Source organism: Meles meles, chromosome 1 (assembly GCF_922984935.1).
Source record: "Meles meles chromosome 1, mMelMel3.1 paternal haplotype, whole genome shotgun sequence".
In the NCBI taxonomy this organism is placed as follows: Eukaryota; Metazoa; Chordata; class Mammalia; order Carnivora; family Mustelidae; genus Meles; species Meles meles.
This window is the reverse complement of record NC_060066.1, coordinates 192,264,905-192,495,838: the sequence shown is the minus strand read 5'-3', so window position 1 is coordinate 192,495,838 and position 230,934 is coordinate 192,264,905. Positions and strand designations below refer to the sequence as shown.

Sequence of the window (230,934 nt, the reverse complement as noted above, 5' to 3'; positions counted from 1 at the left end):
AGTGCAGAATCCCCCCGGAAGCAGCAGGATCAGAGAGGCTCCAGCAAGGGGTGAGCTGGCTTGGGGCTTTTTTCTCCTTAATTCCCTCGCCAATCCAATCTTGGGAGACCACCACCCCATTTATAGCTGAGTGAGCTGAGGCTCAAGCAGCAAGGGACTTGCCCTGAGTCACAGAGCTGGGAAGGAGCAGAGCTGGGCTTCACCCTGCACAGGCCACCTCCTACCCTGGTCTGAGAACACTGAGGGATAAACGTGCCAGGGAGCAGGGACTGTGCGTGCGTGCATGTGTCACATGTCCAGGTCTCTGGCTTGGCCCTGTGGTGCCTTCGTGCCAGAGGATGGGAGTGCCTGCTGGGGAGACGGGGAACACTGAGGACTGGCAGGTCGGACAGGCAGCCAGCCAGCGCAGGCACGAGGAAGGCCTGGAGCCCAGTCTTCCCCGTTCCCGGTTCCCAGCAGGAGCATCCTCTCCCCACGCGGCTCCTGGCACTCCAGTCCTGAGTTCAAGTCCCATTCACCATCGGACCCCCTCTGTGGGCCTCACTTTCCCCGTCTGAGAACAAGGCAGAGACCTGATGAGGTCAGCGCCTGGGATTCCCGCTCCTTTAAGCCTTCCTGGGCCAGGGCGCCGCCAACCCGCAGGTGAGCGATATTACCACATCAGCAAGGGCGCGCCCCACCCCCTACCCTTACCCCTCCCCCAGCCCCGGAGGTGGCCCCAGAGGCCCCAGAGGACAGTGGGAAGTGGGTGAGGAGAGAGGGCTGAGCCGGGCAGGCTGCAGACTGGGGGCATGGCTCCAGTGGTGGGTGGGAGAGGCTGTGTGTGCGTGTACCTAACTGTACAGGCGTGTGTGTATCCATGAGGTTGTTCGAATGTTCCAGCAGTATGCAGGAGTGGGTACGCGATAAGTGCGTGCCTTTGACTGTGAGGAGGTACTCAAGTGTGCATGCTGGTGCGCAGGAATGTGTCTTTGTGTCTGTCTGGGTGGGTGGCCTTGTTTGGGCAGGTGTGTGTATATTGTGTCTAAGTGTGTTCCTTTTGGCGTCTGTGTGAATGCACCTGAGGGTACAAGTGTGTGCGTCTGTGTGTTTGCCCTTGTTTCTGTGGATGTCGTGTACATACACAAGGGTGTGTGACTATGTTGGAATGTGTCCCTTTGTGAGTATACTTGAGTGTGTAAAATGTTTGAGGCTGCGTTCACGGACAGTCTCTGAGTGTGTCTTTGTGTCTATGACTGTGGATGTGTCTGTGTTTCCAGAGTGCCTTTGTGCGACCTCTTGGACAAGTGTGTGTGTCGCTAGCAGAGTCTGCTCAGAGTAGGTGTGAGCCTTGGAGAACCTCCATGGGGCAGACACCAGCTGAGGGGGCACCCATGGAGGCAGAAAGCCTGCCCCAGCCTTCAGACCAGTCACTTCCTGGTGACTCACCTCCCTGCTGTCTCTATCCCCTCCAGCCTCCTGCCTTAAAGGGCAGTCCTCCTCTTCCCCAGTTTGCCCTCCTCCCACCCAAGGGGTGTCTCAGTCTTTTCTTTCAGTCAGCCTGCTGTGACCAGAGGAGGGGGACCAAACCCCAGCATGTCCTATGGAACGTCACTTGACAGGCTCAAAGTATGGCAGTGACCTGCTGGAGGTCACACAGTGGGCACATATGTTTAATCCGTGACTCCTAAAGCTCAGGGTAGGACCCCTGGCCTCCTCTAGCCCGGCGAATGGATGGCCCCAGCCCGGGGCCCTAGACCTGGCAAGGAGAAAGAGAACTGACGTTCAGGGAACCCTCCAGCCACTTGCTTGGCGCTTCCCATGATGTCATTTTAAAGGAGTTTTTAAAATTAATGTATTTATTTTAGAAAGAGAGCACAAGCAGGGGGGCGGGGGGCAGAGGGAGAGGTAGAGAGAATCTCAAGCAGACTCAGAGCTGAGTGTGGAGCCTGGCACGGGGCTCGATCTCACAACCCTGAGATCACCACCTGAGCCAAAACCAAGAGTCGGACCCTAAGCTGACCGTGCCACCCAGATGCCCCTCATGCTGTCATTTTATTCGCTCCTGTCTTGCTCAGGGAGGTGAGGCAGCTTGTCCAGGGCCCCACAGTCAGGAAGCAGCTGAGGCAGGATTTGAAGCCAAGACTCTTAGCTTTAGAGCCCATGTTACTAGGGACAGGGTTGGAGTCGGGGGTGACTGGCCACTAGTCCTCAAATGAAAGGTAGAAAGATGATGAGATTTGGGTAGAAATGAGGACAGGTGACTCGAGACACTTCCCTAGCAGCAACACAACGAGAGCTGAGGTGACACAGTCTCATGTGAGCCCCCAGGACAGCCTGACAGGACTTCCTGTTCTAACCAGAGTCCGCTCCCTGCCTGGGGCCCCTTCCTCTGGACTGAGGCACTGGGTTGACAGAAAATGTGACTAAGTAGGCCCAGGCTTGAGTGGTCGCCCCACGGGCTGGTCACAGTGTTTGAAATTCCACAATGCCATTAACCTCCAGAGGCTCCTCTTTTATTATTATTTTTATTTATTTAAATTAAAAAAATAGCCCAAGCCACCACTTTATTTTATTTTTTTAAAGATTTTATTCATTTATTTGACAGAGAGAGATCATAAGTAGGCAGAGAGGCAGTCAGAGAGAGGGGGGCGGAAGCAGGCTCCCCGCTGAGCAGAGAGCCCGACGCGGGGCTCGATCCCAGGACCCTGAGACCATGACGTGAGCTGAAGGCAGAGGCTTAACCCACTGAGCCACACAGGCGCCCTTTACTTATTTAAATTTTTAACAAAGATTTTATTTATTTATTTGACAGAGCGAGAGAGTGCACAAGCAGGGATGGAAGGAGAGGCAGAAGCAGCCTCCCTGTTGAGTAGGAAGCCTGATGGGTCCTGGGCTCAATCCCAGGACCCCGGGATCATGACCTGAGCCCAAAACAAACGCTTAACTGACTGAGCCACCCAGGCGCCCCCGGAACCTCCTCTTTTAGATCAGATCCCCACCTGGGCTCCTGGGAAGGTGGCTAGAGCCCCCAACCCAGCCTGAGGGAGTCTGGTTGGAGCCAGGGTTCCTAGATGGATGGAAGTCCTAGGTGCCCTTCTGGAGTAGGGATGGAAGCAGTGAAAATGGGATGAGGATCCAGAGGGAGCATGAAGGGTGGGACCCCAGGGGGAGGCCGCAGCGGCCTCTTGTCATCCACCATCTCATGTCATTCTCCCAGCAGCCTCTGGGGCAGTGGGCATCCCTCCCATGGCTGATGGGGGGCTATGTGCTTGAATCTCATCTCTGGACTCAAGTCCAGGGCTCTTGCTACCATATGTGGCTCCCTCTGTATCTCACGGCTGGCTTGGCTGGGAGGAGGCCAGAAAGACAGGGATGTGAGAGACCATGTTCCTTTAGCTCCTCTGGAGGACAAGCCCCAGAGAAAGCTTATGCAGGTGCTTGAGATGCCAGACTTGTGGTGAAGCCGTGTGGGAAAGTGAGGAAGACAGGGACAACGGCACCCCTCATCTCCAGGCCTCACAGCGTCCCCGTGGGTGGTCAGGAAGCAGAACAGCTCCAGAGACCCAGACTTCCAGTCTTTGCCCTGGCGGCAGGTGTCCGACGCTCCCACATCTGACTCTGCTGGTTGCAGAGGCTGTGTCATTCTGGGCTTCCACGGCTGCTCTTATGCCATCCTCCCTGTCCCGAGTCATTGCTGTGCTTTGATCCTGGTGAAATGATCCCACTCACCGCTTTCCCTGGGGGGCTCCCTTCTTCCCCGAATCAGTGAATCCGATTCCTGGGAGGGCAGTTTCAGCCAGACCACTTCAGGTGGTCAGCTGAGTGGGGGTCAGGCCCACCTCTGGTCCACCTAGTGGCAGCACATTTAGGTCACTCCGTTCAGAGTCTGGTGACCTAAGAAACCCTTAGAAAGGACTATGGGCAAGGCAGTCCCTTAGAGCATCAACAACTCCCTTAAACCCAGACCTGGGGTTCAGCTGCTTCCATGAAGCTGGGGACAGTGTCTTTTCATTTCTTCCCCCCTACTGTCCAACATGGGGCTGGCAGAAGTGAGTTGCAGTGACTCTGTTGACGGTCAAGCGAATGAAGTCAGTCCAGGGGCTGTGGGGCTCTGTTGAAAGCTGTGGCTGTGCAGGGGGATGGGTGGGGTGGGGGTGGGGTGGTGCTGGGAATCCTGCATCCTCGTCCAGGGTACTTCAGAGTCATCTTTACTTCCAGAATCCGTCAGTCTCCCTGCTTCTATGGCTGTGGGCATGGGTCTCTCTCACACGGGTCTGCTCCTCTGTGTCCCCCGAGATGTCTAGGACACCTGCTGGTCTCCCCGCCCCTCCAGACTCAGGGGTGTGAGCACACAGCCTCTCTCTGCCCGCAGTCCTGACTGTATTCCTGACCCTGGAACTCAAAGCCTGTCTCCCTTGCTCCTCGCTGCCCGGGTGTCCTTCTGTTTCCGGTCTCCATGGGTGGCCCTGCCTGACCCTGTCCTGGCCTGAGGGGCAGGGTGGGGGAATGGGAGGGGTGTGCACAGTGCAGCTCTTGTTCAGGGGATCAGGGAAGGACCAATGCCACTCTTGTGTTCCAGCCCTTGCCTTGGTCTTGGCTAGTGGGGTTGCAGGGGGGAGAAGGGGAAGAGGAGGGCACGGAGCTGCCTCTCTGCCTGCAGCATCGTTTCAACATCCATTCCACCGGCAGAGCAGGCCCAGAGCCACCATGGAAGCTGACCAAGAAGGCCCCTAGCTGGGCTCTCCTTCCAGGCTATTACTGATCCCTTTTCCTCTAGTTCTCTACCTCACGACCAGCGTCCCAGGCCATGATGAAGACAGGATGTGGCCAGTATGGCTGTGGCCAGAGACGGGGTGAACACAACACTGGTCCCAGCGCTACAGTTTCAGATGTCCCATCTGGGAACTGGAGGTTTACAAACAAGGTTTAGATTAGGGAGATAGGAAGTCAGCCAGCTGGTGGGGTTCAGTGAGGGGGCGGGGCTCAGTGAGGGGGATGGGGGCTCAGTGGGGGGGATGGGGACTCGGAGAAGGGATGGGGGCTCAGTGAGGGTGGAGCTCAGTGAGGGATGTGGGCCTAGAGGGATGGGGGCTCAGAGAAGAGATGAGGGCTCAGTGAGGGGGATAGGAATCAGTGAAGAGACAGGGGCTTGGAAATTGGAGCTCAATGAGGGGCATGGGGGCTCAGAGGATGGGGGCTCAGTGAGAGGAATATTGGTTTAGTGACGGGGTGGGGCTCAGTGAGAGGACTGGGGTTCAGTGAGAGGACAGAGTTTCAGTGAGGGCATGAAGTAGAAGAAATGGGTAGATAGGCTCTAGGGACATGAACGCAATGATCCCTTCCTAACTCACCTCAGGTACCTGAGCCTATCCTGGGGTCTATAGTCAGCATGACTGTGAGGGACATGGCTGGGCATCGGTGTCAGGCACTCCTCCCAACAGTTGGAGGGAAAGTAGAGACCTGTGTCTTCGGGGAAAGGACTCAGAAGGACTCAGGCAACAGTAGAGTCCTGAGCGGTAAGGACTTTCGGGGCTAGGAAGCCGGGGCTGGGAGTGAGCCCCCTCCGCAGGCTAGGTCTGGCCTTGGGGCCATGGAGGTCAAGGGAGACTTACCTGGCAGCTTTCTCCTACCTGTGGAGTCCTGTAGGCTGGACACAATTTCCAGCAAGGCATTTGAAATCCTGGGATGGCCCTACCCAGGGATCTGGAGGAGCCCCCCTCTTTGCCCCTCAGGTTACAGTCTTTGGCAAGCTTCCAGAACTGGGAGGGAGAGAAAAGGATCGGCATTGGAATGAAGGGGCAGATTCCTGAGACTTCTCCAGTAAACTCTCTCTCTTCCTCCCCCTCTCTAGCACCCTCCTCATCACTGAGTCTCCCTATCTTTTATAGAGGCCCCCTCCCCCATGACTGAGCCCATCCCTCTCCTTAGAGAGTCTCTAGCTCTTTCTGGGTCTCTGTTCCCTTACTGAGTTCAGGTCCCCCTCACATAGCTGTCCTACCGGAACTAAAGTCCCAGGGAGCCTGAGGCAAGGCTCAATCCCAGGACTCTGGGATCATGACCTGAGCTGAAGGCAGACACTTAATGACTGAGCCACCCAGGCACCCTAAATCCAGTTTTATTTATTTATTATTTTTTGTATATATTCTTTTTTAAAGAATTTTTTAAAGGTTTATTTATTCATTTAACAGAGAGGGAGAGTACAAGCAGGGAGAGCAGCAGGCAGAGTAGGAGGAAGAAGCAAGCTCTCTGCTGAGTCAGGAGCCAGATGTGGGACTCGATCCCAGCACCCTGAGATCACGACCTGAGCCGAAACCAGCTGCTTAACAAACTGAGCCACCCAGGCGTCCCTATATTCTTTTTTTAAAAAAATTATTTATTTATTTAACAGAGAGAGAGAGCGTGAGCGCACAAGCAGGCAGAGTAGTAGGTAGATGGAGAGGAGGGAGAAGCAGGCTGTATGCTGAACTGGGAGTCTGATGTGGGGGGCTCGATCCCAGGACCCTGGGACCATGACCTGAGCTGAAAGGCAGAGGCTTAACCCACTGAGCCACCCGGGAGCCCCTGCTTAGAACATTTAATATTCAAATATCGGAGCCTGGACTGGTGAGGAATGGCTGCTGGTGTACATACTATTTGCATGCTTCCTTTTAAGTGAGGAAAAATGCAAACTCTCCTCCCTCTCCAGCCTGCCCCATCTGGAATCTGACTTGAGGAGAGTCCTAGTTGCGCCTTACAGAGAAGGTTCAACCAGGCAGAATGTTCAGTGGGAGCTATTCGGGTACTAGACTTTGGAAGTTTGCTGAGGACAGGTCTGTGGTGGGAGAAGAGGAACAAATTTTGTCCCCGGTTCCTGGAGGAAGCCAGGATCTAGAACAGGAAGTAGAATGAGAAGAGGAAATGGGGGCGCCTGGGTGGCTCAGTGGGTTAAGCTTCTGCCTTCCACTCAGGTCATGATCTCAGGATCCTAAGATGGAGCCCCGCATTGGGCTCTCTGCTTAGCAGGGAGCCTGCTTCACCCCCCACCCCACTGCCTACCTCTCTGCCTACTTGTGATCTCTCTGTCAAATAAATAAATAAATATCTTTAAAAAAAGAAGAAGAAGAAATGTTCTTACAATGTTAAAAACTGGAGTGATTCTTAGAGAGTTCTTAGACCCCACAGAGCGGCTCCACAGGAGCGCACACTACCATTCCTTCCACATTCATGGCGGACAGGATCCTTGAAGCACATACTCGGAGCCACTTCGTTGAGGCAGCAGTTAGCCTGTGCAGTTATATGTGTCTTCCCTGAGTAGTTCAACCCTTCCTTTCCAGACAGGGAAACTGAGGCCCAGAGAGGACACAGGAGATGTAGAACATGTCCACCCTCTCAGTGAGGGAGATGGGACTCAGTGTCCACTGAAGCACACGGGTCAGTCCCCTGGAGGATGAGGGACGGCAGTTGTACTCTGTGGAAGAAAATTACCACAAAAAGTCCTTCTAGGTGGAATTACTGGTGATTTTTATTGATGACTTTGTGCTTTTCTACATTTCCCAAATTCTCTTTGAACATGAATTCATTTTGTCATCAGAAATCCCTCAATAATAATACTAGCATTTTTTTTTTTTTGTAAACACTATATGGTACCTGCTTTAGGTGTTATCTACAAGATTTTATTTATTTATTTGACATACAGAGATACAGAGAGAGAGGGAACACAAGCAGCGGGAGTGGGAGAAGGAGAAGCAGGCTTCCCGCCCAGCAGGGAGCCCAATGCGGGCTTCATCCCAGGACCCTGAGATCATCACCTGAGCCAAAGGCAGACACTTAATGACTGAGCCACCCAGGCACCCCAGTTTAGTCATTATCTAAATTTCAACCCTGACATGGGGCACCTAGCTGGCTCAGTTGGTGTAACATGTGACTCTTGATCTCAGGGTTATGAGTTCGAGCCCCATGTTGGGTGCAGAGATGATGTACAAATACAATCTTTAAAATAAATAAATAGGGCACCTGGGTGGCTCAGTCGTTAAGTGTCTGCCTTCGGCTCAGGTCATGATCCCAGGGTCCTGGGATCAAGGCCCACATTGGGCTCCCTGCTCTGTGGGAAGTCGTCTTCTCCCTCTCCCACTCCCCCTGCTTGTGTTCCCTCTCTCACTGTGTCTCTCTATGTCAAGTAAATAAGTAAAAAATCTTTAAAAATCAATCAATCAATCAGTCCTGATAACCACCCTGGGAGGGAGGTAATATTATTGTTGTTATTCCCATTTTATCTTAATGAGAGAGATCACAAGTAGGCAGGGAGGAAGGCAGAGAGAGAGGGGGAAGCAGGCACCCCACTGAGCAGAAAGCCCGATGCTGGGCTGGATCCCAGGACCCTGAAATCATGACCTGAGCCGAAGGCAGAGGCTTAACCCACTGAACCACCCAGGAGCCCCTTATCTTATTAAAATATATATATATATATGTATTTATTGAGAGAGAGCAAGCAGGAGCAGGAGCAGGGTTGGGTGAGAGAGCAGAGGGAGAGGAAGAAGCAGGCTCTGCACTGAGCAGAGAGCCCAATGTCATGACCTGAGCAGAAGGCAGACACTTAACGGACTGAGCCACCCAGGTGCCCCATGTAATTCTCATCTTAAAGAAGAAGAACAAAAGACATAGGGAAGTTCAAAAATTTGCCCCAAGGTCACATAGCGAGTGGCACAGCTGTGATTCTCGCCACATTAAATACAATTAAATCAATTAAAAGTTAATATCAAGGATGGTCTGGATCTATGGAAGAATGCCAATGGGGCTGCTCTTCTGATAACAGAAGTGGAAAGCCCCATTTGGGAGGGGGAAGTGACCTGCCCAAGGTCACACTGCATGTGCCCGAAAGAGCAGCCCGCGCCCCAAAGAAAGCTGAGCAGTTGGGACAAGAGCAGAGGCTTGGCACGATCCCCTCATCCCCTCGCCTGCCCCCAGGACCTGGACACCTCTCTGCTCAGGACAATGGGAACACTATTCCCCTGGCAGAGCGCAGAATGGCAGGAGCTAAGGCTCCTGCTGTTCCTCTCAGCATGGCGGAGCAAAGAGAGGATGAAAGACACGGAGGAATGAGGTAGGCCTTGCTCAGAGCTGAGCCAACAACAACACCGCCAGACAGAGCAGGGTGCAGGGGAGAAAGGAGGGTCTTCCCTCCACTGGGACTTTGGGAAGGGCCCATTTAATTTATTTATTTTTAAGGGTTTTTTTGTTTGTTTGAGTAACTTCTACACCCAACCTGGGGCTCAAACTCACAACCCCAAGATCAAGAGTTGGACGTTCCTCAGACTGAGCCAGTCAAGTGCCCCTAGGAAAGGGCCATTTTATTTATTATTATTATTTTTTTTTAGACAAGAGGTTTTTTTGTGTTGTTTTTTTTTTAAGATTTTTATTTATTTATTTGATAGAGAGAGATCACAAGTAGGCAGAGAGACAGGCGGCGGGGCGGGAGCAGGCTCCCCACTGAGCAGAGAGCCTGAAGCGGGGCTCTATCCCAGGACCCTGAGATCACGACCTGAGCCAAAGGCAGAGGCTTAACCCACTGAGCCACCCAGGCACCCCTGGAAAAGGCCATTTTAGCAGGAGCTGGGGCCAATGCCTACCCCAGGTTAGATTTTGCTGGTATGCTAGAACCCCTGGGCCTCTTTTTTCCCACTGTCTCCAAACCCCACTGCCTTCTGTGTGCCCAGAGCATGGGAGGGGGACACCAACGGACCGTCTCTCCAAATCTGTGTGGCCTCGCCCAAGACACTCTGTGTCTGAGTTGTCTTACCTGTGAGATAGAGGTGACCAACCCTACTTTTCAGGGCTGTTTTGAGCCTGAAAGGTGGTCAGAAAAGCAAAGGACCCCCCCTGGACTGGGTGAAGCAGCCCAGCAAATTCTGGTCGTTAATAAAGCTGGGACTCTCCTTTCCCAGCCGGCCCCTCCCAGTGGGCAATAAGTGGACTGGCCAGGAGAACTTGTGGGGGAGGAGCCTCTTCCTTCCTACCCCTTCCAGCTGGGTATCAAGATCTGAGACCAGATGTGTGGCTGAGTGACTCAGCCCTTTCCTGCCTGGAAACTCCTCCCTGCCTGCCTCACCAGGCTGGGCCAGGGAGGGTGAGACAGCAGATGGGAGGTGGGGGTGGCTGGTCCTGAGCAAACTCAGGGGAGCCATGGGGGGGCAGAGTGGGAGAGGGAGAGGGTAGGAGGAATGAGGGTAAGATCTATTGGCCTGCAAAGTGGGGATGGGGAGGAGGAGGAGGGACAAGGTCCAGGCTATCAAGGAAGAGACTGAGAGTGTCCTTGTGTTGAGTGGCTGGCTCAACCTTAAGTGCTCACCTGCCTGCCCTGTCCTCCTCCCCGCTGCTTGCATCCCTTCACCAATATTTCCAAGTCACTCCAACCTATTTGTCCTGCTCTCCTAAGTCCTCCTACCCATAAGAGGACTCCTATGGGAGCTCCCGTCTTTCTCGGTTCTCTCTTCCTCTTTCCAGCCAACCACCTCCACTTCCTCACCTCCCACTCAGCAGGTCCCTTTACTGACTCCTCCATGCACGTACAACCAGCAGTCTGGAAGGTGGACTCTTAGCTGCCACGCCTTGCACCCAACCCAGCTTGATCTCTCAGAGTCAGTAGGTCCTGCTGACCGGACCCTTCTTGGACCTCTTTTCCTGTTCTGAAACATCCCCCTGCTGATTTCCCTTCTATCTCTTGGACAATTCCCTCTCTCCTCTGGGCTTCCTACTCCCACCCCTGTAAACACATGTGTTTATAAGCTCAATCCTTTCTAGTCTACTGTATAGAGAACTGATAAAGTGCATGGACTTTGGCATCATACGGACCTGGCCTTTACTAGCTGTGTGACTTTGGATACATTAATTTAATTCCCTGAGTTTCAGCTTTCTCCTCCATCAAATGGGTTAGTATTACCTACGTCTTGGGGATCAAATGGGATAATGCCCATGATGCATTCAGCCCTGGGTCTGGCACATAGCAAGTATCAGTTAGTTGTTGTTGTTGTTGTTAAGTTTTATTTATTTAAGTCATCTCTACACCCAACTCGAGCCTTGAACTCATGACCCAAGAGTTGCGTGCTCTATCCACTGAGCTCATGACTCAAGAGTTGCATGCTCTATCAACTGAGCCAGCCAGGTGCCCCTCAGTTACTGTTTCTTTTGTTTGTTTGTTTGTTTTTAGGATTTTATTTATTTATTTGACAGACAGAGATCATAAGTAGGCAGAGAGGCAGGCGAGAGAGAAAGGGAAGCAGGCCCCTTGCTGCGATGTGGGGCTTGATCCCAGGACCCTGAGATCATGAGCTGAGCCACCCAGGCGCCCCTCAGTTACTGTTAATATCCTTTTTTTCTGCCCAGTTTTCATTCCCACCCCACTCCCAGCTCCTACCTACTGGGCGTCTTAGGTTCCAAATGGCCAAAAGCAAAATCTGATCCTTTCCTTTTCCTTCCCAAACACCAGGTTCTCTCTCTTTTCCTTTTAAGATTTTATTTATTTATTTATTTATTTATTTATTTAGCAGAGAGAGAGAGAGAGACAGCCAGAGAGGGAACACAAGTAGGGCGAGTAGGAAAGGGAGGACAGGCTTCCCACGGAGCAGGGAGAATGATGTAGGCTCGATCCCAGGACCCAAGGATCATGACCTGAGCCGAAGGCAGATGTGTGACGACTGAGCCACCCAGGTGCTCCCAGGTTGTCTTCTTAATACTCCTATTTCTGTCCATGCTCCATCATCTTCCCCCAGGCCCAGTCCTCCGGGATCCCATTTCATTCATTCAAGTGCTTACTGAGACAGCAGAGCCAGGTGCAGCAAAGAGACTTGAAAAATCATTGTCTTTGCCCTTCAGGAGCTCACAGTCTGGTGAGGGAGACAGACAAACAATTAACTATAATGAGATAATTGCTCTATTAGAGGTTTGTATGAAGGAAGCCAATCCAGGAAGCCTTCCTAGAGAAGGTAGCATTTGAGATGGCACTTATAAGCTGAATAGGAGCTTGAAAAGTGGACAAATCAGAAAGAGCAGAGGAATCATTTCCGGGCAGCCCTGTGTGTTAGGAGAGGGCAGGCCCTTAGAGCCAGAAGCTCACATTTATCATTCAGAGCTCCCTTGGGGCAGCACAGAGCCCTGCTGGAAGGGGGTGGAAGTGGAAGAGGCAGAGAGACCCCACAGGAGGATTAGGGTTCAAAAGTTGCCGTGCACACAGGCTGTGCAACCTTGAGAAAATCACTTGACCTCACTGAGCTTCCATCCCTCATCTCTCAAATGGAGACAATAATAGGCACCCAAGGGGGTGCTGGGGAGGGCAGAGCGAGCTAATGGAAGGGAAAGTGCCTCACAGACGCAGGCTGTTGTTATTGTAGAAAATCTGCCAGGCAGGCTGTCTTCCAGCCGCAGCCCCACCCAAAAATGGCCTCCTTGTGTCTCCTCTGAGCCCGGCCCACATCCTCCCAGCTGGGGGTGGGGCGCTGGACACCGGCAACACGTGCACACACCTGACTCCAGATCCTGGCTCGCGGGCTGTGTAATCTGGGCCCAGCCTCTTCCCCCTCTGATCCTCGTCTCTCCAGCAGCAAAAATTGGGCTGAGAACCCAAGCTGCAGGTCTGTGGGGAGAATTCTGTGCCACCTGGCAGGTGATCAGCAACAGTAAACAGTTCCCTATCCCCTGCTCTCTGGTCCCCTTCTCCAGGGCCTGGCACCAGGCTGAGAAGAGTGGGAAACAGTAAATATTTAATAATACTCAGAGCTCCTGACTGAAGGGACGTATGGAGGAGCCAGAGGACACCTGCTCCCCCAGCGCGGTCTGTGCCGATGTCCCTGGGCTGCAGGGACAGTCCCTGCCAGATCCTGAGGGAACTCTTGCCTTCGGTGACTTGTTGGGGATCCTAGTTAGCAGGGGCCCTGCCAGAGTCTCCCCATCCTCCTCCTCTCTTCTATCCTCTCTTATTCTGCCACACCAGGGAAAGCAAATGATGGGCACCCTATTCAACGATCATTCACTGAGCCCTTCCCTGCGGTGCCAAGCCTGTGCAGTGACCTGAGATTCAGAGATGAACATGTTTGCCCTAATGGGATTGTATGTGCCTTGTTCAAAGACTGACTTGCAAGAAAATCAGACTGCAAGGCAGGGACTTAACCTCTCTGGGCCTCCAGTTAACCATCTGTAATATGGGGACAATAGATCTTATCTGTCTAGGGCTGCTATAATGATGCGGGGAGATTATATAAATGCACCTTTAGGGCAAGTCCTGCAAGTTAATCGGTCTATCAGTGGTGATGATTTTAAGTTTTGTTTTGTTTTGTTTTGTTTGTTTTTGTAAAGCAGGCTTCCTGCCAAGCAGGGAAGCCTGATGTGGGACTTGGTCCCAGGACCCTGTGATCATGACCTGAGCCGAAGGCAGACGCTTAACAACTGTGCCACCCAGGCGCCCCTGATTTTAAGTTTTGAGGTGGATGTCTGCTGGACAGACTCTGGAGTGAGATCAGGGGTGGTGGTGGGGACTGGAGGCAGGGAGGGATTCTGCATGGGGAAGTTGGGGAAGGTTCAACAAGAGGAGAATGTGAGCCGGTCCTGAGAAGGAGAAGTACTTTGCCAAATGGAAAAATGGGGAGAGGCTGGTTGGGGCTGGGGAGTGAAGGGCTCTTAGTGTCTAAGAGGCTGGATTTCATGTTGGAGACTACAGGAAGGGATTTAAGCATCGGAAGGACAAGGTCCAGATTTAGCCTTAGGAAAGGTTCCTCGGGGACCTGTGGTGAAGGGATTGAGGGGGAGAGAGGGGTCAGGAGCCTGGCAGATGTGGGTTGTGATAGTCTGGGTGTTGGAGCTGTGTGGATCGCTGAGTCACCTGCGTGGTGCTCACCTGGGGTCAATGATTCAAAGGTTCCCGTCGCAGGAAATACATCTGCTCCTTAACAGAAATTTACAGGGACAACGCCTGTAGCCAGAGAAGCCGGACCCGAGAGATCCAGAGCAATCCGGCAGAGAGCCTGTTGGGCCTCTCTTCCTCTCCAGCCTAGAGGTGTGGCCCCTCCCCCCAGCCCCTGGGCCTGGGCCTCCCCTTTGTGAATCTGTCTGTGAACGTGTGGTTGTCCACGGGCTGAGGCAGCAGAAAGAGCATTTTGGAGTGAACCAGAGCTAACTCCAACTCTGGATTCTGCCACTGAGTTAGCTGTATGATCTTGATCAAATTTCTTAACCTTTCTGAGCCGGTTCTATGGAAAACATTCAGACCTGTAGTATCTTTACATGCTTGTATGTAAACTCATAGAAAATGTATATACTGCCCACCAGCCTGAAGAGTGGGTGGTCTGGGGAACATGGGTGAAGAGCTACTTTCTTTTCTTTATTAAAAGATTGTATTTATTTATTTGACAGAGAGAGACATCGAGAGAGGGAACACAAGCAGGGGGAGTGGGAGAAGGAGAACCAGGCTTCCCACCGAGGAGGGAGCCCGACATGGGGCTCTATCCCAGGACCCTAGGATCCTGACCTGAGCCGAAGGCAGACACTTAATAACTGAACCACCCAGGTGCCCCTGAAGAGCTCCTTTCACATTTTATCTTATGTCTTATTTCCTCCCGCCTTGTTGTTTGGGTGGTCTAGAGGCATCTGCATTCTATTTTATCCCATCTGTAAGGAGCTGGATTCTGCTTCCAACTTCACAGAGTGTCGGAAGGATTTTTAAAGGATCCTACGGTTAAAACTGTGCAGAACTGACCCTCACCAGGTACCAGCTCCTTTCTCTTCCGGGTTTCTGGATCTGTGTTAGGTATGTGCCTGTCTGCATTTCTGCGTGGAACTCTTTCTCTCTTTGTGTCTGTATTTGGGTAATAATACCTTCTGGCCTTCTGGCTATCTCTCTTTGGTTTATGTGCCCCTGAGTATCTGTGTGTGTTTTCGTGTCGGGGAGATGCCTGTGTATGATGGTCTGTGCATCTGGGAACTTGTCATTTCTGTGTCTGTGTATGTAAGTATGAATCAGCGTGTCTCTGTGTGTTTGGGTATGTTAGTCATGTGTGTACGTGCGTGATACATCTGTGTATGGGTTTGTGTTTCCATATGTTCCCGTGTCTGCGTGCGCTTAGTCGTCAGTCGGCTGTGTGCCTGAGTGTCTAGGGTATCTGGATATGTCGACATGTAGTTTGTGCTTTAGTATGTGTGTCCATATCACTGGGTATGCCTGGGTGAACGGGTGTGCATGTGGGTGTATCAGCCTGTGTTTGTATAGGCCTCTGTGTGGATTGTGGGAGGTTTCTCCGACAATCCACATCCGACTGCATCCCTCTGATCGTGGGCAGGGAGCTCTGTCCACGGATCCTGACCCTACTCCCAGCTACTTGAAGGCCCCAAGTGTGGGTGTTTCCCTCCTAGCCCTGCCCTTGGGCACAGGGCCCGGCTTGCTGCCCAGCACTGGTGGAGTGGGTATCTGCAAACACCTTGAGGGCCCCACATGGCAGCCCCCCAACACGAAGCCTTATCAGCTGGCGGGCTGGGCTGGTCATCCCCCTGTTCTGGGGGTGAGAACTGAGAACCGAACCCTTCTCCTTGGAAAGCAGTGAGCCCTGTGGATCTTGGGTCAGGAAATCCCTGCCCTTTTGGCCTAGGTCAGTGTCCATCTGGTCGGGTTTTTTGTGTTTGTCACAGGCAGCCGAACAGTTGGGAAACAAAGCATGTCTCCATGGCAGCCCGCCTCTGCCTTCGAACTTGGGCAGGTCAGTGGTTCTGTGGACCCTTCTTCACGCCCAGGGCCGGGATGGGGGTAGGCGGCGAGGATGACTAATGAAGTTTCCGCTTATGTGCACTGCACCCCCATGACACACCCCAACACACTGAAATACCTCCACACACTCACTACTTTCCGGGATGTTCAGATGGGGAAATTGGAGCCCAGAAAGGTCAAGGGTCTCACCCCAGGACACCCAGCAAGTTAGTAGCAGGACTGAGATGAGAACCAGGTTAGGCTAACTTTTGACGGGTCATTATGGGCTGGTTGGATAACTCCTTCCAGGCAGACCTCAGAACAAAGCTTCTCCTGACATTTCTACCGAGTGGTTAAAATTCTTATCATTCCCCCTTGCTTGTCTATGGATGCAGTATTTTCTAATTACCTATTAAAACAAAGTGCCACAGAAACAAAGGGAATGCTGGCTCTCTCAGTTAAAACCCGAACCATCTTACAACTGGGGTTTCAAATTTTTCGTCCATCACGGTGTTGTCACTGTTCCCACTGATTTACTTTGTGGTAAGTAAAAGTTATAAGTTGATGTATAAACTAAATTTATACGTAGAAAACATGGCTCTTATCCATTTTATCTCTCAGACAAAAGGCAGGTGGTTTTTGTTTGAGGGGAAAAATAAAATTCTGCTACTAAAAGAAAAAGGTCAGTGGGCACCTGGGTGGCTCAGTTGGTTTGGGCGGCTGCCTTCGGCTCAGGTTATGATCCTGGAGTCCCCCGATTGAGTCCCACATCGGGCTCCGTGCTCAGCAGGGAGTCTGCTTCTCCCTCTGACTTCTCCCCTCTCATGGTCTTGTTCTCTCAAATGAATAAACAAAATGTTTTAAAAAAGGAAAAGAAAAAGGTCAAAAGCCACTTTTCTGCACTGGGTACAGCTAAGAGAGGAACAATCAGATCACAGAATAACAGTCCGTCTGGGAACCTGGAGCACAGAGCTGGTGCTCAGGAGATGTTTGTTGAAAGAAGGAAGGGAATCAGAATTTGTTCCGCACTGGAGCCTGGACAGTGGCAAGAATTACTTCTCCTTTCTCTCTGGTGCCCCTGCTCCTGCCTCTCCTCTTCCCTTTCCCGTCTCTCTGTCTCTCTCCCCTGCGTTCCTCAGCCTCCCAGGAACTGGCACCAACTTGGAGCTGGGAACCCATCAGGGTCCGACTCATTCCTGGCACCCACCACTAGCCCGTTGGGTGCTTTTTCACCTCTCAACCCAGCAGGGAAAATGGGTGCAAGTAGGCTCAGCACCCGAATCTTGGAGGTGCTGGGAAGATCATAAGCCTCAGTAGATGTTGTTTGACATATTAAACTGCTGCCTCATGGGGTACCTGGTGGCTCAGTGGGTTAAGCCTCTGCCTTCCACTCAGGTTAAGATCTCAGGGTCCTGGGATCCTGCATTGGGCTCTCTGCTCAGCAGGGAGCCTGCTCCCCTCTCTCTCTGCCTGCCTCTCTGCCTACTTGTGATCTCTCTCTAACAAATAAATAAATAATAAAATCTTAAAAAAAAAAACAAAAACAAGAACAAAACCCTGCTGCCTCAGATGCCAGCAGCCAGAACAGGGGACCAGGGAATCCCCACAGTGTGGAAGGGACCTGCACACCTCCCCTCACCCCCACCCCTACATTAGGGAGGAGAGGGGAGGAAGGCATCATGCCAGGGGCCTCTTCTATCTTATCCTCCCACTGAAAAGGATCAAAGCAGATTCTTAGTTCATTCTGAAATAGGAACCCCTTTGGGAATCTGGCTAAAGCTATGGAACTTTCCCCAGAAAAATGCATGCAAGTGCATTCAAAGTTAAGCAGAACATTTGGGAGGCCCCAGGAAAAGTATTTTCTTTTTCCAGGGTCTTCACTGTCTACCCTTGAAAGCAGCTTGCTTCAGGTAGGGAGGCTTGACATAAAGCAATTGCTCAGTTAGGAAACACATACACCCACAAACACACATGTGAGCACAAGCCAGTTTTAAAGTCCACCTCTGCCCAGAGGTGGACTTTAACTGTGTGACTGCTAGCAAAGTCACTCTACCTCTTCTTAGGGTGTCTTATCCATGGAATAAGGATACTATTTTTATTTTATTTTATTTTTTTAAAAGATTTTATTTATTTATTTGACAGACAGAGATCACAAGTAGGCAGAGAGGCAGGCAGAGAGAGAGAGGAGAAAGCAGGCCCCCTGCAGAGCCGAGAGCCCGATGCGGGGCTCGATCCCAGGACCCTGAGATCATGACCTGAGCCGAAGGCAGAGACTTTAACCCACTGAGCCACCCAGGTGCCCCGGGATACTATTTTTAAAAAAATTTTTTTTACAGGATTAAAAAAATATTATTTATTTATTTGGGATAGAAAGAGAGAGAAAGAAGGATCCTGATGTAGGACTTGATCCCAGGACTCTGGGATCATGACCTGAGCCAAAGGCAGACACTCAACCGACTGAGCCACCGGGCACCCCAGAATAGGAACACTATTAATCACTCCATATCTCAGCTTTGCAGAACTGCTCCCTCCTTGCACTATAATTTCTGCCTCTCCAATTAGTCTAAGAACTGAGGGGACTCACAGGAGCTCCTACCCTTGGCTGTGTGATTTACAGGCTCTTTTCCTTCCTGGTGTTCCCTGTAAAATGAGGGAGGCTCAGCCACACCTTGGCCTGGCTGCCCAGTTTGGAGTTGTGAGAAGACCAGACCCAGTAGTAGACAAAGCTGGAGCTCCTGGGAGGCAGGTCTCCCTGCGAGTGGGAGGTGGGGGAGGGGAGTCTTGGGTGGGTATGGGGGCAACATCAAGGTGGCCCTCGGGTTTCCAGAAACAGAGGGGGCAAAGCTGGAGGGTCTGAGGGCTGCTGCCCCAAGCCTGGTTGTTGCTGGTCTCTCCTTACAGCTGCAGCTTCCTGCCTGGTCAGGTGACAGCCTCGTTCCTGGATGGACTTTGGGCCCTGCTGACATGGGCTGCTGAAAACTCGGTTTCCTTAGCTGCCCACAGGGCCGGCAAAAAAAGGTAACTGAGCTGAGCAGTCATGAATCTAGAGGGCAGGGTTTCAGGCTAGCCCTTCCCAGGCTAGCCCTCTCTGGGTGTTTCCAAAGTACGTGTGTCCATTGGGCCAGTGGACAAGAGGGAAAGCTGGGGCTGCTGGTCTCAGGGTGGTCTGGGTTGGAGTTGGGAGGTGAGAATGTCTGGCTGTTGGGAGTTAGAAGAAGGGAAAATAACTCTGACCTCTCCCCACTCCCCTCCTTCCCCACTTCCAAATCAGGAGACCCAATCTCTGAGCTGACTCCTGGGGGTTGTGGGGATTTTTTTTTTCAATTTTTAAAAAAAGATAGTATTTTTAAGTAATCTCTATATCTAATGTGGGGCTCGAACACACAACCCTGAGAACAAGAGTTGTATCCTCTACTGACCGAGCTAGTCAGGTGCCCTCAATTTTTTTTTTTTTTTAATTAAGTAAACTCTATGCCCAGTGTGAGCTTGAAGTTAGGACCCTGATGGGATTGAGCTCTGCATCAAGCTCTCTGCTCAGCAATGAGCCTGCTTCCCCACCCTCTCTCTCTACCTGCCTCTCTGCCTACTTGCAATCTCTGTCAAATAGATAGATAAAAATCTGAAAAAAAAAAAAAGAAAAAAAAAAAGAAGTTAGGACCCTGAGATCAAGAGTTGCATGCTCTACCGATGAGCCAGCCAGGAATTCCTGGGTGGGGGATTGTGGTTTGAGAGGAGTTTTTGCTAAGGAATTATATGAACCACTGCACTGGCTGGGCCAACTTCATAAGCCCAGTCACCCCTGGTCCTGATTTCAGAAAGGCCCCACACTTGGTTGAATGCTCTGCTGTTGCCTTCTTGAAATTTTTTTAACGTAAGCTCTAGGCCCAACACGGGCCTCAAACTCATGACCCTGAGATTGAGTTTCATGCTTCGCCTATTGAGCCCGCTAGATGCCCTGCCTTCTTGAAATTTTTAATAACCTTGGGGCCCCTGGGTGGCTCAGTCCTTAAGCATTTGCCTCCAGCTCAGGTCATGATCCCAGGGTCTTGGGTTCGAGCCCCGCATCCAGCTTCCTGTTTGGCAGGAGGCCTGCTTCTCTCTGCCCCACTCCCCCATTTGTGTTCCTAAGTAGGAAGCCTGCTTCTCTCTACCCCACTCCCCCATTTGTGTTCCTTTATTTATAAATAAATAAAATCTTAAAAAAATTTTTTTAGTAATCTTATTTATATATTTGAGAGAGAGAGAGAAAGAGAGCTAGAGTGGGGGAGGGAGGGACAGAGGGAGAGGGAGAAACAGATTCCCCACTGAGCAGGGAGTCCTAAGAGGCCTGATCCTAGGACCCCTCAGATCATGACCTGAGCTGAAAGCAGATGTTTAACTGACTGAGCCACCCAGGTGCCCAAAAATTTTAGTAATTTTTGAACAAAAGTTCCTGCATTTTCATTTTGGACAAGGCCCTGCGAATTGTGGGAAGGAGATGCTGATAGGATTGGTGGGGGGACAAGACTGACTTATATCCCTCTCCTGATTGCCCCTTCCAAAAGCCAGAGTATGTTTGCCTTCCTCTCTCCTCCCTACCTAGTGCTTCCAGACTATCCAACAGGCCAAGTTCCTACATGGCGCTCTTTCTCTGTGTTTCAGCCTTGCCTGTAACACTTCTCCTTTGAAACTTGCCAAGTGAGGGAGAGGAAGGGTCCTTAAGGCCAGTGCTGGGCTGGGCAGAGAGAATATGAGGACAGGGCCCATTGTGGTCCCTGTGCCTGGCCCAATGTCTGGTCCAGAAGAGGTACTTGGGATGTGGGCCAGACCTGAATGAATGGTGGTTAGATGGGGAAACTGAGGCCCAGCAAGGATAGTGATCTGCTGCAAACCCCCCTGGGGTTTGTCAAAGCTGAGCCCGCTTGACACACAGCGGGCTAAGGCAGGTCAGGGAAGCTAAATTCTGCAGTGTAATTATTTTCAGTGATACAGTGAGTGCTGTCTACACTATGCCAGGGCTGCCTGGCCTGAGTACCCCAGACAAATGTGTCTCTGCCCTTGTTTAGACCAGGAGGCAGGAGAAAATGATGTGTCTAGAGTCAGGTTGGATGGATGAAGGCAAACTGTAACTCGTGGGGTAGCACAGTGCCCTTCTTGGGACCCCTGAGCCCATGGCTGTAGCCTAGGGCAATTTCTAGTCCTATGGACCAGGCTGAGACAAGATCTAGATTGCTGGTCTTGGCTCCTCTGCTGCTAACCACCTCTGTGCTCTTGGCAATCAGTGACCTCTCCTGGCTTCAGTCTCCCTTCTGTGTTATGGAGGTAACACTCCCTGCGCTGATTCCCTCATGGCTTGGTGTGGGATCTGATGTTTTAAAAGTGCTTGTTCAGCCATGATAAAGAGCCAGAGGCATGGAAGAAATGAGCACAGCATTTTCATGATTCCTAAAGGCTTTCTTCCCTACGACCATACTTAGTCACACTTCTTTTTTTTTTTTTAAATATTTTATTTATTTGACAGAGAGAAATCACAACTAGGCAGAGAGGCAGGCAGAGAGAGAGAGAGAGGAGGAAGCAGGCTCCTCGCAGAGCAGAGAGTCCGATGTGGGGCTCGATCCCAGGACCCTGGGATCATGACCTGAGCTGAAGGCAGAGGCTTTAACCCACTGAGCCACCCAGGCGCCCCCTTAGTCACACTTCTTAACGAAAAAGGATCTCAAAGCCCCTTAGAAGCTATGAGTTTATCATGCCCCAAATCAGCCCTAATCTATGTTGAGCATCTCAGTGGGGAATCCAGGCCCAAGCAGGGGTGCCTTTGGACAGCAAAGTCCAAGGGCAAACTGAGGCACGACTCTCCTCATTCCCCCTCACTAAGGGGTGGAGAGAGAGCGCAGGAAGCATGGACCCCAACTCCACATTGAGGGTTGACACTGGGGAAGGTGCGATGAATTGGAGGTTAGGAGAGGTCTGCCCAGTCACCAGACTGGAGACACAGGTCTCAGGTGCGTCTGCAGCCTCAGTCTCCAGAGCAAACTCCAATGCCGTCTGAGTCCTGGAAAGAATTCTCAGAACTCCCATATTCCAGGAGAAGGATGCTAGAACCCCCAGGTCTTCCCAGGCTGAACTCAGAATACCTGGCGGTCTTGGGGTCTGAGCCCGGCATTCCTCCCCCCGTCTCCCAGTACCTCCTCCCGCGAGGCCAACTCCCCTTTCGCGCCCCCGCGGGCCCCGAATCTCAGGCCCGGTCCTCCTGCCCCGCCCCGCGACCCCGCCCACTGGGTCCCCCGGCCGCCGCGCCACCCGCCCGCCCCCGCCCTCCCCCGCCCTCCCCCGGCCTCCCCGGCCCCCCGGAGCTCCCGGAGCCGGACGGCGGACGGCGGGCGGCAGGCGGCGGGGAGAGCGGCAGGCGGCGCCGCCCCCGCCCCGCGGCCGCTCCCTCCCCCGCAGCAGGCCGGCCTCCGCGCCCCGCCCGCCGCCCGACCCGCCCCTCCCGCGCCGCTCCCGCCGCCTGGCAGCTCCCCGCGGGCTCCGCTTCCGCCGCCCAAACTTTTCGCCGGCGCGTCTCCCCGCGGCGGCCGCCTGCCCGCGCGCCCGCGCCGCGCATGGGTGCCCGGCCGCAGGGGGCCTGACCCCCGCCGAGGTCCGCCCGCTGCGCCATGGCGGCCCGCGCGCCCCCCGCCGCACCTGCGGCCGAAGAGCCGGGGGGCCCGGGCGGCCCCCCGCGCAGGAAGAAGTCCCGCTCCGGCGCGTCCGGCCTCCGCCGCGCCTTCAGCTGGCTGCGGGGCAAGCGGCGCAAGAAGAAGGCGGCGGGGGCGGAGGGCGCCGAATCGGCGGCCCCCCGGGCCAAGAAGGCGGACGACAAGGCCAGGAGGGCCAAGGGTAAAGGCCGAGGTAAGGCGGCGGAGCACCTGGGCTGCGCGCCGGCGGCGCCGAGGGTGCGGCCGGGGTGGCTCCGCCGGGGGTCCGGGGAGTGTTGGAGGGATGAACCCCTCAGCACCGGTGCCGGGGAGCGGAGAGCCCGGGGCTCAGCTCGAGCACTCCCATTCTGTGCTTCCTCCTCGCATTTCCCAGACTCAGCCCGACCCCCATTCTAGGGGAAAGGGACCCCTGGCTGGGGCAGGAATCTGCGGGCTTGAGCAGGAAGTGCTGGCAGTCTCGCTCTTGGGACGGTGAGGCAATCCCCCTCCCCCAGGCTCACCCAGGTTCTGCCCTCTGCTGAGTCAGGGGGTCAGAGACTTGCTCTGGCCTGGGGCCCATGGGAGAGGCAAGTGGCCTTGCGTCTCTGGTGGGGATTCCTCCAGGTCCAGAAGGTCAACTGCGGTCTCACAGTGTTTCAGCCCCACAAAGGACCCAGCGTGGGGCACAGCTTGCTTTAGGCTCTTAAGGTGTTGCTGTTAGTTTTTCCCACCTGGCCCCCCTCACCACTCCCGGGGGGCCAAACTCAAACATCCACCTCCTGGGGTGGTGAGCTCACCGATGAGAACCACCATGCCCCCCCACCCCCATCACTCCTTCCCCAGTCTTGGTAGAAACAGGCCAGTGATCGAAGCTGGCTTACAGATGGGGGAAACCGAGGTTCAAATTAATGGAGAGGCTGTACCTGAGCTGCTGTGGGATGGGTACTTAAAATGCAACAGCCAGTTCCTTGCCTCTGGGCTCTCTTTGGCCTGATGGGTGGGCAGCCTAAGGGGTAGGGAAGGGGTGGCTGATTTGGTGCATCCCTGCTGGGGTCACTTTCCTTTTGGGCACTTGCTTGGTTCTTTGCTCATTTCCCCCTCTGTTTCTAACTCCCGTTTGGGGGGTAGGGCGTGAGTCTCTGCAAGAGGGTGGGGCTCCCTTGGGGCTTGTCCTGCTGAAGTCTACCTTTCCTCTGGCTTGGGCTGCAGTGCCTGAGGTGAGGAAATGGCGGTGTGTGGTGTGTGCCGGCCCATCCCATTCCATGTTTACCCTCCCAGTGTCCTTTAACCACCTCCTCTGCAGGAGAATTAGAAGGAACGGTGGAGGGGTCAGGAAGAGGGTGAAAAGCCTCTTGTGTGATTGCATCCGGCCCAGTCTTCCTTTTGGATGAGGGCCTTTGGCCCAGGCACGCAAAAAGTCAGGGTGCTGGGGCAGGGATGACTGGGCCAAGCCCTAAGGGAGAGTTTGGGTAAAGGGTGTTTCTCAGGGCTCTGCACTCCCAGCTCCATGCAGAGTCTTTCCTAAGGCTGTCCCACTGGGATTCAGTCAGAAGTCCTCCCCATCTCAAGAGGGCATGGGTCAGAATTGCAGCAGGATGGATTCTGGTTAGATGGGCAGGATTGGAGATAGAAGGCCGGTGGTGTACCCCGGGCAGTGGACCCTTTTCTCCTTGGAGACTAGCCTGGAGGCAGGGGCTGGAAAAGCTGACCCTGTATGTCCCTGCTTCAGCAGCCTGGGTTGGGGTCATTGGGTCAGTGGGTAGGCCTGCCCCTTGCGTCGTGTTAGATATCTGGTAGCACTGGGCTTTCTGGGCAGCAGGTGGCCCGATTTGAGCCCACGTGCCTAGGAACCACCTCCCTGCCCCTGGCTGTTGTTTCTCCCGGTCTGGGGGTGGCCCCAGGTCTGACTAGAGGAAGTCCTGCTCCCTTTTGCTCCAGCCTCCTATTATTCCAATTGTTTCCTTGTCGCTTGCCTGGCCCAACTTCTTTTCTGTTTATTAAGAGAAATAAATCCTATCTCTCTAATCTCCATTGGCACTGCTGGTCAGGAAGGGGAAACCCAAAGAAGGCTTAACTCTTTCTGGGGAAAATGTTCAGAATGGAGACTGGGGGAGATGGGAAGGAGGAATACACAAAGTTCCTGGGAGGTCGGGCGCCTTTGCTGCGAAGCTCCTCCATTCCAGTCTCTGAGACGCAGGTCGTGGCTCCCCTAATCCGACTTCTCTACAGTAAGTTGGGAAAGCTGCTCTTGGAGTAGAATTTTGAGCCCTTGTCTTCCAGGAGCGCCCTGCACAGACTTAAAAAGAAGCGAGAGGAAATCTGACAGTTACTGATGATTCCGAATGTGCCGGGAGTGGGAGCCCTGTATCCATTAGCTCACTCGAGCCCTTTTGCAGATGAAAAAATTGAGGTTCAGGGACAGTGAGTGCTTCTTTTGCCCAAACTGGGATTCGAACTCAAACCATCTTCCTCCAAAACCGGTCCCGTTTTCATGAAGAGGACATGCAGGTGGGACCCAGATCAGCAGGAAAGGTTGAAAGATCTTCTCATCCAACCCATTCTGCAGATGGCAGAAGGCCCAGAGAGAAGTGAGGGCAGCTGACAGAGTGGGAGGAGTAGGAGAGTCAGGCAAATAAGGGTTTACATCCTGGCTCAGTCACTAGCAAGTCCTGTGAGGTTGGGCAGCGGCCACTCTTTGGGCGCACTGATTCCATACTGTCTCAGGGAATGAGACCCTCTGGCTGGGCATTGCCTTGGTGGGTTCATGACTCCCAAGATTTCTGTTTCCTTAAGATTCTCACAAGAGCGGGGGCACCTGGGTGGCTCAGTGGGTTAAAGCCTCTGCCTTCGGCCCAGGTCATGGTCCCAGGGTCCTGGGATCGAGCCCCGCATCAGGCTCTCTGCTCAGCAGGGAGCCTGCTTCCCCTCCTCTCTCTGGCTGCCTCTCTGCCTACCTGTGATCTCTGTCTGTCAAATAAATAAATAAAATCTTAAAAAAAAAAAAATAAATTTATAAAAAAAAAAAAAAGATTCTCACAAGAGCGAATGTGGAAATTAGAGGAATGTGAAATCATCACGGAAATGAAGGGCTCGTTCTTATTGTCTCCTTCCCCTGAGCTCTATGGATCTAGTCTGGAGGGAATGGGCTCAGAGGCTGACGGGACAACTCTGCCGCCCCTCCCAGGTCCTGTGACGCCGGCAGATCGGGAGCCCCTCTAAGCCTCAATTTCCTGATCTGTAAAATAAATCCTGGCTTTACAGGGGGTGTCTCAGGGGTCAAATGAGATAACTGAGATGCAAGTGCTTTGTGAACTGTGGAGAATGGGTCTAGATGGGAGTAGGTTTCTGCTGCTGTGGTGCTGAGGACTTGGACATAGCTGCTCCGTGTTTGGAAATCCACTCTTGGCTATACCTCAGATACCCATGGCCGTGATGGTGATGATTGAGGGGGAGTAGCCACAGAAGGTGGGCTCTTACCCCTGTCCAACAGAAGACTCAGGCATGAGAAAAGGCAAACAAATAAGAATCCATATTTTCCAGAAATATCACCTGGCCTCCAGACAAGTATGTGGGGAGGAAGTGTTTCTGGGACAGACGCCAGGACTGGAGCCCAGTAGATAACTAGGGGAGGCTGCCTGCAGGTGGTGAGCAGAGTGTAGAAGGAGGGCAGGGTGCTGGGTAATTTGATTTATTTATTTATTAGAGACAGAGAGAGAGAGAGAGAGAGAGAGCGAGTGAGTGTGGAAGGGCAGAGGGAGAGGAGAGGGAGAATCCAAGCAGGCACTGCCCTGAGGAGGGAGCCGGAGGCGGGACTTGAACCCACAACCCCAAGATCATGACCCAAGTCAAATCAAGAGTCAGGTGCTCAACCGACTGAGCCACCCAGGTGCCCCGGGTGCTGGCTAATTGGAAGAAGTAACATGAAGGCTGCCATGTGTCAGACCCTGGCTGGCATTTTCATGAATGTTTTCCTTTGTCCTCACCACAACCTGGGAGGTGGGCAGTTATTACCATTTCTAGGTGAGAAAACAGGTTGAAAGTAAGTTGATCAGGGTCTCTTGGCTTCATTTGTTTGAAAAAGCGTGTTCTTTATTATGTCATGTCAGGCACCGTTCAGGGTAAGGTGAATACCCGGGACAGGACAGGCCAGGTCCCCACCCGCATGGCGATGTTCACGGCGTGGCTGTGACAGGGGGTATCAGTCTGCCTCCCAAGGCCACGCTTTTGAAACCAAACAGTATGAGGCTAGGTATGTTTCTGACTCTGGAGAGTGGGGACCAGTAACCACTGTAGGAGTGTGTAGCTCTCCCGAAGATTCCTCTTGGGCAGTGGGCAGTAGCTGGGGAGGAGGGGTGTCAGAGTGCCGGTGGCTTCAGGACTGAAAGAATTGAGGTCCAGCAAGTTTAACCTGAACAACTCTGGCTACTCACTCAGGAGGCACTGTCCTTGGTGTGGGGTTGTGGAGAGACTCCCAAGTTTGAGCTCTGCCCCACGGTGGGCCCACACGTGCCCTGTCTTGACAAAGATGGGGTTTCATGGCCTCTGGGAGCCTTTCTGGTTCTAGAATTCTGGATTGAGAATGGGCTGGGGTCATAAGGGTGGGAGCTGTGCTCGGGAAAGGAGAGTCTGCCTTTTGGCCGGTCAGGGACAAGACACTGGGCTGCAGGGGCCTAGATGTTACGGTAGGATGGGTGAAGAGAATCCGTGTGAATGCCATCTCCCTCTGCTGAGGAAGGGGCCTGTGTAGCTCTTTCATTTTATTTTATTTTTTTAAAAGATTTTATTTATTTGACAGAGAGAGCACAAACTGGGGGAGCGGCAGGGAGAGGAAGCAGGCTCCCGCTGAGCAGAGAGCCCCGAGGTGGGGCTCGATCCCAGGACCCTGAGATCATGACCTGAGCTGAAAGCAGCCAAGCTTAATGATTGAGCCACCCAGGCACCCAGCTCTTTTATTTTTAAATTTAATTTAAGATTTTATTTATTTATGTGAGACAGGGAGAGAGAACTAGCAGGGTGAGGGGCAGAGGGAGAAGCAGATTCCCCACTAAGCAGGGAGCCTGATGCAGGGCTTCATTCCAGGACCCTGAGATCATGACCCGAGCCGAAGGAAGGCTGGCAGACACGTAACCGACTGAGCCACCCAGGCGCCCCTCTTTAGCTCTTTTAAAACAAAGTGAGGACTCAAAGGCACTTTGGGTAATGGACACTTTGCCTGTCTAAGGGCAGGATAGTGTCTGCTTGCCTTTCTTCCTTCCTCTCCCTCCCTCCCTCCTTCCTTCCTTCCCTTCCTTCCTCTCCCTCCCTCCCTCCTTCCCTCCCTCCCTCCCTTCCTTCCTTCCTTCCTTTAGGGGGTAGAGGGGGTGCAGAGGGAGAGAGAGAGAGACTCCTAAGTAGCTTCCATCCCCTGTACAGAGCCCACGAAGGGCTCCATCTCAGGACCCTGAGATTGTGCCATGAGCTGAAATCAAGAGTCAGATGTTTAACGGGCTGCACCACCCAAGCGCCCCTCTGTTTGCTTTTCAGTAAATACTCCGTGTACTTCCACATTCCATGCCATTGCACGCACCATTTCCCTTACTTAGGGTGTGCTCCCTTCGCTTTTCTATCCACTGAACCCTTATTCATCTCTCAAGGCCTGGTGCCAGCGTCCGCATCTCTGGGAGAGCCCCCAGCGAAAGTACTCCCTCCACGCTAGAGCAGGATGCTTAAGGGATTTGAGATTGGATGGTCTGTTTTTCTGGCTACCTTCTTGGGTAGGGCATCTCAGTGTCCTTAGCGTGGGGCCTGGACCAGTGCAATTGGGGTAGGGCTCCCTCTGCTGTGGGATACATCCAGTGGGAGTGTGACTTCCACAGAGGAATTTGTGTCCAGCTCCTCCAGGCCCCTGTGAAGGGGTCGGGGAGAGGGAGCCTCACTAATGTATTTCAACATACTAGTAAGTATTTAATATTAGGTAATAAGTACCTACTATGTGCCAGACGTTGTCCTGGGGATGGATGAGAGCCAAGGTCCCAGTCCTCATGAACCTCACAATCTGGGGGAGGAGCCAGACATGGAACAGATAATTAAGGGTCAAGAAGTGTGACAAAGGAGGGAGCATAGTGATCCCAGGGGTGACATCAGGGATGGCTTCCCAGAGGAGGTGACACATGAACTAAAATGGAAGGGTGAGGGGAAGCTGGAGTTGAGGGATTGGCAGTGCTGGAGTCGGGCATGGCTGGCTGGGTTCTGTGGCTACAGGAATAGCCATACCTCACTGTTCTGAACAGCCTGAGGGCAGGAGGTGGGTTGATGGTCCTTCCCCCAGCCCCGACCCTGCCCAGCACGGGGCCTGGCGCAGAGTAGCTTTGGGTAATAGGTGGGTAATCCGACAGGGGCCCCGGAGCATGGGCATCTGCTCCTGGATGCTCAGATGGCCTGAGATGCCACAGGCTGCCTTCATGGTACATACGGATGGACAGCGGAGGCGCAGAGGACAAAGTGTCTTGCTCAAGGTCATACAGCCAGCCAGCATCAGAGGTGGAATAGGAGCCCTCACCTGCCAGGCTGACCTCAGCTTCCCTACTCCTTTGTTCAGACTTCCAATGGAAAATCCCATACCAGAGAGGTGCCTTTACTAGGAGGAGATGAGCAGAAACCGAGGCCAAGAAGGCCTCCATCCCCTCCCTCACCTCCAACACCTTCAGGGGCTCATTCCAACTGCTGCTCCCTCCCTCCTCGTGGAGGCTTCAAATCCCCACCCATGGCACACAGCCCAGCTTTCTGGAAATCCCCTTCAGGCTAGGATGAGCCCTTCCCCGCCCCCCGACCCCACCCCCAATTCTGTCCCTCTTCTGCCCCCGAAGCAGGGCTGCCAGCAAGGTTTGGTGAACTGGTGTGGCTCAATCCTGTGGCCAGAAAAATCTCCGCTCTTGTCAGAAGAGGGCAGAGGGAGTGCCTCCCCTTACCCAGCTGGCCCCAACCCTCAATGCTGTCTCAGCTGCTCCTGGGCTGTCACATGCTGATGAAAACTAATGAGAGGAGGCATTGTATATTGTTTGGGCCATGGTGAAGGTGCTGGGGTGGGGAGAGCAGGTATCCACACCTTCACCTTCTGTCCGCATGTCTGCAGACCCGGCAGACCCCATGGCCACCTCCAGCCCCTTGGCTGACTTGGGGGAGAAGTAGGTGGCAGCAGCTTCCTGGGGCGGGAGCGGGAAATCATTGTCCCACTCTCCTACTGTTACACTCCACTGTCTCTCTGGTTTTGTGTCTCCTGCCTTCCGGGGCTGGTTCATCAAAGATTGTCAGCTCCACTCACAGGGTGCCCAGCCCTGTGATTGTCACGGAGGGGGATGAGCACAGCTCAGCTTGCAAAGGGTTTAAGCCCCAAATCTTCTGGCAAAGTGCATAATTCCCAGGAGGCTGCTGCAGGTCGGGCCTCCTGTCTGCTCAGGACAGCCCTCTCCTCCAAGCTTCCGGGCTGGGCCAGGTCTTCACCACCATCCAAGAAAGTCACCAGGCACTCAAGTCCAGTGTTGTGGTTTCCAGGAGTTCTAGTCTTCCATAGCAGCTCCCTTCTTCCCATGGTCCTACCCCGGGCTCTCTCACGCTCTTGGCTGGGGTCAGCACTCTTCCTCTAGGATCCTGAAGTCCACACAGCCTCTGTAGTGAAAGAACGTGAGAGAGACTGGGACTCTCCTGCCCGAGCCTCTTCACCTCTCCCAGAACGTAACCAACATCACCACCACCTCTGTCAGCAGGCGAGCCCCACTGTCTCTGCTTCCACCAGCATCTATGCAAGACCACAGTGTGCCTGCTGTGTGCCCCACACTGTGCTGTGCTTGCGCTTACTAAGCGGAGGGAGGCGATCACCGTTTTGAACTGGTTTTCTGGTTGGAAAGGGAGAGACCAAAAGGTATTGCTGTCTTGAGACAGGTGTTGGGATGGGGTTACACAGGGTGGCGGGGGGGGGGGGCTGGGGTGTGATCGGTTCTATCAGAGGGTGGCACTAGTGCCAGTGGGAGCACAGAGGGCTGAGCTGAGGGAGGAGGCATGCAAGGAAGACTTCCTGGAGGAACAGACTGTCGAGCAGTGTATTGAGGAGGTGGAATCTTCCAGGCAAAGGTGGAGGAGGAAGAAGCATGTGGGAAGGCCTGGAGGTGTGTAGTGGGAGGGTGGGGTGGTGGCAAGAAGCAGGGGTGTGGTGGGAGATGAGGTTGAACTGGGGGCAGGGCAGTTGCTGCAAGGCCTTTTGCAAAGGCCGAGGCACCCACTACCCTCCAGACATCCCTTGAAGCTCTTTGCATACCTGCCCAACTCATGCCAAGAGCTCTGGATGTTATCCTCGAGTGTGCTTTCTGCTCCTCCATACCACCTTTCCCGTTTATGGGCCCCCTCTGTAAACTAAGGGAATTGGGCTAGCAGATACTCCAAGGTCTTTCCAGCTTTGATGCTAGGTGTCTATGCACCGTTTGGTACATGGTTTATGTTTGACAAGTGTTTCCGGACCCGTACGGATGAATAAAATATATTCCCTCAGGGACTGCATTGTTGTTAACCTCAAACTTAGCAAGGCATGGGCTGCAGGGAGGGTGGGGACCAGCTTTGACTCCCCCATTTTGCAGGTAGTGATGGGGTGCCCTGGAGCCACTGGGCACAAGAGGCAGCACAGTGTAGTGGAGGGGCTGGGCCAGGTGGCAGAAAGGATGAACAGTACGGGGTTTAGAACTGAGGGCTCTAGACTCCCAGCCCAGCCATGTCTCGGCTACACCACCCTGCCCCTCGTTGGAGACAGGGCAGAGCAATGGTAAAGGAGAGTCACTTCCCAGGCTGCTGGGCTCTGGCTGGGCACAAGGGCACTTGTGAGGACACAGAAGTGAGAACAGCCTGGCAGCCTGGAAGGTTTCTGGAAGAGGTAAAGCCTGGCCTAGGTTTGAAAAACGAAAGACTTATACCCGGGGAGATTAGTGAGGGGCACACAGACGTGGGTGGCTTCACATACGTTTACCTACACACTCCATTACTTAACACTCGCAGACAGAGTGTGACAGAGCCAGTCACAATTACACAGGCAGATAGGCAAGAGCACACAGCCAGACATTTGAAAACAGACTCCCTGTGGATACAGGCACACAGTCACACACACAGATGATCATCACACAGAGAGAGCCAAGCGTTCAGGGTCACAGATACATATACACAGGTATGCAACTACACAGCCACATTCAAGCACACAATTACCAAGCCCCAGTTACCGGCACAGGCACAGATAAACTGGAAGGGTAGTAGCATGGGCAGGGAGTATTGGAGTCAGCCTGGGTCTGAGTCCTAGTTCTGCAGCTTACTGCTCTTTGACTTTGGGCGAGTCAGCTGACTTCATGGAACCTCAATTTCCCCATCTGTAAAATGGGGATGATAAAAGTATCTACCTTATAGGATTGTTTTGTGGTATAAAAGTAGTCATCCCAACACCTGACACATAGTGCTATATAAAAGGGCGCTGTTATTTTGAACATGATTACCACAGAAGTACAGTCAGATCGATACATTTGTACACAACAGGCACAGAGACAGGAGATACACACAGACGCGTGACACTCACGGGGTGGGGGCTGGTGGGCCCTAGCAGCAGCGGGGCTCCAGATTCCGCCTGTCGGGGGCCCTGCTCCGACTTCTCCGGGCTCCACTGCAGTCCTCAGAGAGCCGGCCCCTGGGCTGGGAGAGCGGGCCACCCGCCTGCCCCACCTGGACACACTGGCCTTTTCCGAGCGCTCTGGGTGGAGCCGCTCAGCTGGTCTCCCAGGTCCTGGGAGGGGCGGAGCCTACGGGACGCGCGCCAGGCCCCGCCCCTCCGCCGTCCCCGCCCCCGGCCCGGCCATTGGCCGCAGAGCCCGGAGGCGTGGCTGCGCTGGGGCTGGGGGCGCCTGCGGTGGCCGCCCGCGCGTCTCTCTGCCTCCCTCCCGGGGCTGCGGGCCCGGCGGCCGGGCTGGTTGGGCTGCGCTAGGGTTTCCGCGCCGGCTCCCGCGCCCGCCATGGGCAACTCACACCACAAGAGGAAGGCCCCCAGCGGCCCCCGGGCTCGCAGCTTCTGGCGGTTCGGGCGGTCGGCGAAGCGGCCGGCAGGTAGGGGCCGGGGGTGGGGGCGGGGCAGGCTGGGAGGAGGGTCTCCCTGCCGCAGCCGCCGCCACCGCTGCTGCCCCCTCCCGGGTGGGCACCCGGAAGGTGGGTGTGAGTGCGGGGGGCCGGGAATCCCCCGCACAGACCCCACCCCTCACATGCGCAAGAAAGCACACGTACATACGAATACCCACGGGCGAGCACGCGTACATGTTCACAATTTTCACAGCCGCACACAACACCCACTCAAATGCACGGACATGCAGGCAGAATCACATACACATTCACACCCACCGCATCGCTGTAGGACGCACAGAACCCGAGACACAGGTACATATCCCAGGTATACGGTTCATACTACCACGCGAATTATACCCCTCGCGCAGATTCACACAATCGCACACACACACCAGTCATGTAAGTACAGTTGCCCAGCGGCTTAGGCACACACATGTACACACGGGTTCAGAACTGCACAGGCAGCGAGACTCCCACAGTCAGGCTCAAAGGCAGACCCTAAGGCGCTTGTACACATACACACACTCAACACTTGTTAGCCCCCAACAGGCTGAAAGTTTGCAGGAGGGAGGGGAGACAAAGGTGCAGGGGAGAAGCAAGAAAACAGGGGCTAGAGACTTCGGGCCGCCTCCATCTGGCGTGATCAGGAGTCGGACTGGTTCTCTGCGCTCCCTCCCCGCCCCCACCTGCGTTGCCGCTGCCTCTCGTCCCCCTTCCCCCCACCCGCGGTCCCCGTGGTCGCTGCCGCATGTCCCCCCTTTCAGTGCAGCCACCGAGCTGGAACGCAGCCCTTTCCGGCGTGCTGCGGGATCCCTCCGCGGGTCACATTCCTGCCTCCAAGTGGGGGGTGGGTGGAGGGGGAGAATGGAGAAAAGGCCTCCAAACCTAGCGCTGGGAAATAGGATTCCTGGTTTTCCCCAGCAGGTGCGACGGTTCAGGGTATCCCCCAGAGCCCCAAGGGGTGCTGGAGGAGGGGCTGTGGAGGTGGCTAGTTCCATTACTTTGTGAATCCAGAGATGGGGTGGGGGCATGGGGATAGATCTGCCTCTTCCCCTGAGGAAGATAAGGGGTTCCCAACAGAGGCGGGTGTTCATTCTAGTCTTTGGGAGTGAAAGAATTCTGGAGAAAGTGGGGTGGGGTTGTTTTCTGCTGTGGTGAGGGAATCCACCCGTGTCTTCCTAGGGTGGCCCACATTTCTAGAGGTTCTGAAATGAGCCCGATGATCTCATCCCTCCACACAGGGGGTGACAGGAAGAACCTGGGCTGGGAATTAGGGGGTCCCAGTTTTCTGTGTGGCTCCGGTATGGGCTCTGGTGACCTTGAGCAAATTGCTTTCACTTCTCTGGACCTTCTGGCTTCCACAGAGGGGCCTGTCAATGGATTTAGGGGGGGTGTAACTTAGGTGACTTCTGGGACCCTTACAGTTCTGTCTAGCCATGTTGTGGATAAAGAGACTGAGGTCTGGAGAAGGTGGGCTTGTGCAAGGTCATTTGCCAGTAGCAGTCTGAAGAATAATCATCATAATCAAAGTAACAGCAGGAAAGGGTTAATTAAGTTCTGGTAGGCTCTCTGAGGGTTCCTCAGAAGGTGGATTGATGAGAGACTCCAGAACCTTCAGTAGTCTCCCTGTCCTGGCAATCCTGAAATCCTGAATGTGTTACCACCTGTCACTTCTAGGATTCGGCACCGAGGGGTGGGGCTGGGGTTCCGCCTGCTCTCCTGTGGTCACTCTAATCTGATGGTTTCCTGAGAACCAACTGTGGGTCCGGACTTGTGACCATTTGTGGTGGCAGAGAGAGAGATGAAGAGGCCTGTGTTTACAGTCTTTCCAACTAGCCCTTGTGCTCTTAGTTCCTGCGGAACTCAGGGACTAACCAGGCTTTAAGGTGGTCCTAAAAAACCAGAAGCAATGTCAAGGCAGTATAGAAGTAAGTGTAGGGGCTGGGGAATATCAAAAGGCTTTTGGGTTGGCGTCAGTTCTAGAAGACTGGGGAGATGGTCTTAATTTGGTCTGTGAAGTAACTATAGGGTTGGAATGAGTCCTGAATTATCAATTAAATGAGATGACCATGATGCCCTTCAGCTCTGGGGAATTGGTATTGGTCATGAGCAAAGGCATAGAGTTGAACCCAAGAGTGGGGGCTGGAGAGAAATGTAGTTGAGGCACCTTTCTTTTCTTGGGAAGAGAAGGAGTTCCATTGTGAGTGCAAGCTTCCATCCCTTTGGTCTTACTTGTGCCGAGGCTTCCCCAGCCTGGGCCTCTGCTGTCGCATGCCCAGGTATGGGACTGGGGTTTGAGTACTTATCCATTTGATTCATCTGTGAGAAGATGAAGGAAAGAATGCAAGGCCAGCAGAGAGGGCTGGAGTCTATAGGCCATCGGGAGCCAGTGAAGGTGTTTGAGCGAGGGAGGAGCCTACGAAAGTGGTGTGTTGGGAAGATGGCGCCAGAGCAGGGGCAGGTGCAGGCAGGACAGGTTGGGGGTGGAGTGGTGAGAGTGGAAGCTCCAGAGAGCAGTCTGCAGGCTATTGCAGTAATCCAGGGGAGAGGTGGTGGGGTGAGGGCTGGAGACAGGGTGGGGGCTGTGGGAGAGAGGAGTGGCAGCTGGAGAGACACTGTGGAGGAGGTGGCAAAAGTGATAGGACCTGGGATTAATCAGGAATAAGGCCCAGAGAGGGCTGTAAAGGCTCTGTGCTTGAGGCTGCTTGGTTGGGGGACGGTGACAGGGATAATAACTCAGAGCTAAAAATAAGGGCCTAGGCTGACCCTTTACATTGGTTAATCCATTCGTCCCCCAACAGTCTTCCAAGCTAGAAGCCATTATGGTCCCCATTTTACAGATGAGAAACCTGGAGCTTAGAGAAGTGAAGACACTTGCCCAAGGCCACTCAGCAAGGAGGTAGCTGAACCGAGATTCAAACCAAGCCTGTCAGATTCAGAAGCCTGTGCCCTTAATCAGTGTAGCAATAGATGGGTTTCTTACGATTGAGGGGCCTGCAGATCCTCTGGGCAGAGAAAGCCTGAGGTCCAGGGTTTTGGAGTCCTTAGGGAGCACAAGTGAAGGAAGTGCTGTGGGAGAGGTGCAGGGGTTGAGGATGAGGCATTGAGGCCCCCTAAGGGCTTGGAGAGGGAGCAGGTGGGAAACCGAGATTTAAGGACCGCTTGGTCCATTGGATCAGTGCCCTTGGATGAAAGGGAAGGGTAAGGGGGGACAGGGAGAGGCGTTCTCACTGCAGGAAAGATCTTGTAACCTGCTGGGATTGTTTGGCCTTGGATCTCAGGAATCTAACCCCACCCTCCCCTCCCCAGGCCCCCAGGTCCTGGGCAGTTTGGGGCGTTTGTGGAAGATGTGAATTGGGAGCCCAGGGAACGTCCCCCAGCACACCACCCTCTTTTTCCATTGTTCTGTGAGGTTTATACACATGCCCCCCCCCCCCCCCCCCGCCCTTACCCCTGTGGTCCCCCTTGCAGATGAGGTGATTGAGGGAATGGACTGAGTCACTGGTGGAGTCAGACCACCTGGAATTCTTTTCTTCCCTCCCCCCTGCCTCTGTACCTGGAGTGCCAGGGGCCTTTGGAAGGTCCCAAAGCTGGGAAAAATCCTGCTTCTCTTACCCCTCCATCCCCCCACCCCAGCGTCTCCCTTTCTCCTCCACTTTCCTAGAGGAGACTTGTGACCAACTATATGTCTGGACTTGATTGTGGAAACCCTGGGCTTCCAGACAAGGGGCTGGCCCAGCCCTCTCTGGTCTGAGGGATCTGAGATAAGGTGAACTTCCTTGCTGCCCCAGGCCCTGACCCAAAGTGGGGGACCCCTCCCCTCCTAGGGACAGAGCCCTGTATGCTGAGGGACCTTTAGAGATCAGCTCTCCAACCCTCCCATCTCACAGATGAAGACACTGAGGCTTGGGAAAGGGCACGGCCTGGCTCCGCATCGTGCTGCAGCTGAGGGGCAGGGAGATCTCAAATCTGACTCCTAGGGCTATGGGGTCTCTGGTCTGGCCCTGCAGTTCTGGCCCAGGTGAACAGAAGGGTTACACCTGGGTCACTGACGAGCTGATAGGGAGCGCTTGTTAAGTGTCCCTTATCAGAGCTTATCTTGATAATGGTCCTTAATGCCACTTGGGATTTGAAGAGAGCTCCGGAAGCAGGTGCAGCAGAGGCCTCTGGAGGCATGGCAGCCTGTCGGAGCTGGGCTCACACACCTTGACTCTGTCAGTCACTGGCTGTGTGACCCTAGGTTAGTCACTCACCCTGAGTGAGTGCCTCTGGATGGCGAGGGGGATTTCGTGATACCATGTGTGTCTCAATTAGTTGGCCCTCGATAAATGTGAGTTTGTTACTGTGTAGTGAGTGGAAAGGCAGAGGGGCCTGAGCGCAACCTTCACCCATTCCTCCACCCTGGGGAGGCGGAGGCTGCCTCTGAGCACAACACTTTGTGTTTGCCCTTGGTTGTGTGCCTTTGGCTTTCCCAGGCACCCGGTGAGTTGGGTGTGAGTCCTGCCGCTGAGACCCAAAGAGGCTGATTCATTTGTGCAAGGCCTCTCTAATCCAGACCTCCTGACTCCCAGGCCTTTTCTCTCTTCACTGCATTGTGGCTGCCTCTCAAGCCATCTGTAAAATAGGGATAATCGTGCCTTGAAAGAACAAAGGAAAGGGCTCTTGGAAAGTCAGACTCGCACCCCAGCTGAAAGAGATTATGTCATTGTCAGGAGCAGATACTGACCCGGAAACTTGTTATGACCTTTATTAATATTATTGTAGCTAATTCCTCCCCGCATTGCTGCTGGTTCCCCCAGGCGCCCGAGGGGTGGGATCCTCCTCTCCTTGTCAGGGCCACTCCCTGCCCCCCCATATTTACCTTAGAACCGGCCTGTCAGCTCTGCAGCTCTGCTGTAGGGCAGGGCTTCCCACTGAGGGAAGAAGGAGGGGGATTTCCCTTCTGTAGAGGTGGGGTGTAGAGGTTCCCCTCTTTGGGCAGGAACTCGGGTTGCAGCCCTCCTGATCCCGTAACTTCCTCAGACTTAGGACCATAAAAGCATTGGAGTGAGACCCAAGTTCGACTGTGGGCGCAGCCACTTCCTGTTTTGGTGACCTTGAGCAAGTCACTTTCCCTGGAGCCTCCTTGTACTCATTAAAAAGGGAAGTCATACTTGGCTTTCAGGTTTCTTGTTGGATGTTCTGGGAGACTAAAGGGAAAGAAACCTTCACCTGAAGGTTTTTGTGATGTTCATGTCCCTTTGTCTTGTCTCTAAGAGAATAAAGTTTCCATGTGTTCTGGGTCCGCTCCTATTGGAAGGCCCTAGTTTGTTCACTAGAACAGAGGGTTTGAGACTTAGTATGTCTGAACACTCTGAATCCTGGCTCCCAGGCTGGCCTGCCATCCACTGTGGTGGTGGGGGAGCAGGGTCAGTCCCCAGCCCAGGCCCCGGGCCGGAGGGTTCCAGCTCCTGAGCAAGGCCACCTGGGCTGCTTTGCCCTCCCCCCTCATTCCTCTCCCCTGAGTCAGGCCCGCCTGGCTGTGGGCGCGCCACCACCCCCGCCCCTTGCTCTGGAATGGGGCAGGTTGAGGCCTCACCCCGTGGAGGATGTTGCCAAGACAGTGTGTACGCATGCGCACAAATGTGCACTTGGCCTTGGGGGCTGGGGGCTCCCTCCGCCTTTCCTCCCTGTCCCTGGGGCTCAGGAAAGCCCCAGAGTGGTGGGTACATGCACCTGCCTTTGTGTACACACAGCCACCTGGCTGGGCCCTGTGTGAGTCTGTAGTCCTGGGTTCGGGTGGCCTGGGTATGCTTTGTGGATGTGGTCCTGAGAGCACGCACCTGTGGGTGGGTGGCGGGGCGAGTGGGACATTTTGGAGGTCCCTGAGCCCAGAACCTCTGCTGGTGGACTAGATCGGAGTTCCTGAACTTGGCCGGTGTGCTTCCTGGTGTGCCCTTCATGTGAGGGGCGTGGCCAAGAGCAAGGTGTCTTCTCTGATCCCGGAAGCTTCCTTCCTCAGGCAGGTGGGGGAGGAGGGGAGGCGGAGGCTGGTGGTAAGCTTCAGCCATAGGCTGTACCTCTGGACTGTTCCAGGGCAGAAGGTCCTGGACAAGGACTCTAAGTGTGGCCTTGGGCGAGGTCCTTCCACTCTCTTAGCCCATTTCTTTGTGGGGAGCCTGCCTGCTGCCTGAGATTCAGGTTGCTGAGCCCCTCCCTAAGCAAGTTGCAGGTGTATGGACCTGAGCCTTGGGTGACTCTGAGAGACCTCAGGGTCTGTCTGGCCAAGCTGTGTGTGGGGGGGGTGGGGAGCTGTTGCTGGAGCAACCAGATGTTATCAAGTGTGAGAACCTTGGATCCTCTGGGAATTTGCAGCTGTGGCCCTGACTGCCAGCTGGGGACCTGGGACCTTGAGCTGCTGTTCCCATATGCCCTGAGTGGAGCTCAGCCCTGAGTTCCCCTGGTTAGGGGGAAGCTGAGGATGACTGTGCCCTGCGTGGTTAAAGGTGTCCGTTTTGGAGCCAGCCGGAGCTTGGGAAGTCACCAAGTTCTCCAAGCCGCACCAGTCCAGGATCAGTTATGGGAGAGTATGTTCGGGAACCTGCCTCGAATGGCTGTTGTAAGATCTCTGAGGGCAGAGACTGTTTGCCTTCCCCCAGCCCCTGGCATTAATCACCCTGCAAGTGTGGGGCTACTGCTCTTTGTGTCTGAGCAGGACTAATAAGGGGCAGATGGGTCTGGCCTAAGAGAGGATCTAGGGGAGGATGTGGCCAAGAAATCTCGAATTTGTGGGGATGATAGGGTCCCCCTTCAGAGGGGATATCAGGTTTGTAGCTGGACCAGAAGACAACATAGTTTTTGGGTTCAAGTTATCCTCAGGGCAAATGCCACCTTGCCCTTCCCAGCTTGCCCTTTCTGGCCTCCATTTCCTCATCTGTCAAATGGGGATAAAAGTGCCTACTTCTTAGAATTGTTGTTTGGATTTCAGTGATTTGTGGCCTTACAGACTATCCAGCTGCACAGAAGTTTGTTCTCCAGAGAGCGAGGGCTCAGCCTCTGCTTGAGTGGTCTCTGAGGGGTGGGGCAGCAAATGGGGAAGGGGCAGCAGAGGGGTCTCCTTTGCGGTGGGGGAGCCACTCAGGGAGAAAGGTGCTGTGAGAGCGTGGTGTCCTGAGGTGAGTTTGGGGACAGCGCTTTACAGACTGTCTCTTCCACAGCCTCAGCTCCTCTTTCTAGAGTTGCCCAAAGGGATCTCAGCACTGTCATTACCCAGAGTAACCTTCCACGCTGACCTCCGGGGCCCTACCTGACCTGGCTCCTGCCATCCTCTCCCTTGCTCACTGTATTTCTGCCCCTCTGGCCACCGTTTTCTGTTCTGAGACACCTCCCCCCACCCCACTGCTGCCTCGAGGCCTTTCCACTTGCTGCTGTCTCTCTCCAGAAGGTTCTGCGCCCAGCACTTGCCCTGGCTGGGTCCTTCGTCTTCTGCAGGCCTTGGTTCCAATGGCCTTTCCTTAGACTTTCCTTCATGCCCCCGAGACGCACCCCCTTCCCTATCATAGCTTCTCAGTCTTTTTTTTTTTTTTTTAAAGATTTATTTATTTGACAGAGAGAAATCACAAGAGAGGCAGGCAGAGAGAGAGGAAGGGAAGCAGGCTCTCCGCTGATAGCTCCTCAGTCTTAACTAATCTAACATTGCGCTGTTGGATGTATTTGTCAAATGTTTATTGAACTCACGGAATAACAGGCCCTGATGTAGGTGTTCAGGTGAACAAGATCAAGTTCTCCATTTGCTATAGCCCCCAACTAGCTTAATAAATACTTGCTGATTGAATGAATGGGTGCAACAGTCTTACATGGAGTTCATTCGTTTTGTTTCCATATGAAGTCATGACTTGTGTGTGATGGAGCTGAATTTGAACTTGGAGCTGACTTCCCTCCAGTTACCTCCTCCTACCCCTCATTATTACTTCCTTTACCAATGACCGGGTTGTTTTTGTTTCGTTTTGTTTTGTTTTGGCTAATTCTGTTCTCTTTCTGCCTGGTGATCCAACAGTCACCAAGTCACAGAGTGGGGCCAGTGGGAAGGATCCTGGGCTGGAGGAACTGGAGGAATACCATGAAGCCTGGCTCTGCTGTGTGACCTTGGAGAGTTCACAGTGCTACTCTGGGCAGCTTCCCACATGACCAAAGTGGGAAGAAAGTCCTTTGGAAGGCATGGGTCGGAACATACACATGAGGAGTTGTTCCCACCAAGCCACAGTGTTTCTACTCTGGACGTCTCCCTGGCCTCCCCGTGTCCCTGTGTCCTGGGCTGGCTCCCACCCCTCCAGGGGGCTTTGCCAAAGAACTTGCCATCACAGGCAGTTCTGGGCTTCTGCCAGGCTGTTCCACCTCTGAGTTCCTTCCCCAGGGAATGACCCTCACCAGCCAGGAGGACTTGGGGTTGGGCATCATGCCAAGTGTAGTCTAGTGGTGCTTCCACTAGCCATCTGGCATTTGGGACCCCTGCCATGGCTTTGACTCCTGACTGTTTAGAAAAGAGCTTGGGGACGGCCTGCCCCCAGGGACTGAGTAGCTTCAGCCCTGCTAGTCACTCTCCACCAGAGCCAAGCATCCGCAGACTCTGGGCCTCAGTTTCCCCGTCAGAATCTGGGATGGTACCTACCTCTGCGCTCTGCTTGAGGGGCGGGGTCGGTGGGTGGGCGGGGTCGGTGGCGCAGGTGGGCGGAGGACCAGGAGAGCAGCCCCTCCCCCTCCCCTGCCTGGAGTCCGCTCTTCAGCTGGGCAGGCGACTCACACCACTCGGTGCTGGGTTATGGTGAAGGCGGTGCCTGGCGTTCTGGAGAGGTCGGAATAGGGGACGGCCCTAGTGGCACCCGCAGTTATGGTGGTGTTCCTGGGCCGCCGCCTCCCGGTGCTCCTCGGGCTCTTTAAGAAGAAGGGTGAGTGGGTGTGGCTGGGGAGGGGGAGAGGAGGGACCCCGACACCTCCATTTACCAGACCTTTCTGTAAAAAGGGGGATCAAGGCCGGGGAAGGGTAATGGGTGGGGGATGGGGAGCAGTAATGAGGCCAGACTGCCCTGCCCTCCAATGTGCCTTTGTCCAGCGGCTTTTCCGCTGCCTTTGTCTGGTCCCTGCTTGCTTGGGTTTGGGAAGATGGATCCAGGTGTCTCTGACCTTGAAGCCTGCAGCCCTTGGGCAAGACTGCTTCCTCCAGGGGTACCCCCACTGTAGTGGGTGCATCCTAATGTTTCAGTTCTGAGAGGCAGAGCACCCCCTGGGACCCCAGCCCAGTCAGATGTGTGGGAGGATGGGATGTGGGAAGCAGAGTAGAGAGGAAAGTAGTGCCGCTGGAATTTGGGGCATGATCTTCAAAATGCTGTTTAGAGGCGGAGGGCTGGGTGGTGGAGAAGTTTTTTTTGAGGGGGGGTATCTTCCTGCTTTCTGCTTCTAGGAACTGGGCTTTCAGGCCTGGATAAGACACGGGCACCAGAATTTATTGGACTTTTGCGAGGAAGAGAGAGGGACCTCACTTCGAGTGTGATTCAGGAGTCCTCTCTGGGAATCTGGAGCTTAGTCCTGGCACTGACCTTAATTTGCCGGATGACCTTAGGCAAGGCCTTTCCTTTTCAGTCCTGTTTCCCCAACTTGTAAAATTCAGGGATTAGTCGAGACTCAGTGGTTGGGTTGTCAGGAGACCTAGGAGTGCTGACCTTGGAGGGTTCCCCACAGGTTCCCTGGGCAGGAACTAGCTGTTGAAGAATGGGCTGAGGGGGTAGGAACGGGCAGGTGTCGGAGCTGAAGACCCTGATCGTGGGGTGTGGCCCTTTAAAGGGGTTGTTTCGTTCCTGCCCCTCTACAAGGTGCTGCCAAGGTCACATGATCCTCCCCGTGCTTTTGCTTATGTTGTGGGTTCCATTTAAAGGGGGGCTGGGGCTGCAGAGTGCTGACACAGCCCCCCATTCCCAGGATTAGATGACCAGCTTCCCCATGGGTGGGGCCTGTAATAGGATCCTTTGTAATGGATCCTTGGCTCCTCAGCACCAGGGGCGGGGCCTCCAGGAGGCAGGGAATGCCTGGGGCTGTACTCCCAAGAGATCCTGGGGCTGCCTTGTCTGGGGGTCCAGGGCCCCTGGGGCCGCCTTCTCCCCTCCCCGTCCTTCCACTAAGGGACAGCCACATGGGTGAGTAGGGGACACAGAGGCCATGTCTCTGGCTTATCCCTCCTCCCAGGACTTCCTGGGAATTCTGGTTAGGTTAGGACTGCTGTTAGCCCACAGCCCTTCCTAGTGTCCCACAGAGTCTTAGACCTGGGCCAGCGGTGTGTTTTAAAGGGGTGGTTTGTTTTCCGTAAAGTGGAGCTTGGGCTGTGGAGACAACAGAAAATGTATTCGCTGTGGGCTGTGCATATATCGGGGTGCTTTGTGTCGGGCCCTGAGTGGTGTGTGGATACAGTTGTATGTGTATTTGGGTACTGTTTGTATGTGTGCAGAATGCGGACTGTGGCTGTTGTGTGTATATGTGGGGGCCCCCGTGTTTGATACTGGTTTCCGATGTGTTTATGCTTGGGTGCTATTTGTTAGTGTATATCCTGAAGCCTGTGGTAATTCTGTGTTTGTGCGGTGGGCTTGGGTGCCCTGGGTCCTCAGACACAAGCACACTTGGGAAGAGTTTGTAATGAACATGGGGGCTGTGTGTATTGCGTGTATAGCTCAGAAGTGTGAATTGTGGTATGGTTGGGGAAGTAGGCACTGTGGGTACTTCTGGGGGCTGTGTGTGGTCTTGGGACTCTGGGTGCTGTTGTGGGGCCCGTACATCCCCAGGACCCAGTCGCTCTCAAGCCTCACTTCTCTTCCTCCTCCATCCCACTAGGATCTGCCAAGGCGGAGAGTGACAAACGTCTAAGTGGCGGGCCTGGCCAGGGGCCGGGCTCTGTAGTGGAGGAGCACCAGGACAATGTCTTCTTCCCCAGCGGGCGGCCGCCTCACCTGGAAGAGCTGCACACTCAGGCCCAGGAGGGGCTCCGTTCTCTGCAGCAGCAAGGTAACCTTCCCCCTCCACGACCACTCTCTGGCTCCCAAGGTCAGGGGCCTAGCCCAACACACCTCTCTGGTGTCTTCCAGAAAAACAGAAACTGAATAAGGGCGGCTGGGACCATGGAGACACCCAGAGCATCCAGGTGAGCCCGGCCCCCAGCTCAGTCCTGACTCTGCTCTTCCCTCCCTGCTTCATCTCTGGCAAGTCTGGCTTTGAGCGCTTCTGGATCTTAGTTTCCTTGTATTGTGAAGGGGTAGACGAGATGACCCCTAAGGGCTAGTCCAGCTGGTGTCTGCTTAGTGCTGGGTGAAGCCGGGGAAAATCAGAGTTCAGAGCTCCAAAGGGGAGCCCTTAAGAGGCAACAGCAGGAGACCCACATAGGCTTCTGGGGTGGTCTGAGGCCAGGGCCTCATCTCCTTCTTCCCCCAACAGTCTTCCCGGATGGGGCCGGACGAAGATAGCATCTCCTTCTGCAGCCAGACCACATCCTACACGGCTGAGAGCTCCACGGCAGAGGACGCTCTCTCCATCCGCTCGGAGATGATCCAGCGCAAAGGTGTCTGCCCGCCAGTCAGGATTCTCGGACGGGGCCGAGGGGTGTTGGGCACTGTCTGGGGTCCTGGCCCCTGTAGCTTTCCCCTTCCGCCTCCTCGAGCACCCCTCAAGGCTCTGTGAGTCAGTGAACTCAGGAAACACAGTATCCTGTGTTTCTTGGAGACTCATGATGTACACAGACTGCAAAGCAAGACACTCAGGAGTCAGGAAACCTGGGTTTGAGCCGGTGTTGCTTTTTCCAGCTGGGTGACCTTGGACCAACTCTACCACTCCGATCTTCATTTGATGTTCTATAAAACGAGGATCAGAGTATTTCCGTTGTTGGAGTGAATGCCAAGTGTTTAGCATGCTGACTAACACATAATAATCGTTCGCTAAATGGAAATTATCCTCGGCCTCGAAAGCCTTCCAGAAGTCGTACAGAGAAGAAGTGTGTAGCTTTGTTTAACCTCGCTTTGCCCACGCCTACTTGATTATGGAAATCTGTTTTTGCAGAGCTCTTACTTCTTATTCTGCGAAAGCAGGCGCTCTGCAGAATGTGCCCTGAGACCTGCTCTAACGGTTTCTCTCTCCTGGACTGGCCCCTAGGCTCTACCTTCCGACCCCATGACTCATTTTCCAAATCCTCTGGGAAGTCGGGGCGGCGGCGCCGCGAGAGGCGGAGCACGGTGCTGGGACTGCCGCAGCACGTGCAGAAGGAACTCGGTGAGCCCCCAGGCAGGAGCGCGGTGGTGGGGATGGGGGGAGCTCCGGCGGTACCCTCTGCTGACTCCCGTGTCCTCCCTGTCCCTCGTAGGCCTGCGGCACGAGCGTGAGGCACCAGGTACCCCTCGGCCTCCTGGTCCTCGGGATGTGGTGCGCATCCCCACAGTGGACGGCCGCCCTGCGGGCCCGGCCTCAGGGACTGGGGCCCGGGTGTCTCTGCAGGCGTTGGAGGCACAGGCCGAGGCTGGTGCCGAGGCGGAGGCCATGCTGCAGCGCCACATTGACCGCATCTACCGGGATGACACCCTTGTTGGGCGGTCCACGGGGCCCCGGCCCCCACCGGTGACCCGGCCCATGTCTCTAGCGGTGCCCGGACTGACTGGAGGGGCAGGGCCGCCGGAGCCCCTGAGCCCAGCCATGTCCATCTCGCCCCAGGCCACCTACTTGTCGAAACTGATTCCGCATGCTGTCCTGCCACCCACCGTGGATGTGGTGGCCCTGGGCCGCTGCAGCCTGCGTACGCTGAGCCGCTGCAGCCTGCTGTCCGCCAGCCCGGCCTCTGTGCGCTCGCTGGGCCGCTTCTCCACCTCCAGTCCGCGGCCCCGCAGCCGCCACCCGTCCTCCTCCAGTGACACCTGGAGCCACTCTCAATCCTCTGAGACCATCGTGTCTGATGGCTCCACCCTGTCCTCGAAGGGTGGCTCTGAGGGTCTTCCAGAGGGCTCTGTGGCTAGCAGTGGTGTGGCGCCCCCTCCCCAGGGGGGCAGCGGGCGGGGCTCTCCCAGCGGGGGCAGCACAGCCGAGGCCTCGGACACCGCCAGCATTCGCAGCAGTGGGCAGTTGTCTGGCCGGAGTGTGTCCCTGCGTAAGCTGAAGCGGCCCCCCCCACCTCCCCGCCGGACTTACTCGCTCCATCAGCGGGGTTCAGCAGCCCCCGATGGGCCCTTGGGGTTGCCGCCCAAGCCTGAGCGGAAGCAGCAGCAGCCACAGCTGCCCCGGCCGCCCACCACTGGTGGGTCAGAAGTGATGGGGGCAGCCCCCTGTCCCTCCAACTCAGCAGGCGTCTGGGTGCCCGGGTTGTCTCCGGGCGGCTCCCGGCGTCCCCCGTGCTCTCCAGAACGGACGCTCTCACCCTCCAGTGGGTACTCGAGCCAAAGTGGTACCCCTACCCTCCCTCCGAAGGGTCTCGCAGGGGCCCCTGCTTCCCCAGGCAAGGCCCAACCCCCTAAACCAGAGCGTGTCACTTCCCTTCGGTCTCCTGGGGCCTCTGTCTCCTCCTCTCTGACATCTCTATGTTCCTCGTCCTCTGACCCGGCCCCCTCAGACCGTTCTGGTACACAGGTATCGACCATCCTGGGGGATAGGTTTGCCATACCTCCTCACCCCAAGGTGCCTGCCCCCTTTTCCCCACCCCCTTCCAAGTCCAAGAGTCCTAACCTAGCGGCCCCTGCTCCGGTTACTCCTGCTGTGGTCCCTGGACCCGTCTCTGCCACTGATGTGGGTCCCGAGCCTCTGCCAGCACCACAGACATCCCTGATGCCACCACAGGAGTCTCCTGTTGCCTCCAAAGACAAGTCACCTCCACCGTCCCCGCCCCCATCCTACCATCCTCCCCCCCCACCCACTAAGAAGCCAGAGGTGGTTGAGGCCCCATCTGCCCCAGAGATTGCAGAGGAGCCCCTCCAAGACCCCAGCTGGCCCCCACCCCCGCCTCCTGCACCCGAGGAGCAGGACCTGTCCATGGCGGACTTCCCTCCGCCTGAGGAGGCCTTCTTCCCTGTGGCTGGCTCTGAGCCAGCAGGCCCTTCAGGCCCCGCAGAGCCCTTCGGATCCCCGGCTGCTTCATCCTTCTCGGTTACTGTCTCTTCCCAGAGCCAGCTCCTCGGTTCCCCAGAGCCACCACCTCCAGCTCCGCCAGCCCCACCCCCTCCTGGTTCTGTCCCAGGGCTTGTGGCCAAAGTCCCTCGGAAGGAACCAGCGGGCTGCAGCAAAGGCAGTGCAGCTCCCCGGGAGGATGCCAGTGTGCCCCTGGTCACCCCCTCGCTCCTGCAGATGGTGCGGCTGCGCTCTGTGGGCGCTCCTGTGGGAGCGGCAACCCCGGCAGCCGGGCCTTCTGCCCCCCAGAAGCCGCTACGAAGGGCCCTGTCGGGGCGAGCCAGCCCGGCGCCTGCCCCCTCCTCAGGGCTCCATGCTGCTGTCCGACTCAAGGCCTCCAGTCTGGCAGCCAGCGGGGACCCTGGGAGTGCCCAGCCGAATGGACCACCTGAGGCAGAGCCACGGTCTCCCCAGTCCCCTGCCTCTATGGCCAGCTTCATCTTCTCCAAGGGCACCAAGAAGCTGCAGCTGGAGCGGCCCGTGTCGCCCGAGGCCCGGGCTGACCTCCAGCGGAACCTGGTGGCTGAACTTAGGAACATCTCAGAGCAGCGGTCACCCCAAGCCCCAAAGAAGCCACCTAAAGCTCCCCCACCTGTGGCCCGCAAGCCCTCTGTGGGGGTGCCACCATCCACCTCCCCTACCTTTGCTCGGGCCGAGTCTCTTCCTGGCCCTCCCACCAATGCGATCCTTCATGCTGAGGACAGGACTAAGGGGGAGCTGGCAGAGAATGGAAGTGTCATGCAGCTGGTGGGGCCTGAGGAACAGAAGCTGGCCCCGCCTGGCTCAGGTACAGTGGACTGTGTGTGTGTGGGGGGCAGGGGGGGTCCCCATCACTGGTGATGGCAAAGAGGTGCCTCAAGTCCCACTACTAGGGATTTGTCACTGGATCTTTCAGATTTTTCTGGTGTCTGGGAATAGTAGGCTGTCACCCCTGATCAATGGAGGGGGAGAGGAGGTGCCGTGGGCCATCCAGAACCGAGCTGGAAGGCTTCTGGCTGAGTGTCCCTTCCTTTTCTCACTGCAGACCCACAGAAAGAGCTGGTCTGACCACCGGGTACCTCGCTGGCACTGCTGACCCATCCCAGGAATACAATCTCAGGGACCTGAGCAGCTCCAAGGAGGAGAGGATACGGCAGACACTTAACCTAGTAGAGAGGATGCCTGCAGCCTTAACCTTCACAGCCTTTGATATTTATGCAAGCCTGGTGTTGATCCCTTCCTCCAAGTCATCCGGCTCATGCCTTTTCCCCCTGAATGGATTCCCTTCTGGCCGCTGCTGCTTGTCTTGGCCTTAGCCTCATCTTGAAGGAGGTAGCTGGTGGGAGCGGGTGGCTGCGCCCCCTGCTGGCCATGAGGCCACACAGTTGGGAGCAGAGCACCTCACTTGAGTATCTTTCCTTTTTTCTCCCCCGTGTCCACCCCCATGTCCAAATTATGCACATACTGTAGTCCAGAATCAAAGCACTTTTGAAAAGCAGCTGCATGTCCATCTTCCAGGGCCCAAGAAGCCACATTCCAAGGGCCTGTTTACATGGCAGCAGCATCAGTCCCTGGTAGCCCACCCATAGCCAGGACCAATCTGTCCCCCTCCCTCCGATCCAGTGTGCCCATTTCTTAGTTCTTGGAGGTGGGCGAGTCATCGTATCCCCACAGGCTTCTCCAGGCTGGAGGCAGGAGCGGGGCTGTGGAATTCCAAAGCACAAAAGGTGCAGCAGGGGTTAGCCCTCCTGTGCCTCAACTTACCACCAACCACCCTCCTTGCCTTCCAGTTCTGCCAGGTGCTCCATGCAGGGGACAAGAAGTGGGAGACTGCCAGGGCCCGAATGAGGGTAGGGAAGAAGAGCCAGCAGGGAGGTCCACAGGCCCTCTGTCTTCAGAGTGGGAGAACAGAATCGGGAGACATCTTGGGCATTTGGTAATAACAAGCACCCGCCCCTTGTTTCACGCAGTCAGGTTGGGGTGCGCAGGCACAACACTTCCCAGGCAATGTGACAAAGCTGTGTCCTTTCCAGGTGGGCAGGAAGTCCCGAGGAGGTGGGTGGAGGGGTGTGGCCGGGGCGGGGGGGGGGGGGGGGGGGGGGAGTACTTGTTTGAGCCCAGACCTGGCCCTACAGATGATACTCTGGGACCTTTCTGTTTACTCGGCACGCATTCTCTCTAGCTGCCTTTCAACACAGGTGGTTTTGCTGGGGGGAGCTGACACTGAATGACAAGGCTGGGAAGCCAAAGGTGCATTCTATTCCAGACTCTTCCCTAGTCAATGAAGGGGATGGGGGTTCAGTGCTCCTAGGGAGCAGGCTGGGTGATTGCCCCCTAGCCGTCAGCCTCTGCTACTGATCTCTCCTCTAGGAAGTTTAATGATCTATTTCCGGCCTGTGCCACCTCTCTAGGTAAGCTTCCCCGCTGGCGCCGGCCCCTCCCCCCAGCCCCGGGGCCACCCCTTCTGTCCTGATCCTTTTTCCTCAACAGTGACTTGGGCTTGAGCCTGGCAAGGAACCTCACTTTTAGCTGCTGCTCTGGAGAGACTGAACTCCTCCAGAACAAGAGCTGGGAGCACAGGGGATGCGGTATTAAGAGCCCAGGTTCCTCTGGCTCTCCCTCACTGCTGTTGTCTCCCTGTAGCTGTCAGCCAAGGTTGTTCCCTCGCCTTGGGTGAGGGAGAGCAACTGCTGGGTACCTGTTGCATCTGCCAACTGAGCTGGGGAACGAGGATAGTCCCTACGCACTGCTCCGCTCTAGTTCCTGACCCAACCCCCTGGGAAACCAAGACCCAGCCAAAGCCTCTATGAGAGCAGGCCCTGGCGGCAGCCCTGGAGCTGCTGGAGGTGGGAGGGATCCCAGCTTCTGTGTTTTCTTGACCCGCCCCCCCTCTCAATGTTACTTGAGCTCCTTATCCTCAGCTAGAATCTTCTGAGCTTGTTTCCCCACTGGGTGGGACAGCACAAAGCAGAAGGGAGGATCTAGAAGAGGCAACCTTCTTTGTCCTCTGGGGTAAATGAGCTTGACCTAGTGCAAATGGAGAGACCAAAAGCCTCTGATTTTTAATTTCCATAAAATGTTAGAGAGAGAAGTATATATATATTTCTTTAAATTTTTGAGTCTTTGATATGTCTATACCAACAACCCATTCCCTCTCCCCTGAAGCCTGAGTGAGACACATGAAAAAGCTCTGTGTGTTTCATTCAAAGGTGTTAATTAAATGATTAAAACTTGGCTGTGGTTCGCTGCTTCTTAAGAGGGGAGGGACAGGGGTGGGGGTCAGGGTCTGGGCCAGGGCCATTATTAGGAGAGAAAACGTGCTTTCTGCCTCCTGTAAGCACTGGACCCCACAGTGGGCCTCTTCTGCTTTTTTTTGCTTGACCCTTAACGCAGGCTCCACACCCAGGGCGGAACCTGATGCAGGGCTTGATCTCACAACACTGAGATCCTGACCTGAGTGGAAATCAAATCTAGCGCTCAATCGACAGAGCCACCCAGACACCTCTGGCCTCTTCTGCTTTTATCGCCAAAGGAAAAGTCAAAGTGTCTATGATCCACCCAGTTCACACACACCCCTCCCCGCTTCCCAAGCCCCATCCTCTATTACAGGGTCAAAAGTCCAAGATACAAGGGCCTAACCTGGGTGAGTGGCCCAGCAGCAGCTCCAAACTTGTGTTCCTACGGCCGTCCCAGCTTGCAGACAGGCCCCGTCCAGACACTCTTGTTCGACTGTTTATTTGAATTCATGACAATGACAGTGATTCTGATCCTGATGCCTTATGAAGAAGTACCCCACCCTCTCTGAACAAAGATTCAGGCTGTGCCGTCTGCTTTACTTCTGATATTAACACACAGCTGGTTTAGGAAACGTCTCAACCCAGCAGGATCAAGGGAAAGAAATGGCAGCAGAGCCCCGAGGGCGGGGCCTCAGGGTTGCCAGGCACTGGGGAAGGCTGCCCACTGCTTGGTAGACCGCTAGGTTCTCTGTTTTCCCCTCCCTTTCCTTTTCGAATCCCACAATTTCCTGTTGGGAAAAGGCTGTAATTAGCCCAGTTCAGGCACCAGATCCCAGACAGAGGCACAGCTGTTGGGAGAACTCTAGGAAAACACAGGAACCAATATTTTTCCAATTAGAAGGACTGTGGCATAAACCTTTTGTATGAGTTCTATTGAAACCAGGTTTCTCCAGTCAGCTGCCAGGGGAAGAAGGTAGAGCGGGACTCCCCGTGGCTGCCCCGCCCACATTACCACCCTGGAGCTCAGCGGCAGTGGGGACAGGATGGTTTTGGATTCCGGGGAGGCTGAACTCCGGCTTACTGAGTTCCACCCCTGGTAAAGTCCCCAACTTCCTGCTTTGGTGTCCTGGAAGATGGGTAAATGGGTGAAGGACAGAGCAAACTGAGACAGCAGATGACTTGGGGAGATGGGAGAAGGGAGCAGAACGCTGGGGTAGCTAGCTGATGTTCCCCCCTTTGAGCGATTTACAGGAGACGCACCCCAGCTTGGTCATGAAGTTGGTTTGCTTCCACTGTGCGATGCAGTCCTCAGAGGTTTTAAAGTCGGCCTGCACAGAGTAAACAGAAGCCGTGAAGGGGGTGGTGAGGGGAGGGGTGGAGAGCCCTTCCCCAGGGTCTCCTGTGCCTCTCTCTCCACTACCAGCAAGCCGGCCCACCTGAGGCATTTAGTTCAGGAAAACGGTCACGAGTAAGTGCAAAGAACTATGTACCAAGACAGCAGCGTTCCAATAGTGAAAACCTGAGAACAATTTCCATGTCTAATAAGGTTAAATAATTTTGTCACATTATGACAATTACGACTCACTATTGCACAATCAGATCACCGCTTACTATTTAAGAAGATGGAAGTTTTTCTGGCATCCAGTTAAGGAGAAAAATAAACATATGGTGGGACTCAAACTGTAAATATATTACCTCCCTACACTGAAGGGGTCCAAAGAAATAATCACTAATGCTATTTCCCAGGAACTAGGTGGCAGGACTAAGGATGTTTTGTCTCCTTCATGTTCCCTATACTTTGGATGGTTCTACATTGGAAACCTTTTTTATAGCCTGGAAAAGTAAGTGATCCAAAAAAGCAGCCTGGGAAAGTCGGAGAGGAGGGAGTGGGTAAAACCACATGCCTGCCATGCGCAGGGCGAAGCAACAGGTAAAAAGCACTCTAAATGCCCCCCAGACATACCCTGGCTGAGCCAGGAAAGGCGGGATTACTAGGGAAGGTCACACGTGTCGTGTTAGCTCCACGAGGAGAGGAAACAGTGGCTGCCTGGTTCATGATGTAGCTCGGAGCTCCTAGAACAGGGGCTGACATACGTATCAGGGGCTCAGGACTTGCTGAAGGAAGGAATGCATTCAGGGGTCGCGGGGACACGCTGTGTTAGAGTTCATGCCCCAGAGGGCAGAGAGAGAATGAGTGCTCCAAGACCAGGGTGGCGTGGGGGTGGGGGGGATCCTGGCTCCATGGCTTCTGAGGACCCCGTGTGGCCTTGGCAGGTAACCCGCCAGATAAAACAGGGATAACCCTATGCTCCGGACTGAAGATGAGAAGAGGAAATGTCTGAGTCCCCCACACACTGCCTCAAGGAGTCTGTCGGTGCTCAGTCCCTGTGAGGGTTCCCATGCTCTGCAGGCGCCTGGCTCCCCCTCCCCAAAAGGTCTGGAGGGAGGAAGGGAGGGGCACAAAGGCAGGAAGGGCAGGGGAGGGGCCGAGGTGGACTCTGGGGAGTCTGGGGACCCAGTCCAGGCGGCCCAGGCAAGAGAGAGGGCATGGCCAGCTACTGACCTGCAACTTCTCGAAGACTTTCTTCTTGGGCTTGAGCTCTTCATCTGGCTGGCCCTTCTCATAGCCCTTCACGAACACTCGCTCACCGGGAGCAGAGCCTGCAGGAGGGTCCAGAGGCTCCACCTGGCGGGTCGCCCCCTCTCTGAAAAGACACACAGGATGAGGGAGGAGTGAGGCTGTGGCCTGCCTTCAGCTGCTGTGGAAGCCAAGGCCTTAGGGCCTCTATGGAGGGGCCCTCAGGGCGGAGCTACCGGGATGGGCTACTGGGATGGGCTACTGGGATGGGCTGACCTGGGCTACCCCGAAATGCTCTGTCCCGAGAGAGATCAAATTCTGGGCTTTCAGGGGAGGAAGTAGGACATAACGGACAGCAAGGCCCGATCGGCCAGTCGAAATCAGGTAGGACTCCTGGCTCCATTGACTCTTACTGGGAGAGAGACTCCGGCACGTGCCTATTGCTCCAAGCCTTCGGATCTCTGTCTTAATAAAACTGACTTTAGGTAAAGCGCGTTATTCGCAATTATGTGTCCAGGAACTCACTCCTTCATCTTTTGGACAGTGTCCTCAGGGCTTCCACCTGGGGGGAGGGGGAGGGCGTTGCATGGGCCGATTCCCTCCCCCTCTCCGGCCCCGGTTCTCACTCACGTGGAGGCACACAGAAGCATGCCTTGGGACTCGATGCCTCTCATCTTCTGGGGCTTCAGGTTGCACAGCACCACCACCAGCCGGTCCCGCAGCTCCTCCTCAGGCACGAACTGCACCAGGCCGCTCACCACAGTCCGAGGCTCGGCTTCCCCCACATCAATCTTCTCCACATACAGGCTGTCTGCATCCGGGTGCTGCACGAGAGGTCAGCCCGGATGGGATCATAACGCACTGGGTGACGGGAGGCGCCAGCGAGCCCTTGGACCGCCGCGGCGGGCATCCACTCCCCTGCACAGGCTCCTCAGTAGCCCCTGGAGCAAACTCTCTCCAGGTTCCAGATAGCAGACAGGAGAATGGGCTGGGAGGGTTCATTTTACTGTCCACCAAGAGGCAGGCTTCGAGTAAAAGGAGGGGCGAGGAGTCTCCTCCAGAGGTTAAGTGGCCCAGACATTCTGGGTGGCCACCATTATGGCCACACACTGCCCCAGCCTGGAGGATGGGTGTAGGACAGCGCTGGCCTCGCCATCTCAAAGAGCACCGCAGCTACCTCAAAGTTGTTTCAGTAGCTGGGTCTATGCTGTGAAAAACAATGCTGGTAGAGAATAAAAGTCCACAACAATGGTCCCTGGTCACTGGTTGCATAACCTTCTGCCTCTGGGAAAAAGGAAGTCCCTCTCCCTTCCCCATTTTCAGGGGTGTGTGGGATGGGACAGCAGGACCAAGTGGCTGATCTGAGATAAGGCCTGCAGCTAAGTCCAGACAAGCTGGTACAGACCAGAGGAGTCTATGGGACCGGATTTAATGGATAAGCAAGCTCCCTCTGACTAATACCCTCCCTCCACCCTGAGTTCCTGGCTGTGTCTCGTTGCACAAGGTCCAGAGGTAGCAAAGGGAAAAGCCTGACACCTGCAATTAGGCACCTGCGTTCTGACTTGCAACGTGACCTCAGGGATGTAACTTCTCATCCCAGGCCAGGTTTCCTCCAGATGGAAACAACAGACAAATGTGACCCCATCTGCCTCTCTGGGATGTGGTGAAAAATGAGTACCTTGTCCACACTAATGACTTTCCCCACGCGGATATCCAGCCGGGACGGGATGACCTCCTCTGGTTCTGAATTCTTGGCAGGGCCTTTGGCAATTGGCTCTGGGAATGAGAATAGCCCCAAAGGGTCAGAACTCTCCTTCGCCGTGACAGGTCAACTGCTGATACCACCCACTGGGGACACTAGCAGTGGGTTTCATGTAGGACCCCAGAATCTACCCCTTTAGTTATATCTTTTTTTTCTTTTTGAAGTCATCTCTACGCCTAATATGGGACTCAAACTCATGACCCTGACCTCAAGAGTCGTAGACTCTACCAAAAGAGCCAGCCAGGGGCCCCCTAGTTATATCTTCCTTAAAACAGGATCAGCGGGGTGCCTGGGTGGCTCAGTGGGTTAAACCTCTGCCTTCAGCTCAGGTCGTGATCTCAGGATCCTGGATTCCTGGATCCCTGCATTGGTCTCTCTGCTCAGCAGGGAGCCTGCTTCCCCCCCCAACCCCCACCCCCGGCTCTCTGCCTGCCACTCTGCCTACTTGTGATCTCTGTCAAATAAATAAATAAAATCTTAAAACAAAACAAAACAAAATAGGATCAGCAACCTTTGAGAAGTGACATGCCAGATTTTCATCTATTCTTTCCCTCAACTGGCAGGGAGGAAATGGGGCGCAAGGCAGTAGTAGCTTGGCTACCTTTAGGTGTTTCCATTTGTGTTCTCCACATACATTTATTGAGTTGGGAAAGTCACCCAAAACCATCCATGTTGCTATCTCAGTGTCACGGGTAAGTGGACAGCCAGCTAAGAGCCAGTCAGAAGCATACGGAAAGGAATTGGGCAAAGCTGAAGATGACCTTCCCTAAGGAGCTGTGCAGGCTCTGAGCAGCTCTGTTCCCTCATGGTCTAACCTGACTGCTCTCTTAACTGAAGGACTGAGTGAAGGATCCCAGTACACGTCTCACACCAGCAGACTGGGTTAACAGGATGTAATCACAGGACCGCCCAAACCTAAATCCCAGTGACTCAAGTTCCATTCCAGGGGTCAATGGGCTAGGATATTCCTGCACTTCCGACCCCCTGGCTTCTCAGACTCTCGATTTAAGACAGACACTTTTTGGAAGCCCACCCACAGGTGCTCTGTCATGATGACGTCATGCAGCCCTTGGCCCCCGACCTCCGGGGCTGGCCTTACTCTGCTTGGAGGGCTCTGGGTAGGCAGCGTTGGTCAGTTTCTTCAGGGCAGGGGTGTTAAACTTTTCCCGGATAGGATCCAGCAACTTGTTCAGGGCGACCTCCACAGAATTCTTCAGGTCTCCAGGATGTACAACCTGGGGAAGTGCGCAAAGGGCTGGTGAGGGGAGCCACCGGGGGGGGGGGGGGCAACAACACGTCCGAGTCTACTAACGACAATGTGTGGTGTAGGGTGCAGGCTGCTGACCCTCAGAGCAGCCCTGTGAAGCTGACAAAACCAACAGGAGGACACAGGTTCAGAAAGATTCTCTTTCTTTACTGAGATTTAGGTCTTTGACTCTGAATTCCATCCTAACTTGAGGGATTGTATCTTATTAAGATTTATTTATTTGAGGGTGCCTGGGTGGCTCAGTCCTTAAGCAGCTGCCTTTGGCTCAGGTCATGATCCCAGGGTCCTGGGATCGAGCCCCGCACCAGGTTCCCTTCTCAATGGGAAGCCTGCTTCTCCCTGTCCCACTCCTCCTGCTTGTGTTCCATCTCTTACTGTGTCTCTCTCCCTGTCAAATAAATAAATAAATAATTTTTAGAAAAAGAAGAAGAAGAAGAAGATTTATTTATGTGAGGAGGAGCAAGATGGCGGAGGAGTAGGAGACTGAATTATCAGCAGGTCCCAGGAGTTCAGCTCGATAGTTATCAAACCATTCTGAACGTCTACAAACTCAACAGGAGATAGAGGAGAAGAAGAGCAGCAATTCTAGGAACAGAAAATCGACATCTTTCCGGAAGGTAGAATGGGTGGAGAAGTGAATCTGAGGCAACATACGGGAAGATAGACCACGGGGGGAGGGGCCGGCTCCGGGCAAGTGAAAGAGCAGTGGAGCACAAAATCGGAACATTTAGAAGTCTGCTCCGCAGAGGGATGTTGCTCCAGAGGCTAAGCCAGGTGTGGAGCCCTCACGGGGACAGTGTGGTCTCAGGACACACGGGGGGACACAAAAAGACCAGGAGTGTCTGAGTGGTGGCTGAGCTCCCACGTATCAGAGCAGGGAAGCCGGCTGCAGAGACGGAGCTGAGGAGTGAGTGCTCAGGTCGGGATCACCTTAAACCATAATCAAGGCACAGTCGGGCCACTGCTCTTCAAGCAGGGACTCCACAAGAGGCAGCTCCAGAGGGACCCTCTTTCCTCCTCCAAGAGGAGTGGAGGGGGAATGTGTGACAGGATCTGCTGGATTTGGAGACTGCAAACAGGGCCGTGCAACAGAGACAGAAATGCTCGGTCACAGGCCGGGTGAGCTCAGAGTGCGGCTGGAGACCAGGGAGATGGGAGGGATCGACTGCTTTTCTCTGAGGTTGCACTGAGAAGTGGGGCCCCGAGCTCTCGGCTCCTATGGGCCAGAGACTGGGAGGCTGCCATTTTCACTCCCGTCCTCCAAAGCTGTACGGAAAGTGTTCAGGGAGCCCAAAACTGCAAAGATTACTTAGCCCTGTCCCTGGCAAATGTGGTGCAATTCCACTTCAGGCAAAGACATTTGAGAATCACAGCAACAGGCCCCTCCCCCAGAAGATCAGCAAGAACATCCAGCCAAGACCAAGTTTACTGATCAATGAGAACTGCAGGATGCCAGAGCTAAGGGAAAGCAACACATAGAATTCATGGCTTTCTTCCCCATGATCCTTTAGTCTTTCAAAGTTATATTTTTTTAATTTTATTTTTTTCTTATTCTATTTTAGAAAATTTTTCCTCTTTCCTATTTTAACATTTCTTAACTATTTATCCTCTCAATATCTTTTAAAAAATCTTTTCTAATTTTCATCATCACAGTCACATTTTATCCCCTCATTGAATTTAACCTTGTATTTGTATACACACAGATTTTTTTTTCTTTAAAATTCTGGGATACAATTTCTTTTAATAGATCAAAACGTACCCTAAATCTAGCACACAGCTTTGTCCTAGTTGCCAGCCTGATCACATTCTTTCCTCTTTTTTTTTCTTTTTTCAAACAACTTATCAATTCTTCTTTTAGAATCTTTAGATTTTCATCTTTATAGTCATATTCCATCCCTTCATCGTGTTTACTCTTATTTTTGTATATATATATTTAAGTTTATCTTTCTTTAAAATTTTGGGAGGTAGTTTCTTCTAACAGATTAAAATAAACCCAAAATCAAGTGTGGGGCTCTGCTCTATTCACCAGTCTAATATATATGTATATATATACATTTTTTTTTGGTCCCCCCCAATCTTTTCCCCCCAGTTTCGGGTCTCTTCTGATTTGGTTAGTATATACTTTTCTGGGGTCATTATTACCCTTTTAGTATTTTGTTCTCTCATTCATCTATTCTTATCTGGATAAAATGACAAGGCAGAAAAACAGCACACAAAAAAAGAACAAGAGGCAGTACCAACGGCTAGGAACCTAATCAATACGGACATTGGTAATATGTCAGAACTAGAGTTCAGAACGATTTTCAACATGCTAGCTGGGCTCGAAAAAAGCATGGAAGATATTAGAGAATCCTTTTCTGGAGGAATAAAATACCTATCGGGAGAAATAAAAGAACTAAAATCTAACCAAGTTGAAATCAAAAAAGCTATTAATGAGGGGAAATAAAAAAAGGAGGCTCTTACTGCTATGATAAATGAGGCAGAAGAGAGAATTAGTGATATAGAAGACCAAATGATGGAGAATAAAGAAGCTGAGCAAAAAAGAGACAAACAACTACTGGACCACAAGGGAAGAATTTGAGATAAGTGATACCATAAGATGAAATAATATTAGAATAATTGGGATTCCAGAAGAAGAAAGAGAGAGGGGGGCAGAAGGTGTATTGGAGCAAATTATAGTAGAGAACTTCCCTAATTTGGCGAAGGGAACATCATCAAAATCCAGGAGGCACAGGGTACCCCCCCCCCCAAATCAGTAAAAATAGGTCCACAGCCCATCATTTAATAGTAAAACTTACAAGTCTTAGTGACAAAGAGAAAATCCTGAAAGCAGCTTGGGACAAGAGGTCTGTAACATACAATGGTAGAAATATTAGATTGGCAGCAGACCTATCCACAAAGACCTGGCAGGCCAGAAAGGACTGGCATGATATATTTAGAGCACTGAATGAGAAAAATATGCAGCCAACAATACTATATCCAGCTAGCCTGTTATTGAAAATAGAAGGAGAGATAAAAAGCTTCCAGGACAAACAAAAACTAAAAGAATTTGCAAACACCAAAGAAGCCCTACAGGAAATATTAAAAGGGGTCCTCTAAGTAAAGAGAGAGCCTAAAAGTAACACAGACCAGAAAGGAACAGAGACAATATACAGTAACAGTCACCTTACAGGCAATATAATGGCAGTAAATTCACACCTTTCAATAGTTACCCTGAATGCAAATGGGCTAAATGCTCCAATCAAAAGACACAGGGTATCAGAATGGATAAAAAACTAAGACCCACTGATACACTGTCCACAAGAAACTCATTTTAGGGGCACCTGGGTGGCTCAGTGGGTTAAGCCTCTGCCTTCCGCTCAGGTCATGATCTTGGGGTCTTGGGATCGAGCCCTGCATTGGGCTCTCTGCTCAGTGGGGAGCCTGCTCCTCCCTCCAACCCTTCCTGCCTGCCTCTCTGCCTACTTGTGATAAATAAATAAAATCTTTAAAAAAATAAAAAAAAAGAAAAAGAAACTCATTTTAGACCCAAAGTCACCTCCAGATTTAAAGTGAGGGGGTAGAAAACAATTTACCATGCTAACAGACATCAAAAGAAAGCTGGGGTGGCAATCCTTGTAACAGATAAATAAGATTTTAAGCCAAAGACTATAATAAGAGATAAGGAAGGACACTATGTCATACTTAAAGGGACTGTCCTCCAAGAAGAAGATCTATCAATTTTAAATATATATGCCCCTAACAAGGGAGTAGACAATTACATTAACCAGTTAATAACAAAATCAAAGAAACAGATCAACAACAATACAATAATAGTAAAGGACCGTAACACCCCCTCTCTGAAATGGACAGATCATCTAAGCAAAAGATCAACAAGGAAATAAGGGCTTTAAATGACACACTGGACCAGATGGACATCACAGATATATTCAGAACATTCCATCCCAAAGCAACAGAATACACCTTCTTCTCTAGTGCACATGGAACATTCTCCAGAATAGATCACATCCTGGGTCAGAAATCAGGTCTCAGCTGGTACCAAAAGATTGGGATCATTCCCTGCATATTTTCAGACCACAATGCTCTGAAGCTACAACTCAATCACAAGAGGAAAGCTGGAAAGAACTCAAATACATGGAGGCTAAAGGGCATCCTACTAAAGAAAGAATGGGTCAACCAGGAAATTAAAGAAGAATTTTAAAAATTCATGGAAACAAATGAAAATGAAAACACAACTGTTCAAAGTCTTTGGGACACAGCAAAGACAGTCCTGAGAGGAAAGTATATAGCCATATAAACCTTTCTCAAGAAACAAAAAAGATCTCAAGTACACAACCCAACCCAAAAGGAGCTGCAGAAAGAACAGCAAATAAAGCCTAAACTCAGCAGGAGAGAAATAATAAAGATGAGAGCAGAAATCAATGAAAGATTTATTTATTTATTTGAGAGACAGAGTGCACACAGGGCTGGGGGTCAGAGGGAGAGGGAGAGAGAGAACTTGAAGCAGGCTACATGCCTAGCGTGGAGCCCAATGTGGGGCTCCATCTCATGACCCCGAGATCATGAACTGAGCTGCAATAACTTGAGGGATTTTAGAAGCTGAACTTTTTTTTTTTTTTTTTGAGGCTGAACGTTTTTATTAATCAAATTCTTCTAGCCCCCATTCATGTTTCAAGTGGTGGCATGAACCAGGGGCCATTTACAGGCAGAGAAACACCCACAGAAGCAATCTGAGGAGACAGCCTGGCATGGAGCTGGGCAAGCGAGAAGAGAGAGCGAGGGCATTAGACAGACTGGGGCTAGAGTCCCAGCTAGCTGTGTGACCCTGGACCACGCACTGAACCCCTCTAAGTTTGGGATGCTTTACTTAAGAACTGAAGAGAATACCTATACCTCAGAGAGTCAGAACGAGGATTCAGTCCCATAATGTGAGTGAATATGGTGAGTGATGCTAGTACAGGGCAGGGACACAGCCCTTTAATTCTTCTTCTTGTGTCCCGTAACTAGTACTTTTATATCCCAAATCCGGCCTGAGAGGCTCTGCTAGATAGAATTTCTGAGGGGTTATCTCTTAGCTGTGGATACCTGTAATACAACACTGCCTCCATTTTTGCTTCTGATAGTCTCTCATTTCTTTCGGAATGTTTAGTTCTTAACATCAGAAAAGTTTAAGACCTGCTCTGTCAGTACGGCAGCCGCTAGCTGTGTGGTGCTCTCCGAGCGTAAAGTACGATTCCGTTCCTCAGTTGCATGGGGCTCACAGAAAGGCCGACCACACATGACCAGCGCAGTCACATGAGAGAGCACACCCCAAACATGTCCGCCCTCACAGAAAGTTCTACTGGCTAGTGCTGTACTAGGCTCTTCTTCAGACCCACTTGTTCTATCCTTCTTGTTATTTCCACAGATGACCGTTCGCAGGGCTGAGGAGTGACGTGTGGGTTTTGTGACCGCCTCAGACTGCAGGTAGAGGGCCTCAAAGCAATGGCCGTGAAACATCCAAAAAAATGGGCCTGAAGGGCTGCAGAGCTCCAAGGTCATGGAGACTTTTCCTCTATTTGATGTTCAAACCCTCACACCGTGTTGCCTGCAGGGGGCTTCTGGTCTCTGCCTGAACACCTCAGTGATGGGGACTGAGGTGAGGTCAGGTGAGGCAGCCTAGCCTGCTGCCATCCAACAAAGGTTGCTGCACAGCTCTCCCTGATGTTGAACCTGAACGTGCCCCACCCACAGGCCTGGCTTAGCCCTCTGGGGCCATGAGAAAGTCTGCCATGAGTCTGAGGAGGACCGAACGCAGGCCTGATTTCCAGCCAAACATCCCTAGTTCTTTCAACTGTGCCTCTGTGACAAGGGTTTCGGTCTGTTCCCTAACACAGCCCCCTTCGTCTCCCCAACACAGCCCAGACTGTCTAATAAATCTCATAAAATCGAAGTCCAGGCCTGGATGCACAGCCCCAAATGTACTCACACCAGTGGAGAACTGAATCTGGTTCCAAATTCCACATTTTCCATATCTTACAGCAAGACCCCGTTCACATTTCTGACAGCCCAATCACACTGCTGATTCGACCCAAAGTCAGAGCCAATCCAAAGCTCTCATTTCCTTCCCCATATGCACCACTATCACATCTTCCCTTTAGGACCTGGCCCTGCCTGGCTCGCCCACAACGCTCCGCCAGTTTGTCAGACCAAACCACTTGCCATTCCGTACCGTGCTATTTCATCTTCCTGTGTCCCCGCATAATTGATTCCCTCTGTTTGGGTGTCATCTCCTCTGCAAAGCTTTGCCCCATAGCCAGGTAATCACTTCCTCCTGTCTTCTCTCTGGACCACGTATACACCATCATCGCACGGCCACATGGCAATGATGTTTATTTACACGTCCGTCTTTCCTTCTGGACCACGAGCTTCGTGAGGATTTAATCCTCTGTAATGCCAGCCTTCACCATGGTGCCAAACTCATGGGTGCCCAGGAATTCTTTTCTTAAGCTGTCTCTTGAGATCAGGATTCTCTATGCTGTCCTTTCCTGAGTGTTTCTTTTCTGAACTCTGACTTTGCACCTGTCCCTGAAATGCTTCACCTTGCTGGGTTTGGTCCCTCATTCCAGGTTAAATCCTTTGCAGAGTGATTAGGACACCAATATTTTAGCTTTGTGCCACTTGCTCGCCTAACCTGTGAACCGCCCGAATCCTCATTAAGCCACTGCCTGTGATACACAGCCCTGGAGAGCATCAAGCGGAGACTTGGGGCAGGTGCTAGAAAGCTGGCTAGGTCAAGGAGAGGTCTGGCAGAAGGAATTCGGTGTGTGTGCGGGGGGATTGCTCCTTCTCTGGGATTACCTCGTCAGCGAAGTCCTTTTCCAGGTCCAAGTAAGAAGTATAGGTTTTGTTCCCACCCCACTTCTCATCTCGAAGGATCACAAACTCTGTAAGACAAAGGATCCATGCCAACAAATTCATCGATAATGGCAAAGTCAGCAGTCCTAGCTCAAATGGTACGGATACTTGTAGTTTCTGTTATACATTTTCAATTTTTATTCTGTTATACATTTCAACTTTATTATATGATATATATATTTATATATCTTATTGTTCTTAAATCAGATGAGCCGGCAACCCAGCTGGCACCCATTCTCAAGGGGAAGGATTGTGCCTTACATTTCTTTCGTCTCGCTCTAATTCGGCATGCCTGTGCCCACCCACCTTGACACCCTGCTTAGAACCCAACCTGGTGACAATCTCATGGGCAATAAAAATCCCATCCCAAGTGCAAGTGTACCCTGGTATATGAGAAGTCAGAGGGAAACCCAAAGGAAGACTCTTAACCAGCCCCAAGGATGATCACAGTACTAGCTCTGCTCCGTCTGCCCAGCCTCCGAGAAGCAATCAGCGAGTGTCTTACCGGACTTGAGGGGAAAGAGGACATGCTTGATGAAGGACAGAACCCCATTGTTCTCTACATTCCCTGGCTCACAGAAGGCCTTCTTTAGTTTTTTCTTCACATCCTCCTTCCGGTCAAGGAGATCAATCTTGGACTCCTAGAAGCCACAGAGGAGAAGGGACCTCTTATGGTGGGGAATGAGATATGCTCAACTAATCTGTGTTTTTTTTTGTTTTTTAAGAGGTTTAAACATTAATGACTTTAATAAAAGCATATTAATCAGAGTCAAGAACCACTCACAATATTGCCACCTGACAAAAATCACGATTTCAGTTTTCCTGTGTTCTTCCCAGGCCTGTAACATGCAGAATCGTTACAAACTCATAGTTGGAGAACAAACTCAGAGAGCTTTATAAAGCTGTCTTTGCTTTTTTACTTGAGACTGTATTGTAAGTATTTCTGAGTCTTTTGTAAGTGTTTCTAGTCTTTGCGTCTAATTTTTTTTTTAAAGATTTTATTTATTTATTTGACAGAGAGAGAACACAAGCAGGGGGAGTGAGAGAGAGAGAAGCAGGCTGCCCGCCAAGCAGAGAGCCCAATGTAGGGCTTGATCCCCGGACCCCAGGATCACGACCTGAGCCGAAGGCAGACGCTTGATGACTGAGCCATCCAGGTGCCCCTTTGCTTCTAATTGTTATGCTGTATCATACTCCCAGTTATTAGTAACAACATGATTTCTGAACCGTTAGATTATGTTCTAATTTTTACAAATTATATACAATAGTACAACGAACATCTTTGCAGAGGTTTTTACTGTTTTTGTTTCTGCCTTCTCTGGGATTATTTCCTTAACCTTCCCAAAACTGTCAGGCCCAAAACTATTTTATGAAAGGGGCATAATCATGGTCATTGCCCAAAACAGTATGTGAGTGGCTTGCTGCATGGCAAATCCCAGACCCAGGTACTATCTAGTAAATAGAGCCATCTTCTCTTTTCAGGTAGTAGAAACTGTTTCTTATTTTGGAGTGAGTAAGCGCATGGTTCTTTGGGTTCAGTGGTTACCAAATTCTCGTCTGTGCATGCCTGCGTATGAGTCATCTGGGGTGAAAAATGGAAGTTACTGGAAGATGAATCAAAATCTCTCCCCCTCTCTCTGCCTGCCTCTCTGCCTACTTGTGATCTCTCTCTCTGTCAAATAAATTAAAAAAAAAAACAAAACTTCAAAATCTCTTGAGGTTGGGCCAGGTATTGGTATCTTTAAAAAGCTCTTTGAGTAATTCTGATGCAATCATATTCAGGAACTGCTGCTAACACTGATTTCCAGGGCCAAGATACGGTGAAAGTCACTAAACAGGGTGAGTGATACGATATTTTGTCAGAGAAATAACTGATACATGGAAGACTTTAGCACAGAGAGAAACAAGTATTTTATATATTCCTTGAAAAAATAACAACTTAGGTTCCATGTGTGTATTTACTGATCTCCGATCAAAGATTGAAAAGTCAGATTTAAAGAACTAGAAGAACACCCAAATGTGACTTCAATCAGAATCACCTGGTGGAATTTGAAAGAAAATACAGATTCCTAATGTTCCCCAGAACCACTTCATCACAAAATCTCTAAGAACAGCCAAAGCAACGTTTGTTGTTGTTGTTGTGTTTAAATTCCCTAGGTGGTTCTGAAGCTCAGCTGTGTTTGAGAACCCAGAACGTAACCTTTCCCATCTTTGGGTTTCCACGACGTCCTCCATTCTGTATCCTCAATGATCAAAATTGTATTCTTTCGAAGCGGGACTTTTAACTGTTTAGAAGATATTATATTTATCACAATAGTTACATCGAATATCAGCCCAAGAATCCAGATGCTCTATGGTGAAATGCCACCCTAGTCTCACTAACCTCATGAATAAGGCTGACGTTGAGCACAGTTCTATGAGCAAAGAAACTACTTTTGCTTGTGCGTTTTACCGGCCGCAGGGAAAGTGTTAAGGTTATGACGGGATCTCATCAGGACTGCTTCTGGGTCCTTCAATATTCAAGAACCACTGAAACTAAGTGGATGGCTTCGGATTCCCTGGAACTCAAATCTACAAGAACTCTAGTTAGTGAGGGGGAATCTTCTTTTGAGTCCTCAATCCTTTCAACTCTTGCTAAGAATTTCTAAACTCAAGTCAGAGTTGGCAAACATACCTCTTCTGAGGAGCTCATTTTACTGCCGGTTAATCCTGGAACCATGGGATTCATCAGATGGACCCGTTTTGAGTAGCCGAGTGCAGGGAGGTACTGGGGAGTTAGAAAGAAACACACAAACCTGCTATTAGTATAAATTCCTCCTCAGTGCCCCAGTCTCATCTAACTTGTCCAGCAACGTGATAGTTAGATATAGCTCTTCCAATTTCTTTTTTTTTTACTGAACATACAACCTTTCTTTCTTCCTCTCTTTTTAAAAAAGTTTTTACTTGGGGTGCCTGGGTGGCTCAGTGGGTTAAGTCTCTGCCTTTGGCTCAGGTCATGATCTCAGGGTCCTGGGATCGAGTCCCCCATTGGGCTCTCTGCTCAGCAGGGAGCCTGTTTCTCGCCTCTCTCTGCCTACTTATGATCTCTGTCAAATAAATAAATAAATAATCTTAAAAAAATTTTTTTAAAAATTAAAGGTTTTACTTAAATTTAGTTAACATACACCATAATATTAGGTTCAGGTGTAGAATTTAGTGGTTCTACACTTCTATTCGTCTCCTGGTGCTCATCACAAGAAGCACACACCTTCAGCCCCATCCTCTGTTTCTCCTGCCCCACACCCACCTCCCCTGTGGTAACCATTTTCTCGCTTTGCCTCGCTCTCTGTTTTCCCCTCATTTGTTTTGTTTCTTAGATTCCATGTGCGTGAAATCATATGGTATTTTTCTTACCCTGACTGACTGCCTTCTTGTCTTTTTTAAAGATTTCATTTATTTGACAGAGTAAAAGAACACAGCAGGGAGAGTGGGAAGAAGAGGGAGAGGGAGAAGCAGGCTCCCCCCTAAGTGGGGAGCACGATGCAGGACTGGATCCCAGGACCCTGGGGTCATGACCTGAGCTGAAGGCAGACACTTAACCGACTGAACCACCCAGGTGCACCAGACTGACATATTTCACTTCACATAATACACTCTAGTTCCATCCATGTCATTGTAGATGATGACATTTCATTTTTTGGGAGGTTGAGTAATACTCCATTGTGTTGAATACACAACCTTTTGATGGTGTACATAACATAAACAAGTTTTCTTTTTCTCAAAAAAAAAAAAAAAAGGTGTCTGTTTTCTCAACTGCTTTTCTATTAGTATTACATTGTGATTTTTACATTACATTGGATTTGCCCTGTCACCATAAACAACTTGAAAAGCTGGAAATACATAAAATAACCATTCGTAGGCATTCAACAGCAACAGCAGTAGGGCTACAAAGCTTGATAGGAGGGAAAGCAAAGGTGACCCCACACTCACCCTGGCTTTCTTCTTGAGGGCATTTTTTTCCAAACTAGGTGCTGAGATAAAGAGAAGAGCTGTCTGATGAAGCAGAGGAAAGAGAGACTGGGGTTCAGTACTGCCAGGATGCTGGGATTTGGGAAGGGTTCTAGAGTAAAGCGAGCTCCTCCACCCAAATCTAAGTCAAAGTTCCCCCACTGATTTATGAGCCGACTCATAGCTGTGTGTGTGTACAGAGAGACACCAGGAAGCCCAGCAGGGAACAGGTGCTGGGAGACTGGAGACCTGCAGAGAGATTTTAGACACTGGACAGTGCTGGGGAGACAGTAGGAAGTTCAGTTCCACTCAGAGTAAAGAGGTCTTTGTCAACACTCTGAGATTTGAGTGTGAGACCCCAGAAAGGTCACATCCCAGGAATAAGGACCACATGGTAGGAGGAAGGGCAAAACTTAAACGACCTGTTCTGACCGAGCCTAGAACCAGTGCTGACAGGATCAAGGTGATAAGGCAGTAATTTAACAGCCTACAGAAAGCACAGCACCTGTAAACACAATCCAGAGTCTCTACAACACATCTATGACGTCTCCGATACAATAAAAAAGTATTAGAAATGGGAAAAAGACAAAAAAAAAAAGCCTGATAGTTAAGAGAAAACAGTCAATAAAAGCAGACCCAGGAAAAATCCAGATATTGGGATAAACCGATCAGGATGTCAAAATGACTATGATTGGTATGTTAAAGGAAACAGAGAGAAAGATGGACAAAATGGATAAAAGACAGGATTTCAAAAGAGAACTGGAATCTATAAAAAAAGAACCAACTAGAAGTGCTAAAATGACATGATACGATATTGGATGGATTTAACAGGAGACAGGTTTGATGAACTTGAAGAAAAGTCAGCAGAGAATAACCCAACTAAGCACAAAAGGGACCAAAAAAAAAAAAAAAAAAAAAGGAAAGAACAGAACAGAATATAAGAGATGTGTGGGACATGGTCAAGAAGTCAACCATACATATAGTTAGGGTCCTAGCACAGGAGAGAGAGAATAGGACAGAAGCAATATTTAAGGAAATACTAGGGGACAATTTCTCCAAATTTAAGAAAACAGACTCAAGAAGCTTAGCAAAATCCAAGTAGGATAAATACCAAGAAAACTATACCCAGGAACATCATAGTCAAATTGCTGAAAATCAAGAGACAGAGAAAATTCTAAAAGCAGCCAGAGAAAAGCTGTATTATCTATAAAGGAGAAACAATAATACTTACAGGTGACTTCTCAATGGAAACTAAGGAAGCCAGAGGCAATGGGATGACTCTTTATTTTATTTTATTTTATTTTTTTAAAAGATTTTATTTATTTGACAGACAGAGATCACAAGTAGGTAGAGAGGCAGGCAGAGAGAGGAAGGGAAGCAGGCTCCCTGCTGAGCAGAGAGCCCGATGTGGGGCTCGATTCCAGGACCCTGGGATCATGACCTGAGCCGAAGGCAGCGGCTTAATCCACTGAGCCACCCAGGCGCCCCGGGATGACTCTTTAAAGTGTTTAAAGAAAAATAATTGCCAGCCTAGAATTTGATATCCAGTGAAAACAAAAGAAAGATGTTTTCTTTCAAAAGAAAGCTGAAAGAACTCATTACTAATGATCTACACTACCAATGCCAACTTGGCTGGGGGAGGCTCTTCGGATCGAAGGAAAATGATCCCAGATGGAAGCCTAGAGGCACAGAAGCTCTGGAAGGAGTCAAGAGTACCACGAAGAGTGAGTAGGGCTAAGTATATATGCAAATTGAGTGCTTAAAGGGCATCTGGGTGGCTCAGTGGGTTAAGCCTCTGCCTTCGGCTCAGGTCATGATCTCAGGGTCCTGGGATCGAGCCCCGCACTGGGCTTTCTGCTAGGCAGGGAGCCTGCTTCCCCCTCCCTCTCTGCCTACTAGTGACCTCTGTCAAATAAATAAATAAAATCTTTTAAAAAAATTGAGTGCTTAAAAAGGAATTATAATAAAGTCTTTGGGATTTAAAATACATGTAGAAGTGAACTGTATGACAATAGCACAAAAGGCAAAAGGAGTTAAGTGGATAAAATTATAGGTTTTTACATCATTGAGAAGTGGTAAAAATATCGAATTTAAAGTGTTATACGTTACAAAGACACATGTTGTAATCTCTAGGGCATAGGTGGGCAAAACTTTTCTGTAAAGGACCAAATGATACATATTTTAGACTTAGAGACTTTCCCCACATAGGGTTTCTACTGCATACTCTACTTCATGTTTTGTAGAGCTCTTAAAAAATATAAAAACCAGGGTGCCTGGGTGGCTCAGCTGGTTGAGCGGCCGATTCTTGGTTTTTGCTCAGGTCATGATCTCAGGGTCCTGGGATCAAGCTCTATGTCAGGCTACACACTCTGCACCAAGCCAAGTTTGCTTGTGCCACGCCCCCCCACCAGTGTGATCTCTCTCTAAAATAAAGAAATAAAATCTTTTTTTTTTTTTTAAGATTTCATTTATTTACTTATTTGTCAGAGAGAGAGAGGGAGAGTGCACAAGCAGGGGAGAAGCAGGTTCCCCACCGAGCAAGGGGCCTGATATCCCAGGACCCTGGGATCATGACACGCAGGTGTCCCAAGAAATAAAATCTTTATTAAAAAGTGGGGGGGGGGGGCGGCACTTGGGTGGCTCAGTGGGTTAAGCATCTGCCTTCAGCTCAGGTCATGATCCACGGTCCTGGGATTGAGTCCTGCATGGGGCACCCTGCTCCACAGGGCTTGCTTCCCCCTCTACGTCTGCCTCTCTCTATCTCATGAATAAATAAATAAAAATCTTTATTTAAAAAAATTATACCGTTCTTAGAGCTTGTGAGTCACACAAAAACAAGCTATGGGTCATATCTCTGCCAGAATAATAAAAGTAGATTCAACTAAAAAGTTAACAGAGGAGATAAAATAGAATAGTATGAAATACATAATCAAAAAATTTACGTTGTAAGCCTTCCCTGTTCATTAAATATACCTGAAAACCATAAGCCAGTCAAAGAAAGATAAACACCGTATGATTTCATTCATATGTGGAATTCAGGAAACAAAACAAACCAGCAAAGAGGAAAAAAACGGGAAAGAGAAACAAACCAAGAAACAGGACTCAACTACAGAGAACAAACTGATGGTCACCAGAGGGAAGGGGGGTGGGGGGGGAGGGGAAATGGGGGTAGGGATTAAGGAGCACACTTGCTGTGATGAGCACTGAGTTACATACAGAACTGGTGAACGAGTAGATTGCACACCTGAAACTAATATAACACTGAAGGTTACTATACCGGAAATAAGATTAAAAACTTAATAAAAAATACATCCAGGGGCGCCTGGGTGGCTCAGTGGGTTAAAGCCTCTGCCTTCAGCTCAGGTCATGATCCCAGGGGTCCTGGGATCAAGCCCCACATCGGGCTTTCTGCTCGGCAGGGAGCCTGCTTCCTCCTCTCTCTCTACCTACTTGTGATCTCTGTCTGTCAAAAAAAAAATCCAAAAACCATTTAAAAAATACTATATAATATTCCATTGTGAGGAGTTATCATAATATATATCATAACAATCCCTTCCCATTGGATATGAGTTTATTTCTAGATTTTTTTAAAAAATTTTATTTATTTATTTGACAGACAGAGATCACAAGTAGGCAGAAAGGCAGGCAGAGAGAGAGGGGGAAGCAGCCTCCTCGCTGAGCAGAGTCTGATGCGAGGCTCGATCCCAGGACCCTGAGATCATGACCCGAGCTTAACCCACTGAGCCACCCAGGTGCCCCTATTTCTAGATTTTATTTTATTTATTTATTTATTTATTTATTATTTTTTAAAAGATTTTATTCATTTATTTGTCAGAGAGAGAGAGAGAGAGAACGAGCACGCATGCACACAGGCAGGCAGAGTGGCAGAGGGAGAAGCAGGCTCCCCGCGGAGCAAGGAGCCCGATGCGGGACCCGATCCCAGGATGCTGGGATCATGACCTGAGCTGAAGGCAGCCGCTCAACCAACCGAGCCACCCAGGCGTCCCTAGATTTTTTTTAAAAGAGATTTTATTTTTAAGTAACCTCTACACCCATTGTGGGGCTTGAGCTCACAACCCTGAGATCAAGAGTCGCATGCTGTACCGACTGAACCAGCGAGGCATCCCTATGTCTAGATTTTACCTTTAAATTGATAATGCAATAAATACTTTCATATATAACTGAAGTTGCACTTTTATTTTTTATTTTTATTTTTTTTTAATTTTAAACTTTTAAAATTATTTCCTTAGCACCAACTTATGTCATTATTAGGGCAAACTACCTTCCTGGAAATATACATTCCCACTTAACAGTATTTTCTCCACACCCTTGCCAAGATGAGGTTTTGAGAAGCTTTCAAAAATAACAACCATTTCTCAATAGCCCTTTCCAACGTACTCAAATTCTTTCCCCCCAAAAGAACTACTAAGGGTTTGCTCTGATTTCCTCCTTTAAACCCTGTTAAGCCTCATCTCAGAGATGACTGGTTTATGTAAGATCCAGAGCAATATGGACTGAACTCTCTGGGAAAGACCAGTAGTTGACTGACGGTCCCTTTCCCTAGAAACCATGTTATTAGGAAAGAAGCAAATCCAACAGGTCTGTGGGCAGCTTCCAGGTGGCAGCAAGAGCACGGGCTTTTGGGTCAGACAGGTCTGAGTGCCAATTTCTGCTCAGTCACTAACTGTGATAACGGACAACTTTCTCTACACTCCGTTTTCTCGTCTGCAAAACAGGGAGAACAACACCCGCCACGCAACAGAGTTACAAGTGGTGGGACTGGCATATTCAGTAGACCTTAACTGCATACCTGAGGAACGAAAGAAAAAAAGACAGGGAAGAGAACACCGACCTTCTCCGCAAAGGTGAAAATCTTTCTCTGATCAACACCTCCAAACTGGGCATCTACTTTCAAATACTCTTCATCCAAGGCCTGTGGGAAAAAAAAAAACAACACGTGAGCATAAACTCCTACTGTATTTCTTCTATATGGATCTGAAAAATCAGAAATTTTTTTTTTTAAATATTTTATTTATTTGACAGAGAGAAATCACAACTAGGCAGAGAGGCAGGCAGAGAGAGAGGAGGAAGCAGGCTCCCTGCGGAGCAGAGAGCCTGATGTGGGGCTCGATCCCAGGACCCTGGGATCATGACCCGAGCCGAAGGCAGAGGCTTTAACCCACTGAGCCACCCAGGTGCCCCTGAAAAATCAGAAATTTTTGAAAATCACCAGATTTTTTCAGAAAGTAGGGCCAGGATGCAAATAAAGCAGCATCCAGCCTCCCTCTTGTCCTTAAGAGCTGCATATGGACATTTTCCTAGTGCCTGTGGTGAACGGCGCTCCATGGGGCTGTCACGGGGGAGAAAAGAAGAGCCTCCGCCTTTGGGGAGCGCACAGTCCAGTGGGGAAGGGAGGGAAGAAGCAGAAGACACACCATAGTCAGGTCAAAGGTACCCACTGAGTAAGACAGCCCATGACAAATGTCAAATAATGGCATAAGAGGGGCTGATTTGGCTCAGGTCATGATTCCAGGGTCCTGGGATCAAGCCCTGCCTTGGGATCTCCGCTCAGTGGGGAGTCAAATAAATAAAATCTTAAAGGAAAAAACCAAAGGGGTAAGAAGAAAGTGCTATGAGGAGCTCAGAAGCAAAAGGCAAGACTAAACTGATTTTGTCACTTGCTACCTGCCAGGCCTAGTGCCAGCCCTGAGGAAGCAGAGTTGAACCAGACCCAGACTTGGCCTACAAGAAGCCAATTACCCAGCTGAAAAGAGAGACATGTAAACAGAGTATTTCAGTGCAGTGTGCGAAGGGCTACCCAAGATGTTCATTTAAGGGACAGTGCTAACACAAAGACAGAAATGCTTATCTCTAGTAGCAGTGAAGGCTTCCTGGAATCAGACTGTGGCTGACCTCGGTTCTAAAGAATATAGAGATGTTTTTCACCAGGCAGAGGAAACAGATGTCAGAAGGCAGAGAGGTGTGAAATGTATAGGGAAATTATGAGTGATTCAGTATGCAAAAGCACAAACTTCAACGGATGTAGGAAGTGGTTAGTGATGGCATCAGAGATGGAAGGATCCTGACCATCATACTAGGGTGCCTAGCATCACCCTGGCCCACACTGTAGAAACATCACACCAGTAAGAGGGCAGGGCACAGAGTGGAGTCCTCTGGAGTGGAGACAAAGAAAACAGGGAAGAGGCTGCCATGTTAGCCCAGGTAAGAAACGATGCTGAACCAGGTCAGTGGGGATGTAGAACAACAACACATTTAAGAGAATTTAAAAGTAGAACTGATTAGATTTCATGTCTAATTGAATGGAAGGAAGAGGAAGGAGAGGAAGAGACAGGTGAGCAAGCAAGAATAATCTAGAATAGCACTGCCCTAGGATATTCAGGAATGATGAGTATGTTTTATTCTGTGCTGCCCAACAGGCTAGCCACTAGCAGCTACATGTGGCCTGTGAGCACTTGAAATATAGCCAATGTGACTGAAACTTACAAACTTCAATTTTAATTATTTTTTTTTAAAGATTTTATTTATTTATTTGACAGATAGAGATCACAAGTAGGGAGAGAGGCAGGCAGAGAGAGAGAGAGAGGAGGAAGCAGGCTCCCTGCCAAGCAGAGAGCCCTATGCGGGGCTCAATCCCAGGACACTGGGATCATGACCTGAGCTGAAGGCAGAGGCTTTAACCCACTGAGCCACCCAGGCGCCCCAATTTTAATTATTTTTAATAGCCACATATGACCATGACTAGAAGAGAGGCTACCATCGGGGACAGTGTAGACCTAGAATGTCTCTCCAGGCTTAACCTGTGGAAGGCTCTTTTGGAGGTGATGAGGGAAGACTTGATATTCTTATACCAAACATTTTTTGAAAGATTTTATTTATTTACTTATTTGAGAGGAAGAGTGCACACAAACAGGAGGAGGAGCAAAGGGAGAGGGACAAGCAGACTGCCTGCTGAATGTGGAGCCTGACGTGGGGCTCAATCCCTTGACCCTGAGATCATGACTCGAGCCAAAATCAAGAGTCACTCAACCAAATGAGTCACCTAGGCGCCTCTCTTGTATCAAACATTATAGAAATATACAAAGATGGGTGTATTAACAACTCAAGTTTGAATTTTTCTTTCTCCTTGCTCACACAAATACACACAAGAAACAAGATGTGCTTTGTTTAATGGAAAATGCGATCTTGCCTAAAATTTATTTTGTTTCATTTTTTAAAGATTTATTTATTTTATGGGGTACCTGAGTGGCTCAGTCAGTTAAGTGTCTGCCTTCGGCTCAGGTCATGATCTTAGGGTCCTGGGAATCAAGCCCTGTATTGGGTTCCCTGCTCCAGGGGAGCCTGCTTTTCCCTCTCCCTCTGCCTTAGGTCCCCCCTGCTTGTGCTCTCTCACTCTCTATCAAATAAAATCAATATTAAAAAATAAATAAAACGAAGATTTATTTTAGAAGGAGATAGCACACTCACATGTCTGCATGGTGGGCGGAGGGGCAGAGTCTCGGAGAGGGGTGGGAAAGAGACAGAGACTCTCAAGCAGACTCCCCACTGAGTGTGGAGCCTGATGAAGGGCTTGATCTTACAACCCTGAGACCATGACCTGAATGGAAATCAAGAGTTAGCTGCTTTGGGTGCCTGGGTGGCTCAGTGGGTTGGGTGACTACCTTTTGGCTCAGGTCATGATCCTGGAGTCCTGGGATTGAGTCCCACATTGGGCTCCCTGCTCAGTGGGGAGTCTGCTTCTCCCTCTGACCCTCCCCCATCTCATGCACGCGTGCTCTCTCTCATTCTCTCTCTCTCAAATAAATAAATGAAATCTTAAAAAAAAAGAAAAGAAGAGTTAGCTGCTTAATCGTCTGAGCCACCCAGGTGCCCCACCTAAAATTTATTTTTGCACATTACTCTGAAATTTTCTTCACTTGAGAGATCATGATCAACATAAAAAGGTATGTGACACTGCAAAGCATTCTCTGGGAGGACTGGCTTCCGCGTGTGTAGTATATTCTGCAGACATGAAAAGCAAACCCCATTTACTATGCATACGTAAAAAGTCATCAGGTCATTTTCACCCAAGAGTCACATGCAGTGCCTTTGCACAGAAGACTTAGGGTGTGGTCTGTCAGTATGATCTGTAAATAACTGGTGGGAACTCCCATGTCTCCTTGTGTAAACAGATTTGTTAACTGAAATGCACTTTACATGAAAATATATAAAATCTGGGGGCACCTGGCTACCTCAGTCAGTGGAGGGTGCAGCTCTTAATCTCAAGGTTGTGAGTTCAAACCCCACACTGGGCAGAGAGCTCACTTAAAGAAAGAAAGAAAGAAAGAAAGAAAGAAAGATCTGCAAATGCACTGATTTATAAATTTAAAAAAAAAAAAGATGTGTGAGGAGAGCAGTGTTTTCAAGGGCAAACAGCTAGGGGAAGACCTACAGCTGAAGCAGTCCGAGGCTTGCAAGAAACGGAGGGGAGGGAGACAGGAAGGCCTGTACCACAGCAAGGGAACGAAGGACCTGGGTTTCACCGGGGCTCAGTGACCGATCATTAGAAAGGGGGCAGAAAAGGTCTCTGGGCAACTCCACCGCTCCCGAGTACCTGTAATCCGGGGTACAGCAGACCACTCAGCAAAGGGTGCTCCACCTGCTTTACCACCTCAGCCCCAGCTTTCTTGGCATCGTGCTGTGTGACCACGGACGAGAGCCTGTACACATCTAGTGTGTACTCTCTGAAGAGGAAAGGAAGGGGGGACACCTGTGAGACTGGGCCAAGGCCTCACTTTAATCCTGAAGCACATTAATTCACTCTCCCAATCTTAAGACATCCCAGAGAACTCTGCTGCCTGGAAGCTTCTAGAATTGGACTGCTCCTTACTCTTATACAAAATACCACTTTATTTTTATTTTTTTAAGATTTTATTTATTTATTTGACAGAGAGAGACACACACACAGACGCACAGCGAGAGAGGGAACACAAGCAGGGGGAGTGGGAGAGGGAGAAAGAGGCTTCCCGCTGAGCACGGAGCCTGATGTGGGGCTTGATCCTGGGACCCACAACCCTGGGATCATGACCTCAGCCGAAGGCAGACACTTAACAACTGAGCTACCCAGCCTATTTTTTTTTTTTTTTAAGAGTTTATTTATTGATTTGAGAGAGAGCACAAGTGTGGATGAGAGGGGGAAAGGGAGAAGCAGGTTCCCTGTTGAGCAGAGAGCTGAACTTGGGGCTCGATCCTAGGACCCCAGGATCATAACCTGAGCCCAAGGCAGATGCTCAACCAACTGAGCCATCCAGGCGCCCCTATGTCTTTCTTTTTTATAGATAGCTTCAGTTAATCATCTTCTTCCCTTATCTCTTGAAATACTGCTTGTTTGCCATTCCCCTCCATTATCTTCTTCTAGAATGTGTATTAAATAAGCAGAATTCGCTAATCTAGCTTCCATCTCTTTTTTTTTAAACTGAAATACATGTAAGGAATAATAAATTACATGAGGAATAGTATACCCATCACTCAGTTTAAGAAAAAGGATTTAATTACTTCTGAAGCTCATGTGCTCTACCCCCTGCCACAATCCTATACCACTTCCTCTTCCTCCAGAGTAACTACTATCCTGAACTTTTGGGTTTCTTTCCAGTTTTATATCCTTGTATCTATAAACAGTGTGTTATAAATATTCTAGTGAGTGTCTCCTGGTATACAAATGTAAGTTCCTATATACATGCCTAGAGTAGAATTACTGGATCATAGGGAAATTGCATCTTGAGCTTTGGTTGGATAATGTTGAACTCTTTTCCAAGTGGACTTTTTATCCATTTTATTACCAAATATTGTCATTATTTTAATTTTTGCTAATTTGGTATGCACGAGTGGCTTCTTACTGAAGTATTAATCTAAATTTCTTTGAATAACCAAGGAGGTTAATTTCCATGTATTTATTGGTCATTTGATTTCTTCTGTGAAATGCCCATTTGTCTTTTTCTACTGGACTGACTCATTTTTTTGACAGCAGACTTTGTAGTTTTTGACAAAGAATCTAGGATATTAATCCTTGCCAGTTACATGTGTTTTAAATATGTTCTCCGAGCTGGTGTGTCTTTTGACTCCGAGTGTGACTTTTTGACTCCGAGCTGGCTTGTCTTTTGACTTTATTTTACTTTTGATGTACTGAAGGTCTGAATTTGAATTTGAATTCATCAGTCTTTTCCTGTGATCTGTGCTTTTGGTGTGTTTTGTTGAATTTGCCTTGCCCTGAGATTATAAGATAGTTTTATATATGTACGGTCTTTTAAATCTTTTATAGGTTAGCCTTCACAGTTAAATCTTTAATCCACTTGGAGCGGAGGGATCATTTCCTTCCCACATGTATAACTAATTGTCTTTGCACCATTAAAAAAAAAAGATTTTATTTATTTTTCTGACAGAGAGAGAGAGACAGTGAGAGACGGAACACTAGCAGGGTGGGAGAGGGAGAACAGGCCTCCTGCGGAGCAGGGAGCCAGACATGGGGCTAGATCCCAGGAATCCCGGATCACTACCTAAGACAAAGGCAATTGCTTAGCCAACTGAACCACATAGGTGTCCCTGCACCACTTTTTCTTAAAAAGTTTATCCTTTTTCTCTGGTGATCTGCAATGCTGGCTCTTAAGTTTCCATATTTATGAGGATCTATTTCTGAATTCTCTATTTTGTGTCAGTGGTTCATTCTCTATCTCCATGCTATATAAATGACAAAAGATTTGCTCTCCAGAATATATAAGGAACTCCAAGAAAAATTAAAAAAATAAAAAATAAAGAAACAATAGAAAGAAAAATGGGCTACTTGCATAGATACTTCACAGATGAGGATACATAAATGACCAATAAAAACATGAAAATAACTTTTTTTAGATAAAGATTTTCAGGTATTTTACTCTTGTACTTAAATGGTAGTTCAGGTGGGTATATGTTTTTAGGTTGCAAACTGTTTTCCTTCAGAATTTTATTTTTTCTTTCAAAGATTTTATTTGTAAGTAATCTCTATGCCCAGGACTCCTGGGTGGCTCAGTTGTTAAGTGTCTGCCTTTGGCTCAGGTCGTGATCCCAGGGTCCTGGGATCGAGCCCCGCATCAGGTTCCCTGCTCAGAGGAAAACCCTCTCCCACTCTCCCTGCTTGTGTTCCCTCTCTCACGGTCTCTCTGTCAAATAAATAAATAAAATCTTAAAAAAAAAAAAAAAAAAAGAAAGTAATCTCTATACCCAACACGGGGCTTGAACCTACCATCCAGAGTTCAGCAGACCAAGCCAGCCAGGCGCCCCTCCCCCAGAAGTTTAAAGGCTTTGCTTCATCACCCTCTGGTTTTCAGTGTTCCTTTTGAGCTATTTTGATTCCTGAAATTCTGTATGTGACTTCTTTTGTCCCTTTGGAAGTCTGTAGTATACTTCCCCCTCTTCTTTTCTGTCCTCAGAGTTCTGAAATTTTAAGACAGTACACTATAGCATAGGTTTATTTTCATTCAGTATGACAGGCACCTGACAGGCCCTTCCACTCTGCACACTCATTTACTTGTTCTATAAATTATTTCATTGATGATTTCCTTCCCTCTGACTCTTTGTTCCCTTTTCCAGAATACTTAGTATTCAAATATTGGACCTCCTGAACTAGTACTCCAATTTTCTTAGCTTTTTCTTTTTTTTTTCCATTGTGCTCTGTAAGGCCATAGAAACCAAAGTTCAATCCCAATAATTCAACAAAGTCTCTCGAGATGCTAGTAGTCTACAAATTATATTTTGTAGATTACAAAATGCATTTTTTTGCATTTTTAAAAAAAATTTAACATCTCCAAAATCTAGATAAGTCTTTTAAATACTGCATGTTAGATACTAATTAGCAGCATTTTTTTTTAAAGATTTTATTTATTTATTTGATAGACAGAGATCACAAGCAGGCAGAGAGACAGGCAGAGAAAGAGGAGAAAGAGGGCTCCCTGCTGAGCAGAGTGCCCCATGCGGGGATTCGGGGCTTGATCCCAGGACCCTGGGACCATGACCCCAGCTAAAGGCAGAGGCTTTAACCCACTGAGCCACTCAGGCACCCCAGCAGTATTTTCTTAAAAATTATTTTTATTAACATATTAATCAGCAGTATTTTTAATGACATCTTAGATTAGCTGAAACGCAATACCTTGTTTTGTTTTTAAGATTTTTTCTTTTTTTTTTTTAAATATTTTACTTTTAAGTAACCCTCTACACCCAACGTGGAGCTCGAACGTACAACCCTGAGATCCAAAGTTGCATGCTCTATTGAGTGAGCCAGCCAGGCCCCCATGAAATAAAGTATCTTTGTATTCCCACTGTTGTTTGGTTTCTGGCCACTGAGTATTTTTGACTAATTCGTCAACTGACTGATCTGAAGCATTCGGAACATTTCAAAAATCTTTTACCCAGCACTGTTAGCTGTTTTCGGTAGTAAGGCTGGTCAGAGTACCCAGTGTGCCAGACTGCTGGAAGCAAGTGTCTTCCTCCATGTCTCAAACACTCTACTAGTTCTTCTGTCCATCTCTCTGGGCGGCATTCTCCGTGAGTCTCAGTACTGTCTCTCAGATCTCTAGTTTTCCCTTCAACTTCGTTCAGTCTAGAGTTGATGCCTTCCACTGAAGCCTGGTTTGTGGAGTTCTTTCTTTTTTGTTTTAAAGTGTATTTATTTATAATCTCTGCACCCAACATGGGGCTCAAACTCACAACCCTGAAATCAAGAGTTGTGAGCTCTTCCAACCAAGCTAGCCAGGTGCCCCTGTGGAGTTGTTTGGTTTGGTTTGGGTTTCATGACTGATTTTTACGTTTCCAAGATTTCTTTTTTTTTTTTTTTCCCCCTTTTTATTTATTTTTTTTTTCAGCGTAACAGTATTCATTCTTTTTGCACAACACCCAGTGCTCCATGCAAAACGTGCCCTCCCCATCACCCACCACCTGTTCCCCCAACCTCCCACCCCTGACCCTTCAAAACCCTCAGGTTGTTTTTCAGAGTCCATAGTGTTTCCAAGATTTCTAAATGATTCTTATTTCTATAGATTTATGATTAATTTCTGCCTCTCTCTATTTTATCATTTCCTTTTAAAAAACGGATGCCATTCCTTGGCATGTTAGAGCTTATGTCTTTTAGAGAATATCGTGGCTATAACACTCATAAATGGTGGGCAGCTTGGTTTAATTCTTGGTATGCATACAGTCGAGTCTCCATAGGCTTGAAGCTTGACAAAATTCCCTAAAGACCCAGGCAGGTGACTAATAACTCCCCTACTCCCTGGCTCTACTTTCCTTGAGGAGTACCGATGGGAATGGGAAAGGGGTAAAAGCCCTACTTTATACTCTGGGTTTAAGCAGTAAGCCTGGTTTGTCCCCACTGTCTGGTTTCTGACTGGAGCCCAGCAAACCTGAAACTTCAGCCCAACTCACCCATTTGCATTTCAATTCTCTTTTCTTACCACAGAAATGTTTACCTTGTCTTTGAATCTGGCTATGTCCTCCGGTTTTTTATGTTTTTATCTATCACTGTGTTGTCTGGAACAGAGGGAGTGCGTCAAAACATACTTACAAAGCCATCTTCCTTTGAGTCACTTTTGTACATACAAAAAGATCAAGTGACTTTGAAGCAAGGCAGCTTTATTTATGTATCTTATCTTCCCAAACCGCAAATTCTGTTCAGTTTTGGGAGAATAAAAACTTGCACTGAGTCATTCACTGTTATAATCCTGGTACCTAGAACAGAGTCTGACATATGGTAAGAATATATATGGACTGACAGGGCGCCTGGGTGGCTCAGTGGGTTAGAGTCTCTACTTTCGGCTCAGGTCATGATCCCAGGGTCCTGGGATCGAGCCCCACATCGGGCTCTCTGCTTGGCAGGGAGCCCGCTTCCCCCCTCTGCCTGCCTCTCTGCCTACTTGTGATCTCTGTCTGTCAAATAAATTAAAAAAAATCTTTAAAAAAAAAAACAAACCCTTAAATGTTCAACAGCGAGGAATGCTAAAGAAAATTACAACTGGGGCGCCTGGGTGGCCTCATCAGTTAAGTGTCCAACCCTAGGTATTGGCTCAGGTCATGATCTGGGGGTCGTGGGATGGATTCCGAGTTGGACTCTACTCTCAACGAGGAGTCCGCTAGTCCCTCCCTTTCCCTCTGCTCCTCCCCCAACTCACGTGTGCGTGCTCTCTCTCTCAAATAAAGAAATAAAATCTTTAAAAAAAAGAGAAAATTATGATCAATGAAGTAGAAAGAGAAATGAACTTGTAAGCAAGAGATCTGGGTTCATATCCTGGCTCTTGTACTTATATCAAGTGTGAACTTGAGAAAGTTACAACTGAATCTGTTTCCTTATCTGTGAAATAGGACATACCAATGCTTACCTTAAAAAGTTAATCTAAGGGTTTAAATACAAAAATGACCAATAAAGCGATACATGGCTTAATCGAGGTTTTAAAAATCATGAGGCAGCAAGGAGGAATTACTTAAGAAACAACAGAAGTCAAAAAAAAATTAGAGGCACCTGGGTGGCTCAGTCATTGGGCGTCTGCCTTCAGCTCAGGTTGTGGTCCTTGGGTCCTGGGATTAAGACCCACATTGGGTTCCCTGCTCAGCAGGAAGCCTGCTTCTCCCTCTCTCAATCCCCCTGCTTGTGTTCCCTCTCTCGCTGTCTCTCTCTGGGTCAAATAAATAAATAAAATCTTAAAAAAAAATTAGAACACAAAATCATATCTATGCTAGTATTACAAATATGTTTAAAATTGATAAAGATATGAAGCAATAAAAATTATTGTGGAGGGGATGCCTGGGTGGCTCAGTCAATTGGGTGTCTGCCTTTGGATCAGGTCATGATCCCAGTGTCCTGGGACTGAGCCCCACACTCGGCTCCTTGCTCAGTGGGAGACCTGCTTCTCCCTGTCAAAAAAATAAAATATGGGGTGCCTGGGAGGCTAAGTGGGTTAAGCCTCTGCCTTTGGCTCAGGTTATGATCCTGGGGTCCTGGGATCGAGCCCCGCATTGGGCTCTCTCCTCAGCAGGGAGCCTGCTTCCCCCATCTCTCTCTGCCTACTTGTGATCTCTCTCTCTCTGTCAATAAATAAATCAATAAAAATAAAAATCCTTAAAAAAAAAAAGGAAAACTTTTTTTTTAAAAAGATTTTATTTATTTATTTGACAGACAGAGATCACAAGTACGCAGAAAGGCAGGCAGAGAGAGAGGTGGGGAGAAGCAGGTTCCCTGCTGAGCAGAGAGCTTGACGCAGGGCTCGATCCAAGGACCCTGGGATCATGACCTGAGCCGAAGGCAGAGGCTTAACCAACTGAGCCACCCAGGCGCTCAAGAAAGAAAATCTTTAAAAAAATTTGTTGGGGAGGTGAGAAACAAGTGAAATACTTTTTTTTTTTTTTTTAAGATTTTATTTATTTGACAGACAGAGATCTCAAGTAGGCAGAGAGGCAGGCAGAAAGAGAGGAAGCAGGCTCCCTGCTGAGCAGAGAGCCCAATGCGGGGCTCGATCCCAGGACCCTGGGATCATGACCTGCGCCGAAGGCAGAGGCTTTAACCCACTGAGCCACCCAGGCGACCCGTGAAATACTTTTCTTTTACCCTTCTCTAATCATGATTTGCTGAGGCTGGAAGGAAAAAGAGAGCCGGAATTGCTGATCATCATTCTCCCATACGCTGTGAGCTCTGCAAGGCCAAGGACTCTGTTTTGGTTATAGTCAAACCTCTAGCAAAGTGGATAGCACACAGGCATTAAGTACATTTTTGATGGATGACTTGAAAGGACAAAGAGTATAAATTTTTTAACGGCTTCTAATCCAAACTTAAAGAGTGCCTAGACTCCACAGACCTGTAATTAGCTAGAAGCATGAGAGCCACAAGGAGGTCTGATGATCTAGAACTTACTTGCTGAGCTGGTAATCAGTGCCTTTGACGAACTTGAGCTTTTCCAAGGGTACACCAATGCTCTCCAGCATTGCCTTGATCACATTCTCATAGTAGCTGGTTCGGAGTTCTAAAAGTTCCCATGGAGCTTTCATGTTATCCAGGTATGCGTGAAGGTCCGCAAACAGAATCGTTACCTGGACATAAGAGATAAGGGGCCACCAAAATGTGAATTTTGTCCAACTACCTCCAAATCCCCCTCTCTGCCCTGCCCTTATTAAACCTCTTTTTGGGCCATTCCCCAAGGAACTGCTTGGTTTACAAAATATTACTTCTTACCTCGCATCCTGCTTTTAGGAAGTCTGCAATCTTAGACATAGGCACGAAGTAAGCCACATGTGGCTTGCCTGTGGTTGCTGTTCCCCAGTAAACTTTAAGTTCCCGCTCCTTGAGTATCTCCTTCAGCTTCTCTTCCCCCAGAACCTCCTGTTGTGGAAGCAGAAGAGCTGGTTTAATGCTGGTGCCCCACCTTGCTCATCCTTTACCCTGTGACAAGGAAAATAAAAGCATGTGTCACTGGGGGTCTAAGCCCAGAGCCAGCAGGGAGGTCCAGCCATGCTCTCAGTGCTGAATGAGAGCCAACCTAAGCTGGTGCTGTTGTGAGCACCACTCCAGTGAAATGCCACTGCTGTTAGGGAATGGGACATGTTCCTACTCGCACCTTCTCCTCCATCTACTCTAACTCATGTTCCTTCCTTTCAGAGCCAACTTCTTGAAACATTTGTCTCTTCTGGTCTTTATTTCTCATCTCCCATTCCAGCTGAATTCCATGAAGCATCACACCACTGAAAATGCTCTAGCTAAGATCATGGATGACTCCCATTGTTACTAAATTCAACGAAAATTTTTTTAGTTCTCACTCCATTCCTGAAACACTCCTCTCTTTTGGTCCTTCATTTTTCTATTTTCTTAGTTTTCCTCCTACTTCTCTGGCTGCTGGCTCAGATTTCTCTACAGCTGTTCTTCTTGCTAATCATTAAATATTAGCAATCTTTGCAGCCCTATCTCTTCTCTTCTTACTCTACATGCTCCCTAGCTGATCCCATTAAGATGCTTCACTTACTACTTATAAGTCTACTGCTCACACCCATATATGGAACAGTGTACTTGTTATTAACCCAATAAACTCAAACTCAACATGTCCAAAATTAACCTTGTGCTCTCACCTTCCCACCTTGCTCCCCACCCATCTTTTTCACTTATAGTTTCACTCCAGTGCGGTAAATGGTACTATCATTCACCAAGTTGCCTAAGTTACCCCAAAGCTCCTAAATCCTCCTCCTTCTCTCTGCCTCCATACCACCACACTAGCCTAGGCCACCATCAGATCACACCAGGACTACTGTAATAGCCTTCTAGCAGGACTCCCGTATCTATTCTTGCTCCCTCCAGTCCACGTTCCAGAAGGCAGCCAGAGAGATCTCTAAAACACAAAACTTGGTTGACTCATTCACCTATTTAATACTTTAATGGTTTATTTTGCCGTAAGACAGTATTAGAAAAATCCTAATAGATCAGTATGCTGGTAACAAAAGAGATTTTAGTGATTCTTTCAAGTGATGGTTTGGGAAGGCAGTCAGAAGCCATGAAAGACAAAAACTGTTTTGCTGGTTTGAATCACCTATTAGCAGGACTTATTAAAATCTTATGTTTCAAGGGAGCTGGCAGCTGGATCCTGTACCTTCCTAGCCTCTGACTATTTGGAACTTGGGAGAGTTCTTGCCACCCAAGGAAAGGTCCTATCACTTATCCTTTAAAATCTAAGTGAGTCAGTGCCATTAGATTTGTGTATCCTTTGTCCCCAAACAGCATTATTTTGTGGAAAGAGACAGGACAAAGAATCTAAGAGGAAGCATGCAAAAATTACTGGTTAAGATCAAGTTATGATTGGAAAGAACCCAAATGTCCACCAACTGATGAAAAGAGAAACAAAATGTGATATATCCATATAATCATGAATATTTTCAGCCATAATAAGGAATAAAGTTCTGATGGGTGTGACAACATGGATAAACCCTGAAAACATGATAAGTGAAAGAAACGAGACATAAAAAGCCACATATTACATGCTTCCGCTTACATGAAATGCCCAGATACGCAAATTAAAGACAGCAAGTAGATCAGTATTTCCCCAGGGCTGCCAGGAGTGGGGAAATGGGCAGTGACTGCCAATGAGTACAGGTTTTATTTTGGTGATGAAAATGTGGAATCAGAAAGTGATGCTAATTATACAATCTTGGGGCTATACTAAAACCCACCAAAATGTACACTTTAAAAGGATGGATTTTTTTGGCATGTGAATTGTATCTCAAAAAAAAAAAAAAAAGAAAAGAAAAAAAAAAAAAGACAAACCCAAGCTGTGGCCCAACCAATTTATCACTGCTCTTAGAATAAACTTCACTTTTAAACATAGCCTGCAAGGCTCTCATGACCTGGTCCTTGCTTAACCCTTCTCAACAAACAATCAAGTAAAATACATAATATGTTAGATAGTGATTAAGTTCTATGGAGAAACAACAATGAAAAAGGCTAGAACAAGGGGTAAGACAATTCTAGTAGCAGGGGGTTTGTTATTTAAATAAAGTGGTCAGGAAAGGCTTTCCCCATAGTGTGACAATAGTCAGAGGCCTGGAGGCAAGGAAATGGGCAATATGTATTGTGATCTCCACTTTGCTCACTCTACTCCAGCCAAATCTGCCTTCCCTCTGAACCAGTGTTCTTTCTCCCCTCTGCATATTGCCCTGGCTTCCTTCTACCTAAAATGCCCCCCAATCCATTCTTCTTCTGGTTAACTTCTACTCCTGCAGTTCCTGGAAACAGCTCGCACAGATGTGGAGCCAAGTGATTTGCATCATCAAGGCGCAGTTTAGAGTTCACATCCTCAGCATTCCCTGACACTCCCCCAGCCCTCTTCCCTAATTCCCTTCCAAAGCTCCAAAGATAGTACTTTACAGCACTTGTTTCAAACTGTAACTAAATTTTTGGATTAGGGGTCATCCTGAACGTCTGATCCTCCAGACAAGCCCCGGGAGGGCAGGGCTCTGACGTATCCCCAGTGCCTAGCACCGCGCCTGGCACGTAATAGGGTGGGTGGGGTGGGAGTCCTGGATTCAACACAAGGTAACTGCACCCAGGAGGTGAGCCCACTGTCATTTCTGTGCGACCCAGATAACTGCTGCTTGTCTGAGTGACTGGCCGATCGACCAACCAGCAGCGAGGGCTGTAGTCTCTCTGAGCTGCCTCGGCGCGGAGTCCCCGACCTCACACGCTTAGGATCCAGTAGTGAGGCTCAGGGTCACTGGACCTCGAGCCCCCAGTCCCCAAGAGCGCATTTCCAACCCTGAGGCCCGACCTGCAGGTTCCGGGTGATAAGGTGCAGCTTCTCTTCGGGGCTCGGAGCGTCCCCCATGGCTCCGTCGCCCCTATCTCCCGCGCTCAGCCCGGCACCGCGCCGCTTCCTCGGTCGCCGCCGCCGCCGCGTGCCGGGAACTGTCACGCGGGCCCAGTTAGGTTGCATCAGCTGAGCTCGTCGCTCGGCTTCCTCGGCCTGAACCCTTAGCCTAAGAGCGGACAGGAAGGAGCCAGGACCAACTGAGAGTCGAGCGGGTCGATGAGACGAGAAAGGGGCGGAGCCAGCAGGCCCGCGAGGAGGTACGGAGGGCGGAGTTGCGGCGCCTGCGCGGGGCACAACCCCCCAAGGGGCGGGGCGGTTTCCTGCCAATCACTGCCCATTTGCCCTCCCCCTTGCGCTAGCCCGGCAGCCTCGGGTGGGGGAGGTCGGGGAGGGGGCGATAAAATGGCGCAGGGGGCGGAGTGAGGCGCAGTCGTTCGGTCAGGCTTCGGCTCCGCTTCCGGAGGTGAAGAGCGGGAGGGATGAGGGGGTCTGCGTTCCCGGCTGGGAGGGGGATGGGAGCGCCTGTTGCTTCTCCAGGGGCTCTACATGCCGGTCCACCCCCTTGAAGGGCTGGGAAGGCTTCACCCTGCTGGGAGAGGGCTGGTTGTCGTTCCTAAGGTGATGGCGGCGGGAGGGGGAGTGTCCCTGCGCCCCACCTCCACGTCGGCGGGAGGTAGATGTCCCTCACCCTGCTGTGGAAGAGGGAGACCATCGGGTCACCTATGAGGCGGGCAGCATTGTCAGTCTCCCTGCCCAGTGGGGGTTGGGGGGGATGGGTATGTTAGGTGGTTTGGGGGTGCCGCTGCCCCTGCCCCACTTGGGGGTGGGGTTGTTGCTAGGGAGAAGATCTTCCCGCCGCGCCCAGCGGGTGGGGGAGGGAGAGGATGGCCCACCCCTCGGGCTGACAGGGCCTGGGTCCCACCGAGGTGTGGGTGTGGGTGGCTACCCTCCGGTGAGCGGCTCACCGCGCAGGCCTGTGGAGGGGTCGGTTTGGCGCCTGCGGGGGGAGGGGCGGAGAGCTACCCCGCGCTTCTCCCGCCTTCCTCGGGGAGGCGGGAATTCTCGGTGTTTTCAGCGGAGGGAGGAGGGAAGTGCGAAGGCCCAGCCCCGATGCCAATACCGTGCTGAGGCTGTCGCGTTTCTGGGGGAGCGAGCAGGGGGCAGCCCAAGCAATATCCTACGAAGGGTGGACTTGGGTAACCCTTCCTCTTGGCTCTCGGGATGGGAGCTTGCCACCGGTTTGGTCCAGGGCGGGAGGGGAGGCAGCTGACACTCCAGGGTGGGCCCGGGAGAGGGGAAAGAAGTGATTGAATTGGCCTATCTGCTGATCTCCAGTTTCTTGTGAATTTGTTAGAGATCGCAAGCTTTAGCTATCGTGTTAAATTATCTAAAAAACATTTTCTTTTTAAAAAGAAACCTGTTGCTGCAGCTTAGTAATTAAGTTTCAATGCCCCCGTGGGATGAGAATCTTGGACTCCATATCTAGTGAAATGTTAACCTAAAGCAGAGATTTCCAGCCCTAGGTTGTTTTTCTGTCCTATAGTATTTCCATTTATTTCAGAGGAAGTTGCAGAATTCTTACAGATAATTTCAGTTCACTTTGATTATTTTGAGTGTTATGCCCATTTTATGGAGTGATAAAGCTTAGGGAATGCCTTTTGTGCTGTTCGTGTGTTGCCTGTGGGGAAAGTTGGAAATCAAAGACCTGTCCCTTGGAAATAATCTTTGCCCTTGACCATACTTATCAGATCCAGCTTGCCCTTGGTCATACCTATCAGATCTATCTTGGTAATGGTCTTGGGTTAAGAACCTTGAAGGAGGGATATGGAGTTGTGTCTGGTGTTGCAATTTTAAGGCTTTGTGCTCTAAGGCAATAGGTTTTCTTAGGTAGGATAAAAATAGCAAGGGAACCAGTTTCTGAGGTTGCAGCTAGGTGGTTAGAGAACAGAGGATGGGGGTGGTAAACTGAAGTGTGAAGAAGGGGGTGGACAGGTGAGAGAGATGTGGAAGGACAGAATAGGGTCACAGGAGGGATGGGGAGCAGAGGAATTAAGAGATAGACTTGGGAGATGGGAAAAATATTCTTCCCTTAAAAATAAAGAGATCCTTATTTTAGGTGGAAAAGGCAGTTAACAGTAGAATGGCAGACAGAGAAGTGCTAAAGCTATCTTGTGGAAATTCACTTTAGATCTTAATGTTATCTGTGATTTCCCCCCTCTTGCAAATTCATTGTGTATCAGCTTTAGTTAGCATAGGGCTTTTAGGTGTAGAGTGCTTTCATAAACATCCCTTCATTTGATCCTCAAGATGATCTGTGTTTGAAGTTAACAGCATATAATTGTATCCTCCATTTTTCAGATGACTGTTCTCATCTGAATTGTGGTTCAGAGACTTGAAGTGACTTGTGAGGTCTCTGAATTTTATTTTATTTATTTTAAGATTTTATTTATTTATTTGACAGACAGAGATCACAAGTAGGCAGAGAGGCAGGCAGAGAGAGAGAAGAGGAAACAGGCTCCCCACTGAGCAGAGTACCCACGGGATCCCTGGGATCAGGACCTGAGCTGAAGGCAGAGGCTTCAACCCACTGAGCCACCCAGGCGCCCCGAGGTCTCTGAATTTTAGTTCAGTCCCTCTATACAGGACACGTCAGTTCCCATTAATTCGAAGGATTTGCCTGATATTTCAGATGTCCATACAGCCTGGTCTTTAATTAATTCAGTGACTATATGGTTGAACTAGAAGAGATTAGAGTATACCAGATAATTTCTTAACAAGCAAGGACCTAGGGAAAGTTCTCAATTAGATTAGCATTCTTTCTTACCATTCCTATGCTTCCTTGAGACTCTCAGGGGTCAAGGAGTTGATGATAGTGGGAAGAAATAGAAACTATAGCCACTACTTCCTGAGCTTTTCCATTGTGCTTGTAGTACTCACAGTGCTTTGTGTTCATGGTCTCATTTAATTCTGGCAACAACACTATGAGATAGCTACTGTGATGGTCCCTGTTGTGTAGGAGAGGACATTTGAAACTACAGAATGTAATCATTATATTTTCCTACTGACTTATTAATTTAAAATTTTTTTATTATTAAATATTTTAAGCATATAAGGTTTATAGGAAATAACATAATGCTACTATTATACACACCATTCAGCTTTATTTTATCGATGTAAGCATGCTGAATTAGAACACTGGGCAGGGGTCCCTCTGATACCAGTTGACCGGGGTCGTTGGCTTTGTTCAGGATAAGAATCATATGGGAGCCAGGAGGAAGTGAGAACAGAGTTCATTGAATAGTAAGTGATAGAGGATAGCAGTTAGAGTGTCTGGGAGACTCCAAAAATGAGAAGTCAGTCACTCTGTCACTTGGGGTTATGGTTTTATATTGGAAAGGGTCCAGGGTTCATGTTCCTTCAGGAACCCAAGGAAGCCTCCAATCAAAGGTGAGTGTCAGGTGAATAGTAGGTGTTATTCCATAAATCACTGAAGGTAGGGGGTATTGATACCAGTGTCAGGCAAGGTTTGTTTGAAGCTTATGTCTGTGAACCTGTTTGGGATGTTCTTAGATGTTATCAGGTGTTTGGGGCCTAGGATGGAACTTAGAGAATGATTAACTTTCTTGTCTCCCTTTGGAGTGGCAACATAGGTTCTTTATTTTATTCAGATGCAAAATGTAGCCCTTGAAACAGGACTTAGCACAAGAACAGCAGAAATGGAATCTTTCTAAAATGGTGTCCCTGTCTCCTTTTTTTTTTTTTTTTTTTTTTTTTAATTTTTTAAGCCCCAACACGGGCCTGAACTCACAACCCTGAGATCAAGACCTGAGCTACTTTCAAGAGTTGATTGCTTAACCAATTGAGCCACCCAGGCCCCTGGCATATATGTATTTGATTTTTTTTTTTTTAAGATTTATTTATTTGTTTGACAGAGAGAGATCACAAGTAGACAGAGAGGTAGGCAGAGAGAGAGGGAGAAGCAGGCTCCCTGCTGAGCAGAAAGCCTGATCCCAGGACCCTGAGATCATAACCTGAGCCGAAGGCAGAGGCTTAACCCACTGGACCACCCAGGTGCCCCCATTTATATATATTTTAAAGTAATTTCTACGCTCCTGATGTGGGGCTCAAAGGCACCCCTTGCCATATTTTTTATAGGTTTTTTTGTTAATTTTTTAAAGAAATAAAACATTACAGATAGAATTGAAGGTATTCATACCCCCTTGCCATTTCTCTTCCCTCTCTACCCCCAGAGGTAATCATTGTCCTGAATTTTGTGCTGCTTATTCCCATGCATGTTTTTATAATATAATGATATATATATGTATCCACACACTATGTGGTATTATTTCTCTAACATTGCAAGGGGAAAAAAAGACGGGGGAATCCGTAGATTAAATACAAAACATATCAGCCAGTTGCAGTGTGTGGACTTACTTGGATACTGATTTTTTTTTTTTTTTTAAGATTTTATTTATTTATTTGCCAGAGAGAGACAGCGAGAGAGGGAACACAAACGGGAATGGGAGAGGGAGAAGCAGGCTTCCTGTCATGCAGGGAGCCCAGTGTGAGACTCAATCCCAGGACCCTGGGTTCATGACCTGAGCCAAAAGTAGACACTTAATGACTGACCCACCCTGGCGCCCTGGATACTGATTTTTTTTTTTTTTTTAAGATTTGATTTATTTATTTGACAGAGATCACAGATAGGCAGAGAGAAGCAGGCTTGCCATGGAGCAGAGAGCCCGATGAGGGGCTCTATCCCAAGACCCTGGGATCATGACCGAGCCTAAGGCAGAGGCATTAACCCACTGAGCCACCCAGGCGCCCCATTTTTTTTTAAAGCTTTTATTTATTTGATAGAGAAACACAGCAAGAAAGCGAACACAAGCAGGGAGAGCAGGAGAGGGAGAAGCAGGCTTCCCTTTGAGCAGGGAGCCCAATGTGGGGTTCGATCCCAGGACCCTCGGATCATGACCTGAGCCAAAGGCAGACGCTTATACTGAGCCACCCAGGCGCCCCCTGATTTTTTTTTTTTATCTTTAAGACATTTATAAAATAATTGGGTACCAGAACCATATATTTTACAGTAAGGAATCTTTTTTATTTATAGATGAAATGATGTGATGCCTGGGATTTGCTTCAAAATAATCTCATAAAGGGGTGCCTGGGTGGCTTGGTTGGTTAAGCAGCTGCCTGTGGCTCGGGGTCCTAGGATCTAGCCCCACATGAGGCTCCTGGTTCAGTGGGAAGCCTGCTTCTCCCTCTCCCTCTGCTATTCCCCCTGCTTGTGCGTGTGCTCTTGCTCGCTCGCTCTCTCAAAACAAACAAAATCTTTAAAAACCAAACCAAGGTAATCTGATGAAGTTGGGGAGTGGATGGGATAAGATTTACTATGGGTTGATAGTTGTTGGCATTGTGATGGGTATATGGGGGTTTGTTATACTGTTGTTAGATTTGTGTATGTTATAAGTTATGTGTAAATGTATAAAAAGCCTTTTTAAAATGAGGAAATAAAATTGTGGAGAGAATGACTTGGGTAAATTAAAATTATATATATGCGTGTGTGTGTGTGTATACACACACAGTTTTGTTTTGCATGCTTTTGCTCCCAAACATTGGAACATTCTCTGAAAGAAGCTCAGAAGAGCCAGCTCTGTGCCTCTGAATGTCGTGTATAGAGATTGATGCTTTCAGTTGTTGTTAAGGATATTGGTCCTATGCATGCACAATCAAGTTTGCAAGTAACGATGTTTTTCTTCCAGTGAGATTTGGCCACATTCAGTGATATCTCTCATCTTCTGTTCTACCTGGGAAGTCAAGGGAAGCCTGTGTGTAATGAAGTGGCTTAAGTTATTTTTGCCAAGGGGGATCAAATGCCCTCTTCTTTGTCTTATTTTTCATAGTATATTAGAGAGTGTACCGAAATTAGAAGGCTCTGCTGTTTGTTGACCCACCCAGGGCATATCTGTGAGAAGGGTAGCAGAGAAGACTTTACTTTTGGAATTAGACCTGTGTTTGGATCCTCGTTCTAGCTTTAATAGGTGTGTGTGCTTGGTTGAGTTACTTGATGCCTCTAACTATAGTTCTTAAGAGTGAACATTTATTGAACTCTTACTTGGTCATGCCAGCTGCTTGAACTAGACCTTCCTTTTGGAAGGAGTTTGAGTGAGAGTGGAGTTAGAGTTAGAGAGTGGAGCTCAGAAATAGAGCTGCTTAACATCAGTGCCTGTGATACTTGTGCTTGACACCTAAAAACTTTAGACTTTTTCTTACTGCAGCCTAAAGAAATACTAGAAAATAACCTAGTCGCTGGGCAGAGAAAACTACTTTTCTCTTCATAGAGGCACCTGCTTCAATGCCTGCAGTGCCTGGAATTCTTGTAACAATGCTGGAATATTGGTAAAATAACATAAGTCTTAGCAGCCCTAAGTTTAAATAAAAAAGAAAGCTTAGTTTATTTGGTAAGGTCTATGTTAGTTATGTTGAGGAGTTAAATTAGAAGTTTTAAAATGAAGAAGGGGGGCTTGGGTGGCTCGGTTGGTTAAGCAACTGCCTTTGGCTCAGGTCATGATCCCGGAGTCCCTAGCTCGAGTCTCTCATCAGGCTCCCAGCTCCACGCGGAGTCTGCTTCTCCCTCTGACTTTCTCCCCTCTCATGCTCGCTCTCACTGTCTCTTTCTCTCAAAAATAAATAAATAAAATCTTAAAAAAAAAAAAAAGTTTTAAAATGGGGGCACCTGGTGGCTCAGTGGGTTGAGCCTCTGCCTTCAGCTCAGGTCATGATCTCAGGGTCCTGGGATCCAGCCCTGCATTGGGCTCTCTGCTTGGCGGGGAGCCTGCTTCTGCCTCTCTGCTTACTTGTGATCTGTCAAATAATTAAAATCTAAAAAAGAAAAAAAGTTTTAAAATGTGTTTCACAGTGCCTGGTTTATTATTGGTACTTTATATTTCTTGCTGACCCATCTCATAAGATGAGTAAATTTAACTAAGTTTCTTCTTTTTAAAAAAATTTTATTTCTTTCTCCTCCAGTTTTATTGAGATACAATTGATACAGTATATTAGTTTTAAGGCATACAGTGTAATGATAAATGTACATATTACTGAATGATACCACAGTAAGAATAGTTAACATATATCACCTCACATAGTTTTTTTTTTTTTTTTTAAGATTTTATTTATTTATTTGACAGAGAGAGATCACAAGTAGGCAGAGAAGCAGGCAGAGAGAGAGAGGAAGCAGGCTCCCTGCTGAGCAGAGAGCGGGATATGGGACTCCATCCCAGGACCCTAAGATCATGACCTGAGCCGAAGGCAGAGGCTTAACCCACTGAGCCACCCAGGCATCCTCACATAGTTTTTTTCCTTGTAATGAGAACTTTTTAAACCTACTCTCTTAGCATCTTTCAAATATAAAATACAGTATTGTTAATTATAGTCACCATGTTGTACATTATGTAAATCCTTTCTGATTCTAAAGTTCTGTAATCCTCTCCTTTCCTCCTTTCTCTAGAACTTTATTGTTCATACTATTTTATATTTTCTCATATTGGTGCATAACTTGCAATTTATTGCCCTAGGAGGATTATACTTTTTTTTTTTTTTTTAAGTAGGCTCCACACTGGGCGTGGAGCCCAATGTGGAGCTCAAACTCACAACTGTGAGATCAAGACCTGAGCCCAGATCAAGAGTTGGACACTGAGCCACCCAGGTGCCCAGATTATACGTTCTTTAAGGATGGAAAATGTATCTTTATTTTTTATTTTATTTTTAAAGATTTTATTTGAGAGAGAGACAGAGCTCATGAGAGGGGAGAAGGTCAGAGGGAGAAGAAAACTCCCTGTGGAGCTGCCTGATGCAGGAGTGGATCCCAGGACTCCGGGATTATGACCTGAGCCAAAGGCAGTTGCTTAACCAACTGAGCCACCCAGGTGCCCTGTATCTTTATTTTTTAAGAAGCCACAAAGAAACATGTTATCTTGCTCAGTGCTCAGAAAATGTTTTCTGAAAGAATGCATGAACTAAAGCTAGAATTCAGGATGTGGAGGGAAAGTGGGGTGGGAAAGTCACAGAAGGCACTTTCCAAATTACTGAGTTTAGTGTTTAGGCATTTCTTATAGCTTCTCAGATGTTGACATGATTTGTGAAATATAAGGTTTTAATCACCTTCCCATCTAGAAAATAATTTAGGTCCATCACTGTTTAAAAGCTAGGTTTTAATTGTATAAATAATATACAGATATTCAAGTAGAATGACACTGAAGTCTCCCCTTGACATCTCTCAGTTCCCTCATAGGTTTTAACAGTCATCAGTTCTGTTTATATTTTTCTGTTCTTTGCATTTATATATAAATTGAAAATGAGACTGGTATGTTTGATCATGATTAACTTGTAGGTCTTGGTGGAATCTTAGACATTGCCTGGTCCCAATTTTATAAATGAGGAAACAAGTCCAAATGGTTAAGTGGCTTATGCAAATTATCACAGCTGGTTAGTGACAGAACCAGGACTACAAGCAAGATCTCAGTACTCCCAAGCCAGTATTCATCTTGCCGGAGCAAATGATACTCTTAAGAAAGTACAAAATTGTTGGGAGGAACAAAACTAGTTCCTTAGTTGCATAATTTTTCCTCTAAAGGTTTTTTTGATGTTCTTGACTCAAAACCCAACTTTCTGGTATTTAAAAAAAAATCAAGATCAAAATTAATAGGTGGAGCACCTTAAAGCATAATACAGTTGACTTTGTAATTAGCAGAGTTGAAAGTGATGAGAAGATCCTCTAATTTTCTTTGTGCCTGCAGGAAGGTGGGAGTCAATCATTTTGACAAGTCTCCTGAAAGGAACAGCTAGCGGGAGCTGAAACCTTTTTCCATTTGGTCTCGTGGCAGAGATCACACCAGCAGCTCCACACAGTATGGAAGACAATTCTTATATTCATAAAGTTTTTGGGTTTTTTTTTGTAATTTCAGAAGTTGTACATTTGTTTTTTTCTAAAGCATAAACTTTAAGAATCCAAACATTTTACATAATATATATTTGTTTTATTTGTATGTTGTGGATATCATTCCATGATAGTATATACTGCTCTACTTCATTATATTTTTAAAAGTTTTAAAGTATTCCATAGTATGAATGTACCATGATTTCACTGAGCAGTTCTGGTGATGGACATTTAGGTTGTCTCTAATATTTGGCTATTTTAAATAATGTTGCTTTGAACATCCTTGTAAATGTATCCATGTGCATTTGTATGGGTACTGCTGCAGGAAGAATTCACAGAATTGAAATTGTGGGGTCAAATGGTATTGCAGATTACTCTCCACTGTGCTGACTTACACTCTTTGATACTAATAGTGTTTGAGGATGTTTGTTTCCTACATCCTTATCAACTTAGATATTATGGCATCTTAATTTTCACTATTTTGTTAGGAAGAAAAGTCTGTCACTGTTCTAATGTGTATTTCCGTGATTCTGGTAAGGTTAAATATCTTAAAATTATTTCTCATGTTACAAGTCACAATGCAAAGAATTTGAAATATAGGGACACCACCACTGTAGAACAGATACAAGGGTAGTTCGTGTTCCTTAGTGAAACTGCCTCTTATTTTTCCAGATATGACGTGTTCACTAATGTCCTCTGAACAGTCTTCTGGAACTTCTCTCTTGCCTAAAGACAATGCCCCATTTTCTTGGGGTTCCTTGGATGAGGATGGGTTGGATGACTCCTTGCTGGATCTGTCTGAGGGAGAAGAAGATGATGGCCATTTCAGTTTCACAGAGGAAGATATTCAAGAGCTCTTGAAGGATGACGACCTTAAAGATGATAGCAGGCGTGTTGAGAAAGGAGAGAAAGGGAGTCAAATTCTATTTGACACTTCCCAAGAGAAAAATTCATTGTACAGCTTGGGACCAGTAGCTGAGACCTCTGGCCTCTTAAAACTACCTCAACTAAGTACATCAGTTGGTCATGGACCAACTCCTACTAAACCATTAAACAGACACTTTGCACTAGAAAAGAATCTTATAAAAATAACAGTTGTTACACCATTTGATCCAACAGTTTGTGATGCTGTGCTTGATAAGGACAAGACTGATTCTTTCAAAGATACTGAAAAACCTTCCTCCCCTGGGGAAGAGATGAGACAAGATGGTCTTAGCCCAAGTGAGAGCAAACTCTGCACTGAGTCTGAAGGGATTGATCCCAGTAATTCTGCTTGGGATGTGCCCCCACTCTCTTCTCCTTCAGACAGTGACTTTGAACAAACTATGTCTGATAAAAATATACCTGAGAGTAAGAGACCTACACCTGTATTCTCTCAGATTGTGGACCATTCAGAGACTCCTAATATGGGGTCATCCTGGAAAAATGGATCACATAAATCAGATTGCGAAGTGAGGTTTCCGGTTGTTTCCAGTTCGTCAAACAAAGTAAGTATATTTTTTCAAGGTAGATAGAAAAATTATTTTCATTTAAAGCTGTATAGCAGAACTTTGTATTCATCAAACAATTTGGGATTTGAATCCTGACTAGAACTGTGACCTTGGGAAAAGTGTTTAGCCTCTGTTTCCTCATATTTCTTACCCATATATTGTACTAAATAATACTTCACAATATAGTAAGGATTAGTGAAATAATATATTTATAGTAATTGGTATATAATATTAAATTATTATTTACTGAATAATTACTAAGGTAATGATGATTTTACTATTGTTTCCCCTTTCTTTGGGTTTCAGCTTAATTCTCAATCTTTGGTGCCATACTAAATGAGGCATAGCACCTGATCAGCTCCTGAAGAGCTGAAAAAGCTTAGGCAATTTACCTAACCTCTTCGAGCCTGATTCCCTGTTTATCAAATGGGCATACCACTTAGGGTTTCTTTCTTTTCCTTAAAATTACAATCACTATCTCATTTAAAGTATCTGTCATTGTTCCTGGTACATAGGAGGGTTCAGAAATATCCCTCTGTAGATTTTATTAAGAATATGTCCATAAATAGTGTTTTCAGCTTTTTCCTTATAATTATCTTTCCTTCTGCTCTGAACGAAAGCAGGATGTTCTTGACAAGGATTCGGGGAGGCTGAAAGTCAATGAGAGAAGACTAGGCAAAGTCATTCCTGTTCTGCAAAACAAAAGAAGGTAACAGTATGATAATATTCTGATTTCTATTGGTTCTCTTCAATTTCTTTCTTCCCCACCTCAGTTCTCCCTTAGTGTAGAGTAAAACCATGTACCAGGTGTAAGCATACTTTTAAGTTCTGGGACCGCTGATGGGTAGCTGTGTGACCTTGGGCAAGTCACATGACCTGTGACTTCAGTTTATTTGTCAACAAATGAAGCTAATGATGCCTTCTCCACTGCCTCACAAAGTTATTTTGGGAATAAAAGAGACTTACTAGTGAAAGCACTATATAAATGTAAGATTCTTTTCCTGTGCATCTGGAAGCTTGGTCATAGATACGACAGGAAGTTAGAATAATTTTTTTTTAAAGATTTTACTTATTTTTATTTGACAGAGAGAGATCACAAGCAGGCAGAGAGGCAAGGCGGAGGCGGGAGGGTGGGGTGGGGGGAGAAGCAGGTTCCCCGCTGAGAAGAGAGCCCGATGTGGGGCTTGATCCCAAGACCCTGAGATCATGACCTGAGCCAAAGGCAGAGGCTTAACCCACTGAGCCACCCAGGAGCCCCTAATTTTAACACAAATATTAAAATACAATTATGTAGAAAATCCTTTTGTTATCTCGCCCAACTTGAATGCAACTGTCCTTGGGAAAAAATTGTAGTGGAGATTGCAGATTTGGGTCATCTTTTCAGTCTGTTCTCTTGTTGCCAGGAGATGGCAGTGTCTCTACATGGGCCTTCTCAATTAACAAAGCTGTTTTTTTAGGTTGAGTCAGATTGGCTTCCTTATAATGAGATTTAAAAAATTTTTTTGATTACACAGATATTAAGTCTTTCTGCTTAAAATTTTTTTTTTAAGATTTTTATTTAAGGGGCGCCTGGGTGACTCAGTGGGTTAAAGCCTCTGCCTTCGGCTCAGGTCATGATCTCAGGGTCCTGGGATCAAGCCCCGCATCGGGCTCTCTGCTCAAGTGGGGAGCCTGCTTCCTCCTCTCTCTCTCTGCCTGCCTCTCTGCCTACTTGTGATCTCTGTCTGTCTAATAAATAAATAAAAATCTTAAAAAAAAATTTTTTATTTAAGATTTTATATATTTGACAGAGAAAGAGAGAGGAAGAGCGTGCACAAGCAAGGGGGAGTGACAGGCAGAGGGAGAGGGAGAAGCAGATTCACTGCCGAGAAGAGAGCCCAGTGCAGGGCTCCATCCTAGGACTCTGGAATCATGACCTGAGCCAAAGGCAGATGCTTAACTGACTGAACCTCCCACACACCCCACTGCTTTAAATTTTCAAAAATATATTTAAAATAAGGCTAAAGTCTCCTTTGACTATGCTCCCTAATGCCAGTGTTTTGGGTTTTTTTTTTTGTTGTTTATTTGTTTTGTTTGCATAATTGAGGGAAACTTTGTGACTGACTTACAGTGGAAATTATACCAAGGAGCCAAGTCAGGCTACTTGGGACAGTTGTGTACTTACTATCTGAATATTCTCTTCCACTGACTCCACAGTTATCAGTGCAATAAGAATGAGCAAGGGCCAGACATTGTTCTTGCCAAGGTCACCAGTGTTCTAATTGCCACATCCAGCTGGTTCTTTTTAGTCTTTATCTCATTAAGTTTTTCTGTGGCTCGTCAAGTTAGCTATGTCCTGATTAACCTTGAATTACTCAACAAGTGCTTTCTTTCTCTAGGGACTAGGTGTAATCTTCACTTTCTTATGCCTTGTTAGCAAGAGTTTGTATCTGTTTCTCCTCTTCCTTTTTACCTTATCTCCATGCTTGATTTCAGCTTTATACTGTGTAACTAATAATGTTTTCTGTCACTGGATCTTAAAAGAGTATTTTGCCTCTGAAAGTTAGTTGTTCTAACTAATCAGTAATATATGAGTTCTCTCTACAAAGCACTATACTCATTGTTCTAATGGACTGTTTTTCCTCCTGATTTGCTTTGTTCAAGGACTAATGTTTCGACGTTTTCACAGTCAGATCTAGAAAAGCAGAAGGAAAGTTATCTCAAGGAAGTCATTGCTCATATAACACACCCGAAGAACACTAACCAAGGTAACATGGTAGAATGGCCTGTAAAAGATGTGATGGGATTTTTCTTTTTTCCAGTGTAATATGGATTAAACTGGGAGATTATTTTGAGTTTTCTTAAACTGATGAGAACTTTCTTACCCACAGATTTTTACTTGAAGGGATTGCCTAACCAAATAAGATCCTAAGTGTTTTGGCTAGCCAGTATTAGAGGGGATCTAAGGAGACTCATACCAGTACGTGAAGAGTGCTTCCCCCATGGTTGAGGGATGTAACCAGACCCATAGTTTTTGGAAAGGGAATTTTTTGTTGGAAAATTAGAAGTGGATGACCAGGGGCTGCTTAGTAATCGCTAGTATTTTATTTAGAATTATTTCTTTTCCCTGTTTCCTTTAGGATTTAAATGTAAAAAGCAAGCATTTCAAATACCATTTTGCATCTTGACATTTGAATAAAAGCTTTTAAAAGGTTTTGACTACCTTCCAGATTCTTCAAGCTGACTTCTCCCTGGCTCACTAAAAGCTCTTAGAAACCAAAATGACTGGATTCTTTCTCCAGCCCTCAAGAGATTATTGTCTATGTTATTATTCATTCTGGACTAGTAGCTGATGGAAAAACTCCTAAAGGGGGGGGGACTTGTGGGCTCTAATGAAGGTGCCAAGATCAGAGAGGTACTGATAAAAGGATTCTTTCTCATAAAGATTGCTCCATATTCCATCATCTTCAGCTTCTTTGTTCATTAAGCAAGCCTTTCTCAACCACTTTCAGTGGTGCTAGGTTTGAAGATTAGGGATTGGAAATGTAAAGAGGACCGAAGTAGGGTCCTGGCTCTCTAGGAATTGATAGCTCACAGAAGGAAAAGATAATTATACCACAATATTGATTAGAATATCTCTAATCAGTAGAGATACAGTTCTAATAGAATTATGTATAAAGTGCACTAGGAGCAAGGAAGAAGCACTTCTGTTTGTGTTTGGGGAAAGTAGAAGATGGGGAAGAGGGATGCTCTAGGTAGTCTCCATGGGGAAGATAATTCTGTTACTAGAAGATCTGTCATAAATCACTAGGAAGAGTTTTAGGGGAACTTTTGGCTAAAAGATTCAGAGAAGACGCCCCTTTCCTTATAAATCTTTAATTATTTAGTAGTTTTAGAACTACATTCGGCCAGAAGAATTTTTTATTCCAGGTCCTTTTATTTTTTAGTCACAGGTTTCATTAAGCATTCAAATGCTACTTGTACTGATTGCTCAGCCCTCTGTGAGCTCTCTTTGTTTGAACTATTTTAAAGGTCTGGTGGAACTAGAGACACTCCTCTCCCTTGGAGAGGGGCTTGGACCCCCTTCACCTGGGTCATTGATTGGAGGGGCAGATCAAAGGAACTTTGTGTATGTTTAACCTCTGTGGAAGAGACTTGGACATTGCTTTTCCCTCTGTGAAGTGACTTTCTTTTATGTCCTAGGCAATTCAGAATGATAATATCTAATTATATTTTCCTTTCTCATTTGGGGCATTTGGAAAAGAAAATTTCACAAGAAAAGCTGTGAGCAGCTGCTTATGTTTGTAGCATCTTTTCCTGTCTCTTTCTCATTCAGCAGTCCTTCTCCCACTATACCATAATAATTTATATCCCACGAGGAACAACCAGGATAATGCAGATAGAGTAGACAGCATACTTTAGTGCTTGGGAAAGTAAAGTCTAGTCTAGAGTTAACTTCTGGGTGCGTATCCTAGCTCCACCGCTGTGTGACCTTGAGCCAATAAAACTCTGTTTTCTCATTTGCAAAATGGGTATAATAATGAGGCTTAACATATGTGAAAATTTAGGTACAAATGTGGTGATAGAACAGTACCTAGCCATGGTCGCCAACATTTATTGAATACTTGGTATTATTTGCAAGAAAGGGTATCCTTTCACACTGAAGTTTTTATAGGTAAAATTGTATGGTGCCAGGTATTGGTTTTCAAATTTTGAAAAAAAAAAAAAAAACCAAAAACAAAACCCAAACCGAAACTGTGAAAAATTAGAGGAAACGGCTTTAACAAAATGTTAGTGAATGAAGCTGAGTAATAGTTATGTGTGGGTTCATTATGTTATTTCCTACTTTGTATTTGAAAAAATAACCATAATAAAGTTATTTTTTTAAAAAGTGCATCTTTTAGGGGATTCCTTTTTGATGTGGAAGAATTGTGAACATCACCAGTTATTCTAAAAATTTCACAGGAAACCACTGCTTGCTTCTGCTTTCTAGGAACCTAGTATGATACCATGTTCTTGTGTACCTTCCCACTATTCGTGTATTCAGAGTTTAAAGATTATATACTCATTTGCAAAGGGAGAGTGGGGGGCATATTTCATTGCTCCTCTATATATGAAGTAAAGAGCAGCCAGAAGCAAACAGAGGAAGCATATAGTGCCTCCTGTCCTTTTTGATACGTATAGTGCTATGTCACCTTGGAAAAGTATAATTGTTCAAGTTCTTTATTAGATACAGAGAAATTAAAATTAGTAGATTCAAGTGTAGTTCCTGCCAATTCAGTTTGAATCCTTTCCATTAGGTTAGTCATCTTTCACTTTATCAATAATGTGTATATTATTGATATAGAATATGATAATATAAATCATCCTTCAACTTCATTATTCTAGTATCTCTTTTTAGTTGAACGCCATGTGAGTCTCTTAATAACATTTACAAAGAAATACGAACAACTTCTTCCTGACATTCCAGCTCATGGAAAACTTTATATGGAATTATAAATTCATAAGAGTAGAAAAGGTAGAAAAAAGTAGAAAAGATCTTCTCTTTACTCTCCTAACATATAAATCTTTTCTGTATATCTTTGTCCAGTGACCATTCAGCCTTTGCTTAGAATTCTAATAATACAAAACTCATTAAATCATGAAGCAGGGCATTCATTGCTTAAAAAATTCTAATTCTTAGAAAAGTTATTTCTTACATTGAGCCGAACTGCTTCCCTATAGTTTCCAGTGGTAGTTTCTAGTTCAGCCCTCTGGGAACACAAAAAATAGCTATTACCTTCCAAATACTTAATGTATTCGAAGTACCCTTTCATGTTAAATATCTCAAGTTTTTAATGATTAGAAAGTATTATATAATTTATTATTCCATCTTGGATAATTAGGTTGTCCCATTTTCATTAGTAGTGCTGCAGTGAACATTCTGGTCAATAAATATTTATGTACAACTCTTATTTCTATAGGATGAATACCTAGAAGTGGAATTGCTGGGTAAAGTATATAAATATTTTGAAAACCTCTGTTACATGTTACCAGATTGTCCTGCCCCCAAAAATTGTATTAATTTTTATTGTCACCAATTTGATAGGTAAATTTTAACATACTTTGTTTTAATAATTAGTGAGGTTAAACACTTTTTATTGATGTTTTTTGAAATATGTATTATAATTTTTAAAAATCATCTAATACCTAGTTTGTATTCCAGTTTCCCCAGTTGTCCCAAAAATGTCTTCTTGTATTGTTCAAATAGGATCTAACCAAGGTTCACATGTTTAATTATTGTCTCCTTAGTCTCTCTTAATCTAGGTCACTTGTTTGTAGATTGTCTCACATTATGAATTGTGTCTGATTGTTTCCCTGTGGTGTCATTTAACTTGTTTCTCTATTTGCCTGTATTTCCTATGAAATGGAAGTTGGATGTAGAGGAGGGATTCAGAGTAAGCATTTCTGGCTGGTGTAATTCATAGTTACTGTTGTGTGTTCATCCTGTATCATACTGGGGGCACCACCTTATGACAAGGTGATCTAATAGTGATGCTAAGTTTGATTACTTGGTTAAAGTGTTAACTGCCATGGGGCACCTTGGGTGGCTCAATCCTTATGCGGCTGCCTTCAGCTTGGGTCATGATCCCAGGGTCCTGGGATCAAGCCCTGCATGAGGCTCCCTGGTCTGCGGGAAGCCTGCTTCTCCCTCTTGAACTCCCCCCTGCTTGTGTTCCCTCTTTTGCTGTCTCTCTCTGTCAAATAAATAAATAAAATTTTTAAAAAAACAACAAAACAAATGAGAAACCAGCCAGCCTTTTTCCTTCCCTGTAGTCCTGGTAACCACCATACTGCTTTCTGTTTCTATAAATTTTCCTATTTTAGATTCTTTGTGTAAGTGGAATCAAACAGTACTCTTCATTTTGTGACTGGCTTATTTCATTTAGCATAATGTCCTCAAGGTTCATCTGTGTTGTAGCATGTGCCAAAATTTCCTTCTTTTTTATGGCAGACTAATGTACCACACTTTATCCATTTATCCTTCAGTGGACACTTGAGTTGCTTCCACCTGTTGGCTGTTGTGAATGGTACTGCTTTGAACTTGGGTGCTTATCTGCTAGAGATACCTATCTCCTTAAGACCTGCTTTCAGTTCTTTTGGATTTATGCCCAGAAGTATTGTTAGATCATATGGTAGTTCTACTTTGAATTTTTTGAGGAACCTCCTTACTGTTTGACACAGTGGTTGTACTATTTTATAACCCCACCAATAGTGTATAAGGGTTCATTTCTCTACATCCCCACCAACGCTTATTATTTTTTGTTTTCTGGTAGTAGTTGCCTTAAATGGTTGTTCTATCCATATCCGTCAGTATTACAGCTATGTGAATATTGCTTACTGCAAAGTCAGTAGTATACTGTGGTTTCATTTTCTTGAATCATTTCTTTTTGTGGAGTGGTTCATGGCCTCACTTATTTTTTAAACTGTAAATTAATTTATCACTAATTTTTTTTACAAATGCAACTTACTTCCTTACTTATGTTGCCTGTGTGTCTGTGTCGTGTCCCTCCACAAATGTTCAGACACACCCAGTAATCTATCAATTCCTTTAAAATTTCTTCTGGAAACCTTTCTAGAATCTTGTGTTCTGCTCCAATCTATACTGTTTATTCTCTAGCCTTGCTGCAGAGCTGTCATCCTAGTGTTTGCCTTTGCTGCCCTTCTGGGTTGAATCCTGTTCCTAGATCCCCATTTCTTTCTTTTTTTTTTTTTTTAAAGATTTTATTTATTTATTTGACAGACAGAGATCCCAAGTAGGCAGAGAGGCAGGCAGAGAGAGAGGAGGAAGCAGGCTCCCTGCCGAGTGGAGAGCCCGATGCAGGGCTCGATCCTAGGACCCTGAGATCATGACCTGAGCCGAAGGCAGAGGCTTTAACCCACTGAGCCACCCAGGCACCCCTAGATCCCCATTTCTTCCTCTTGATCTGTTTTAGTAGAGCACATTCTTTGAGAATTTCTAAGAAAGTGATAGGTAAATTTGGGTGGCCCTTCCATGTCTGAAAACATCTCTTTCCTCATACTTGATTGGTAGCTTGGTATAGAATTCTAAATTCAAAGTCATTTTTCCTCAGAGTTTTGAAGGCATATATCTAATGTTCTTGTTAAGAAGTCTGTTATTGGGGGAGCTTGGGTGGCTCAATGGGTTAAAGCCTCTGCCTTCGGCTCAGGTCATGATCCTGGGGTCCTGGGATCGATCCCTGCATTGGGCTCCCTACTCAGCAGAGAGCCTGCTTCCTCCTCCTCTCTCTGCCTGCCTCTCTGCCTACTTGGGATCTCTGTCTGTCAAATAAATAAATAAAAATCTTAAAAAAAAAAAAAAAGTCTGTTATTTACAATCACAATACTTAATAATTTCATTTTTATTCCTTTTAATGTAACCTATTTTTTTCTTTCTGGAAAGTTCTTAGTCTTCTCTTTATCCATTATTTTATGCAAATTATTCCACTTGCTGGGACATTTTCTTCTTACTGACTACTTTCATATTCACATTTATGATTTCTAAGAGTTTTTTTCCTTCTTTGTTCCCTTCGCATATTATGTTGTTATTTTATGAACTGCTTATCTTAAGATTTTTTCTTTCTTTCTTTCTTCTTCTTCTTTTTTTTTTTTTGTTTTATTTAAAGATTTTATTTATTTATTTGAGAGGGAGAGAGAGAGAGCGCCCAAGAACAGGGGGAGAGAGAAGCATATGGGACCCAATCCCAGGACACTGGGATCATGACCTGAGCTAAAGGCAGTTGCTTAACTAACTGAACCATGAGGTTGCTCGATTTTCTTTTTTGAGTAATACGTCAGATATAGTAAACTGCACAAAATTAACATGTACAATTTGTTGAGTTTTGACATTTCTGTACACCCATGAAACTAGCTGCAATTAAGATAAATATACCACACCACAAAATTTCTTTGTGCCTCTTTGTAATTCCTCCTTCCTGCCTTTTGTTGCCACCTTCATTTCCCAGGCAACCACTGATCTGCTGTCACTATAGTTTGTACGTTCTAGAATTTTATGTAAATGGAATCATATATATACTAGCTTCTTTTTCAGAGCATAATTATTTTGAAATTCATAATTTGTTGATAGTTTATTCCTTTTCACTGCTGAGTAGTATTCCATTATAGAAATATACCACAATTTGTTTACCCATTCACCTATTGATGGGCATTTGGGTTGTTTCCAAATTTTGCCTATTAAAAATTAAGTTGTTATGAATATTCATGTACAAATCTTTGTATGGCTATGCTTTCATTTTTCTTGAGTAAAAATCTAGGGGTAAAATGACTGGGCCATATGGTAGGTATATGTTTAATTTTTTAAGAAACTACCAAACGTGGGACATCTAGGTGGCTCAGTCTGTTAAGCATCTGACTCTTGATTTCGGCTCAGGTCACAGTCTTAGGGTTGTGAGATTGAGTCCCAAGTTGGGCTCCTGCTCAGCGGGGAGTGCTTGAAGTTTTCTCCGTCTGCCCCTCTCCCAGCTCATGCATACACACTCACTCTCTCTCAAATAAATAAATCCTTAAAAAACAAACAAACAAACAAACAAACAAAAAACCCAAACTACCAAACTTTTCCAAAGTGGTTGTACTATTTTATATTCTCACCAGCAGTATATGCTCCCATCCTTATGAAGGATTGTTCATTGACAGTATATAGAAATTCAGGTCATTTTTGTACATTGATCTTATTCTGCATCCTTGCTAATAAACTCTACTTGTTAGTTTGGTGCCTTTTTTGTCCATCACCTCAGTTTCTCTTATCTATGATCGTGTCATTAGCAAATAAACACATTTTTACTTGTTCCTTTCCAACTTGGATGCCTTTTATTTAATTTTTTTGCCATATTGCACTGGCTAGAACCGCCAGTATAATGCTTAATACAAGTAATACAAGTAACTTGTTGCTGATCTTAGCAGGAAAGCATTTAATTTAGTCTTTCACGGTTCCGTTAACTATTATGTTAGCTGTATCTCCTAGATACCCTTTATCAAATTTGCAGTGATCTCTCTTGTTTATAGATTGTTGAGAGTTTTATTAGAAATGGATATTGGATTTTGTTGAATACTTTCTCTGCATCTGTTAAGATGATCATACAGTGTTGTTGTGTTTTTTAAAGTCCAGTAATTGGAGAATATTTGATTTTCTAGTGTTAAGCCAGTGGTACATTTCTGGTTTTCATGCATTCTGCACTTGGTCTTAAAGTATTATCCTTGAAAAGTAGTAGCATTGGGTTGATTTGCTAAAATTTTATTATGCATTTTTGCATCTGCCTTAATAAAGGGATATTGGTCTATACTTGTAATTTCTTTTTTTTTTAGAAGTTTATTTATTTATTATTTTTTTAAATGTTTTATTTATTTATTTGACAGAGACAGCAAGAGAGGGAACACAAGCAGGGGAAGTGGGAGAGGGAGAAGCAGGCTTCCTGCTTAGCAGGGAGCCTGATGCAGGGCTGGATCCTGGAACCCTGGGATCATGACCTGAGCTGAAGGCAGATGCTTAACAACTAAACCATCCAGGCGCCCCTGTACTTATAATTTCTTCATTTGGTCTTGGTATCAGAGTAATGTTGGCCTCACAGAATGAATTGGGAAGTATTTCTACCTCTTTTTCTGGAAGAATTTATATAGAAGAATTGGTATCTCTTTTTGGGTAAGCTTTGGTTGTCTTTCCAAGAATTTCATCTGAGTTGTTAAATTTATTAGCATGAAGTTAATAACATTCCCTTATTAGCCTTTTTTGTATCTATTTATCTATGTTTGTTTATTTTAAAGATTTTTATTTATTTATTTAGAGAAAACCCATATGCAGTTAGGGACAGGAGAAAGGGAGAGAGAGAATCCCAAGTAGACTGCTCTCAGCACAGAGCCCAAGGGAGGGTGGCTGGGCTTGATCTCATGACTGGAAGATCGTGTCCTGAACGGAAGTCAAGAGTCAGACGATTAACCGACTGAGCCACCCAGGTGCCCCATTCTACATGGTATTCTGTAGTGATGTCATCTTTCCCATTTTGGTATCGGTAATTTGTGTTTTCTTTCTTCTGGCTCTCAGGCTGGCTCTCAGTCTGGCTGAGTTTATGAACACTATGAACACTATGATGTAATACTTTCTTAAAAAAGAACCCAGCTTTTGTTTTGCTGATTTTTCTCTATTTTTCTATTTTCTATTTCATTGATTGTCATTCTGATATTTATTATGTCCTTTTTTCTGCTTACTTTTGAGTTTCCTTTGCTCTTTTTCTAGTTTCTTTAGATGGTTGCTAAGACCATTTATTTGAGACCTTTCTTTTCTAATTTAGTAAGGGATGTTAGGAGCAAGAGGAGATAAATTCATACAGCCAGTCTGTTTCTCTGGATGCCTTGACCTTTTTTAAAAAATCAGATTTACTGAGGTATATTTTACATGCAATAAAATGTACCCATTTTGAGGGTACATTTTGCTGAGCTTTGGCAAATTTGTGCATCTGTGAAATCATCACAACAGTCAAGATTGATAGAACATTCCCACTATACCCCAAATCTCCCTTGTGCTCCATCTCAGTCATTCTGTCCCTGCCCGGCTCCTGTACTGGGAAAGTGTTGATTTCTTTTTGGTCACTATAATTAGATTTGTCTTTTCTAGAGTTTCATATAAATGGAATCATGCAATATGTGTCCTTTTGTGTTTGGCTTCTTTTACTTGGAATAATTTTTACATATTTATCCATGTTGTGTGTATCAGTAGTTCTTTAGTTTACTGCTGAATTTTTCCTTGTATTAATATACTGTAGTTTAGTCATTGTTGAATGACATTTGTGCTTCTAGTCTTTGGCTGTTACGAATAAAGCATCTATGAGCATTCATATATGGGTTTTTGTGTGGATGTGTGTTTTCATTTCTCCATGGTAAGTAATTAGAGGAGTGGAATTGCTGAGTCATATAGTGTTTGTATAACTTTCCCCAAAGTGATCGTACTTTCATTGTGAGTTTTGTATTGCAAAGGCTTAGGCTCTTTTTTATATATGCATATCTAGTTATTCTAGCACCATTTGTTGAAAAGATTATCCTTTCCATGGGTTTCTGAATTCTCTATTCTGTTCATTGGTATGCATGTCTATTCCTTTTTTTTTTTTTTTTTTTTAAGATTATTTATTTATTTATTTATTTGACAGAGATTTCAAGTAGGCAGAGAGGCAGGCGGAGAGAGTGGAGGAAGCAGGCTTCCCACTGAGCAGAGAGCCCCCATGTGGGGCTCGATCCCAGGACCCTGGGATCATGACCTGAGCCCAAGGCAGAAGCTTTAACCCACTGAGCCACCCAGGCGCCCCATGCATGTCTATTCTTATGCCAATGTTATACTGTCTTGATTACTATAACTTTATAGCAAGTCTTGAAATTATTTGGATTTCTATAATTTTTTTTTAAAAATTAACTTAAAAAAATTAACTTCAGCTTGTCAGTTTGTTCAAAAACACCTCTTGGGTATTTCATTGGGATTGTATTGAATCTATAATAGATCATTTTGGGGAGAACTGACATCATAACAATAGTGAGCCTTCTAATCTGTGAACAGGATATATTTCCACTTATTTATTGCCTTGTTAATTTCTGTCAGTAACATTTTGTACTTTTTATTGTACAGATCTTGCACGTATTTTGTTAATTCATTCATCGATATCTCAGTGCTTTTTATAATTTAATGAACTGTCCCACCCATAAGTATAGTCACCATCTGTCACCGTACAATATTACTAAAATATTATTTACAGTGTTCTGTATGCTGTACTTTTCATTTCCATGACTTATTTATTTCATAACTGGAAGTTTGTACTTCTTAATTTCCTTTATCTATTTCACCCATTCCCCCTATCTTCCTGCTAGCGGCCACCAGTTTGTTCTTTGTATTAGGAGTCGATTTGAGTCTTTTTTGTTGTTTCTGTTCATGTTTTGTTTTTTAGATTCCACATATAAGTGAACTCATGATATTTGTCCTGTCTGACTTACTTCACTTAGTATTAGACCACCTAGGCCCATCCATGTTGTTGCAAATGATGAGATCTCATTCTTTTTTATGGCCAACTAATACTCAAGAGAGAGAGTGTGTGTGTGTATATGTATCACATCTCCTTTATCCATCTATTATAGACAATTTGGTTGCTTCCATATCTTGGCTATTGTAAATAATGTTGCAATAAACATAGGGTGCGTATATATTTTCAAATTAGTGTTTTTGCTTTCTTTGGGTAAATACCCAGAGGTGGAATACTGGATCATATGGTATGTCTAATTTTAATTTTTTGAGGAACCTCCAGTACTGTTTTCCATAGTGGCTGCATCAGTTTGCATTCCCATTAGTAGTCCACAAAGGGTTCCCTTTTCTCCATTTCCTCACCAATACTTGTTATTTTTTGTTGTATTGGTACTAGCCATTCTGACTAATGTGAAGTGGTATCTGTGGTTTTGATACTTGGTAACTTTTTAATAAATCCCTTAGGGTTTTCTGCTTTAACATGATGCTCTCTCCAAATAAGGATAGATTATTTTTTCCTTCCAATCTGTAGGCCTTTTGTTTCTTTTTCTTGCCTTGCTGCACTGGCTAAGACCTGCAGTACATTAAGTAGGATATTAGCTGTAGGTTTATCATAGATACCCTTTATCAGGTTTGAGGAAGTTCCTCTTCTGTTCTTTTGGTTGAGGAAGTTCCCCTTCTGTTCTTAGAATGGGGAGAGTTTATAGCATGAATGAGTAGTGAATATTGTCTGTTGAATTTTCTGCAGTTATTTAGAAGGTCATATAGTATTTTAGCTTATTCTGTAATGTGGTGTTTATTGATTTTGGACTCTTAGGCTAACTTGCATCCCTGCGATACACTCACTGTCCTTACTGAATTATCCTTAATTAAGTTTGCTAATATTTTTTTTTTAAAGATTTTTAATTTATTTATTTGACAGACAGAGATCACAGGTAGGCAGAGAGGCAGGCAGAGAGAGAGGAGGAAGCAGGCTCCCCGCTGAGCGGAGAGCCCGATGCGGGGCTCGATCCCAGGACCCTGAGATCATGACCTGAGCCGAAGGCAGCGGCTTAATCCACTGAGCCACCCAGGCGCCCCAAGTTTGCTAATATTTTTAATAGTTTTTATGTCTTATTTGTCTTGTTTATAAGGAGTTTTGATTTTTAGTTTTTCTTGTATTGTCCTCTAAGTATCATGGTAGTAGTGACTTCATAAAAGGAGTAGGGAAGTGTTCTTTCAGTTTATGTAGGATTGGTATTATTTCTTCCTTTAAATGTGTGATGATAGAATTTATCAGTGAAGCCATCTAACCCTGCAGGGTTTTTTTGTTTGTTTGTTTGTTTGTTTTTTCCAGAATTTCTTTGAGTCCATTTCAATAATTTCTTTCTTACAAGGAATTTGCCCATTTTATCTAAGTTCATTATTTTATTGGCATAAAATTACTCAAAATGGTCCTTTATTATTCCTTTAATTACTATAGGATCTGTAGTTATGGTCACTGTTTCATTTCTAATATTGGTAATCTGTCTTTTTTTTTTCTTGGACGATCTATTTAAAGGTTTATCAATTTTACGGATTTTTTTTGCCCCCAAAGCAAATTTTTAGTTTCATATTTCTGTATTATTTTTGGCTATTACATTTTTTTTTTAACAACGGATTATCAATTTATTAAAAAGGTTGATTTAAGCATCTGCAATGGTGACTTCTTGGCTATTACATTTTTTTTTTTTTTTAGATTTTTATTTATTTATTTGACAGAGAGAGATCACGAGTAAGCAGAGAGGCAGGCAGAGAGAGGAGGAAGCAGGCTCCCCGCTGAGCAGAGAGTCTGATGTGGGGCTCGATCCCAGGACCCTGAGATCATGACCTGAGCTGAAGGCAGAGGCTTAACCCACTGAGCCACCCAGGTGCCCCTTGGCTATTACATTTTTATTCTTTTCTCCACTTTGTTGTTGCTTTTCTTCTACGTACTTTGGGTTTAATTTGCTCTTCTAGCTTTTTTTTTTTTAAGATTTTATTTATTTATTTGACAGAGATCGAGAGGCAGGCAGAGAGAGAGAGGAGGAAGCAGGCTCCCTGCTGAGCAGAGAGCCCTATGCGGGGTACCATCCGGATCATGCCCTGAGCTGAAGGCAGAGCCTTAACCCACTGAGCCACCCAGGGGCCCCTCTTCTAGCTTTTTAATGTGGAAGATTACATCACGGATCTGAGATCTATTTTCTGTAAGCATCTTTTTTTTTTTTTTTAAGATTTTATTTATTTATTTGACAGAGAGAGATCACAAGTAGGCAGAGAGGCAGGCAGAGAGAGAGAGAGGGAAGCAGGCTCGCTGCTGAGCAGAGAGCCCGATGCGGGACTCGATCCCAGGACCCTGAGATCATGACCTGAGCCAAAGGCAGCGGCTTAACCCACTAAGCCACCCAGGCGCCCCACATCTTTTTTTTTTTTTTTTAAGATTTTATTTTGAGAGAGCGTGCACGCGAGCACAAGGGGGGAGGGGCAGAGGAAGAAGCAGACTCCTTGCTGAGTGGGGGGACCCCCAGCCTCCGCACAGGGTTTAGTCCCAGGACTCAGATCATGACCTGAACCAAAAGCCGACACTTAACTGAGCCACTCAAGTGCCCCTTCTTTAAGCATTTAAAGCTACAGGTTTTCCTTTAAGTGCTGCTTAGGTGTATCCCACAGATTTTGATATATTTTCATTTTCATTTGGCTCAAAGCAATTTCTGTTCCCCTTAGGATCACTTCTTTGACTTACAGGTTATTTAGAAGTGTGTTACTTAATTTCCAAACATTTGGGAGTTTTCATCTATCTTATTATTTTAGCTTAATTCTCTTGTGGTCAGAGAATATTCTTGATAATGAGTTCCATTCTTTCAAATGTACTGAGACTTATTTTTATAGACCAGCATATGGTGTGTTTGGTGAATGTTCCATGTGCACTTGAAAGTGTATATTCTGATGTTGGTGGAGTGTTCTATACATTTCAGTGAGGTTTTATATGTTGCTGGTGGTGTTCAGTTCTATATCCTTACAGATTTTCTAACTAAAAGAGGAGTGTTCATATCTCCACTCTAATTGTGGATTTTCCTGTTTCTCCTTTCACTTCTGTCAGTTTTTGCCTCTTGTATTTTAAAACTCTCCTATTGGATGCATACACTTTTAGGAATATTATATCCTCTTGATCATTTGTCCCCTTTTATCATTATGAACTTTTTTTTTACTCTTAGTAACATTCAGTATTTACTTTTTTTTTTTTTTTTAATTTAATTTATTTATTTGACAGATCCCAAGTAGTCAGAGAGGCAGGCAGAGAGAGGGGGAGAAGCAGGCTCCTCGCTGAGCAGAGAGCCTGATGCTGGGCTCGATCCCAGGACCCTGGGATCATGGCCTGAGCAGAAGGCAGAGGCTTTAACCCACTGAGCCACCCAGGGATCTCCAGTATTTACATTCTTAGTAATATTCTGTTTGAGAGTCCATTTTGTCTCATATTTATGTAGCCAATCCAGCCTTCTTTTCACTACTGTGTACATGATCGATTTTTATTTTTATTTTATTTATTTTTTATTTTTAAAGATTTTATTTATTTATTTGACAGAGATCACAAGTAGGCAGAGAGGCAGGGAGAGAGAGAGAGGAGGAAGCAGGCTCCCTGCCAAATAGAGGGCCCGATGCAGGACTCGATCCCAGGACCCTGAGATCATGACCTGAGCCGAACGAAGGCAGAAGCTTAACCCACTGAACCACCCAGGCGCCCCATAATAGATTTTTAAAACGTCTTTTTACTTTAAGGCTGCCTGGGTGGCTCAGTGGGTTAAGCCTCTGCCTTGGGCTCAGGACATGATCTCAGGGTCCTGGGATCAAGGTCCACATCTGGCTCTCTGCTCAGCGGGGAGCCTGCTTCTCCCTCTCTTGGCTTACCTCTCTGCCTACTTGTGATCTCTCTGTCTGTCAAATAAATAAATAAAACCTTTTTAAAAAAATCTTTTTACTTTTAATCTATCCATATCTTTGTGTTCTAAAGTGGATGTCTTGGGGCGCCTCATTGGTTAAGTGTGGGACCCTTGATTTCAGCTGAAGTCATGATTTCAGAGTTGTGAGATGGAGCATCTCCTTGGGCTCAGGTGCTGGGTGTGGAGCCTACTTAAGATTGTCTCTCTTCCTCTTTCACTCCCTTTGCCTCTCTCCACTCCCTCTCTAAAAAAAATAGTAATAATAATAATAAAATTAAGTGGATGTCTTGTAGACACTATATAATTGAATGTAGCTCTTCCTTTTTCCAGTCTTATATAATCTCAGTGTTTTAATCAGTATGGGTGGTTTTAAATCTACCATCTTACTACTTGTTTTCTATTTGCTTATCTGTTCTTTGTGTCTTCTTTCATCTTTCCCTGGTCTTTTTGTTTGTTTGTTTTTTTGTTTAAAGATTTTGTTTATTTGACAGAGGTCACAAGTAGACAGAGAGAGGCAGGCAGAGAGAGAGGGGGAAGCAGGCTTTCTGCGATTCGGGGCCCGATCCCAGGACCCTGGGATCATGAGCTGAGCTGAAGGCAGAGGCTTTAACCCATTGAGCCACCCAGGTGCCCCTGGTCTTTTTTTTTTTTTTTTCTTTTTTTAAGTAATTTTTAGTATTCCATTTTATATCCATGCTTGATTTATTACCTATACCTCTTCGTTTTATTTTTAGTGCTTGTTAGAGGGTAGTAGTTCTCAAAGTTTTTGTTCTCAGGACCCATTTACACTCTTAGAAATTCAGGACCCCAAAATTTTTGTTGGCATGGGTTACATCTATCTATGCTAAATCATATTAAAAGTTAGAACTGAAAAATTGTTTAAATATTTATTAATATATTTAAAAATAGACTCATTGCATGTTAACATAAATAATATGTTCTTATTAAAAATAACTTTTTTTAAAAAAGTAATCTCTGTGTGCAACATTGGGCTTGAACTCACAGCCCAGGAGGTCAAGAGTGGCAGGCTTCACTGACTGATCCAGCCAGGAGCCTCTAAAAATAACTTTTTTTTTTAAAAATGAGGGTAGGAGTAGAGGGAGAGAGAAAGTACAGAGCCTGAGACAGGACTTTATCTCACAACCCTGAGATCATGACCCGAGCCGAGATCAAACGCTTAACTGACTGAACCACCCAGCCGCCCCTAAAAATAACTTTTTTAAAACAAAACCAAAAATTTGGGGAGAAGAATGGCATTAATTTACATTTTTGCAAATCTCTGTTAATGCCTGGCTTAATAGAAGCCTGCTAGATCCTTTTATGTGGTTCTATACTCTGTGTCATGTCATATAGCCTCTTGAGAATTCCATGGTACACTTGAGAGAATGGAAGTGGAAAGAACAAATAACATCTTAGTGTTGTTGTGAAAATAATCTTGACTTTTAAATCCTCAGAAGGGGGTGGAGGGACTCCCAGGGACTCTTGAACACACCTTGAGAACTGTGATTCTATTGTTTACAATATGGATCTTTAACCTCCCAGTCCACCTTCAAATAATATACCACTTAGCATATAATACAAGGCCCTAATTAACAATACACTTCCATGGGCGCCTGGGTGGCTCAGTGGGTTAAAGCCTCTGCCTTCAGCTCAGGTCATGATCCCAGGGTCCTGGGATCGAGTCCTGCATGGGGCTCTCCGCTCAGCGGGGAGCCTGCTTCCTCCTCTCTCTCTGCCTGCCTCTCTGCCTACTTGTGATCTCTATCTGTCAAATAAATAAGATCTTAAAAAACAACAACAACAAAATACACTTCCAAATCCATTCTGTTTTTTTTTTTTTTTTAAGTTTATTTGATTTAAGTAATCTATACACTCGATGTGGGGCTCGAACTCATGACTTGAGGATCAAGAGTTGAGTTCTCTTCTGACTGAGCCAGCAGGTGCCCTTCCATTCTGTTTTTTATGCTAGTGTTTGTATACATTTTACGTATACATACATGTTTAAGCCTTCAACATATTAAAGTTACCTTTTAAAGTTTTTTTTTAAATGAGGAAAAGTCTTTTATATTTACTCACATATTTACCATTTTCAGTGCCCTTGTTCCTTCATCTGTTATTTTCCTTTTTTCTGATGAATTTTTAGTTTCTTGTAGTGCAGGTTTGCTGGCATTGAAGTCTCTCTGCTTTTGTTTTATTTACAAAGTGTTTGTTTAACCTTCATTTTAACCTTTTTGTTTTGAAAAATTATGGACTCAGAGACTCAGAAGAAGTCTCTAGATTCACCTCAGTGGTTTCCCTTCTGTCAGGAATCACAATTCTGGACAGTCTGAAAACAGTTGTTTCATATATTTTGCCCAATTTCTAGTTGCCTGCAGTGGGAGGTGAGCCCATTCATCATGCCTAGAAGTAGAAGTGTCACTTTGATTGTTAATGGAGATCATAAGCCGCAGTGGTTCTATACATTCTACTTCTGCACTTGGCATTGCTGTTGAGGACATTCATATGTCACTCACTAGCCCCCATCTAATACATCACTTCAGAAATGAGCTAAATAATATATATAATAATATATATAATACACTAATTATATAATATATAAATATACAATAATGCCAATTTCTTCTGGTTTTTGCCCTGTCTACAAGGAAAATCAGTCAAGATTTGCACTAGATCATCGCAGTTTAGGTGATGCATTTGCATTCTTGTTTTCCACTTAATCTTTTTTCCTTTTTATTCCTATTAATGTATTTATAAAAGCAGTAGCCTGCACCCCCATAAGCACATTTTTTCTCTCTTTCCCTCTTCATTCATTTCCCTGTGTTAGGTATTTTTTTGATTGCAAAGAATAGAGACCTTATAATTGCCTTTAACCAACTGAGTTTAAGGATTTACAGAAGATCAGACGACATAGCCAGTTCTTTTTTTTTTTTTTAAAGGTTTTATTTATTTATTAGACAGATCACAGAGAAGCAGGCAGAGAGAGGAGGAAGCAGGCCCCCCGCCGAGCAGAGAGCCCGATGCGGGACTCGATTCCAGGACCCTGGGATCATGACCTGAGCTGAAGGCAGAGGCTTTAACCCACTGAGCCACCCAGGCGCCCCCATAGCCAGTTCTTATAGTAAAAAGAATCAGCCATAGATCCATGCTCGATGCCCGTCAGAAATGGGTGCCTCTGTTACCTATTCAGGTTTTCCTTGCTGAGTTAATGATTCTAATACTTCTAATCTTTCTCTGTGGCCAGTGCTTCTGCTGCTCTCTTAGCTGTCTCACGTGTGTCCGCTCTCCGAGTCCTGCCTGTGTGCTGTTCTCTCTCATTCTCATTACTAAAGCTCGCAGTCACATTCCGAAGGAGACTATCTGATTTATTCACTCAATGAGAGATTCTCTGTTCGTGGGTCTTGTGCCACACTTAATTGAACAGGGTCATGTGCAAACTATAGTGACATCTAAAACCTGGCAGAAGGGCCATTGGTAGAACACATGTTCAGCATTTTCTATTCTTCCTCCTTCTTAACCGTCGATTGACCTAACTTATTAGGGGCAGTTATTAGACTGAATTGTCCCCCAAACTAGTCAGCTACATATTTATAGATTAAGGTTTAGATGAATTGCTTATTTCATTCCTGTAATGTTAAGGGGTTTTTTTTCTCTTTCATTCTTAGATGAATTTCATTCTTAGGCGCAAAACAAAGGACAGTCTTTGCCACCTTTTAGCCACAACTTAAAATAAACCCATGGTACTGATTGTTGGTCCAAGAAAGCCCATCTGTTAGAGACTGTGAGGAGAAAATTCAAACATTTCCATTCTTGTTAGCATCTCCGAATTTGGCAGAAGAGATAGGAGCCATGAGCTGAAATAAGGTTTTTGGATTATTAGCTCCACCTGGGTTTGAATCCTGGCTTTCCCATTTACAAGATGATAGATGAGTATCTTTTTTAAGCTTCAGTTTAATCATGAATAAAATGGAGATCATGGTATTTGCCTCATGTGGTGGTTAGGATAAGATGATAGGATGAATACAAAGCATTTAGCAAAGTGCCTGGCACATAATACATGCTTGATGTAGATCATTAAGTCTTACCAAAAAAGGTTACCCTAGTCCATCAGTAAGTTTTTAGTGCTAAGGAAAAGTAACAATTCTTGGTGCATGAGCTGAGACCTGATCATTGAGCCCTTGTTCACTCAGCAGTGTGCGCGGTACCAGCTGTATACAAGAGACATACTGTGATGTGATTCTTGCCTTCTCATCCCCACTATATGTCAGTCCTGGAAAAATTTTTAAGGAAACTCAACTCGATGATGGTATTATACTGTTAGAATTCAGGCTGTTGCTAACTGTGTGACCTTGGGCAAACTGTTTCTGTCTTCATCTGTGAAATGGGGGAAATACCTCAGAGGATTACCATAACAACGAACAAATGAGTTAATGTATGTAAAGCTCATAGGATACTGTCTGATGGCAGTGGTAAGTGCTGTATGTAAGTTTCTTCTGCTAGATTATGACTCCTAGTGGATTAATACTTGAAGCCTCCTTGGGCTTAATAGACCAGGGGTTTTTTTGTTTGTTATTCTTTTTTTTTTTTTTTTCCCCCTTTGAGTTTAAAGTGAATAGGTTTCTTTGTAGGGGGCATATAGTATATCTTTAGCCTCCATCATCAGGGCAATTTTGTAGGATCTAGCTGGTAAGAGATGAGTGAAGGACTGAAGGACATGGTCTACAGATAATCTTGTTGTCATTTTTAGATTGGATACCACAATATCTTATCTTACCAGCCCTCCTCTGGTGATCCTTTGGCAGGAAAAACATTATCTCGAAAGTCCTACAAAGCTGGTTTTTCCCCCTCACTGAAATGTTTTTTTGCAGACCTAAAACGATTGGGGTGCTCATTATGTGAATGTAGGATATGGGAAAGGCAATTTGATTTGAGACCTTTGATTTTAACTCAGGCAAGGGATTTTTTAATCTAAAGCTACTTCCCTCTTAAAGGAGAAATTCTTTTCTGATTTGTATTTTCTCAAGAAGTGAGATTAAGGGGCGCCTGGGCAGCTTGGTTGGTTAAGTGACTGCCTTTAGCTCAGGTCATGATCCTGGAATCCCAGGATCAAGTTCCCCATCGGCTCCCTGCTCAGCAGGGAGGCTGCTTCACCCTCTGACCTTCACCCCTTTCATGGTCTCTCTCCCATCCTCTCTCTCTCTCAAATAAAATCTTTAAAAAAAGAAGAAGAAAAAAGTGAGGTTAATATTTTTTCTTCCCATATTAGTGAGATTGAACATCTTTTCATTATGTTTATTGATCATTTGTATGACTTTCTGAATTGCTTATTCATGTCCTTTGACCTCTTTTGTTTATGAGGAGATAACTCCTGTAGAGTGACACGGACGTTAAAACTTTACCAGATATGTTTCAGATGTATTTTCATTTTGTCATTTGTCTTCTTTTATCCTTGGTTATATTTTTTTTGCTGCACAGAAGCTTGTAATGCATCTATGTTTTTCTTGAAGAGTATCATCTCGTTATGGTTAGAGAATTTCTGCTGCGTGCGATAAAACATGTCATAGTAAATGTGTAGACTGATCCACTTAATAAACATTTTTCCTTACAGAACGGTGATTGATTGTCACATGATTCGAAGAGTCTTTGCAAACTGATGTAGGCGTGAGGCTCTAACGCCACAGCAATAGCCAGCACATACTGCACCACAGCTTTGTGTCAGGCACTATACTAAGTCTTGTATGTACTGTGTTCCTAATGTTCAGCTTCATGCTAGATAGTATCATTGTTTGGGGGTCATAGATAAGTCGAGTGGGCCTAGAAGAAGTCAAATGATTTGCCCAGGGTCACAGAGCTAGTTAGTAGCTGAATTGGAATTTTAATTTAAGTCTGTCTGACTTCAAAGTATATACTTTCTCTACAAAGCTGAACTTCTTAAGGCCTCCAGTAAATTAGACTGGTCCTTAAAGTTAAGTAAATATCTTTTACCAGAACTGGAAAAAATGGTTCATAGCCTAGTTCAACTACTTTTGGTTTCTGAGAGCATAGTGGAGAAGATACTGAGCAGTGTGTGTACTAGGTAAAAGAAAAGTCTCTACTGTCCAGGGTCGTGGTTTTCAAGGTGTGGTTTCCAGGCCAGCAGCATCAGCATCACTTGGGCATTTCTTAGAAATGCAAAATCTCAGGTTCCCCTGGAGACCTACAGAATCAGAAACTCCGGGGTTGTGCCCAGTAATCTGTTTTATAATACTTCTGCTGATTATGATGCATGTTAAAATTTGAGACTCACTGGTCTGGGGAAGTTATTTTGTTCTCTCTAATCTTAATTTTTGTTTTTGCAAGCTTCAACCTAAGTCTCAGCCCTTAAGTGCAAAATTAACATTATCAGATGATGGCAAAAGTTATGGAGTCAGACAGCCAGTTTTGAGTTTGGTTTAGTGAACATTTAAGGCAAGTCCACCTCCCTGAGCCATAGTTTCCCCTTTCCAAAAAGATGTTAATAACATCTGTCTCCATATGAGATTTTTTTTCTTTTTTTTAGAAGGAGGTAGATAGTATATAAAGTGCTTAGCACCTTGCCAGGCTCCTAGGTGCTTGAGAAATTGCCTCCAGCAATTTTTCTTATTTAGCAAAAAGCCCCCATGTGCCTTCTGTTCTCAGCCTCTCGTTTCTTGAACGTATTTTGCTGTCTTGTATCTCTGGGCCTTGGTATCAGCTATGTCTCTTGGATACCTGACCCCCCGCCCCCTTACCTCACTAACTTCTAGACATCTTTTTGATCCCTGCTTCCGGTTTACCTCCCCTGGAGAGGGCTTTCTCAAACCCCCACCCTCCAGTCTCTGTGCTCACACAGGAACCTGTGTTTCTCTGGTCATTGCACTTACTGCAAGTTCTGGAGTTGCCTCTCTCCTATATAAACTTGATGAGTGCAGGTACAGCATCTTGTCTACCACCATATTCTAGAGATCAGTAAACTTCCTCACACATTGTAGGAGCTAATAAGTGTTGAATGAATGAATGGTGGCTGTCATTATTGCTGCTCCATCATCGTCGTCATCATCATCGTCGTCATCATCATCGTCGTCATCATCTGAGAGCAAGCTCCCCTCCCTGGCTTATAGTTTTTGTGCTGACTGCTTGTGATAATCATAGATAGTATTAGGACCAGTGCCTGTTCTCTCTTGCCCTGAAAGCACATGCTTTGATGTAGCCTCATGATGTAGGCTGACATGGGAGTTCACTGAGCTGCTTCCTAACCACGATCCCTCTGTGTCACAGGTGCCTTGGGGGAACTGTATGCCCTGATGGGTCAAGTCCATCATATGCAGAACCCAAAGTGGCAACATCCTTCGGACCTCACCATGAGGTAAGTGGGTGATTAGGAGGAGGAGGAAAAGGGTAGAATTTGGCTGTAGGAAGAATGTTAAAGGGAGTTGGGCTGTGATTATTGTTTAATTCCAAAGGTGGGGAAAGAAACAGGAGAGTATAATGAAATAAGAACTGAGCTAATAAGAACTGAGCTGAGGGCCGCCTGGGTCGCTCAGTCAGTTAAGCAGCTACCTTTGGCTCAGGTCATTATCCCAGAGTCCTGGAATTGAGCCCCACATCAGGCTCCGTGCTCAGCGGGGAGCCTGCTTCCCCCTCTCCCTCTGCCTGCTGCTCTGCTTGCTTGTGCTCTCTATCTGCTACCTATCTCTCTGTCAAATAAATGAATAAAATCCTTAAAAGAACTGAGCTGAAATCCAGGAAATGTGGGATCAGTACTAGCTTTGCGGTTTGTAACTTAGCTGCATGATTTTGATCAAGTCATGCCACTTCTTTGGTCCTCACATCACTAAAACTAATATGTTGGATTAATTGATGTTGAAGGGACTTTCTATTCTGGAATCTTCTGGATTCTTGATGTAGTATGGTTTTACAGATTTATTCAGTTACTTTGATCCAGTTACTGAGAAACCTTGGAGTCATCTTTGACTCCTTTCTCACCCCATATTCAGCCCATTAGCAAATCCCATAAGCTCTGCATACAAAATATGTCCAAAACCTGACCATTTCTCATCATTTTCACTTAGACTATTGCAAGTCTCCTAAATGGTCTCCCTGCTTCTGCCTTTGCCTGCCATTCTTAACTCAGTAGCCAGAGAGGTTCAGATTCTCTTCTTCGCTCAGAATTTTCCAGTGCCTTCCTATCCTCACCATTCCCTGTAAGGACCATGGCCGGGGCTATAGCTCACTGACCTCGTCTCCTACTACTCTTCCCCTACTACTCTTCCCCTTGCTCATTCTGCACTAATCACATGGACTTCCTTCTTGTTGTTTTTTTTTTTATTTAATTTGACTAGCCTTTTTTTTTTCCTTTTATTTATTTATTTGACAGACAGAGATCACAAGTAGGCAGAGAAGCAGGCAGAGAGACAGAGAGGGAAGCAGGCTCCCCGCTGAGGAGAGAGCCCAATCCCAGGACCCTGAGATCGTGACCTGAGCTGAAGGCAGAGGCTCAACCCTCTGAGCCACCCAGGTGCCCCGCTGTTTTTCAGATATGGCACACATGCTTCCACTTCAGGGCCTTTATACTCAGTGTTTCCCCTGTAGTTGCCAAAATCATAGCAGGTCTCAGAAAGACAGGACATGTGGTGGGTATTAGATGAATCCTAGAGACAGGTGTGATTAAAATCCGGGCTCTTCTACTTACTCCACTTTATGACCTTGGACACGTTATTTAACCTGAGACTCAGTTTCCTGACCTGTACAAGATATTAATAAGAGTGCTTTTCTGATGAGATTGTTATTAGCATTAAACGAAGTGAAGTATATGAAAGAATTAAGCAAGTACTTCATATAGAGCTAGATAAGTATCATAAAATGTTACAATTATTTTCAACTCTGGCTACTGACAATGCCTGTGGAGATGTCTAAAAATACAAATGTCCAGGCGCTGCCTTCAGGGGATTCGAAGTCATTAAGTTAGGGGGTGGGAGCAAGAATCTTTACCTTTAAAAAGCTTCCCGGGGAGTTATTAGGAACAGCTGGAGTTGAGAATGAGATCAAATTATCTCAGAGGGTCTTATTCAGAACTCTGGCCTAAAAGACTGGGGTGATTAAAGGAGGAGCTCAAGAAGCTTTACTTTGAGTCCTTGCTATTAATTATTCAGTCTCTAAACTTGCAATGTGATACTCACATGATGACTTACCTTCTCTGGGAATTTTACTCTAAAATTAACTGCTGTGTCCTGAGCAACCTTGAGCTGTATCAGACAATGAGGTCCTGTTGGAGGTACAGATCTGGTGCAACCAATGAAATACAGATCCTGTTTTAAATGCTTCTTGAAGGAGAAAATATTTTTTCCTACCGAAACATTATTACGGATTATATATTAGGTTTTCTTTCTTTTTTTTTTAAGCATTTTTTTTTCTTATATATTTTATTTATTTGACAGAGAGAAATCACAAGTAGGCAGAGAGGCAGGCAGAGAGAGAGGAGGAAGCAGGCCCCCCACGGAGCAACGAGCCGGATGTGGGGCTCGATCCCAGGACCCTGGGATCATGACCCGAGCCGAAGGCAGAGGCTTTAACCCACTGAGCCACCCAGGCGCCCCTATATTAGGTTTTCTTAACATTCATGTACATGGCACATACCACCATAATGCCCGTGTGGCAGCTGGCTTTGGGAGTTGGAAGAAAATAGCACTTACATTGTGACTTTCACATAAATAAAATGTAGTACAAATAATTTCTAAAATTGTCAGGATTGAAATGTAAAATTAATATCTAATATCCCAAAGTGTAAGGATACTTTTTTTTTCTTTTTAAGGATTTAAAAAAATTTGAGAGAGCATGAGAGAGAGAGCACAAGCAAGGGGGAGGGGTAGAGGGAGAAGCAGACTTTGCGAAGCAGGGAGGCTGACGCGGGACTCGATCCCAGGATACTGGGATCATGACCTAAACTGACAGCAGACACTTAACCGTCTGAGCCACCCAGGTCCCCGAAAGTAAAGATATTCTTAAGATAATTGCCTCGGCCACTTTTTTTGTGTACAAATAGCCATTCCACCTGAAACCCTCATCTTTCCTGTTTTCATTTTCCTTCTCTCCTGATAGAAACTATGCTCGGTTCCGGCAGAAACCTCTGCAAAGATGCAGTCTGACTCAGTGGGTTGACAGGAACATGCGAAGCCACCATCGATTCCAGCGTCTCCCGGACTTCCCGTCAAGTCCATTTGTCTCATCCCATCAGCAGTGAAGATCCCTATCCAGGGTCCTATTCAGAGCAGCATCTCATCTTCTGCTCTTTTGTGCTTTGTAAATTTTGAATTTTATTTTTCACAAGATTTTTATTTAAAGAACTTGACACCTTTTGGAAATTTCCATTGCTGACTTGAAATTTTTTTGTATAAGGTCCTTCTTGTTTGTCTGTGTGCATGCGTTTAAGCACTGTTACATTTTAATTTTTTTATTTAAATTGAAGGTGGCCACTTCTTGAAAGCCAGCATTAAGCCAGAATACTTAGGCTCGAGCAAAACACCCACCTCAACACAGAGGTGAAGTCTGTTTCTTATGCTGAAAAGAGAACCATCTTTTAATCTCCTATAAGGAAAAGATTACCAGGCTGCAAGCCAGTGTTAATTATTGCTGATGACTTACAAATGGGCATAAGTCACTTTTAACAATGCCTCTCACTTTTTTATTTGAATCTCTGAGTACTTGTCAGTATTTCAAAGTTGGTAATCCGGGACATTTGAAGTAGGTTGGAGCCGGACAAAAATCCTGTTGTTGAAAGGACAAATTAAAAGTGTAAATCTTCTCTCCTTTTTGTACTTACTAGCCGCCTTTATTTATTTTCTTGCCTCCCCCCTTCTTCATTAAATGTGCTTTTGCACAATAGGTTTACAAATCTTATACATCTTAACTGACGGAAGACTGCTGACTAACCCTTGTCGATTTGTGGTCTTGTGACTGATTGTCTTCTCTGCCTTTCCTCAAGGATTTTCCTTCTTTTTTCCCCCAGTGACCATTATGTTCCTTAGGTTCTATTGGTGTGTTCCTGTATCCTGTTAAACCTAGATATGCCTCCTAAGAACAGCCTCCCTGCTCTCTTTATTAAGAGCTTCCCACCCAGAGTCTTAACTCCAGGACAGGCCAGAAAGCTGCTGAGGTGTGAGTTGGTCTTCAGTTTCATCTGCTCAACTCCCAGCTCCAAGTATCAGTTGCTGTGTCAGTCAGTGAGCTCTGGCCTGTCAGAGGGACTTGGGAGAGTCACTATTTTATCTCCGTTGATAGTTAATAAGAGGTGCCTTCAGCTTCCGGATGTTACCATCTCATTTGGTCAAACTTCTGATACACAGTTGGACAGAACTGCTGTTGTGCATCCTAATGTGGTTGCGATGTGAAGTTTTGGTGTTCTAGATTGAGTTGTCAGACTTTGTGCCGCCATCCTCCGGGATGTCTGAGGAGTTTGTTACTCTTTACAGACGGCTCTAGACAGCTTTGGGGAGGCTTTGCAGTCCGGCATTCATGCTGTTGGCCACCCTCCGTGAAGGCTGGACCCAACGGTTGCCGTAGCGCCGCCAGTGGTACTGGCTAGCTGCCTCTTGTCTGGTTTTGTTTTCATCACCCCCCCCTTTGTGTGTGAGAAACCCATCTTAAACACCCTACCCTGCTTTAGAAACTGACTTGGGAAAGGTTTGGTCATTCAAGCCATCGATCATCTTATGGATGTCCCTAAGTGTTTACTGTTTTTATGTAGGTGAGGATTCTCTTCCTTGAACATTTGGTTTAAATTCTGGAGCCAAATGAAAAGAAGTTCTGTTCAAAGGCAAGAGTCAAAATCTGATTTCAGATAATGGACATTTACTGCATTAGTAACTTCTCCAGGTTTCCCTCAGTTAGCATGATGGAGTAAGATAAGCAGACATCTACCTTTGGAACCATAGCATAATAAAAATTAGTTGTAGCTGGAATAACTAGCGCTGTAGCTGTCTAGTTCCCCGCAGAGTGGGGAACCCAAGGAGGGAAGGGACAGCATTTTGCTTAAGCTCATGTTCCTGCATTCCTGGTAAAGGAGGGTTTAAGTCTGAATGTGTAACGGCAGCATTGCCTTTGCCAAATGAGTGACGGGTTAACTAGAAAATGTGACAATCACATTTCCTCTTTGCTCAAATAATTCTGTTTTTCCAAAGCATTAGCAGCTTAATTAAATCTGTTGGACTGGGGGAGGAGAGAACTGTTCTCTAGTGGTTAACACGGTATTCTTTAAGAAGGAAAAAAAAGCCAAAGAAAACTCAGTATTAGGCATGTTTGCCTTGAAGATGGTAGTAGGTAAAATCTGGAGTTTTAATCTGTTTTTAAAGGTTCCTATCTCATACTTGGTGTTGGGTTCTCAGTCTAGTAGTTCATGAGTTCTTGCTGTATTTTATTTGAGTAAGGGTTACGTGCACTTAACTGCCTACCTAACTTTTTTCGTTCACGAGGTTCATGAGGTTCGTGACGACGTTCTCACCACAGAGGTCTTGACAAAGAGTTAAAACATGCTGTCTATGTAGTTTATTCATAAGAGCCTGCAGTAAGCTCGTGCAGGCCTAAGGGACTGGAGTTGTGAGGATCAATTATGAAACTGAAGTTTGGTGCCTCTTTATCATGTTTTTTCCCTTGTAGCAGTTGTGTTTAATGTCATTAAAGAGAAATAAAAGTTCTTGTCGTGGCATATGTACTGTGGCTGTCTGTTGCAGGCTTTGAAGGCGGGTTCCTTCCTCTTCTGTGTAGGCAGGTTAGTGGGGTCTGGGCGGGGGTGGCAGTTAGTAGAATGTGGTACTGGGGAGGCGAGGGTGCATGCTCCCTGTTCTTTTGAGGGTAAATTACAGTGTTGAGAAAGGCCTTCCAGCAGTTAAGAAATGTTGAAATTGATTGGGATTTGCAGCTACATATAGTGCATGTCAGGAGCCTGACACAGGGAAAGCCTGAAATATCATGGTGCTGCTGTTTCTGCAGAGAGGGGAGATGGCTCAGCCCGATCAGATAAGCACTGCCTTCCATTCCTTCCCATGGCCATGTGATTGATCTCTGTCTGCCTTGCTCAAGCTGAGTTACCCCAGGGCATTCTCCCTTTGAAAGGGATACGGGACCCAGAACTGGTCATACAGAATTGATAGTAGTCTTAATCCAACTTCTCCAGAAACTGACTGCTCCTGGGAGCTGGGATGAAGGTGGAGTAAGCGTGGGTAGATGTGGGGGACGTGACGTTCCTTAGATCCCTTTTGTGAATCTGAGCTTAGACTGACCCCAGGAGACAGGGTGAAGGCAATAAAAGCTTGTCACCTGTATTAGCCAATGCTTTTAAAATCTCCACTCATGCTGAGAAAATAAGTAGCAACATGTTTGGACAGGCTCTCTGTCTTGCTGTGAGGTAAGTGTTGTCTAATGGATAGAGTCTACAGTCCAGGCAAAAGCTTCCAATACAGAGTCGCTAAATACTCAGCTATTTGATGCTGTCTCATTCAGGGGTATTCTGGACCTGCACATACCATTTTGTTTCTGTCCGGTATAAAGCCTTTTGTCTGGTAGTTGCTAATTTCCTTTTCAGCAAGGTGTTACTGCGGCCATCAGAGGTGTCAAGAGACCAGGCTGCATTCTCCAAAGTGGTGGTGTTCCTCACCCTTAGTCCGTTTTATGTTATGGAAAGTGAGGAGGAGGAGGAGAAATGGACCTTCTCTCAAAAGAATGGGGTCATTTTCTAGCCTGTTTTGAGCTTTTACAGGAAGAAAAAACCCCCAGCCACCTAAAACTGGAAAGCAGGGATCCCTGCTTCACTTTGTGTTGTCTTGCTTTTCTAAGGGAAAAGTTATTCCTGTGCTGGTTCTGGGGTGTGCTTGCTTCCTTCATATGTCAGAGCACCTGTCAGGAAAAAAAATTTCCACTTGTCACAGGAAGTATCAGCTGGTCAGTGGTGGAATTCCTTAATGAACAAGGGCCTGCCTTGTCAATCCTCTCCACCTGTCCTCCCCCAGTGACAACTGGAACATGCCACAGACAAGATCTGAGCCTCTCCAGCACCCTCTGAAAAGGGGGTGGAATGTCATCTTTTGGACAACCTGTAAAACATTCATGTGGTAGTCTTGAATCATTATCGTTATCATTAAGGAAGTATTCATACATGAGGATCTCCTTTGACTTAGCTTCAAGTGACACTTGAGGGTTAGGGAATATTGTGCTGATGGAGTTTGGTGGGGCTGGAGCCAGGGGGCGTGTCCCATTTATGGAAGCAGTTTGTTCTTGGAGGCCACTTAAAAGCAAAACCCAAAAACTCCAATAGGTTTAAAGAGGGTGAGAAGGAGCACAGCAGTCTAAAATGTCACATGACTGCAGTGGTATGATAGGACGTATTTTTGTAAAGAGCTGAATTTGAGATCTTAAAAGTGGATTCCAGATGAGGCCACCCTGAAAAGCCTGGGTTGAATGGACAGGATCAGAAAGAGGAAAGGACTCCTGCCACACGGAAACACCACCCTTTTTTCCTCTGCCAGACCCTGGGGCTTCCCTCTTGTTCCTAGGAGGAAGCCCCCTGGCTCCTACGCCAGGTGGTAGGTGAGCTGTTCTTCACAAGGAGCATCCCCCAGAGAAGTAGCTGGCTTGAGGGGTCACTCGGTGACAAGGCAGGCCTTGCCTCTCGTCTGGCCATGCGTGGCCTGCAGGTCGGGCCTCTCAGTCTCCAAAAACTTGGCTACACCCATCCCAAGCTATGAGGAATCTGTGGGTCTAGGTGGTGAAGAGGGGTCCCTGTCCCAAGTCCTAGCTATAGGGTTCTCTGCATGACAGCTGGTCCAAGAAAAGCTCCATTGTGGAACTTGGGGTTTAGGGAGATAACCACAGTGAATGGGGTTTATCTAAACCAGAAGTGCTCACTCCTCTCCCATCCCCCTCAGGCCCTCAGCAGAGGTGCTAGAGGCCCTGGTAAATCCCTGGCCCCCCACAGCTGTCTCTGTGGACCTGGTGTGGACTTAGGGGCTTCTCTGCCACATGGCACTAGACAGGCACACAGGACAGAGGGCCTGGCCAAGTACCTTTCTCAGGTGTGGTTTAGAGTTCTGGGTGCCAATAGATTTCTTCTTTCCCACCCAGCCTTTAAGACTTGGCTTTCCTCCTCTCGGAACCTTCCAGAAGAATCCACCCTAAGTCCCCCCTCACCTGACCTCTCCAGCTCTTGCTGGCTCTGGACAGGAGTGTTCGAGGTGTCCCATTTACTCGTTTGCTCACTGGCTAATGACATCATCATTCCACCTTTCAGCCTGCTGTTGGGATCCGAATGATGTTTCTTTAACCGCCCCAAACAGCATGCTGGGACTACTGAGCTGCTGCCAGCAGCTTCTGCAGATCCTTTTCCTTCCTCACCCTGGGGAGAAACCAGAACTGCGTTCCTTTGGTCAGGGAAAACACCCAGCCCCACCCAGAGGGGAAAACCCTTCGTTCTAAAAACTGAGCACCAGCCCGCGTACCTGTGCGGCGAGGCAGCCCGAGCTTGGATTTGGGGGCCTCGGTAATAGGATGATGGAGGAGCTATTTTCTCCTCCTACACGTGCACCCCCATCTGTTCGAGATTTCCCTTCCAGCTCCAGCTTGGCTGGCAGGCATGTCCCTAAGAAGCTGCAGGCCAAAATGGAGAGAGAACTGACTCCCTCCTCCACACATCCTGACTTGCTGCCAATTGCCAGAAAAAGAGGGCAACATTTGGGCATTTACCAGAAGACAAGGATGTGCCTTTTCATTTGTCTTTTATTTTACATTTAAAAAGAGGTTATTGCTCTAACTGGATCAGAGGTAAGGACCTCTCCACTAAGGAGCCTTGGCCTTGCAGCCCCATTCAGCAGGGATGGAAGTCACAAGACAATGAGTGGAGCCTCATGCCCTTCCATGAGGAAGCCCTTAGTATTGCTGACATCTGCCTTTTATCCTGTCTCTCCTCCCTCCCTGTGCTGCCACGTCGGGGCCAAGTAGAGTGGTGGCTGACCTAGCCGGGAGAGCTCTTGTAGACCGGAAGGAAGGGGCGGTCATTGGGTGATGGCTTTCAGCTCTCTGGCTGGGGGGCCACTGCTCTTAACGTTCAGTTCCACAGGTATTCACTGAGCGCCTACTGTGTGCCAGGCTTGTGCTAGGCGCAGTCCTCCCACACGCCCGTCTTTAGCCACCAACGGAAGACACACAGGTCCAGCTCTTCCCATGCAGGCGTTCAGCAGCCATCACTTGTCAGTCCGAGGGAAGAGTCTGCCTTCCCTTATCAAGCACCATTTTGTTTTGTTTTGTTTTGTTTACCAGAAAGGGGCAGTGGAAAGAGAGACCTGACACCTCACACCACTCAGGCTCTAGGGAAGGACATGAGGACCCTGGGTAGCTTTCCCAGAACCCTGGATGAGATGGCAAGATATGGAGACCCCAGAGGCCAGGGCTGCTCTGATTTCCACGGTAATGGCTCAGGCCTGCCTTCCAGCACCTTCCACTCCAGAGCAGGTGACTCAGTAGCCCCCAGGATGTCCCACGTGGACATACCTTTTCAGTTGCGTAACCCAGCATTGTTCCAACTCCAAGAGACTCATCCTAAAGAAATGGGACCAGTACCTCCCAGGTCTCTTTCCCACTTTGTCTTCTTAAAGGCTCCAGACTAATGATATTACAGTCGAATAAGGGCCAAAGAAGATAGAGGCTGCAGGCTATCAGCTTGGAGCATTCCTTTGCCCTCTGGAGTGAAGCCCTTCAGTCATGTTTTCCAAAAGAGACAACAGAACATCTCACACACTCGCCGAGTTGTGCATCACACCACAAACAAGTCCGTGATGGCTGGATCCAGAAAAAGCTTGCTGGCAGCCATGACCCTGCCCCATGGCTTCTGCGATGGCTCGCGGTCTGAAAGACACAGCTGGAGTCAGTCTAGGTGCTTGTCATCTCCCAGGAGCTTTGTGCATTTTCTTGAAGAGAAGCCAGTCCAGGAGAGGCGAGGAGGCAGAAAGAAGGCTGTGTCTCATGCAGCTCTGCCTTTTCCAGAATGGGGCCAGGCCTTTTAGTTTTGTGGCTTGTTTATTTTTTGCAGAATTTGGGTTTGTAGTTCAGCCTCCTTCACCAGACTAGGATGGGGAAGAGGGAGAACAGTGCAGCTAGCTGGGCCTCCCCCCACCGCAGTCCTCCCTGTCCCTGTGCCCATGGACCTGGAGACCAGCAGAGAAGAAAAATGAAATCCTTCTCCCTGCAGACAGGTAGTCATGCTTCGATGATGTTCACTGAGGGCTTGTTGGGAAACTGGGAGGAAAAAAATGAGAGAAGCAGCCAGGGCTAATCGAATAGACTTCGTGCAAAGTTGGAAGTAAGGGGAGGACACAAGAAGGAAGGGCTGCCACCTAAAAGCCAGGCTTTCATCCCGCGTGGAAGGAATGGAGTAGCCCTGTCTGCATGTCTCGTCTCTCTGCCTTCTCAAACCCAGCCTTCGGCCTCACTCAGCGGCCAAGACTGGGTGCCGGGCCCCCGACCCCTCTGGCCCCTGGTCCACCCCCAGCAGAGCCATCCCACCGGCTGGTTCTCTCCCATCCTGCAGACCTGCCTCTGAGCGCAGCCTCGGCCCCTGTCACTGTCGACGTGCTTCTGGAGATGGGGGTTACTAAGAGGCTTCAGGAAAATGCGCCAGAAAGAGAGAAGCCAAGAGAGAGGACAGTAAGCCAGGGGGTGTGAGGAGATGGAAGGAGGAGGAAATGTGGAGAGGGCCAGATGTTTGTTTGTTGGATAATCATCGTCAGAACCATGAGATCCTCCCACTTTTCTAGCGTTTCTTCTGAGCTGCTCAGAGCAAGCACTGACAAGGTTTTCATATCTGTTTTGCAGAAGAGGAAATGAAAGTGAGGCACCTGCTCAAGGTCACGCAACACGGCAGGGGGGCAGAAATGAGCCCAGAACCCCCTGTTCATGGTGTCCCACACCAACCAAGCATTCCGCCCTCCCCACTCACTGCATTTTGTTAACCACACTGGCCCTGGTACCCGGCAAAAGGAAAAGGTCCAAAATCCACGTGCAGTGTGGCTGTGTCACAGCGGCAGCGGCCACACCTGGTGCTGAGCTGTCCCCTGCTGCTGCCCAGGGGCCGCCCACCCGGCCCAAGATCTGCCCTCACCTTGCTGCGGAGGAGACCTCCCCCTTGGTGCTCTGGTGTGCTGGTTTCTGACGCGCTCTTGGTTTTCTCCTTGTTGTTATTGGGTTCATTGTCCTTGATAATGTCATACTGGCGGCAGAAGAGGGCAATGACGCCTGGGGGATGATGGCGGGGTGGGGGTTGGGGGGGGGGGGGGACAGGGAGAGCAGTGAGAGGCCAGAGCTCGAATCCCGGCCGCCTCCTTCATTCCCGCTGGCACCTTCTGAGCTCCTGGGTAGACACCGAGCTCCAGATGGCCTCTGTCCTGCACCACTGCAACAGCCTGCCTCTGGCTCCTGTGTACCCCGTCCCCCAACAGCCATCACTTTCACTGCTACAGAGCTGAGCTTCCCACGACACGCATCTGATCCCATCTCCCCCCTTTCCTTCGTTACACCCCTGACAGCTCTCCTTTCCAGTTAGCGAAATAGACACAGTAACATCCGCTGAGCCGGGCACGGTCATGGCCGATGCTGCTGAGCCCGAGGAGCGTCAGGAGGACACCTGTCGTTACTGTCGCCAGGCTACCAGTGAAGACACCGATGCAGAGAGCCTAGGAACCTACTTGAGGTCCCGCAGTGGGGGAGCCCGGATGTGCACTCCGGGGTCTGCACTCTGCTAAATGCTCACTGTTAGCAAGCTACTAACACGGGAGCGTGATAGTTCTGGAAAGTCAAATGCGATTAAGGAAGCCAGCTCCAATGCCTCTAGGTGTCGTCTCCATTTTACCTCCGCTTTATGTATAGCGCTCTTTCCTGATCTATGTGTTTTGGGTCCTATCTTTTGACTTTCCACCACGGTAGATACAGGCTAACATCTCCCCCAACTTCCTTTCCCGTCATCCTAACAGAAGCATATCACAGTCTTGGGTTAGTCCACCATGTTTATATTGTTACGACTGTATTAATACTGTGTATTTATAATGATATAATTACATAGAATTATATATTTTGTAATTATTTATATAATTATATATTTATAATGATATAATGATAACACACCACAAACCTCTTTTGTACAATCCTTTGGGTTTTTTTCTACCTTTTTTCTTTTTTTTACCGGTGCCTGTTTTTTGATGTGCCTACAGAACGTTTTTTCCAAATGCTTCTACAAAAACAGGCTGTCCTTCAACCGCCATGCTAAGACAGCTTTGGCATGGTGTTCCAGTCTCTCAAAACGGACTCCAACTTTATAGACTCGCTGTCCTTTACTGTCCCCCTTTCTACTTTCTCTCAGGCCATAGCTACACTGAGCCAGACTGAACTGAATTTGTTTCTTATACACCCTGTGAATAGAACCCCGTTCCTTTTTTTTGGCTGCCTGGTGAACTCCTATTCATCCTTCAAAGCTCAATCCCCACGTTTCCTCCTTTCTGTGTTTTTCCTAATTTCTATTGCTAGCCCTAGAGTTAATTCCCTCTCCTCTGCCCCCATACCTGGCACTGAATTATAGTCATCACACTCATCACACTGAATTATAGTCAAGTAGGGACTTGGCTTCTCCCAGACCCAGTTCCTGCAAGCCCCGGGCTCTTCTTAGTCATGACTATAGGATTATTATCTGGAACCGAGTGGTCATTCAGAAAATCCTGTTTGAGTTAAGAACTGAGATGAAATGTCTTCTTTATCCTCGGGTAGCTCACAGACAAGTGGGAAAAGGGAGAGACATGAGCCCAATGACCTCATCTAAGAGGAGCTCCAGGGAGAGATAAGCAGTGCCATGCTCACGGATGGTCTAGGGAGATCCTAAGGAGGCAGACTCGGCACCGTTCGTAGGTTACAAACGAGGCTGTCCCAACCTTGAGCACCTGGAGGCCCAGCACCCCAGAAGGAGGCATGGCCGCCATAGCCATGGCCGGAAGGCAAAGGGGCTTCGGGTGTGTTGGCCCCGGGAGCCCGAACTACTCCCGAGGGAAGGAAGGGCAAATGCTCAAATAACGTATCCTCCAAGGCAGCTAGCTCTCAATCCGCTAAGTTTCTCGGGAGAGGTAAGCCAGCGAATGGGTTCCATCTGGTTCCCAGAGCAGGACTTCGAGACTTCTCCCATCATGCCTCAGTGGCTTCCGCTTCTGGGAGAGAAGGGGCCTGGCCTGGGACTTCTGTTCCGCAGAGGCCAAGTGAGGCAGGGACGGGAGGCACTCACCAGCCCACATGAACAGGACCACGACGATGATGAGCACCTCACCGGTCCGCAGCTGTTGGCTGCTCCCCATCTCCTTCATGGTCACCTCATCTGTGGGGAGAAAGACACTGGCTCTTTTCGTCCCCAGCCCCTGTTCTAGGGCCGGGCCCAGGATCTTAAGCGCTTATCTCTCTAGGTGCCTGGACACCTAACAAGGGATTCGAGAACATGCTGATGGCTACTTGCAGCGGCAGCAACAGGGCTTGACCCAAAGCTGGGAGTTGATAGCCCCACGGTCGGACACGAGGGTGACCTCCTCTCTCTCAGGTACTGCTTTAGTAGGCACCAGGGGTCGGGGGTTTGGGGAGGTGGTGGAGGCTGCTGCTTTCCTCAAGCTAGCCGCTGCTCTGCCCCTGACCACCCCTCACCCCAGTCAGCCCCCCGAGCAGGGCCAGGGCCTGCCTTTGTTCTTGGATGCCATCTTCTCTGCCTCGCGTGGGGTCTTGAAGAGCACGGGCTCGCTGGCCGGACTCTGGCCCTGAATGGAGATGGCCTGCACGTGCACAATGTACTCGGTGTCCTCCTCCAGGTCCCAGAGGGCGCACGAGCGGGTGGTGGTGTTCACTTCCTGAATGAAGCGTAGCATCCGCACGTCCTTCTTCTGCCAAGGCAAGTGCCAGGCCCGCTGTCGGTGGCGCCCGGCCACCAACCCCACTGGGCCCCCCTCCTGGCGGCGCCCAGGGCTCATACGACTACTGAGCTAAAGCCTTCCACACATAGGCTTCCTCACGCACCCCTCGTCTCTGCAGGCAGCTAGGACCACAGCTAGATCCGTTTGACAGAGGGGACGATGGTGCGGGTGCAGAAAACTTAAAAAAGCTACCTAAGGCCATCTCTCCAGTGAGAACTTGCACTGGGTCCCACACTCAGGTCTGTGTGAGATCAAAACCAGACTTTTGGTGCCCAGTTTCCAGTCAAAGGCCCCAGAGCCTGCCTCACCAATCCATTCCCCGCTGGGGTCCCCATTCCAAGCCACATGTGCAATTCTTCTGCCTGTCTTCTCTTGCTCCTTTCTTTCTTTTTCCTTTCCATTTCTGCACACTCCCCTCCCCATCCCCTGCTACTGTCTGGATGTGTCCTTCCCTCCCAGTCCCTCAAGGGTTACCTGCTGAGAGATGGCAAATCCAATGACGACCTCATCCTCCAGGACGTCCCAGCTCACCACTGCGGAGTTAGCCTTGAGGTGCCTGACAGTGACATTCACGGGGGCCGAGGGGCTGTCTGGGGGTGGGAAGGCACCTGAGCCTGAGCACCTCCTGCTGGGAGGCCCAGGCCCACAGTCTCCTAAGTGGGGACCTGGGGAAGGCCACAGAGTGGGGGAGGTTGGCACGCGGGTCTCAGTTCATTAGTGCTTGAAGAGTGAGGCCCAAGAGGCCCCAGGCTCCTCGTATCCGGGTGGGAGCCCCCACTGGTCTCATTGGCCCTATCAGGGGTCCAAGCGAAACCTGAGAGGCCTGGGCTGGGTCCAGATCTAACGGAAGGGTGGGAAGGGGTGGGGCAGGCACGGGTGGGGGGGGTGGGGGAGTGGGGAGGGCATAGGTGGCCAAGGTTGCAGGTGCTGAAAGTCAGCCTGATGAAAAGCAGTCAAAAGGACTCCCAGTCTAGTGCTCTTTATACAATACCACACTGTCAGGTGAGTGACCTTGAGGAAAGGAGAAAGACCCAGAGGTCAAGAAGAGCCAGGCTAGGGTGAGCCCTGGGTTCGGAGTGAGGATCAAGAGAGGAATCCTTGGTATCCCAGTGAGGCAGACAGAATGCAGCCTGGGGAGGGGTCTACGTGAGCTGCTTCTCCACACTCTGCCAGCCCCGAGAGGCAGGTGGGGAGGTGGTAGGGGAAGATGCGGTCACTCAGAGCAGGTTCTCCCAGGGGAGAGGCAAGAGTACAGGGTAGGCAGGGTCTTGACTTGGGAAGAGGATGAAAGGGAGTCAGTGGAGAAAGGAGTAGGAGGGAGAGTGACAGGGACGGGGGAGGTCAGGGCAGGAAGAACCTCTCTAGGAGAGGGGCCCTGGAGTCACACACTGTGTAAGTCTCCCAACAGGCGAGTGCGGTCAGGGGAAGACCTAGCCCTGAGCAGCACCCTTTGGCCCACACAGGAGTGGACCTGAGGCCCCACGGGCTGGGCCTGGGGCGACAAAGCCATTTGTGGAGACAGAGAGAGAGAGACAGAGGGACACAGACAGGTGGCGGCAGACACAGAACCAGAAAACAGACAAGTGGGCTATCAGAGACAGACGCAGAGAGGAAGCAGAGAGAGAGAGAGAGAAAGAAAGCACTGAGCCACAGAGAGATGGGTAGAGGGAGTGAAGAGAGAGGCGCCAGAAGCTAAAGGGACAGATACAGAGCCTCAGGAGAGGCTGGGCTGGGTGAGGATGAGGTCGGCGCTCGGGGCAGGCCTGACCCTGCTGCAGCAGGCTCAGGGGTCCACCCCACTCACCCCAGTCCTAGGGTGCCAGTCCCCATCCCCCTCGCACTTGCTCACGCAAACCAGGACCCCATCCTGCTCTGACCCGCAGAGTTGTCCTGCAGGGCTTTGAGGACAGGGAGGGAGGCCCAAGGTTGGGGGACTGGTGTCCTCAGCTGCTCCCCAGGCCAGAGAAAGGAGTTCAGCTCAGTCATCTGAGGCAAAGGCCTGGGGTCAGGGCCAGGGGATGACGGGACTAGGGATCGCAAGACCCAGGACCCCAAGGCTGGGGTGGCCGGCCGGGGGGTCGGGAGCTGGAGGACAGGCCTGGGAGTCAAGAGGTGGGGGAGAGGCCGGGGCCGGGTTGGGGGGCGGGGAGCAGGAAGGGGCCCGAGGACTCCCGCCCGCCCGCCCACCCCGCACCGAGCCCCCCACCCGGGCCCCCTTACCCGCCTGCACCAGCGCGAGGCAGACGCAGCCCAGCCACAGGCGGAGCGCGGCGCGGGGCGGCCCGGGGCGCATGGCGGCTCCTCCGGCCGGCCGGCCCGGGGCGGCGCAGGGGGACGCGGCTCCCGCGCCCTGCGGCCGCTGGCGCTGGCGCTCCCGCCCGCTGCCCGCCCGGCCCGGCCGCCCCGCGCCGCCCCGCGCCGCCTGCATGTCGGTTCCGCGGACAGCGACTCCCGCGCGGCGGCGGCGGCGGCCGCGTCCACGTCGGGCGCCTGGGGGGCGGGGCGCCCCCGCTGCGGGGAGAGGCGCGGGGCGGGGTGAGGGCGGAGGGCGCCCCCCACGCCCGCCCCCTCCCGGCCCGCCGCCCGCCCCTGTTCCCCCCTCATCCGGACCCAGCCCTGCCCTTCCCCAGGGAGAGGGAGGACGCGCGCCCCCAGACACGTATCAGTGTCCCCCGGTCCCCACCGCCCTCCCTCGGCCTGGGGGTCCCCACCCCCTACTCCACCCCACGCCCGAGGCCTCTCCGGGCCCGGGACAGATGTGGGCAGAGGGGAGTGTCACAGCGGGGGATGGGAGCGAGACTGGAGTGCCGAGTAAGTGCAGGGGTGTATACAGTAAGTGCGGCCGGGAAGAGGGTGCTCAGACTCACTGGAGACCCAGCTCTGTGACCCCGGCCGGCCCTTCCCCTTCCTTGGGCCTCCATTTTTGTCTCCATGAGAATAACCCGCACCCACTAGGTGCCAAACATTGTGCCAAGAGCTTGACTTGCATCGTGCCGCTTCTCCCCGAACCGCTTAAGGGGTGCTTGGTGACCCCCGTTTCGCACAGGAGACTGCAGCTCGGAGAGGTCACTTGACTTGCCCAAGGACCCACAGCAGAGCCAGGATTTGAACACAGGCTGATCTGACTCCCACGCGTGTGCTTGACTCCATCGTCTCCCCACCCAGAGTGAACTCACCCACCCGACCATGCCTGAGATCCTAGAACTTGCCTGTGCCGGTTGCTCCCCAGCCAGAGAACAATCTGGAACAATCTCTTTCCAAGAGGGGTGAGGGAAGAATGGCTCGGGCCCCGGGCCCCCTCCCTCCCCCTTCTGGCCCCCCTGAGTGCCACGAGCTGGGGAGGAGCTAACGATTCTAGGGGCTTTGGAAACTGGGCAAGTCACCGTAGCCAATATAGGGCGGGATGGTTCCTTCCTCACTACTTTGGGGCCACCATATGCCTACTGCTGTCCCTACCTCGGTCTCACACACTCTTCTGCTCCACCCACCCGTTTTCTGTTCTTGAAGAGGCACAGAGCTGCCCTGTACCTACCACCCTCTCCCTAACGAGGGGACCTCCGCAACAGCGGGCAGCCAAAGGCAGCCCCCCACCTTGTGGCACTTTCCACCCTGAGTCCCGGTCAGAGAAACGAGGATGCCTTGCCCAGGGAGGCACAGACCAGGGCCCCAGGGACCTCGGCAAGGAGAGGCCCCCACGTCTCCAAATAAGCCCCTCCCCCAATCAGAAATTCCATCACTAGGGGGCATTCCTTTGGGTCTTTAAGGGCCTTTTGGTCTTCCAGAAGCTCCTGGAAGGGCTAATCCTTTTTGAAGAGGGACAACTTTGCAAAGATATCCCACAGAATGTCTTCCAGATCTCCCTCGCACACATTTGAGATTGAGAAACTGAGGTCCAGAGATGGAAAGAACTCCCCGAAATTCACACAGGGGGTCAGGAGCAGCCAAGGAGCCCTCCTCTCCCAATGACCACTCCAGGACTCCCTGCATTGGCCGCCCAAGTTTTTATGGGTCACCTTGGAAAGGGTAGGATGGGAGGGGGCTCTGGGGTTCTTACTGAGAGCCCTTCGGTATGGCCAGGCCTGCTCTGCTCGGCGAACCCCCAGCCCCATCGGCTTCCCCAGCCACATACCTTGTGCTGGGGTGAGGCTCATTTGGGACCACCACCTCTTTGGGGCCGGAGCCAAGGAACCAAAGCACTTCTCTCTCCTGTCTCTCTCTCCCGCAGCTGCCTTCAGCCCCACCCCGCCCGGCCCCGCCCCGCCCCACCAGCTGCAGCTTGGCCCTAAGGGACCCCCCCCCCCCCCCAACCCTAGCAGGCAGGAAAAGACATCCCGGGGCCTGCAGGAGCAGCTGGAGCCTCATCGCAGGAGCCAGCAGGCAGGAGAGGGGTCAGTTAGAGGTCACAGAGTCTACTCCTGTCCCTGCTAGGGAGAAAAAGAGAGAAGGGAGAGGGTCCTGGTGGGGTCTGGAGGCCAGTCTAGCGCGGGGGAAGGGGGGCGCCACCTGCTGGCCTCTCCAGGTATAATCCCGGGTAGATGTAGGGCACTGGGGGTGGGGTGATGGCGGCGTCTAAGGCTTTGAGAGGGAGGGGGAAAGTGGTTGGAGGAGGGCATGAAAGACAAGGAGGATTCGGAGAGTCGTGCCTGTGGGAGTGCAGCCTTCCCGGGCCCCAGGATGCACGGGGTGCTTGGGCATGACCACAATTCTGGGGAAAGCCTTTGATGCCTGGAGTCTGGCAATCTGTGGAAGCTGGTTAGGAGGCCGTTAGAGTTGGGAGGATTTGGAGCCCCTGGTACTTCAGGACCCCTTGCTGTGTAGGCACCATTTATACACCAGCTCTTAGCACAGGGCTACAAGCAGTAGGCACTCAATAAATGTGTGTTGAATATATGGAATAAATTTGCTCTTCCGACATGTATCTATTGAACACCTATTATGTACCTGGCTCCGTGCAACATTCTGGAAATACGGCAGTGGGAGAATGAATGAATGCGAGAGTGAGGATCTAGGTGGGGATTGAGCGATGGACCTCTGTCCTCCCAGGCTGCACTGGTTTCTCTTTGGATGACTCCACAGACATCTCCTAGGGGGCTGGCTGGAGTGCCCAGACCTACCCAGAGTCCCAGTACCTCACTCAGGCTGCAGGTGCCCATTCATAGCCTAGAATCCTCGTGCCCTGTCTAAGGAATTCCCTAGATACACACACCCCCAGTCACAGGAAGAATGAGAAGGGCAGGAGAGTGCTTTGGGTATATAAATAATCAAGCACCTACCAAGAACTTGACTTTTTGTCCCTGTTATTCGGAGTCTTAGGCTGGCATGTGTTATTAGCTCCCATTCCAGATCAGGAAGCTGAGGCTCAGAGAGGTTAGTGAATTATGACGTTTAACCCAGGCTGCCTGCCTACCTCCTCCCCTCACCTCTGTGGGGTTCCTTCGGGAGGGGATCCTGGCCCAGGATTCACTAAAAAACATGCATTTTCCTTTCCTGTAGGGCATGTAGGGGCTTGCAGTTTACAGAGGCAGAGACTAAGACCAGCCCAAGACCACACCCACTACCCCTCATCGAATGTTCTCCCTGTGCTGGCACATTACACTTCAGAGAAGCAGGTTTTGAATCCTCACAATGCTGAGGAGTCAGGATTGTTATACCCGTTTTATAGATGAGGAAACTGAGGCTCCAAGTGAGAAAGTGGCTTGCCCTGGGAGACACTGGTCTGACCTGTCCAATCCCCGAAGTCCCCATCATGGCACTGATGACACGAGCCCTGCTCAATATTTCCTGAGTGCCTGGGCCAGGCCAGCCTGGGCCTGGGTACTGAAGATACAGTGATGAACCAAATCAGTCCCAGCTCCTGAAGAGCTCTCATGGCAGAGGAGAGAGATATGTTTAAAATAGAGAGAAACAATCCTCTGGACCAGAAGGCACCAAGGATCTAAAGAGATCAGAAGGGAGCATTAATTTTTTTTTAAAGATTTTATTTATTTATTTAACAGACAGAGATCACAAGTAGGCAGAGAGGCAGGCAGAGAGAGAGAGGAGGAAGCAGGCTCCCCGCTGAGCAGAGAGCCCGATGTGGGGCTCGATCCCAGGATCCCGGGATCATGACCTGAACTGAAGGCAGAGGCTCTAACCCACTGAGTCATCCAGGCACCCCAGGGAGCATTAATTTAAAAGGAAAGCAGGGAGGCCTTCGGGGAGGAGGTGATGCCTGAGCTTAACTAGTACTGAGAGTCAGGTGGGAATTAGTCATATGAAGGGAAAGGGGCAGAGGGAAAAAGGAATCTTTGGCAGGAGGGGGGCTAGGAAGGGGAGACAGAGGAGGATGGCAGGGAGGGGTGGGAGGGGTTGCTACAAGCTCTGGGCTATGATGATGGGAGCAGGAAAAACAGCCCTGGATTTGAAAGGCTGTTCCAGGCTGCAAGAGAAGTTGAGCTACGGAGGGCTTTATTCATGCCACAAGTCCTGGGGACATAGCCCCAACCAAGCTGACGAAATTCCTGCCCTCATGGATTTCACATTCCAGTGGGAGAGGCAGGCAATAAACAATGAGCTAATGACTAAGTAAAATCCTTTCCAGGACTCCCAGGGACTATGAAAAAGCTAGAGTGCTGGGTCCAGAATGGCTGGGTGGGGTGATGTGAGCTGGTGTGCTGTCAGGGTCTAGTCGAGGCTTTCTGATTGGGCAGAAGAGACCTCCTTGCATCTCTTCAGTTTTTCAGAATCTACAAAGGAACCGACTTCCATTGGACAGCGCCCAGAGAGGTTAAGAATCCTGCCCAACCTCACACAGCTGGTCAATGATAGCTCCATGCCTCAAATTGCCTCAAACCCCGGGGCCCATTTTACTCTTGTAGACAGATTCTCAGCTACAAACTAGGGTTCCCCAAGATCCTTCAAGAGCAATGGGGGCAGAGGACCTTATGGGCCCAGATGTGGAGGGGGCTGTAACAGGAAGTGAAGGCAGCTGGAGTAAAACCTCCTTCCTACCAGGGAGGGGCGGAAGGACAAGAGCCTGGGAATCAGATGGCCCTTAGACTCCAACCTCAGCTCAACCTTGACCAGCTGGGTGACGTCACGTACCACCATCTGACGTCAGGGGCCAAGGCTGGATGGCCTGCCCACCTCACACATCCCAGGTACTAGAGGGCCTCCCTTGGCCTCAAAGAACATGGTTCTGCAGAGCCAGGAATGGCCACCAGAGGGCGCCTCCGTGGGCTACAGTGAAGCCAAGGTTGCCCAGAATAGGAAAGGCTCCAGGAATGCCGGGCCTTGACTGGGGCACGGGGATAGGAAAGGGTAGGGGGGAGGGGGTGGTCGCTGGTCCAGGAGGCCAGCTGCCAGATGGGCAGACCAGAGACTCAGCAGCCAGGCAGAACGTAGGTCTTGCTGTCCTTGCACCGTGCACGCGTCACTGACCTTTCTGAACCTCAGTTTCCTCATCTGTAAGCGGGCTTAACAATAGCACCTGCCTCTCAGGTCTCTGGGAGGAGACAGTGAAGAGCAACCACATAAGGGCTGAATATATAGCGGCTGCTATTTTTATTAGCAGTAGCGGTAGTCATACCTTAAAGTGCCTGACGCAAAGGGTACCCAATCAGGGGTGGCTATGACAAAGTCAATGATGTGATAATGATGCAAGGCTCAGTCACTGTTTATTTTGAGTTTCTTAAGCAGGGAGCAGCAGCATCTACAGATCTGGGATGCCTGCAGTGATGCGGAGCTCACCATCTCATTCAGCAGCCTATTTGGACTGTCAGAGTGTCCTCTTGCTGAAAGCTCCCTCCTGGACAATGACCCCCCTCCCCCTTGCCCAATTCCTTGCTCAGGGGCACCTGGCTAGCCTAGCCTCTGAACTCAGGCTCCCTCACTTCCGAGGGTGAAGGTTAGGGCCAGGACCTCAGCACCTGGATTCCTGCCTTTGCTGGAAGCTTGGGCAGCTCACAAGTGAACTCAGTGGGCTTCACCAGCAAGAGATTCCCGGTGGGTCTTGTTGCTGACTGGGAGATGCAGGCAGAAGGAAAGCCCCTGATGTCCCTTGGACCTCCCCTCCCCACCTCCTCTGCTCCTGGTCTCCAGAATGGCTGGGGCTGGAGAGGGAATCAGATGTCCCAGAGCCACAAGTCCAAGAACCCTGGTCCCAGGCAGGCCCTCATGGGTCTGGCACCAACAGGTCTTGGGGGGAGGTAGGAGCCAGACAATCCTGGACTCATACCTTGGCTTGGCCCCCCCACCTCTGTGGGCCTGTTTCCTCACTGGGTGCCTGTCTCATAGTGGCATTGTGGGGAGGCAAATGTATACGGGGGTAAAGGGAAATGCAGCCCCGGGCACATAGTATCTATAAATGTATCTGTGGGTATTATAAAGTGTAAGTGCCTCATTTCCCCGATCCCTCCTTATGCCTGAGGGGGCCAGGGTGGCTCTGGGAGTGGGTGATGTCAGTTATGATCATGTCCAGATGTATTTCTCGGTTAGCGGGCACCTTGTGAGCGCGCCTGCCTGGGACTCCATGTGCAGAGGTGTGCGTGTGTGCTCTCAGTGGGCGTAGGTGTGCACATGTGTGCATTGGGTGTGTATGCACGTGCAAGCGTATGCATGAGTATGTGTGTGTCTGTGTGCTTATAGCTAGGGCTGTCCAACCCAGGGATTCCCAGGGCACGTGCAGACTTGCCGGTCCCTGTGCAGCATCCCTGCTCTGATTCCGGAGACCCCTCTGGTCACCGTTACTATGGAAACCAAGAGGCAATCCCCAGTCTCAGGAGAGCCCAAGGTGCCAGAAAGGAGAGCTGACCCACTCTTCCCAGCAAGGGAGACAGATCGGGAGCACAAGGCTCCTGAGATATGGTAAAGTCAGCCTCTGGGAGTTAGGCTGTGGGACTCTGGGTCCGTTGGAACCCTCTGGGAAGCCCACACTTCTCCAAGGCATCCTGGCCCACTGGAAAGAGCTCCGGAAACAGAGCCGGGTCCTGTCTTGGATCTGGCTCTAATCCTATGCATAGTCTCAAGCAGGGAACTCGATCTCTTTGTGTCTCTGCTTCTTTGTCTATAAAATGGGGACAATAGGAAGTTCCAACAGAAGCCTTGAGCTAGGATATCCCCTTTCCTCTCCCCAGGAGCACCCGCCCTCCAGGTTGCATGATTGTGCACCCCTGCACAATCCTAGGGGGGCCTCCTTCACGTGCACTACTCTCTGGTGTCTCGTGGGCTCCTCACAGCAGCTCTAGGAAGGAGGCAGCTCCCAGGAGAATGGAAGCTCCAGGAGAACACCGCTGGCTGTGCTGGAATCAGGGCTGCGGCCCCCACTCCTGGGGGCTGCAGCCCTGCAGCACATGAGCAATCCCTTGGGTCATGGAGGCCAAGTTGACTGGGGATTCAATCCACTCTTCTGGGTTGAGAGAGGCAGGGGAGAGTCCTCAGGAGTCCTCAGGAGGCCATGGGCTCTGAGCAACCTCCCAGGCAGAAACAGATCCCAGTTTAGGAAGGACTTTAAAAAAAATTGTTTTGGGGAACACCTGGCTGACTCAGTCAGAAGAGCTTGAGACTCTCGATCTTGGGGTCATGAGTTCGAGCCCCACATTGAGCGTAGAGACGACTTAAATAAAAAACCTAAAAAAATGTTTGACCCTTTAGATTTTGACTCAAGACTCAAATGAGGTTGAGGGCACACACGTGGGTTGTAGACATGGACACAGAATTGTGTATCCCGTTACAAGTGGACACTCAACCTCCTGCCCTTTATCCCACTTCCAAGAGTGACTGTTCCATTTGCGGTAACCTCAGGAACCATTTTCAAACAGTCCGAGATACACCGGGAGGAGCTGTAGGAGCAGACAGAAAGTGTAACGCAATGGAAATGTTAAGAAATATCCAAATGCTTATTTGCTAGAAAAAGTGGCACAGAAAGGGTTGTTTCGCATTTGAGGAGGGGGGAAAAAGGATGGGGGACCTAAGGCAAGTCATTGGGTCTGAGATCCTTCCAGCTAAGAGTTGCTTTCACCAGCAGAGGGAAGAGGGAGGGAGGAGGGGGTGTGGGGGGGGGCTGGGATGTGACCCTAGCTGCCTGCATCACTTCACCCCACCCCCACCTAGGTTAAAACCCACATGCATGGAGCTGGGGGTCAGGGAGCCCCGTTCCCCCCAGCTTGGCTCCAGATCCCTTCTTCAGTGTAGGGGAGATCCTGGCCATCTGTAGAGGAGGTGCTGGACCTCAGGGGGGTCATCAGAGGAAGGTGGAGAGTAGGAGCTGAAGTGGGAGGCAAGGCTTGTGCATATCATAGAGCGTCTCCAATGCCCAGTTACTCTGGTCAGCCGTGGGGAGCCATGGAAGTTTATTAAGCGGGGAGGAGGGGGATTAGGTGTGGAGAAACCAAAGGCTGGGGAGCTGGAAGAGGACCAGGCGAAAATACAGGGCCACCAGAGGAGGGAGTGGGGCAGGGGCCATTGTGGGGAGAGGACAAAGCAGGCCTGAGTTTTTGGTGGACCTCTGACTTGGGAAGGAAGGATGGGTGGGATGAAGAAGAGGGAGGGGTTCCTGGAGGGGACCCAGGCTCCGGGCAGGCTGGGTGGAGGATCATGAATTGGATGCTGGCTGGCTTGAGTCTGAGGTGCCTCTGGGCTTCTGACAGCAAGTCCAGGAAGCGGCTGGAAATACTGGCATCCCTGAGAAGAAGCCAGAGTGAGTGGGGTTGTTTTTGTCAACGTTCCCAAAGCTGGGAAAGAGCCACATCAAGATCTGAACCTGGTCTGTTTCCCTCTGTAGGTTCACACCGAGGGACCAGCAAAGGGGGACCCCTGGGTCCTGAATTCTGAGCTCGGCAGAGAGATCAGCGGCTTTTACCCAGGAGGGAGCTGGTGCTTTCCTGGGGGCACTGCAGTGGGGATAGCTGCCGCAGAGCCCAGCCGCCTCAGGGGCTCTGCAGGCAGGATCTTCAAGCCCAGACTTCTGCTCTGCGGAGGGGCCATTTCCAACCAGTGCCCATCTTCCCGATTCCCCAACACCAGTCTGCCACTTGGAGCAGACATTAAGTACGCGCAGCCCAGTGTCCCAGCCCCTGTAGGCATCCTCTCACTTAATCCTCACAAAGCCCTTTCAGGGGGGCATTAATAATATTGTTTCCACTGTAGAGATGAATGAACCAACGGAACCTTCCAGAGGTGAAGGGTCTTGCCCCCCTCCACCGTGGGGGTGAGGAGGTGGGTCAGCATGGCTCAGTGGCTCTCTGAGTTCTATCCGTCTAGGGAGGTCTGCTGGAGGGGCCCCACCCCACCCTGATTTCAAGTCTGCAGTCCCAGCTCCGGGACTTTCCCAACTCCCCCACCGCCCCCATTCCGTTCTTCATGGCCCAGCTCCCTTGGGAACAGCCAGACCCGCCCCCTCCTCCTCCCGGGCTGTGCTCTTGGCAGCTCTGCCGCCCTGGGCTCTGGTCCGGGGGTGGTCCCGGTGGTGAGGAGGGCGGGATGGGCAGAAGCTGGGATCCGCTGGGCTGAGACTGGGGCATCCGGAGAGCCCGAGGCCCCCACCTCTGGGTCCATGGTGCTCCAGGCTGGGGTGGGCAGGGCCTTTTGGAAAGGGGTGGCTTGAGGTTTAATCACTTTATCAATGTTTGTTTGTGTAATTCAGCCCTGAGATGCTTTTCCTTCCATCTGTCCCCACCATCTGCTCCCATCAGGATTTTCCAAACCGTTTGGGACCTAAGAGGGGAGGCAGGGGGCTGTGCCTCTGAGGGGTTGGGGAGGGGCTGCCTTCATCTACCTCCCAGAGAGGCTTCTAGAGGAGAGCCCAGGCTCTGGAGTCACATGCAACTAGGTTCAAGTTCTGGCATCCTTACTTTCTTGTCGTCTGACCTCCAGCAGGTGACCTGAGATCTCTGAGCCCTGAGGATTAGTTCAGATCAAAGCAGATGATACTTGAAAAGTACCCTGCATACAGTAGGTGCCCAAGAAATAGGCAGTCGCTTCTCCATTCATCCCCCACCTGCCTCTCTCTCTGGCATCCCTCTTTAGTGCTAGAGGAGGGTAGCCAGTTCTGGTTTCTCTACTGTAGTCCCATTCCTCGGGCCTTAGGGACATCCCTCCCCTGGGACTTGCACTTTCTTCCAGCCCCCATGGGTCCTGTCCATTGCTCAGTCCTTTCAATGACCCCACTCAACGTCTACCTGAAGTTGCACCTCTCCCTCCCTCCTAGATGCCTCTGTTTGGAGCAGGAGGGGGTGAGCATCGTTGGCAAGGACACCTCCAGCCTGACCCGCAGAACAGGCCTTCATAGAGCTTTTCAAACCTAAAGGGTTCCAGAGCCACTAAGTCCTCCTCTCTACTCTGCTCATGCCCAGAATTTCAGGCCTGTGAGGGGTCTGTAAGGCAGTAACGGAGCCCTGTCTTATTAGTACTGCGGTCAGGAATTTCAACCGGGGATATCAAGGCACATAGATCATTTATCTAACCTTCCTGCTCCAAAACGGAAGAGACTTGCTCCAGGTCATCCAGGAGTGAAGGGCCCAGGCAGGCCTCCTGACAGCTGCCCCTCTGGCCCCCTTTCTGGGCTACATCCCAGGGCACTAGGTCTTGGGGGTCAAGGGACTCTGGTGTGCAATACGGGGGAGACGTGAGCCTTCCGCTTTGGCTCCCAGGGCTTCCTAGGCCCCCAAGAAGGGAAAGGTGGCTGATGAGAAGTAGTGCAGAGACCACTCGAGTCCAGCTCTGCTCCCAGATCTACCCTACTCATTCCAGGTTCAGGGAAAGTCAAGGGAGGTAAGGCCTCCAGGGAGAGAAGTCATGGTTCTGCCTTCAGGAGACAGAATTCAGACTGGAGGTCCTGAGGGCAGGGCATCAGAGTTACCCTCACAGGGAAGAAAAACAGTGGGGATGGAAAGTCTCTGAGGGGCTAAGCCAAGAAGTCAGCCTGGAGGAGGTGAAGCTCAGGTGGGGAAGTGGGAGAAAGCAGAGACAGTGGCTGAGCAGCTCCTTGTGAGGGAAAACTGAGGCCTCACGAGGATTGAGAGGACAATCCAGACCAGGCTGGGAAGATTCTCTGGCTTCAGGCCAGAGAGAGAGAGGAAGGAGGAAGAGTGGGAGGGGAAGCCCAGGCAGAGAATGCAGGGCTATCCTGTCACCTAAACCTAAACAGGGAAAGCACTCCAGGCCTAGTGGGGAGGATGAAGGGAGCTTGTCACTCCAAGGGCCTGGGGTGGGGCCTGAGTGGCAAGTCTTTCCCTGCCCCCAGGTCCTCAGGCAGGAGGCAGCTGGGGATCACCCACGCATGTCTGGCATCTCTCACGCCTCCACTGGGGGTCCCAACACCAGAGCCAAGGCACACAGAGGAACTGATGTTCTAGAGGGCCCAACTGCCCTCCCCCCACCACCACCCCCCGCTCCGCAGCTCCTCCAGCTGAGACCTCCCCATCCCCAAGCAGAAGGACTAAGGCTAGACTTTGGTCACCTAAACTGCTTGGTCTGGAACCTGGAGGTGGAGCTTTGGGTTCAGCCCTGGAGAGCCAGGAGCCTCCCAGCAGTTGTCTCTGAACTGGAAGGAGCTGTCCAGTCAGAAGGTAGATGCTGTGGGTTCACCTTCAAAGGAACCAGACCCATCTCTCTCACCCGGAAGTGGCCCCCTGCTCCTACCCTGCCTCCCACTCCTTAAGTCTGTTCTTGGCAAAATGCCTGAGTAAGCCTGACCTGAAAGTCAGACCCTCACTCTGCTCAAAGCCCCAAGAGCTTACCATCTCAAAATCTGAAGTCCTTGGAATGATCCTAAGCACAACCAGGATCCCAACCTCTGAACCCCGCCTCAACTTTTCCCCAAACGCTTATCTAATACATCATAGGATTGACTTGTATATTTTGTCCATTGTTTATTGCCCATTTCTGTAACCCCACTGCCTAGAACAATGCTGGGCACAGAAATAGTGCTTGGTGAATGTGCAATGAATGGATGAGGGCATATGGATTCAAGTCCAAGCCTTCCACTCACCAGCTGTGAGACACCGGGAAAATCATGCAGCCCCTCTCAACCTCAGGTTGCTCATTTGTGAACAGGGGACAATAAGGACCACCTCCTAAAGATAAAGGACAAAATTCCAGCTCAGGAAGTGGGGGTTATTGCAGAAGCTGGGGGAGGGAGGATGCAGCCCCCACTCCAGCAGGAGAAGCTGCAATTGAGGGGAGGGGGGTCAATGACTCCCGAGAAGGACTGTCCTGTGTATGGGTGAGGTGCCTACGCACTTCAGAACCCCCCCCTCCCCAGGCTGGAGATGCTTGCTCCCCAGGCCCACATATGACCAGAGGCAGGGGAGGGAGGTGAGTATGGGAGGAACAATTTAGATCAATGTTGGCAGGTGGAATTCATTCTGAGAGGAATCCGAAGATGAGATGGGGCGGTGGGCAGGGGATGGGGGCAGCTCTCTGTAAGGCCGAGGAGGGGTAGGGGGCGTGCCTGGCCCCCAGAAGACCTCCGGTACTGGAAGAGTGGGCGCTGCCCCCTCGCGGAAGAGCCCCCAGCTCAGTTAGTTCCCGAGTTGAGGCGCGGGGGCGGGGAGGGTGCCTATCGAACCGCCCAGACTCCGGATTCCGCCCGCGGAGCGACCTGCAGCTCCGCGCCCAGGTAGGGATGGGGGAGGAAGGCGGGAGGAGCGGGGCTTGTCCCCCGTTCGGAAAGAGGCCTCTGGGCATTGACCCCCCCCCCCCCGGCCCCGACCCCATTTGGGCTACCTGAGTGTAGATGCTGAGATGGAGACCTCTGTCCTCCTCCCCCGGCGGGCGCTCCCTCGTGAGGGGGCCAGGGAAGTGAGGGCGTCCCCCTTCCCTCTCCCGGGCAGGGGAGGGGGCGGAGTCAAGCGCCCCGCTCCCCTCCGCCCCGGGGACTGGAGGAAAAGGGGAGGAACGGGGACCCCTCCGGGGAGGGGCTCTGGGCGAACGCCGCGGGGCGTCTCCCTGGCAGTCCCTCCCCCCGCCCCCCGCCCGCCCCTCCGGCCGCCTCTGCCGCCGCGCGCCGCAGCAGCGCCGCCTTCCCTGCGCAGTCGGTGTCTCCGCGTCGCTGGGTGAGTGGGGGCTGCTCCGGCCGGGGCTGGGGGATGTGGGGAGGGGGCCGCCCGGAGGTAGGGGTCTCCGTCGAGCCTCTCTAACCCCGCCGCTCCCGCGCCTCCCGGGAAGCCTGCCTCCGGGGGCGCGGGGGAGGAGGGGGTTCAGAGGGGCAGGAGCGCGGCGCTCTCCAGGGTCCTGACCGCCGAGTGGCCGGCCGGGAGGAGTCGCGTTCCGGCCGCCTCGGAGCGCCCCCTCCAGGAGGGGCCCCGCGCCGGGCGCTCTGAAGCGTGGGCTCCGCGCGAGAGCTGGGGAGAGGTTTGGAGAGGGTCCCCCAGGTGAGTTTCTCAGGTCGAGCTGTGGGTTCTTCCCATCTGGGGGACTAGGGGGTCTTTGCGGAGACGACAGAATCTCCTACCACCTTCGTCCAAGTCTCCCGATTGGGAGGGGCAGCTCTGAGGGTGGCAGGGAGGAGGGGGCACTGGAAGAGCTCTCCTGCTCAGTGCATCTCTCTGCCCCCGCCCCGATGACCCAGTTCCTTGGACCTTGAGGAGGGGACTCAGGGACACACTCCTCCGCCTCAGCCCCACGCATTTCCTCAGTCCCCTCCCACACACTTGTTCACTGGGTCCTCAGTCTGGGGCAGAAAAGGCTGCTTTGGAAAGGAGGGTCACCAACTTACAAAAACATGCGTGTGACACACTGCTGGGGACACACATAAGTCCCCAAATGGCCATGTAGGCACATCGCCCTCTTACTGTGATGGGTGCCTACCTAGTCACAGGCACATATGTAGACTGAAACACACGAGAGTCAAATGCAATGCAGAAACCAGGGGCATCCATGCATACATGAACACAAGCACTCACACACATGCTCATTACATGCGCTCAAAGCTTCGTGCAGATACACACACAAGGAACCCCCCTCACTCTGTCTCACTCCCAGCGCTAAGCTGGGGGGAGGGATTCACAGCCTGTGCCCCTCCATCCCTGCCTAGAACTGCCTGGCTGTCTCCTCTCCCTTGCCTTCCCCTCAGCCTCGCACACCCTAACCTCCTACACGAAAAGGTAAGTATTTGGGGAGGGTTGGCTGGCCAAGGTTCTCCCTGGAAAAGAGAACCCCTAGTAGGTCTGAGAAGGGCTGCGGCTCCCTCTCCTGGGACCTGGAAGCACCTCTGGGAAAAGAAAAATGGCAAGGATGCCTTAGGGTCCCACGTGCAGCTGCCCATGTGAGAGGTGTCGGCATGGGAGTTGGCTTGTGATGGCATGTGTGAGACATGTGGGGTCGTGGGCTGCTGTCTTGATGCACAGGGTAGGGGAGCTGTTGTGCCGTGTGTCAGAACATGTGAGTTGTGGAGCTGAGGGAATGCTGTCGTGTGTGGAGACATGGTGACCCATGGGTGGCTGTGGGCTGGTATTTGAGTGGCATAGGAGCTGGTGTGTGGATTTGCTGAGCCGTGGATCATAATATGTGTCAGAGTGTGTTCATCTGTATATTGTCATGCATGAGCCTTGTGGCATCTGGGTCCACGTAAATCACTTTTGTTTAACACTTAGGTGGCACATAGAGGTGCAGGCATCATTCCAAGTGCTTCACATGTATTAACTCATTTAATCCCCCCAATAACCAGGTAGGTACTCTTACCTCAATTTACAGATGGGGCAGAGAGAGTATAAGGAGCTCGTCTAAGGTCACCTGGCTGGTAAGAGGCAGAGTTGAGATTCAAACCCAGGTGGTCTGGCTCTGGTGCCTTGTGGTGGCTTTTGTCAGGACCAGTCAGTGTCTGGGCTGCAGGTGTATTTTGTAGCAAGTGGGCATATGTGTGGCAGTGAAGGAGCAGGAGAGAGGAGGGAGGACGAGAAGGCCTTTTGCACCTCCCTGGGTAACTCTTGGAGTCGGCCCTCTCACTCCATGCCTGTGCGCCCTGAACCAGGTCGCTTTGCTTCCTTGAGCCTGCCTTCTCATCTGTAAAGCGGGGCTAATCCCCAGACTTCCCTTGGTGAGGGTGAAATGGTATACATCTGTGATAGCCCAGTGGCTGGTGCTGAGCAGGCCTTCAGTAGATGAGCCCCTTCCTCTGCCTCCTGGTCTGTTCCCTGGGAATGTGTAAGGTAGGGGACATGGTGTGGAGCAGGTCACAGAGGCAGGAGGAGGACTCTAGGCCAGCTCCTCTCTTCCCCTGGGTCAGATGAGAGGCTGGGGTGGCTGGTGTCTGGGGCCCTTCCTGGAATGGTGACTAGGGGCCAAGAGGGCCTGACCAGTCCTCTCTACCCCTTTACCCCCTTGGGGACCCAGGTGGGACTTGGCTTGGCGGCCATGGGCAAGCAGAACAGCAAGCTGCGGCCGGAGATGCTGCAGGACCTGCGGGAGAACACGGAGTTCTCCGAGCTGGAGCTTCAGGAGTGGTACAAGGGCTTCCTCAAGGACTGTCCCACGGGCATCCTCAACGTGGACGAGTTCAAGAAGATCTACGCCAACTTCTTCCCCTATGGTGATGCCTCCAAATTCGCCGAGCACGTCTTCCGCACGTTCGACACCAACAGCGATGGCACCATCGACTTCCGGGAGTTCATCATTGCGCTGAGCGTGACCTCGCGTGGCCGCCTGGAGCAGAAGCTCATGTGGGCCTTCAGCATGTATGACCTGGATGGCAATGGCTACATCAGCCGTGAGGAGATGCTCGAGATTGTGCAGGTGGGCCCCTGGGCCCCTCAGGATGCCAGGTGCAAGGCCTGGCCGCAGGCACCTGCCATCCCTTTTTATCCTCTCAACAGCCTTCGTGGGTAGGTAGTGGCAGGTGCTACTTTTGTGGCCCATTTGAAAAACCATTAGGAAATAATTTCCAGTTTCAGGAACAGTTGAGAAAACTCCCATATATCCTTTACCCAGATTCACCAATTAACTTTAACCATATTTGCTTTATCATCATGTGTGTGCGTGTGTGCGTGTGTGTAATGCTTTGCCGTTGTTCTCAATATGACCTTCTAACCCTGACTACATAAGGATATATTTCCTAAGAACAGGGACATACTCTTACATAACCCATAATATGATTATCGAAGTCGGGACATTTAATGTAGAAACAATGCTATTATCTAACTTACTATATTCCAGTTTTGCCAACTGTCTCAAAATATCCTTTATAGCCCTTTTTACCCAGGTCCAGGATCACATGTTGCATTTGGTTGTCATGTCTCTTTAATTGCCTTTAATCTGTAACAGCTTCTCGGCCTTTGTTTTTCAAAACTTGACATTTCTTCAGAGTATAGGTCAGTGATGTTTCATTGATCCTCATTTACGCAGGAGAAAATGGATGGTCAGAGAAGTAAAGACATTCACCCAAGGCCACACAGCCCATGAGTGGACCACCTCTCTCCACCATCCACTTCCCATCTGGATACCAGCCACCTTTCAACTGACTGAGGGCCCATTAAGAGCCTAGTACTAACTGAGATGTCTATATCCATGAGCTGGTGCCTCCTTTCAATAACTCCATGAGGCTCAGAGAGGTGAAGTAACTTGCTCAAGGTCGCACAGCATGTCAGTGGAGTTAAGTTCAAGCTGGCCGCTATTCCCAACTGCCGCTTGAAAGGGGTCTGGCTTCCATTTCTGGAGTTGGCTTCAACTCTTAGATTTCTCATTTGTAAAATGGGGTGATGGTATTGACCTCACAGGGAGATTTAAGGACCTGATGTGAATGCCCTTTCTTAGTACAAGTTTAACACATGTTAGCTCTCCCTCAGAAAACTTCCTGAGTGCCCATCCCTTTGGCTTGTCATTGAAGTCCATCAGGACTCTGGTTCTGTTTTATCTATCCAGTTCCTAGTTCACTTTTTGCCTGAGCTTGTGTTTCTTCACCCAGGTGGCGGGGTGAAAGGGGTGTTAGCTCCCTATTTCACCAGACTATTGTAGGTACAGAGTGGGATAGGGGCTCCAGGAGACGGTCCAGCATCTAATTGTTACCGGTAAATGTTAGAAGTTGTCAGTTACTGTTGTCTCCTCTGCTCTACTCTAGCTAGAATGGCCTTTTCAACATCCTTGGGATATGCCCCGAGTAATCCCACCGCACAGCTTTGCACCCGCTCTTGCTCCCTTTTCTTTTGCCACTCTGAAATCTTTCCTTCTGGTCCCTCAGTTCTGCTGCTTCCCCTTCCATCTCATCCAACCCATCCTGGATTTTTGCTTTGGCCTCTCTCTTGCAAAGCATCTAGCTCATGCTATGCCCTCCCTGCCTATCGTTAGGCACAAAGCCTTAATGTCTGTCTGTGACCCCCCATGGGTCAGGCATTAACTCTCTAGCTGATGGCTAGTGGGATGTTCTGGGGGTCCTGGTGGAAAGGTTGGGGCAGGTGGGGTGATGGAAGATCACTCAAGGGATTGGATACCAAACAATATGAGGGATGTTCACGTTTTACCACTTAGTGTGGTTGCACTGGTATAGACCGGTAAATCTCGGCCCAGCGGGAGGTGCCAAGCCCAAGACTTCAGTAAGCCAGCCTTATTCCTTGGGCATCCTTAGGACCCCTTCCTGGCTGGCCTCTGCTACCTACGCCCTCATTTCCTTTATGGCAGCCGCGAGCCCCGAGACGGCTGGTGTAGTCAGAACTCTGCAAACCCCACTGACTGATTAATTACAAGCCAGTTCCCATGAAACAACGAGTGCACAGCAATTCCAGATGATTAATTAGGAGGCCCAGGAGAGGCTTGTCATTGGAGCAGGCACTCTCTAAATCACTCGCCCATCCTTCTCAGGACCCAACCCTGTGGTCCGGTGGTGGGCACACTGCAAGGTGTCTGCCTCTTGGCCTCTTGGGGCCCCTACTCGGGTGGGAGAGAACAAGTTTGCAGCACCCACGCAGACTAGCTAAATGCGGCATCTGGGAGTCTAGGGGACTGGAAGGCAGGCAAGACCTGAAGATGCAGTGGATGAGGAATGATGATACTAGAAGTTTCTGTTTACTGACCACCTACTCTAACCAGCTACTATCCCAACTTACACACCGTCTCCTTCAATCCTCGAGGCAGTCCCCATGGGGGAAGACATGAGTAAACTGAGGCTCACAGAGGTTAAGGACTTGTCTGATAAAGTGATTAGTGGAACCAGGATGCCACTACAGGCACATCTTCCTCCAAAATCCCGGCTGGTCATTACCAACCCCAAGCAGGTGTGAAAGAGCGGATTCTAATTCAGTCTCTGGCATCGGTCCCCCTTTCCAAGCCTCCATTTCTTATCTGGAAAGTGGGGATCATGATACCTGCTTTTCAGGGCTGTTGTGACGTTGAGAAATAATTCGTGTGAAGTATCAGGCACACAGCAGGTGTCGGTAAGTGGTAGCCAGGATTACTGTTCCAGGTGGAAGCTGTCCATTCTGGGAAACCCGAAAGGCGTAGAGGTGTTTGGTTGCAGCAGGATCACCTACCAGGGGAGGCCTGGTGATGGAGAGGTCAGCAAGCACCTTGAGTTCCTGGGGCTGGATGGTTTGGACTTGGTAGAAAGAGCAGTGAGAGGTGCCAAAGGCTTTTAAACTTTTAAATGGTGGAGTCCCTGCCAGATGCTGGGCACTGTGCTGAGTTCTGAGGATGTGGGCACTAGCTAGATGTCCATAATCTTCATCTGTACGCTGGGGACTAGGAGCAATCCTACAAAGGCAAAATTACTTCCAGAGAGGTGTCCCCGAAGGAAAAGCCCTGGAGACTCTGGGCCAGCATATGGGCCTTGGCCCAGGGGGATTAGAGAAGGTCCCCCTAAGGAAGTGCCATGTAAGTTGTCTCCCAAGGAAGAGTGGGAGGCAGCAGAAGGAGCGTGGGGCAGTATCCAGAAGGAGCTGGGTGCACGGTGGGCTTGGAGGGAAGCCTGTGTGTGTGATGGGAACGAGGGGGCGGCCCATTGGGCTGAGGATGTGGCGGAGATCTGTGATTGGAAAGATTTCAGAGGCTGTGGAAGGGGCAGACCTGGGACAGCGCGGGGAAGAGACCAATGGGGAGGCTGAGCCGGATGTAAGGCAAGGGAAGTTTTTGGGATGGGAGAAGGGAGGCTTCTTGGCGGAGGTGTCAGTAGCAGAAAGCTGGAAGATTGGGGCCATCGGTCTGGTCTTTTGAGTTCTGGGGCGCTGGGACCCACCCTATCCCACAGGCCAAGTCCTACGTGCTCTGTGTACATTTAGCACAAATACCCTCCTTCGCGTTGCCTCCAGAGATCCTGCACGTGGCAGCTGCAGTTCTGGGCTCAACTGAGCGCCTGCTGTCCCCGCCCCTGGCAGATGCTCACTTGAGTTTATTTGCATAACGTCTCCTCCCGCTCTGGGCCCAGCTGCTCCCGGCCCTCCAGCCCTTGGTGCGTCCCTGCGCCCCCTGCCGGCCAAAGAGGCACCGCAGTCCAATGTCACCCACTCCGCCCAGCGCCCCCTGGGCTCCCCGCCTCGGGGGCGGGCCGCCCAGAGCCCCGAAGTTTCAGAAAAGCTGCGCTAAGCCGGTACTTACCCTGGAGCCCGCGGCGCCGGGTGTTCTAGCCCCTTCGCTCTCTGGGCCCTGATATCCTCCAACATCTCTCCTGTCCCCCTGCACGCAGGCACCCCCAAATTCTGCCCACTCAGAGCTTCCCGCCGCCGCTCCTTTGCACGTGCAGATTGCTCTGCCAGGAATGCCCTTCCCCCCTGGCGCTCCAAGGGAACTTGGTCGGGGCCCGCTCCAATAGCCCCCTGTTTTGGGAAGCCTTCCTAGGTAGTCCTTACTGAAGTCCCCCTCCCCGCCCTTCCAGTTCTCCGTGACCACCTCTCCACCTCACCCAGGAGGAGCTGCAATCTGCGTGTCTGGGGGCGGTTTGGGATGATGGGGGTGGGGGTGGAGGGTCGGGCAGGCTCCTCTCACTCCCTGCCTCCCCCTCCCGCCCCTCAGGCCATTTACAAGATGGTTTCGTCCGTGATGAAGATGCCGGAGGACGAGTCGACCCCAGAAAAGAGGACCGAGAAAATCTTCCGCCAAATGGACACAAACAACGACGGTGAGGGGGCAGGGGCAGGGCGGGGCAGGGCGGGGCGGGGCGGGTGCCACTCCCCCTTCCTCTCCGGCTGCTCTGCTCTGCCTCCCCTCGCAGCGCGGCAGCCTTCTCCCCCATCACTGCTCCCCTTGCCCCGCAGGCAAGCTGTCCCTGGAGGAGTTCATCCGCGGGGCCAAAAGCGACCCGTCCATCGTGCGCCTTCTGCAGTGCGACCCCAGCAGCGCCTCCCAGTTCTGAGCGAGAGGACCCAGGTTCCCCCTCCTCCCTGCCTTCACTGGCCCTCTCCCGGCTATCAGCTTCCTCTCCCTTGTGTCCATCCAGCCTGGGGGTCACACTGGGCAGCCCCCAGGGCCTGCACTGGAGAAGGGAACCCCGCAGTACCCCTAAGGCCCAAGCAAGCAAGCGGTGAGCACCGTCAATCCGAGAGGCAGTTATCTCCCTTAGGCAAGGATAGAGACGCAGGCTCTGGCTGGGTCTGCCCTCCCTCGCCCCTGCCCTCCCTCCTTCCACCATTCTCCACCCCCCCACACACACCCCGCACCCCCACGCCGCCCCTACTCCTACGCAGCCTCAAGCTCCTCCCCCAACCACCGGCAAGCTCCCCAACCCCCACCCCACCCTTGTAGCGCTCAGTCAGGGTGGAGGGGAGAAGTATTCCCAGGTGTGGAGGCTGTCTTCATCTGGAACAGAGAGAAGGATTCCAGAGGTGGCGGGGGTTTGAGGAAAAAGCTTCCTTGAGCCATCCTTTCCTGCAGGAGGACCTCAACCCTTCCTGTTCCACTGCTCTTGTTCTCCTGGAGGCCAGGAAAACCTTGGGGTTCCAGCCTCCCAGCTGTGGGTCCCATGAACCCCCGCCTGCCTTCCAGCACTTGGATGAACACAGACCCACTGATTCCACTGTGTATGTTTCCTCCCTCAGACACACACACAGGCCCGCGGATGGGAGGACACCCCCAGAGCCCCAACCACAGCACCCTTGTGGGAAAGCAGCACAGCCCCTCCCATGTCCCTTCCCCTGCTGCATGCATCCACGTGGAGCATCTCTGTTCTTTTTAATAACTTCAGAATAAAGTCTCATTTCAGTGCAGTGGGCTGGGTAGCTGCGGGAGTGGGTGGAAAGCCCCACCGGGGTCCCTGAGTGACCGGTGAGCCCTCTCAGGTCTGCTCCAGGAATCCTGGGCTGGCCACAGTGCAGACTGGGTTGTAGGGCCCTAGTGGTCACGGGGCCTGGACGGGATATCGGCTCTCAGAGGGTCAGCGGCTCAGAGCTGGTGCAGCTCAGCAGGTCACGGGCCTCCGCAGGCTCTGGGCTCTCCTGCCTCTGCAGAGACACAAGAGGGTGCCAGGCTCTGGGTCTGCTCCTCCAGGATACCTAGGGGCTGGTAGGGCTGCGAGGATCTCGGGGGCAAAGGGGCATCACTATTCCCTCCCATGCAAGAGCCAGGCCATACCCTTGGAGGACCCCCAGTTTGAGCCCAGATACCCCTCCCTCCCCCTCAAGATCCATCCTGGCCCTTGGTTGGGGAGCCAGGTTTCAGCACTGTGACCAAGTTGCTCCCTTTTGTCCTGGGGGAAAAAGCTTTTGCCCCACTTCTCAAGGCAAGGGGTAGGGGCAGACCAGCCTGGGCTCCCCAGCAAGGGCTCCCACAAATACAGGGAGTCAGGGCTGATGGAGGGGGTGACAGGCCTTACCACGTGGTGGCTGCTTTTCCCCCACCAGGGCCTCAGTTCCAGCAGCTGGTGGGTGAGCTGGGCACAGCGCACGGCAAACACGCTCTCTGTCACACAGAACACTAGCGAGATGCCCCAGAGGCACAGGCTGGAGCTCTGGAGGGGGAGCACAAGGGTCAGGATAGAGGGGGTGTCTCTAAGAATCCCCTCCCAACTCTGATGAGCATCTGGGTGTCACCCCTCCACCCCCTACCCACTCCCCAAACCCCACCCCCTGCCAACCCCAGGCCTAAGCACTCACGTAAATGCGTGTGGGGTCGAAGGGACAGTCAGGCACCAGTACGAGCACTTCGGGGCTTCCAAAAGTACAGGCGGCCAGCAGGGCCCGGCCCTGGGTGGCAAAGGTCACGGCGATCGAGGCCAAGAGGCCCAGAGCACAGCTCAGAGACAGAAGGGCACAGGCCACGCTCGAGCTAAACACTGTCCAGCGCTGGATGGGAGAGGCCACTGGTCAACGGATGTCAGGCTTGGCCCCCATGGGGTCAGCCTTGCCCCCTCCAGGCAGGTGAGGCCCTTGGGGGCAGCTGCTGCCCCTGAGCCACCCCTACAGCCCCTCCCAGGAGGAATCACATACCAGGGGGATGCTGGGGAGGTAGCGGGACAGCACAATGGCTGCAATGCCTGAGGTGATGACCTGCGGGGAAGGACAGTCAGGGCCGCTCTCGACAAAGACTCCACTGACGCCAACTCTGGCCCTCCCAGACCCCAGCCCCCCAGCCCTGTTCTGCTTTGGCCCCACTACCTCCGTCTGCACGAAGCCACTGCCTCCTCACAGTCCAGTCCTGAAGAGACGTTTCTGGCACCTAGTAACCCCCTGCCTACCACCTTCCATGACTCCCCACTGCTTCTAGTTGTGTATCTCAAAGAGGCACCTGTGTCGCCCAGGGCTGCGGGGGGCGGTGTCACAGGATATATCCAACACATCTCCCTGGAGGGGAAAAGATTCTGGAAGAAACTAAGTAACTCGATTGGCAAGGAGCTAAAAACTAAATTGTTATTTTAACAAGTCAGAAAACTTTGTGGAGTAGGGGCGCCTGGGGGGGCTCAGTTGGTTAAGCCTCTAACTCGTGGTTTCAGCTCAGGTCTTGATCTCAAGGTCCTGAGTTCAAGCCTTGGTTTGGGCTCCAGGTTAGGGATGGAGCCTACTTAAAGGAAAAAAAAAAAAAAAAGAAAGAAAAGAAAATGTTTTGGAGTAGAATTCTGTGCACTAGGCCGGTGGGAGTCAGGTGTGTGATAGAGAACCAGCAATGCCTTTTAATTCCCCAAGCGGACAGGAGCCAGTGAGGACACTAGCTTTGGTGTCAGACACACAGTTTCAAATCCAGTTGGTTTCTTTGTATCAGCAGGACTCTGGGTGAATCCTCAGCGTGGTCCCCCTCTCTGGGCAGTGGAGATAGTCAAGGCCCCATATTGCCGGGAGGCTGGGAGGATTAGCTGAGAGAATGAGGGCAACGCTGAAGGGGTGTGACTCAGGGCCCATCCCTGGTGGATCTCCTGACCCTGGCTCACTTCACCGCTTTCCCTGACTTCCTTAAGGCTGGCAAGAGGAAGGAACCAGAGTAGCAAGAAGGCCAGGGGACACCGCACACAGCTCTGCAGCCCGGCCCTGTCCCACTGACTGAGGCTGTCCTGCTTGCTGGGGCCTGTGATCTCCATTCACCCAAGGCTTGGGGCCAGCAGGCTGTATGACCTTCACTTTGTAGAGGACAGAACAGGCTTAGAGACAGAAAGAAGCCCCTCATCCAGGATGTGGCAGAGATGGAACTCCAGACTTTGAAATATGGCTGTTGCCCCAAGGCCGCCGCCACCTCTGCCAACAGGTGGGAGAGACCTTTCTGACCTTGAGAATACCGGGCTCCTTCATTCCCCAATTCCTCAAACAGGTACTGGCATCCGGGCCTAACCCTGGCCACCATTCGTTGAGCACCATCTCACAGACCAAGCCTAATGCTGAGTTCCTGCCAAGTTGGCTTTTTCAGGGTCTCCAGAATAGATCTGAACCATTCCCACCTCCACACCTTTGCCTCTGCCATTCTTTTCATTTGGAATGTCATCCCAGCTTCCTCTCCTACTTACCGGCTCTGGCATGCCTCCCATCTGGGTTATGGTAATTACAGCCTATCTTTGAACTCCTACTCATCCATCAATACCCAGCTCTGGGGCCTCCGCCTCTGGGATCCCTCCTGGACCCTCCCAAGCTGAGCTGATGCTCCTTCCTTTTGCCCAGCACTGCCTTCACTACTTCCCTCTTTTTTTTTTTAAGATTTTATTTATTTATTTGACAGACAGAGATCACAAGTAGGCACAGAGGCAGGCAGAGAGAGAGGAGGAAGCAGGCTCCCTGCTGAGCAGAGAGCCCGATTCGGGGCTCAATCCCAGGACCTTGAGATCATGACCTGAGCCGAAGGCAGAGGCTTTAACCCACTGAGCCACCCAGGCACCCCAATACTTCCCTCTTGTCACATTAATCCTAGCTCACAGTAGTGAGCACGGACCAGACGCCGGATACTCATTAATTCTCACCGGGACGCTCTAAGTGGACACTGTTCCCTCCCCCATGTTATAGACAAGGCAGCTGAGGCAGAAAGAGAGGCTGAGAGCCTTGACCAGTGGCTAAGGTGCAGAGCAGAAGGCGTGGGGCACTCCACTTGCCCCCCACCCCCAGGCTCGGGGCGGGGACTCACCAAAGGCCTTTCAAGCCCCCGTCCCCCACCCCCGCCAGTCCCCTCCTGGCCCAGCCATACCACGATGGCAGATGTGACAGACAGGATGTTGACCACGCAGTACTGCAGGGCCACCGCGTCGCGGGGACCCGCCACGTAGCGCAGCACAGTGCCATGGAGGAGGGCGGCTGCGATGAAGCTCACATGGCCCAGCACCACCAGCACCAGCCCTGTCTTCATCAGCACCCTCCGGAAGTCACCCACACTCAGGCCACCTGTGGGTGACAGCCATGTCAGGGTCCAGGGAGGGGGAACACAGCCTCTGGAGGAGGAGAAGACCGACGCCCTGGCAGGAGTAATGGATGCTAGGTTCTAAGTCCGTTTCTGCATGACTTGGGGTCATTAACTTTTCTTGAGCCTCAGTTTCCTCATCCGGAAAAGAGGTTCACAATGCCTTCCTGAGAGTCTCCTGAACTCCAAGGCTGGAAAAGCACACAGGTGGTATTTAATAAAGCATCACAGTCCACATGAGTGCTCAAGGTCCCGAGGGGCAGGACCATGGCTTGAACCTGGGTCTCTAGCTCCAGATCCATGGTCTTTCTGCCAAGCTCCCTAGTCACTGATTTAGTCACTCAGGAGTTTTTACACAAATGTTCACTGAATGCCTGCTCTGGGCCAGGCCCTTTATAAAGCACCCCGGTGAGTTTGACAGTCACTGTCCGAGCCCAAGCAGCCTCTAGTTCGTGAAGCAGGAACCAGGTCCTGCTCGGGATTCACTTCGGAACACAGAGCTGGGCACACAGTAGAGAAAGAACTCACAATTGCTGAACTGACTTGGGGCAAAAAACTCAAGCCTCTGGGTATCCATTTCCTCATCTTTAAAATGGGAAGAATAACTCCTGTCTCTCTGTGGAGAAGGAGGGTCCCATCAGGAGACAGGAAGTGGGGGAAGGAGGGAAGGTGGCTGGGACACACCATGCAGGTCCTGAGAAAAGCAAGCTCTTGGTGCAGGGGCACCAGACAGGGACAGAGCAGGTGGCGGAGGCTGGGGTCAAAGAACACCAGAGAGGCATATGTAAATTCCTTCTGAGTGGCCAAGTGGCTACGCAGCTCCTATCTGCACAGTCCAGGAATAGAGAACCCTCTTTCTTGGGCATATCTGTCCTCTGGAATGTCTTTTATGGGTGCTGGCTTTGTCCCCGAGGCCACACACACCATGCTAGCCCCCTGGCCCTGTCAGCTTCCCCATTCCAGCCAGCTCTGGGAGACTGGGAGACTGGCCAGGTGCCTGAACTAAGCAACCCCCCTTCTTTGCTTAGCTCGTCCCAGTGGGACCTGAGTCCCTTCTTAGACCTCAGTCTCCCGATCTGTGGCAGAGAGGATTGGATCATATTTTGTATATTAGCCCTGTAGCTAAAACAGATAAAGAAAAAAGAGAGAGAGGAAGAAAAGAAAGAAGGGAGGGAGGAAGGGCGGGAAGAAGGGATCATTACTTGGGGGCCCTGGGCCAAGAGGCAGTCCTTAGGGAGCAGGGAGGGTAGGGCCCGGCTCACAGCCCTTCTGTGTGACCTTGCCATATATAAAATGGGGAGGGGCTGGCTTAGCTGTCTCTGAGAGCCCTGGAGCCTGCAGGGCCCTCTGGAGCTGGACCAGGTCTGGGAGCAGAGGGCGGATGATGGGCTTGATGGGCTTGATGGGCACGGTGGATACAGAATGCCGCTGTGGAGATTAGCTGCCAGCCGAACAGGAAGCTTCGGCCCAGGGGCCTGACCCACCTCACTCCATCCACCCACCTACCGGGCAGCCCAGACACCACCTGGCTCAGGGCTGGGCTCATGAACAACAACATCCTAGGACCCAGACTCCGTCGTCAAACCGGAGACACGGTGCCAGTGTGGGGCTGTGCCCGGAGCCCTGGACGCAGTCTCAGGGCAGTCCTGGCCTCTCTGTTTCCAAGTGACCATTCTTAGAGCACTGAGCAATGTGGCTGGCACAGTGGGAAGCACTTTACTCTCCGGAGCTCACTTCGTTCTCGCAGCAGTCCTAGGCGGTGGTGCTACCATCCCCATTTTACAGATGAGGAAACTGAGGTTCACAGAGAGTACGCGGGGAGTCCCCAGGTCCGTCTGATGCCTCAAACCAGCATCACTGTAGGTAGGGAGTGAGGGGAGAGGGCACATCGGTCCCTCTCTGCCTGGCTCCTGTTTCCTAAAGGCCCTTCCATCCCCACCTGGCCGGAGGAGCAGAGGCTTGGAAGCGGGAGCCTTTTGCAAGGCTGAGGAGGGGAAGGGCAGGGAGCCTCGGGGTCAGAACTCTCTGGGCCCTGGATCTCTATCCCTCCGCTCTCCCTCGTGCTCTCGCCCCCAGGGACTCTCCTTCCTCCGGCCTGGGCCTCCTTCCTCCGCAGGAAAGGAAAGAGGGGGCGAGGGGCGGAGGCGCTACCCCACCTCGAGAAGAAACCGGCAGCCCTCCTCCCTCCACCTTCCTGCTGGGGAAACTGAGGCCGAGAGCGGCAAGCGACCCGCAGAGAAGGCGGCGCGGACCCCGGGGTTCCGGGCTCCGGGCTCCGGCCGCAGCGCTCCGCCCCCGCGGGAGGATCCGTGGCGGCGGGGGGCCTCGCGGGCCGTCCCGCCGCGGCTCACCCAGGCGCAGACACATCTCGGCTCCCGCGCGGGCTCTCCGCGGCCGCTTCAGCGGGGCTCCGGGGGCCGTGGCCGGCGGGGCCCCGCTCGCATCCCGGTCCGCAGCCTCCGCGCCGGCCCGCCGCCCGCGCTGCCCGCGCCACGCCCCCGTCCCGCCCGGAGCTGCGGGCTGGCGGGCGCCCGGCCTCCCTTCCCGTCACCCCCCGGGCGGCCCAGCCCCGGGAGGGCCCTGGCGGCTCGTTTGCATCCCGGGCCGGTCGGACCGGCCGGGCAGCCCTTCCCGGCCCGCCCGGCTGAGTCACGGCGCTGGCCCCACCCACCGGGCCGCCGGCCTCGGCGTCTCCCCCCACCCCCGGCCCAGCCCTCCGCGGTGGTTCCATCGCACAGATGACCACTGGGGCTCCGAGGGGGCGCCGCGTGCGTGTGGGCTGTGGCTGTCGTGACCCGGTGGGCGCCGGGACAGGGCAGCCCCAGGGTGAAGGTTGAGATCAACTACTTTCTAGAAGATGGGGAGCGGCAGCCGCGGCGGTGCGAGAGCATTGCTTGGGGAACCAGAATCTGCCCCCGACTTACTGTGTGACCTCAGGCAAATCACCTTCCCTCCCTGGGCCTCAGTTTTACCCGTCCTGGGAGGTTCGGTCCTCGACGCGGAGCAAGGCGCTTTATTTCTCTGTCTTGGGGATGGGGGTGGGGGTTCTCTGTTCTCTCACTGAAAAGTCAGGGATAACAATTGCTGTCCTTTAAGGCCGTGGTGAGACAAAAGGAGATACAGAAAAAAATAAGATAAGAAAACACTTGGGAAGTTCTCTAGAGTACCTTCAAAGACCAAGTGTAGACCTCGCAGAAACACACAGTGGGGGCTTTACTTATCCCGGTTGCTGGTTACTGAGCCGCTGTACTGGGCTAGGATGGGCCCTGCCCTCCCCTGTTTTCTCCTCAGCATCTAGAAGGGGATCCACCCAAGAGCACCCAGCCGGAAGTGGTGGCTAAGGGGGACCCCAGAGTCCCATTCAGGTCTCTGTGCCCACCTGCCCCGGGGTGGCCCTGCTGTGGCCGCTTCCCTGGGCTTTCTCAGCCTCTGGAGCTGGCCTCTGGGAGGCCCTCTCCTGGTATCCAGGCAGCATGAGTTCCTGGTCTGCACCCCTACCCCACTGGGCAGTGGCCTTAAGGGCAGGGGCTGGCTTGCTGCGTGGAGCACTGGATGTCCACCGAATGTCCACCGAATGTGCCCCTCCTGCACACCCGTACTGGTGCCAGCCATGTGCCCTGTGTGTCAGACACCCGGTCAGCACACAGAGCCAAAGGTGCGAGTGGGGCCATCTGACACTGCGGCTGGGGAGCCCCCTCGGGTGTTGGCCACAGTGGGGCAGGCTGGTCTGATAACCCCCAGCAGACGGGCTTCCCCGTTATCTGCGGTCTGAAGGGGGACCGTGCCCAGCAGGGGCAGTGTAGGGAGAAAGCCTCTTGGGGTGGAAGACAAGATGCTGCAGGTCAGGAAGTCTTTGGGCTGACCCCCTCCCAGGCTGGCATTTGGATTTTTATGTCCTCAGAGACAACCTTTCGCAGGGCCGCTGGGCAGTACTCGCCGGCATTGAAGGGGTCAAACACTTGTATCTGCATCCCAGCAGTTCAATTTCTAGGTCTTCATCTTACATACCAGAAAGTGCAAAAGACAGGCATGATGGTTTTAACGATGGTTATGGACGAGCCGTTCACAACAGCAAGCAAAGCACCAAAGTGACTGCCGAGGGAGGGGGTGGCCCCCAAGGAGAGGGAGGGAACGATTTGGCTGTTTTACACGGGGCTAGGCTATACTGTAGGAGTCTACAATGCATCTTGATTCATGTCTTGCTTTTGTTACAAAGAGAGCAAGAAAAGTCCCCCTCATTGCCACTACCCTGCCCCACTCCACCAACAACTGTCTGCGGACACAGGCCACCTCCCAGGGACTGTGCTGGACAGTCCATCCGTCCCTGCAAAGCGGATGCCAGATCTCCTGTGCTTGAGCGTGTGTGGACTGTCCAGTCATGCCAGGCAGTTCCCTGGACACTGAGACCATCTGGGTCTTCTGGGAGTTAGGCTGGGGACCCAGGCCTCTTCAAGGTCTCTGCTTTCAGATGCATAGAGGAGGGTTCTCTCTTTCCATCCTTGGAACAATACTGAGCTCAAGGTTATTACCCTGTTTTAAAGATGAGAAAATCAAGGCCCAGACAGGTAAATGGCTTTTCAGAGATGACACAGCAGGGACACCTGGTGGCTCAGTTGGTTAAGCAGTTAAGCAGTTAAGCATCTGCCATCGGCTCAGGTCATGATTCCAGGGTCCTGGGATCAAGCCCCACATCAGGATCCTTCTTCAGAGGGGAGCCTGCTTCTCCCTTTTCCAGCCTCTTCCCTTGCTTGTGCTCTCTCTCTCCAATAAATAAAAAAATAAAATCTTTAAAAAAAAAAAAGATCACATAGCGTGTATCGGTGGTAGGGCTGAGTCTTGTGTACTTATGAAGACTCCTGAGTCGGGGAGGGGACCGTGGGGGAGGAGAAGGAGCCCCAGCCTCCAGGGGTGGGTCTGCTTGCTGAGACCTCTGAGAAGGGTGAATTGCCCATTTGTTTCTTCCCAGTTTCCCATGCCCCAGCCTTAGTTGCCTGAAGTTATTTCCATTTTTCTTCCTTATTGCCAAGTGGCCAAAGTCCAAGCCACCCAGCGTTCCTTGCTTCTACCCCACCCTTCCGTGTGCACTGGCCTGGACTTCGGAGAAGAAACCTAGGCCAAGCTCTGGTCCATTGTCCTCTACCAACTCATTGTGACATCGGTGCAGCTCTCTGCCATTCTCAGGGCTCAGTCTCCCCACCTGTCAAACGGGGATAATGATTGCCTCCCTGCCTCCCAGATCTCTGAGGTGCAAATGACTTGTGAGACATGAGCGTACGTAGAAACCTGGCCAGAGAAATAAAAGTAGTAATTCCCCCTCTTCCTGGAACAGTTAACGGCCAGGTGTGGCCCAGCACTGAAGGCCGGGGCTTCCAGGGCCCCGGTCTCCCTGCTGAGCCACTCCACTGGAGAAGGGGTTCAGCCCCGTCTGCTCCTTTCCCCCGATTACTCCCCCCGATTACTGGAACACTTCCCCATGTAAATGAAACACTCAGGCACAAACCTACTGTCTGTTTGACGTGTGTGTATACATGTGTGCAATTCCACCACAGGTGTCTGTACACGTGTGCGAAACACAAAAACCTACTGATCCTGCTCGTCTGAGAGGAGGAGGGACTCACAGGGGACTGGGGGATGTTTACAATGATGGATTCTAGATGCTGTGAACGGGGGCGTTTGTTATTTGTATTTTTCCCCTTATCTTTTACATTTCTACAAAAAAAAAAGATCATTGCAGGAAACTTGGAGGAAATCACAGGAAAGTGTAAAGAAGAAATCTGAATGACCCAGAGTCCTTCCTGCCCTCACAGACAAGATACACACTTAGGAGGGTTTTTTCCTGCGCACGTAGGTCATTTTCTCCCCCTCTGAGACTCCTGGTCCCTGGCTCTGCTCTCCCAGCCCTTCTCATCACCGTGGCCTCTTGCCTTCCTGGTCACCCCCCACCATCCAGCAAGGATTTAGGTTTCAGAATTTCTGTCAGGTGATCTGTCCTACTGCTCTGATCATCCATGTAAATGACCCGCTGACCCCCTTCCTTGACCTCCTCAGTGACCTTCATCGGGACTCCATCATGTTCTCTGGGGCCATGGGCCTTGAACGGGCCCCTCTGGAACCCCAGCCTCAAGGGTCCCACCAGGGCCCCTCCTGCAGCTTGCTGGTCTTCTGCCTCCCAGTGCTTCAACCCCTGACTTCACAGAGGCCACTGGCTCATTCTCTTTCCTTCTGTTCATTCAGCCCCTCCTGGCCTCTGAAGGTGGTCGGGGTGAGGAATGCAAAATCAGGACTTGAACCTGGGGAGGAGAGGGGAGACTTGAGATGTGTGATGGGTGTGCCCATTCGCATGTGAAAAACACTATTCCAAAGCCACTCACCTGCTTTCTCCTCCTCCCAGGCAGGCCTTGGGGCTACACGTGGACCTCACCCCCTCTCTAATTCTCCCCCTTTTAGCTAATGCTCCCCACCAGCCTGGAAACACACCCGAGTCTCTTCTACCCTAAGACCACATCTCCTCCCCTTGACTCCCTTTACATTTCTGGGTATTCTTTTTCATGGCCTTTCCCTTCCCCTCCAAACTTCTGGAATGAATTATCCTGCGCTGCCTCCATCTTCTCAATGACCCCCTTCCCCTCCCCCACTGCACTGTGGCTCAGCCCTCTGCTGGAAGAGCCCGGTCCAGGCCCCCAGCACCTTCTAACTCGGTGAATCCAAGGGAAGCGGTTCAGCGCGTGGCTGGTCGTTGTTAGACGCTCCTCCTGCTCGCAGCACGCTGGTTCTCCCCCTGCATGCAGGACACTGGTTCCCCCTGCTTGTTCCTTCTCAGTCTCCTTTGGGCATGTTTTTTTTTTCTTTTTTTAACTTTATTTTATTTAATTCCGGTATAGTTAACACACAGTGTTCTTTTAGTTGCGGTTGTACAGTGTAGTAATTCAGCATTTCTGTACATTACTCAGCCTTTGTCAAGATAAGTGTCCTCTTAATCCCCCCTCATTTCCCCTATGCCCCCACCCACCTCCCCTCTGGCCACCACTGGTTTGTTCTCGGCCCTTAAGAGTCCATGTGTTGGGGGCGCCTGGGTGGCTCAGTGGGTTAAAGCCTCTGCCTTCGGCTCAGGTCATGATCCCAAGGTCCTGGGATGGAGCCCCGCATCGGGCTCTCTGCTCCACAGGGAGCCTGCTTCCTCCTCTCTCTCTGCCTACCTCTCTGCCTACTACTTGTGATCTCTGTCTGTCAAATAAATAAATAAAATATTAAAAAAAAAGAGTCCGTGTTTTGGGAACATCTGGGTGGCTCAGTCTGTTAAATGGTTAAGCAGCTGCCTTGGTCTCAGGTCATGATCCCAGGGGCTCCTTGCTCAGCGGGGAGCCTGCTTCTCCCTCTGTCTGCTGTTCCCTCTGCTTGTGCTCTCTCGCTGTCCCTCTGACAAATAAATAAATAAAATCTTTGGGGGAAAAAAAGAGTCTGTGTTTTGGTTTGTCTCTTTTTCTTTTTCTTTGTTCCTTTGTTTTGTTTCTTGAATTCCACATATGAGTGATACTACCCACTATTTGTCTTTCTTGGACTGGCTGATTTCACTTAGCACTATACTCTCTAGATCCATCCTTTTTTTTTTTTTTTTTAAGATTTTATTTATTTATTTCACAGACAGAGATCACAAGTAGGCAGAGAGGCAGGCAGAGAGAGAGGGGGAAGCAGGCTCCCCGCTGAGCAGGGAGCCCATGTGGGGCTTGATCCCAAGACCCTGGGATCATGACCTGAGCTGAAGGCAGATGCTCAACTGACTGAGCCACTATTTCTTTTTTTAATATTTATTTGAGAGAGAGAGAGCGAGAGCGCTCAGTGGGAGAGCAGAGGGTGAGGAAGAGAATCCCTAGTAGACTTCCAGCTGAGCGCAGAGCCCGATGACGCAGGTCTTGATCTCAGACTCCCGAGATCATGACCTGAGCTGAAATCAAGAGTGGGTCGCTTAACCGACTGAGCCACCCAAGCGTCCTGTGCTCTACCTTTAAATATTGGTAAACTTTTGTATCCTTTCTGCTTCCTACATTGTTCCCATTGGTTGGTTCATGTCATCTCTTGGCTCTCCTTTTATATGACAATTCTCAAATCTCTGCAGCCAGACTACGGTCCACTGAGCATTAGACTCAAATATCCAGTCGCCTGCCCTTTCTGCCGGGTGTCCCAGTCATCTCAAGCTCAACATGTACCAGCTGATATTCCCTCTTTTCTCCCAGATGGCTCCTTGAGTATTTTCTTAGTATCACCATGTACCCAAGACAAAAACCTGGGGGTCATTCTTTACACTTTCCTCTTTCTACACAGAGTCAATCATCAAATCTTGCTGAGTTACCTCATAAATGATTCTGTAACAAGTGCTGTCTTATTTGTCCCTGCTACTACTGCCCTTGTTCATGGAGCATCTCCTGTGGCCCCCAGTTGTTTTTCCATATACTCCTGAGTAATCTTCCTAAAGTATAAACCAGATTATGTCACTCTTCCGCTTAAAATCAGTAACATAAAGAAAATTGAAAAGACATAAATAAATGACGAGCCATTCTGGCATCATGGATTGTAAGACTTAATATTGTTAGGACGGCTGTTCTCCCCAGTGATCTACAGATTCGTTGCAATCCCTATCAAAATCCAAGCTCCCCCTGCCCTTGTTTTGCAGAAATTGACAAGAGGATCCTAAAATTCGTATGGAAATGCAAAAGATCCAAAATAGCCAAAACAATCTTGAAAAAGAAGTAAGTTGGAGGGTTCATACTTTCCAATTTCAAAATATACTACAAAGCTACAGTAATCAAGGCAACGTGATACTGGGCATAAGGATAGACATATAGGTCAATATTTGAGATTGGAGAGTAAAAACATATAAAGAAATAAATAAACCAGAAATAAAAATACACACGTGGTCAAAAAAAAATTTTTTTTTTGACAAGGGCACCAAGGTGATATAAAGAAGAAAGAGTGGGGCCCCTGGGTGGCTTGGTTGGTTAAGCACCTGACTCTTGATCTCAACTCGGGTCTTGATCTCAGGGTTGTGAGTTCAAGTCCGACACTGGGCTCCACACTGGATGTGGAGCCTACTAAAAAAAAAAAAAAAAATCAGTGCTCCTTAAAGTGTGGTCTCCAAACCCCTGAGCATCCCCAAGGGCTTTTTAGAGACTCCGTGAAGTCAAAATTGTTTTTATAATAATACTAAGATGTTATCTTTGCCTTTTTTGGTGGTGAGAAAGCCATGGCGGGTAGAACAGCTGGCCCCTTTAGGTAAAGTGAGGCATGGCCGCAGGTACACTTGTGGTCGTTGTAGTCCCCCCTGCCCTGTCTACACAACAAAGGAAATAAATAAAGCAGTTTTGCCGAAGAATGACTCGATAAGGGACATTTGGGTGGGTCAGTTTATTAAGCGTCTGCCTTCAGCTCAGGTCATGATCCCAGTGTCCTGCTATCGAGCCCCGCATTGGGCTTCTTGCTCAGTGGGGTATCTGCTTCTCCCTCTCCTTCTGCTGCTCCCCCTGCTTGTGCTCTCTTTCTCAGTCTCAAATAAATAAATAAAATCTTGGGCTCCTGGGGGCCTCAGTTGGTTAAGTGACTGCCTTCAGCTTAGGTCACGATCCTGGAGTCCCACATCCGGCTCCCTGCTCTGCAGGGAGTCTGCTTCTTCCTCTGACCTTTCTCCACTTCTGTTCTCTCTCTCTCATTCTCTCTCTCAAATAAATAAATAAAATCTTTAAAAGTAAATAAGTAAATAAAATCTTTAAAAAAAAAAAGCATTTTGACAAGTGGGAAGAATTCTGCTAGATGCCTAAGGACCGTGGTTTTCCCAGGAAAAACACTTGTAATATTTGAGCGGCAAGCTGAACTAACTGCTCGTTGCAAGTTCAACACCGTTTCTACCCGAAAGAAGGATGGAAAGACACACCTTGATTATGCAAATCTATATCTATAGTTATATCTATTTTTTTTTTGGTGGACATTTTCTCTAAAATAAAAGAAGTGAGCCAATTGATTCAAGAGGGAAATTGACAATATTTGCTGCTAATAATAAAATTTCAGGTTTTGCGTGAAAATTAGTCTTTTGGAATATTTGTATCCACCCCGTCTTTCTCTCTGTCTGCCTCCCTGACAACTTGTGATCTCTGTCAAATAAATAAATAAAATCTTAAAAAAAAGATGCATTCAAAGTGGAAGATGGACCAATGTGTTTTAATTTAATGAAAAATTGACTGGTTTCAGGTTCCACCCTGAAACTAAATTTTACAGAACTATCATGTGTTAGGTTTTTATAGACTATCAAAAAGAAATATCCACAGACTTACCCGGTAGGGAAACCACGATCATGCAGGAGCTTCGCCCAGTTCTAGACTCACCCATTGCACTCTGGGTGTGCTGACCTTTCAGATCTCCTCAAATGTGGGAGACTTGGTTGCATGATTTATGGTAGTGGGGACCGTGTTCGCTTTCTTCTCTTAAAAAAAAGAAAAAAAGAGGAATATCCACAGTTATCTGAATAGACTTTTAAAAATAATCCTCCTTTTTCCATTTTTATATCTGTATGAGGCTGAATTTTGTTTAGATACTTCAACTAAAACAACATATCTCAACAGATTGAATAAAGAAGCAGATATGGGAGTCTAGCTGCCTTTTATGAAGCCAGACATTTAAAGAGATTTGCAAAACTCTCAAACAATGTCATTCTTCCCACTAATTTTTTGATTTGGAAAATGTGGTTATTTTTCACTGAAAAGGGTGTTGTTTATGTTACATTAGTGGTCTCATTATTTTTATTTTTATTTTTAAATAAAGAAATGTATTTTTATGAATTTTTTAAAAAATTTATTTGACAGACAAAGATCACAAGTAGGCAGAGAGGCAGGAAGAGAGAGGAGGAAGCTGACTCCCTGCTGAGCAGAGAGCCCGATGCTGGGCTCGATCCCAGGAACCTGGGATCATGACCTGAGCCGAAGGCAGAGGCTTTAACCCACTGAGCCACCCAGGCGCCCAAGAAATGTATTTTTAAAACTCTTAATTTTGGGGCACCTCGGTGGGTCAGTGGGTCAAGCTTCTGCTCAGGTCATGATCTCAGGGTCCTGGGATGGAGCCCTGCATCGGGCTCTCTGCTCAGCGGGGAGCCTGCTTCCCCTCTCTCTCTGCCTGCCTCTCTGCCTGCTTGTGATCTCTCTCTCTGTCAAATAAATAAATAAGATCTTATAAAAATATATAAAACTCAATTTTATTTTTTATTTTTATGGTTTTTTAGAGAAGTTTTTATTTACCTATTTGTTAGAGAGAGGGAGAGCACAAGCAGGGGAGCTGTAGGCAGAGGGAGAGGCAGACTCCCTGCTGAGCAGAGATTCTGGGACCCTGGGTTTATGACCTGAGCCAAAGGCTGGTGCTTAACCTACTAAGCCACCCAGGTGTCTCTAAAACTCTCAATTTTAATTCAAATATGGCAAATATCAGTAATGTAACCCATGTAATCAAAAGCTTTTTCAGGTCTTCAATTTTTCAGAGTGTAAGGGGGTCTTGAAGACTGAGAAGTTTGGGAAACACTTGTTTTGTTTAGATGTGTATTAGATATTGTTATGGATAAACAATAATGTGACTCAGCCGCATACATGACACGTTGGTGCACTGGTGGAGGAAACACAAGGTAATTCTAAATAAACTCTCCTACCTGGAAAAGGAGGGGAGACAAAATAGCACCCAAGGGTCGGTGGTGTGTGTTGCATCTTGGGGAGAACAGCAAGGATTCCCTGCCTTGGTAGAGTGAAGCCAGTCTGTCTGCTGTGCCATGTTGGGGGGGGTATCCCCTATTTTTTTTTTTTTTTGAAGATTTTATTTATTTGACAGAGACACAAAGAGAGAGAAGGAATACAAGCCAGGGGAGTGGGTGAGGGGGAAGCAGGCTCCCACTGAGCAGAGAGCCGGATGTGGGGTTCCATCCCAGCACCCTGGGGACATGACCTGAGCCAGAGGCAGGCCTTTAATGACTGAGCCACCCAGGCACCCCAGGTCTCCCCTATTCCTGTAGCTTTGTGGCCACCTTTTAGAAGGATTTTGAAGACGTCCCGTTAGTGTTGTTGGGAACCAAGATATTGCCCTGGGGTGATCACTGCAGGCTTCCTTGTGCCAGGATTTGGGTTTCTTGGGGAAAACCCCTCCCTTAGAAGATGCGGGAGGTTTCTAAGTGTTCATGTTTGGATAACTCTACTAAGAACCAAGTCAGAAGAACCGTGAACTATGGTTTCTGAATCTTGACGGGGCGGGGAGGGGGGGAACGGGGCGGGGCGCGGGGGGCGGGGGGGGGGCGTCTGTCAGCAACGGGACCTCCCAGTCCTCAGCCCAGGGTCTCCCTCTTCACTTTTGCCTTGGGGTCAGCTTTGACCACGAGGCTGCATTCCAGGGGAAGGCTCTTTACCTAGGGGAACTGTCCAGTTACTGGGGACAAGCAGGAAGGGCTTGGGCGGGGTTATGTTTCCTGCCTTCCTGCCTTTGTTCCCACTCGCGTTAGCTTTGACCTGAAGAGATAGGCTTTTTCAATCCTGCAAAGCATGTGACCATCAGCCGGTGCTGGCCACAGGCAGTCTGTCTTGGCACAGGTGTAGGCCCGCACGGTCAGGGGCCAGGCTGCCTGGATTCAAATGGTAGCTCTTGCCTGTCTAGCTTCATGACCTTGGGCAAACTGTTGTGTGTCTCAGTTTCTCAAATGTAAAATGGGAGAGTAACAGTGGTAACTACTTGTTTGTGTTCCTGGGAAGATTTGGTGGATTCTTTTGTGTAAAGCTCTTAGAACCCGGCATAGGAGGGGTGCCTCAGAAATATTAGCTTTTTTTTTTTTTAAGATTTTATTTATTTATTTGACAGAGATCACCAGTAGGCAGAGAGGCCGGCAGAGAGAGAGGAGGAAGCAGGCTCCCCACTGAGGCAGAGAGCCCGATGTAGGGCTCGATCCCAGGACCCCAGGATCATGACCTGAGCCGAAGGCAGAGGCTTTAACCCACTGAGCCCCCCAGGTGCCCCTGGAAATATTAGCTTTTATTATTCATTATTCTGGCTGCAAAATTTGTGTCTTTGACTCCAAATGAAAGGCTTGAGAAGACAGCCGACACGCACAACCTCGTGACAGATGTCTACCAAGTCCTTGAGCTCCCACCTGTGTTAGATACGGGGGCTGAGTTTCAAGCGCCGTGGCATTGCAGGGCATGCTGACCTCCCGGACTGGGATGAGGAAGACCTCACTGTCTATAGCCCACCTCAATCCTGCCAGTTCCGTGGGTCAGGGGTCATCACCCCACTTCCTTCAGGTACGGTGACAGAAGCCTAACAGAAATGGGCTTTTGAGAGAGGAGAAGTATTTGTTGGATTATGGTATGGGGAAGGTTCAGGGGCTTTAGGCATGGTTGGATCCAGGCCCTGAAATGATGTCGTCTGGTGTCTTCCCACGGTGTCCCTGTCTCTTGCCTTCCACTTCTCAGTTCTGCCTTCCCCTGTGTGGTTTCAGTGTCAGGAAGTGTGGCCCCATAGTGGAAGATCCACACTTACTTACGTCTTCCCAATCCACACTTATTTACATCTTCCCAGCTTAGGAGCCTCAGGAGGAGGCACCTTCTACCCTCCAAAATTCCAGAAAAGTTTGGGATTGCCTTGAATTTCTGCAGCTCTGGCTGTGTTCTTTAGCCTTGGAACAGCCCCGAATGACGTCACGTGTGGCCTCAGGGGACTGAGGCAGCACAGCGGGGGGGGGGGGGGGGGGGGGGGCTGGTATTTATTTATCAGCCATCTGTTCTGTCGTAGGCATTGTATATCTTCTCAGAGTGAAGATTAGCCCCTTTGGGAAGGACGCTAAATCTCATGGTTGTCTTCATGTCCCTCCAAGCTGAGAGGGGAGGGGCCCCTTCTGTGTCCACAGCCAACCCCTCTGCCTGCGCCTGATTTTGTCTCTCTGGCTTCTAGTGGCAGAGAGCCATGAAATCGCTTCCTTTCTCTCCCTGTTTCCTCCTGAGACTCCAAACATGCACGAGTCTCTCCTAAAATATCTCCCCTTCTTAGGAGAGAATTGTCTACCATCTCTACCTCCTTCCTGTCCACTCACACCTCAGCTAAATGAAATCCGCTCTCTACGGCTGCTGTCTCCTGAAATTGCTCTGTCTGAAGTTAGCCATTACTGCCCATCTGACAAAGCCAGTTCTCGGGCAGCTTGACCTGTTCCACACGTCAGCTCACCATACTTTCCTTCCTGGACTTCTCCCCCAACTCAGCTTCCGGTGTTTTGTTCCCTCCTGGCTCCCCTTCCCCCTTCTCTGGTTGTTCCTTTCAATGCTCTCATCAGTGAAAGGTTTATGAGAAGAGAAAGACCAATCCTCCCTCCTCATTCACATCTTTGGTTTCCTGTGTCATTTTGACCTCAGTGATTTCCCAACCCTGTGGCCTGGGTCTGCCTCTGGGTGTCAGTTTCAATGCCCAAGCAGAGAGTCTGAGCAGGGCCCCTGTCCGCATACAGTGAACAACGAATGAACTTCCTCAAAGGCAGGGGCCTCAGAAATGGCCAAGCAGTAGGTGATCTAGAACTCTTTTCCAAGCCACTAGCAAAGGCAGACCCATAGAAGAAAAGGGAAGCACCATCTCCAGTGAGGGCTAAGATGAGGGGCCATTATCCTGCCCTTGCTGGATCCCTCTGAAGACAACTCAGTCTTCAGAATTCAACCCCCCCCCCCCCCCGGCCCCAGCAGCCTCTTCCACTCCCCCTGCACTCAGGAAGCCCCCACTCGCGTGTTGCACGGTCTTGTCTAAGTGGAAAGAGCATAAGGTCTGGAATTCCAGATCTGCATCTGTGGCCTGCTTTTTTTTTTTTTTTTTTAAATCTAGCTGTGATCCCCAGAAAACCAGCGGCCAAGGAAGAAGTGGGCAAGGAAGAGCCAGGCTCAGCTGACTTTCAGTAATGGGGGTGAGAGAAAGGTCAGGGAGGAAGTGAGGTTGGCAGGGAAGCCACGTCAGCAGCCCCTGAGGTCCCTGGAGAACAGGGACAATGACATGGTGATGTTCTCTGGGTGTCCTTTAGCACTCGTGTCCCCCATACTGGGCAGTCTCACACCCGTGGTTGGCTCCTGTCACATCTAGGTTGTTCACGGCGACATTTGGCTTGGGCCCAAATCCTGTGTCCAATCAGCTGCAGGAAGGTTGGCAGGGCTGGATTTATGTGACCTAGATCACAGATGTTGTGGAGCAAGATCAGCTCAGGTCCACTGGCCGCGCCAGAAGCTGCGGGAACTGCGGGCACTCAGCCTCATGGCTTGTGAGTCTTCCTCCTTGCGTCTCAATTTCCTTCTCTGTTTGACAAATGAAAGGGTTGGACCAGTGGATTTTCAAAGACGCTTCCAAATCTGACTTTCCGGGATTGTATTATTGTTATAGCATGGTTTCCCATCAGCTCTAGCAAAATGCCACGTCCTATCCTTGCTGGAAGGTTTCAAGGTGTGGGCTTGAAACCCACATCTTGGAAACAGGGAGAGAGAGGAAGCAACTCAGTCAGGGCTCAGTCACAGGACACAAAACTGCCCTAATTAGTTCAAGCAGAAAAAGACTTAATACAGGAAATCCTACGTTAAAAGAAATAGTTGGAAGGGCTGGAGGAGTGGGTTCTGGGATGAACCTCCTGGAATGACTCTTAGAACAAGACCCCAGAGCAGCTGCTGACTCTGGCACAATCAGGAAGGTGACGAGTCAGGAGGCCGCCCCTAGAATCCTCGCGCTGAAGAACGTACCAAGGGAAAAGACAGCCCACGGAATGGAAGAAAGAATTTTTGAGTCGTATGTCAGTTAAGGGAATTTTAGCCAGAATATATAAAAAGTTCTTTTGACTCAACGATACAAAAGGCAAATGACCCAGTTTAAAAATAAGCAAGGGATCGGAATAGGTATTTCTTCAAATAAAATCTACAAACAGCCAAGGAGTGAGGGAAAAGATGCTCAACATTATTAGTCATTAGAGAAGCGCAAATTGTAACCGCTACCACTTCATGCCCACTGGGATGGCTACAACCAAAAGACAGATAGTATCAAGGATTGGCAGGGATGTGGAGAAACTGGAACCCTTGTGTACTGCTGGTGGATAAAATGATATAGCCTCTGTGGAAACAGGATGGTGGTTCCTCAAAAAATTAAACATAGAGGGGCACCTGGGTGGCTCAGTTGTTAAGCGTCTGCCTTTGGCTCAGGTCATGGTCCCAGGGTCCTGGGATCCAGCCCCACACTGTGCTCCCTGCTCAGCGGGAAGCCTGCTTCTCCCTCTCCTACTCTCCCTGCTTGTGTTCCCTCTCTCGCTGTCTCTCTCTCTGTCAAATAAGCAAATAAAATCTTTTAAAAAAATTAAACATAGAATTTCCATATGATCCAGAAATTCCACGTCTGGATATAGACCCAAAAGAATTGAAAACGGGGACTAGAACAGATTTTCATACACCAATATTCATAGCAGCATTGGTCACAATAGCCAAAAAGTAGAAAAAATTTACATGTCCATCAACTGATGAATGGGTGAACAAAATATGGTATATCTGTACAAAATACAATGGAGTATTATGCAGCCATAAAAAAGAATGATGTTTGGACACATGCTACAACATGGATGGGCCTTGTAAACCGTGTGTCAAGGGAAAGAGGCCAGACACGAAAGGTAATCTATTGTATGATTCCATTCATACAGAATGTCCAGAATGTCCAGAGCAGACAAGGTCATAGAGACAGAAAGTAGATTAGTGGTTGCCAGAGCTGGGCTGGGGAGATGAGGGAATTGGAACTGACTACTACAGATTCCTTTGAGGGTGATGGAAATGTTTTGGAATTAGATAGTGGTGATGGTTGCACAATTTTATGAATCTATTTAAAATCTACTGAGTTGAACAGTTTGTTTTTTGCTGAGTTGTACAATTTAAAATGGTGAAGGGATGGTTAAACACATACACACACACACCCTTGTGGCTGCAATCTCAGGCTCAGAAGCCCTGCCCCCCACCTCCCCCACTCCACCTTCCCCCCTTCCCCGCCTTCCCCCCTCCCCATCACTGCTGCTTTTCAACCTCATGGAGTAATGACTGCACCCCAGAATGCTGCTGAAGAGTAACCCAAGGTTGACAACACAAAACAATAACCATATAGCTGGGAAGTGACCTTGACTTTACTTTCTCCTCCCAACTCTTATATAAATGGATGCAATTTGTAGACCCTAATTTGCGTGCAGAATGTTAACTGCAAGGGTTTCTGGGAAATAGAGTGTTTAACTTTTCAGCCTTGGCAGTATGAGGAAGAGTTTGGGACAGATGCTGATGGCCAGTTTGCCATATCTATGTTAGTTTGGCCTTTTAGGGATCTAAACATGCTCCCTAAAAGGAGATATCCAAAGTCTCATTAGTCATGTATCCACCTCTGGGTGATGTTCATCCTAGTTGAGTCGGAATTCTACCTCAACAACTTAAGGATTACACGATCAAGCTATCAACAAGAACACATCTTATAATACCAGGGAAAATGTTGGTCCAATGGACTCATTGTTGTGTGTGCTGGTGGAAGTATTTCTCCTCTGGGTATTGAGGCTCTTTTTTTTTTTTTTTTTTTTTTTTTTTTGAGACAGAGAGAGAGAGAGAGAACAAGCAGGGAAAGGGCAGAGGGAGAGTGAGAGAGAATCTTAAGCCGGCTCCACGCCCAGTGCGGAGCCCAGTGAGGGGTGCTCGATCCTCTGACCCTGAGATTGATCGTGATGTGAGCCGAAATCTACAGTCAGATGCTCAACCGCCTGAGCCACCCAGGCGCCCCTGGGTGTTGAGACTTTTCAACTAGCAAAGACCAAAGTTGCAGGGACAAGCAGTAGAACATATAGTGGTCACTGTTTCAGAGCATATACCTCATACTGTGGGATGGAACTTCAACCTCACAAGAGGTTGTTTTCCGGTATTCTTCAGTAAGCCGTTTAACTGTTCTCTGGGGCCACAGGTCTTAGCCGCATTGGCCCTAGCTTACTTAGCTCACTGATGAGAGGCAGTGTGTGGAACACTACACGATGAATATGGTTTTGTAAGTTCATGGATGATGGTAAATGAAAATGGTGTTAGCTAATACATGTAGCACTAACTACAAGCTAGGCACTGTTATATGTATTCACTTAATCCTCACAGTCCCAAATGGTGAAAATGAGATAGAGAGGTTGAATGATATGCCCAAGGTCATAGGCTACTTAAAATGATGGTGTTAGAAATGTCTATCCAGGCATTCTGACTCGAGAGTCTATCCTTTTAACCACCGTGCTTCTCAAAGTGAATGCAGTCAAATTTACAATCAAATTTATAGTAATGGGAAGGGGGAGAAATGCCCCCTTAATTTCATAATAGTTGAAATTTAATTTAATGTTTCTTTGTGAATATTTTAGGTTTGACATTCATGGAAACGATCCATATTTTGAATGTGTGTCTTTTCCAGTGAGGAAAATCCTGGTGTTCTCAGGGATGGGAGGGATCTGATCTGCTAGTAAGTGTGCAGTTAGTACCCCCAGAGCATGGAGCAGGGCTCAGGAGTAAGTCAACATGAGAATCTCAAAAGGATAGGCATTGTTTGGGGACCCTGGGTGACTCAGTCATTAAGTGTCTGCCTTTGGTGGGGTGCCTGGGTGGCTCCGTGGGTTAAAGCCTCTGCCTTCGGCTCAGGTCATCATCTCAGGGTCCTGGGATCGAGCCCCGCATTGGGTTCTCTGTTCAGCAGGGAGCCTGCTTCCCCTCGCTCTCTCTGCCTAGCTCTCTGCCTACTTGTGATCTGTCAAATAATAAATAAAATCTTTAAAAAAAAACCTTAAAAAGTAGGCATTGTCAAAATTAGCATGACTTTACTCCAAAATCTTAAGGTTCAGTGCTATGGTTTTATTTATTTATTTATTTATTTATTTATTTATTTATTTATTTGAGAGAGAGAGAGCTAGAGAGAGCTTGAGAGGGGAGAAGGTCAGAGGGAGAGGTAGACTCCCCATGGAGCTGGGAGCCCAGTGTGGGACTCAATCCCAGAACTCCAGGATCATGACCCGAGCTGAAGGCAGTTGCTTAACTGAGACACCCAGACGCCCCCCAGTGCTGTGGTTCTTTTAGGGAAGTTTGCTGGGAGTGTATGTGTATATGTATGTACACACTCGTTTGCCCAGGGACTTTGAACACCACTAGATCTCCTGGGTCAGAAAACCCAAACCGGTTACATTCCAGCCTATTCCAACTGGTGACCATTCTCTTTTCCTTGGCCCGTCAAAGTCAGTAGCTGTATGAGTTACTTGGTAAGCAGGTCAACACAGCATAACCAAATGTGGTAGGTTACCTCCGATATCCAGAGATTGAATTATCAGGATTTTTCTCAGTGGTGGCCAGTGAACAGTGCAATAGTTTTGTCTTTCACTGTAGATAACCTACCATGCTCCTGGCTACTGCTCCGGATTCCTAAAAACTTCATGGAGGTGGAAGGGTCCCTAATCTCCACAGGGATTATCTCCTGGCCTCTAGAATACATGTGTTTTACCAAGGCATTTAGACACCTGCTACTTGAATTAGGTCCCAAAACACGATGTTTTCACATGAAGAGTGGTGTTCTGGGAAATGAGATGACTTAAGTGCCTACGGATGAGATTTCAACAGAGCTGGAGAGGTGATATGACCCAGATGCAGGACAGTAAGATGGACTGTTGACGTTGACAGGTGAAAGTCATCTGCGTGTGATGTTTCTTGCTCTTAGTGCTAGAGAAGAAAGCCGCTTCCAGGTCACTGTCCGAGGTGCTGGGGCAGGTGCTGACCTGCTTCATGAAGAGACTGTATCTGAAATAACAGCTGTGAGTCAAGTCCTGTACAGGGAAAACAAATACTTTACATGTCGCTAAGATAGAGGCTCCTGAATTTCTCAGTCTTTGACCGGGGCAGGGATATCCAGCATGCCCTCAGTGATGCACTTTCTGCTTTTGAATTAGGATTCTGCTGGGGAAGGACAGTTCCAGGGGCTTTCTTTTGTTTTTCTTACCACAATAGCTTTAACTCTAGAGGTCAATGCGGAGATTCTGCCAGTTGCCAAGTATGTCAACTGTACCTACCGGAACTGGGAAATAACCACAGGATGGATATGTGAAATAGATCTGGGCCAAAATTCCTTTTAAATTACTCGATCCCCATGTTATTAGTTTGCAAGATGTGCTATAACAAGTACCAGAAACTGGGTGGCTTAAACACCACTAACCGACTGGGCTAGAAATCCGAAATCAAGGTGTTGGTGGGTTTGGTTCCTTCTGAGGGGCCATGAGGGACAATCTGTTCTTGGCTTCTCCTCTAGTTTCTGGTAGTTTGTTGAGCCTCTGCGGCATTGTTCTGATCTCTGGCTGGGCATTCTCCGTTTTTGTGTCTCTGTGTCCAAATGTTTCCTTTGACATATGGCACCAATCATATTAGTCTAGGGACCTATCCTACCCCAATATGACCTATTTATGCAATTACTTCTGCAGTGGCCTTATTTCCAAATAAGGTCACGTTCTGAGGTGTTAGGGGTTAGGACTCCCGACACATACATTTTGGAGGACACAATTCAACCCGTAACACCCCATAAACCTCTATTCTAACTAGAGGACCACAAAGACCTTTTAGGCTTCTTAGGATTACTGCTAGCATGGGGCTCGTTCCTAAATATTCCCTAAAGGCCTGGATATTTCCATTTTCCTAAGCACAGGAACTTGGATAAATGCCTTAAGATTCCTTTAGGGAGGATCAAAAGGTTTACAATTGTAGTTATGGTGGTATCGTTGGGTGCTCCCTCCAGGGTACTAAGCACCCCTTTATTCAGGACCTTGGGTCTGAGAATTTAGTGAGAGTTCATAACTCTCCATTTTGGTGACTCGAAACAGGAGCAAAGTCTTGCTTTGGGTTATACAAACCAAATAGGACCATCATCCCAGCTCTGTTGCCTTGGTACTGCCCTTTGCCCCCTGCCACTCCAGGATCCCATCATCCCCACTGATATTGGGGATTCCATTTCAACAGCAGCATTTCTGAGTTTCATTCCCAGCCTATGGAGGACATAAACTACAGCATTTTCCCAGGCAAGGTGTTCCCCTTATCTGTGTACTTTCCAATTCCTTGGGGAAAGAAATACCCTCTGAGCAATTCTGGAGGGCAAAATTAGATGAGTAAGTCACACATATGATAAATCTGCATCAATATTTTTATCTTCATGTTTTTGGGTTCATCTTCTAATGCCATACTGAGGAATGTTTGGCATTTCAATTTGAGTGTAGACCACTGTTCAGTCCAGGCTTCATCTAACCAACCAGCTAAGAAACACTCTTAGCTGCTAAAGCCAACATATTGAATTCAGTATCTCTAGAATTTCCATATTAATAAATTCAACCCAAATGAAAATAATGTTCTTTTTTTCTGGTCTAATTTAAACTTTTAAGATCCAGGCTTCTGCTGATTCAAATTAACAAAACCTGACAATTCTTCTGTAAGACGTCTCTCAGATCACACTTCGTGTTTGCTTCCAAAAACGTACTGGGATCAGACTCTAGTTACAGATCTGGTGGCAATATAGGGTAGTGGGTGGGACAGAAGTACTGGCTTTCCCTTTCAAGACAAGTACCTGAGGGTCTCCAAGTAAGACAGGACCAGTCATATCAGTGAGGGGAAAAAAGGCTGTTTCTGTTGGTGAGAAGATAAGTGGAATCTGGATTCAGAACACTGGAGTTTATCCAAATCCATTCAAATGTCCCCATTTCTCATTTCAGGGTCCCACTCTCTCCCAAACAATGCTGTAATTTTCACATAAGAGACATGATAAGGCTATGAATTTAACTTACGTTGTAATTCTATAACCCACAGTCTCCTGATTTTCGTGTACATCAGCCTTGCAGTTGCAAGAGATGAAATTCTTCTGGGGGGCGCCTGGGTGGCTCAGTGGGTGAAAGCCTCTGCCTTTGGCTCAGGTCATGATCCCAGGGTCCTGGGATCAAACCCTGCATTGGGCTCTCTGCTCAGCAGGGAGCCTGTTGCTGCTTCTTCCACTCTGACGACTTGTGATCTTTGTCAAATAAATAAATAAAATCTTTTTTTTTTTTTTTTTTTTTAAGAAATTCTTCTTGGGCTCTCCTATACATGGCTTGAGCTGTAAACTTAAAGCTCTTGAGCCTTTGGTTTTCTTTCCTTTACTTAAAAAAAATTCTTATTTGAGAGCACATGTGTGCAAGTGCACCCATGTGTGTGTGTGTCTGTGTGTGTGTGTGTGTGAGAGAGAGAGAGAGAGAGAGAGAGAAATGGAGGGGCAGTGGGAGTGGGAGAATCCGAAGCAGACTCTGCAGCTGAGCACAGACCCAATGTGGGGCTCAATCCCAAGATCCTGAGATCATGACCGAAGCTGAAACCAAGTTGGATGACGTCCGCCCCTCTTTCCTTTACTTCTTTAGCATAGCCGCCACCATCTAGGCCCTCATTTCTTACATGATGATCAATAGTGGCAGCCATTTGATCTGCCAAAGTTCTCCAAAAGACATTTCATTTCAAGTGACCATAAATGTAAGTAATCTTTGTCTACTGCTTCCCAATGGCAATTTTATCCTCATTTCCTTCAAATCCAACCGAGTCATAACTAATGTAGGAGTCCCGTCTTTGAGGGCGTATTGCCTATAGCTATTTTTGGAACCAAATACCGTTATCAGCATTTCGTAGTTGTAGGAAGCAAAACCCTTCTACTTATTTTAAGTAGAAAAGGATTCAGTACAAGTAAATTAGGTGCTTGTAAGCATTGGAAAGCCTGAGCAAGTGGGCTCTGGGCTGGACTTCCAGGAAAAACTGATCGGTCTACCCTGGTAGCTGTTACGTCTGCGACCATCCACGTGAGGCATCAGGAGGCCACCACAGGCTGACAACAAGAACACATATCACTGTTATTTACAGATCAGGAAGCCCTTCCTTCAAAAAACTATGGAAAGATACTGGAATACCATTGAAGAGAAACCCAAGGTCTCTATACCCTTGCAGTAGCAACCAAAGTAGCTGAAGATGATCCCTCGATCACTTCTTCTTCCACATTGTTTGCTCATTTAATTGGAAAACTTAAATTATATTCAGAACCTTGGTTTAAGGAAGTTTAAGATGTGTAGTTTTTAGCTTTCCAGCCTCTGGAGTACAATAAAGTACTAGTACAATAATATTAGGAAGGGTCAGAGTGAGTAAGTACCCATTTACCATATCCATGAATTTCTTTATGTTAGCCCGTCCCAGCAGGACTGGTGACCAGACCCACTCACCCCCACCCCCCGGTTTTAGCCCCTTCGAAAGTTGACTGCAAGCATCCCATCTGTCTGGCTTTGAAGATTACCTCTCTTCCTAGCCTCAGAGTTGCATCCTTAGCCATACAGGTCTCTAAGCTGTGTGTGTGTACGTGTGTTTTAATCAGACTAAGTATGTTCCACCAAAGAGCCTTTGCACTCTATTCTTGCTGTCTGGTATGTTCTTCCCCTAGATATTCGCTTGGTCCTTTCTCAATCCCCTTAGGACTCTGATAAAATTACGAAAAAGCCTCTACTACCATCTGAAGTAGCACCATCTACCATTCTCTCTTCCCTCTCCCCGCTTTGTTTTCTTCAATGCACTTATCCTCATCCAGGCTATAGATCTGATGGTCTTTCCCCACTACAGTGTAAGCTCCATGGGGATGCTAATTTCATGTTTTCTTCTTTGCTGCATTCCACACTTGAAATGTAGGCATTTCAAAATGAATGAATGCTGTACAAAGAGGAAGTTACTTTCCCCATTTTCTAAAGGGAGAACAAACCTTTCCAATGCATTACTCATGGTGTCCTCCAGGTGGCGCCTAAGTTTTTTTTTTTTTTTTTTTTTTTCATCCTTGCTAATGTCTAGGATCTACAACAAGAGAGTTGCAAAGAATTAGAGTAAGCTTAGTTTTTCATAGCCTCTAGTCTATAGAGTTCTGGGCTTTTCTTAGATGACACCCATTATCTCCCTTATTTCTTCTTATTCCTGCAGGAGGGAAAAAACATGGGTCTTCACCAAAAGCATTTCAGTACACCATGTCACTTTACGACGCCATAGTTAAGGATTGTTTTCCCCATGTTGGCTAAGTGAAAACTGATCAGAGGCAACTGCCCAAGTCTCACAATGGGAAGAAGTGGAGCCGAGATAACAACACAGGTTTGGCTGCCAACTCTTGTCCCTCCAAAAGACTTCTTTGCTTTTATCCAAGTTAACTACTGTTCTGGTGAGCCTTCAAGAGAATTGTAATCTTGAGTTATTTGCATTTCAGGGATTTTCAGACTGCCTGCCCCTTTCTCCAACAGGTTCCCTTTTTCACACAAGGACATTAGGGCATTTTCTTCCACAGACCCGAAGTCCACTAAGAGCATCTCTTGTTCCATGTGCAGGGAAATGTGCTTAGTCTAGATGCAGTGCCCAAGAGACAAGGATCTTCCAAGTTGTTGTCCAGACTCATCCTCCTCATTGTGGTAAAGCACAGGTCAGCAAGACAAGGAGCAGGTGCATCTGTGAAAGGAAACAGAAAGCCATCTGGTCCTCAGGGAAAGGATGGTTGCAACTCTTCCTCTGGGCCCAGGGCTAAGGTGCTAGAGAAGTCTGGCACTGGAAGCTCCTTAAATATTGTTTAAGAGTGGGAATCAGGGGCATGAGAGAGAGATTGATTCACAGTCACAAAGTTACTGCCAGATTTAGAATCTTACATCAGGTTTCATGAATCTTTTAGTTTTTCTGCTACACTATGTATGAGCTTTCTTGCTAAGGTCATTATTCTAGACAGAGCCAAAATCCCAAGTAGTACTAACTTAGCTCAATTCTGATGAATTTATAAGAACAGATAAAATTAAAGGTTGAGATTCTGATGGCATGTCTTCTTTCTCCTTTCATTACAAATTTCAATCAGATTCCTTAGGCCCTCTTACTTAAACTACATTGGCAAAACGGAGAAAGATTTTTGGAACAGGGAATGCGTACCGGAGAATATAACAAACACCTGGGTTATTGCTTGGTGATTATGCAAGTAAGAATACTCTGTCTCCAACGTGTAACCCTGCACCATTCCCTAGGATCTCTCTGAAGAGCCACTGGAACAGCCACCTCCTTTCCCCCCAATGAAACACATTTCTACCAGTGACTACAATGAGAAGAAATAAAGCTTTAACAGCAAAACTACACAGCTGCCTCTAGAGGGCAAACAAGGTTCATTGTAATCTACAGCTTCTCCATATGACTGACTCAGCTAATTCTTTAGTCTGATAGCCCAGTCCCAAAACAAGCTACCTTTGCTTCCTGGCAGGCTAGGAGCCGTGGGTTCATAAAGGACTCCACTGCAGTCTAATTAGAATATAATCCTTTCCTGGGACTGGGAAAACTCTGGTCTAGAGACTGTTAAAGACGTAAGTGGTCTATTCAAATACTTGGCTCTGTAGGACTATCCAAGCCAAGGAAAATGAGATTGAGTTGAATTACGACAGAAATCTTTATTAAAATGTGTCCTTCAGTAATATGTTAGCATACATACAATATACACACATACATCTGTACACTCTTTGACACACCTCACGGATTGCCACCATCAGTTTAACCAATAAATTAAAACTAAAAACAGGAGGGAGGGGGTAGGGGATAGGACTAAGGGCAAAAATCTCCATGTTTTTTTCTGGTAAGAAATTGCAAATTTCTCAGAATTTCCCTGGGGAAAACCTGTGACCAGAGAATCTTTGAAATAAAATACATAAATCCCCGCCTCCCCAAAAAAAGATTCCAAAAGATGCAGTTACAACAAGTGTGCTTCTCAGAACAGGAGCATTCATTCCACTTCATACTCTGGCTTCTGCACCTTCTGGCTTCAAGACAGTCTTCCCCTCGGCTGGGGCAGAGAGGTTCATATGGGCACTTGGGCTCGGTGCACCTTGGGCTCTGGGAGTTGAGGGGCAGGCTGCCGTATGGGAGCGAGGGGAGCCACACTCATCTGAGGTGATGTCTGGCACATCGTCTGACTGCGTATCAGAGCTCTCCAGGTCACTGCGGATGCTCTCAGGCTGGGCCAGGCTGATGTCCCAAGCTTTGCTGGCCATGCAGTCTTTCTGTTCACAGTTTTGGTGTTTGCAGGAGGGATCCTCTTCATTGCTGCCACTGCCGCCACGACCACTACCTTCTTCTTCATTCTCTGCCATCTGAGCGTGAACATGGAGCGAGTCCTCCGTGCTGCTTCCACTCACCAGCTGATAGTGGCTTGGTTTGGCTTCAATGTCCACTTGGATTTCCATATTGTTGCAGTCTCTGTGGAGACAAAATCCACTTTGCTGAGTCATGTATGGGTCATGCTATACCTGTGGGTACAAGCAGTTTGTGGGTTCAGGATTAGGAAGTCCAAAACATAGGTAAACTGTAAACTAAAGTTCACTTTTAGCAAAAATAAAAATTTAACCTCTCAAATAAGATGAAGAACTAGATTCCTTTAATGATTACGAACACACACACCTCTGCCAATTTCTTTACACAACCAAAAAAGAGCTTTCAAAATTCAACTAAGGGTTGGACCCTCACACTATCTTACTCAAAATACAAAAAGAGAAAGAAGATTCATAGTGTTTTACTACTGTGTCACAATTAGAAGAAACCAGAACCTCTCCAGAAGGGAGTGCTGCAATCACACCCTATCAGTTACACTAGCTTCTCAAAAATAGAGAGAACTAGGTGACAGGAGTCACAGCAGGCAAAGGGCGACATGAGAGCAAAAGCCACGGACCCACAGACATCAGTGAACAGCAACCTAGCTCAAGTTTCATGAGAATAATTATACAACAGCCAAAAAAGACCCAAAAAATAGGGGGAGGGAAGAAAAGGAAGAAAGAAAGAAACCCCTAAAAAATCAAGTGCTAACAAGAAGAATCAATCAAGAGATCCCAAACACTCCTACACCAAGAACCTGCCCAGCGAACTTGGGGCACACACTATATATCCCATCATATGGTACACACAGCCCTAACATGAGGCATTGAGCTTCTGAAGGCCTAGGACCCGACCACAAACTGTAACCTCTCCTGGGCATCTCTGACTGTGCACATACCTGTCCTGTGGGTTGTAGGAACTGATTATGGAACCGGCCATAGCACGAGTACTTGCGTTGTCACTAATTGCACCAAGACTGGCTGTGTCTTTGGGGAAAATTTCCTTTTGGACATCGGCTTGGACTTCTAACCTGTGTAAAGAGGGGACGTTCAAGTTAATACGAGACCTGGGTATTCTGAGACAGTCTGCTTCCTGGCATGCATCTCTTCTATTATTCTCTTGCAAATTGAGTGGATCTGATCTTCTCTAATTGTGAAATAGCTCAAATAGATGCCCACACAGTTTCTCTCTTGAATAGCTACTGAAATCGTCCCCTCCTTTCTATCCCCATTGCTACTACTTAACTTTAGGCGCTGAACATCTCCTTCCTGGAAAACTGCATTTGGGTTCTCTCTCCAGCAGCCCTAAGTCCAACTCCAACACCTTCTAGATCAGTGCCAATGTGGACAAAGCCCCGATCACTCTAACAGTCCTCTCTTGGCTCTCTACTGCCAACAGCCTCTCCTGGCTTCCTGATCTGCCTCCAAGCTCTCTCTCCAGTTCCACCTCTCACTACAGGTCTCAAATCATAATCACTCTGAATTCTTTCTTTCCTGACACACCTATATATGTTGTTTACCTCCATGACTTTGCACATGCTATTCCCTCTCTGTGGAGGTTTCTTTTCTCTATGTGACAAACTTATAATTCAGTCCTTAACGACAAAGGAAGTATCATCCCCCTCACTCTCCCAGCAAACCAGTCATTTCCTGTTAAATGCTCGCACAGCATCTACCTATTTATTAAATCGATTTATGCATCTCTCCCTCAATCATCTGTGAGCTCCAAAAAAAGGAGAGACCACATCTCATTCACACTTTACCCTCTGTGTCCTGCATACAGGAACTCAAAACACTTAGCAATCAAATTACCCCTAGGCTACAAGATTAAAGGACACAGAGGATCCGGCCTCCCACAAGAGCAGCAAACTTTCCCAATGGTGTCTCCGAAGCTGAGAACCCGTAACTATTTCCCTCTTTGGCTCTAACACCAGTTTGCTGCACACCTAAGTATTTCCTCTTAATAGGTTTCATAGTCAAACCCATCTGACTCATCCACTTCCTTTAAAAGGCTTTCACAGAACTGGAACAGCTGGACTGGCTAAGCTGCAGTCTCAGCAAGTCAGTCTCCAATTATGTCTGTCTGCTTATTTATAAGGGTGATGATTTTAAGAAAGCCCAGCAGTGAATTCTCTGGCATGTGGGGGCGGGATCCCCTAACAAGAAACGACCAGAGTTATGAGACACAGACAGGTCAGCAGCAGCCTTCAGCTGCACATTCAAGCAATCCCTGTCCTACAGCCTACACTTTCACTCCGCAACTCCAGCCTCAAGACACCCTTCAAGAATGTGCCATGGCCCCAGAAAGTGAGGCAGTGCAGTGCAATGCAAAGTGTGTTGAATCAGAGACCTGAGTTCTAGTTTCAGCTCTTCCACAGAATCTCAGAATTGGAAGAGGCTTTCACAAACACTATCACTTAAGTGCTTCCCAGATGCTAGCCTGTGCAACGACTCTGCTAGAATCACCTGGGGAACCTTTTCAAAACACAGATCCGTAGGTCCTACTCCAGGAGATTCAATTTATTAATTTTGGGATAAGACCATGAAATCTATTTTTAAGAGGCTCCCAGGTGACTGACAGGCACTCAGTTGTGGGATCCAGTCCATCTGTCATCTGTTGCTTGACTCCTTCTAATAGCCAAATGGCCATCTGGTCTTACTTTAAACACTTCCAAGGATAGGCAGCTCAGTATCTTCTAAAGTAATCCAACCCTTCTTTGGACTTTTATATAGATTTCTTATATTCTCTATAATAAAACAAAATTAAGTTTCCGTCTAGCTTCTGCCAAGTTGTCTTAATCTACCTCTTGGCATGAGTCAGAAGCCTTTCCTTCTGTTCAAAGTCCTTCAGATATCTGAAGGCAACAATTTCTCCTACTTCCCTACCTCGTTTTGCACTACCTGCAGGTCTCTCTTTATTCAGCTAACTGCTTCTCATATAACACATGCTATGCTCCTCTGAATATATTCTGGTTTATCTAACTGGTAAAATAACTGAGCAAGTTGTAACATTTTTAGTCATAAAACTTAAGAGTTTCTCTGGGGTGCCTGAGTGGCTCAGTGGGTTAAAGCCTCTGCTTTCGGCTCAGGTCATGATCCCAGGGTCCTGGGATCGAGCCCCACATTGGGCTCTCTGCTCCATGGAGAGCCTGCTTCCTCCTCTCTCTCCCTGCCTGCCTCTCTTGGCTACTTGTAGTCTCTGTCTGTCAAATAAATAAATAAAATCTTTAAAAGGAAACAAAAACAAAAACAGTTTCTCAACACAAATTCATAGAATTGATTTTCCTTATCTATCAAATGGGAATAAGAATAAGAAGGTAATAAGGATCACAGCACTAATAAGCCAACAAGATACAGTATAAATGCTGTTCAACTGAAAGTCAATGACAAGCCTAATGGGAAGCACAGCCTTGGGAATTCTACAAAAATGCATGCTTTCTCTTCCCGAAGCAGGCAACCTAACGTAGTAGAGGGAAGATCTTAAGTCAGGATTGCTCTTTATATGGAGCCACTATGGTGCAGTGTGCAAAGAAAGAACACTGAATGTTGTGTAAGTTTTGAGCCTATTTTCTCATTTTAAAATTAAAAACAAAAAACAACAAAAAAAAAACCAAACCACTGATGATTACATCAAAATGAGATGATATATGAGATGTGCCTAGCACAGAGAAATGGCTCAATACAGGTATGTTATATCTTATCATTCCAAATGGTTCTGTCAGAAATTATCTATTTGCTTACCTGCTATATTTTCCCTTGCCACTGGAAAGAATGCCACCACTCAGAGTGCCCCCTGAGAGGGCTGCAAAGCTGGCTGTTTCGCTGTATGGACCCTGCATAACACTAAGTCCATCTGTAGGGCTTCCGCTGGTGCTCAGTACACTAGTCAGGCCTTCAATGCTGCTTTCCCCAATGCTGGGATTCTTGAGGGCTCGCCAGGCATCAGCCACTAGGGATGGAACCAAACATTTCAATTCAAGATAAGACAACATCAAAATAGAGTCTATTATTTTCCTGTAATGATTCTTCAGAGTGGAGAATATTCATGCAGAAAAATACTCATTTACTCACTTAATGAACAGCTACTATATGCAGCTACCACATATCAGGTTAACAATATTAACATATTGTTAATATTTAATCTTTCCAATAACTACACAGTAACAGTCCTAATTTTAGAGGAGAAAACAAAAGCTTAGAACTAAATGACATGTCCAAGTCATGCCTGGTCCCATGAATCTACACTTTTGATTCCAAGTCCACTATTCTGTCCATTATACTGTAGATGCCATCTAATCAAACATGAAGATTTCAGAACATGTTTAGGTCATGTTAGGTGTTGATTCTAGTAGGGTGCTTCAAAAACCTGTGGGACTCTCTGTGTCCTAGCTTAGTTTATATGGTAAAGTGAAAACATCAAAGTGGAAGTTACAGGAACAGAAAAAGAAGCTGGAAGACTTGCTCCAGTTCCAGCTCTGCAGAAGCTCTTAAACCCATTTAACAGATGTTGAGACAAAAGCTTAAAGAAGTTCCCATTAAATGGGGATAATAATAGCCCCTGCCCTCCCTATTCAGAGAGCTATTGTAAAAACCAGTGAGGTAATAACTGTGTAAAGTCCTCTGAAAATTACAAAGTACTGTATAGATACAAGACTTTATTATAATCACTACTATTACCAGCATACTTGGAGTTACTTGGAATCCTACTAGTTTGTACCTGCCACACAGAGCCAAGTACCAGAGGAATTAACCTAATAACTCTGGAACAAAGAAATGAAAAGCTAAAAATACTTTACCCCCTACAAAGCTCATTATCCAAAGTAATCCAATGACAATCTTGCTGTAAAATGTGCTGAAATCTACTGAATTTTCTGCCCCATAAATTCAAAGGGAAATTAAAAACCTCCCTTTACCTGTGATTGGACCATCATCTTCATCAAACTCAATTTTCACCCCCTTTCCGTTTGCTGTGCTAACTCCACAGCCACCTCCACGACAGAGGGAAATGGGCACAACCCCATAGACATAAGCCAGCATAATGGGGACGCCAATACCTGGGGGAGGAGAAGGAAAGAAGTCAGCAGGTCACTGCCCTAAATTCTCCTTCCCAGCCTGAGCACAGACAAACCACTTTATAAAGGGCCAAAGAAAGACAGAAGATGGCTATCCCAAAGAGGCAGCTGGGTCTAACAGAATGATGACTAGACTTGGGAATTAGAAAAGGCCTGGATTAGAATCCTGGCTCCAATTTACTAGCTGTATAATCTCATGTATCTTCCCAGGATTGTCAATGATCAAAAGAGAAGGTATGTACAGTGCCCAGCACAGTGAGTATATGCTGCTTTCATTTTCCCTCTTCTACTCACTACTGACATGCTAATGCAAGAACCAATCAATACTCAAACGTTAAGTAAGGGATTCCTGGGGTTTAGGATCCCCCCAGAATGTTAATTCCAAAATCTTACTGCTGTGGAGGCAGAACGACTTAGCTGTTAAGAGCACAGGCTCTGAAGTCAGATTGCCTTGATTCATGTTCCAGCTAAGTGACCTTGAGCAAATTATAGCACCTTTCTATTACAACCGTACTGCTATGAGGATTAAATGAATTAATACATGCAAAACATTCAGAACTGCTCTTGGTACATGGAGAGCCTTAATAAATGTTAGTTATAATATTCTTATTCTAAAACAAACCCTCATGCCTTCCAAAATACTGTGAGACATTAAACAAATCAAAATAAAAGTAATTTTATTTTGTGGGTTCCCTAGCAAATAGGGAAGGAAGATAAAAGGTGAAAAGTAGGCCTTAAAATAATATTCTTTAATTTAGCACTTTCTCTGAGCCAGAGAGTTCTAAGCACTAATTTAGGACCGAAAGACCCTAAACTCTGACAATTTAGTGTGGCTGATAATCCTAATAATAGTGCCTAAAAGAGTTAGCCCTCAAGGTGGGTTTGGCATAAAATGTAGGAGCCTCCAAGGTGAAACATCTGGCCAGCCGGCTAAACTGCTATAGTCAGAAAGCTGGGGAGGTAGGGGGTGTGGTGGAGGAGAGGGCAGGAAGGAGAAGAGTCGCGGTCTGGGCTAGCTTACCCACACTAACTGCAGCAATAACTGGGGATGCAATGACTGACAAAGTCACTCCTCCTGTGATAGCCAGATTCCTCTTATGTTTGGAGGTTTTCCTTCCCTCATACCTGCTGTGAATCTAAGAATAAGAAAGAAAATCCAGGTCAGCAGGTTAAGATATCAATTTTTTTGCCAGGGTAGAAAAAGACAAGTGAATATTCTAACTATATTAAAATATATCCCCTACCCACCAAGAGGCTATCTTTCTCAAATTTTAACCTAACTCAGACCAGGATGACATAAACTAATACAGGAAAAGTTAATCCGAGGAGAGACAAAGTAACTCAGGGTTGTGAGGAGAGTATTTCACCTTTAAGTCACTGAGACAAACCAGGCCCAGGATGCTAATAAGAACTTTTAGATCTCTTGGGTTTATGAAAATCCATTTACGAAATTAAGGTTATTTTTATCTAAGAACCGCTGGTTTTCAGGAAGCTCTGAAATATAAACTCCTCCCTATTTCCTTCAAAACTATACCAACAAACCTGGGGATAGAACACCCACAGAACTCAGCATGTCTTACCTTCCTGCCAACATAAACAGGAATGCCGATGACCATGGCAGGAATGGCAATGCCAGCAATGAGGGAAATCCCCACTGGAGCACCAATCAGTGTTCCTAGCTGCCAAAGAATTTTCTTCTTACGGCTCCATGGCTTCTTGCCCCAGAATGTGCATCCAGAGGGGCTGCAGAGGACACATGCTCAAGTTAGTATCGATATTATAAATGCAGCTATTGTTACCAGAGGGCTTGATAAGGGCAAAAGCCTTCTTTTCCAATAAGAATGATTAACAGTTACAAGAGGTTATAGAAAATGAATATATTACATGAAAGGGAGAAAAAGACAAGGTCTGATTATTAGAGCTCTGGGCCCTTCACTTTTTGTTTGTAAAGCTAGGCCTCCAGGCTTGAAACCTCTTTTCCTTTCTCTGCTACTGAACTCTGTCTTCCCTAACCCAACAGTGATACAGCTTTTTAAAAGATTTTATTTATTTGAGGGGCACCCGGGTGGCTCAGTGGGTTAAGCCTCCGCCTTCAGCTCAGGTCATGATCTCAGGGTCCTGGGATCGAGTTCCGCATCGGGCTCTCTGCTCAGTAGGGAGCCTGCTTCCCCCTCCCTCTCTCTCTCTGCCTGCCTCTCTGCCTACTTGTGATCCCTCTCTCTCTGTCAAATAATTAAAAAAAAAAAAAATCTTTAAATTAAAAAAAAAGTAGCTGTCATGAGGTGCAGCCTGTGAAATTATAATTTTAAAAAATTTTATTTATTTGACTGAGACACAGCAAGAGAGGGAACACAGGCAGGGGAAGTGGGAGAGGAAGAAGCAGGCTTTCTGCTGTGCAGGGAACCCAATACGGGGCTCGATCCCAAGACCCTGAGATCATGACCTGAGCTGAAGGCAGAAGCTTAAAGACTGGAGCCACCCAGGCGTCCCTGATCCAGCTTCCTTGACTGATACATATACTACTTGGGATCCTGCACAACCTACACACCTGACATCTCATTCAAAAGTGCTATGCCCTGTAGCTAATGAACAGATCTGAATAGTTTTCTTGGCTTGTGTCCTATCCATATCCAATAGATAGTGTAAACCATGTTCCTGGGGAAGGATATAAAAACACTTTGTCACACCCTTTATGTCAGTTTCATTCTCTTTGAGTTTGGCTACTTTTATACTCCATCCTTATGTGTTCAACCATTTTTGCTCACTCCCTTTGTCCTGTCTTCTCTACTAGATAGGATAAGCAATTTTGAAAGAAAGGATCATGTCTTACACACCCGTGTCCCTGATAATCAGTGTAAGTATCTCACTGCTTGCTATATTGGAAATGAAAATGTTTCATCCACACAATGAATGTTGTTTGTAAATATTAACTCCTTCAGGACAATATTTCAATATTCACTCTGAATTCTTTGTAAAGTCATTACATGCAAAGAACTATAAAAGGTAACTCTAACCTTAATAAACTTAGGCAGCTTAGCAAAATTAGACATGCATATGAGGTAAAAGTAGTGATGTTTATAATGAAACATTTAAGAAATGCCAATACAGAAGAATGAGGCAGAAAAAGCTGGGGAAGACATCATAAATGAAATGGCATTTGAGTGGCCCCTGAAGGGTAAATAAGAACTGAACAGGTTGAGATAAAAGGGGGTTGCTGGGAGGGTGATGTGATCAGAAAGCATTCTGAGCAAATGGAAGAACATGAACAAGGAAGACAGCCAGAGGATACAGAGTGAATAGCAAGCCCAGGTTACTGGAATATAGCATGTATAAAAACACATGGAAAAAGCTAGAAAAGGACATTAGGGCCAGACTGTGGCAAAGCCATGCTCAGGAAATTGAACTCTATCTGGAAGGTAATAAAAGTAGTCCCTGGAAGTTGCTGGAACTGAAGAAAAATGTGGTTACAGGAGTGCTTCAGAAGAACTTTTTACAGCTTCCTTATACTGTAATGAGAGGACAGACAACTGTGTCCCTTTGACATCCTTTTCCCCAAATCATTAAAAGAACAAGACGATAAAGCAATGGACACATTTCCCATCTCACCTGAGGTAATGCAAGTCTGAGATCTCTTTCATACAAAGCCAACAGAATTCACAGCCACACACTGCACAGGTCATATGATTACAGCTTCCATCATTCATCTTGATAATGTAAGCACTGCATCGTGGGCATGGCTTGATGTCATCTGCTAAGGGGGGAAGGAAGATTGGGCAGAAAAATACCCCCAGTTAAACCTAATTTGATTTATTATTCCTAGGAATATATATACACAAAAAATGAGGAGATAGTCAAGAACTCTTGGCTGAGAATTCCATATTGTGCAATCTATTTCACTAGAAGGCTGACTATGTCTATACCTCAGGAATTTTCATAAAACGGATCCTTGTCTCATACTGAGCTGCCTATCCCTAAAACTGGCATCTTACACAGCACTTAAGCCACACTCTGAACAAGAAGGCTTCCCTAGAGACAAAGATGGTTCTAAGAAAAATAGAATTCCACTAGCCAATAGGCTGGCAGAACTCAAAGCAGAATTCTGCAGGAAGAATAGTCTGCAGCTTGAAATTGGCTTTAAGTTTTGAAAAAGTTTGGCTCAGGAAGTTAATTTCTTAGGCTCAGCAAGTATCATTGTGATGTGCTGTTAACACAACCCACAGACCCCTCCCATGATACGTTCAAATTCAAAACCTAAAAATAATTGGGTATGCTATGTAGCACACACCTAGTAATTTTCACAGCAAGCTAGGAACTATCCTATTAAAATGACAATTTAGGAGATTATGCTGTGCCAGGAAAAAGTGAATGGTAAAATCTTTCCTACCAGCCTCTCCCAAATGACATCAGTGAAATAAAATACATTTATAAAAGGCAATAAACCCACTGACATTTTTAAATGGGTTTACTCTGACTTGCCAAGGTTCCTCCTTTTAAGGTTAATCATTAATCCATACTAATATTATTTCCTTTCCTTAAATCTGTACCCTACTTCCAAAAGCAGTGATGCACTTAGAGCTAGGATAACAGTAGAGGTTTAATACTAATTGTCTTTCTACTCACAATGAAAGTTTTGAAAAAATCCTTCGCAAAAGGACCTAATTACTCTCCAACAGGAGACATATTATTAAAAAGGTAGAAACTACAGAATTCAATGTTGTTGCATTCCAATTTTATCAATTTATAGGTTGGAAAACCAACAGTTGTAAGAGAGAAGCTACGTATCAAATATAATATTGAATGTATTACCAAGTATTTTTGCTCTCTGATCCCAGGAAATACTTGATTATAGAGTAAAATAATCTCTCCCAGCTTTAGGTTCACATTATGAAATATCAAATAAAGAGAAAAATGAGACAATGCCAACTAATACCTGGTCCAGATTCTTGCCCGTAACTGAGACCTGAAGTGTGCTTGGTCCGTACTCGCAAAGTCTGTGCCCTCTGCTGACGGGCCATATCGCATGTCTGATTTGGATGCCATATTTGCTTGCAGTGGTAGCAGAACTCTGTCTGGCAGCCTTCCCTCTCACAGGTCAGCTTTGGGCAACTGGCACAGCCATAGGCAATAACAGCATAACTGGGTAAGGAAAAAGGAAGAGATATCAGTAAGGTAAGAATGATCGGAACAAGACAGACATCATTCATCAGTTTCAGTGGGGTAATACTGACACTCCTTACCACTACACATGATAGAGAGAAAAGAGTACACATATAACACATAACATAACCACACACAATCATGCCTAACAAACTGTAAAACATATTCCATGTGAGAAAGTAAATTTCTCCTTGAGATTCTAAAAACAAATCATTTACCTTCTGAAAAATAGGGGAAAATACTAGATTTAGCTAGAATCTAGCATGTATTCAGTCACAGTTTAAGCTACTTTAAAAGGAGTTTACAACAGCAAGTTTCACAAGTAGCAGGGTACAAAACTATAGCATTTTGATGGTTTGCTACATTTAGAGAGATTAGAATTTGATTACACTAAAGGACAGAAGATTTGTAAAACAAAAGTATGCGAAACTAAAATATACTTTTTCATTTTTAAGTTCCACAGTGAAGCTGGTCTGAGCACACACAGCCTGAGACAATAGCCACAGATGGATTCATGATCAATTCTCCCACTGAAAGCTCATTTTATCTTTCAATTTTTTCCCCCTTTTTAAAAAAGCTCAAATCTATACCTTGAAATATTTACTTCCTTGACAGGCTTCAGAAGCCAAGAATACCACTCACCCACCTTACTGATTAATACATGATAAGGCTATTATCTCCCTCCCCTTTCTTTTCTCTCCTGTCACATATTCTTAAAGATTTGCAACTCAGAATCCATCTGCGCCAACATCAACCGTTTCTTATAATTCACACTTATTTTCCAAGAATTATTCTCTCACAAAAAATCCGATATATTTACAACTAGCCCTTCTGGCTAGTTCTAAATATGTCAAGTAAGTGTTCAGATTATCCTAACAAGTGAACACTGAAGATTAAAAAAAAATTAAAAAGTAATTTAAAGAAACAAATAAGGGAAAATAGCAGCTGTGAAAGTTCAAACAAATTTTTAAATTAAAAAAAAAAAAGATTTTATTTATTTATTTATTTGTCAGGGAGAGAGAGAGAGCACAAGCAGGCAGAGTGGCAGGCAGAGGCAGAGAGAGAAGCAGGCTACCCGCCAAGCAAGGAGCCCGAGGCAGGACCAGATGCCAGGACTCTGGGATCATGACCTTAGCCGAAGGCAGCGGCCCAAGTGACTGAACCACCCAGGTGTCCCAAGTTCGAATAATTTTTAAACAGGTCAATGGTTGTAGGCTTAGGTGTTGCCATTGGGCTTTTTTGTCCCCTATTCCACTTTCTCCTCCAATAGCTAAAGACCACAAGCAACTTATAAAAAAAGGCTAACAACATTTTCTTGAATTTATTCTACTGTTTGTTTATTTGCATGTATATTAGATATTCATAACAGCAACACGATTTCTCGGGTTTATTATAGATTCTGCAAATTGATTTGAGAAAGACACTGAAAATATCGATGACATATCATTTATGTTATATAATACAGTCTGTACTAAAACTCTTCTCAGAAAGAGCAAAGTGAGAATAGGTCAATGTACGAATGCAAATGATTCATATCCTGTAGGAGTTCTGAGCAAATTTACCCAACCTAGCTGCAAAATAGCTACTATAGATAAACAATGTTTCTCCTAAAGAAAGTGACCTGCTTGCTATTTTGTGTTAAATGGGAAAGGTACTGGATGACCTCAGTACCTTTTAAGTCAACTGCTGATGATACAAATTACATACACAGGAAGACTTGCACATTTCCTGATTGATTCCTACCTCATCTGGTGGGAGTAAATATTTATTAACAGATTTTTTTTTTTTTTTTAAGAACACTTGACAAGATTGATAATGTCACTTTTGGGTGTGGAATTTGATTCCAAGCAAGTAAAATAATCCCAAATACTCATGAACCTGCAACAATCTATTACCATGACACATAATTACTCAGGGCACTGAGACTTGGCATTCCTGTTTTTGGGCACCTGGTCTGGGCTCCTTGCCCCTGACTCATACTGCGTGACACTGAGCTAATTTAAATCTCCAAGCCTCAACCTTTATCCCAAAAATGGAGGCATAGGTGTTTGCCACCTTTAAGTGTAACCATATTCTAAACTGCATTTGAGATCTTGCCCTGAAAGGTATGGTATAAAAATATAGCACATTTTAATCCTACTTTTGGCCTTTGCATAATCTACTCCTTCTACCTAGAATACTCCTTCCTTTCTTCTTGCCCTGGCAACAAATACTTACCCATTTAAGAACCAGCTCAAATGTCATCTTCCCTATAAAATCCACTTAAACTCTCCAGGTAGCTGGTTGCCTACTTTATGCCTTACGTACAATTACTTTATACTACTTATCACATTATACTGTAATTATCTGTCTTTATGTGTGCTTCCCCAACCAGACTAGACTCAAGGAAAAGTATCACCCATGTTTTAATCTTCAGGATCTAACATACTGATTCATGTTCAAATGAATGATAGAGACCCTCTCTATCTATTAGCTTTTTTATTTTCCCCAGGCCATTCTGACTCTTCTCCTGGGCCTACCCTAAAGCAACCTTTAAACCTTACTAATGTATCTACTGGTTTACTATGTGCCAGGGACTATAACTTAGACCTCAAATTTTGTCTAAAAATTTAGGAGCAAACTCCTAAATTCTGAATGGGGTACTCTTCCCCGGGTAGTTGAAAAAAATTCATCCTTGAGACCAAAACTGCCTTGGCAATCTTGTTCCTTCTTTTTCCTGTCCTACCCTGGAGCCTCTCTCTTACCCTGCTCTTAGCTTAACCAAGCATTCAGGTTTGCTAATTAAAAGCTAACTAAGTGGGGAGAAAGAAGCAGCAGCTAAAGAGAAGGAGATGGAAATTACATGCTGCTAAAAAAAAAACCCGATGTACCATTTTCCTTCCCCTTAAGTTTATATAAATTTATTAATTTTGTTAATTTTCTAAGTATTCAGAAATATCATAATATGTGACAGGCTGGACCACAGCATTAACTAACTTCAGCTCTGAAGAAAAAAAAATCCATTATGAATTTGATTATGCTTTCATGGACCCTAGTAGTTACAAATGTGTTCCTAAACAATGTTTGAACTTTCTAGCTCCCTGCCACATAACTTCATTTACAAACGGACCCCGAACACATGTAAGGGTAGTAGAAATACACAATTGCAAGAGACTAATATCTGGTCTACTTACTCCCCACTCCAATTCAAGTTCCAACTTCAGAAGGTTATCTATCATTATGTAACTCTTTAACTTAAAATCCTTCAACAAAAAAGAAAAAAAAGTCCTTCAAACCTAAACTTCTTTGCATGGCTTAGATAAGTCTATCAACTGGAGTCCAGTCTACCTTTTCAGACTGATACCTAGTTACTTTCCAGATCATGGTCTCCATATTGTGTATCAAGAGATGGATCCAAACTAGATTCTAGACTTACTACTATATTTTTATACCTCTATGCAACTGCAAGTACAACTGCAACTGCACTTGCTCAAAACACTCTGGATGAAGATGCTTTTCTTCTCTACTTGCATCATTGTTTGCCTGGTATGAATGCCTACTTACATTCTTCAAGGCTCAGATCAAATATTACCTCCTCTGTGAAATCTTTGACACCATCATGTAAAATCTTTTAACTACCCTCTAAGAGTATTTGTGTTTTCTTCAATATGTATTATATTGCATTTATAATTGTTATCTATATCTATCTATTTAATCTCTTCTAACACGCCAAACTCCCTGTCAAGAGGACCATGTCTAAGTCCTTTTTGTAAGACCCAATATTCACTTAAGGTACAACACTACTTAATTCTCAAAAGTGTCTACTGAATGATCGTCTGCCTGTCCTCTTCTTGCCCTCCACCCTTATTATCTGTTTCTCTTTCAAAAAGTGTGCTGTTCATTTTCTCTATCTACCTCATCAAAATTCAACTATCCCATTCTTCTGGGATCTAAATGAAAAATTTTGTTCACAGAATTGTAGAAAAAGGGACGCCTGGGTGACTCAGTTGGTTAAACATCTGCCTTCGGCTTGGATCATGATCCCAGGGTCCTGGAATTGAGTCCCACATGGGGCTCCTTGCTCAGCGGGGAGCCTGCTTCTCGCTCTGCCTGTTCTGCCAGCAGCTCTCTCTCTCTCTGACAAATGAATAAATAAATAAATAATCTTTAAAAAAAAGGCTTGTAGAAAAAGTTGGAATATGGATAACCTAGGCTAACGGAACTCTCAATCTATTCAGAGCACAAGATTCACTGTTACATAAGGACACTAACAGAAGCTAGTGCAACTATACAGACTGACTGTTAAAGGAGTTTAGAAAACTGTGTGTAATAGAAAACTGTAATAGTCTGGGAAAGTGTCAGTGTAAGATGCCACAGAAAAAAACAAAAACATGTTTCCTGTTGATTTAAGTTTGGAAGATTTGAAGATTTACACTGTATATTAGCATTAGCAAAATTTACTATAGTGTATATTAGCATGTTTAAAGCATCCAAAAAGCTCAGAAATAAATTTTGTTCAATCCAATACTTCCCAAGCTTATTTGATCACAAAATGTTTTCCTTTCCAGGATTACCAAAATATACACTGGAAAATATCGATGTAAGTGGGAATAAAAAAAATCAGACAAAAGAAGATGGTAGGAGATGGTAGAAGACTGTAAAGCGGTTTAAATTATAAGGGTAGATCATATAAATCGTCAGTTCTTAAAGACATAAGAAGTCATTTTATAGGCAGGTATGAACAGTTTGAAGCAGGGGAGTGATATAAAATGTTCCACTTTAGAATGATACACTGGCAAGTATGGGAAATTGTATGGAGCTGGATGCAGATGGGCAGGTGCAGGGATGGGGATAGAGTGAAGAGTTGTGAAATAGAAGGTACAAAGCCAAATTAAGAGGTGTCTAGATCACATATATCTCAATTTTTAAAATGTCATACCAGAGAGAAAGAAAGAGAGAGAGAATGTAGGAAGGCTTCAGAGGGGGAAAAACCTCCTTTTTCACTGACTGAGAAATTTATCTTGCTCAAGGAGCTATTCCTTCATAAGTGTGCTAGAGATGAACTGAAGCTTCCTGTTCACAGGATGGTCCAGTCCAGTTGTCCAGGAAGGCCAAAAGCTGATACTACCTGTTTGGGTCAGGTAGGAGGGGGACTGCAGGAGAAAGAGCCAGCAAAGAGAGGCTGGAGTGGTGGACTTGCACAAAGAATTGAGGTCAAGACAGCTTTATCTCCTATTCATCTGCACAAAAGATCTGCCCCTGCACACCAAGAAATTTTCTGTTGCCTCCTTTGTTCATCCTTCATAGAGATTCTGAAAGTGTTTAAAGATTGTTAAGAGGGTACTTAAGAGGAAAACATTATATATTTACATGATGTGGGGGTTTCTGAGAAGACTCATGCTTAAGCAGAGACTCTAAGGGGTATCAACCGCACCATTTATTAGCTGTGAGACATTGAAGCCCACGCTGTAACTTCTCTGAACTGGTTTCTCCTTTATAAAACAGGTTTACTACCAACATCCACCTGTATAAACTAAAATTATTCTTTTTTTTTTTAAAGATTTTATTTATTTATTTGACAGACAGAGATCCCAAGTAGGCAGGGAGGCAGGCAGAGAGAGGAGGAAGCAGGCTCCCCGCTGAGCAGAGAGTCCGATGCGGGGCTCAAAGCCCAGAACCCTGGGATCATGACCTGAGCCGAAGGCAGAAGCTTTACCCCACCGAGCCACCCAGGCGCCCCTAAAATTATTCTCGAATGACCTTACAATCTGAAGATTACAAAGAACTACAAAAATATCAGTAATTTGTATTTTGAGTTAATTTTATCTCATTTGAAAGTACATTTTAAATATATTTGGTAAGGGGCGCCTGGGTGGCTCAGTCATTAAGTGGCTGCCTTTGGCTCAGGTCATGATCCCGGGGTTCTGGGATTGAGCCCTGCCATCCTGCTCCCTGCTCAGCAGGAAGCCTACTTCTCCCTCTCCCATTCCCCCTGCTTGTGTTCCCTCCCTCTCTGTGTCTCTCTCTGTTAAATAAATAAAATCTTAAAAACAATATACATATATATACTTGGTAATATTGCACTTAATAATATTAAACACTAATGTAAATGCTGCCCCACTGAAATTGGTTCTTTTTATGAATAAAATAAGATCATATTCAAGTATGGGAAAAAAATTCAAGACCCTGCTTACAAATATTTTGTAAACAAATAATCTTTTAATATATAGTGTTCTCATCGTAATCACAGTGAAACTAATGGCCAGAGAACTCTGTAAGACCACTTACATGCCTCCTTCACCCTGCCAAATACAATTCTTCTTTTTTTAAAAAATATTTATTTGAGAGAAAGAGAGAGAGAGAAGGAGCATGAGCACAGGTAGGGCAGAGGAAGAAGGCGGCTCCCCACTGAGCAGGGAGCCCCACCCTGCCAAATATATACACATACACACAGAGCAAAGGGAGTTCTTGATAAATTTGGCTGTAAGAACTTCATCGGCAAGTAAAGAAAAGATGGTCAGGTACAACAAGAAGAGAGAACTAGGGATTTACACTTACTGCTCATCCATGATTTTTACCAGACACAGAAGAATAGGACACTTTGACTAAAACAAAACAAAACAAAACAAGCTGTTTTTCTCCCAGCATTAAAGAGAGGTGGCAAAACCATTGGCCACATCCCTAGGGAACTCAGATACCTGTGTGGAAAGTGACAGAATTTTAAAGTTATTCCCTATTTACCTAACACCTCCAAATGCAGACCTCAAAACACTTTGCGAACAATTAAGCTTCTCAAGTCAGGAAAGGATAAAGCCTATTTCCGATAAGAAAAATAAAGTAGATAAGAGGCTGTTCACAAAAAGTATCAGAAAAGAAACTAGATTTTGGATCCATGGCTCTCTTAAAGTTGTCCTTAGGCCACATTTGACAAAATGATACAAACAGCAGTATCACCAATAATGCCAACAAATGCATGCTTTTTAAAAAGAAAAGGTTGAGAGTAAAGACTATTGGCCTTGGTTGGAGTTAAGACCAGTTTTTCAAGCCTGGTTCCACCACCCACTAGCTACATGACCCTGAACAGTCAATTTATTTAAATTTCAATTTTCTCATCTGTAAAACGAAATCAAATCTATCTTACAATGTTGTAAGGTTTAAATTAAATTATGTATGCTTGGTACATGGATACTTGGATGCCAGCTTGTTTTTTTTCCAGACTGCACCTTCTCTAAACCCACATATAACACATTAAAAAATACATAAAATTTGTATAATGCTTTTAACTAATAAAAAAAAACCCTCTAGATGATACTAAGCCAATACTTGGCTACAATAAGAAATGGCCTTAATTCTTCATTAACTTTAGTAATGGTTTATGTTGTCACCACAAAGATGATAAATTAATATTGTTGTGAGCAAAGACAGTCATTGACTTTAGAGAAATAAAAACAAAAAGGGAGCTTTTCCAGAAAGATAATCAGCAATGCCACATTTCTCAGCCAAAATTCAAGGAAAGACATCTCAAAAAGGGGTTAATATACTATTCCAAAATTAACCATGCCGTGTTTCAAGTAAATATTTCTTTGGTTCAGAAAATAGACCAATAGTATCTATAAAACCTGTCATATACATACATTAGCCTCCTAGTTAGTGAGATCACCAGGCCACCAGATATAAGAACCTACGAGGTTGTTTCCAACACTTATTAATTGAAAGTGAAAGTGATCTACCCTAGACAAACACCATACCTTTGACCACAACACTTCAAAGTAATTTAGAAACCCCATCTCAGGGAGGTTAAATAACACCCCATTTCTAAACAAGTCTGGCAGAATAGAAAGACAGAAGTTAATTCTTCTTACTCTCCCAGACACTCTTAAAACAGCTTCTTTTGAAAGGGACAAATAGTAGCATCATGGAAATCTTAAAACAGGCTTGGTGTACAGGCGACAATTAAAAGCCCTTAACTCCTTTGAAGCATAGGCCCATGCAGCTTTTTTACTGGCATTGCATTCACACACTGCAAGGAGTCCCTAGCATCTTTCTGTCCCCAAAACATAACACACAAGAATAAAATGATCTGCCCAAGGTCACAGAACTGGTAAACTGCACAGTCTCTCCCTCCCACCCCCGAACTTCCAGTCACTCAGATAAGCTCTTCCCTGCAGCATGCAGCCATTCATGGGATGTACTGACAGTAACAATTTTTCTTTAAGTGGTGGGAGGGTGGTCTCCACTGAGTACTTTAGATAGTAAAATCTGGCGGTATTTTGTCTCTGCACATACTGCATATTCTCTCACTGGCCTTAAAAATTCAGGATACACAGTGCCTTTAAAAGACTGTTGTCAAGAACAAGATCAGAGGGGGTGGGTAACACATTTTCTCCTACCGTGTCAGCGTCTGGGCATCCTTCTTCTCAGTGCCCCGTTGCTTCTCTGGACAAAGAAAGGGTCCGTCCACTCCTCACCCTGCCCAAGGCAGCAGTGTAAGAACCACACGGGCCTCCCAACAGCTTGGCACAGAAGGCACACAATGGCCAGGGTGCCCCAGAGCTGCCGGTGAGCTGTCCTTTCCCCCTAGTGATATTTCCATCACCTCCATCCCAACTTTCAGCAGCTGTGGTCAGGAAGAACACACCTTCTCCCGCAATGCTGCTGAAGTCCGCCCCTGGCCAAAGGGACACACCCCTCCGAATGCTGTGAGCCCCTCAGAATATTCTCATCCTTTCCTTTCCCAGTTAATCCCCTCCCCGCCCTCATTAAGACATGGCCCCTACCTCTGGACAGAGGGGCGTGCACCCCACCTAAAAGCCTCTCCCTGCCTCCTGACTTGATGGACAGCTCCTTTCCCCTCACCGAGGCTCAGCCCGGGGGGCAGGGCGGGTGGCGGGTGCCTTCCCCCGCTCGTCTGGGCTTGCGGACTGTGACCGCTTACCAACCCACCGCAGCTGCCGCCTTCTCCTCCCTCCCGTAGTTCAGCCCTCTCCTCTCCCTCGGTGCTGGGACACACACACGCACACGCTGCCCCGAGGACCGCTTCTCCCGGTGGGGGTCCGGTTCCCCTCCGCCGCAGCCCCAGCCCCGGCGGCCACGCCCCCGCGCTCACCCGCAGTCGGGGGCCGGGCACCAGCGGCAGTCAGGGTCTGAGGCCAGGTAGCGGCGCAGCATGAACTCCTCGTACTTGTGCATAAGCGGCGGGTCGGCGAGCAGCAGGCGGATGTCGTGCGGGTTGAGTCGCTCGCTGCACTCTGGGCAGCTGATGGGCACCCGGCTCTCGCTGATCTCCAGGCGCAGGTAGTGGCGGAGGCAGTCCCGGCACGAGCGGTGCGGACAGCTGAGGAGGCGCGGAGCCCGCTCCGGCGGCAGCCGCACCAGGCAGAGCGGGCACTCCACCTCCTCCGGGCCCGGGCCGCCGCCCTCCGCCGCCTCCTCATCCTCGAACCCGGGCCCGGCCTCCGCCGCGGCCTCCGCCTCCGCCTCGGCAGCCGGCTCGGTGGGCAGCGCCTCGGGCGGCGGGGCCTGGGCCGCGACCGGGACCGGGGCGGGCGGCAGCGGCGGCGGCGCGGCCGGGGGCGGCGGCTCGGCCTGCGGCTTGGCCCGGGCGCGGCGGCCGCGGGCCGAGGCGGAGAAGACACTATGGAAGGTGAGGCGCCGGCGCCGGCCGCCGCTGCGGCACTTGGGGTCGGGCGCGGCCGCGTGTAGAGATGTAGAGCGCGGCGATTCGGAGTCCTTCTCAGAGCCCATGGCCCCCAGAGGCCGAGGAGCGAGGGGCGCCCAGCGCCGCCACAGCTCCCGCCTCAGCGCCCCCTCAACCGGCGCCGCGACGGCCGCCGCCTCAGCCGCCCTCCCCGAGATAGAAGACGAGCGGCCGCGTCGAAGTGGTTATAAAGCCTCCGCCCCGCGCGCCGCTGCCCACTGCGCAGGCGCTTCTCTGAGACACCTCACAACCCGCACCGCCCCCCACCCCGCCGCGCGGAGGGGGCGGTGTTGGGCGGGGCCGAGAGGGGTGGGGCCGGGCTGCTGGGGCGGAGCTCCGCCTCCTCCCGGTCATGGGGTTTCAGGGCAGCCATCTTGAGCAGGCACCAACTCAACTGCTCTTCTTGGCGTCCTCTTGGAGTTCCGTCACCCTGACGGTCTTCATCCCCAGGGTGGAGTTTTTGGTTTGCCTTTCCCCGTGGACAGGCTGATTGCCCCTTACAGTAAATGATGCTGAGGTTACTTCATCTGTAAAACATAGGCAAGGACAGATCACATGGTGATTCCCAACTGGTCCACTTTCCAACACTTCCTTTTGTTAAATTAACAGCATTAGTTAATAAAGAATAGAGTCATTCATTAAGCATCTACAAAGTGAAAGCATTACTAGGTAAGACAAACAGGGTCCTCTATCAGCAAGGGATTTACAGAATAAAGCCCGAATTCCTTAATCTAGCATTCAGTGCTTTCTCTGAACTAATAAACCGTATTGCCAGGCCCACCTCCCACTCTATCCTCCTGTCGGCTAGGTTATTTACAATTTGTGGAAGGAGGCCTAGCGCTTTTTTTCCCCTGGAAGTGTCTTCCTTATGCTCTGAGCAGGCTTCCTGATGGGAGGCAAACATGCGACAACAACAGCAACAGGAATGGTCCATTAGGGTTGGGTTCAGTTGCACATAACTAAAGAAAAAAAAAAAACTTACAATAGAAATTTATTTTCTTCTTTCCCCTCCCTCCCTTTTTCCCTCCCTCCCTTCCTTCCTCTTTCTCTCTCCCTCTCTCTTTCTTTCTTGATTTTATATAACAAAAAGAGAGCACAAGCAAGGGGAGTGGATGTGGAGCTCAATCCCAGGGCCCTGGGATCGTGACCCCAGCCAAAGGCAGATGCTTAACTGACTGAGCCACCCAGGCGCCCAGGGATTTATCTCTCTTCACAAAAAAGGAGGTAGGAAGTCCAGGGCTGCTCTGGTACACTCAGCGCTTGGTTTCCAATCTTCAGGTCACCTCATATGTTCCACCTTTGGAAGCAGGGAGGAGAAAGGGGAGAAAGTGCACCCTCTCTTTTTAAGAGAGGGCCTTGGAAGTCCCACACATTTTGCTTACATCTCATTGGCCAAGGCATAGTCCCATGGCTATACTGAGAAATGTAGTCTTTTAATTCGACACAAAGTACCCAGCTAAAAATAGGGGCTCTGTGATTAATAGAGAATGGTAGAGTGGATACTGAAAGGTACCAGATGTCTTTCTCATGGGTGGCATGGAAAACCACAAGAAAGTTCCTCAGGAATAAGCTCTGAGAAACTTCAAACTTTTGAGGTAAAACAGTGAAAGAGGAGACAGCAAAGGAAACTGAGAAGCAGGGGCTGTGAGAGAAGAAACACCAGGCAGGTGTGATGTCACAGATGGCAAGATAACATGTTTCCAGGGGGAGTGGTCAATTGTGACAAAGGCTGCTGAGAAATCAGGAAAGAATAGAGGAGTGACCACTGGATTTGGCAAAACCATAGGAGGGGTAATGTTTTTCCTCAAATAGGGAGGTTTGATACTTGATGGCTAAAACAATTAATTTCTATATATTGGTCAGAATAAGCTAGGCTTTTTTGAAGTAACAAACAACCCAAATAGCTCAATGGCTTTACATAACAATGGTCTATTTTTTCCTCACTCAAGAAACGCGGGATATGGGTTCAAGGCACTTTCCAAGATACATATCCTCTACTCCACTGGGTAACTTAGAGATCCAGGCTCTTCCATCCTCGCCTCCACAACTTCCACATAAGGCTTCCAGGATTGTCTCAGTAAGGGAAAGATTGTTGGAGGGTTGTGCACTGGCAATTAAATATTCCTGGAAATGGCACTCATTACTTTTGTTCAGACTATTAATTGGAACTTGTCATATGAGCTGAATCTAACTGCAAGGAAGGGAGGCTAGGAATTGTAGGGGGGAACCATGGACTAGTTAGTAAGCAATATTATGAAAGCCACAGTTCCCTGTAGTTATGTTTTACTCTGTCCTTAGTGCCAAATGTCCTGATCAGCTGCAGTGCCCCCTTCAAGAAGGTGTGTGCCCGTGGTGGGGACGAAGGTTGCGGGAGAGGGCTGCCTTGTTCCTTGGGTCAGATTGTGTTGAAGGAGATAGGGATCCCCTGATTCCAGGCAGACCCAGATAGCTTTTAGGTGACTCTCTCCGCACAGCTGTCAGAATCCACGCTTGCTGAAAAGCTCAATACACTGAATGTTTGCTTGTCTTGGCATTGGCACCCAAACAAACTGCCTCAGCTCTAAGCTGCCACCATCCGTGTTTGGCAGAGAGCTGACCTCTCATAAATGCCATTGAACTTTGCAATGGCCCCATTTCTACTGGGGTTTCTTCCCTCCTGGATCCATCACCCTTGAGTTGAGGGACTAAAGCAATTCCTCCCACGTTTTTTTTTTCTCTGTGTCCCCACTTGGTTGAAACTGAGTAGTGACTCAGGGAGATGGCATGAGAGAAAGAAGGGCTCTTACTCATCTATTCATCCGTTCAGTAAACATTTAGGATACTTTGTGCGAGGCTGTCAGACACAAGGGTCATGGAGAGGAACACTGGAGCCTGATGACTGTTACAGACAAGAATGTGGGTCATTGGGATACTGGTTGACAAAGACATGTACAAAAAGGAAGGTATGTACAGAAGAAGGCATGGCAAGACTTGTGGTCGGGGCTGGCTTTCCAAGGAAGAGCTCTTTGAGCTTGGGCTCCATGGATGAGTAGGAGTTGACATTTGTAAGTAGGGGAAAGGGCAGAGGGAGCCTGGAGGAGAGGTCAGGAGGAGACACAGGATTGGTCTGAGGAAGTGTGGGCAGCGGAGCTTGACAGGAGTAGAGAATGTCTGCAAGGATGTGAGAGAGAAGAGAGAATGGAAAGTTTCTGTGTTAGGACTCCATCAGATGCAAGGAAAAGAAGCCCAAAGTGAACTGGCCTATGCCAAAAAAGGCCATTTTTTGGCTCATGCAACCCTTTGAGACAAGTACTATAGCAACTGGGCCCAAGGACCAACCCTGTCCAGGGAGCCACCTGCCTTCCTCCAACTTTCAACTTTGCTTGTCTGCCTGGCAGCTCTTCCTCCTCCTTCTCCTCCTTCTTCTTTGAATTGTGGTCAAGTGTACATTATATAAAATACCACTGTAACCAATTTTAAGTGTGCGATTCAGTGACATTAAGTATATTCACATTGTTTGTGCAACTTCTCGCACCATCCATCTCCAGAACTTTTTTAATCTCTCAGATTGAAACCCTGTACCTAGGAAACAATAGCCGTCTCTTCTCCCTACCTCGGTTCTTCAGGCCACTTGCCTATCCAGGCTGGAACTGTGCCCAACAGCTATCCCCAGCTCACGTCTCCTGGCTTCCTAACCAGAGAGATGAGAAATTCTCTTCCTTTTGTTCCAAATCCTCCAAATCCTTCAGGAGGATTCTGATTGACCAGGCTTGGTCACATGGTCACTCACAGCCTTGATCGGGGGCATGGGGTGCCCAAACTGATGGTCCCTACCTGGACTATATGGTGGGACCAGGGGAGGAGCAATTCTTGTGTTTTCAGAAGAAGGGAGGGGCCAAACATGACCAAGTGAAATATGAACCATTCACCAGAGGTAGGTTGGGGCCAGATCATTAGAAGCCTTGAACACCAGGCTGAGGACCTCAGCTTTTATTCTGTTAGGTAGCAGGGCACTGTGGGAACATTTTGATCAAGGAAAGCAATATATACAAGAAGTTGGTCTGCAAAATCTGCTCTTTCTTTATTTGAGGCTTTATTTTTTTTAAAGTATTTTTAAAAAAGATTTTATTTATTCATTTGACAGACAGAGATCACAAGTAGGCAGAGAAGCAGGCAGAGAGAGAGGAAGGGAAGCAGGCTCCCCACTGAGCAGAGAGCCTGATGTGGGGCTCGATCCCAGGACCCTGGGACCATGACCTGAGCTGAAGGCAGAGGCTTTAACCCACTGAGCCACCCAGGCTCCCCAAAGCTCTATTTTTGAGCTTTCTCTTGCCTTTCAAGGTTGTTCTGAAAGCTAATTTTAATCAGATGTCACCTGAATACTGACTGGGCCCCAGCTCCTTCCCCTGGCCTCAGAAGTGACCTCTACCTCTTATGACCCCTACTCTTTCCCTCTGGATCAAGACTGGTGAATGCCACAAGTCCAATGTGGGTCATCTTCTGTCTCCGGGTTTCCTGGCCCTCCCTTCTCCCTACCTGCTGCAGTGAATGGCCTCCCCATTCAGCTGGAAGTTCTCCTGCCCCTGGTCTGTCCTCCAACCCCCGCATCCAAGTCCACTTTACCTCTAAAGTGCTTATAGAACTTTACCTGGCTACAGGCCTCATTATTTCTCTTGTGTGGACTTTGGCCCCAGCCCCTCAATTGGCCTCTTTTGCGAAGCCACCAGCTTGTGTCAATCCCTTCTACAGTTCCCACTGCCAGTCCTATCTCCTGCCATGCTTCTTAAAATAGAGCTGTTTGGCTCTTTTTTTTTTTTTTTTAAAGTAATCTCTGTACCCAATGTGGGGCTCAAATTCATGACCCCGAGATCAAAAATCACATGCTCTACCAACTGAGCCAGCCAGGCACTCCTTAAAAATATGGTACACTTCACAAATTTCCATGTCATCCTTGCATAGGGACCATGCTAATCTTCGCTGTATCGTTCCATTTTTAGTGTAGGTGCCACAGCGAGCACCATTTGGCCTTCTTGATCTAAACATGTTCCAAATTACCAAGTTTTGTCTCCTTTGCAAATGCTGGTCCCTCTGCCTGTTATGCTTTCCCTATCTCTCTTCACTTGGTGTAATCTCTTGCATATTTCCAGGCTCATTTCCATGGTCACGGCCACCGTTCCTCCAAATCAGCCCCGCCACCCTCTCACCTTTGTGTCTCCCTGGCACAGTGGGGATAACTCTAGTGTCACACCTATTACTAGGATTACCACATAATTTATGGTGCAAACGCAGGGCACTTCTGAGAATGAAAGGGAAAGCTAAGATTAATTGCCCTAGTTCAATAGGTGTCAGCTGGTCTGTTCCAGGCAAAGTAGGAGGCAAGGTCACCCACCTACACACAGCATTGTTGTAAAACCTGCCACTTAGTGTTTTCATTTATTTTGTTCATATCGCTCACCTCTTTTAGACATTACTGTTATCTCCCATTTTTAAGATAAAAAGTTGGAGCCTCAGAGAGAGAAGAGACTTGTGGTTACACAGCCAGAAGGCAAGGCTGGCCTGGAAAGCCAGATCATTCGAGTCTAAACCCTGGACTCTTCTGACTCTGGAAGTCATTATATGCTACCACACCTGACCCCTCCAATGCGAGTCTTATTGTCTAGGTTGGTCATGTGCGGGTCCCTCCAGATGAAGGGGGAAGGTAGAAACGGTGTCTTGTTCATCTTGTGCACCAGCCCTGCTCAGAGGCTAGCCTAGAAGGCCTCAGTGCATGTTTATTAACATGCATAGATAATTTCTTTTCTTTTCTTTCTTTTTTTTTTTTAAGATTTTATTGACAGACAAAGATCACAAGTAGGTAGAGAGGTTGGCGGAAGTGGGGGGTGGGGGGTGGGGGGAGAGGAGGCAGACTCCCTGCTGAGCAGAGAGCCCCGTGAGGGGCTCAATCCCAGGACTCCAGGGTCATGTCCTGGGCCGAAAGCAGAGGCTTTAACCCACTGAGCCACTGAGCCATCGAACCACTCAGGCACCCCGATTATTTCTTGAGGGTAAAATTGTATGTCTCATCTTAAAATCTGTGTCCGCCTCCACACTTAGTATCTAGCACAGAACTAGCCATGCATCTATTCATTTAATAAAATTTTACCAAGCACCTACTCTCTGCTGGTCCTGTGTTGGTGATACAATGATGAGCAAAAAGACGAGGTCCTTGTTCTCATGGAGCCTACGGTACAAAAAGATCACAAACGTATCGGCACAAATTGGGATAAATACTAAGAGAAAATACTGGATATTGAGGTTTAAGAAATATTTTGGAGGTAAATTTAATAGGTTTCAGTCATAGATTTGATGGGGGACAGCAAGATGTACATGGCTATCAGGTTTTTGCTTAAAACAGATATGGGGACACAAAGAAGAAACAGTGTGGGGGAGAAACTGGCTAGTTTAGAAGCGTGGCGCTTGAGGTGTCTGTGGGATTTTTATTTGAATCTTCCCCACGTCCAGCCTATTAACTGATTTCCCCAAAGCTGCAAAATCGTGGCAAGTAACAGAAACCTGCCTCAGCCAGTCCTAACAAAGCTGGCCTTCAGGTAGCACACACACACAGTAGGAAGAGGGACAGATGGGGGAAGGCAGGAGAGAGGCAGAGAAGGGATGTGTTCACGGAGACGATGGTCAGACCTCCCAAGCTGCAGTGAGGACTGCGGCGAGAAGCCAGGAACCTGGCAGCGTTTAACAGGAAAGGGGGAGCGCAGCTCCCGCCCTACCCCGCTCTGCGCTGGGCCGGAGCATCCCCGGCGCGCGGGAATAAGGGAGGGGAGGCTCTGTGCCTGGAAACCCGAGCCTCCCGGCAGGATCCGCTCCGGGAAGGCCAATCGGACTGAGCCTGGTGGCGGTGCCACGTGACCGCCCTCCCCCCCCCCCCGCCCTTCTCCAGCCTTCTAGGGAAGACCGGCATCCCCGCCACCCTGCCGCCCCCGCCCCTCGCGTGCCGCAGCGGTGCGGGGGGAGCAAAGGCGAGGGGCCGGGATTCCGCCGCAGTCTGCCGCAGCACGGGGGTGGGGAAGGCGAGCTCTTTCCAGCCGCAGCGCCCGCAGTGTTTTCCGTCAAGGTCAAGCGAATCCATTCCTGGGCAACCCAGTCTCTACAATCCCTCCCTTCCATCCTCCGAGCCATTCCCACGGCCGCTGCCACGCGCCTGGCCGCAGCATCTCTGCTCCTCCCGGACCACTGCCTCAGCCTCTCGCTGGGTTTGCTGCGGGGATAGGGGTGGGGGGGTGGGGCGGGGCGCGTGATGGGAGGGTTTCAATACACCCTGCTCGCGAGCTTCTCAGCTTCTTTGGTCATACGCACACCTCATGCTGTGCCCCTGCTCTGAACCCCGCACTGGCTCCCAGTGTTCCATAAGAGAGCATTAAGGGCCTTCAGAACCAAGCCCCAGGTTAACCCTTTCCAGCCCCACCGTCCCCTCTCACCAGAGACCCAGTCCCTCCGGATCCTTGGCCCTTCCGGGAACAGTCACCGCTTGCCTGCTTAAGTGACTACCGTTGGTGTATTTTCTGCCTCGGGCGCCCTTTGTGTACCTAGCAAATTCATGGACCCAATCTGATTGCAATAATGCAGTGGAGGGTGGAAACCGGTCCTGAAATGCCCTTTAGCAAAGGTCACAAAGTTGAAAGCCTACAGGGATCAAGCAGGCGAAATAAGGCCAGTGGACGAGGGCATAAGAAAAACCTGTCTAAAGGGCGGGGATCCTGCTCTCCATTCAGGGCAACATGCTCCTTGGGGGGGGGGGGGGTAATGTGAGTCCTATGATGCCAGATATTATGAGTTTACAAGAAAAGGCACAAATCCAGATTTTCATGTGTCATCTCTCAATTTTTAAATGTTGATTTGATTTTTTTTTTAAAGATTTTATTTATTTATTTGACAGACAGATCACAAGCAGACAGAGAGGCAGGCAGAGAGAGAGGGGGAAGCAGGCTCCCTGCTGAGCAGAGAGCCAGATGCGGGGCTCCATCCCAGGACCTTGGGATCATGACCCGAGCCAGCCGAAGGCAGAGGCTTTAACCCACTGAGCCACCCAGGTGCCCCTGTTGATTTGATTAAAAAAACAAAAAAAAAATCCCTGTGGACCAGATAGAAACCCTGTAGATTCTCAGCATGTGAATTCCTGTCCTAGCAAAGAGAATGGCTTTCGTTGGAAAAATACTTTGAAAAAATGTTGATGGTGAAGTTTTGCTCTTGAAGCTCTTAGAGGCAGCTGCTGTGGAGGCAACAAGGAGTGGACTAGGATTTGAATTTGTTCCTAAAATGACATGAGATGTTTTAAGCTACTGAGCACCAGAGAGAATGTACCAGAAACTGGAGGACTGGGTTTGGGAAATGGGCAGGAACCAAGGGTGGGGAGTATGGTGGAGGCCAGTGGGCAGCCAGCAGCTAGCCAGGGTCACCCATCCACCAGCATCAACCACCATGAATGATTACAAACATTTCCTCCCATCCTTGTGGGGGCTTCCTGAAGGCCCAGGAAGCACCCTGCAGAGCTTTACTTGTGGGGGTGGGGTGGGTGGGTGAGGGGGAGATAGGAGGGGAAGTCAACCCCACCCCCACCCCAACCTCTCAGGCTTCACACAGTGGGATAATGCTTGGAATGGAAATTTGAGAGCTCCTTAGGAAGAGAGAATTAGAGATGGTAGCCAAATTTTGGCAACTGTCCCAAGGCTGACGGTCTGGTGACAACGAGGAGGGAAAGGCTGAGGCCATCTTGGGAACCAGGTTACTCTTAGTTCACCCTGAGGTTTTTTTGTAGCTATGATGTGATCTCCTTCTCTGTCTCCCATCCCTGGAAACGTTAAAAAAAAGTCTCCGAAACTCACCGAGCCTGCCTTGACTGGGGTGTTTGTAGAACTAGTAGAAGGGGCCAAGTTTTACATCTATTTTGGTATAGTGTTGACCAAAGACAGTACGGGCTGAAGCCAGAGCTGGATCAGGAGAAATCAAATCGCACAAGAATTTGCAGTAATCTTGGAGAGGGCTTTGCAGTAGTTACTTGGGCTTATCATGTGAAGACCTCAAGGGGTCAGGAGGACCTTGGCTGACATCTCACTGACAATAATGAAGAACCAACTACCATTGACTGAGTGCTTACTTGTGCCAGACGCTAGGCTACATAAATATATTACCTCTTTTCTCCCTGCAGTGACTGCATGAAAGAGTCATACTCTCTCCTATGAGACTATCGTTATAGTTCCCATTTTACAGATGAAGAAATTAAGGCCCAGAGAAGTGAAGGGACTTGCCCAAAGCCACAGAGATAGAAAAGTGGACCGACCTGCTCTCCAGCCGATTGCCACCCCTGCCCCACCCGCGAAAGAAATTGTCGTCGTGTCTGCACTCACCAAGCACACAGTGGGTGCTGAGTACATGTTAAATCGATTCATCTAAGGAAAGCCAAAAACAGTGCCCTTGACTGTCAGATCTCTATGCCCTTGGGCAAGTCATACACCCTCTCTAGGCCTAGGTTCCATCTGTGGAATGGGAATTATAATATGGACCCCAGGACTATTGTGGGATTTACACGAGACCAAGTCATAGAATCTCTGTAACTTGCCATACATCCAGTGGCTGTTGTTGCTGCTAAAGATGAGGACAGTGGGGAATGAGGAAGGAGAAGGGAAGGAAACCAGGATCTGGAAGTACCAGCACTGTATCAGCTCAGACAGGAAATTCTCAGGAGGCCCCGCCAGTTTGCAGTTTCTAAGACTACTGTGTCTTTATTTGTTCATCGTTCCTGGAACATTTACTGTGTGCCAATGCTTGATCTCATTTCATTAAAAACTCTGTTTCAGTGCGCTCCCAGCTCAGGTGGCTATCCTGAGGACAAGGCCATCTCACCTGCAGACACAGGCCATGTGTGAGTCCAGGGAGCTCCTTCCGGTGCGGTTCCGGCTGTGGTAGTGGGTGGCAGCGAGCACAACTGCTGGTCCGGCCACAGATTGTGCGCCATTGGGGCTCCCAGGGGCCCTGAGGTGTGTACCAGCCAGCCCTTCCTCACCATCTGTGATGACACCAAGCCTGCAGCAGCGACCGTACCGTCTACAGGACTGCCTACCGCCGCAGCCCTGGGCCAGCCTCCGCTCTGCCTGCTGGCCTGGCTGGAAGAGGACCACCAGGCTCCCCAGGGCCGGTGGAGTAGCAATATGCCAGCCACCCTCCGGGGATGGAGGAAGCTATGTCCAGCCAGGCCTCTGTCGCCACTCTGCAATATGGCAGGGCGACATCTGCCAGACAGACGTGGGCAAATGCAGTGCTGGAGGGGGCACATGTCCCCTGCACTGTGTCAGCACCACGGCTAGTTACTGGTGCCAGAAAAGGCACAGTCCATCTGCAGATGGTGTGCTATGCCTGCCCGAGTCAAGGACTCCCAGGGAAGCCCTGAACCCCACGACAGGAATGGACAGTGCAGTAGAGGAAGAGGTATAGAGGTTTCGGTCCAGAATGGATGTGCTGGAGGAGAAGGGGCAGCTGATGCTGCCCCACTGCACAGTCAGGCCTCGAGGGCCAGGGAGCACAGGCTGCCTGACCCCAGCAGACTCCCCAGTCCCTCCTTCCAGCAGCTGGACCGCATCGGCTCTCTGCGAGAGCGATCTCCTTCCTGGAGGAGCATCTGGGCTTCTGTTTCGGCAGGAAGGAGCTGTGACAGGCCTGGCCCAGGTCCCTGGCTCTAACTACTGAGAGCCCATGCCCACTGGGCTGGCTAGTACCCCCGCCATCTCTGCCTGTGGGCCCATGGCTGAGGAGAGGTATAGGGACCCTGCTGGCTGGACAGCAGGTTGGGGGCTCTTCTGATCTGTGTTAGAATAAACTGAGGGTTCAGGGCAGGGAAAAAGCTCTGTTTCATTTTGAACAGATACTCAATTAGTTTCATTTTACAAATGAGAAAATGAGGTTAGAGAGATGAGGTAACTTTCCCCAAAGAGGACACAGCTGGAAAGTGGCAGAGGCAGGATTTGAACTTGGATCTGGGTGCCTCGAAAACTTTGTGCTTTCTGCTTTCTAGTCAATCTTTCCCCCATTCACCAGAACAGTTATCCAGCGTTGACCAAGTGCCAGGCCTTCTGCAGCGGCAGGGGATACAAGACCCAGAGAGTCTGAAAGAAGTTTCCAGGTCAAGCTGGGGAGGCAGACAACTCAGTGGACACTCACAACTCGGCATGACATGCTCTCTGCTGGGGGGAGTGTGGTGATAGAAGAGGGGCTGTGGCTGTAGACTTGCCTTTCTCTTTGGCCCATGGACTCCTGAAGCACATTTCAACCTTGGCAAATGGTCCAAGTCCCCCACTCTAAAGTGAGGAGGAGACATGCCTTCATCCCTCCTCTCTGGGTGGAGGGGATTGTTGCAGTGGGAACAGACCATAATCAACGGTCCTCTCCCAAAGAAATCCCTCCCAACCAGCCTCTCCTCTGTCTCTGTGTCTCTGTCTGCATCTAACACACACACACACACACTCCATGGTGACAAGAGGTGGGTGATGGGTTAATGTGGGTAGATCGAGTTTCTCCAGCCTTTGGCATGCACTGCCTGGGTGGTCCTTGGCATTTGTCTTCTCTACTGTAAAGGCAAAATGACAGGATGCTTGCATTTAACAGCTGTGATACATGGATTAAAAAGAAATCAGGAAGGGGCAGCTGGGTGGCTCAGTCAGTTAAGCATCTGACTCTTGATTTCAGCTCTGGTCTTGATTTCAGGGTCCTGAGTTCAAGCCCCATGTTGGGCTCCATGCTGGGCGTGGAGCCTACTTAAAAAAAAAAAAATCATGAAGGAGTGTCTCCCAAACATCAATAGTGATTATCTCCTGGTAAAGTTACATGTAATCTTTATTTTTTTCTTTTTACTTATTTGCTTAATTTTTTTTTTTTTTTTTACAGGGCACCTGGGTGGCTCGGGTGATTGAGTGTCCCGGTCTTGATTTCAGCTCAGGTCGTGATCTCAGGGTCATGGGATCAAGCTCCTTGTTGGGCTCCAAGCTCAGCGCAGTCTGCTTGTCCCTCCCCCGCTGCTCCTCCCCCTGCTCGTGAGCAAATAAATAATTAAATAAATAAATAATTAAAATCTTAATTTTTTTTTTTACCATGGACTTACTATTTTTGTAATCAGTAAAAATATAAATGAAATTATCCTCTCTTTTAACAATTATGTGTGGCCTCACAGGTGTGGGAAGGGGTCTATTAGAAGTCATTTCACAAGGGGCTTTGCCCTGAGCACAGCTGGGACTGGACAGGACATCCATCACCAAGGGGAGAGGGGAGGAAGTGAGAGGTCATTGAGGATTAAAAACAAGAGCCACTGTTCCTGAGAGTGCTCTGAGCCTAGGTTCTTCCCAGACCTTGATGTGACTATCTCATTCAACTCTCAAAGCCAGATTAGGAAGGGAAACCAAGGATCCATTTTATAGAATCGTCCCAGTGGCACAGAGCTTTTGTATTCCCAGCTACACACACACACACACGTACTGTGCAAAGAAGCAGGTGAGAAATTGCTCCATTTTCCTGTGAGAAAATTAAGGCCAGACAGGAGACTTGCTGAGTGCAGTCAGCAGAGAAGTGTGGGTACTCCTACAATTCAGGCCTCTTTTTTCTTTTCTGGCAGTCCTCCTCCTTCTGCTACCCTCTGCCAATTGCGGAGGCTTCCTTCTTGAAACAAATGACTCAAGGTAAATTGCTGACTGGACTTCCCCTTTCCAAAAACACAGGAAGTCTGTGTTGTTTGTAATTGTGGGAGAACAATTTCAGGTCTGTTACAAAGTGGGCGAGGCCAGATAGGGGATGGGGTCCTGCAGGGGCAGGGCTCCCTGCAGGCTGGGCTGGTTAGGGATGCCCCCATTTTTGCTGAGGGTCATGTGAGTGTGTCTGCTAGAGTTGGCCCAAAGTCCCACCCCAAAAAGCTGACTTAACTATTACAGAATTTAGAAAAATGAGCCCTGGGGGGAGTTTCAATAATAATAATAATAATAATAATGGTGATGATGATGAAAGCTCACATTTATGGTACATTAACCTTTGTACAGACACTCTGCTAAGTGGCTGACACACTCAAATTCATTTGAGGCTCATAGCAGCTCTAGAAAGAGATTCTATAGCTTTGGAGCCAAAAAGAAAAAAAAAAAATTGGATTCAAATCATAACCGTGCTGCCTCCCAGCTGTGTGACCTTGGGGAAGTTATTTATATTCATTCAACAAATATTTTTGAACACCTACACTCACTGCAGTATGTGCCACACACCGCTCAGTGAACAGAACACGGATCCCTGCTCTCTTAGTGCTGAGGTTCTACAAGGGGAAGCAGACAAACTGTAAACAGAGTTGGTTTTGTTCGAAGGTACAAGGCTGAGCAGGGGTGAGGATAAGGATAAGGAGGATAAGCTGAGGGGTATAGGCATGGAGAGGGGATCTAGGGTTAAACAGTTGTGTCAGGGAAAGCCTTACCAAGAAGGCGGTATTTACGTAAAGCCGTAGGAGCTGAGGGAGTCAGCCACAGAGATAATTGGGGGAAATCTGTTCCAAGCAGGAGGAACAGCCAGTGCAAAAGCTCGAGGTGCGTCTGGTGGTCTCAGAGACTGGAACAGAAGGAGCCCGGAAGAGACTAGAGCAATGCTCTAGTCATTCTTTCTCATACCATGCTTTGTGTGTCCTTCATCTCTCTTCTCATATTTGCGATTGTTTTACTTATTTGGGTGTTTGCCTATTCCTTGTTTGTTTCCCTGCAGCACTAATCTCCTCATAAGCAGAGGTCATGTCGGTCTTGTTCAGTGCTCATCACAGAGAACCTAGGAAGCTCTTAATACTAGTTGAATTAATGAATTAAATCCATTCATCCATCCATTTAGTCATATTTATGATAGAAGCTCCCCATCATGTATAACATTATTTCACAGGGCGCCTCATTCGGAGTTCTAGTTCAGAAAACGAGGAAGGGGGAGTAGTTAAGAACGTAGGCTCTGGGGCCAGACTGCATGGCTGGTCCATGTTTCACTACTTACTAGCTATGCGATCTCAGGTAAGTTAGGGGAAAAAAAAACCCAAGCAAACAACAACAAACCCCACTTCTCTGTGCCTCAGTTTCCAAACCTGGAAACCAGCATCATAATGGTATCTCTCTCCAAGACTTGAAAGCATTTGAAGCTGTGCCAGGTGGCTAGTGCTTAGACCATGTGCTAGCAGCTGGGGTTTTCCCAATGCAGGCCAGCCATGAGAACCAAACCTCTAACTCCTTTCCTCCCGTGCCAGATCCCCAAGGAAACTGCGAAGGGCAAGAGGTGCCTGCTGCTCTGTCTGGGCTGTGTGCTAGTAGCTGGGGTGCTCTCGCGTCTCTACTGGAGTAGCACTGTGCGGAGATGGTTCCTTGCTGTACCACCTCCCAGAGTGATTCTCTGGCCTTTTTCTGCTAGACAACCCAAAGTGGCCTCTTGTTCACAGTGGAGAACGTTAACTGATAAAGCTATCATACTGAGTACCTACTTCTATGTCCGGTACTTTACATTGATGATTTCATGCACTCCTTATACAGACCTGACAGGTAGTTATTAATAATCCTCTTTTGCAGGGGAGAGAACCAACTCAGGTGAGGTAACTTGGCTAAGGACACCTAGTCAAGTGAGTGGCAGAGCCAGGGTTCAAGCTCACGTGAGGCTCCCCATTGCTTTCTCTCCGCATTGCTCTGGCAGGATTTTCTCCTCCAGGACTTGTCGCTGTCTGGGAAGACAGCCCACAGCTTAGTTCTGCCTAGACAGAAGAAATCATGGGAGTGTGTCCCTAAGCCAGAAAGAGAGATAGGTCTGGGCTGCCTGGGAGGAGCTCCGGCACTGGGAGGGGAACCGACTGTTTCTTGCCTGGCTCAGGACTTCAACAGGAGAAACCCTCCTCCCCCATTGCCCTGTAAGCCAGAGACATTTTCACTCTGAGGTCTGAGCCCGACTGTCACTGGGTGGCCTGATTCCCATGGAAATGTGGAGATGGAAAACATCTGGGCCTGCTGTGGTTGCCAGGCAACAAGCAGTTCCTCACTCACTTGACAGAGTCAAGGAGGCTGCCTTGGTGCTGTCAGAGACTGGATCTGATGCCCAGAGACTGTGATCCTGGATCTGATTTGCAATGTGATCTTGGGCAAGTCCCTGTCCCTTTTTGGGACTCAGTCTCCCAGCCCTTGTTTAAAGAGTGGTTGGACTGTGTAAGTCACAAGATGAGTAGACACGAGATAGCTGGGATCAGAGGGACGGTAGGGCAGGGCCAAAGCCTCAGGGCCTGGCCATGGGTGAGAGCAGACTCGGCTTTCCTTCTGTCTGTCCTGCGCTAGCCTGTCCTGGCCCTGGTTACCAGCCGAGGGTAACAGACATTGTCTTTCTCACCCCAAGCTAATTCAGGCCACCCAGGCTCCCTCCCAGGCCCACTCTTGCAGTCTGGGAACCATCTTTGGACCCACAATTTCGGCAAAGTTAGTGCAGCTACTTCCTACCCGGCATGGGTGGGTGGGGGGGTTTCCTGAGTACCTGCCAAAATGAAGCCACCCAGATCTGGGTGTTTCCCTGAACACCCATTCGAGGACATTCTGATGCTGTTTGCAGACACTGTGCCGATTGTAAACACTGAGGGCGGTGTGCTGTGCAGCCATCAGCAGAGTCAACACAACCACAACAAAAAATGACAGGGGTTGCCCTTTGCTGGGCTCGGCCCCACAGCACATGCTTTGTGTCCGTGATCTCATTTAATCCTCATACAATCCAGAGGGATGGGAACATAGCCCCGTGTTTTACAGATGAAGAAATGGAGCTTCAGAGGGTTGAAATGACTTGCCCAAGGTCCCAGTAAATGACAGAGGCAGGACTCACACTCAGAGTTGGTGCCACCGTTTGTGGGTTCAAACCACTCTAGGGCACTATTCCTCCACAATCTCAGAGGGATTGTGTCAGAGCTGGAAGGGCTCAACCTGACCTCAGTCCCCACTTTACAGATGGATAAATCAAGGCCCAGAGAGAAGTGACTGGCCCAAGGTCACAATAGCAAGCCAGCGTCAGAGCCGATTTCTATGACCACTCCCCCATATGTCTCACCACACCATTGCAGAAACAGAGAGTGCTCCCGGCATAAACAAGAAATACCGTCTTAAGAAATCTCCAGCATTTCCCAGGAAGTGGAACAGTGCCTAGTGTTCCCGGATGTCCTAGAGGTCTCAGAATTAGGGCTGGAGTCCTAACCCTCCTCTAGGCAGCCAGGGGGCTGTGGGTGTCACCCTCTAGAGCCTACAGGGGAGGCATCATCTCTAACCACTTGCTGAGGTGGTTTGCATGCCCAGAATATTCTCCTCAGCTGCTTTGGCTGGTTAATGCCCACCTGTCCTTCAGGTGTCGGTTCAATGTAACTTCCTCAGGGAAGGCCTCTGCGAGCCCCCACGGTCTCCCATCCATAGAGTTTCATGATTCTAGTTCTTTTCCATAATGGCACGGATGGCAGCGTGCCCTGTGTACTCACAGCAGAGGCACATGTAATGAACACCAACTTCAGAACTCACCTTCCCACCACTGACCTACAGGTGTACCTCCGGAATTTGGTATTATCCTTAAAAAGCAACTCATCTTTTTAATACTCACTAAGATGATGATTGCTTAATATAAGAACAGATCAGAATCACCCCTGCAGTGGCCAGGACACCCCTGAATTCTCTGCTCGATCTCAATTCATCCCTAAAGATGGGGTCTGCTTCTTAAGGTCAGAGCAGTGTTAATGTCCCGATATCTCAAGACAGCTTTTCCTTTGGTTACTTTCTTCAGCCCAGGTCTCAGACCCAAAAAGGCAAAAGATTTATTGGGCATTACAGGTAATTTAAGAACTTCCAGATGTAATTTTGAATGATATGTCCTTTCCACCTGAGGGCTGACTTTAGAGGGGAAATCCCTCCAGAGACAACCCTCACCATATGGGAGAGTACTGAATTTCTTTCTTTCTTTCTTTCTTTTTTAAAGATTTTATTTATTTGACACAGAGAGAGAGATCACAAGTAGGCAGAGAGGCAGGCAGAGAGAGAGAGGGGGAAGCAGGCTCCCCGCCAAGCAGAAAGCCCGGATGTGGGGCTCAATCCCAGGACCCTGAGATCATGACCTGAGCCGAAGGCAGAGGCTTTAACCCACTGAGCCACCCAGGTGCCCCGAATACTGAATTTCTATGTTCCCTCCCACCCCTCCACCAGAAGCCCCATGAGGATCTGTTTGGCTCGGCTATCTGTACCCATTTCCAGCACCATGCTGGGCATAGAGCAGATCCCTTGCAAGTGTTTATGGAGGGAATGAATCACATTTGCTTACTTGTGGACGTAAGACCAGTACGATCTGTGTGGGTCTAGGGTCTAAGTGGCTGGAAGCCACTTAAACATCTATTTGCTCTTGCTCTCCTATATACATAAGGCCAGAAGCAGCGTGAGGGTGAATGGGTGTATACTTATTTGCCCACACATGTATGTGAAAACCAGATGCAGTTTTCTATTGGGGGCAGTTACATTTGTATCAATTTCCTATTGCTTCTGTAGCAAATTACCATAAATCTAGCAGCTTAAAACAATGACAATCTTATTGGCTTACATCTGGAGTTCAGAAGTCCAAATTGGATCTCACGGGGTGAAAATCAAGGTGTTGGCAGGGCTTGCATTTCTACCGGAGGCTCCAGGGAAGAATCTTTTTCCTTGCCTTTTTAGCTTCCAGAACTGCATTCCTTGGCTTGCGGCCCTTCCTCCATCATCAAACCCAGTAGCCCGGCATCTTGAGATCTCTCTCTCTCTCTGGGCTTCTGCCTTCACACATTGCCTCCTCTCTTATAAGCACCCTGTGATTACATCAGCCCCACCATCATAATCCAGGATGGTCTTCCTCCTTTTTAAGATCCTTAATTTAATCACATCTGCCAAATCACTTTTCTGTATAAGGTTATGTTCACAGGTTCTGGGGATTAGGACCTGATACCTTTGGAAGGCCATTTTTCAGCCTACCTTGCTCCTTTGAGCAACACACTCAATACATGTTTGGTAAATTGCATCATAAGAAAGGGAAGAACTACTGCCCCAGAATGAGAACCAGGGCTACAAGAACGGAGAAATTCTCAACCCAAAGCCTTCCAATGTGGCATCTGCCCCGGGATTGCTGGTGACTCCTGCCCCAGCCTCTTCCAGGCATCAAACTTTTTGTTCTTATTTTAGATCTTGAAGAAACAATTTACAAGTTTGTTACCAAACAATAGAATCTTGATTTCTGTTTATCAATTAATTGAACAGAAGAACTATTTTTTTATAAAGATTTTTATTAATTTATTTGACAGAGAGACACAGCGAGAGAGGGAACACAAGCAGGGGGAGAGGGAGAGGGAGAAGCAAGCTTCCTGCCAAGCAGGGAGCCCGATGCAGGGCTCCATCCCAGGACCCTGGGATCATGACCTGAGCCAAAGGCAGATGCTTAACGACTGAGCCACCCAGGTGCCCCAGAACGAATTGTTTTGATTAAGCATGAACTTTGGAGTCTCAAAGACCTGGATTCAAACCCAGGTTCTACCACTTTCCTCTGGGAGGAGACTCAGATGATATATATTGTTTTGGGTTTTTTTGATCTGTAAAATAGGGATAATAACAGAACCTCCATCATAAGGTAGTTGTGATAAATGAGATCATGTTGATTGTGGTTTTCATAGTGTGGCTCCCAGACCAGTTCCATTAACATTACCTGTCAGTTGGACCCATCCCTGACATTGAATCAGAGACTTCTCGGATGGGGTCCATCAATCTCTGTGGCAACAATCCTTCTGGAAGATTCTAGTGTAGCTCAAGCTTGAAAGACATACATATATATAACTCTCTCTACATAGATGCCTTTATGCCTTACTTATATATATGCCTACATATATAATTCTATTATATATTATATAACACACCATATGTTACATATGCACTTAATTAATAGTATATTTAATATATAATATGATATATAATTAATATATATTATATTACATATAATGTGCTAGGCATAAGGAGCCTAGCACACAATATGCACTCAACAAATGGTTCTCATCACTCTTATCACCAATGTTCACTCTTGATAGTTCTAGCACTTTCTCTTTGAGATGTGGAGTTGGGTATGTCTGTCTCCCCCTTCATATCCTACCAACACTGTACATGTTAGGGAGGTCTCCTACTGCAACCTATCACCCATACTGCTGTCCTTGAATGAAGTGGTCTTCCTGCCTCTCCTTGCTCACTATTTCTCCAGACAGGTTAAGCTCCCCGGCCAAGCCTTGCCCATACCTGCCTGCCAACTGTGTATGCATTGTAAGGAACACAACCCACCCCCCAAGCTGTCACCTGTCTCTTCTCCAAGGTACCTCAGCTGTGCTTAGGGCTCTCCAGCATGTCTGAGCCTCAGATGAGGGCTGACTGCCCTGAGGCACAGGAAAAGTTTCCTTCTCTAATTTGGGACCAAAGTTTCTCTTTGTCCGGCTGGCTTTGGCAGCTCCTTTACTATGCTGACTCAATCTGCTCAGAGGATGACCAAAACCCCCAGCCCTTTTTCTCAGGAACCGCCTGCGCTCTGGGGATTTGGGTCACCCCAGTCCTTGACATGTGCAATTCTTTTCTTAAAAATAACATTTACTTTCGAATTACAAAAATAATACATCCTTGGTGCAGTAATTTAGGAAACAGAAAGGGGAAAAAACCACTGGTAATGATCACTTTTAAATGGCCTGATTTTCAGAAGTGATCCTATATTTTTGTAATCAAGAAAACCCCTCCACACTTAAGCAACTTTCATTTCTGGGGGAAGAAAGGGAATTGGAGAAAACAAAAACTAATGTGCCTGGGGTGCTGGGCCCCTGGGTGGTCAAGGGGTCAAATAGGTCAAGGGTCCAACTCTTGATTTCTGCTCGGGTGGTGGTCTCAGGGTGGTGGGATTGAGCCCTGCATGGGGCTCCTCGATCAGTGGAGTCTGTTTGAAATTCTCTCTCTCTCTCTGCCCCGCCCCCCCACTTGCACACATGTGCGTGCTTCTCTTTAAAATAACTAAATAAATAAACAAATAAAATCTTTAAAAAACTTTTATACATGGGCATAATTGTGAATTCTGGTATATATAGATATCTCTGGTCTCATATACAATTCAAACTTATGTCAGTGTATAAGAGTGTATACATTGTTATAGTGTATAACAATGTAAACTCGTCTCCCAGAGACGACCATTGCTATTATTTGGGGTATAGCCTCCAGGACTTCACAGTTAACATCCTGTATGTTTAAACTTAAATTAAGGTCGAGGGGATGCAAACTGGTGCAGCCACTTTGGAAAACAGTACGGAGGTTCCTCAAAAAGTTAAAAATAGAACTATCCTTTGACCCAGCAATTGCACTCCTGGGTATTTATCCAAAGGACACAGACATAGTTATTCCAAGGGGCACATGCACCCCAATGTTTAGGACAGCAATGTCCACAATAGCCAAACTATGGAAAGAGCCCAGATGTCCATTGGCAGATGAATGGATAAAGACGATGTGGTATATATACACAATGAAATATTTCTGAGCCATCAAAAAGAATGAAATCTTAAAAAAAATGAATGAGATCTTGTCATTTCAATGACATGAACAGAACTAGAGTGTATTATGCTAAGTGAAATGTGTCAGTCAGAGAAAGACAAATACATATGATTTCACTCATACGTGGAGTTTAAGAAACAGATGAACATAGGGAAAGGGAAGGAAAAACAAAATAAGAAGAAACGGAGAGTAAAGCAAACCATAAGAGAATCTTAATCATCTTAATCATAGGAAACAAACTGAGGGTTGCTGGAAGCTGGGGTAACTGGGTGATGGGCATTAAGGGGGGCACTTGATGGAATGAGCACTGGGTGTTATATGCAACTGATGAATCACTAAATTCTTCCCCTGAAACTAATAATAGAGTATATAAATTGAATTTAAATTAAAAGAAAAAAACATTTCAATTTAGGTCTAAACTTAGCACTGGATTTGGAGATAGACCTGGTTCAAATTCTGTCTCCCGTATCTATTGGTTGTATTACTTTGGACAATTTATTAAATCTCTTGGAACCTCAGTTTCCTCATCTGTAAAATGGTGGTGATAATATCTATTCCCCAGGATTGCGGTCAACGTGAAAATTAATGGAAATAAAACACACAGTAAGAGTCTGGGAAGAGCGTCTATTGAGGTTGTTACTATTATTAACCCTCCACCTGGCCACCTGCTGTTCCTGTCCAGGCGTCCAGATCCAGGTCGGATGCCACTCCTCTTTCCAGTCTTCCCTGGCGGCTTCCACACCTCCGGCTCCCTTTATCTTACTGCTGTCGCGTGTCCATCTTTCTGTTAAGGCGTCAGACACACACTGCTGTGCCCCCTACAATCTGAAGCTCCTCCAGGGGAGAGCCCATGTCCATCTCGTTCATTTCTGTGTCCCCGGAGCGGGGTCCAGCAGAAGGCCTGACCCAGAGTGGCTGTCAGAATGCATCAAGTGAGAGAATCAGAAGGGGCTGGATAAGAATTTGTTGAGGAATGGATGAATAAACATGGGGGAGACTGAATGCGTGAATGGATGCATTGTCCAACGTATGAATGAGTCAGGAGCAGCCGGCATCACCCCCAAGTCTAACCGTCTTTTCTCCTAGAAGGGAGCGAATCCTCTTCTCCCAGGTGGACCTCGTCAGGTGGGGGCCGGGGCTCCCGGGCCCGCGCGGCCCGGAAGCCCCGCCCCTCACAGCTGGATGTCGCCGGGGGCGGGGCCTTTTGAGGACGGGGGCGGGGAATGGGTGTCAGAGGCGGGGCAGAGGCGCGGCAGAGATGGGGCAGGGGCGGGGCAGGGGCGGAGCAGGGGCGGGGCCGGACAGGGCTGGAAGGGTCAGGGAGGCCAGGCAGGCGGGGCCGGAATCTCTGCACCCACACAGCCAAACCCCCATAGTCTGCGGCCGCACCCCAGGCGTGCGCTCTGGGGCAGCCCCTGCCTAGATGGCAAAGAAACAGACCTCAAGTGTGGGAGGCTGCAGCCGGACCAAGTCCGACCCCAGCCAGTTAGTTCACTTGCTGTGTGACCTTCGTTGACATGGGTCTCTATCCCCGCTCCCCACCCCCCCAATCTCGATCTCGGGGGACCCTTCCTGCTTTGGCATGATTAAGTCTTAACTCTTTCCCAGACAACCTCCAAAAAAAATCTCCGAAAGCAAAAGCAAAACCAAAACCTGATACCTGACACCCCTGATTAGACCTTTAGGAAGAGCAGAGAGCTGAGTCAGACGGAAAAGTCGCCTTACCCCAGCTCCTTTCCTGCCTTCGGTTTCCTTATCTATAAAACCGCTGGTTGACAGTAACTGCTCCCACGCCCACCGGATGGCCGCTAGGCTCGAGGGGACTGTTGTACGCGAACTGCTTTGCAAGCCTTGGGAGAGAGTTACTCCCACTCAAGGAGGCCCGGCCCTTCCTGAGGCCAGCCCTGCACACCGTCGATCACCGTCGCTAATCGCGCTCATCGCATGGCAGGAGCAAGGTCAGAGGGCCTCCTGGTACATTCCTGAGCCGGTTGGATGGCAGCTAGGCTGGGTCCTCTGTGCTGAGGGCCTGCTGGCCTCAGGCCTGCGAGGAAGGGAGTTTTTCGAGAAGGAAATGGTTGTGGTAAGGGAGAATGATGGAGCAACTTCGCGGGAATGCGGCTGAAAAGGTTGCTGCTCCGGATGTGTTCTGGTCCTGAACCTGGGGCAGCCACCGCCTCAGAAAGCACCTGGTGTTCACTGAGGGCATCCTAGAGGAGCAGCAAGCCCTAGGTGGAGGAGCCTCAGGCCAGCCAGTTGGGCCTCAGAACCTTCCTCCTCTCACAGCAGTTTCCCAGCGTCACCCGGAGGCTGGTCCACCACCCTAGGCTCTCTTCTGTTCCTCCAAAGGACCGCCCTGGGAAATAGCCTTGGAATTTGCAGGGTGACATGGGAGGTCGTTTCCTGCCTCTGGATCTCAGTACTGGGTGACAGTGAGTTATAGCTGGCTCTGCAGTGGCGTGATCTTGAACCCAAGATCCCGTGGCCAGGTATTTTGTAAACTCTGGGGATGGGGGCAGTAAAAAGGCCTAGTCCCGTGGACAGAGGAGAGGACACCCAGGATAGTTGGAGGGCTTGATCACTATTCACTGAATGGCTTGGAGAAGACCCAACCTTCCTGTGTTTCTCCTTCTCCATTGGCAAAATGGGGCATTCCCTTTTAGGCCTCTCCTTCCTTTTCTGTAAAACGGGAAGGGGATGGGCTCCAAGGGTCTCGGGTCTTTTCTCCCAGAGGGGAGCGAATCCTCTTCTCTCAGGTGGATCTCATCAGGTGGGGGCGGGGCTCCTGCCAGCCCGGCCCGGAAGCCCCGCCCCTCACAGCTGGATGACGCCAGGGGCGGGGCCTTTTGAGGACGGGGGCGGGGAATGGGTGTCAGAGGCAGGGAAGAGGCGGGGTAGGGGCGGGGCTGGATGGGGCTGGAAGGGAGTCCAGGCAGGCGGGGCCAGAATCTGTGCACCCACACAGCCAAACCCCCACAGTCTGTGGCCGCACCCCAGGTGTGACTCTGCTTCCTAGCTGTGACCCTGGGCAAGCCACTTCCCCCCTCCATCTTAGAAACGTTTCAGTCTGTCCATCTGCCCAATGGGCATTTTACTCCTCCCCACTTCTCAGGGTTACTGAGTTCAAATGGGTGAACGGGAAGAAAGTGGACATTGATACAGGCACGGCCCAGCTTCATCTCCCCTAACTTCCTGAGGAATCTGGGGTGTGCTGTTCCCATAGTGCTGGCTGGAAGTGACCTTTAGAATCCATCCCCCTGAAGTTCTTCTGAAAGAGCTTCGATGGGGGCGCCTGGGTGGCTCAGGGGCTTAAGCCTCTGCCTTCACTTCAGGTCATGATCTCAGGGTCCTGGGATTGAGCCCCACATTGGGCTCTCTGCTCGGCAGGAGGCCTGCTCCCCCCCCCCCCCCCGCCTTCCTCTCTGCCTACTTGTGATCTCTGTCAAATAAATAAATAAAATCTTAAAAAAAAAAAGAAGAGCTTTGATA

General features: G+C 48.4%; 7 protein-coding genes, 1 long non-coding RNA gene, 2 other non-coding genes and 1 pseudogene across 29 annotated transcripts; 5 read left to right on the top strand and 6 right to left on the bottom strand.

The window, feature by feature from the left end:
* The first annotated feature begins 22,221 nt into the window (after positions 1-22,221).
* Positions 22,222-49,821, top strand: KIAA1522 (KIAA1522 ortholog). Of its 3 annotated transcripts, XM_046022525.1 has the most exons (8): positions 22,222-22,552; positions 22,756-22,830; positions 43,309-43,479; positions 43,560-43,615; positions 43,906-44,029; positions 44,617-44,733; positions 44,825-47,395; positions 47,633-49,821. In XM_046022525.1, the coding sequence occupies exons 1-8, from the start codon at positions 22,318-22,320 to the stop codon at positions 47,653-47,655; spliced, it is 3,372 nt and encodes a 1,123-aa protein (XP_045878481.1). In that variant the 5' UTR covers positions 22,222-22,317; the 3' UTR covers positions 47,656-49,821. The 3 variants fall into 3 exon arrangements, with proteins under 3 accessions (XP_045878481.1, XP_045878463.1, XP_045878472.1); XM_046022507.1 differs by lacking the exon at positions 22,756-22,830; XM_046022516.1 differs by lacking the exons at positions 22,222-22,552; positions 22,756-22,830 and adding an exon at positions 32,311-32,442.
* Positions 49,822-50,306: 485 nt separating this feature from the next.
* On the bottom strand, positions 50,307-85,857 carry YARS1 (tyrosyl-tRNA synthetase 1). 2 transcript variants are annotated; one of them, XM_046022537.1, is made up of 13 exons: positions 85,628-85,857; positions 82,555-82,701; positions 82,237-82,412; positions 74,926-75,055; positions 71,167-71,247; positions 65,002-65,094; positions 62,833-62,968; positions 62,271-62,356; positions 55,263-55,398; positions 54,080-54,177; positions 53,032-53,225; positions 52,387-52,528; positions 50,307-51,151 (listed from the first exon to the last, which is right to left on the bottom strand). In XM_046022537.1, the coding sequence occupies exons 1-13, from the start codon at positions 85,790-85,792 to the stop codon at positions 51,041-51,043; spliced, it is 1,695 nt and encodes a 564-aa protein (XP_045878493.1). In that variant the 5' UTR covers positions 85,793-85,857; the 3' UTR covers positions 50,307-51,040. The 2 variants fall into 2 exon arrangements, with proteins under 2 accessions (XP_045878493.1, XP_045878504.1); XM_046022548.1 differs by having other exon boundaries at positions 82,555-82,761; positions 85,628-85,760.
* Positions 72,418-123,870, top strand: LOC123952909 (S100P binding protein). 8 transcript variants are annotated; one of them, XM_046022581.1, is made up of 8 exons: positions 86,090-86,132; positions 93,443-93,597; positions 94,468-94,578; positions 95,280-96,094; positions 96,718-96,806; positions 98,741-98,844; positions 120,335-120,422; positions 123,155-123,870. In XM_046022581.1, the coding sequence occupies exons 4-8, from the start codon at positions 95,282-95,284 to the stop codon at positions 123,294-123,296; spliced, it is 1,236 nt and encodes a 411-aa protein (XP_045878537.1). In that variant the 5' UTR covers positions 86,090-86,132; positions 93,443-93,597; positions 94,468-94,578; positions 95,280-95,281; the 3' UTR covers positions 123,297-123,870. The 8 variants fall into 8 exon arrangements, with proteins under 8 accessions (XP_045878575.1, XP_045878584.1, XP_045878555.1 ...); XM_046022562.1 differs by lacking the exon at positions 93,443-93,597 and having other exon boundaries at positions 86,031-86,132; XM_046022609.1 differs by lacking the exon at positions 93,443-93,597 and having other exon boundaries at positions 96,721-96,806.
* A 4,951-nt stretch (positions 123,871-128,821) lies between these two features.
* FNDC5 (fibronectin type III domain containing 5) lies at positions 128,822-136,331 on the bottom strand. 5 transcript variants are annotated; one of them, XM_045998307.1, is made up of 6 exons: positions 136,246-136,331; positions 134,500-134,615; positions 133,797-133,995; positions 133,356-133,445; positions 131,196-131,329; positions 128,822-129,943 (listed from the first exon to the last, which is right to left on the bottom strand). In XM_045998307.1, the coding sequence occupies exons 1-6, from the start codon at positions 136,316-136,318 to the stop codon at positions 129,794-129,796; spliced, it is 762 nt and encodes a 253-aa protein (XP_045854263.1). In that variant the 5' UTR covers positions 136,319-136,331; the 3' UTR covers positions 128,822-129,793. The 5 variants fall into 5 exon arrangements, with proteins under 5 accessions (XP_045854263.1, XP_045854272.1, XP_045854304.1 ...); XM_045998316.1 differs by having other exon boundaries at positions 133,797-133,962; XM_045998348.1 differs by having other exon boundaries at positions 129,849-130,898.
* Positions 136,332-143,930: 7,599 nt separating this feature from the next.
* On the bottom strand, positions 143,931-148,970 carry LOC123952883. The gene is made up of 3 exons (XR_006820760.1): positions 148,729-148,970; positions 147,992-148,076; positions 143,931-144,684 (listed from the first exon to the last, which is right to left on the bottom strand). It is a non-coding gene; the product is annotated as an uncharacterized LOC123952883 (long non-coding RNA).
* On the top strand, positions 148,599-157,124 carry HPCA (hippocalcin). 2 transcript variants are annotated; one of them, XM_046022497.1, is made up of 4 exons: positions 148,599-148,621; positions 151,336-151,734; positions 155,935-156,040; positions 156,177-157,124. In XM_046022497.1, the coding sequence occupies exons 2-4, from the start codon at positions 151,357-151,359 to the stop codon at positions 156,272-156,274; spliced, it is 582 nt and encodes a 193-aa protein (XP_045878453.1). In that variant the 5' UTR covers positions 148,599-148,621; positions 151,336-151,356; the 3' UTR covers positions 156,275-157,124. The 2 variants fall into 2 exon arrangements, with proteins under 2 accessions (XP_045878453.1, XP_045878444.1); XM_046022488.1 differs by lacking the exon at positions 148,599-148,621 and adding an exon at positions 148,979-149,057.
* Positions 157,073-163,270, bottom strand: TMEM54 (transmembrane protein 54). 2 transcript variants are annotated; one of them, XM_046022468.1, is made up of 6 exons: positions 163,074-163,255; positions 160,513-160,706; positions 158,343-158,402; positions 158,010-158,198; positions 157,730-157,864; positions 157,073-157,358 (listed from the first exon to the last, which is right to left on the bottom strand). In XM_046022468.1, exons 1-6 carry the CDS (start codon positions 163,087-163,089, stop codon positions 157,284-157,286), a joined length of 669 nt encoding a protein of 222 aa, XP_045878424.1. In that variant the 5' UTR covers positions 163,090-163,255; the 3' UTR covers positions 157,073-157,283. The 2 variants fall into 2 exon arrangements, with proteins under 2 accessions (XP_045878424.1, XP_045878431.1); XM_046022475.1 differs by lacking the exon at positions 158,343-158,402 and having other exon boundaries at positions 163,074-163,270.
* A 7,763-nt stretch (positions 163,271-171,033) lies between these two features.
* On the top strand, positions 171,034-171,193 carry LOC123927621. Its single transcript, XR_006815497.1, has one exon. It is a non-coding gene; the product is annotated as a U1 spliceosomal RNA (small nuclear RNA).
* Positions 171,194-186,230: 15,037 nt separating this feature from the next.
* Positions 186,231-207,032, bottom strand: RNF19B (ring finger protein 19B). Of its 4 annotated transcripts, none has more exons than XM_046020580.1 (9): positions 206,258-207,030; positions 196,946-197,151; positions 195,622-195,766; positions 193,596-193,758; positions 193,037-193,151; positions 191,857-191,997; positions 190,685-190,892; positions 187,843-187,974; positions 186,231-187,052 (listed from the first exon to the last, which is right to left on the bottom strand). In XM_046020580.1, the coding sequence occupies exons 1-9, from the start codon at positions 206,893-206,895 to the stop codon at positions 186,590-186,592; spliced, it is 2,211 nt and encodes a 736-aa protein (XP_045876536.1). In that variant the 5' UTR covers positions 206,896-207,030; the 3' UTR covers positions 186,231-186,589. The 4 variants fall into 4 exon arrangements, with proteins under 4 accessions (XP_045876536.1, XP_045876541.1, XP_045876548.1 ...); XM_046020585.1 differs by having other exon boundaries at positions 195,622-195,763; positions 206,258-207,029; XM_046020600.1 differs by having other exon boundaries at positions 186,968-187,102; positions 206,258-207,032.
* Positions 207,033-211,741: 4,709 nt separating this feature from the next.
* On the bottom strand, positions 211,742-211,845 carry LOC123928111. The gene has a single exon (XR_006815614.1). It is a non-coding gene; the product is annotated as a U6 spliceosomal RNA (small nuclear RNA).
* Positions 211,846-216,736: 4,891 nt separating this feature from the next.
* LOC123938032 lies at positions 216,737-217,526 on the top strand (annotated as a pseudogene).
* Positions 217,527-230,934: the final 13,408 nt, after the last annotated feature.

What these genes read in the sequence shown, in the direction of transcription:
- KIAA1522 (XM_046022525.1), top strand. Translation starts at nt 22,318, where the DNA reads ATGGCGGCCCGCGCGCCCCCCGCCGCACCTGCGGCCGAAGAGCCGGGG. An exon ending in GCAGTCTCGCTCTTGGGACG is followed by an intron (nt 22,831 to 43,308) that starts GTGAGGCAATCC and finishes CCATCCCACTAG; the next exon opens with GATCTGCCAAGGCGGAGAGT. An exon ending in CCGTTCTCTGCAGCAGCAAG is followed by an intron (nt 43,480 to 43,559) that starts GTAACCTTCCCC and finishes GGTGTCTTCCAG; the next exon opens with AAAAACAGAAACTGAATAAG.
- YARS1 (XM_046022537.1), bottom strand. Translation starts at nt 85,792, where the DNA reads ATGCAACCTAACTGGGCCCGCGTGACAGTTCCCGGCACGCGGCGGCGG. An exon ending in TGCTGTACCCCGGATTACAG is followed by an intron (nt 71,248 to 74,925) that starts GTACTCGGGAGC and finishes TTTTTCCCACAG; the next exon opens with GCCTTGGATGAAGAGTATTT. An exon ending in TTTTCACCTTTGCGGAGAAG is followed by an intron (nt 65,095 to 71,166) that starts GTCGGTGTTCTC and finishes CTAACTCCCCAG; the next exon opens with TACCTCCCTGCACTCGGCTA.
- LOC123952909 (XM_046022599.1), top strand. Translation starts at nt 95,282, where the DNA reads ATGACGTGTTCACTAATGTCCTCTGAACAGTCTTCTGGAACTTCTCTC. An exon ending in TTTCCAGTTCGTCAAACAAA is followed by an intron (nt 96,095 to 96,717) that starts GTAAGTATATTT and finishes TCTGAACGAAAG; the next exon opens with CAGGATGTTCTTGACAAGGA. An exon ending in CCTTCGGACCTCACCATGAG is followed by an intron (nt 120,423 to 123,154) that starts GTAAGTGGGTGA and finishes CTCTCCTGATAG; the next exon opens with AAACTATGCTCGGTTCCGGC.
- FNDC5 (XM_045998307.1), bottom strand. Translation starts at nt 136,318, where the DNA reads ATGCGCCCCGGGCCGCCCCGCGCCGCGCTCCGCCTGTGGCTGGGCTGC. An exon ending in CCTCGCGCTGGTGCAGGCGG is followed by an intron (nt 134,616 to 136,245) that starts GTAAGGGGGCCC and finishes TCCCACCCCCAG; the next exon opens with ACAGCCCCTCGGCCCCCGTG. An exon ending in GGTCCTGTTCATGTGGGCTG is followed by an intron (nt 131,330 to 133,355) that starts GTGAGTGCCTCC and finishes ATCATCCCCCAG; the next exon opens with GCGTCATTGCCCTCTTCTGC.
- HPCA (XM_046022497.1), top strand. Translation starts at nt 151,357, where the DNA reads ATGGGCAAGCAGAACAGCAAGCTGCGGCCGGAGATGCTGCAGGACCTG. An exon ending in AGATGCTCGAGATTGTGCAG is followed by an intron (nt 151,735 to 155,934) that starts GTGGGCCCCTGG and finishes CCCGCCCCTCAG; the next exon opens with GCCATTTACAAGATGGTTTC. An exon ending in AATGGACACAAACAACGACG is followed by an intron (nt 156,041 to 156,176) that starts GTGAGGGGGCAG and finishes CTTGCCCCGCAG; the next exon opens with GCAAGCTGTCCCTGGAGGAG.
- TMEM54 (XM_046022468.1), bottom strand. An exon ending in CTGTCACATCTGCCATCGTG is followed by an intron (nt 158,403 to 160,512) that starts GTATGGCTGGGC and finishes CCTTCCCCGCAG; the next exon opens with GTCATCACCTCAGGCATTGC. An exon ending in GGAAAAGCAGCCACCACGTG is followed by an intron (nt 157,359 to 157,729) that starts GTAAGGCCTGTC and finishes GTGTCTCTGCAG; the next exon opens with AGGCAGGAGAGCCCAGAGCC.
- RNF19B (XM_046020580.1), bottom strand. Translation starts at nt 206,895, where the DNA reads ATGGGCTCTGAGAAGGACTCCGAATCGCCGCGCTCTACATCTCTACAC. An exon ending in CGGGCAAGAATCTGGACCAG is followed by an intron (nt 195,767 to 196,945) that starts GTATTAGTTGGC and finishes TTCCCCCCTTAG; the next exon opens with CAGATGACATCAAGCCATGC. An exon ending in TCAGACTTGCATTACCTCAG is followed by an intron (nt 193,759 to 195,621) that starts GTGAGATGGGAA and finishes TGTCCTCTGCAG; the next exon opens with CCCCTCTGGATGCACATTCT.